We start from the raw sequence: 276,709 nt of genomic DNA, 5'->3' as shown, positions 1-276,709 counted from the left end.
TGCTGAGAGCTGGTCCCAGGGAACTTGTTAACAGCCTAGAGCTCTGGGCAGAGCTTGTAGATATGTGGTAGTTACCAAATTTATCTGGCACCCCTGACCTCTGCTTAATACCAGTTTTCAGGCACAAGCCTTGTTTGGGATAACCCTGGGATGTGGCTGTAAATGCTTACCCTGGTAGCATGTGCATCACCATTCACAGGTCTTGGACCCTCTCCCCCACTGAAGCAGCCAGTAGGATCTGGGCTGTCTTTGCTTTGGGTCACACAGATGACCTCTGGGTCTTGGATCGGAAGGATGTGTTCTCTAGTGAATTCTGACTCCCGTGACTTGCATCCCGAGTCACTTCTGGTAGGAGGCTCCATCAGCAGGAACCTCATGGGAAAGGAAAAATTCCTCAGGGAAATCATCAGTGATAGGTGATGTGGGATAGAGCTCCAAGTGGAGAAGGTTGCACTGGGATGCAGCCCCGGACCCTCCCTCAGCAGCAGGACTGTCATCCTATAAGCCAAAGCCAGATTGTTGAAGTCTTCTCCAGGTCCCTCCTGTCTTCTCTAGCAACGCTACTTACCCCTCTGAAAGAGCAGCCCGGCATCTTACAAGACTGCATATCTCCCCCGGCACGGCCTGGCAAACCACCCCCCAGGAGGAGGGCCCTATGCAGGATGCATGGCAAAATCTAGATGGCTCTCAAAATTCATTTTGCTGCATCGACTTCTAAGAAGTGCTGCAGGCTGCTGCAGTGGAATTGCTGCCTGTGGAGGACCAAATTAGACTCCACCTGGCAAGGTGCTGGGGTGTTGGCTGGGCTGCACTGGCCTGATGGTAAGAAAGGCTGGTTTTGCTTAAGAACTGGGAGTCAGAGATATCCCGTGCACTTAGCAAAGGATCATTTAACCTCTGTGTCCTCGCAAAGGCAGAGGAAACTTGCAAGGGTGAACACTGGGACACGCAAAGCTGTTATGCTCTGCTGACTTGGAACAGCATTGATCAGTTTGTGCTAGCTGCAGATCTGGTGAGGAAACTTTAAGTACAGCAGATTGATTGCTACCAAGGGACAAATTCCCCATAGTTGGTTGGATTCAAGCACTGAAGTACTGACATATTGATCTATTTATGGTGATTTATTAGTAATAGCCCTGTACCCCAAACTCTCTTGTGCAGTTATACAAGTAAAAAAGCATGCTATTGCTAGGTTAACTGATTTCTTCCAGAGGATACATAGAGGATATACCTCTGTATAAAGCCCCACATTGTGAGCATATGCTGCAACCTACAGTGAACAGGAAAATAAAAGTGAGCACAGGGAAAAATGTATCCCATAACCAGCCCCAGCATGCTGGCTCCCAGGCTTTGGGTTTGCGGGCAGCAGGCAGGTCTGGGGTGCTGTTGGGGCCTGCAGAGCAGTTCCTGCTCTGGGACAGGGACCAGCTCCTTCCCTGCTCTGGGACAGGGACCAGCTCCTTCCCTGCTCCAGCAGCCCAGAGCAGGGGAAGGATCTCTGCAAGGAGAGGAGGGAAATCTGGTGATTGCAGAGCTGTTGGTGTTGGGTGCGGGCACTGCATGGGCAGCCCACAGTGGGGTCAGCGGGAGCAGAGAAGCACTTAATGACAACAGGGAAGCCCCCACCTCCCCAGTGCATGGATCCCTAATGGGTCTTCTGCCCTTCGTCACGCACACTGCTTGGTGTCCCCCTGCCTGAGGAAAGCTGCCCTCTCATCCCTGCCCTCTGCACAAGGTTGCGGCAGTGAGGACCTCATCCCCTAATTTGACTTGTTCTAGAAGGAGAACAGGACTTATGAGAAGGAGAGGCCTCAGTGAGGGGCTGAACCACAGATCTGCACCCTGCGGACATTGCCCAGTGGACAGCTCCCTCCCTTGAGCTCCATCCACAAACCTTGCTTGCCTCAGAAACGGTCTCAGGGAGTCACAAGGGTTTACATGAGCTGCCCATGTGGGAAGAGTTGAGGTAGGATGTGAATGTCCTGCAGCTCGAGAGGTCTTGCCATCCCAGGCTCTGCTCAACAGCTGCAGACCCATCCAGGTAGCTCATGTGCTGTACTTTTCTTTTGATTTTCCCTAATTGCCTGTTCAATTTCCCTAATGTGAATGAGTTTCTGGTGCCTGAAACAGCTGCTGACATATTAAGCTCAAAAAATGCTGTGATGGCTTAAGTTGGTTTCTCTCCCCTTGCTCCAGGCACGTGCCTGTTGCACTCCTTGTCCCAGAGCTCTCCAGCCCTGCAGAAGGTGGGAGAGACAAATAGATGCTGGCTCTTTACCCATCACAGTCTGGGGCCAATGTGATAGTTTAAACAGAAATCTTTGGCAGTTTAAGTTAATAAGCCAAGCTATGAGTGGTTGAAAAAGTGGCGTGCATCTGCTCCAGGGATTAACCCGCAGCAGAATTTGGATAGCGAGGCTGCTGGAGTGTTAAATCATCCCCACGTGAACCACCGCCATTCAGCTGGAAGCAGCCCCAGGCACACACCATGCATCAGATGCAAGTGGTGCACATTTGTATCACTTTATTTGCAACTAATGAAATAGCTAGAAACATTTATTGCGTATAAATTATATATGAGCACCCATCATACAAATAAACTCTTTCCTGTCTCAGCTTTCCATTTCCTCCTTAATCAGAAAGTCTTGTCTATTTGGGACAGATTCAGGAGTCTCTGCTGGTTCCCATCCCCTGGGCCTGTTTCGGTTAGCTCGCTAGGCAGGCCACTCTCCAGGTCTCTACAAAACCCATACACACTGTTAGAGGAAGCGCCTATTTTAATGTATTTAATTGAGAAGCGGCAGGGGAAGGAGAGGAGTTTCTCTCCAGCTCTTGTCTAGACTTAACCTTCCTTCACTTTAAAAATCTGGCAGATTCCCCATAGGCTGAGACAAAATAATAGTGAAAACCAGAAGTAATCTGACACTTGTAATTACAGGCCTACCAGCTCCTTATTGACCTCAGACAAAATAAGGAAACGGCACATACAAGGATCATTTAAAAACAAGGGAAGAGTTCTAGTAAATGCCAAGTCTCATGTGTTTATGGAAAAGAATCCATAAAACTGAGCTGGTAACTTTCAGAGGTGTAAATTATAGGTTTGGGTTATGAATTTGGCTGATAAATGTAAAAGCTGTTGACGTAATATGGCTCCAGCAAGGAATGTGATACAGTCTTATGCTGTGCTTTGATTTTTAAAAATCTGAAACAATACCAGATTAACAAATTTTGTAGTAATTGGACTGAAAATTGACTACCTAGCAAGTGTCAAAATGTTAAAGTTGGTGCAAGCACGTAACGTGTGTTTTTAAAACAGCCCAATGGTAAGTTACTCAACGTGAGCCACACTTCTTGTCTGGCAGCTCTCTCTGTGGAAGAAGTGACTCCAGCAAAGGCTTGACTCACGATGTAGGAGCAGCTGAATGTGAGCTCCCAGCGCAATGCTGCAGCCAGAAAGGCTAATTCCATCCTCAGATGTATAAGCAGGGAACGCGGAGCAGGTGTAATGAGATTATATTGCAGGAGATTATATTGCGTCTGCTAATTCCATGGATGTGATTACTGATGTGAACGAATTCCCAGTTTTGACATCTACAATTCAAGGAGGAAGTTAACAAGTTGGAGAGGCTTCCTGCAAGAGCTCTAAGGACTGTTAAGGGGTTCAAAGACATCTTATGGAGGAGGAGAGTTTAGGACTGATACAAACAAAGCCTAAATAGACCTATGTAGAATTAAATTTTTGCTCTTCTACTAGCGGCTCTGCCCAACAATGGCACAAGAAAAAACAGTCTGGAGATGAGGTATACATTTTGTAAGGGAGAAAGTAGTTAAGTACTTGAGCAGTTTACTTAGGGTGGTGGCAGCTTCCCAACCATCAGCAGTTTTTGAATCAAGATAAGATGTTTAACAAAGCAACAGTGATTAATGTGACAGAGGCTTTTGTCCTGTGATCATCAGGAAAGACGACCAGTCTGGAAATTAGTCTAGTGCAACAGATACCGCTGTCAGACGGTACCAGCCTGCAATGCTTCTGCTACAACTGCTCCCAAAATTACAGCCCATAGCTATACTCCTTGCCTTCTATGTTGTTTTTCTTCATTTAGAGGCTCAGCTTCCTCAGCTGAGGAAGCCCCTGCTTCTAGGTCCAGCAATGACGTAGGAACTTTCTGCTGTGGGGTCTGTGTCTTAGATGGCTCCCTGCGGTCCTTCAGGGTGGCCTCTTGTGGCTGTTTTAGTTTGCTTTGGGGAAAACCTTGAAGCGGGTGGGCATAGGTCAGAACCTGGTGCCTGTCTCCTGCAAGCGGGGTTCAGCGTCACCTCCCATCTCAGCGTGGGGGAACAAATCTGGGGAAGCATGGGCAGGGGTGCTCCAGGCAAGGTCCGCCGCTTTTGGACAGCACTCCAGGAACGTGGCCTGAAAATGTGGGATAACGTGGAGAAGCAGTAGGCCTCAAGCGCACAATGAAATACTTAACTGAGCTTCTCCCTCGGTGTTTGGTAGGCAGCAATGTTAGGAGGAGTTAGCTGAGGTGGTTACGGATTTATGGGGTCACAGAGCCCCAGGGAGCTCACACCTGAGTCCATTGGTGCAGTGGGCTGGTAGCTCCTTGCCCCTGTCCCAGATCTTCCTCTCTTACTGCTCTAGGGTGTTTGACGTATAGGCCGGATTCAGAGGGGAGGGAGCGGTTAGCTACACAGTTATAAAAAGCTGTTTGTTTTCTCTGCAGCTGCTTAAATCTGACCTAAATACCTTCCAGGCTATGCAGCCTGGTGCTTTCTTTGAAAACCTAGAAGGTCACTGACTGCTGGGTCTTCCTCCCCAACTGAACCAGGGCGTGTACAGAGCCATAGCTGCACTAGCAACGAGTGGGAACAGCCCTCCCTTTTTTCCCCTCCTCTGCCTTTGGAGTTTGGCAATAATAAACATACAAGGTCTTGCTAGACTTGTCTCCTCACAGAAATAACTGTGCATATTATAAAAGCCCGAAGGAGAAGATTGGGTGCATTTTAATCTCAGCTTTTTGGGTGTATGTGATTGTGGGGAAAGGAGCTGGTTGTGCCCACCTGCCCTGCTTTGGACAGGGAAGCCCCTTCCTTGAAAGCAGCCTGAACAGCCACCAGCAAAGCATCCCTCCATCCCGCTGGGTGACCTCTGCCCAGCCGCTGCTCGCTGCAGCTCAGCTCTGGGCCGCTGCACCCCGCAGCACCCACCCTGTGAAGCCCAGCCTCCCGATGGCAACCGCTGCGCCCGGTCTCAGCAGCGTGTCGGCTCGCTCGGCTTCCCAGCTTCGCTTCCCACCCTTGCTGCCTGCAGGCATGTCGGGTTGCAACGTTGCCCGATGGTGCTGGAAGAACCCATATTCCCCGCTGCTCCGTGAACCTCGGGCCCAGCTGAGGAACGTGCCAGAACCCCGTGCCGGGCTGGCAGCGCAGGCTGAAGTGCATGAGCACCGTGCCCGCTGCGGCTGTGGGGGAAAGCCGGAACAGCAGAGGGTGTTGCAGACTGGAATGAAGGCACGTCGGCAGCAGCAGTGTGTGGGGTGCCCATTGCACCACTGGTTATGGCTCCCCACCCTCGAGCCTGCCCATGCCGAGCGCTCCCGCCCGCTGCAAGGTGCAGCATTGCTCAGCACGGGAGCACACCAGCTCCGTGGCGGAGGCTGGCAGCCTGCAAGCAGCGGCACACGGCTCCCCGCAGCTGCGCTAGGTCACTCCGCTCTGGGCAGCCCCTGTACCTTCGTTTTCCTGGAAAGCAGTTTCTCTTCGTTACTGAGAAGAGCCCTGCTCTCAGAGGGGAAGGAGGGGCCTGGCCACCGCTTCACGCAAAGGGACCACTACTTGTGCTAATTTTTCTCATGAGAGTTGAACTAATACAGCCTCTGCTCGCTCTAAACCACAGAAAGGTGTTTTTGTTTGGGGGTTTTTTTCAGGGGGGAGGGGAGGAAGGGGGCTGGGGGATTTTTGTATGTTGGTTTTGTCCTCCTGGCTTTGTCTTTTAGTGTAGTTGTTGGGGTTTTTTTCTTCTTCTTCTTCTTAATGCTTTACTGTTAGCATCTCCTAAAAGGTGGCTTTTGCAAAGTTATGAGAGGTACCACCTGGAAAGGGGAGGAAGGATCAAAAGGGAAAACCACCTAAGACTGTATGCAGTCAAAGGTTGTACATTTTGTACTGTTTGCAGGCTGGACTCACAGCACATGAGGAGATTGTGGCAGTCGTTTCTTACCCACTCCCCAAGCATCCTTCCATCCTCCTCCCTGTACCAAATCTCATGCACTGCCTGCATCACCTCTCGTGCCAAGGTACCCAGGCCTGCCCCATGCTTTCTTCTCTCCCTTTCCTCCCCATTCGACCACCTGGCAGGAACCCCCCAGGTTATGTCTGGGCCGCTCGGATTGCTCCATCACCAGGGCAGAGGGAGTGCAGTGTGTTTCACCTCCCACTCATGTCCCGTCCACAAAGCCAGTCTGCACACTGCTGGGCGACAGCACGTTTGGGTCTGGCTGGGGGCCCAGTAAGGACCCCTAAATAATGGGTCACCCATCATCTGGAGATGATAATCCAGCCCCAGCTGAGCTTCCACTCAGAGGTTTGCTGGCTGAAGGGCAAAGCAGTATGGACACATCTAACATGTTCACCCATCTTCCAATCCCCAGCACACCCCCGTGCCCTCTACGCTCTTCTCATTTCACTTTTCTGCACCTCTCTTCCTTTCTTCTCCAGATTTTCAGTGCTTCATTCTCTCTACCTCTGTTCTTTTCCATTCTAAGCCATATTACTTTCTCCCTTCCTCTGGGGTAATGCATGCCTTTTGCTTTCTCAGAAAACCATCTTTATCCAGCAGTTTGCAGTGACCTGCCCCAAAATACCTTTCTTCTTCCCACACCTCCCAAACTGACAGGGGCAAATGGGTACCTTGTGGCTCTTTTTACCTTGTGCAGGCCATAAGGAATCCACATGCTGAGAAACAGCGAAGCTGTTAGGGTGCTACTGGCTCTTGGGCTGTTGGGTATCAACATCTTGGAACTTACCAAAGATTTGGGGGTTGCTGAAGAACGAGCAGAGAAATGCCACAAAGCAGAACTATGATCCAAAGGTAGAATAGACCTACTGCCCTCAGCAGCTGCACTTCAAACAAAGCTCTCTGGAAAAGGTTCAATCCATCAGCAGCTCTATCAAGTAACGCTTTCACGTTTAATGTGTTTTAACGTTTTAGTATCAGCGATAGTGAAGGTATACAGATCCTTAGGCAGAGCAAAAAATGAGGATAGGTAGGATAAAACTTGTAAATCATAAGAACAAATCCTGGCCTCTTCTAGGGAGCTATTCCTCTCCACGCTGTCATCAGCTTCTTGGGCATCTCGGAAACCCTGCCTTTAGGATGGATCCAGCTTTCTCCAGAGATGCACCAGCGGGCAGTGTTCGAAGCAGGTTGCACATGGCAGGACCATTAGCCTGTCTGCATCCTCAGTGTCACCGCACAGAGCCTTTCAGGCGGGTATCTGTGCGCTGAAAGCAGTTGGGCGAAAAAAGCATCAATCCAGCGGTGAGAGAGTGGGGAGTCTCTGGGCTCTAGGGAATTTCCTTGTATTCTTTTTTTCTTAAGAAAACTCACTAAAGGCAGGGCTTGTTTTTCACCTTAAACACATCCAGGGTTGGTTTCAGGCTAGCGGGGAAGAAATGCAGCACTAGCAAAGCCGGTGCTTGAGCATGGTTTGCTTGCCGTCTCCTCCTTTGTGTCACAGGACACAAAGCTGTTTCAGCATCCTTGTGTTTTCCACCTATAACGAAGCCACCTCAGAGGTACCTCGATCCCGAACACATTTTGGTCCTTGTGAGTCAAGTCTGAGCTTTGGAAAATTGTGGTCAATGGTGCCATCGTGACACGTCTCACCAGCTTTTATTGCTGAAGAGGATTGCTGCAATATGCTTCAGCAGCTGCTGCGAGGTCATGGTTTCAAGTGGATGAGAGAGAGAAGAGCGAGACCCACAATCAATCTCCGAGCAGTGAGGCTGGTTGTTACTTTTCGCAGGCAAAGACGGAGAGGGAGAATAAAAGGCAGAATTAGACTGGTCCATTTAATGTTAAGGAAAGGTGGCTGAAGAGTCTATGAAGTCACCCAATAAATGCTATAAATATCCACAGAGGGAAACGGACTCCCTACTAGGCAACTGTAAAGCAAACCACAGGATATTTTTGAAGTTGCCATCCAAAAATACAAAGAAAAGTGTGACAAGCCTACTTATAAACCAAAAATGGAACAGATGAGCACTTCGTCTCTGCTGTGATTTAAGGCTCCAGCAGCAAGTCCTCCCACTGAAGCCTCCCTGAAAAAGAATTGAGCGCTTTGCCCAGACTCTTATGGAAGTTCAGAAATTCTTCTGTGGTCAGCAGCACCTTCATGCTTGGTTGAAAGAAAAAACAAGGACTGGTGTCTCGAAAACTCAGTGGAACTTCTGGCAAGGCTACAGATCAGATTCAGTGGTGTGTTTCTGACTGCTTCGTGCTCCCTAGCATCGCAAAGCAGCTGTAAAGCTCTTTTAGTCAGCTGCTCAACCCGGCGTTACAGCTGCTTCGCATCACTAGACTGGCGCAGAGCAGCCAGAGCATGTCTGCGTCCCGTGTTTGCGTGCAGCTTTTTCCACCAGGGCACTTCACCTGGCACGCGCGCACCGGGGAAGGCGTGCAGCAGTCTTGGTGGGACCTGGAGAAAGCATGTAAGTGAATGAGAGCTCCAACGGTGCAATCAAGTCATACCCTAATTGCAGGCCAGGCCTTTAACAACCGTGGGGTTTGGACTGAATTGCGAAGTTTATCTTTCCTCCTATTACGTCTGTTCTCTTTGAGCAATACTATGCTTACGGTATGCACCACGGAGTGCACTATTTATGTTTTACATCATAAAATTTTTGCGCGCTTTCCCCGCGATTTCCAGTATTTTCATTCGACCCACCAAGGCAACAGCGTGCGTTTTTAGGCACGCTCCTCAAGCGTGCGTTACGCTGCCGCAGGCTCTGCGCTGCCGGGGTGCCCGGTGCCCCTCTGGGGGCTCTCGCAGTGCCCCAGAGGAGCTGGGAGAGCTCTGGCGGTGAAGCTAAAGGCCGGGACAGCCTCCCCGTTTTCTGCTGGTGTAAAGGGCCCTCGTTTGCTGGCTCTGCTTGCCCCGGCCCTGTGCACAGCCCCTCGGCCCTGCGGGTAGCCCCCCGCCCCGCCGTTTCATCGCTCTGCGGCCCCGGCTCTGGGCACAGCACCCCCCTCCCCGGCGCCTGCGAGCTCCGATGCCCCAGCCCAGTGCTGGAGGGCAGCAGGCGGTAACGGGGAGGACGGGCTGAGCCCCGGACCCCGCTGCTGCCGTCGGGGCCCGCCACCTCCCCGGGGCGGTGCGTGGCTCCGGCGGGTCCCGGGGGGCGGTGGATGCTGCCGTGCCTCCCGGTGCGGTTCCTCTGCCAGTCCGCAGCGGAGGGGCTTTCACAGCCGCTTTTTTTTTCTTTTTCTCTCTCTCTCCCCCAATCCGTCCAACTTTTCTTTAAAAAAAAAACCCCAAACTTTTTTCTTCTTTACTTTTTTTTTTTTTCCCCTTGCAAGAGCCACGCCGTGGAAAGACGGGGTGGTGGAGGAGGGAGAAACCCCTCCCCTTCCCCTCCCCCGTGGCTCCTTCCTCGGAAAAGAAACACTCGGGGGGTTTCCTCCCCTCCTCTCCCCTCCGCGCCGCTCCGCTCCCCGGAGCCGAAGCCGCCGCCGCCGCGGCGCCCGGCCGCCCGCCCGCCCCGCGGCCGAGGAGGGCCCGGCGGGCAGCCGCGCCGCCTCCGGTAAGCCGCGCACCGGCCCCTTTGTGAGTTGAGGGGCCGGAGGGGGGATGCGGAGCGCGGCGGCGCCGGGCGGCGGGGAGCGGGGCCGCCTCGGTTTCGCTTCGGGGCGGGCGAGCGGCGGCGGCGGCGGCGGCGGCGGCGGCGGCGGGGCGGCGGGGGCAGGGCCGGGCAGCGCCGCTGTCGCCCCGGCACTGAGCGCTCGCTCGCACCGGCGGCAGCGCCGGCCCCGGAGGTGCCGAGAGTAAGTTGTGCGGCGTTAACTGGAAACGGCCTTCGTGGGGGGGTGTTGTCTGTCTGTCTGTCTGTCTGTCTCCTCCGGTCCCCCCTTGGTTTCGTACAAGGGCGGGAGTCGGGGGGCGCAGTCCCCCGCTGGTTTGGCTCCGGGGGGCGTCGGGGCTGTTGCTGGCTGGGGAAGAAAGAGCCGTGCTGGGGCTTGGGGTGACTTCCCCGGGGGGGTGAGGGGAGGATTTGGGGTGCCGGCAACTCACTGCCGGCCCTGAAGGGAGCCATGTGCCGTGCTGGGGTGGCGGTGGGGCGCTGGGAGCAGCCTGGGAGGCTCGGCGGGGCTTGGGGCTTATCCTGCCGTCAAGGTGTTCTCCACAGCATCAGGGCAGGGAGACGCTTGTTTTAAAGTGAAACCTGCAAATTATGTCATGCCTCAGTGGGTCTGTCGGGAAGCAGCCGCATGGGTCCGGGGAGCGGGTAGCGTGGTCTTCACCCCACTTCTTTCCCTTCGCATAAACCACTGGAGAAGCGGTGCGCAGGGTGTTACACTTAGCCTTAGCTGGCAAAGCGAGCCGCCTGCCAGAAGCGAAGGCGTTACAGGGAAACGGGGTAACCGTGAACCAGGAGCGTGCGTGCCCGCTGGGGTTGCCCTTGAAAGGCAGAGGAACTCGCCATCCTCCAGACCCGGCACAGTCAGAACGCAGCCTCACACCTGCCTTTTCTCAGAAGATCAGTGCTGCGCGCCCATGAAAAGGCTCGTCGGCAAAGGTTATCGCTAAACCCTCCTTCTTTATGCAATCTGAGTCATGGTGCTCGCAGCCATGTAGGATCTGCTACTCACTTTTTCCCACAAACACACGCTCTTACTGAGAATTTTGGAATACTTACCACCTAAAACCTCAGCTCGTGCTACTCTTAGAATCTTTTTTTTTCCTTTTTTTTAAATTTAGTTTAAGTGTGTATTCCTTCCTGCTCCGTAGAAGCTTGGAAACAGGATCTGGATGAACCCCAGAGGTTACTGAGAGGAACTCAAGAATGTTAAATTAACGTCCCTGGCTTTTTTCTTCCCCTGAATGGGTGAAGGAGGGGGATGTGGCTTGACCATTGTTCTGGAAAGTTGAGGGTAAAGAGTATTGTTAGCAAGCTGCTATTTAGGACTATGTGGTCCAGACAGTGCCGTTTGCTAGTTCTTGTCCTTGCAGCTCTCAGAGAGCTTAAATGAAAAATCCAGTCACATGTTGAGCGTGCTCAACTCTGTAAAATGGGGTGGGATCAGAAATAACTAGTTTCCTGATGTTTCATTCTCTGCTGATGGTGCCCTTAAGAGGGTATGCAGGCATATCTTCTTTCTCGATGCTGCGTGAACGTCAAGTAGCCCATTCAGTCACAGCGGAGCTATGGTCATGTGCTTAAAAATTATGCACATGCACAGAAGTTTGTGGGACTGAGGCTCTATTATCACATAATGTTGGTCTTGGTTGAATCAAGTTACGACGAGATGTGGCCAGTCACTGCAGATGAAGCCAAGCTTTGTTTCTGTGTTCGTGAGCGATTCTGCTGGGTATGTGATTTAAAACATAGTTGTTGAAGTACAGATTCTTGTCCCCTCCAGAGTGGAAGGCTCTTGGGCACAAACCCATGGGATTACTGGGATGCCAACCTCCCACACTCCCGTCTTTTCCTGAGCTAGACTGGGATCTGGGCCTTTGTTATTTGTGTGCTCCTTGTTATCATTCAGTATGTTGTATGTGGTGGTGAATGGAGTCAAATCCAGTTGGCGGCCGGTCACGAGTGGTGTTCCTCAGGGCTCAGTGTTGGGGCCGGTCCTGTTCAACATCTTCATTGATGATCTGGATGAGGGGATTGAGCGCACCCTCAGTAAGTTTGCAGATGACACCAAGTTGGGTGGGAGTGTTGATCTGCTGGAGGGTAGGAAGGCCCTACAGAGGGATCTGGACAGGCTGGACCGATGGGCCGGGGCCAACTGTATGAGGTTCAACAAGGCTTGGTGCCATGTCCTGCACTTCGGTCACAACAACCCCATGCAACGCTACAGGCTTGGGGAGGAGTGGCTGGAGAGCTGCCTGGCAGAAAAGGACCTGGGGGTGTTGGTCGACAGCCGGCTGAATATGAGCCAGCAGTGTGCTCAGGTGGCCAAGAGGGCCAATGGCATCCTGGCTTGTATCAGGAATAGTGTGGCCAGCAGGACCAGGAAGGTGATACTGTACTTGGCACTGGTGAGGCCACACGTCGAGTACTGTGTTCAGTTTTGGGCCCCTCACTACAAGAAGGACATCGAGGTGCTGGAGTGTGTCCAAAGAAGGGCGACAAAGCTGGTGAAGGGTCTGGAGCACAAGTCTTATGAGGAGCAGCTGAGGGAGCTGGGGTTGTTTAGCCTGGAGAAGAGGAGGCTGAGGGGAGACCTTATTGCTCTCTATAACTACCTGAAAGGAGGTTGTGGTGAGGTGGGTGTCGGTCTCTTCTCCCTAGTAACGAGTGAAAGGACAAGAGGAAACGGCCTCAAGCTGTGCCAGGGGAGGTTTAGATTGGATATTAGGAAGAACTTCTTCACCGAAAGGGTAGTCAGGCACTGGAACAGGCTGCCCAGGGAAGTGGTTGAGTCCCCATCCCTGGAGGTATTTAAAAGACAGGTAGACGTGGTGCTTGAGGACATGGTTCAGTGGTGGACTTGGCAGTGATAGGTTAACAGTTGGACTTGATGATCTTAAGGGTCTTTTCCAACCTTAACGATTCTATGATTCTATGTCCTTCAATAACCTGGCTTGCTTATCGCTTACTTAAATGTAGTGGGGTTGGGAGGCTTTTGTTTAAGGTTGCATTGGAAGGCACAGGTAAACTGTGCTGGGGTCCCACAAGCAGGCATAGAGGAGCAGCAGGGAAAGGCTGAGCTTCTGCAGATCCTCCCAGATGTGTGTCCCTGCCCCTGCCGTGCCTGCTCGGAGAGGGCCAAATTCAGTTTCCAGATGACAGCTTCAAACATGCGGCCAGTGCCTCTTACCGTCGAACCAACTGGGATTTCTGTGAAGTAGGTGGTCTGTTTGCGCAAGGATAGAGCTGGAGTTGGGTGGTGTAAATTCTTAGTTGCTGTCACTAATACTGTGGTTGTTTTGCTGAGAAACAAAGGAGAAAATGTGCCTTTGGAGCTGTGTTTCTTCCCTTGCTCCTCTTTCTCTCCGTCCTCCTTGGGGTTTCGCTCTTTCCTACGAGTCTTTCCCTGCAGCTCCTCGCCACCCCCATCTCTCCCTACCACCCACTGCCTTCTCCCTCCTGGTTTCTCCTACTTTAGTTTGGTCAGCAATAAACAGATAGTGCCAGTACTTAAATATGGCATCGTTTGGGTCAGGCTGACGCTGTGGTTAGATTAATAAAAGCTGTGGAGAGGTGGCGTGTTCCTGGGCCGTTACCCCAGGCCGCTGCAGACCTTGGCTGGTGGCACTTGCCGAAAGCTCGCAAGCCGGGAGAGGTGGGCACCCGCATCTCTTTCTGTAAATGAAAACGTGGATGGTACAAGAGCTGAGTATGCCATACAGGAATGATACCTTTTTACAGAGTAAAGGTATTAAGTGTGCGTGTCATTAGGAGGCGTCATATATTTATTTAAAAGAATGCAGCTAAATGCTACATTAATTAGATCCTTGATTACATGTAAGTAGAGGCAGAAGGCAGGCATATCAGCTTACGCCCTTCTATCCTGTCAGTCTACTTCACTACTGCCTGCTCTTCTGGTTTGCATTTGTGCATATCCTGCAGCCTTCTGCCTCAGTAAGGTATTTATTAGCTCACCATTTTGCTGAAATCGGTCTCAGACTTTTTTTTTTTTAAAAAAAAGTGCAGTGGTGTTTGATGTAGCAGGATTTGGTGGCTTTGTGTTAGTGAGTGGTCAAAATGACTCGAGTAAAATTCATTTCCCCCCCCCGACCAAGTGCAAGATTTCAAGTTAAGATTTAGAAGTGAGAAGTGTAGAAAGTCCTACTTTTTAAACTTCTGGGAATCTCTGCTTCAGTTTGATAGGTATTTAATAGTATACAAATGTTAATTCAGTTCTAGTAAAATCACTAAATGCTAGTTTTGCGTTGTCTTTGGAGACTTTAGAGCTGCCCCCTTATTTTTGTCCTCTTCGGTGGAGAAATGAAAAGGCCTGTGTGCACTTCACAGGAAATGAGTGTCTGATACAGGCTTGCAGGCTGCACATTTCCAAGAACTGCTCTCAAGGTATTTTGATAATGCACATTCTCTCTGCCTTCTCCCTTCCGGCTCCCCGTGCACTTTCTGTGCCTCTGCTTGTTCGCAAACACATGCGAAGGATGAGGGAGAGAACTGAACAGTGCCAATATTAAGTTTGCAAATAGGCTGCTTTAGCTTTACATTGGTTCTTTGGGAGCTGTGGCTGGCAAAATTGGGTTAAGCTGTCAGCATTCAGTTGCCTTTGTCTTAGCAGAGAGTTTTTGTCCTCCCCCTCATCCCCTGCAAATGCTGAAGAAAAATTTTGACTTCAGATTGTGACTTGTGCAACAGGGGGCTTTTTGTGTGTGTGCGCGCTTCTGCAGTTCCAAAACAGTTTGGATCTACTCTCGTACTTCCTCGGTAGCAAAATTTATTTGGAAACTCAGGCTAAGGTTGTCAGGGAAGAAAATTAGTGTGACTATTTGCAATTGGAAAATGTCAAAAAGATCTCCGTTCCTGTTCCTGCAATCTGAACCACGTAGCTGGGCTTCTGCGCAGCTTGCTGAAGGTGCCTTGCTACAGCTGAGGGGGGGTCGGCATAGGTTTGCCTGGGTTGGCACGCTTGTGGTGATGTGCACAGATGCCCGCAGGAATGGTTTGATTATGCTTTTTGACAGACCGGCAATGTTATTCTTAATCCATGTTATTCTTCAAAACAAGTTCTTCCTTGTTTTCTGGTGAGAGATTTTGGGATGTGGAGGGAGGGAAGCCGGAGCTGGAGAAACATTCTCCAGTCCCCCCGCTAGAAATTGTGTTCATCCTCCGAGGCCCAGCTAAGTGACACAGTGGACCAAGAGCCCCACTCAAGGTGACGTTGAGACAGAAGGAATATTTCTTTCTAACCTCATTGCCACAGCCATTTCTGATTCAGAGCTGTTTTAGCAGTAATCACTGGAACGGCCATTTGTGTACGATGCACACCAATATTCAAGTCAGCACATAAAAGCAAGAGGTGCTGTTCTTTTTAGTCATTTAAAAATGAGGAAAAAATGGGCTGAGCTGCTTTAGCTACTCTGCAGCAGGTCCATAGTTGGTTCCTTGTAGTGACTTTATAAGCCTTTGTTTACTTCTTCAGTTTTGCACGACTAAAGGACATTTATGCCTTGTGCTGGGCTCCCTTTAGTCTTATGTAAAGTTTGAATGGTTAAGAGGTGGCTTAAAAAGGTGATGCTAAAAACCCCCAGTCCTTTGCTGCTGGATCCCTCTGCCTAAGGTGTGCTAAAGCATAGGATGGTGGGTACTTTACAGAGACAAAGCAGAGACGTTTGAGAAAGAAGAGAAATGAGACTCCTCAGATCAGCTCTCTCACTTTCCCCAGCAGCAGCATTTTAAAGTCTATGTGATTGGAGTTTTTCCTTTTATGAGTTTTAAAATTAGTTACTTTTTAATCTCAGTCACCTTTGAACTTCCTCTCTTCTAGTTTTATGAAAGAGCATAAAAAGAACGGCCCAGTTGTACTGTATCTTTCTCTTGCATCCCCTTGTATCTGTCTGCTCTCTAAACTGAGCATTAAATTTCTCCAGTCTCTGTCTGAACACTTGCATGTGACTTCTTATCACCCGTCTCTAGGCCCATCCCCTTTGTTTCAACTCTATCTGTTTTTATTTAAGGTGACTGGAACTGAACATATTATCTCAGGTGGTGACATTACTGTTAGGTTCCCACCCATCCATTTTGCAGCTTCATGCTCGTGTTTGCTTCTTGGTTTTTAATGACTGCTTTTGCATTCGGAGCTAGAGCTTTCCTTAATGAACTCTCAGCATGGTTACTCGTCTCATGCATCAGCTGCGCCACTTAATTCATTGCTCTTCGATATACAGACCCAGTTTGGTTTCCTACAAGTCTGCATCCACTTGCATTTGTGAGGACAGAGTCTCACCTGGCCTCCTGGTGCTTGCCAGCCTGCCGAATTTTGAGTGACCTCTTGTCTTCTCTGACCTGCAGAGAGTGCAGTGATTTTTGTCACTGTTCGCCCTGGGAAGGCGATGGAGGGGGCTCGCCGCTTTTCCAGCTGGCTGCCTAGATTTACTTAACATGAGGCTGGAAGCTGCCTGCTGGGGGGCAGGGTTAGACCTCCAGTGTTTGAGGTGTCGTGGGCAATGGCAGCTTGAAGACAGGGGGAGACGATTTCTAGAAAGGGACCTGGGTCAATGTGTGTGTTTGCATGGGCAGGGGGAAGGGAGCCGCTCGCACTTCAGCTGGGGGAGGCTTTGGGCTGCTTGTACCCACCGAACTGTCACAGGGAGGGACGCTCTGCGAAGGCGGCTGGGTCGACCCAGGGGGGAGATCCAGTGGCTGGGAGGGCGGCAGAGAGGTGATCGTATGTGCAGGGGCTGAAATGCCTTGGTTTCCTCAGGACGCCCCTTTTCCACCTCCCATCACTCCAGGGTGCGACTGCTCCGTGTCTTCTGTCCATCTGCTTTACAGGTCCTGGGATGCTGCTGGCTCTTTACCTTGTGTACCACCACGTCTTGCTTTTTGGCGTGCTTCTGGCATGGAGGCTTCAGGGAAGCGTAAGGCATGTCCTGGCAGCTGTTGCTGCTTCAGATGTCGTCTTCCTGATGGAGAGCCCTATCCAGGGATTGCCTCTCCCCCACAGTCAGGTAGCCGTGTGCGGCTCCTGCCTTAGCAGTGCCTGTCAAAAAAATATTCCTTACAACACTTGCAGCCCTCTGGCAATTGGTCATAGCAGCTGATGTGATTAAGAGAGCACCTCTCTTTACCTCTTAACCAGTCATTTCCAAATTCCTTCAAAATCTCTGGGTATAGTCCACTGTCTCCCACTGACTTTTCTGCTCTTTAATGGCACTTTTTCCCATCTCTTCTGATAGAGCACCCCCTTCCCCCCCTTCAGGTTAAATAGCGTTAAATACTGGGGAATCTCCTCAGCATCCTGTGCAAGAAAAAAAAAAGAATATCTGCTTGCTTATGTAGCTTTTCTGCAGTGTCCTCATCCCTACTTGCTGGTATCCCAGCGAACTAAATGATTCCCCCAGAGGTTTTCATTTTTTGATAAACTGAAAATGCCATTTGTTTTCTGTTTTTTGTTTTGTTTATCTTGTCTACCTACTGTCGCAGTTTCATGACAGCCATCCTCATGTAAATTTGCTCCCTACTGTCAGTAATTTATGTTCCTTTATATCGGCTCCACCAGGGTTAGCTTTTCATCTTCTGAAGGAGTATTGAGGTTGTAGAGAGATCTGGGCAGGAACTGTTGTTTTGTAGTTGTGTGTTTGGTGCCTCCGATCCATGGCAGAGGCCCTTGCAAGCTGTCGCACCTACAGCTAATACCTGCAGTGTGACCTGTGTTGTCCCCCACGCCTGTCCTCTTAGCCAGGCAGCGTGTCTCCTCCGTCATTTGCAGGAGGTCTGCACGCTCTGTCACTTTAAGATTTCCTAAATAACCTCTCATGACTTTAATTTTTTTTTCTTCTCACTTTTGACTCTCAGGACTAGTTTCTTTATTTTGTGTGTTGGAAATCCCCTATTATAAAATTCAGTGTTGTGGTGCATTTGTGCTTTGTGACCCTCGCCCCTTTCTCTGAAGGCACTGGTACTGCTCAGTGGCCACTGACATCTTCTGAAGCTAGTCCTTCTTAAGAGCCAAAGGAGGATTTCTCCCCTGTGCCTCTGTGCTCTGGCTCGCGTTGGTTAAGCTCCTGGGAGTCACCTCTAAAATCCGAGTTCTGATCATGATACTGAACCAGTTTTAGCTGCAGACACTGCTCGTTTCTTAGAGTTAGCTGCTTCTTTGAATTCCTTTCCTGCTAAATGTGATGGTTTTGATAAGAGGCCACGGCTGTCACAGGGACCGCTGACGGCCTTCGCATCTCAGGATTTACTCGTTTCCTCAAACAGCGTGCTGGAAAAACTGAAAAAAGTCAATTTAGCTGAGAGAGGCTGGAATGGAGGAAACGTACCTGTGCTGCTGGTCTGGGGAGGGGGATGCTGGCGAGGCTGAGGAGCCGTGACTGGTGGATGCAGAGCTCTGTCCCACCTGAGGGCAAGTAGGTAGCCCCGGGCATCCCTGCCCCCTTCCCACTGATCCCCCTCTTGGCTGGGAGAGGGGACAGAGCGTTTCCAATAGGGAGCCATCAGGGACTGGTGTTGTCTTGGTCTCTGCCCTGGTTTCAGCTGGAATAGAGTTGATTTTTCTTCCTAGTAGCTGGTATAGTGCTGTTTTGGATTTAGTATGAGAATAATGTTGATAACACACTGATGTTTTAGTTGTTGCTAAGTAGTGCTTACACTAGTCAAGGACTTTTCAGCTTCCCATGCTCTGCCCGGTGCACAAGAAGCTGGGAGGGGGCACAGCCAGGACAGCTGACCCAGACTGGCCAAAGGGCTATGCCATACCATATGACATCATGCTCAGTATATAAACTGGGGGGCGTTGGCCGGGGGGCAGTGATCGCTGCTCGGGGACGTGCTGGGCATCAGTCAACGGGTGGTGAGCAATTGTATAGTGTATCACTCGCTTTGTATATTATTATTGTATTATATTATAATTATTATTATTTATTATTATTATTATTACTATTACTACTACCACTACTACTACTATTCTATTTCATTTTACTTCAATTATTAACCTGTTCTTATCTCAACCCATGAGTTTTCTGACTTTCACCCTTCCAATTCTCTCCCCCATCCCACTGGGGTGGGAGGAGTGAGCGAGCGGCTGTGTGGTGCTTAGTTGCTGGCTGGGGTTAAACCACAACAGCCTCTTTCTTCCTCCTCATCGTGCCCTCTCCCCATCTCCTCATTTCTGCACCCAAACTGGGGAGATCCTCGGCTGCCTTCCTGGAGGGCTGCTTCCCCAGCCAGCAGGCAGTGGGGAGGGAGGGAAGGCAAGGCAAGGCAAGGCAGCCGCACAGAGGCTGTGTTCTCCGGCTGAGCACAGGGCTGAGGCTTCGTGCAGGCACCGACATTCGCAGGGATGGCGGCTCACTATGAACCTGCAGGGGTCAGGAGCAGTGGGACCAGGCTTTCCTCGCTTACCAAAAATGCTGCTGTGTTGGCCAGAGGTAAGCAACAACAACTCTCTTTCCTTAAGGCATGGCAGGATAGCCTCAGCTGCAGCTTTGAAACTTAGCAGTAACCCCTACTGATTTCCTTTTTCTAACTTTTTTTTTTTTAATTCTCTTTTCCCCAGTTACAGGGCAGGGGGGGAAATTCAGTCTCCAATAGAAGCTGTCTTTGCCAGGAGTCAGTTGGTAGTTTTGGTAGTTTTACTTGCTGTGGAACAAGCTGTAGTTGCTTGTGGCTACTGCACAGCAGCCTTCGAGTTCAGCGAAGCGATGTGGCTTCTCTGTTATTCTGAAATGGCAGGATTACAGTTTCACACTGGGCTATTTCTACAAGGAAGGGGCTGTTTCATATGGAAGTAGTTGTTCTGAATGTGCATAGTATTTCCAAGCTGTGAAGAGCAGACCCTGAAAACAGGGTCTTTCTTCCAGCTCTTCCGCTTAGTCCAGCAAAAGCTATTAGCTTTCCCTGTAAACTGCCACCTTCCTTTTTTCTGAAGCACCTTATGCAGAAACCAAACATACTTGCAGACTTCCCTGCTTTGAAGAATACTCGGCGCGCATCACGCTGTCCTGTGGGTTTTCTTGGGGTAAAAACCTTTTAGCCTGTATCAGTGTCACGTTAACGCAGAAAACACGTTACAGAAAAATATGCTAAGAAGTACAAAACCTAAATATCAGATCCATGGGAAGTTATTTGTGGGTTTTGAAGTATGTTCTTCAACCCCAAAATGTTGGGAAGGGTTTGATAAGACCAGTCCTCTTGCAAGGTGTCCAGCAGCTGGTTCCCCGAGCCTGCATGCAGGATCCTCCTGCTCAGCATCTCTGTTGCGTGGAAGCAGGAACTGTCACAGTGTGTGTGCTGCTTCAGCTTATTTTATTTTATCAAATCTTGCATTCTAGTTGAATGCTGGTTGTATAGGGAAACACAGTTTCGGTTTGGGGGTGTGTGTGGTGTGGGTTTTTTCTTTTTTCCGCGTATTCCCTCATGTGTAGACATAATGGCAGCCTCACATCAAACTCTATTTATAGCCGTGGCATAAAAGGTAGAGGGAGCTGCAATGTCTCCTAGGCCTGCTTTGTACTGGAGAAATTGGCTGTGATTAACATTGGTCCTCTTAGCTGAGCTGCACCACATTCCTCGCCTAACCACAGCTCCTTCTGTGCTCTTTGGCGCACGTCTGTCTGTGCGTCTCCTGCCTTTCCCTTCCCCCTCCATGAGCCCTTTCTGGATCAGCCCCGGTCGCCTTGGCCGTGGTAGGGCGCTCGCGACAAGGGGCACTGGTGTGGCTGCGCAGCCATGCACCATGGCGGTGACAGTGTGGTTTAAACTGGTGCCAGTGTGTGGCAGACGGTGGCGGCTGTGGGAACCAGGCTGGCCCACCATTAAAACACAGCGCTGCATGCTTGGCTCTTACCAGGGAGGTTTCTCTTCCAGCCGTTTGCTTGAGCTTTCCTTTGAAACATCCTCTCCAGCCACAAATCAGTAGGCAGCGCATTTCTGTGGGATGCAGACGTGCATGCAAGAGATGTCTGCTCAGGCTCTGCTGCCTGGAATGGGGACGCTGCTGCGAGGGCTTGGAGGGTACCTCAGGGGAGCTTTTCCAAATTATCCCAGCCTCCATCTAACTGCTCTGGGAACTGTGGGATTGATAACTGGGAGATGTCGAAGCTGAATGGAGTGGGCAGCGTAGTAATGGATCGACCTGCAGTTCAGCTAGCTGCAAGTCTACGTGGCTTGTGGGGTGCATGCCCGGTCTGGGGTCCGCTGGGGTGGATGCAGAGAAGTGATGTTAAGTAATGGAGCATAGGTGTAAGTGGAGCCTTACAGGGACTGCCTCTGAGAGGCGTGCAGAAGGCTGGGTTCGTTTTTTCAGCTTGCTCATGCATCCACTGACAGATACGCGATTGCACAAGTGATGCTCTGCTGCTCCGCCAGGTCAGTGGGTTTAGTTTTCCATCCGCAAGGTGAGAAAGAAAAGCGTCGAGAGCTGGGGAAGCAGGGCAGAAGAGTGCAGGCTGGAACGGACTGGGTTGCTTTTTGGATAACTTAGCAGTGAATGGCTACCTGCACCGTTTCAGATAAGATACTCTAAATGTTGTGCATTGCATTGAGCACAAGTTTGAGTTTGCTGTTCCAAATCCTAAAGCTTATTCCTGTTGCCATCATCTCTTAACATTTGAGTTTTATGGTTCCCGCTTCCAGAAGATGATGGCAACTTTATGGTCTTTGCATTTGTCCTTAGACCATCTGTGAGCTGTCTGAACCTTATCAGCTTATGGCTTTGGAAGTAACAATAATAATAATAATAATAACAACAATAATAATAACAACAACAACAGCAGCAATTATCTGTTGTCTCTGTTGCTATCTGAAGTGCTGTATACATGCTTCTACAGTAATACAGGTCAAAGAGGTTGAGACAGACAACCTGTCCCCAGATTCGTTGTATTTTAGATCCTCACGGAGAACTAATGGGCTTAGTCACCTGTTTGATGAATGTCTCTTTCTCTTCAAAGGATGGATCTGCTCTTAAGTAAAGCTTTGCAAAATCTGGGAAGTGCTGCGTTGGACCTCTTGAATTTGGAGTGTTTCCAGGCCTGACGTCCAGAAACTCATCCCTATGGGTGGTAAATATAAAGAGGTAAGCTCTTTCAAGTGTCCTGGAGGAAGAGTGCAAGAACAAATCATAGCTGAGTACTTGAAGGTGCTGTTGAACACGCTGGATTTGTCAGGGTGCAGGGCTGGTTTGGCTGACACCAAAGGCTGCGTACAGTCCCCTAGTTTACTAGAATTGTCTCCTTATACGAAATACACTGCTTTGCCTGGGTAGTGAGTGAGGAGGAAAGCAGAATGCCCTGTGTCAAGAGCACTTAATTTGAAAAGCTCTTGAACTTGTAGTAAATTGGAAGGTCTGGGGAAACTTATCCAGCCTTTTAATTAGTGGGACGATGGCTTTTTAGGGTATATTGCTTTGGCTGCAAGCTGTGTTCTGTCTTGCAATAGGGAGGTAGTAACGTGTTTGGGCGTTAGGATTTTTTGGAGAGGGGGATGGGAAAGCAAATTGTGGTGTGGCAAATCAGAAGCAGAACTAATTATGCATGTGTATTTCATTACACTGCTGGGCTGGTTTATTCCTAATCCTGAGTTTGCTCGTCTTGATTTGGGAGGCCATGTACACGTAGGACCTGTTGACCATTAAAAGTGAACCTTAAAGGTAATATCAGGAAGCACTTCTAGAGGTAATACTGATATAACTAATACTGCGCTGCAGGCCAGGCAGTCATCTGTTGGAAATGGGTCACTGAAGCTAAACAAATTCACGCCAACTGAGGCTCTGACCCATATGTAGATTTCAAACCGAGTGAACAAATTATGAGGGTGCTATTTTTGCATTTACTTTGAATTCGAAACAATGACACAGTCTCAGTTCTTAGTCAGTCAGACTTATAGTAGCAGTGGATTTTTCTTAAAGGACTTGGAAGAATGACTCAAGGTTGAAAACTGGGACAAACAAGTTTGGTTTTTTTTCTGTCAAATAGCATCTGCAGCCTTAAACAAATTATCTATTTGTTTGTTATTTTTAAAACTAGCCTGGAAATGAAAGACAGCTGCCTGCTTCTGTTTTCCTGCTTGAATTTATTTTCCAACTTAGACCCATGAGATTGGCAAAATTTCCATTTGGACCCAAGAGAAGTGGCTTCTGGTGGGAGCAAGGTTTCTTCTCGCTCCTGTCGAGGCTATAGCTGCAGCCCTGGAGGCAGCTGGCGGGAGTATGACCTTCTTTTTCTGTAGTAGCTAATGTCAGAGGGCTCTATAGCTTCCTCGCCCAGCAGAGAGGAGAAGGAAAGGGACAGAGATGCTGCAACTTCTTGCGGCGCCTACAGTGTTGAGTTTTTGGTGGTGATAGATCACCCTAGTCGCTGCACGTGGTGACTGTGTTTATTTGCGTTATGCTCACTAAATCAACTTCCCCTAAGATTTATTCTGACTTGCTGAACAGCTTTCAACTGCTGCCTCTTTTTTTTTAAATGGAAAAGAAAAAACCCGTCTTGATTAACTCCTTCCTACTCCTCCCACCTTTCTCTAAGTGTGGAATTTCCCTCCCGCTGTGACACGTAGCTAAAGGGCAGGATTGGCAGCATTCAGAGCAGTACCAGGGATGTTAGCGGCTTGTGGACTGCAAAGCAGAGGATTAGAAACTGGAGAACCTTCCCAAGCTGCTCTTGGAAAGGGTGTTTATGGCTCCATGTATGGAGACCTACCTGACAACTACATTATTGGTATTACTGTTAAGTATTGGGAGATGTTAAGAGAGAAAAGATGACTGTAGGCAAGGCATTGCTGGGCAGATGCCACCTTTCTAAAACTACTGTGCCCATGCGAGGGAAAGATGTTTGGCCCTGCCACTCCACGTCCTCTCCCCGGGCACAGAGCGGGCTCCGCACGGCCGTCCAGCTGGTATGAGCAGCAAAAGGAGCATGAGGCTTTTGAATAGCCGGCGAAGGGTACGAGATAAGGGGAAGCTTGCAAGGAGCTAAACCTAACCTAAAGCTCTCCCTCCAGAGCAAGCCCTCCACAGGTCACTGCGTGTATCCTGGGGGGCTGCCTGCCTGCTACGAGCCCCGATGCTCCCACAAGTCTGCCGTGGGGGGCACTGCTGGAGATGGAGGAGCACCTCTCTTCCTCTGCTGCAGGCTGCATGTCAGCAGTCTGTTCTGCTCTGAGCACGGCTGCGCTGTCAGCGAGTGTGACTGGGTTAATGGAGTATGTCAAGGGACCGAGGGCAGGGTTTGGCGGTGAGCTACTGACTTGTCAGGCCTGGGGAAGTGGTATGTAACAGCTCAGCTTCTCACACAGAATGAGCCTCTGGCTTGGGGCTGTGGTTTTTATGTTTATGCATATATATACACACACACACACACACACACATATGCAGAATATGTATTTTTTTATATAATTGAAATGACTTGGATGGCTGATGGCAACACTGGGTTCAGGAATTTGCATTTCTGAAAACAGCCAGCCTGGTGATAACACAAGGTGCAGGAGATGAGCAGGGTCGTGACAGTAAGGGAGGGCACTTTGAACACAGCACATGAGTGGAGGGTGGTGACTGGGAGAGGGCAGTATTGTCTGCTGGCCGGGGGAGATGTTTCTCTGGCAGAAACAGCAGTTAAGGGGCTGGAAGGGCCTGAGCAGAACCATTCCTAGGATGTCAGCAGCGTCTGGTATAGCAGGACCATTCCTGGGATGTCAGCAGTGTCTGGAATCGGCGTTAAGTGGTCTTATTCGTGTCAGTCCCAGCCCTGAAGTTGATGGTGTAACATTTCTTGAAGGGGTCTTGATCCACGACCTTTGCTTTCTTCTGACGCAGTGAAACAGGCATGTCCTGGGATGAGGGGGTGGTTCATGGGGTTTGGTGGGAAAGACTCATCCCATCTTCTGCTTCTTCTAAGTCCTGTTGTCTGTCCTTTTGTCAGAGAAAGGGTTGGAGAGGCGTGAGGAAACCCTGCCACCTTTCACTGAATGACAAAGTGAATGATACTTTCCTGCTTTGGGAAATTTTTCCCTTCTGATTTGGGGTGTCATTTCCCCTTGCCAGTCTCAAGGCCACTCTGAAAAGCCCCTAAACATCCAACAGAGGGAAATCTCGAAATACCAAGATCTGCTAGATTCAAACCAGCCTGCTGAAGGGTGTGCTGGGGAGCCTCTAGCTGTGAATCACGGAAACCCAATGGATGCAGAGCTCTGTAAAGTGCTACCTTGCGCTGGTGGGGACCCAGCTGGAGCCCTTCCTGCATGTATTTCCTTGGTTGTCCCTACAGCCGTGGGTTAGGGACATACAGTAACTCCCTGGTACCCTCTTCGGTACTCTTGCTGCTGTCTTCTCCCTGTGAAGTGTCTTCACTTGCCCAGTAAGAAGAAAGTACTGGGTTTGCCTCACTCTCCTTCTGTCCTGCAGGCTGGATGCAAAGGAGGAAGCATGGTAAAGGCAGCAGCTTTCCAGGATCCATGGGCTCTTTGAGAGATGATCAGAGGGAGGCCAGATGATCTGCACAACACGCACGCCACTGTTTCTCGTCCGCAAAGGCAGCATCGGAGCGTTCTCCCCAGCCCCGCGCCCCCCGGCTTGCCTGATCGTTTCCGGATGTTTCGCAGCTGTGAGTGGGAGGTCCTGGAGCGATCCCTCAATATCCTCCAGGCCAGCGACTTCTACTGGGGCCCCTTGTCCGTGGGGGAGGCTCACGCCAAGCTCCAGCGGGAGCCTGTCGGCACCTACTTGGTGCGGGACAGCTCGCAGGGGAACTGCTTGTTCAGCCTCAGCGTGCGGATGCCGACGGGGCCTGTCAGCCTTCGGATCTCTTTCCAGGAGGGCTATTTCCGCCTGAAGAACTGGTTTTCGGACTGCGTGGTCCGGCTGCTGGAGCTGGTGGTGGCAGGGACCCGGAACAACCCCTTGCACTTTGATGAGATGGGGGGAACCCCCCTGGTCTTCTCCGAGCCCCTGTGCCGGAGCCGCCGGGTAGTGCCCACGCTGCGAGAACTGTGCTGCCGGAGCCTGCCTGCTGGTGCTGCAACGGGGGACGGGGCAGGGCTGGGGGGCCCCTCGGGGATGCACCCGAGGGAGGAGGTGGTCTCACCCCCAGGCAGAAGGGGAGGGTTGGAGGGGAGCATCGTTCCCAGCCCCTCTCCGTCCCGGGCTGGGAGATGATGCCGTGTGTGTGGGAGACGAAGGGAGATGCCTGTTACGTGGCTGTGCTGGTGGGATGCACGCCATGCCAGTGGGGCTGGACTGGCTGCTGGGAGAGGAAGGGGAGGGCAGGGGGAGCAGGGCTTGAACGCGTTGGCTGTGACAGCTGTGTCCTTGTACGTGCACAGTGTGTGTGGCCTTCCCCAGAGATGCCTGGGGTAAAGCCAACCTGAAGAGCAGATTTTCCCACCCCCCCAAGTCCTGCTCTTTGCTCCATTTATAACTTAGAAGTTTGCGAAGAAGAAGAGTTGCCTGTCCCAGGTCAGCCCTGTGTTTTCCTCTATCCCAAAGTGCCTCAGTTCATTTCTCCTACAAATGTGCCCTCGTGAAGTGGTATGGCTGAGTCCAGTCCCACAGCAGTGCAGCTTGGGCATCGGTGGGCACGACCCATGTGCCAATGCGGCGGAGCGGGAGCACGTTTCGCTCCTTGCAGCATGAATGCGATGCCTGCCACTTCAGAGGCCAGCGTTTGCACTAGAGGGAAACCATTGCAGCCATGTACGATACGTGCAGCTTCACTGGCTTTTGCGTTGCTTTATTTGAACAGGTTTTTGGGAGTGCAGATGAGTTACGTGATACTAAGAGCATGGTATTCCTGCGGAGGTAACCCCGGTCTGGGCAGTCGGGTCTGCCCTGGGAGGGTGTGAACAGACGGGATTCAGTGCCCTTTCTTATGCTCATCTGATAGTATGCTGCTGCCACCTACAGAGCATAAAAATACATTTTAGTTTTGCCTCAAAAAAGGCAAAGAATTTTTTATATAAGATTTTTAAAAATTTTAATAAACATGTTTTTATACGTATTTTTAAAAGTCAATGAATACATGGCTATATTTTCATTCCCTTGCAGTGTTGGAAACCCAGTTAGTTTAGTGCCAAGACATGGCAATCAAACTGAAACTGAACAAGTGCATTTCTTACAAAGACCAAAAGCAGGACATAAATGAATGGTCCTAGCTGGGAACAATAAACTTAATTCATCTTATAGTGTAATCAAGAAAAGAATTTTCTAAACGTAAGATACTTCCTAAAAATGTAGGGGTGAGATTTTCGGAAGTATTTTTAGTACCTTAAAATTTGTACTGAGAGTTTGAAAAAAACATGAGTCATTCAAGACCCTAGAACAGGGCAGAGCATCGGTGAACTCGAACTGGTGAGGATGAGTACAAATGAGAGAAACAGAGTCTGCTTAAATAGGGTTATGGTTCATCTCAGGGGTGCAGGGAGGTATGATGTCTTTGAAATAAGTGACTGAAAACAGCTACGTGAAAGGAGAAATTCAGATACTGTAAAATATGAGCCAGAGCATTTTGTGTGCCACCAAGGATGCACGGCCAGGCGGGCAGCCTGCTGAGCCCATGCTGACTTTCCCCTTCAGATCTGTACAGAGGAAAAAAAACGAACGTGGAGAGAGATTACTCTGAATTTGCTCTTTTGGCTTCAGGTATCTTATCTGAGGAACCAAAGCATGCGGTCAGCACAGAGAGAGAGCTACAAGGTGTGATTCATCACAGGAGCCTAACTTCAGCACTCTGAATTATTCTCTGGAGGGCTCTGTCGCCCTTCTGACAGCAAGGTGCCTGGCCTCCTGTCTCGGGGCACTGGCCTACGAACCGAGGTAGTTAAATAAGTGCCAGGGAAGTGGCTGCCATCTCCCTGCCGCCTGCTCCTCTCGGTCTTAGGGAGGCCAGGGGCAGCTGGGTAGCCCTGCAGCTGCTGCGGCTCTCAGCCCAGTGCAAAAGCACGAGCCGGGGTTGTTCGCTATCACAGGGTACATGCACACGGTGGTGGCTGACATGTAGGTGTGGTGGTGCTTGCCGCTGGAGCTGTAATGTCGTGCAGGGACAGGGCAAAAAGCTAAGCAGGTAATTGAGTCCGTCATCGTTGCTGGGTCCATTAGAGGTGGTGAATTGGAGCCCTCGGGTGCCCGAGTCAGGCTGTGATGCCCTGGGTGAGAGCTGAGGTGCCCTGCGTTACCCCAGGCAGCATCAGGCAGGCTGGGGTTCGACCCACCCTGAGAGAACAGCCCTGTGCATCCCCTGCTCAAACGCACACCCTGTCGCTCAGGGTTATTGGTATCTCCAGCTCCTGAAGCAGCCTCATCTGAGCACTGTAACCCATGCAAGGACCAGGGGTCTTGGCAGACAGCAAAGCTAAATCATCCTGCAGGCTGTCTGGCAGCAAAGGCCAGCAGCATCCTGGGCTGCATTAACAGGAGCACCGCCAGCAGACGAGGGGAGTGATTACCTCCCTGTACTCACCAGTCCTTAGACCCCAGTTAGAGTATTGCATTCAATTTAGGGCTCCCTGGTGCAACAAAAATGTAATAAATTGGAGTGAGGTCAGGGGGGTGACATGACATCAAGAAGCTGAGGGGGCTGGAGCACTTGCCCTGCAAGGAGAGGCTGAGGGAGCTGGGCTCGTTCAGCCTGGAGAGGAGATGGCTTTGGAGGGACTTAACAGCAGCCTGCCTGTACCTACGAGGAGGTCAGCAAGAAGTCAGGCTCACCACAGTGGTGCACGGCAGATGTAGGGGAAACAAGTCCAGGATGGCTATGAGGAGACCCTTTTTCCCATGAGGGTAGTCTGGTTGGGGGGCAAGTTGCCCAGAGAGATACAGTCTCCACACTTGGAAGTTTCAAGACCCAACTGGGTCAAGCCTGGAGCAACCTGGTGCGAGCCCCAGGTTGGACTAGAGACCTGCTGGGGTCCCTTCCCCTGAACAACTCTGTGGTCCTGCATTTTCATAGGGCAGGGAGGTGGGACTAGCCATGGAGGAGATGGCGGGGGGGGGGTGCTGTCACTGCAGGTGCTGTGCCTGCAAGGCCCCCTGCAGAGGGACTGGGATGGTGCCAGCGCCAGCCAAGTGCTGTGGCATGTCAGTGGATGGAAAAACACTTCCCTCCTACTTTCCCCACGCTATGTGGAGCGCCCCCGGGTCACGGACATGCGCTGGGTGCTGCTGCCTGCCATGGATTTGGCCTGGTCTCGTGCACCACCCCATTGCTCACCCTCAGTGCAATTTGGACATTGCTCCAGCAGCACGCAAGTCTCTGGTAGCTCCTACGCCTGCCCTGCCAGCCCCTGCGGGCATCTCAGGTGGCTCCGGGCACCTGTGTTTTGGGACCGTGCCCTGGCTCTCAGGTGTAAGCCCCTGCCTCGGTGGGGTCAGCCACACGGCTGCCCGCCCTCTCTGCGCGCTGCGGAAGGAGTGGGACCGGGTCTGCCGCCCCGGGCACCCTGCCTGTCCCCTCGCTCCTTTTCTTCTTTGGGTGTGTTGTCGCTGAGGCACCTTGGCTGCCTTCCCTTCAGAAACCGGGGAGGGGGGAAGGAGTGGGCTAATTTCTTCCACATTTATAACCGAGCACAGGAACGCTTCTGTTTTACGGCCGTGGTTATAGCTTGCTGAGGGAAGAGCTTTCTAACTGGATTGCTTTGACCTGGCTGTGAACCATTCTCATTTGGCCGAAAACGAGCATCTTGGGTTGTATGGCTGGGGGCTGTGGAAGAGCCCTATTTGCGGCCAGGATTGTGCCTTAGGAAAATCACACCAAGGGAGGAGGAAATAGTTTGGATTTTAGTAACGTCTGCTTTATTTTGTTCCTTTTTTTTTTTTTTTTTAATTGCACAGCAAGTGCTCATCTCTGTCTTACAAGTAAGTCAATTCCATGCAGGGCTGTAGCGAATTGATTTGAGATCTGTGGATGAAAAGCAGTGAATGACTGCCAAGCATTGTTACATCAGGAAAGTTTAAAGCCCATTATGGGTGAGTATCCTCATTATTCCTGAGGAGAGGTCACTTTGCAGATCAGGATTGGTGCAAGAAAGGAAACCAGTTTGGGAAGAAAAGGAACGTGAAAAGTGCATTGGCTGCAGCCAGCTTTACAGAGTCCTCCTTCATTTTCTACTTGGATGTTGGAAGAGAAACCTTTTTCTGTCAGCTCTTGAGAAAAAGTTGTACAAAACAAAACCGTAAGAGTTTACTTCCACGAGGTGACTGCAAACGACGTCCTGCTGCTTTCATTAACGAGTGGGAGACGTTCACTTTAATCACCCTGCCTCTGAACCAGTCCCTCTGCCATGTAGGAGCAGCTCCTGGTGGCCCGCATCCAAACGTTTCTTTTGGTGGCTCCTAAAGGGACTTATAAAGAAATTACAAACTTCCTCACAACCTCTTGAGCGCCATTCAGGGAATAGAAGAAAATTGTTTGCATTTTTATACGTTATGTTATACATTTCTCAGCTGACTCATTTCAGTTTGTCCGGGAAACTTATACAGCCTCACAGATGTTTTTTTTCAACCGTTCTTCCTAACAGCAGAAGTTGAAAAGTTTAGTCCTTGCGAGAGGGGCTTCCTCTGCCGGGCTGTGAAGGGTCTGGATTTCAGTCCCAAGACGCTACAGGCATCCAGCAGGAAACTGCTCTTCATCTGCTCCCGACTAGCTGTCTGTTAGCAGTGCTCTGGGGCCCCAGGGGTTAATTTCCCAAAATCCTTTGCTGAAACTTGTTAATAACTTCCATATGTACCCATGAGTGTGCACAGGAGGGGCCCCACAGCCGGCAGCTCTGGTAATAATACTTGATTACCTCTGACATAAGGGTCTGTATGCCATTAGGGATCTGCCTTGATGGATCAGGATGCACTGAAAACCACAAAGTTTGTGCAAAAGCATTTCAAAAAATGTATGAACATTTGGGCATCCTCAGTGTTTGGAAATGAGCTCCTCCTAGGTAAGCAAGCTTCAAAACAAAACCTTCTGTGTACACACAGCTGGGTCTCAGTTTTGGACCCCTACCCTGATGTCCCTCTGAAAATGTTTATTTGCATCATTAATCATTAAACACGCTAAACCCCTTAATTTACAAGGATAGCTTGGTTAGGGGAACGTGATGGCTTTGTCTAATTGAGTTCAGTTTGCACCAATTCCTTAGATGTTTGGCATCTGTAAAGTTACAATAACTGCATGGACTGGAGCTTTCTGCTTGCCCCACGCCATTGCCTGGTGCAAAGGCAAGGCTACGGAGGGCAGCGTTCAAAGAGAGGAGAGGGAGATGCGGCAGAGCTGCTCCGCGACTCCCGATGCCTCCCTGCCGAGCCGCCCGGGTCTCTGCGTGCTCCCGCTGCCTTGTGATCTCAGCCGGGGCTGGCGGAGCTGGGGGTTTGATTCAGGCAAAGCAGAGTATTTCCAAATGCTTTCTGTGTAAGGGCTGGCTCGATAGACTAGGACTTTTCAGCCAAAAAAGAGATGGCTGAGCTCTGCGGCAGAAATCTGTGAAGCCTAAATGCCATGGAGTAGGTGACTGAGTAAGTGTGTTTTCTTAAAAAAACAAGGAGACCTCAGATTAAATACTTGAGTGCAAGACTCAAAAGAAACAAAAGGAGACATTTCTTCACGCGACATATAGCTTAAGCTGTGGAAGTCCCTGCCACAGGCCACCGGCGAGGCTAGCCTCTTTGTGGGTACAAAAAGGGATTAATGGTGATTAATGGAGCGCCCCTGGAGCAGGAAATGCTGAGCCAGGGAATAGGGGAGAGGTGGGATCCAGGTGCAGCTTTGAGCTCTGTGTCTCGTTGGGCACACCTCTGCTACGGCAGGAGTGCGGGAACCAGCCAGCCTAAGCTCAGTCTTAGCTTCAACAGCACGGGGTGCAGCCCAAGCCAGCAGCTGAGCAGGGGATAGCTGTGCTGAGCTCCGGGGGTGCGTGGAGCTCCTGTGCCGAGCTCCGGGTGCACACGGAGCTCCTGGCACCCGTGCTGGGGCCTCTCGAGGCAGAGGGGGTGCCTGCACGTGGCAGACCCGTACACCCGCCCGAACAGCATGCAGTTGCGTGCCCTAGCAGCAGTTTGATGGCGGTCCCAGCGGGAGCAGCCCTCGGTCGCTTCCTCCCGGCTTTCATGAACAGGAAAATGGGGCCATCTGTCCGATGCCTGGAGGCAAGCACCAGCACAGGCTAGGGAGAAAAACGTTGCCATCGTCCAGAATGAGTGAAAGAGTCTGACTTGTCAGCTGAGGGCTTCAGGGGAGGCCAGCATCAGCCCGCAGTGACGGCTGGGGCAGCTCTGCCCAGCTGTGCTGGTTGGGGCAGGGCTGGGGGGCCCCAGCCCAACTAACCTCATGTCAGAAAGGAGCTGCACAGCTTTGAAAAAGCTATGCAAAACGTCGTATAGCACTGGCAGCCTCCTAGATCTGCATTTGATTCATCCAACCCAGAGCAAACAATGTGCATACACTTTTAAAGGAAGGGGTTTTTTGGCTCCTGGGCTACCTGCTTTCCCAAGACACCACCCTTGCTGTCAGAGCTCTCGACTTTTGAGCTGGTCCCAGATGCTATTGAAATCAATGACCAGGCTGTTGTTCCCCTTGGAAGATTTTGGATTTTGGATTAGGCCCCCACCCTGTTTTGTCAGGCCGATGTGAGCAAACGTGGGTTTTCCACACTAAACGTAATCAAAACAAACCCTGCTCCCACTGGCTTGTGCAACAAATCATGCTGGGGGAATTGCTGGCATTCGGCATGATTAGCCCAAGCGCAGATGCCTTCCAGCTCGTAAACAATAGCCTAAAGGATTGGAGAGGATCACAAACAAAGCACTTACAGGCAAGACAGCATTTCAAAAGGGACTTGAGAGCTTATGTCCATTGGGGGTTTGTCTTTTAAAAATAAACCAGAAGTAAACAAATTGACAAAGACGGCTCTGAAGAATCTTAAGAGAATGAAAACGAGGAGACTGGATGTAATACTCCAAAAATGAAGTTGGGCAAAAACTTAAGGCAGGACTAATGGGTCCTTTTAAACTCCTCAACAAAATGTGCCCACAGCCTTGGGGATGGGCAGGCACTGGAAACCCCGCCTGTCCGTGCTGATGAGGCCAGGTGGGACGTGGAAGGGATGCAGGAGAAGACCCTGCTCCAATTCACAGGAGAAAAAAAAAATCCCTTAAAAAGCAGTGAGAGCAACAAAAGAATTAGGCAACTTGTGATTGCTAAGTTTTATGGGGGTTCAGTCTGAAAGGAACATTCCCTGCACTGTAAGCTAGTGACAAATTGCTGTGAATTTCAGACTGAAAACAGTTCAGTTTATGTAAACCATAGTTTTTGTATCATGCTTTTATTCTTTTTTTTTTTTTTTTGAAATCTCATTTTTTTAGAATAACATTTTTAAACGTGGGCTGAATTATTTCAAATTGTGTCTGTTTTCTCCTGGCCCTGGTGGAGTGCAGTAGCAAGTGCCCAGCTTCACACCCAAGAGCTCTTGCAAGGGGCCAGCAAAGTTCTTGACGTTGATGGAGCTGCTCGCTCATTTAGACGCCACGGTGAGTGGGAGCTGCCAGCGTCACTGTAACTGAGATGATGGCATTGCAAGAAATGCTGCGTCCAGAAAGACGCCAGCATCCGTCACGCCTTCCCTGGTTCTGTGCCTGCCGGGAACACGCGCACGCAGCAGAGCCCTTCTTTTGAAAGCTTCAGCCTGAAAGGTAGCAGCTATTCTGACTGCAGAGTGTGTACATTAGCACGAGGTATGCGCCAGGTCCTTGCTGCTGGACTTTTAGGTGCATCTAGGGTTGTTTTGGGATTCCTTGAATCTCAAGCGTAAAATAATACAGGTGCAAATCCAGATGTTCTAGGTAGTATCCATCCTCTAGGTTGTCACCCTTGTTCTGCGGTACTGGGTTGGGTGGGGGAGGACTGATGGCTCCTTTTATCCTTGGACTTCTGTGAAGAGCTCTCCAAGGAATTGGGATGGGAGAACGGGGCGGTGGAGAACAGGAGCTGAAGAGCTTTTCCTGATCTTACAGACTGTGCAGGGAATCGGCCATATACGAAGGCAGCTCTAATGTACGTGCTGAAATACCTAAAATAAGCCGTGCAAACAAATCAGTCGTATGTTATCCAGATGGGACTGTTCAAATCCAATAATAGCAGTAAAGTGCTCCCAAACTCTGCGGAGAGAGAGATTATAGAAGGATCAGGTATAATTATAGTGCCTTATTATTACCATTCTCATCATTCTTTCTAACAAAGCTTTTCAATAGGATGAAAAAACTTCTTGCAGGAGAACATAATGTGTTTGCTGGCATTTTTTCATTCTTCCTTCCAAGGCTGTTCAAGTCAGTCCCTGTAAATGGTGTTAATAAATACCCTAATGATCTTGGACTATATTATCTTTCAGACAATACCTTCTTTAGCATCTCTCTATGGCCTTGACTGCAGCAAACCCTTCTCCTGAAACGTCTCACTGTTGCTACCACTAGCGAGAGCACCAGCAAAAATACCCTGCTGCTGCTCTGATCCTTTCTTTGATACATGCCCTTCAAAGCAGGCTTAAGCAATGCCCTTAAAATATTAGTGGCTGCCAAGTGGCTTGTCTGTCTATGTACTGCTCCAAAGCTGGAGGAATATAGGTGGAATCACCTAGCAAATATTCTCTACTTTGGAGAAAGTCATAGAGCCAGAGGTACGTATCTGCAAGCTGTTCTCCCCCATCCGCATCTCATCTCCTCTGAACACCATCAGGGCTTGTGAGAAAAGCCCAGGGTTACCAGAATCAGACCCCAGGCAAAACGGGTGTGGGAAACACATCCTCCTGTGCAGGTAGGTCTTGTGGGCTGGCACCACTGAGAGAAGGAAAAAGACCTCCTGGCATTTTTTCAGCACTATCCCTTTCTGGGTCACTGCAGATTCCTGGAATTATTGCTGTTGGAGGAGCCTGATGGTGCAAAGGAGCCATGCTCACTGCGAAGGCATGGCACAGCCCCACAGCAGCTCTGCAACCCAGCACGGACTTCCCGGGGAGGGGATTTCTCACAGGAGGGAAGTCCCAGGTAGCTCTTCCACTTCTGCGGCTCCCCCAGCCTCGGAGCAACTTAGTATGGGGAAAAGCTGTCGGTGAGTGTGCGGATGGTAAAAGCTCTACCAACGCATCTCATTCTTAATCTGCAGCACTCCTTGCATTGCTGTTTGCGTGGCCCCGATCCGGTGAAACCCTTATGCCTCTCTCAGCCTGGGGAGATGCCCGTGCCTGCATCAAGTGTTGTGGTGCAGGAGAGCATCTCTCCCAGGCTTCACATCTCCATGCCCTGCTCGCCTGCAGGTCCTGGGCAAACGAGGAGGAGAGGCGGTGCAGCTCACACAGACGCGGCAGGCTTTGGGGGACGGGTTAGGTTTGGTTCTTGGGGTGGGAGGAAGGGGCGGTTTGCTGAGATGGGTCTTTCTCTTTTCTCCTTCTCTTCTCTTCTCCCCTGAGCACCTTGGCAGAGCCTTGCTCTCGGCTCAATGAAAGTAGGGCAGAGTCTAACCACATTTCAAGCTGTCTGCGTTTTTGGATTCTGGGTAACTGCGATCTCTATCTGTTCCTAGAAAAGATTTAAACAACTTACAAACCACAGCTGGGCAGAGATAATAAAGGAAGCAGTACTGGGGTGGGGAAGGATCTCCCCAGTGTGTGCAGGGTGGGGAGAGGGGGTCTGCGGGAGAAGCCATGGGCCCGGCTGTGGTAGAGGGTCTCTGCATGGCTACCTGGGCTACGGGGGGACCCAGGAGGGCTGCCTTAGGGAAACCTCAGCAGGTATTAGTAGCTAGGTATAAAATGTGCACGTGTGCGTACATGTATATACATGCATGTATAGACACACACACATATATATAAACAGCAAGTGGAGATGCGTTTAGCCACAGGAGAAGGGGTCTGAACCCCGCTATGGTATCCACCTAGACCCACCTCCACGCACTCGTTCTCACCGAGGTTGTGTCTCCGTGCAGACAGGACATGCTTCCTCTTGCACTCCAGGGGCTTTTGCGTTCCCATTTCCCATCCCTGTTGGACCCACATCTACCATCACACGGTTTTCCAGGCAGGACAGACCCCTTTCACTGGAGGGTCTGGAGTGGGTTCAGGCTCAGTTCCCAACCTCCAGGCCCACAGGGAGGTTCAGAAAACCCCTCCCAGGTCTCCCCCTGCCCCACAGCAGCCTCAGCTGCTCCCGGCGGGCTCAGCAGTGCTCTGCAAGGGTTTGAAAAATAAAACGCAATGATGATCCTCTTGCATGAGACCAAAACTACAGATCCTTGTCCTGCAGTCCTGTCAGCCAGGGATGTAGACGGCAGGTGGGAAACTGGGGGGTGAGGAGGGAAGACAGAACGAAACACATTTGTATATTGGCAAAAACCCCAGCAGAGAGGCGGTTCTTCCAGCAAATGCTTTTGCCAGGATGCTTTATTTAGTTTGGATAGCCAGAATAGGGTCTGGTGGCAAAAAGGTGTTTTTCCACCCTAGGAGAGTGTGCTGTAACAGCTGTATCAGCCTGTGTATTCTCCATAGTCCACAATAAAAGCAAAGTTGAGGAATTAATAGAAAAAAAAAGCAATTCATTTGCCAGTAAGATACTTAGCTACTTAATCCGTTCCCAGCCTTCCTCCCAGGAGCTGGCAGAGGCCTGGTGTGCACGAGAAAAGCCATGCCGATCTAAATCGGGGTGCAACTGCACACATGTGTCTGCTGCAGGGGTCCATGCTGGTTCCTGAGGTCGCTGTCGCTGTGATGAGGGTCATGCCCCCCAACACCCTGAGGTGGAAAGCTGAAGAAAGAGTCCCAGCTAAAAAAAAAAAGTAGGGAAGACATTACAAGGCAAGAAAAAAAAAAAAACACAGAAAAAAGCAAGGGGAAGAACAGGGGAGGGAATGAGGTGGTCTGGGTGCAGGGGAGCCCAGGGTCTCCTTGAATGAGCTTGGGGGGGAAGGAGCTTGGATTTCAAGGCAGCCGTGGGGCAAGCCTGGGTACCCGGAGCCAGTGAGAAGCTGCTCCCTGCCAGGGTGCGGGGAGCTGGGGCTGGCACAGCCGGCTGGCTTGAAGCAAGACTTGCTGAGGCCGGAGCAGCTTTCCTGTGCAGACAGGGCCAGAAGGGCCATCTGGCGAGGCTGTCGCTGGCAGGGACAGGTCCTGCGGCTCCCTCGCAACCACTGCCACCTTGTCCGACACCATCCTCCCTGTGTCTGCCCCATGCAGGACCCAGCCCCTGCCAAACCTGCCTGCCTCCCACCCTTTGCCCCTTACAAAGAGGATGCACAGCCCTTCACTCAGCAGGATTTCAGGGCATGATGTGCACACCTCAGGGTGTGCAGCTGGCAAGGAGAGGTGTCAGGGGCTACTGTTTTAAGAGAGCACGGCTGGGAGCTGTCATGCAGCATGCCCTGCTCCTGCCCAGCATCCCGCCCCCAGCATTTTTGCTGCTAATGTGAGAAAGTTTGGCCTGGCCAGGCCGTGGCACCTCGGGGCTGGTGACACATCCCGTCGCTGTGGGAGGGCTGTGCGCCTGTGACTCCTGCTCTCGTACTCCCACGGGCCCGGCGAGGCACGCTGCCGGGGCTGCTGAGAGCAGCCGCGCGCCCTTGGGGCGCAGCAGCCAGCCGCAGGCTGTTTGTAGAGGCACTGATTTGAGCCTGCCCCTGTTGAGGCAACCGCAGCGAGCTAAACACCATCACCGAGCCTTGACTAGTGCATCGTCACCGGTTAGCGGTATGAAATAGGTGCCCGGGCTTTGCTGGTCACGGAAAGTATGTAAAAAGCTTTCCCAGGAAAAATCAGTGTACAGATCATCTGTGAGATGAGCAAGAGCCCAGCCGGGGGCCCACACGCGGTGCCAGGAGGCCTCTGCAAGCCGAGAAGTATCATTCATAATAAAACCGCGCTCCTCACCAGCGCTGGCAGGAGTTTCCAGAGCGCCCCGGGCGTAGGAGGGATGGCTTGCAAGTGGCTGGGGCAGAGGGTGCCAGGCGCTGGAGGCGACACTGCCTGCGGCTCCCCACGCTCGCCCCCCCCGCTGGGGGCTGCTGCCCCCGAAAGGGCTCAGCAGAAGCGACTCGGCCGCCGCCGCTGGGCTGCCGTTGCCGGAGGGGTCTGCGGGCTGGGGCGGCGAGGGGAGCCGCCGGCGGTGGGGCGAGAGGGGTGTGCGGGGGGACAGGTCCAGGCTGCTGCGGGGACAGAGACCTCCGGCCGCAGGGGGGGGAGGAGGGCAGCAGGCAGGCAGCTGGGAGCGGGGATGGATTAAACCCATTGCAGCAGGGCCACGCGTCCGACAGAGCCTGCAGCAAGGTTTATTTTCCTTTTCCGCACCCTCCCTTCTGCTTGCTCCCGCCTAACGGGTGAAGCGCTACTGCAGTCTCTGCAGCTTGCTGAGCAAATGTTGTTCTTCGAGTGGCTGATTACGGTTAATTAGCATTAATTTTGCCTTAAATGGATCCCAGTTGTGCTCTTTTTCTCCGGGGTTAGGGGCCGCGGTGCTGCCGAGCAGAGGAGGCGCCGAGCGGTGCCGGCTGGGACACACGGCGGCTCCCCCGGTGGCCGGGGAGCGTGGCGGTGGCTGGGGGCGGGGGGCCGGGCCCCGCACGCAGAGGCTTTTCGCACGCTTCGTTTTCTGAGCCGCCCGGAGGAGCCCGGCCCCGCACCGGCATTTCGCGTGAGCGGCGAGGCAGGCGGCACGGCGCCGGGCCGCGCTGGCGGAGCCCCCTGCCGCGGTGCGGGGCCAGCGGGACGGCCAGTACCCACCTGCCCCGAAAGGGGAAAAAAAAATGCAGCCATCGCTGCTGAGCGCATCGCCGGCCGCGGGGCTCGGCCGTGCCGCAGCCGCCCCGCCGCGGGGCCCGGGAGGGCGCGGGGCCGGGGCCGGGGCCGGGGCGGGCCCCGCCGGCGGGCGGGAGCGCGGACGGCGGCGACGCGACGGCGCCATCTTGTGGGCGAGGGCGCGGGTTGGCGGGCAACGGCCGCCGCCCCTCGGCCCCCGCCCCGCCACCGGGCCGAGGCCGCGGCTCCCTGCCGGCGGGGCGGGTGTCCCTCCGCCCTCGCCGAGGCGGCTCTGCCGTCCCTCCCGGTGCGGGTGAGCTGCCTGGGGGGAGCTTTTACCCCCTTGCACGAGTGGACGAAGCGCGGCCCGCTGCGCTGTCAGCAGGGCGGCTCCTGCCGTGCTTCTGCCCCGGGCTGGGCCAGGTGGCCGTCCTCCTGGAAGGTGGCCGTCCTCCTGGAAGGTGGCCGCCTGAGAAGGCAAAGAAGCCCTTCCAGGCCAAGTCCCGCTCGCCCCGGCTTGCCACGCAGGCTGCGAAGGGGAGCCGTAGGGAAGGGCGCGAGGCCGAGGTGCGGCCGCGCAGCGTCGGCCCCCGCCAGCGCATCTGGCGCGTGAGGATCGATGAGTCCTGGGGAACCTTCCCAGTAGGTGAACAGAAAAAGAGCAGAAGCAGGGTGGTTCCTGAGGCAGACTCATTTTGCTGGTGAAAGGGAATTGTAGAAGTGCCCCCTCCCTTCCCCGCGGTGGTGTCAACACCTTTCTTTTTCTGTTTTTTCCCCTCGAGTCGCTGATTGCTCCGTTCCCTGGAGCAGTTCAACGGGTAGAAACATAGCGAGGGCATTGGCAGCTTTTACCTTGGCATCATCCAGCCCTGCTGAGAGGCACTCGACACACAACAGTGGTAAAAACGCTGGCAGAGGTACGGCCCCGCTCGCGCCGGCTCCCCTACCGCTCCTGCCGCCAGACAGAGGGAAACCGTACGCTGCGGAGACTGGGGTTAGAGGAGTCAAAGAGATTGTGGAGCCTCGGAGGCGCGTGTGTTGCCGCCGGCTGGCTTTCCAGCAATGGGGGATTGAGCCGGTCTCTGACAGGGCAGCAAATCCAGAGCTGCCGTGCTGGGGAACGCGCTGGAGCGCGCTCTCCAATCAGGCTGGTTGAGTTGCTGCAGCTCTGCTCTGTGCCAGGCGGTGTTTCTCTTCTGGATGGTGGTGGTGTTAAACGCTTCAGCAATAAAGAGGCTTTGTTGTGGTCTCTGCAGCATTGCTTTTGCCTTGGCTAGCAGCAGCCTTTTTGTTTGAATAAATGCTTTCCCTGGAGTTGGCTGTGGGGGCATGCGTGGGCACGTGTGTGTATGTGTGTGTGCGTGTGTGCGCGCCTTTACTTGTGGGTGTACATTGGACACAGCTGCAAACAGGCAATTCTGGTAGGTTCAGCACTTGCCCAAACTTGTTGTCGTTCGTGCGCGCCAGAACAATGTGCTTTTCCTCACGGTTGGGAATGCTGGCCACTGTCGCAGGCTTTTAACAGCGCTCAAGTGAAATTAATGGCCGCTTTCCAGCTACAGGCAGAAACTCTTGCTAGCACCTGGCCCGATCCTGTCTTTAGTCTCAGGAAGTGATCAGCGTTCGCTGCATCAAAGGAAGGACCACGCCATACGGATCCCGGCCAGTCTGCGCTGTGGCGGGGCTACAGCTGGACAGGCAGTTCCCTCCTCGTCGTGCTGCAGGGACCGGCTCACGCGCAGCACTGTACTGTATAATGCATGAGTGAAGGTCATACAATGACCTATTCCTTTGGAGCTTTGTAATTTATTTCCTTTGGCACAGGTATTCTGGTTAGTTCCACCTAAGTTGCGGGGGGATCAGTTCAGCGCCGCTACAGGCTGGTAATAGTAACACACAACTCTCCAGCTTTTCCTCATCTTCCTCCCATTTATGTCTCTAGGGTTAAAACCCAGTCCAGAATCCCCAGACCAAATTGAATTAGAATTTAACATTCAAAGATTCAGGCTCCCTTTAGGCTCTAAGGAACAGAATGTCATCCTGTCTCACAGTTAATAGCTGCTGGGTAGTCGTTTCAAAGCCATTTCTTTTCAGCAAGCTCTACCATAGCAAATTCCAGCAGTGAATGTATTTCTGGCCTGGCCGTGCCTCTAATCCCACAGCTGAGTCTTACGTGTGATCTCTTTTGAAATGCTAGATCTATATATTTTTTTTTTTTAAATTCCAGACAGTGATATTTCTAGGACTTGGCATTTAGAGTGGCAACAGGGTTGTTTATAGGAAGAGAAGGGAAAGGACGGAAGGAGGATGTTGACCTAGCAGCCCTACAAACCTACCGCACTTAATCCACTTATCGTTCTGAATTCCTGAAGCAGATAAATGCTGATAACAGTTAAAACACATCACTGACAGGAGCAGCATGTTCTGTCCTCTAGAAATACATCAATGCTGGAAATTGCAAAGCTGCGTGCTGCCATGGGGATGAGCGTGATACAGGAGCTGAGGAAGCCCTGGCTGTTCAGCAGAGTACTTCCACAGGAGGGTAGTAAGCCCCTGCCCCCTTCTCCCTCCCTGCCCCAACTACCTTGAGATGCCGTTCAGGCCTGAGAAATGCTGCTGAGCGCTGTTGTAACCCCACAGCCCCCCGGAGCCACAGCTGCCTGATCGGTGCCTACATATCTGAAATACCAAGTGGGCCCCAAGTGTCTTGTTACCGCTCTTGATTGTCCTTGCTGCTCAGCGTTAAGACCTGCGAGGAGCGATTTCCAGCTGAGACCAGCCCTGTGCAACTCACGTCGGCACGTCTTGGGGAGAGGAGTTGGTTTTGGCTAATCTGAGCTAAACCTTCCCTGGAGGAGTGCAGCTGCTGCACCAGCCTCGCAGAGCCACACAAAGCCACTTGCTCCTCTCTCCATCTGTCAGGGCTCTCAGCAAGGTACCGGAGCCATCCCTGGGCTCAGGGGGCCGCAGCTGCGTGCCGCCCCCTGTGTCAAGACCCCTTTCTCCTCCTGAGGACCTGTCCCAGGCTGAAGAGGAGGAAAAATGCTGTAAACCAAAGGTTGCTTTGGAGCAAACCTCGCTCCTACAAACTGCGGGGATAAAACAACCAGTGGAGAGTGACTTTGACTACGGGCAGTTTACAGGCTCATCTACCTTCTTAGGTCTTTCCCAGCACGGCCAGCCCCCACCAGTCTCCACAGCCCAGCACCTGTATGAGCAGGCACCCTTGAAATTGCAGCAAAGTGCTTTCTTGTGGGCAGTGCAAATGTCCCACAAGAAGCGTGAAAGGAGGAAGCTGCCTAGAGAGAAGTGAAGACCTCTCAGATGTCAGGTTTTTTTTGAGTCAGACGCTGCTCAGCTGTTGCATTGCAGATGTCTTAGCTAAAAACAAGCTTTCGTCGAAATCAAAGACTCTTCATGAGTATAGGCGGCAGGATCCTCCCACAAAGAGAGGGTTTTCTTCTTCAAAGCGCTCTCCTTAGATTTCCCTACAATAGATTTCTTAAGGCTTGCCTGTGTTGCGAAGCTGATTCAGAGCCAGCGTCGTGTGGATCTGAAACATCACAGCTGTTAGGGATGAATTCGCTGTCTGGTTGCTCTCACTTCTGGAATATAAGCGCCTTCCTCCAAAGTGACCTAGTGGAGGAGCTGGCTGCGGAGGGAGGTTTTGCGCAGTCAGGAGGACAGCGGAGCCGTTCCTCTGTACTGACTGCTGGTGCGGGTACTTGTTTTCCATGTTGAAGGCAGAACAGGGGATCCAACACTTGAGTGTTCACATTAAAAAGGAGTTTGATGGTGCTGCTCTGCCCTGAACCCACACCCTGTGGCACTGCCCAGTAGCTTCCCCATGTGAACAAAGCACTCCATTAAGATAATTTAAAGTAAGGTGCCCTTACTCCAAAGCCTGGATGGTCCATGCAGTGAGATAATTGGCAATAGCTGTTCCAAAACAACTGTGTAAACAAAACCTTGCAAAATTATGGTAAAAATCCCACTGTGCCACTTTTAAGCTCATCCATCGCTCCAGAGTCAGTTGAATCTTTCACTGAATTTGACCACATTCACCTCAAATGGCTTCAATCTGCATCAAAGCACATTTTTTTCCATATGCCAATATGGGGCTTCGGTCACTGTGGAAGGTGACAAAGTTCACTTCAAATGCGTGTGATATTTTACGGTCATCAGTAGACAAAGCTCTATGCGTTAAAGAGCTTATGGTCTAATCTTTGGACACCCACCGGTAGGTGTAACACCGTCGCAACAGTACCGAGAAATGAACCCTGGCGCAGGGAGGAGTCTGACCGAAAAGCAGAAGATCCTGCATCTGCCAGGAACAGCTTGCCAAAAGCAGCGTGTGTTCATCCCGCCTGTCCCTTCACAAAGGGGAGGGGATCAACCGGCTGCCCTGGCGTGGAAACACCTGACAACCCCCCATCTCTTACGCCTTTTGGATCTTCGTATCTGGTTGCTTTTTTACAGCCTTTGACCCCCATCATGGCCTCTAATCTAAAAGTCATCTTCCTGTTTCTTTGGTTGCTTCAGTGTGAAGGTAAAAAAGCAATTTTTTTTATCCCTTTTGTTTACTCTCACGTTTGTTCATATTAGAGCAGTTCCAGCTGCTATCTTTTGCTAATTTCCAGACATCCCCTCTAGGAATTTGCACGCTGCTGCTATTTCTGGCTTTTAAGCATTTCAAAGCTGAGAGAGAGAATCCTCAAGAAAGGGGCAGCATGGGAGAAGGGTTAGATAACCTAAATAAAATGGTTTGGCTTTTTCCCTGGCATGTTCTTCTCAAGCTAATGGCTCCTGGGATACTGTAAGAAGATGGATCTCTCCTCTGTTTTGTTACACCAGTGCTTAGCCATGGCTTGTATAGAAACTATATTCATGTGTGTTCTGCTGGTTAGAGATGAGGAGAAGGATGATGAATGATGAATGATTTTAGAAAATAAGGCCCAGAAGAGACCCCTCAGGTTATCGCTCCCACAGTGTCTGCAGGATTTTCTGTTGCTGTCTTGCCGTAATACTGTATCTAGCGTACACAGTACTGTGCACTCACAAGGAATGAGCACGTCCCTTAGGACTGTACTGTATCTCAGTTGCTTTTACAGCTAAGAACCTTTTTCTGGTGATGTAACCTAAGCTCTTCCTCACTCTCAGGCTATTGTCCCTGGCTATGTCATGTGTAGAGGATTTTCCTTAATGGATGTTACTTCCCAACAGTCCTTTCTGGACAGTGGCCGTGCCCCCCCTCCATTATTGCCCCCCACAACGCTTCCTCAATGCTCGGCATTCAGCAGCACGAAGTCCAAGTTGCCTTTTCCGATGCCGAGTCCCGCTGTGCACAGGTGATGCTGCTGTTGCGATGCGGCGTTAGTGCACGATGACAGGAAAGCAAGCCCGGCTGTGCTCTGGGACAGCTTTAATGCCTTGTTATGAGCCTGTTCATAGATGCAGAACCCCAGGGAATCCCATCAAAAGCATGAATAGAAAAGCCTGCCCATCCCCTACTTTCTCTCTCTACTTTTTTTTCCCTTTCTATTTTCATGTCTCTGAAAGAATCCTTCATTTTGTAAGAATACTCATGTGTAAGTTTCCAGGTCCCCTTTTTAAAAACAGCAATGGTTTGCATGGGCTTCCTCTTAAGTTGCTTGATGTGTGGTGTTATGTCAGCTGCCAAACAAATAGACCCAGAGACTGCCTGATGTTAAACCCAGATTTGGCTGAGAAGCCAAAGAAAGAGGTCCGGTACCCCAGGCTCCTTACTAGCCCATGGCTTACTCTTAGCTTTTTTTATTTTTTATTAAACAAAACAGTGAGTGAACTATGGTGTGGTTCACCATCTGTGCTTATTCATCCTCTCTTGTAACTCCCGACATCATTGTCTACTGAATTGCAGTGATAGATCACTTTCAACAGCCCTGTCTGTGTAAGGAGGAAGCCCATGAAGGGCATGATCTCCCATCTCTCTGCCTAAGATACTGTCACGTATAGATACTTAAGATCTGCAGCCTTCTGCAGGTAGTTCCCATATCTAGCACTGAGTCGCGTTTTGCTGCCCATTTACAGCAGCAAAAGTTTGGAGTGGTTAAGCTGTGCCTTATTTGTCATGGCCCCGGTGCTGGCCCCCGTGCAGAATATGCAATTTCCTTCCTCACTCGTGCTTCAGAAATACACGGTCCCACCGATAACACCTGCTTGCGTACAGCACCTTCAATGGCGCAGAGTCATCACGTGGGCACACGTAGACGCCCAAGCAGAGGTTTGTAACTCCGGAGTTTCAGGAGACGTCCAGCTAGCGTTTGTCTTGGAAAATTGCTTTCTATTCATCCGCTGTAAATACAGTCTCACGCCACTGCAAAATCAGTTCACTTCCTCCTTCATTTCCTGTCTTTTTGCGTGCTGGTGTTGTACGGAGGAGCTCACAAGGGAAAAGGGGAAGCCTGTGAATGCAACAGGCTATCGCAGATCACGCAGCAATTACCTAAGAGATGTGGCAGATCACACAGGGCACACGCTCTGAATCACTCAATTTCTGACAAGGGCCGACACTGCGTGCTACGGGGGCGCTTCCTGACAGACGGTTATTTTCACTGTGTGACCCTGTCTTTGGGGCAGCAGTCCTCCCCTGGCTTAAAGTGATGTTAGGTGACTGCTAACAATTATTACCCTTACAGGGGGAAATTTCGGTGTAGAGCAGAAACCTCCGATCCAGGTCGCACTATTCAAGGAAGGAATATCCATCCCCTGTGAAGTCAAGTTCCCTTACATGCCGAAATACACCAAATTTTCAATCTTCTATTACTGGATTAATTCCCTGGGCCAGAAAACATCCATCTATAATAGGTCGGAAAACGTAGTCATCCCTTCTGGAAAAGAGAATGAGACTGCTACTATATCTTACGACCACGGAATCGTACCACTTGGAAACACCTTTTCTACTGGCACATACTACTGCAAGGTCAAATGGAATGGCATCGAGAAAATGGGAAAGGGAGTGTTTGTCCTTGCTAGAGGTAAGTGAACAACCAGAAAGGAAGGGCAGGTGGTTAAAAATCGGCTGCTAGGAAAAGATGATCTTTGCTCTTTTTTTCCTCCACCCAAACATGCTATAAAGTCAGGTGGGAATAATAATTTATGCCCAATACTTAATGCCATCAGAGTTGAATGCGCTTTACACAGGTGACCTGTGCTACTGTTCCCAATGCACAGATGGGGACATGAAGGTGCAGTAATTTATATCTGCCCTGCCACAGCCTCCTGGGAATAGCAGGCGTAACGTCAGGGTCTAACCAGGGAGCCTGGGCACGGGGTCAGAGGGTGCTTTCAGGTGTCAGTGCCCAGGACACAGTGCGGTTTGGCCTGTAGCACTGTGACAGGGACGGTTGAACACAAGGTCAGTGGTTAGGCTGCTCGCCGTAATCAGATGTACAGGTTAGGGGCTCACGAACAGGTTAGGGGCTCACCATAATCCCTTCCCCTTTTCCATGTGGTACGAGGGGTCGGTTGTTCCATCAATGCGCAGACTGGAAAGCAAGGAAGAGCTTCAGGTCATGATAAGAAGAATGTTACAGAAAAGTGATAAGGACATGCGTGCTGCTGACTGGCTGGATTTGCATTACTGAATGCTGGGTATGAAAAACTTCTTAGAAAGTGTAAATGCAAAGAGCTGTGACAAAAGAGCTTTGCTACACTGGTCAGAGGATGCCTACAGTACCCACCCTGCTAGTTTGTGTGGCCTGTGTGCTTTCCACCATCTGTCTTTTTGCCCCTACCACTGAAGACCTTCGCCAGCCTCTAACTACCACCTTTCTTGGCTCTCATAGTTACGTCACCTCCCTCTAATCCACATGAAGTGCAGCTGCTTATATCCTGTCTCTTTTGCGTGATTCTTCAGCTGCACCCCGCTCTCTGTTCAGTCAGACTAGGTTTTGATGAGTGTGTGCATCTGTGCCTCCGTATTCTGCACTGCTTCTGTATTTTAGCTCTCTCAAGGCTCTTTCCAGGGTTAAAAATGCAGCAGGATTGTAACTTCTACTCACACTGTGAATCTTTTGCCTTCTTTCTTACAGGTAAAGGGTATGTAGAGACCTCTTATGAGTGGGCAATCCTCATTACCATTCCACTTGCTGCATTGAGCATCACAGCAACAGTTCTGCTTCTGTGGAAAAGAAAGGCAAGTTATAACCAAATAAAAAGCAATACCTGACACGACCCATTCTAGGAATTTATTTCACTTGCTTCTAACTTGGCTGAATCGGAAGTCCCCGTGCTGAAATTTTCCATGCTGGGTGTCTGCCTCAGGTTTATTTTCTTTTTTTAAGTTCAGTCTTTCTGAGAAAAAAGATTACAGGAAAGACAAAACGAGTCATTGATTTGTCCATTAAAGAAATTCTGGTAATCATTTTGACTCTGGCATGCTCTGCTTTAGAGCAAGGATCTGACACAGGGCAAGAAGTCACACTAGCAGTGTGCTGCCCCTGAGAATGTTCAAGGAGATGTAGCCTTGTGATGGGTCTTTGGAAAACTGCAGTTTGTGCATGCTCAGTCGTGGTTCTTGTCAATTTAGCAGCTCAGTTGTCTAAAGGAGCCCCTGCGAGGCTGCCTTTTCACACGGTGTCAGTCAGACAGGTAACACCCTGTGCACCCAAGCAAGTCTGTTGCAGCCCTGGTGGCAGGAGGAGGGCAGGACTTTCCCTGTTTCTAATCCTGTTTCAAGATGGGGGCTACTCTGGTGCAAGGGTGCAACCTGATTGCAATGAGACTGTGCAACTGCGTTCCCGAGCCATGGCTCGGGCACCATAGACGAAAACAATCTGCAGTGTGGAGGGGATGGGGACCAGAGCCTTGGGCATGTGTTTGGCAGAGAAAACATTAGGAGAGAGGGTGAGAGGGGAAGGTCAGGACAAGGATCCCGAGGAAGCCTGGGTGGAAGTCCCAACTAACTGGGAAAAAAGAGAGAGACAAGGACCTGAGGAGCAACCTGCTTTAGTTGACTTTGCTTTGAGCAGAGGGGGATCGGACTAGCCAATCTCCAGAGGCACCTTCCAACAGCAGTGATTCTGTGAGGCTGGAAGATGGAGCCCCAGGAGGGCAACTGGGACTGGAATCCAGAGTGAGGAAGCACTGGAGCTTGAAGGAGGGTGTTAAGACTGGCCTGACAGGGCCCCCCAGGTGAGCAGACCAGTGGCACAGGTTGGGACCAGCTGGGTAAGGAAGTGGAAGCTGGGATGAGTAGCTGAGGGCAAAGGGGAAACCAGGAGTGGGGAAGAAAGGATGTAGAGAGCAGGAGAAGAAAAGACAAACGTAGGGCTGAAAGATCTGGATGAGACAGGGGCCCTGTGGAAAAAACTCTGGAGTTGTGATACTGGAATCCCTGTTGTTTGGGGAAAACCTACTGCTCCTAGTACTGCCACCCTCAGGCGTTCAAAACAGCATCCTCTGCATTCTTCCAGAGATCTCAAGGCTGACTTAAAAAAAACTGATATCTTTTAGAATGTAATTTGGGGATCGTTGTTTTCTAGGTAGAGTATCCCCCATACTTACTCTTTCAACCTGCTCTCTGCCACCACGACAGCAGACTCCCTGCATACATTGTTGTGTGGAGGCTGTGCTGCTGGTACAGTCCTATGACTCCAAGGAGCATCAGGCTTCAGCACACACAGTCAGAGATCATGAGGTTGAAAACAGAATGGCAGCAGTCGGCAGACCTGCTAATCTCGTGAGACTTACCTTGCAGGCAGTCTGATGGAGGGGGAAGGAGCGTAAGCAGCAGAGTGACTAGGCTGGAGACAGGCCCTCATCTCTGCTTGCAGAGACAGTGTCTCCATGGGGATGAGGAGGGAGGCATTGTCATGACTTGCTGATTGGCATCTCTAGGTTTTGAGGTGGGCCAGCAAGTCTCAGACCTACAGGCTGTCCTTGGGGCCCAAAGAGATTGTGCAGTCATTACATTTGCCCTCCTGCAGAACACAGCCCATATTTCTCACCACAGCTTGCTCAGACCTGCTGGTTTAAAAATGTTTATCTTTAAGAGAAGCTATTTAGCATCCTCCTTAGTTACTAATGGACTGGAAAGCAGTTCATCATTTTCATGTGATGTGAATATAATCATCCCACTTCTTTCCGAATTAGAACAGAGATACTTAGCAAAGCCTTCTGCCATTTCTGCCTCCTCTCTTGCTTGCTGAGCAGGGCTAACCCATATCTGTGCATGAATGGAGCGTGTTCAAGGAGAACTCATCCGATGCAAGAAACGTTTCAGAGGAAAAGACCTTCTTCCTTCAGCTCCATGCAGGACTTGCACATTAGTGTATCACTGACCATATGTCATCACTAATGGTCATCTGGTGCTCTTCTCTGGACTCTGCATGTTAGCAAAAGCTTCCCAGCTAAATCCTGGGAGTCACTGCATTTTGCCTCTCTGAAATTCCCACACACACTTTGAACAGGGCTCTGCTTTAATCCCTATTCTACAGCACTGTTGTGTGCTGTTAAATACTTACACCCTCCGTCCAGCTGAGTTTCAGTGGTTGTTGTGGTTTAACCCCAGCCAGCGACTAAGCCCCACACAGCCACTCGTTCACTCCCCACCCTGGTGGGATGGGGGAGAGAATCAGAAGAGTAAAAGTGAGAAAACTTGTGGGTTGAGATAAAGACAGTTTAATAGGTAAAGCAAAAGCTGCACACACAAGCAAAACAAACCAAGGAATTCATTCACTGCTTCTCATCAGCAGGCAGGTGTTCGGCCATCTCCAGGAAAGCAGGGCTCCATCACGCGTAGCGGTTACTTGGGAAGACAAACACCATCGCTCCCAACGTTGCCCCCTTCCTTCTTCTTCCCCCAGCTTTATATGCTGAGCATGATGTCATACAGCGTGGGATATCCCTTTGGTCAGTTGGGGTCAGCTGTCCCAGCTGTGTCCTCTCAGCTTCTTGTGCCCCCCCAGCCTGCTCGCTGGTGGGGTGGGGTGAGAAGCAGTAAAGGCCTTGACTCTGTGCAAGCACTGCTCAGCAATAAGGAAAACATCCCTGTATTATCAACACTGTTCTCAGCACAAATCCAAAACATAGCCCCATACTAGCTACTGTGAAGAAAATTAACTCTGTTCCAGCCAAAACCAGCACGGTGGTGGAAGTGATTTCTATGTACACAGAGATCCCAGGTCTCCTTTCTACTGCTCCAGTGTAAGTCACCAGACTCCTCCATTTTACCCTGTGGTGAGGAAAGGGACCAGCCCGCGTTGTGCAGAAAGTACCAGCACTCTGCTGTGGAAGCACTCAGCGGGTGTGTGAGCAGCTGGCTTTGACATGACATTGGTGTTCACTTCATCTTTGGGGAGATGGTGTTTTCTCCAAATGTGTCATCTGGTGTGTTGTCCTCAGCAGGTGTTGTGCCCTAGAAGGAACCAGCTAAATATCCTGAGACAGAAGGTGGAAACGCAGCCCCCTTCAGCCAGCCCACCACCACCACCACCTCCTCTCTATGATGTGAGTACCAGAATTGCCCTCCATCCCTTCTGTCCGCATCATGGTACAGCCCTTCCTTTCCGTGCTCTGCCATGGTACAGAGAATGCCAGTATCATGATATGAAACACAAGCAATACCTGCATACCAGCCTGGTACTGGTGACCTTGCTCCTGTGCTCTGCCCTGCTTAGCTCCCCTCAGGACTGTGCGTGTTGTGTGTCTCCATCCTGGTCCCACTCGTGGCCTCCCCAGTGCAAACCCTTGCACCATGCCCTGCTGGGCAGCACCCTTCCCTCGGCCAGCAGTGTGGCAGCACAGAGTAGCAAGTGTGGGGTCAGCGAGGGTTCCTGGTGGTAGAGGTAGAAGGGTCTCCAGAAGTCAGGAAGGAAGAGGGGATCTCAGCCCCACTTTGTACTGCAGAGTGTCTCAAGGACTTGCCCCCCCAGCTGGAGAATGATGGCTCAGGAAGGGGGCAGAGAGCAGTGCCCCCCACAGCACCCTCAGCTGTTTAGAGCTCCTGCTATGACACCTTCACCGGTGTCAGTGTCATGGACCACTGCAGTCCTGAGCAGGCTGACTAGCTCTCGGGGGGAAAAGGGCAGGAAGAAAGTGAAGGGAGTCTCTTTTTTGGAACATTTCCCTTTTCATTGCATAGGATCTCCTTTTTCCATTTCTCAAACTGGGGAACACTGACTGCTCCCACTCCCTGAGCCCAGTAGCAGCAGTGTCATAGGTAATAGGATTGGAGTGGCTCTCCTGAAATGTCAGGCTCAGACCTCAGCTACCTCAAGTAACCATGACCCCTAATCCCATTGACAACTGATCCAGCTCCATTTAAAATGGATTCCTTTTTCTCCTTTTACTCCCATGGGAGGGCTGCTCCACTATGAAGGGAAGGGTTCCCCCCCCCAGTGATCTGTGGGACAAACGAGGAGGAATAAAATGAAAGTCAGTAGAAAAGGATGTTGCCTGAATATCAGGAAACCTTTCTGACTGCGAGGTTTATAAGGGCTGGAAAAGTCTCTCTGAGGAAAACCTGTAAGCTTTGCTGCATTAATCATTTAAACTAAACAAAACAAAGCTCTGGAGAATATACTACAGAAACGAGCAAAGCTCTGCCAAGGAGGCCAGAGACCTGATAGGGGGCAGATATGAAAAAGAGGATGCGCCTGCTCCCTTCTCATTCTCACTTTGCCGGTGGGGGAGCACTGTTTTGTGGCCCTTTCATTTTTGGAGTAGAGGTTTAAAAGAAAGCACTATATATTGTATGATGTGATATGTTTATCCTGGGCAAAAGCAATGCTTTGGGTAAAGGAGGTTGCAGGTTATAAACCTTTTCATTTGTATCCAGTAATTTCTTTTTAATTTGGGCTTATAAAAATCCGAATGGGTAGTTTCCTGCTGAAGTGGATGATTTCTGCAAGGAGACAAAAAAAAAATCAAATCCATTTCTCGCTCAGTCGGCCTCGTCATGCATCCTTAGCTCCATCTTAATTACATGTTTCATCATGTTGTTCTGTTCAGGAGGCCCCACTAAGGCTAATATAGCAAGCCAGCAGAGCCAGCCTTAGGCACAGGCAGTCCCAGGAGCTGGCTGGGCCCCTGTGCTTGCAGGAGCCCCGTGGACCTGGCCCAGCCGACCTTCCCCCGAAGCCTGGTCGCCACAAGCCAGCTGTGTGGGGCTTGTAGCCAGCCTGGTGTGCAGGGCAGGTGGCTCAGCCCTCTTTGGCAGAGCTGCAGGCAGCCTCGGACCATCTCCTGCCTGCTGGGGGCTACCAGCCCGCCCACGGGAGGTTGCTTGATCGCGGACCAGCTGCTGCGGGGTGACTCGTTCAGGCATGAAGCAGCAACTCCTGCCGCAGACACCGCATGTGGTGAGAGCAGGGCTGCGAGGCGAGGAGGGGGGAGCGCGGGGCTGCGAGGTGTAACGGGGAAGTTAATGGGGGAAAGAGGGTGAGAGCTCTGGGGCGGAGACCCTACACTGGACGGGCCCTCGGGACAGGTGAGGGGAGTGGGAAGTCAATAGACCTTATTTCCTTTGAAAGGTGACTCTGGTGCCCCGCTGCTAAAGTTTGTTGGGACTCTGCACAGTATAAACCCAGCCCTGCAAACTGCGTTTGAAATTAGGTGTGTTGTGAAAACCTGTTGGTGTTACATCAGGTGTTGAACACTTCACAGGGAGGGCAGAAATCTCTGGTCAGCATTGAGGTGAGGTAAGGCAAGGAAAAGTGAATGACAAGTGAGAAGTAACTCCCAAGTGATGAGATAAAGAAGGTCAGAGATTAGGGGATGGGACAGGAGGCCAGCACGTGCTAGATGTGCCATCTGTGATGGAAAGCAAGAGGTCAGAGTCTGGAAAAAAGTCGGGTCAAGGAACTACAGTGTCCTTGCAGGCCTGCAACTGGGAGCAGGAGCAACAGGAGGCAGCACTGGACATCAAAGTAAGGGCTTGGAACCGACTGGTGCAGCTCATTAAATGCTCCGTGCACTGGCAGCAAGACTCACCCACCCCTGGTGTGGGAAGGGTTTTAGCCCACCTTCTGCAAAGCCATCCTGCTGAACATCCCTAGGAGCAAATGCCCTCCCCACTGGCTCTTCCAGGTGCCACCGTTTACCTCGTGGTCCCTGGGGGTGGGCGTACACAGTGAAAAGCAGCAGGTAGCAAAAAGCCCTGGTAATAAGGGGGCAGCTGGGCACCCACTTTGCTGCTACTATGCTGCCCGGTGTTCCTTGACCTCTTTGTCCTCCTGCAGCCCCAGAGCAGCTCTACCTCACTGCATTGCCCAGACCCAAACCTGTATTTTCCTCTGTCTTCCCGCTTAGCTGCCTAGTTAACGAGCAGCTTGGAAATAATGATCCGAGGGGCTCGCTTCATCCGCTTTACACTTCAAACAAGCTTTTTTGAGCAGCAAAACAGAACTCCTGTGGCGCAGGCAGGTTCCAGAGCACAGGAGTTTTTCCCAGTGCGAGGGAGACAAGGAGGCTGCTTGGGGACGGGAAGGCATCTGCCAGCATGGAGGAGAGGCCTGTGTGCCTCTGCTGTGACAGTAGCAGGTGGTCAGTGACCAAGTAAAAGTAATTAATTTGCAAATGGCGGTTGGAGACACCAGCTTTCCAACTGGCCAGCAAAGGACCGGCATTGTCAACAGCCTCCATGGGAAGAGGGCTTGTGGAGGGAGGGAATCCTTTTTGGAGATTAAACACCAAAAGGATCCTTCTTGCTTGCAAGTGGCTTCAGACTAGAGCAGTGAAAGAGGCTGCCTGTCCTGCCAAGGGGACACGGAGCCAGGCTGCTGGGAGCGCAGCACGCGGGATGAGGTCCTCACTGCAATCATCACAAAGAGAATTGAAAATGAGGGCAGGGAAATGGGATTTTCTGTGTGCACATGCAAATAGTTGGGAATGTCTGTGTAGGCAAGCGGGTTGTTGGGAGTGGGAAGCAGACAGGTGAAATAATTTGACTGTTCCTGGAGGAGGAGTGGGAACAGGAGAGCCGTGTGGTGCTCTGTTCACTGCGGCCCCCTCCTGTCTGAGTGCCTGTTTGTTCCAAGCCCTGCTCCCAAATGCTGCTCCTCTATCATCTGGTCCTGTTCAAACCACTGTCCTGCTGGCCACGATCCCGAAAGATGCTGAGCGTTTGCAAGTCCAGATGAAATGATGGGGGTTCAGGTGATTGGCAGCCCCAGAATCAAGCCTCCATGTTTTGCTCGTCCTCCTCGCTGTGTTGCAGGGCGCCTCGCTCCCTTTGCAGTCTCTCCACTAATACCATCTGCCCCTCTTGCGGCCGGAGCTCCTCCCATCTTCCTGTTGCCAGAGAAACAGCCACCTTGGCAACCTGCTGTCATCCTTGAAACACACATGGAAAAGTCCTCCTGATTGTTATGTTTGATCCTTCAGGCAGATCTGGAACATCACTCAAACTGACACGCATCTCCTGTGACACGATTACCTGGGGGACCAGCGGGTGCATACACATGTAGAGCGTGTGCGTGTTTCTCTGTGTAGCTGCGTGGGACCACGGATATGTTTGAGGGCCTGGGAGTGTATTGATTTTTTTTTTATTATTCTTTGCTCGCTCTAAGAAGAAAGGAGAGTTCTGGCTTGGGGAAAAACCCCAGAAAATAAACAGAAATCATGCCCAGTGTAGGGTTTCCCATTTTCAACAGCCCCTGTGCTTCAGGACCTCAACCTCACCTCTCTTCTCACCCTTGTGTGCCCATGAGAACCATGGGCAAGAGCTTGTGGGTGTCAGGCACCTAAACAGTCTTGGGCAATGCAGAGCACTGCTGGTTACCTGTGGTCCCCATGGTGCACAATATCCTTTCATGAGGCAGAGGGGTCTTTATTCTGCATTCTGGGACAACTTGGAGCGGAGGGAGGCAGGGGCATTGGCATTGTTCTCCACTGCTTTACACAGGATAGGTAATATCAAAGCCCGTCTCTGTGAGCCTGAAAAAGGAAGATCATGCAGCTTCACCATAAAGATTTCAGGGGAAAAGGATTTTCTTTTTGCCCAAGTTCAGGTCAGGAACTTCAAAATTTTGGAGATGGCAGAGGTTTATAAAAAATGTCAGGCATGAGATGGGAAACAACCCAGTGGGCAATTAGTTGTCTTAAACCTAAGTAAATTATTTGACTCCTGCTCTTGTCTCTCTTCCCTGTGCAGTGCCTGGATTTGCAGCAAGTTGATGTCTATTCTATCCTCGAGAACAACACAAACAACCCATCACCCAGAAAGAGTCCTCCAGGGAAGGTAAGGGCTGGGGCCCTGTTCTTGGAGAGATCCCTTATGCACTGGGCACGTGGGGAAAGAAAACCCACAGAGACGCCATGGCCCTAGAAGGCAGTAAGTGTGTCTGCAGTCCCACCGAAAGGGGAAAAGAGGACGTGTCATCCACTCACCAGCTAGGCTGCACATGTAGCCTATCTTCCCTCTTCCGGCAGAACCCTTGCTCCCGCAGCTCTACCGGTTCTGGCAGTCCCGGTTTCATGCAGATGCTTTGCTGTATGACGTACGCTGAAAGGCGTTGAGGGGTTTGGCATCGCTGCTCCCTCTGAACGGGACGGATGTTCATGGAGAGTTGGCCAGATGCTGGTCCCCACTATTGCCCTTTCCGGATTATTTAGGCAGCTGAGAAGTCCTCTGGGGCAGAGGAATCTGTGCACCAGGGGCAGACCCTGGACACAGCTTTGCTCTCACCAGCATTAAGCACCTGAGAGCCATTTCATGGTAGCAGAAGCTAAGACAGTCTGACCAGAGCCTGGGCTGATACAGTCTCTGTCAGCTCTGGGGCTCAGGAAAAGGCAGGGTGGGTACGTTTTGGGCTCAGATCTTCTTGCTGGGCTGGGAATTACGAGACAAGGAACTAAATCCGCTCACAGTGCAAGTAGCTGCAACTCGGAATATGCAGGTGCAGATCAGTTGTGGGGGCCACATGAAGCAGACCAGAGGCCCACGCAGCCCTCTACCCTGCCTTTGGCAGGCATCAGCTGTTTCATATGGACGAAACTTGCATCAGGCACCCCAGGGAACATTTCCTTCCTGTCCTCAGAACTTTGTTGTTCTTTTCCCCTCCAGACCTCTTATCTGCTTAAAAAATATATTCACTCTTCTAACATTGGACAATGTTCCTGAAAAATGTCTCCTGCTTCCTCCCACTGACGTCCTCTTGGGGAGAGTTCCCCAGCTTGCCCATGCAGTGTGGAGCATGGCGCCAGCTTCAGTTGGCACCATCCCTCTGTTTCATGAAGGACAGTATTTTCCAGTGTCTGAGGCATTTTCACAACTCCCATCTTTTAGGAAAAGGTGGTCTAAAATCAAGTGGCCTCGTCTGTGTCAGAGCTACTTGCCATGTGGTCTGGTCCCAACCTCCTGCAGTTACTGCTGTGGCACCACAGAGATTGGTGGTAGCCAAGGCAGTGGTAGGTATCTGATTACTGAGAGGAAGGATGGGTTGGTTTATATAAGCTGTCTTATACCCCAGTGCGTCATATGCACTGGAAGAGACAGCATCCCTGGTTTTGTGTTCTTGCTGCATTTTGAATTAGTTGGATAGGGAGAACAGCAGGTCCTGATCCCTCTTCCCTGTCCTATTTATTCTTCTCTATACCTTTATCAGCTGCCCCCTTCGAAATGATTCAGTCTGCATGATGAGATGCAGTTTATTTTTTCCCTACCGTGGAGCTGTCTGGGCTATGCTGAATTGCTTGTGTGTGGCCCACACCATGCAACCGTCGTTTTGGGGGGCAGCAGGTCTGTAAAACGGAGCAGAAGCAAAGCAACAAAGCAAGAGCAAAGGAGCATCTGTGCGTGAGTGGGTCTGGCGCTGGTAGTCTCAGCCAGCGTGGGGTAAAGGTCGAAGCAGAGATGGGAGAAACAAAGGAGAAGAAAGCAGAGAGAGGGGATGGGATGAGTTCTCGTGCCAAGAGCAGGCACCACCAAGTGTCCTCACTTCTTGTGTTGGTCAGAAGGAAGGGAAGTGTGAGTGGCAGGGCCCCATGATCTCTGCACACGAGAATTTGAATGTGCTTTCCACTACTGTTGCAAGCACCTTGATCAGCTTCCCTCTCAGTCATCCTGGGCTGTGACCGCCTGGGACACTTGTCCTCCAGCTGGCCTTGCCAGGCTGTATCAGGGTGTTTTCCCTAACAGCGAGACTTGTGGGCCAGTGGGGTTGGCCTGTGAGTGGGAGCTGGGATTGCTGAACGGGAGCTGACTCTGCTGCGGAGGGTCCAGGACAGCCCTTGCTGCGGGATGCTGTGCATAGAGGGGGAGCTGTAAAGGGAAGCAGGGCAGAGAGCCCCTGAAACAAGAGCATTTGCATGCTGTCGTGCTGGACTGTCAGCCAGCTTGGGTAGCGAGGGGTTAATCCCACATGCTTTGGAGGTGCCTGCACTCAGCGCTTTTGTAAAATGTTTCCCTTTGGTGATGGCAACAGAGAAAATGCTAGTGTAGGTAGGGCTTCATTCACCCGGTGGCATTTCAGCTACTTGCTGTGTAACCTTGCTTACAGCAGGCCTGTGCCACACAGCGCTTAAAATATCAGTCTGTCAGCGCCTTGTCTACACAAGGAGCGGTTGTGAGGAATAGACTCGACTGTTGAAGAAACAGGATTGAGGAGGTCAGGGAATTCCTCCTTCACAGAATCCAAAGTGATTTATTTTTTTTACCGAGTCCAATTTTCCCTCCCCTCTCTGTCTGACAGCTTTTTGGGAGAAGAGTGACAAGTAAAGGAGGCATCTTTATCCCTTGGGCTGGATTAGTCACGTTCGTCTCTGGCGGAGCAACATTTCTCACTGTAGTGGCTTCCGTTTCAGCAGATCACTTATAGCCATTTCTAACAGAACAAACGTCAGTGTCTGCTTATTAAGAATTAATTCATCTTCTTTTGAATAATTTTCCTCCATTTCTTTTTTCTCCTTTTCATCATTCTGCAGACGCCTAAGAAGCAAGCAACTCTAGAAGAATCCTTTGATACATTTTATGAGAATATCTAACAGGGAAAGTCTGACTCTGTGTGGACCAGACATCTTTCTGTATGGCAGAACTACTCTCCGACATCCCCAGTTCTCTGCAGAGATCCACAGCGACTTCAGGGCAGAGCCTTGAGGGACTTGCGAACCCCTGGCTCCTTCTAAACTGCCCTTCATTAACAACAGAATGCATCTGTTCAGATCCCACCGGGGCTCAGTCTGCATTGATGCAGCAAAGCTATTTTGCAGCAAAGCTGTCTGATGCAAAAGAAAAGCTGCTTGTGTCGAGTACACACGTATCTTAGAAATGGTACAGATGAGATCTGTGCACGTTTCTCTCACCTGGCCTGGCTGAAATAATTAAATCTCAATCCTCTGTAAATGATAGGACAATCCAGAGACCTCCCTGCTTGCTGGCTTGATCTTCCAATCCTGACCTACAGCAGTCCATCTGATCCTGTGCCTACGGCTTTCCCGACATGGCCATCAGGCCTTCATGCATAGTTTAACCGAGATCCAAGCATCCACCTGCCCATTTTTCCTTTCTCAGGAACCCCACAGTGAAACATGCTTTCTCATAATCTGCTAATCCCATCAAGTAGTCACAGATGCCTGCTGTGACCATACTCCGTTGACTCAAATCTGTGCCGCCGAGTAAATGCTTTCCCTTCAGCAATATCAGCAGTATACAGTGAGGACTGGATGCACAGGCAGAGATAAAGATGGAGAAAAGGAAAAAAGAGAAAATATCTCTGCTTGGCAACATGTCTCGGTGGCAGTGCCCTTTCCACAACAAGGAAGAGGAACAAGGAGGTGGGAACCCGAGGAAACTCCCTGGCTGGGGCTGTATAAGCCAAGCGGGTCTGGGGCCAGGTTCCAGCCCAGAGAAGTTCAAGCCGAGCCCCCCAATTCCCTGTTCTTCTTGGCAATGGGCATTGTTATCACTTGGGGTTTTGAGCCTCTGTGGGAGCAGGCATGGTACCTCTGCCCCAGCAAAACCAGTAGGTTTGCCTTTGTTTCAGCTGGCCAGTATTTCCCAACAAGTGTACAAGGCTCCTTTACCCCTGCCCCCATACATTATTTGGCCAGGTCGACCAGTTCTGAAACTTAGAACCACTGGAGCGGGGAGGGACGCCCTAGAGGTGAATTTCCTATATCCAAGCTCCCCTCTCTCTTTTCAGCTGGAACTTGCCTACCATTTGTGCTGATGCATATTCTAGTTCTGATAGGGAAGAGGTTATATTAAATATCCATGTAACACGATCAAACCAGTGGATCAAAAAGCTGAGGCTGTTTTATCTCAGATTAAAAAACAACAACAAAATAACAACCAAACAAAACCAACCCAAAATAAGAATATGCAGCATAACTTGAGAGGAATCATAGAAACCTCTTTAAAGAAGAAGATCAAATTAAAATTGAGCTCCAGGGTCATAGGACCCTCTCTAGTTGAAGATAATGTTGCTATGCATCAGAGATAGAGGCTATGGAAAATGTCTCCGGGGCCTCCAGCCTTCCTATACTATGTTTAAAGAGATAATCCGCTTATTGCTTTGCTCTTTTTATTAGAAGAGATTTCAAACATGCAATTTGGACTTTCTCTAACCACAGGAAAATGCTTTTTCTCTTCCCAGTGTTGAGGAATTCATTTCAGAAAGAGCAATGAATAGACACCATGGCTTATTAGACCCGTTTTCCATTTGTTAAGTGATCACAACAATTATAAATAAATATTTTTGAAGTCAACAATTTTAGTGTTTACTAGTATGACCAGAAAAGATTTGTGTTCACAGAATTTACAGGGGATTGTACAGGTATAACAACTCCTTTCCTTAACAAATTTGAAGAAATGATGAGATGAATTATAAATACCTTGCAGTATGGCAATAAAATATTCAGCAGAAGCTGGTGGATTAGATGAAAAGTGAAAACTTTCAAAATAATGCTGCTTAGTTTTTGTGTTTTGCTTTTTAAATTTTCTAAATGCTAAAAATACTGGGTGCTACTGGAAATTTCCTGGCAAGGATCTCACTTTGCAGTGAATTGATTCGTCTTTCTGTTTTACCTTTTTAAATAGTGTGTTTCTTACATTTATGCCTGAACAATTCTATATATTGAGTAGCTGAAGCTGTTTAAAATGAAACATGAGAGGAAGAACAGTATTTGGAATAGAAAAGGCTATTCTAGAACAGTCAGTGCTAAAGTACTGGAAGAATCACATTGGATTCTGATCAATTAAATGAAAAAGTAAAAATTTCCAAGAAACACTGGCAAGTCTGGGGATCTGGGCTGTGCTCCAAAGCTTGCCAAATCTGGGGGGAGTCGCTGTGTTGATTTAAATGGGGTTTGGATTGGCCCTTCAAGGGTAAAAGGCTGTTGCACGAGAAAAAGGAAGTTTTGAACCTGCGTAGCCACAAGCTAATATCACTTCTTTAGCATCGTGTGCCACGGGCAGCTGCAGTAGCATCAGACTGGGTGAGAGAGAAAGGTATAAAGCAGAAGACTGTGAGAGCAGGCATGTTTTTAAATGGTACAGAGTTTTCTGAGGAGGTATGAGGAAATGCCTTCAGGCACAGGTAGGAGAGACTAGGAAATATAATTTATATAATATTAGTATAGCTACTTTGTAGCAGAGATTTGTTCAGGAAAAAGACAGTTATTTGGTCTTTTTGTCTTACCTGGCTCTATGGCCCATGAGAACAGATGCAGAAAATGAGTATTACTAGCAAGAGGAAAGGAGTTCATTTTTAAATGTTGAGCAATTGGGGGGGAAAAAAAGAAAGAGAAATTAAGGATTGTAGTCACTCTACACGTTTTGCTTTAAAACGAGTATTGAATATTCCTCTTAAAAACTGTGTCCCTAAGGGCCTCAGCTCCACTTGCTTCCCCCAGCATGGTGCTGTTATGCACAGAGCATGCTCTCAGGTTACGGTGGTATAATCTTTGATTCCCAGGTGTTGAATGATCCCTTTGTATTGACAGGATTTCAGGGAAGTGGAGACCCATTATCAAAGTAAGCAGCGGTGTGAGGTGGAAACGTGCTGCCTGCCGCCTTCTAAAGGAGGTGCCGTGTTAGCACTAGGATCCTTTGCCCTCTCCACCAGCTGTGAGCCTTTGGTCCTGAGGGATGCCATCTCTCACCGTCATCATCCTCCATGTGCTGTCTTAGCTGGCATTGCTGCAAAGGCTGTTGGTGACACTGAGGTCATCTAGTCCCTTTAAAACAACTCCTTCACAATGCTTTACAGCAAATCCTAATTTGAGAAGGCAAAAAACAGGGTGCACTTGAGTGGTTCGTTGGTTTGTTGGCTTCATCCTTTTCTGCAGAGGACAAGCTCTTGCATGGGTACTGTTCTGTCGTATGAAACGTGCCAACTATATTTTGCCTTTATCTGTAGATAAGAAAGACCTTCCTGTGGTGGATAACAACAATGAAATGTATGTCCAAGGTGTAGTCCAAGGTGTTCTCCTTCATCACTTCTGTCTTCTACTCTTCTTTTTCCTTCCCAGGGGTGTCACTACTGTAAATCATCTCTAAATACCCAGCTAGGGCTGGTTCTTCATCAAGGGAGGTCCTTGACTGAACAGCACCCAAGTGAAATGGTTGTTACTGCTCTGGTTTGCACCGCTGTCCCACCCAGCAGTGCCCTAAGGGTGTGCGAGTCTGGGCCAAGGGCAGGGGTCTCTTCTTCCTGCTGGGCTGTCTCTTGGAAAGACTTGGTGTTTCTTCAGCCCTTGGCCATGCAATACTGTGACCCTGTGAGACAGGGATTTAGGGAAGGCAGTGAATGAAGCCACCAGATGGTGCCCTAGGTCCTCTGTGCTCCCTTTCCTGTCCCCTGCCTGCCCACATCCCCCTGCCAGCTCCCCGGTAGCCCCCAGACCACAGGCTCCCAGGGGTGGGCACCTGCAGCCATGCAGAACATCCCCAGCCATGACGGTCTTCTACCCCTGGGGTTGGTGCCTCTGGCACCCCTCACAGCTCTGTGCCTTGGCCCAGGTGCCACCAGCACCTGTGAAGAGATGGGGACAGGACAGGTTCCCCTCCTTTGCATCCATGAAGTCTGGAGAAATAGCTTCATTGGATACCAGCGTCTTGGCACAGGGCTGCCCATGCGAGGGACAGGAGAGTGGCTGCTGAGACTTATCGTTGGGTCAGACTAGCATCCGAAATGCAAAATTGGCCAGATGTTGGGGGCTGCTGGGAGCTGCCACCACTTTCTTTCACTGTTTGGAAATGGCATCTTATCTTGGGTTTGGGAAAATTTACTAGGTGTCCATGGTGAAAAAATCCTTTGCAGCATATGCTGCTCCTCTTCTTTGCTGTGTCAGGAAGCTGATGATGGCTCAGATACCGCTCTTTCTGTGTTTTGGGATTCTGTGGTGGTCAAGATTTGCTATGCACAGTGAAGCATCATTAAGAGTTTATAAATAAAAAAGGAGAAGGTGAGAGAGCACCTGTGACTACCTGATCTCCAAGGGAAGAGGAGAATGTGAACGTTCAGTGTCTTCTCTTGCTTGATTCTAGGGTAAGCCAGTCTCCACTTACTGTCAGAGATAAAATGTTTTTCTTTTTTAATGATAAAATAGAAATGCACGTTACTATTAGTAACTAGTATGTTACTAGGTACTTCACTATTAACCAGGCCTTTAAGCTGCCAAACTGTGGTACGAGCTGTGGATCTGCAAGGTTCGCAGCACCAGTGCTGCAACAACACAGCCACCTGGGGACAAAGCGCGATGACGCTTTGACAATACCAGGCAGGGTTCCCGTGAGAAGTGACACAGGAGGGCAAGTTGTCAGCTCCTGAGGCAAAGACCGTTTAGGCGGGAGGGGAGGGCTCCCGTTCTGGGTGGGAGTCTTTCTCCCCACCAGCCGATGAACCTCTCCTGGAGCTCCTCTTTTCGTATCGCTCTGGGCCACATGAAGATTTGGATATACAGCTGGTAGGGCCAGGCAGGTCAGCTACCCTGCTTTAAGGAGTCAGAATGTAATTATCCAAATTGGAACAGGGTGAACATGGAAAAGCTAACATATGGGCTTCTTCAAAATGTTATGTCTTTTAATAACCAGTCAGGGCCTCTGGTTTCTATCCCCTCTGAAAGATTTGTCTGCCTACAATTTTATGCAATGATATCTGAGCACTTCCAGGGGTAATAATTGTACCCAAAATACCTGTACCACAGTGAGCTTCCCTCCCTTGTGAGAGAACTAGCCCTGTAATGCCGCTAACGGTGCTTTTGGCACTGACACGTGCCATTAAAATCAAAGATGTCAGAAGTCCTTGCAAGCTCAGTATGACGTTTCAGCTTCACACATGGAAAAAATGGAGACTCAGGAGCTTAATGGAAACTCAGGAGGTTAAATGGCTTTTCCAAAATTGCAAGGGTCAGAGGTGAAGTTGTGAACAGAATTCAGGTTCCTATGTTCTTATTTGTATCAGGTTGTCCAGGTAGGAGCCAGTAGCTGGGTAAGTAGAAGCTGCTGAGCTCCTTATAGTTTAGGAAAAAGAAAAGTTTCTTCCTGAGTCACCGGCACCGTTTTCTGCAGCACTTTGCTTTTCATTTTTGATTTCTTGTGCAGGTATCGATTAGGCTCACGTCTGCCTGGCTGAGGTCTGTTTGCTGAGGTAGCAGAGCTGCAGGAGAAGTTACTGCTCTCTTTTATGGAGGTATCCACCATTTTGGCAATAACGAAAGCTCATCAGAGCCAAATTACCATAGACAGCGCAAATATGTATGCTGTAATTCCCCAAATAAATGTTTATGGAGGGAATGTGCTGAGTTGCTGCACATCCAGCCCATAAAGTCTTCCTGCTTGCTGAAGAAGTTCCTGGGCTTGTTGAGAGGGTTTAGACAAGGAAGAGCAAATGGCTGCAGCTGAATTGCAAGGGCGCTCTCTGCTCCCGTGGAAGGGAGGCAGGGAAGTCCCTACCATCCCAACAGCTAGATGCTGGAGAAGAAGGAGGTGTGAGGAGAGGTGATAATGCTGACGATAATTACGTGAATGGAAATGCTTGCCATTCTTTTTAATGTTTAACGGAAACCACAGTTTTGAGGTGATGTAATTCCTGCTCGGTTGGGTTGTTTATTCAAGCAGTGCAGCGCTGTGCTAGCACATGGGGAAGAGAAAGTAAAACTTCAGCTCGGCTTTTGCTCTCTCGGGATTTCTGTACGCGTTCAGACTCATTCGGGTCAGGGCAGGGTGTGAATCTGAAGCACAGCAGCTCTTCAGGCATGGCCCTCTGTACAGACTGCCCCTTTGCTAAGGAACGTGCAAAACACAGATGGGGGTTTTGAAGAAATGAGTTTAATAGAAGGAGCTGTAATTCTTCTTCTTCTCCTCCCCAAAAGATTTAAAATAATCTTGCTGTCCATAAAAATCAGGTTAGCTATTTTGGGTTCTTGCAGAGCTAAAATGAATGCAACATCTCTCATTTCCAGTCATGATAAGTCACTAGATATCAATTCTTAATTGCTTGATTAATCTTGAATTTTCAGAGCTGACAGTGCCTGTCCTAGCACTTAGACAAGAGCTACATTTAAAAGAAATGAGAAAACACTTCCTTTTTTTTTTTTGTCTTCTTTAAACATAGCCTGCAAGGTAAGAGCATGAAATTACAGAGAGGTATGTAACATATGTTTTCCTGAGAAAGATGGGCCGTTAGGCAGAGTGCAAGTGAAACAGTCAGAGGTTCATGATAAATTAGGGGGGTGTGATGAATTAATTTTAGCATACGCTTCAGCAATTCATTCTCATTCATATCTCAAACCCAAATGTTAGTGCACTTCTATTTGCTGTATGCTTGTGCGTGTTAGGCCATGTTTTTCATTTAAATAAATAAACAGAAAGGTTTCCTTCATGAAGATCGTGACATTTCTATGAGACAAAGGCCGTTTAAGGTCAATAGTTATGGGGGATGATACCTTTGAGTGCTTTGTGAATGGCTGGACTGATAATTATCACTGCACGTGCCCTCCCTGAGGGGTTTTGTTAAAAAAATACAGACCAAATAAGAAAAGACATTGAAACCCATTGTAGAACATTTATTAAACTGTTTGGGCTTTTTTTTTTTTTTTTTTTTTTTCTCTAGCAATGTGTGTGTGGCACATCCAGGATGAGCAGCAACATGGTATACCAGCCCTTGCTTGGGAGGAACATATTATACTATCAGGTCTCCTTTCCTGTATGACCGGCAGGCCAGGATATATGATGGCACACTGTGATGTAAAGGTGTTATGGGTACAAGTTCAAGTTGACTTTCCTATGTTAGAAAAAGGACTTATCTTGATCTCATCCCTCTAACCAAGGAATAATAAAGCCTCTGATTTTTTTCATTCCAATTAACTGCTGCATCCGGATGCCACAGACTTCTTGGGAGAGGTAAGTGCTGTCCAGGACATCTACTCAAAGGTCTGTGTAATCCAAGGGAACGTTATGGTGACAATATTAAAACACAGGAGTGCCATCACCGCTGTTCTTACCAGATGATGAGCCAGCGACCTCTCAAGAAAATCCCAGTGGTAAAAGGGAAAAATTCTGACAATACACCCCCACCCCCAACCTCTCTGAATACAGCACTCCCTCCATGGTTACCTGCTGGAACTAAGCATGATTATTTTGGTCTACAAGTGTCTCCAGCAATGGTGTAGAGAAGGGAAAGTTTCCCTCATGTGCTGGGCTGAGACCTATGGCTCTGCAGATGTCCCACTTAGTGGGCAGTTAAATGGTCCCAAAGGCATATTGTCCTCATATAATCCCTTCCTGCAGTCAGGGTTTCTTAAGTGGTTTCTTGTGCTCCATCCAGTCTTGTGTGAATCAGGTGATGGGAGCTCCTCTGGGATGCCGTCTTGCAGTCTTGTAGATTAATGTTTCCTTTGCTTAATTTAACTTACATTTATACCATTTATACTCCCTCAGACAACCCTAAACAGTCTTTCTCACTCCCTGGTGCTTCTGCACCCCTGAAGTTCTCATACGCAATTCCCGTGATGCTCTTCACAGCTGTTATTTGGCCAACCTACACACGCTGTAATCCCTTCCAGCTTTTTTATCATTTTATGTTCCTCTTTTTTTTTTTTTTTTTATTTCCCTCCAAGTTGTTGACATCTAGCTAGCACCGAGTTGTCCAGAACTAAACATGTCTTCAAACTGCGGTCTCACCACTATATTAAAAAATGGGACTATTGCCTATATCTCTGAGAAGAGGTCTCTGCCTTTACAACCCCAAATTAAATTAACTGCATGATTTTTGCTGCCATATCACATTGCAAAAACATATTAAATCTGCTGTCTACTGTCTCCCTGAGGTCTTCTGGTATTTCTGCTTTCAGTGCTTGAGCACAGATGATTCCTCTCTTCACCTCAGTTTCTATCTTTCAGTAGCTCGTATGTTGTACCTACTGCCTTTTTAGACACGTGGGATCGTTCAGGGTTCCTCCTTGAGGAACAGCAGTGCAATTCCTTACACAGAAGTAAATTCTCTCTATTTTTTAGCATGAAATAGTCTGTCTCCACCATTTCCCCTCCAAGCTATCCTGTGATAATCTGCCTCAGTGCAATTAAAAGGCATGTTACTCTTTTTGGTTTCCAGATTTTCCTATTTATAACCGTATAGAGCGCTGGCCTGTATGTTAATAATCTGCAACAATCTGTCTGAACGTCACATACTGAGGATCACAGGTTGAAACTCTTTTTCTGGAGAAAGGGAAACGCTGTTCTTTCCTTAGGAAGTTTCTGTCCTAAATGTCAAGAATACGGATTAGCTTTTCTTTGGTGGGGAATGACATATTAAAATGTTGCTTTGTGCAGGAGACATCTTTCTACAGGTGGCTCAATGCTCTGAAATTAACTTCCCTGGGAAATAAGGTCTATCACAGAAATTGCCATCGTCCTCATTTTCTCTGGTATAAACGCAGAGCAACGTGAATAGAGGAAAGGAAAAAAAACCCACCTCACGAAACAGAAACATTTTGCTCCATGCATCATTTTCTTCCTGGGGAGAGAACAAGAAAAAGAAAAAGAAACCCTCCATGTGACAGATGTTAGTCAGATCAGCTAATGCAGTCCTAGAAGGTACTTTGATATTACGTTTATGAAAACAGGGTAAGAATCGATACAGAACAGAATACATTTTATTATATTCTATTTCACAGATAAGAGAATCTGGAAGAATTGGTTAAAGCAGGCAAGACATTAAAAGTAAAAGTGGTGGTGTAGCCGTGATGGTCTAAAGATCCTAGGGAAGCAAGGTTTGTGGTGAAAGGTAGTATCTTTTATTAGATCAACTGATAGAGCTGGAAAAAGCAAACAAGCTTTTGGGCTCAGGGTCTCTTTATCAGATCTGACAGAAAGCAGCAAAATTCAAGCTAACTACAGGTTAGATGCAATTGCTCTTAGTTTAATCTAATTATATGAATCAATTTGACCACTTTAGAAAAAAAAGGAGCACCTATGGAGCGGAAAGGGGTGTGAGCAGAAGTGCCTGACAGGCTGCTGGTTCTCTGCTGGACCACTAGCGAAAAGGGGTTGTTTGTGCTGGTGACAAAGGGAGAGGTCAGCAGGGAGGCTGTAATGGGCTAGGAAGCCAACACCTCCGTTAAATCCACGAGCTTTAGTATCTAGGGATTATGAGTTTTAATTCCAAGCTTTATCTTTTGGGAATATTTCGTAGGTCTCCTTTGGGATGAGGATCGAGGGGTTTGAGTTGTTGCTGTCTGACAAATATTCTAATGACGAGTGTTTTTGTCCTTTATTGGCTGGCTGTACGCGCTCGTTCTAAGACAGCAATTATTTAGTTTCATTCACATGGTTTCTGTGGGGGTATATCTCGTGTGCTGGATGAAGTGATGAACTGTAGAGATTTGGGACGAATACATGCAGGAACAAAGAATTTCGGCGGTTTTGCTGTGGGAGGAAGGGCATTGATTATGCTGTCTGTGGAGCGGTACTGGCGTATTTCATGTTTGATGCTCTGGCGGTATCTGGCTCTATTTCATGTGTTTTCATCTGCGGATTTGCTTCCTGTAATGAGCTGGGAAAGGGAGAGCCTGAAGGTTAGCAGAAGAGGCACTGGGAGAAAAATCTTTCAGAGACAGTAATTTAAAAGATTATTTTATGTGTGGATTTTAGCGTGGAATATTATCGCTATCAGGGGCACGTGGTTGTGGGAGAGGAATGCTACAGTAGAGACGCTAAAATGAAAAGCAGAAAAACAAATTTGCAGAAAGCTAATGTGGTGAGAGACTTTGCCAGTCCTTGTTAATTTTGGTTGCACTAGACAGACACCAAATAAACCTTGATCCCTTGAAAAGTGATTTTCTAAAATTGCTGTTGTTGCTGTCCTATCTTTCTTTATTGTAGTAAATTTGTATCTATTTCGCTGGAAGAGTGACCTTGCTGGATAAAGCAGATCACCAGCGTTCCCCTCAGAGCAGGTGCAACAATATCTGCAGGGCTGGCTGAATCTCACAGCTTCTTGGTGCGTTGTGGATGGCTGCTGGTCTTATTGCATCCGCTTTATAGAGGAAGTTTTATGGTCTGTAGGTTCTTGTGTATATGCTAGCTTGCAGGGTGCCATTTTTTAATGTCAATTGCAGTGTCTAGAAAGCTGATGCCCGTGTAGGAGCAATCTTGAGACTGACTAGAGCAGCAGGGAAGCCGCTCATTGAATTTGCGGTTCTATTTGATGAAGGAGTCCGAGCTTTTCTGAGCTGTCTGCATTTCTGATAGAAATGTCATCTGTGTTTCCTACATACGGCCTGGCTCGGTGGTGTAATGTTTTTGAGACTTGGCTTGTGGAGAAAAATGGCATATCGGGGCATTAAAGAGCTGCAGAAAGGTGATCTTTCTCTGCCCCCCACTTAGAGCTTGGCAACAAAAGGAGATGACTAAATACTGTCTGAAGAAGAGAGCTGGATGCTTGCTGCATGATGTAGCAGATACGAAAATCTCACATGGTTCAAAAAAAAAAAAAATACTGAATGCATTTAAGAAAAATCCTTTGGAAGCTGTTAAATACAAAGACCCCAGCTGTGGGTCGGGACGCGCCTGACCACAGGATCACTAGTTCACGGGGGATTCTTCTGGGGCAGCGTCGCGGTCCGCTTGTTGGAGCCGACAGCCTGTCTTAGGGTTTGTCTGTTCAGCGCTCTCGGAGGCAGGATGCTGATCTGACTCAGTACTGCTACTTCTCTGATCTCTTCTAGAGAAAACGAGGGGTTTTCCTCTCTTTTATTGCGGGCCCCAACTAGAACGCACAAAATTACGTTTTTATTTACTTTCCAGGCTGCTGCGGCAGGCCCAGGCCTATGCATCAGGGCCCGAAGTGCAGCAACAGCAGCCTCGGGAGGGGACAAACCCCCTGGGGTCAGGGGGCCGTTTTACCCACTGCTCCCCCACGCTAACGGAGGCCGGCGAAGCCCCTGCCTACCTGACCCCCCTGCGGCCCCCGCAACACCCCGCTGGCCGTGAGGCGGCCGGCGCCTGCCCCGAGGCCCACCGCGGCTCCGTTTGCCCGGCCGCAGCGGGCCAGCGGGGGCCTTCCCGCCCCGGAGCGGGGCCTGCCGGGCCGGGGCGGAGGCCGATCCCACCGAGGCCTCGGGGGAGGGCCGGCCCGCGGCGCCGCCTCCTCTCAGGAAACGGGGGCGAGAGCGGGAGCCGGGGGGGGGAACGACACGACGGGGCGCAGGGGCCCGGGGCTGCGCCCTCCCCCGCCGCCTCCCCCTCCAGGCAGCGCTGTGAGATGCCAGAGCCCTCCTCCGCGCCCGGCCCTGCCGAGGGAGCCCGCCCCGCCGGCGGCTCCTCCTCCTCCTCCCCCGCCGCCGCCGCCGCTCTGCCAGCAGCCAGTCGGGCCTGAGACCCGCGCCCGGCTGCGGGGCCTGCCCTGAGCGCCGGCGGAGGGCGGGCAGGGGAGAGGGGGGGAAAACCAGCAAGGAGAAGCCGCGGAGAGCGAGCCCGCCGCGTCACATGAGCTGACAGGATCCGTACCCGCTCCCCTCCGCGCAACAAAGAATCGGGAGCCCCTCTGCCCGCCGCGGGACGGGACGGGGCGGGACGGGACGGGGCTGCCATGGGACCCTGAGGGCCGGCCCCCACAGGTAAGCGGCGGCCGTTACGGCGGTTGCCCGCCCGCCTCACCTTGCGCGCGAGGGCGCCCCCCCACCTGGCGGGAGGGGCGGGGGTCTCGCCCTGCCCGGGGCGGCCGCGGGGGGAGCGGCACCCCCCCTCCTCCCCCCCGCCTGTTCTGAGGTGACTCCGGTAATCTCCTGGGGTCCCCCCCCGCGGCGTGCGCGGCCTTTACTGGGGGGTTGGTTTGTTTTTACGAGGGCCGTAACCCGAGCTCTCCCCGCGCCCCCCGGGGACGGGGCGCTGCGGGAGGGGGACCCGCCGCCCTCGCCTCTCCCGTCCCTCAGCCGCCTTCCCCGGCTGTGAAGGACAGGGGGCTCCGGCGGCCGGGCCTGCCGGCGGCGGGGGGAACGGGGCCGGCTCGCTGGGGCTGCTGAGAGCGGGGGGAAGCGCTGATGCTGCCCGCAGGCTGCCGCTCGTCCCCTCGCGGGGGTTTCTGTCCGGCTGTCTGCGTGCAGCCGTCGTTCATCTCCAGTTCCTTCATACGGTTTTCTTTTTATGGCGAGCAAACAGTTAACGCCGTGCGGTTTTGTGCATTGCTTCCCCCCTCCTTCCCTTCCCTTCGCCCATCTCCCCCCCCCCCCCTCCCCCGGACCAGCACGTTGTGACCTTTCTGGCTGTTAAGAAGAATATTAAGGTGATTTTTATTTTTGTTAAAGCCCCATCCTGCTTACGAGCTGCCTTTCCCAAGCCAGGTTACTGCTGGCGGTGGTAGGCAGCCCTTCGCCCACCCGGGATTTGCCCACCGGGACCGTGACTGGAAGTTGTTGACAGCGGCGGGGGCGCGCACATGTGCGGCCTCGCAGCCACCGAGGTCTACGGCTGGGAACTCCCGGTGGGAGCCCAGGCAGCGGCGTGGCGAGACCCGCCGCCGAGTGAAAAATACCCCGGCAAGGCCGGCGTCTGAAGCCTCTTAATTGGGAAGCACTCACCCCCTTTTTTGCTGTGTGAGGGTGCTGAGAGCGTGGTGCTGGGAGGGGTGCTGGGGGTGTAAGAGGTCAGGAGAAGTTTGTGGGTAGGAGAAGGGGGTGCCAGGGAGGTGGGCTGGGGGTGCAGGAGGGGCTTGCAGGGAGCTGGGGTGGCACGGGGGCGGGCTGGAGGTCGGGGGAGAGCGGGCAAAGGGAGAGCGCGAGTGATGGGAATGGGGAGCTGTGGACAGCCTGGGCAGGGGGCTCAGTCCCCCGAGTGCTCTCTCCTTTTTGTGTGTATGGCATGGTGTGATGCTGCTGAAGGGAACGGTTTTACGTATGTGTGAAGGTGGTGGTTTTGGTTTTTGTTTTTTTTTTTTTTTTTAAATTTTCTTTTTGACCTGCAACCCTCTCTGCTGTGATACGAAAATAATCTGCTCCTGGGCACGGCTAGCATCTTCCTTCATACGCCAAGCGGCCACCTGGCTTGAGTCTTAACACAGGCGCCTGTTAACGCTGGCTCTGTCCAACTGGGAGTGTCCCTGGGAAGGAGTCTTCCCCTGCGCGGTTATCTTGGCTTGCGGGGACAGAGAAGAAACCACAATTCCTTTTTAGAGGGAGGTGCTAGGCTGGCCTTGATACTTGTGTTAAATCTCTTTAAGTCAAAATTAAACGTAAGTAAAGCTACGAGGTGAAGAGAAACAAGCCACCTGCTGCCCTCTGAGTGCCTGGTGCCTGTGAGGGCAGAAACAGCCCTGGCGAAGCCATTTGTGTTCACGTGGTGGGGCAGGACAGTGGTTCAAGCAGCAGGAAACTGATTGCACACCAGGGAAAGCTGTGGGCAGAGGGGAAGCTGAGGGTGTATAGCACCTTCCAGTGCAGCTAATGTGTCCCAAAATGTTTCACATCTCCTCTCGCTGCAGGCTTTGGAAAGAAAGGGGGTGCGTGAGCGAGGAGGTTGGGCAGATACTGCTGTCAGCCTGCACTGTTCAAAGCCTAGTGTTAGCCTGCTTGTGCCACCCCCACCCCAGTGCTTTTAAGGAGTGGCATTGGGGTCCTTGGCGTTTTTCAGGGTGAACCTGATTTGCAAGTTCATGCATATGTTCATGCAAGAAGATACCCAAAACCTGGAGTTTATTTTTAATGAAAGCCACGAATCTTATGTAGTGTGACTTCAGTTAAAGCAGCAAATGTTCCAAAATATGGGGCAAACCCATGAAAACAGGCAATACTGATTTTAATTGCTCATTTTTTCCCAACCCCTTCTTTTTCTAAGATTTCCATCCTGACTCCCCTCCCTTTGCGGGGTGTTTCTTGGTCGTGGTGGGGAACAGAAGAGAACTTGTCAATGGCTAGCTCAAATTCTGCTGATCAGCGCTGAAAATATGACTGATTTTTAATGTAACAGGCTGTGCCATGAAGGCCTGGAGTGGGACCCTGACTGTTTGGTGTGGGTCATTAGCTGCAATGGAAGACTAATGACTGTGGCTGACAACTTGTGTCTTCACAAAATAGGAGAAAAGGTTGGCTTTTCCCCTAAAGTGGACGGGAGGTTTGAAGTGAAAGTTAGTTCATCTGTCCCTTCCCTTCAAAAAAATGTACAGTACATTCTTGAAACTGAGTCATCAGGTACAATTTATTTCAAGTGTTTTTAAGCTATTGTGAATTTGATGCACTTTGGCCACATGCTCACTGGAAATTGTAAGACAGTCTTGCTCAGATATGCCCTGGCTGGGCTTGAAAAGGCAATGGGGGAGTTTCCTTGCTGCGGCCTTTCTAGATCCAAGCAGAGCACAAGCGCCTTCAGGGCAGGTCAACTGCCACACCATGCCCTCTCTGCAGAGGTGGTATAGGAGCAATGTAAACTATCCAGACCCATCTTCCTGGGCAGCCTTTGCTGACAGGGGTGAGCTGGCAGCAGGTGAGGTCGGAAGCAAGAAGGGGTGGAATGTTTTGATGCCCTGTGGTCTGAACAAACTGGGAAGGCTCTTGTCCATCAGACAAGCTTGTGCCGAGCGCGCTGCTGCCTCCTCCTGACAGACCAGCATTACCTTTTGACTCTCTGAGCTGTGCTTCTTGAGAGATGTAGCACAGGGCTGGATACTTGATGTGCGGGGGGCAAATCCCCCTCCCCCCCCCAAGTCACTTTGTAATGGAAGTCATAACAGGGATGCACAGCTTCAGGAGTGATTATTAGTGTCTGATGACCTGGCCAGGATTGTGTAATGACACTGAGTAAGAGATAAAAGGTTTTATATCCCATAAACTTGGTTCTCGCTTCAGGGTGAACCGCAAGGCTTTTGAAAACGTGTGAGTTTGACGGCTCTCTGGTAACTGCAAATAGGTGCAAATGTTAATCGGTTGAAACAAGTCCTTAAAAATAAGAACAGACAGAGATGCAGGCTATAGGCAGGAAACTGAAAGAAGAGCTAATTGCTATTTTTTTGGTGTATTTTTAAAATTATGTTTAAACCTGCATATATGATTCTGTGAGTGACCCAGCAGCTCCAGCAGTTTATTCATTTATTTAAAACAGCTTTGTAGTTCACCTTGAAAACCACTTCCTGCCATATGGTTGTATTATTTCCCTATGCCACGTTTTTTGCTAATTATCAAGACCATTTGCTTTAAAATAGGTGTTTTTAATTTCACAGCCTTGTCTGCCTCTCCTGCTTGATCCTGCCCTGGAGTCAAGAGGCTGTGTCTGTTCATTCTCCATGGCAACAGGCTGTGATTTACTTATTTCAATTTAATTAAAAAGCAGCTATGAAATTCTAGGCATCTTATATGTTCCTTATATTAGAAAAATATCAGTGGATCAGTCTCCACAACAGATCTACCAACCTCAAAAATAAAATTCTCAGCCTGAGCCACTGGTTTCTTTCCCAGTCCATCCCCTTTGGAAGAGCTTAGGAGAGGGAGGAGTGCTGTGGCCTGTCCTCAGGTGGAGCAGATGGTGGCTGCTGGACTGGGGTTGTGGTACGAGTCGAGTTCTGGACTCCCGTAGCATTGCTGTTAATGTCGGGGTGCCAGTTTAAACCACAGGACTACCTGTTCAAGCCCATTAGGTCACCTCTCTCCTCATGCTGTTGTAGTGCAGCTGTTGGGAGGTTTGGGGGCTTGATGGGTTGGCATGAACACCCCAGACCTTGCCGGGAAAGGGGAGCATGGGTTGCGTGCTGTGTGCATGGGCTGCAGCTTGCTGGGGCAGGTGCTTTCTGCAGCAGCTACATCTGCTGAGCCATTTTCGGGGCTAGTGTGAGGTTACGATGCCATTGCAGGCTTGGGTGAAAAGGGCACAAGTATCAGTGGGCACAAACATCTGTACTTTCTGCAGTGAAAGTGCAGAAAATGGCAGTTCTGCTAGAAATGTTATTGTGTTTATCAGCTCTCCCCATGTGAGAGATTTTACAAGTCCAAATCCTTTGTGTTGTGTTTGTTTTTTTGGTCTGTCTTGAAGCCTATCTGTTTTTTGATGCGTGCATGATACGGCTTTTGGTTTTAAGCTAGTCACAGCACAGAAGCCCACAACACCCTGTTGGTTTAAGCGCACCTGGTATTTGTATGCAGGCTAGAAATGAAGGCCTTAATCCTAAATTAGTTTTCCAAGCACTGTGGTTGTACAAATACTGGTTTGTGTTAGACAGGGATAAGGAAATGTACAGGCAATGACAGGCGGTTGTTGGATAAAGAGGGGACAGTGTCAGGAAAGGATCTTAGGGATGGGTGGAGGAGTGTGATGAATTTACTAACCTACAGGTGTTAGGTTTGGTAGTAAATGGATGGAGTGGAACCAGTGTAATTACGGGGTGCCAAAATTAACACTCCTTTTTGTCTTCAATACCGACACCCCAATTCTTAATAGCATTACTTGCCCTTGAAGAGACTGTTCAGATGACTTGGCCTTCGGAGTACCTGTGTGCCGGTGGTGGTTTTTTCCAGGGAGAAGCTGGGCCTGCTGAGTTGTGTAACTAGACTCAGGTGCTATTTCTGAGCTCTGCTAATGTGTAGAAGAAGAAAAGTTGGCTGTGCATTTTTATTAAGCCTTAAGGAGCAGTTATCAGAAGAGTGCCTGTACAAAACTGCACTTTTTTTTTTTTTTTTCTCCTTTTTAGTGTTGCTACTCCTCGTATGTTTTCAAAGTCACTGCTGGAGATTTTAACAACAGATGTAGATTCTTGCTCCTCCTAGCCAAGCCAAAGCCATTGAGGCTGTGGCAGAAAATGTTGGACTCTCTCCTGGCTTGCTTATCTTCATCAATTTAAAATTATGTACAGAGTTTGTAGCTGCAGATTCCTGGTGATCATGCACCAACTGGGAAGACCCAGTCCTCTTTGAGTCCATGAGGTTAGCAGTTAAGTATGTGTTTACTAGTAAAGCGAGCATGTTTGGTTTATGGGATGCTGAGTGGTAAATCTGAAATCTCATGATGCTGTTCCTAATAAAAATAGAATGAGACCAAGCAAAACCTCAAAGCAAGCTTTTGTTTGTTACTGTATTTAAGCAGATACATTCAAGGAATTTATATCCAACTGGTAACATCCTTAATTCTTTATTACTGGTTTTACTAGAGTACAGGCATGATCTGTATTCTTTAAGAGTTCATCTATTCCTCTTGCTTATCCAGCTTTGAAGTAGACCTCGCTGATATTAATTTCTGTATAGCCTGTAACCTCATCTATAAAATGAAGGGAATACTTCATACAGGCAGCTGTGAAGTTACATTTATTGTCTGTAAATTGCTTTTAGTAATTGAGCAGAGGAGGTGGAGAGGAATAAAGACAGTGGAGTAATATGGGCTTGGGGTTTTTTTGGTTTGTTTTTTTTTTTTTTTTTTTAATCGAAAAGAGCTACATTATTTTTGTTCATCTGATGATGTAGAAGCTGATGGGGAAAGAAAAATGCTTTATCAGGAGCACCCTGAAACTAATTGTTAAGTTCGTAATGAAAACAGACATTTCTGAGTATAATGATGAAGGTAGCCATCTTGTTTGATAATAACGGAGTCCAATTTAGAAATAGGCACAATTATTACTGGAAATCCTGCAGTACCTCTCATATTTCTCTCTGGTTTGGGTCTGCTCAGTTTTAGTGTCAGTCTTTACCTACATGGCTGCCTTCATCAGGCAGTTCAGAAATGCTATTGGTAGGTAGAGCCTAATAATAGCTAAAACTCCCTCTTTTAAGATTATTAGCAAACACGTCTATTGCAGGCTTTTCAGCTAGGCCCCTTCTTTTGTGCCGACCAGTATACTGGTTGGGTGAAACCGCAGTTGCATGTGGGTAAGGATGGATTTTTCTTGCTGTGGCTGAACCAATCTAACCACTTGTTCCTTCTAAGAGGGGTGGTCATGCCTTGCTTGTGGCTCTGTGGCCGTATTCCTTGCCTTGTGCCCACTCTGGTGCTAGATGGATCCAGCTTGTTCAGCTTTCAGAAAGCTGACTTGCCCAAAAATATCAGAGTGAATAGTTTTCTTCTGGGACAGAGACCTGAACCTGCTCACCAGGTTCAGGCTAGTATCAGAGCTGCCGCGCAGGAGGGGCGAGATTTGTTTTGCCAGCAGTGAAAGGTAGGGAATGAAAGAAAGGTGGAAGTGGGGCCCCCCTTTTTTGGCAGCAGTGAACTATTAGCCTGGTTCAGCTGTAATGTGAAACCTCGCCCTCAGCCTTCATTTTCAGGTCCCTCCCTTCCCCTCCGCTCCTCTCATTCTTTCCCCTGGATATACTTGTGTGCGTTCAGATGCTGACTCCGTTCCCAAGCAGTATTTTCAAAAGGGGAGAAAAAGGGTAAAGGTTGAGTTTCACTGCCTCTGCAGTAAGAGACATACCATAGTTCCTGAGAGCCCGTTGCTAACAGCCCAAGAATTATTATTATTATTATTATTATTATTATTATTATTAGGCTCATATATTATTATTAAAGGGCTAAAAAATAGTAGCCATAACCCTCCCCTATGAGAGGGCAAAAGGAGACTGCCTGAGGAGGTAGCTGTAGGCTGAGTTTGTGAAAGAGCTTCCCCAAATGTGATGATGGTGGCCGTTTGGACTGAAGCCTCAGAGCTGGTGGGACCGGGTGGTCCCTGAGGCCTGGGATAAATGGCAAGGGAAGGGAAACGTCTGGAGAATTTTCTGCATGCCCGTGGTGAGCCAGGCCTGAAGTTGGGCACCACAGCACCAGGAGGGAGTCTCTCCATCGCTGAACTGTGACTTGCAGTTGCTCCCGGTGCTACTGCCTAATTTTCAGGCACCAGCAGAAATTGGGCAGGCCTTGCGGGACACTGCTGTGGTACTGCAGAACGGTGCCATCTTGCTCTGGGGATGCAGCAAAGCCAGGGATGTCCTGAAGCTCAGACTCTGTGGGAACTGGCCAAGGCGAACTTTGCTTCGGTTGACCAGCATGAACAGTGTTTCTGCCTCGGCCTTGCCGCTGATAGATCGGTGTATCTGTATTAGCCCTTGCTGGCTGCGGGGAGGGAAGGATGTGTCACCTAATGAGACGCATGCCCCAGCATCTACTTAGCAGGGGCACGGTGCAGGTCAGAGTGTGCATTTGGGAGACTAGATGGAGGCGTCTGTTGGCCTGCAGTGATTGCTTTATGGCTAAAGGAGCAGATACTGTGTCTGTCTGGTGAATTTTATACAGCATGAAGGTGAAGATGATGTCAGTGAAGAGTAGTGTGCCAGAGGCAGCAGGATGCAGTGAGCCTCTGCATGTGCGGACCGACTGAGCGGCCGTACCTGGCGGGAGGGGCAGGTTGCAATCAGTGTGGTGCACAAATTGGAAACGTTTGTGCAGCCATTTTTCAAATAAGGAAAGTAGGGAGGGACGAGGGAATTTGCTCCAACTTGAGAGCTGTTAGAGATTTGTTTCATGCTGTACTGCAGTTGGTTGGTTTTTTTTTTAAGCGTTTAAGCCTAAATTCTTCTCGTTGGTATGTGAAGACATTATGGCAAGTGAGATTATTGTAGGGTTGTGTTGCTTTGCATGGTAAGATTATACACTGGGTGGCTGTTACAGTGGATTTGTGTTCCAAGGATGGAGTGAATAAAGGAAAGAACCAGTGTATTGATATTAAATAATGGTGCCACTGGATATACTGAGCACAAAGTGTCTTTGTTTTCAAGGATATGTTTTTTTTAAAATCTGACACACTTATAAGCCAGCTGCAATATTTTTTTTTTAAGACACATTTATAAGAGAGGGGGCAATATAGAAAATGCTGTAAGTAATCTCATTGAGAAGTGTGTTTTTCTTCCATCCCCTTGCACATGCGTGCAGCCTCTGGGGAAGATGTTAGTGAAGGAGCTGGATAATCGGGGTCTTCTCCGGAGCTGCCATTGTTCTGATTGATGTAGTGGGTATTAGCTGGGGGATGTGTACAGATGCAGAGGCTGTCTGGGGTTTCATCTCTCCAGTCTCCTTTTTTTTTTTTTTTGCTCCTTCTGGATAGAGATATGTATCCTGGCACTTTTGTCTTCCACCTACATCTCTTTCTCATCTCCTGTAAATACTTGCTGATTTTTTTTTTGTTGTTGTTGTTCTTCTGGCAAATGTTCAATTGGGCTTGTAATGGGTGACTCTCCTCCTGCGCTGCTTAACCTGGCTCGTGATGATGGGTGTTCCTGTAAGATAGTCTTTTCCTGGATCTCTTCGCTGAATTTTCATGCAATCTGCCCAGTCTGGGGCCTTCTCTGCTGTTGTGTTGGTCGCTCTAGCGAAGATCCAGGTATCGTAGCTGACTTTAGCAATGCTCCAGCTGCCCTGTGGAGTGCGAAGGAATGCAGTGAAAGAAGCAGCCGTTCCAGGGCCCCGTTTGTCCTCGGACTGGAAATGCTGAGGGCACGTTAGAGTTCCCGTGTAGGACTGCAGTAATTAAATAGTGCTGAGGGGAGAGGAGGGAGGAGAGCATGTGATGGTCACTTCAGATAGATTAACAATGAGGGGCTATTATGGTGCCAGCAGAAGACATCCTTCTGTGGAAGTTCCTAGCCAGGAAATATTTTAAAAAGCTGTCCCAGAGAGTGAGAGGAAAGCCTGATAGGTCTGTGCTATAATTAATTGCCCAGATACCGCTGGAGGAGCAGTTTGGAGAAGGGAACTCGTACGTGAGCTGGGTGTGGTGTAGACAGGGAAACGGGAATTTCCTGACTTTTGTTTGCAAAGCTCGAGCATAGAAGGAATTTTAGACATAATAGTGGAAAGATGGACTAAAATTAATAGGTAGTTCCTTTTTTTTTTTTTTTCTCTTTTTTTGCACTGTGTGCCCCTGGCTAGTGTTAGTTGAACATCAATTGAAGCAGTACAGAGCATGCTTGGGAACTGGAGACATTAAGCAGAAAGAGAGAGCGAATCTGATTAGCTCTGCTTTTCGTGCATTAAGCAGAAAGACGGGCTGAAATGTGATTGCAAACAGATAATAGCAGCAGGCTCCTGAGGCACCACCACGACCCAGCATATGGGGTGATGGATCTAACCATGCCATAGAACCGTTTCTTGTAATAGAAGCTGCTTGTTTTTATGTTGCGGTTTCTGTTGTACTTTCTAATTATCCTATTCATCGCTGTCTGCCATTTTGAGCCTGGCCAGGCGGGATGGCTCAGCCCCCTGGAATGTGTGCCCTGCTGAGCACTTCTGCCCTGAATAGTAACCGTAGCTCTGGTAGCCAAACGGTGGAAGGGAAGAGGTGCCAAGGCTCGAGAGTCCTAGCTATTTTCCCCCTTATTTCCAAGAATAATGGAAGTAACAGCTGCAGCTTTTGCCATGCTATGAAAGATGAGTGCTGGTGTTGCGTGTAAAGCTCTTAACTTCCTTCTGAAAGGGCAAGTATTGGGCTTTGCTGGGAGAAGGTTCCTAGTGACCTGAAAAAGGGGCATCTATCAGGACTACTTCTAAATTATAAATAAAAGCTGGCTTTGCTACACCAGCCACTCTCTCAGCACAGTAACGGAGATCCTGGAGCCACTTCCAGTCTGTGGCCTCTGCTCCACATGGAGCAAATGCAGCAGAGAAAACAGGCTGGCAGGGGCTCAGCCAGCACAGGCTGGAATTGGCGGTGCCAAGAGAGCATCCAACATCCCTGTGTGCTGCTGGGGGAGTTTTCTGTGTCGATGTGGTGACTCCTTCCCTGAAACAAACTGCTCTCCTTTATCTCCACCCAAGGTTTTCATTGATGGAAAGTCTAAATAACCATTTCCAGAACTGGCATGGATTGAGGGAATGCCAAAGGAGTGGGAAGAGCAGAGCTCTCTTTAAAATGTCTGAACAAAGCAGGGTAGTAAGAAGCTCACGCGTGTCTGTGTATATATGTATTTTAAGGCCAGAAGGGGCGGGTCAGAGTAGTGTTTCTGTGACCTTTTCTCAACTGTGTCTTGCCTTTCCTGCCTGCTGCCTCTCCTTGCCTGTCAGGGGACTTCCACTTCCTTCCCGATGACCTGCAGGGCTGCAGGCAGCCTCCCTGCCCTTGTGGCAGCTCCCAGCTCTGGCTCCGAGCCCAAGCTAATAATCCTGACAGATTTTACTGGCTTGTGCTCTGCTCCGTGCCTTGCTGTAGGGGAGACGGTGTGCGAGGCTGTGGTTTGCATGACTTTTGGCATCATGCTGGCCCTGGGATTCCACCCGGCGGCATCCGTGTGAAACTCAAACCTCGTAATAAGCACCAGCTGAGCCTCTGGTAGAGCCTGGCTTTGCTCAGTGAGGCCTCTTGCTTCCCTACCTGCAGGTGACTGGCTAGCACAGATGTCATCCAAACACACCTTCTAATTGTCTCTGGCTGTCCAGATGATTGCCAGCAGTATGGGGTTTGGGTGGAAGTAGGAGGTGTTGATAGCCAGGAAAGGAAAAATTCATCAGGTACCAGAGAGGGTAATGAAGATCTCCTCTCACCACTCTCCCCATGCATCAAAGCACACTTAAAAAAACTAGAGCGTTCATCTTTGACCCCCATTAATGGCTGGCTTGGTCTGTGTAAGAGTTTTATGAGTCTGCTGCTGCTCCCACAGAGTTTAATTATTTAGAGTGTGAGGTGGAGGTTTGTGCTTTCACTGCTGATGGTCCAGGGTTCAGGCCCTCCTGACGGGCCGGGGGGTTTGGTTACAAAGGCAGTCTGGCTGGGTATGCAACCGTTTGCTCTGAGGAGCCTAAGGGAGGTGCGAGCTGCAGCTGTGCAGTCGTTGTCAGGGCTGGGAGCGTATCCTTCTCTCATTGTGTGAGCTCCATGTGACCGCGTTGTGTCGAATTCAAGGTCTATATCCTTATCTTCAGCGTACTTAATGGCCCAGACCTGAGATGCCTTAAATGACTACCTGAAGCTGCCAGGCGGGCGTGCTTCTGGCAGATCCTGCTTGTTGCTGAGCCTAGAGCCCCCCCATCAGTGGTAGAGGCTTTAAGGGCTGGTGTAAGACTCTGGCAGCAATACCTGATTTATCAGACCTGGGCTACACGCCCTTCCCACTCCCTGCGGTGGCATGCCTTCACCTACCTTCTTTCTGCTAACAGCCCCCTCCCATTTCCTCCAGCTCCTGCTCTGCACTGTAGCAACCACTTTTCCTACTGTAAGATCCCGTCTTCAGCCTGCTGCTGCCTTCCCTTTGCAGTGTGTCAGCTTGTTCTTGCCTTCCCTACTTTTCCCCATCCAGCTCTTCTCTGCTGCTAATCCTCCCAAGATTTGGGAACGCAGTACAGATGTAAGGAACAACCGAGTGACTGACTGATGTGCCCAGAGACCTTTGTGCAGCTCGCATTCCCAAACAGGCGGCCAGCCAGCTAGACCAGGAGTATTTCCCAGCTGTCCTGCTGACCATACAGCCACATTTCCACTTCTAGTGGGAAGGTGCCTGGCTCCAGGTCAGTTGACCGGGACACGTCTGATGCGTCAGCTGGCCCACTGGAAGGGTCACACTGACGATGCTGGCCTTCTGGCCACCTCTGGAACGGGTCAATTCCTCTTGGAATTGTGCCTCTTCTTATGTTGGCGAGTCCTGAGGGCTTGCAGTGCTCATCAGTGCTGAAATGAAACAGCGGCAACTGTTTGGTACAAGACTGTAAGTGGATGCTTGTTTCAGAGCAAAATTCGTTGATATTGGTGGATCTGGGTTTGGCTGATAGCAAAATGAATTTATGGGCAGACTGGGAAGCCTTGTTTAACGTGGAAGGTTCACGCTATATTTCTCGTACTGTGCCCGTTGATAATGAAAATGCCTATCACAGCAGACACCAAACTAGCGGGTCACCTGGTGTCTTGCTGCTTCTGAGGCTGAGCTCGTTGTGCATGCTGGGGCTCACTGCTGTACTCTGCCTGCTGCCATTTCTTACCCCCTGAGCTCAGGGACCACTTGAACCTTCACCTTCTCACATCTCTCTCCTGCCATCTCGTTGTACGTGCCTGATCTCCTGTTTTCTGCTGTAGCAAGGGCCTGTGCAGGCTCTTGGTTGCATGCCAATGGGCTCTTTATGCTAACCCTGTTCACCCTGGTTTATCTCTTCCCACTCCTTTCCCTATTCGTATTTAATTTCCTTTGGTACTGGACTAATGTTCCAGGTTGTGTTGGGAGACTGGGTTGAGCCGAGATGGCAGAAAGAGGGTGGAAGGGAGGAAGGGGCTTATACTGGCAGATGTGAGTTTCTGCCATCAACTTGGTCTTTAATCTGTTGATTATTATGGACCTAGCTAAATCAGCTGGATCTGCTAGACAAATGTCAGGTGCTCTGTGTCCTGCCTCCATATTCTACTCTGTTTTTCTATTTTTTTTTTTTTTTTTTTCCCCTGAAAATTATATAGGATTCTGCCCATTGATGATTAAAACATCGCCTGGAGTTTTGGAATGGATCAGATGCGTCAATCAAATGTTACCACATTGCATCCAAAGAGAGGAATGCCATCCAGCTGGGGGTAGGGTCTGTTTTTTCTTTGCCCCCGTCAGTGTCTAGAGTTATTGGAAACGTTTTTGGTTTTTTAAATGCAAGAATTTTTAATAGAAAGTATTAGTCTTCAAAATTAGTAACTTTATTGTGTGAAAACTTGACTGCATGCTTTTTTATTGGTGTGGAGCAATGTTGTGCCTCTTTATATTCAAAATGTTTATTAATAATCTTAAGGCTTTGCAGGGCTTTGGTAAAGAAAACATTTCAGTAACTACTTCAGATATTTTGGGAGGGAAATTTGGTGTTTTAAATGAAAAATAAATCTGTTCTGATTACTAAGAAAGATGAAAATAATTTAACTTCTTTCAGAAATGTCAAAGTTCAGGTCATTTGTCCCAGTTCTAGAAATTAATGTAAAACAGACTAATACCCCTGCATAAACTGTGTGCTGCTTATGGGTACTTGGCTACTGTGACAGCAGGTATAGCATGAGACCTGGAATGAAATAAAAGGTCGGAGAGAATGTGAATCCGGAGCCTCACATGGGCTTAAAGCACAGGTTGCAGCCTGAGCGGCAAACTGAAGTGGCTTTTTGGCTCCCTTCCACTTGCTAGTGCACGGCTACCCATTATCCTCTCGCTGGTATGCCACTTGGCTGTTTCAGCAGAGAGGCTGCAGAGACAAAACACTTATCTGGCTCTCAGAAGTGGGATGGACTTTACAGGTGTTGTGGTTTAACCCCAGCCAGCAACTAAGCACCACACAGCCGCTCGCTCACCGCCCCCCACCCCCCATACTCCTTCTCCCACAGTGGGATGGGGGAGAGGATTGGAAGGGTGAAAGTGAGAACACTCGTGTGTTGAGATAAAGACAGTTTAATAGGTAAAGCAAAAGCTGCACACACAAGCAAAACAAACCAAGGAATTCATTCACTGCTTCCCATCGGCAGGCAGGTGTTCAGCCATCTCCAGGAAAGCAGGGCTCCATCACGCGTAACGGTTACTTGGGAAGACAAACACCATCACTCCCAATGCCCCCCCTTCCTTCTTCTTCCCCCAGCTTTATATGCTGAGCATGATGTCATACGGTGTGGGATATCCCTTTGGTCAGTTGGGGTCAGCTGTCCCAGCTGTGTCCCCTCCCAGCTTCTTGTGCCCCCCCCCAGCCTACTCGCTGGTGGGGTGGGGTGAGAAGCAGAAAAGGCCTTGACTCTGTGCAAGCACTGCTCAGCAATAAGGAAAACATCCCTGTATTATCAACACTGTTTTCAGCACAAATCCAAAACATAGCTCCATACCAGCTGCTGTGGAGAAAATTAACTCTATCCCAGCCAAAACCAGCACACCAGGTCAGGCATGAGAAGATGTATATTAGGGTTTGTGTCTGGAAGTAATACTGTTCCAGTGTTACTCACTTGAAATGTGAAGCACCTTACACCTCACGTTGGTTTCCTGTTCTTGTTAAAATTGCTTTTGCTTTAGAAATGAGGAGTCTTAAAGCCGAGGGGTTTGACAGAGCATGCTGCAGAATGATTCTTTTCTCCTCAGTATGTAAGTTTCCTGAATGAATGATTTTGAAGTAAAGTAGTATTTCCCTGCAGAGCCTGCCTCTGTTAAGTCTTTAGACTGTCACAGCAACAGCGAGACTACTAGTGCAATATTAATAATTTATGTGTGTCCCTCATTTTGGACTTTTGTCAGTCATTTCAGCCTCGGCAGGCTGGGAGAGATGAGAAAAGCATGTATTATGTTTTGCTGCTGTTCTCTCTGCATATCTACTCAGGGTAGGCAAAGGATTTTGGTCTCCAGAGAATGTCTATCTGGAACCTTTTAGCAGTGCTAAATTTACAGAAATAATACCAAAAAATAGCATAACGGTGTCTCATTTCAGTCAGCTCTGCATAGGGTTGTACTGCTTGCATTGGACGTCTGCAACAAGTGTGGATCAGATGTTCGTGAGCTTTGCCTGGCTGCAGTAGGTGAGGGAGAGGTGAACCTTTTATGGGTCCCTTCTGTGGGATGAGCCCAGCCAGGGTTTTCCTGCGTGTGTATAATCAGCCCCAAATGTTTCTGTGCTGCTGCAGCTGCACATAGCTTTCTTCAAAACTGGGCTTCATGTCCTCGATTCTCTCCCTCACCTTTCTTCTAAAAGGAGGGAGATGGTCAGGTAGTTTGTGTGTTTCCTGAGTAGGTCTTGCTTGAGGTAAGGAACAGAAGGCTCTCTGAGCCAAATGAAAACGGGCCTTCAGAAACAAGGCTGATGAGAGGGTGTCACCAGAGAATTCAGCTGGTTTAAATACAAAGTGTTAGTGAATTCTGGAGTTAACTGTTGTAGGCTTGTGCTTGGTGTTGGCAATCATCTGAACACCTTCCAGCTTGGCTGTCTACTGGGTACTTCTCCTTCAGATCCTGTTAGAAGCATGGCACCGCGTTTCGGGGAGTTTTGAAGGGCCACTGGTGTAGTGTGCATGAACTAATTGATGTGTTTCTGCGAGTCTGTGTTCTTGCAGGCAGGTACTGAACAGTTTGAGTCAGATCGGTCTACTCCACATGGTATTTAGCAAGCGGGTAAGTAGTTTGCAGGAAGTTGGAGAGTTCGCTCCTATCTGTTGCTTGTGGTCCAGAGTGGTTGATTCACCCCAGGCAATGGGGGACCCATGGGTTCTGTGCTGCTGGGTCATGGATGGATGGGACTGTCTAGGAGAGGAGAATGTTCTGCAAAGAATTTAATCTCTATCTTAAGCCTGAAATAGCTTTACTAAGGAAAGACAGATTTCTAGAATAATTGCTGAGGGAAAACTAAAGTTTCTTTAAAACTGGATTACATTGTTTCAAATTCTGTTTTTGAACATCTTGGCTTGGAAAAAAGTTTGGCTCAAAAATTGCTCTGTGTGTGCAGAAGGATCTGCAGAAAGATTAATGGATAAGAAGAAACTTGGTCTAATTGTTTTGTGTTGCACTCATTAAAAGATCTTTTCATTTGAGACTGAATTTTTTTGCTGTGGTTTGTACCTTTGTAGTTTGTACTCTCCTCCTGGATTCTCTGTTTTGTTAAGTCTCCCTGTATGTACAGTTTGAAGAAAACAAGATGTAACTGAGTTAAGATTTCTTGAACTTAAATTTTAATACTTAAATTGCATAGCCAAATGGCTTTGCTGCTGGTGAATGGTTATAGTTCAGAAAGAAACTAAGATGCCTTGTTGGACTTCAGATGTCTTGTTTGCAGCAATGAGAATTTTTTTTCTTTTTCTTTTTTTTTGGACTGGTAAGGGGCTAAAGCCTTACTCCTGGCTCTGCACTTGCATGCTTCTACTCCTGGCTCTGCACTTGCATGCTTCATCTAATATACACATGCATTTGTAACAAAAGACTTTTTGCAAAGCAGCACTGTTATCTTCTGCAAAACAGAGAGAACTGGGAAGCTGAGTTGGAAGACTCTCTTTCCTCCCCCCCCCCTCCCCCCTTTACAAGAAGTTACTTTAAATAGGGAGCTGTTCAGCAGGTTGCAACCAGAATTCTATAACAAGATCTCTCTTCGCTCTCCCTACTTTTTCACATGCAAAGTTGTGGCTGTAATTATATGACAGCTGCCCTCTTGGCTGACATGCAGCAGATTGAACTGGGGATCTCCAGAGCTGAAAGTGTGAGCTGCTACTCTGTGAGCTAAAGCTCTATAGCTGGAGGCTGTAATGATCTATATCCTTCATGACTGAGCGTAGAAGGGAGCTGCAAAAAGCACTTGCTGAGTTATGGTGCGTACAGGGTACTCACTGTGTACATGGTTACTTCCCGGGTGTACTGGAAGCTTTCTTTGAGTGGTTTGTGATAATTGTACAAGCTGTTGTCAGCTCATGGGTGCTTTAAAATGACACTCCATTTTGAAGCCTTTCTACCTTAAATAAAATAACTTTACTGTTAGTCAGGCGCAGATGTTTGTTGCTGTATGTGTACGTTCCACTGAGCATGAGGGACCCTGATGTTACTGAAGTCCTTCAACTCTAAGCAATGTAAGTAGTTGTTAGCAATACTAAGTGCAATATGAAAAATTCTACAGCACCAGTGATGTTCAGACAAATTTGCCTTTATGCTTTGCCATTACAATAGGTTTTTCATAGATGGCACCATGGGAGCTTTGTAAATGCAATGGAAAGAGAAGCTGGAATTGTTGGAATCTCTCCTGTTTCCTAAGGACCAGGAAAACCTGAGCAGTGCCAAAGTTTGTCAGGCTGAAGAAAAATGAAGGGAAGCAGAACCATATGGAGCTTCATGAGTAGTGTCAGCCGTGGGTAGCTTCTGCAACCAGTGTTGTGGGAGAGGGGGAAGTGTGTTACAAGTTGAGACACTAATTTTGAACTTTGTGATGTTCTTAACACCTCCTTTCCCCCATCCCCAAACAAAAAAAAAAAAAAAAAAAAAGGGAGATGGGCGTCTGCTAGCTTTAAATGGGGCAAAATATGCATTCCTGTCGATCTGCACAGTTGAAAACCAAGCTGGTCTTTCCCCCATTCAAAAAATATAAAAAGGAAACATTTAAGGGAGGCAATTAAACATTAAATAAAGTCAAAACTGAGACAGTCTTTCAGACCTAAAACACTAAGTTACTGCCAGCCCAGTGTGTCAGAAACTTACTTGATACCATATATATTATCAACAGGGGCATTCTCTGCTGTAAATTAACATAATTTTCATATATGTTAGGTCATGTCCAATTACACAAGTCTGACCGTACTAAATCATGGTTTAGTTAATGTCCTTCACTGTAGTTGCATCCTCCACTGCCTTTATTTGCATGAATTCACGCACACGGGATTAGTATAAAGATACCTATAGCACGGCCTAAGAAATTCCTATTTCCTCACCTGCCACCTCACATTCCTGACCTGTGCCACCACTGTCATCCCATGGGTTGTGTGGATGCAGCCATTGGTAGGACCGTGGTGTAAAATACATCAGTGACCTGATGTGGGTCAAAAGTGCCATCCCTCCAGATTCGTGAAATGACCCAGGCTACAATGATCTAGTCCATGACGCTGCCTTGCAAGCAGCATTGTTGGCAGAACTGGGGAGGAGATATTGCAGGAGGGGCAGAGGGAATTTCTTAAGTCAGTGTTACTCCTGAAAGAGGCATCTTGTGGGACTGGCCCCATCTGGCTGTCTCATCAGTCCTGGGGCTCAATTCTCTACTGCCTGCACCATCACTCTTTACAGAGACAGGGGGATGAGGCTTCCCCCGCTTCCCGTGGGAGCCTGTTCCACAGCTGAATAGACTTCACTGTCAGGAAACATTTCTTGATTATGCTTTCATCATGGGTGTCAAACTCCTGGTCCCTGGGATGACCTTAGCCTGCATCAATACAAGTGCCTTCCTTGCATGTGCTGCCTAGAGCCTGCCCCCCACTTCTCTTCTGGCATTTCTCGCAGGCCTATTTCAGCTGCAGGCAGCTGTACCTTGGCTCAAACTCTGCTGTCCTTAGTGCTGCTGTTGGAGGCTGTTGCAGAAGTACGGAGCTGGGAGCCCACATCAAGGGCCTGAGTTGCGATCTGAGACAGGCTAGTCACTTGGAGTAGGTTGTCAAGAATCCAGGCTGTTGGCAAGTGAGCAGATACAAGCTGAAGCAGCATTCGTGTGTGTCTCTACCTTGGATAGAGCCAAGTCCAAGGAATCTGTTACAGCACAGCTATCCCCTGACCTAATTATGTTGCTGTCAAACTTGAGAGTGCGGGTGAGGCTCCAGTATATTCCTCCAATCGGTTTAAAGCAGAGATCTCGATTCCTTTTACATGACAGAGTCTGGGCCATCTATGTTGAAGTGGTAGGGAGAGGAACCCAGCCAAGCTGTTTGTCTGTGAGGCTGTGGAAATACTAACCATGAGGCTCCGCAGTGAAGGCTCTGCGTGCAGCGTATCTAGTTTGGCAGGTGTGGCGAAAGAGTCTGCCTTGCTGTCCGTTCAAGGGATGGCTCTCCCCCATGGCTGATGGCAATTACTGCCAGGTTGCTGTGGCTGGCTGCGAGAGGATGGATGGGTTTCCTGGGGAGAGGAGTGTGCACCCACTGTGTTGCAGCCCTGGTACGCCGTAATAGTCGGGTTGCACTAGAAGACTTTTTTTCCCCCCCAGCACATAGGTGTTGTTTTGCATGTGTGGACTTCACATAAGCATTTGCTGTCTTCCAAGTCTCTATTCGCTTTCCAAGGTAGGATGAGTTGAGCAGGTTTCAGTGCTGCAGAGGTGAATATCTTTGACTTGTATCATATCGTTATGAAATCAGCGCTGTTTTCTGGTCTGTTCCTAGTACAGTCAAGACATTTTTGCTTACTCTTCTGTCTGCTTCTGTGATATTGGTAGACCTTGTTATGTGATGTCTTTTTACAGAATGGGTGTAATTACTCCAGAACCAGAGGGTGTATGAACTGTTTGGATAATGACCTGTTAAACTGTTCACAAGTGGAACGGTTGTGACACCCGAGATCTGAAGTAGCTTCCTTAGTGTTTCTCCTGATCCCCTCCTCTGTGCCCAGGGTGGACTCCTCTACATCCCCATCCTGCCTCTGTGCCATCCAGTTCGTGTCCTGGCTCCCTTCTGTTCCTCACCGCTCTGCCAGGGAGTTATTTCTGTGGTGTCCCTGCACAGTTCCCACTCCTCACCTGCCATGGGTTCTCATCCTCCTCCTTGCTCCTCAGAGGTCCTTGTCCACCTTTCATTGGTGCTTTACCATCGTCGGCTCTTCTGCATAGCTCTGCCTTTCCTGACTGCACTGCCTGCTTCACAAGGGAGAGCTTTTTGCTTTCCCCCGTTCCCATGGGAGAAATAAAACTTATGTCTCATCTAGAGGTGCATAAAACATGGCCACACTGTCACCAGATTTTTTGGTTTTTATGTCCTGTTTGGCTCAGGTCATCTCTTTCCAGCTAGCCATGCATGAAGTATCTCTCTTTGTTTTCATGGGGTTTGCATGCAGCGTCTTGGTCTCCTGGGGCTAAGTGCCATGCCCGTTGAATCCGAGGGTGTAGTTTTACGAGCGTTGTTTTCAGCAGCCCCTGCTGCTGCTGCTGCTGCTCCTGAGCTGCTTGTTCAGCTGTGCCAGTGCAGCTGAACATGCTGCTGCACACTGAACTGGATCAGGGAATTGATCTGGATTAAAGTAGCCAGGGTAGAGAGGAAAGCTGTTTGCCCAAAGGAATACTTGAGAAACTACAGTTTAAGGGCACTTTGACTTGATAGCCCTTTGACTAACAACCCCCTGGGATAGAAATCCCTTGTTTAAATGTGGAGTTGCTGCCTCCCGCCTTTCAAACCCTCCTCCCAAACTAGTAACACCAGCAGACAGCCACCTGCTTCAGGCATAGAGCAGCTGCTGCAGGTTAAGATGCACTGTGCAGCTGCTCCAGGAAGCGTGGGCCGCGATGCCGTTCGGAAGGGTCGAGGACCCCCTGGAGTAAAAATGGACGTGCGTCAAGGAGTGTGCACAATCATCCTTGTTGTGCAACATCTCAAACTTAGAAAAAGCTTCTTGCTTATCATAATTACTGGTCTGGTTTTACCCTGAGCCTCATTAATGTTCCAGGACATTGCTGTGTCACGAAGTTTCTGAGAAATACAGCATAACTCTGGATGCCAGCTTGAAACTGAAAATACTTGCCCCTGCCCTGCTCTGCAGGACACGTTTAACCTGCCCCATCCCTCCTGAGCTGCTTGAGTGGAGCTCCTGCTCCTCCACTCGGCTTTCACACACCCTTCCCTGCCTTATCCGTTTGTGTGCTCCCAACTTCATGCTGTCCTGGGTTTAATTTTTGTTTAAGATCTTCGTTCCTTTAATGACAGCGGGAACCGAAGGCTGTTCTCTGTGGGGGCTGTGGTGCACGGCTGTGCTTGAGGTAATGAGACTTGATGAAAACCTCTTGTTACTGTGGCAAGATTTCTTCCTTCTCTGTGTTTAAGAAAGGGGGGGGGAAGTAAGGAAAAGTGACAGACCCTGCTGGGTATGTTAATATATTTTTAATGGCTTGCATGTGGCTAGCTGAAGACTTATTTGTCCAGCCTGTGAGAAAAGTGGAGCAGCGTGTTATTCTTGTGCACCTTTGAGCTTAGCTGGGAGTTGAAATGGGAGAGAGGGAGGGTTGGGTGAAAATTTCACAGAAATCCTGATGATACAAATGAAATTGCTAGAGATGGAGGGGGGTTGGCAGGGAGAGGAAGAAGATTGGATCCCAGATACCTCCTCCCCTCCCCAAATCTTCCTCTGTTTCTGGAATATTCCACCGTCTGCGATCATCAAGAGAGCTACTGTCTCAGACTGTGGTATTTCTACCAGTGGTGAGGGAAGAGATTTTTCTGAAATAATTGCCATATTTCTGACAAGAAACAAAAGGGTTTACACTATGGTGGGGAGCTGGGGAGGGGAGGGAGCTGGCAGGGTTGCAGAGGGAGGTGTGGGTGGGGGGTGCTGGGCATTTTCCCCTTTCAGCCTTAACGTGCTGGTTAAGCTGCAGGCAGGATGAGGCTGGTGGTCCGAGCCGGCTCCCCGGGGCAATGTGGGGTGTTGCTGCTTTCCTATTCCAAATGCACGCAGAGCGCTGCTGGGGCTGGGGGGCAGCCAGGCTGGGGCATCTGTGCGTCCTGGGGGTCAGGAGCCCATCGGCTGGGGTTGCGGTGCCGGGCAGCGGGTCGGAGCAGAGGTGTGCTTGATGGAGCCGCGAGGAGGAACATGCATGAGGAGAGCGAGAGCTGCTGGCAAAGAATTAATGCTGCATAGCCCTGGTGAGAGGGGGAGAGACCAAGCAGCGAGGAGCCCTGGTGCTGGTGCATGCCAATTAGATAGAACAGCCAGGAAAGGATGGCCCTCGTGACCCATTGACAGGTTGGCTGGAAGGGGTTATGATATGGACGGGTACGAGGGGCTGAGCCCACCCCCAGCCAGCTCCTGACACAGGAGGGTTGGGGGAGCAGTGGCATCTCTCTTGCATCTCTCTTGCACTCTCATTCTTACAAAATCCCTATTGAGGGCGATGTAACCCTGGGGCAGGAAGGACAGAAAGTCAGGTAGACACTAAAACAGCATTTTTCCTGGTGCCAGCAACTTGTTGTTCCTCAGGAAACAGCTACTACGCCAGCTCTGTATTTCCTCTGTATTCAGCGACGAGCTCAGCTCTCCGTGTCCACTTACAGGAGATCTGTCCACCCAGTGTTGAGCCTGCGTGGTTTGGGGGGCCTCCTCCAAGTGAGGAAGCCAATGCATGAGAAGCATCTTCTTGTCAAGGCCACAAAGGCATGCCAGCATCTCTTGAGGCAGGTGCACGGCTGGGGTCACTGTTCGGAGGAGGTTGGGAAGTCGTTTTCTTGAGTCCCTGCCCAGTCCTGGAGTAGCGTGCATGAGAGTTGCCAGCAGCTCTTGCCTGGCTTCTTGTTTCTGTCAAGTGACTGTGGTGCTGGAAAACGTCCTGCTGCAGATGAATGCCCCTTCTTGGTGGCAACACCTCTGGGTGTTCCTGAGGCAGCATCCCAGCAGGGTCAAACCTGTATTTCTGTCTTTTTTTTGGAGGGAAAATTAAAAGTTTAACTGTCTATTTAATTTTGGAGCCGAGGAACAGTGCTAGACTGGCAACTCTAGGGACATCCTTTGTAGCCTGCCCCTGCCAACGTACCAGATTGCTGACTCCCAGCCAAACTGTCCCCTCTGATTTTTAAGTAGCACAAAAACAGTTTGTGGGAGATTTCTCTGAGGATACTGTAAGTTTCTTTGCATTACAGAAGACTGGAAGCACATATGGTGAGTTACTGATATCTAACTGAAAGGACGGCAACTTGTTAGCCCGCACTGACTGGATTGTTTGGCTGATCTGACCATAGCCTTATTTAGATTTAAATTAACTTTCAGCTGATTTAGTAAAAATCAGTTTACTAGTGAAGCAGGCAAATCAGGGGCACATTTGCATTCTGTATAAATCTGTCCACACAGGGGTTTATTGCCATTTTACCCGTTTGCTTAAAGTGCTTGAGTTTGCCTCTCGCTGTGTGTCCCCGTGCAGGCAAGCTCTAGTTTTCGGTGAGCGTCCACTGCTTTCTTAACCCAGTTTTCCAGCTGGGCTGAAGTTGCTGACGGCATCATGACTTATCCAAGAGCATGAGTGAATGTGAATTGGCACAAAATCAAAACCAGAGACCCACCAGGCTCACAGTCCTGTAAATTCTGGGTTGTTGAAGCCCTACTTTGCTTGAGTAGCCAACAATAACAGTCAGCTAATACAGTCATATAGTATTATTTTTACTCAGGCCTCTTCCACTGATAGTATGCTTATAAAACAATGGGAACGTTTCTGTTTGCCTCCTTAAACATGCTTTCTAGTGTCGTGTGCAGACTAGTTTTAAAGATGACCCAAAGGGAATGTTTGTTTTACACTGGGCTTGTACCAATTTATCTCCCCCCTCCACCCTGCCATGATGGATTTAAAAAATGGTACTGTCATCAAGCCTGCTATGTCTAAGGCTACAATGAAGAGTAATGCGTGCTCTGTGTTTTAATTTTTTGGGGGGCTTAGTTGAAGAACTGCTGCTGAGGTATAACGGATGTTCCTGTGAGCTCTAATACTTTAATTGTAGGTAAGAGAGTTTTGAGTCTACTGTCTGTCTTCAGCTTAAAACAACTGAATAAATACAAGTCTTGATATTGCAAAAGCAAGTGAAGACCAACCAGAATTTGATGTGGGCTGAGTCAAATCCCGTTCCCTTTTAACATCACAGCTTTCAGTTTCTCACTGTTTAGGAGGACATAATTTTCTTGGTCCGCTGATTGTCATAGTCTTTCAGCCTAGAAAAAACTTTCATTGCTAGATGGGGAAGATGGAGGAGGTAAAGGAAATGGCCAGAATTTTTGTCTTGACGTTCTTTATGTAGTATGTTTTTAAAAATAAAATAAAATCCCCAAACCAAACCAAAAAACAAACCACAAAGTCACATGCACCCATCTATTTTTAATTTTAAAGATCATTTTAAGGTCATCTCTAGCAGTCTCTTGCCACTTGCTGTACCATCCCCTCTGCTAAGATGTATTGCCATAGCCCTGCTTTTCTGTAGGCTTTACAAGCACAAGGCTGTGCAACATGGTTTTCTTGCTTTCTAGTTGTTCACTAAGGCAGAGCTGAAGACACTGATTTGATTTCATAAAAGGAAGCCATTGGGGAGGGTCTCAGAAGACCCTGGCGTATCTTGCTGATGTTGCATGCAGGTAAAAAGTGGACATGTTATTTCTGGGGGGGTGAAAGGAGTCTCCTGACCATGGTGTTTAATTCCCTTAGGCAGGAGGGGGAGCACACAAGGCTGGGGGAAGGCAGCTGACATGGGTGCCCATCGGGGTCCAATGAGGGTGTCCCCATGAAGTGGCAGTGAGGTTTGTTTGTTAATTTAATAATCCGTCACCCCAAGCTTGCCCCTGCGCCACTTCTCTGACTCCCGTTACCCCTTCCCCCTCCTTGGGAACCTGCAGTCCCATTGGGATGCGTAGGGAATTGCAGCCTGTGAACTGCACCCAGCAGCTAGTGGTGGCGGTTGCGGCTGCTGCTAAATCAGCCAGCTGAGCACCTGCTGTCTGCCTGCTAAGGGAACTGAGGAGCCAGCTATTTGTTGTTAAAGTGACATTGTCAAAATAAAAATCCTATTTTAAGCAGTAACTCTTCCTTGCATTCCTGAGTAATGCACTGGACTATTAAACTAAATGAAATTTAAGAAATCGCATTGGTCTCCCATTTGTAGCCAGAGGGGATGGCCTCGAGCATCAGGTATGAAATACCTATGCGCCCTGCAACCACAACTTTGAATCCCAGCAGGCTTGACTTAGCCCTGTGTGCTGAGGTCGATAAATTGACTTCCATGCAGCTTATTATGTGGGGCTCTTTCAGATGTGACCTTATTAAAACCTGGAGTCCTCTCTGGATGTTAACAATCCCATGCCTGTTTCCCTAAGTATAGGGGAGGGTGTTGCTGCAGTGTCCTTGACAAAATCTCTTCCTTCCCCAAAATCTCCGCTGAGAGGGGCACGTGCGGGTCGTTCACCGAGCCTCAGACATGACTACAGCATGTTGCTGAGTGAACCGATTCTTGTGTGAGGGGCATCAAAAGCAGGTATCAGCCTCATGCTAGTGTAAGGGCTAAGGCTGCTAGCAGGGAGGCTCTTCCCTGAACGGGTAGTTGCGTACTACGCTTCATTACATTGTATTGTTGGTGAGATTCCTGTTTTTCATTAAAAAAAAAAAATCCCAGCTCTATCTAGCCAGCTGTTGTATCATTTCATAACCTCAGACTGTTTCCTTCCCTCCTCCTGACCTATCAGTTCGTTTTTGTAGTGCTCTCAGAGCCGCCACCTTCTCTGTCTCCTCTTGAACTTCCTACCCCCATTCTTCATATGCTTGGCCACAAGTCAACATCGAAACGCCTGTGTGCTCAGATGGGAGTTTAAACTGCTATGATATATTTAATATGTGGAAGACAAAACTGACTTGCCACAGACATGTGGGAAAGAGAAGGGAGTGACCCATCATCCTAGGCTGAGGCTCGAGCTAGCGCCTGCTCTTTTCTCCCCTGCCTCTGAGCCTCCTGAGAAAGTTAGAGGTTTCTGCCAGAGTGTCAGATCTCTGCTCCTGCTTATCTTCCAGCACTCTTTTTTCCTCGTCCTTTTCTTTTCATCCTTGCTCAGAGCATCTTGGGTGGCACGCAAGTAGAGAATGGGCCTTTGTACCTGGCACCGGCTCTTTTGTCAGGAGAGAAAGAGGAGCACCGTGGTTAAGGCACTGTCCCTGGCTTTGGTTCCCCTGTTTGGATGCTCTGCTGTGTGCAAAATGGGGCCGTTGCAGCTCACAGGGCTGGAGGATGTGTGTGCTTACAGGCTGCGAAGCGCTCGACAGCGGGAGAGGGGAAGGTTGGGGATCGACAGCTGCAGAGCTGCCCCTGCCCTGTGGTGGCAAAGTGGAATTGGCACCTTGGGCTTCGCTGGGAAACAGAGGGTGAGAGCTAATAAAAGATCAGTTTCTAATCTTCTGTTTTGGGGGAAATGCTGAGCAGCAGCAGAAGTGCTGGAGCCGCTGATCTACAGATTGCTGTGGCTTGGCTTAGTCTTGTTTCACATTGTAATGATTTTCTACGAGCTTGTGTGTGTGTGTGTGTGTGTGTTAATGAAGGCTTTGGTTCAGTACAAGCTGTTATTACTGGACTACAATTTCTTGGTCTCTTTCACAAGCAAGTGAATTTTCCCAATGTCCTGCCTCTCTGTATGCACATGCATGCACATGTGTGTGCACTTGGGGATCTTTCAGGATGGAAAGTGCAGTGGAAATGTAAAATACTATAATTATGTGCAGTGTTCATTTCTATTTTTGCTCTGCAGTCAGCTTGGCAAGTGGAACTCTGTGTCTGGGCAGTCTCATATCTGATCTGATCTATTTGTCTGTGCTTTTTTGCATTGTGGTTTACAGCCCTGCAATTGAAACCTTCAAGATTACTTAAAGATGGAATGAGAGTGTGCTTCCATTGAGCTTTGTAAAGGCCATTTTTTCTAGTGCAAAATAATGGGCCTAAATGACTTGACAGTGCTCCTTTTAAATCCACCACTTGGTTCCTGAGGGGGCGGGGGCGAGGAGGTAATGTATAGGTCTTACAGGAATAAAGCCAGTGTTTTGTGCTCCCCTGCGGCTCTGCAGCAGTAGCTCACTGACTGACCCTATTAGCAGAGCCGTGCTGTCATCGCAGGCGAGTCCGGCGTGTGGACGGGGAACTGAACTAAACAAATAGCGTGAAGTTAGGGGATGCGGTGAGGCTATGGCAGCAACTGCCAAATGGGGAAAAAATGAAATGCTGGTGGGGAGGAAGGGATACTCCCCTATAGCTCAGTGGTAAAAAAATACCCAAGTCTTTCCTTCTCCACTTTCCTTTGAAGGTGCAGCCGTGGGAATGACAGGTCCGAGGAGGCAATGCCACGCAGCGCTGTAGAAAGGCAGGTGGGGGGCTACCAGAGGGGTGTATTTCTTTCTGAGCCGCTCCTGAGCCCATGCACCAGCATCGCTCTTGGAGAAGCTGCAACTACTGCTGCAACCTCTTGTGGATGAGGGGTAGAGCTGAAGCCTCGATCAATCGATTGTTAAAGATCCCACCACACTTTTCATGAGATGAGGGGACAATAACCTCGGTGTCCTGGCCAGATTCCAGTTCATTACTTTCTGCCCATGTAAAATTTCCCCTTCCCCTCCCCCTGCCGTTTATCCTGGAGAAGTTATCATTCGCTTCCTCTTCTAATGACTCACGGGTAATGCTGCTGGCACACAACTGATGCTTTATTTCATCCTGGTGATGAGGGAGTGATCCCTGTGATTTGGGGTCTTTGGGCTGAAAGAGGTGCTATGGAAACACAAAGGTGTTTGGTGTATACACATATATACAAAAGAGCTGTTGGTTACTGTTCCCTTCAGCTGCCGTTTCGGAACAGGTAAACAGGTTTTCCAGCTGCATCTTCCAGCTAAATCCAAATCATAAATGTGCGTGTGTGTCTTCAGTTGTGTGTGTATGTGCGCGCGCCTGTCTTTCCCCCCCCCCCCCCCCCCCCCCTTCCGCCTTGGAACAAGAAGAATGTGTCAAGCCCTCTGGCTGCAATCCAGGACTCTCCGTGGAACTATAAATCGACCCGTCAGGGAGGGGGAAAGAGATTAACGTTGGCCGTCTTCATTAGTGAGTCCCCAGAGGAAACTGGGTCTGCCATGAGCCGTGAATGAGACCAGCTGAGAGAGGAGGGGGAGAGTTTGCGGTTTTTATCACTGCCTCCAGAGACCCTGGAGGAGTGGAGGAAAAGAGTGTGATAGGGATGGGAGGATGTAAAATGAAGGAAGCCGGAGCTTTCCAGCACATCGCTCGCTCCCTCATTGGAGGGCAGGTAGCTGGTTGCTGCTCCTCCGCGCCAATCCCTGACCCGTGAGCCCATGTGTGTGGCTGGAGTACTTGGCATGCTAATTGGGAGCAGAGAGGAGCGAGCCCAGTGGCAGTGCAATGCCCTGCCATGCTAAACAAGTGCCGGTAATTGCATTCAAGGTACTTTCATTATGTCAGATTTTTCACAGAACCAGAAAAGTGCATTTATCACGAGAGGCGCAATTCTTCCTGGGCATTGCTCGGGGTGTGTGTGTGCTTAATTCCCTGCCCCCATCTCCCTCCCAGAAAGATGAAAGTAATTCTTGCCCGTGTTTCATTCTCACTTGCACACTGATTTTTACAAATAGCTTCTTTGAGCTTCAAACAACAATCTCTTTCTTCCTCGCTCTGTTTATTGTATATGTTTGCACTGCAGGCTCATGCAAACACATGCATGCACTAACGCACACGTGTGCTAACTGTTGTTTTTCCAGGCTGAAGGAGGGTATGGAGGCTGCAACTGCAGCTGGTAACGTTTCAGGTTCCCTTGTAAAGTCCCCAAGAGCCTGGATTGTGGTGGTGCTCCTACCAGTAAAATCTGGTTTAAGCTGGTAGTTGTCTTCCCCCCCCCCCCCCCCCCCCCCCCGCTTCTTGCAGTGAGTGACGCAGGCTCGACAGCTCCAGATAGTGATGCTCTTTATTCACGGAGCAAGCATCGCACACATCGTGGCAATACCAGCTATGCACGCACACCACTCTTACCGGGGTACCTAGCCGTGACCTGAGGGGACCGGGGAGAGGGAGGCTTCTTGTCTGTGCCTATGTGGTCCTTGTCACCTCTGCAGCATGACAACAAGAGAACCAATTAGTGTCAGTTGTGGCAGTGGTTCACACTGATGGGGACACGGACCTGGCTAAGATGTGAACTGAGACATCATATGTCTTCCCGCTCTGCCTCCCCACAGGTCTCTGGGGTGGAGGAGTTGCACTTGGGAGCAAGGGAGCTTCTGGGAAATACAGCCGGTGCCTGCAGCCACTCCGGTTGCTGGAGGTGCGAGACCTTTGTAGGCGGTTGCAGTTACCGATCTGCCTGGCACAGATCTCTGCTAGCACTTGTTGTCCTCTTCTCCCTCCCCTCCTCACCGCTGCGTTTTTGTTCTCTTGCTGTTTTCCCCTTAGACAACTTACTGCCCTCAATATGTGCACAGCTTCCCTTCTCTGCTCTACCTTGATATCTGCAGTCCTTTGTAAAATACAGTGCAAGGCTTCGCCTTTGCCTTTACACGCCCCACTGGTGCGTAGACACCTCTGCTGTGGAATTTGTCAGCTTCTTGAAATTGTTTTCTAACTAGCACTTGCAACACAGCTATGATTTGTGGTTCTAGGCAGTTAATATGTACTAAGTTAAGTGATGCTCCTTGGTAGCAAGTAAAAGCAATAACCCATTTTTCTGATATTGATAATTTTTTTTTAAATATTTTCTTTTGTAAAGACCAACCCATAGGTTATAGGTCCCTAGCTTCAGGTGTTTGCAGGCAGAACTGAAAAAACAACTAGTAATATTCGGAGTAGAAATGTGGGCAGGAAGGAGAACAGAAAGCTGGGGGAAAGGAGCTGCTGTTGACGTGAAAGGAGAGTACTACTGGTGCTAAAAAGTGCATTTCAGGTGAGTCAGCCCCAGAGTTGGTCTAAAAGCCAGGAATCCTGCTCCTTCCTAGTTCCCTTTTACACCTCTCTCTGTTCCCAGCTGAGGAGCACGCACTGATGTTTTGCCATACCTTGGAAGGAGAAGAAATAAATGATGATGAGTAGAAGGGTAACTGCGTTAAGGTGTGTCATAACACAACACCAGCTACAGTGTCACTAATAAACAAGCTGATGGATGAGTTATTTACTCCATGGTCCAGAGGGAAGAGGCCACCTTTGCTGACGCCCACCTCTGAGCAGTGTGAGGGCTCTGCACTGAGAGCAGTACTGTCATCTGCAGCAGCAAAATCCCCCTTTTCCTTGTGCAGCTGGATGCCCTTTGGAAACCTCCAGTTCAAGCCTGATCCTGCTTAGCTTGTGGTGTTGCCTGAGGTGGTTCGGTCTGCGAGGCAACCTGCTGCCAGACAGGGTGGAGGTCTGTGCTCCTGGGGGACCTCTGTCCTGGTGGAAGAGTGGAGGAGGGACAAGGGGAATGCAGCCTGCTGTGGGGGAGAAGTGCTGCGGTAGATTAAAGCAGCTGCTGAGGGACTACTTCAGTGAAGCTTGAAATCAGATTGTTTGACAAACATCATGTTAGAAGCACCTGGCTGGTTCTGTTTGCCCCACAGCTCCCTACCTCAGAGAGAAAACAAGGATTTTCACTGCTCCAGAATCGCTTTACTCTTCCCTTCCCTTGCTATGCCCCAGAGGGTAGATTGCCTGCCTGCAGTGAGCCACGGGTGTCTGCTGGAGATGGAGGGTGGTAGAAGGCTTTGGGAACCCCTCACCCTGATGGCATCCCCCTGTCTGAGAAACAGAGAGCTTATGGAGAGGTGGGTTTGTTTGGTGTGATTTTATTTTATTTTTTTCCAGCTCTGATTTTTGTTCTGCCTCATTTGCATATTGTGTTTTTTTCCAAGCCTCTGCATCTCCTTTCTTCCTCCTTTTTTTTTTTTTTTTAATTCTCTTCTCTCTGCTAAAGATTGCTCCCTAACTCTCAAATGTCCCTCCCCCGCCTCACTCCCCCCCACTGCATTTTTCTTTCATCCTTTGTTCTTGATTGCTTGTGCCCGGGAGCAAAGAAAGGAAAAGGAAAGGATACCATCTCTCTGTGAAATACAGGAGAGAGAGAAAAGCAGGCAGGCAAAGTTGTCAGCCTGGCAGAGTGAGACTGAATCCATCTCAGGAACATGCCGCGCGCCTTGAACGCACGGGGTTCACCTCCTCCATTATGCTTGCTGTGCCACGCCATGTGGCATGCCTCCGGTCGTGCCAGCCCTGGATGGGACTCCCCTGCAGAAATGTTGCTTTTGGCATCTGCTGCCCCGGGGGAATGAAATGGGGATCAGGGATGGACCAAAACCGCCTGCCGTGCCAGCCTAGATCACTAACAGGGTCCCATGCACAGTCCCTTCCTGGTCCTGGTCCCACTGTGAATCCGCCGTGTCTCTGGCACAGGAGCGTGGGTATTTATCTGAAATGTGTGTGCACGCTGGCTGATACATCACGTCGTCTCTTTCCTTCCATCTCTCCCCCTGCATCAGCAGTGCTGCCATAATCTCTCAAAATCAACAGGCCATTACAGTCTGATGTAACTCAATGAGTACTCTGAGACAGAAATCCTGCAGTGTACTTAAAAATCCTAATGTAGAAACACAGCGCTGTCCTGCATTCTCCCTCCACCTCGTTTCCTGGTTTCTAGGGTAAAATCAGCATTGTTCTGTGTCTGCACATAGGGGTTTTAGCAGAGTGGATTGCTAGGCTTCAACTAGCCTTTTATTCTCTTTCAGCTCCCAGAATCTCAAATACAGTCTGATCTCCTCCCCCCATCCCAACCTTCTCCCCTTTTTTCCATTAGCTTTTGGAGCGATGACTTTCAGCTCGTGCCTTGGAGAGCGGAGGTTGCAGAGACCTTGCAGAGGCCCTCTGATTCATCTGCCTTTAGCTGTCTGGCCTGTCCCTCGCCAGTGGAACACGTGCTTTTGTTGATTAGACCCCGTGGGTGGGCAGTTCAGGTGAAGATGGGCCATGCTGGGTTTTGCACAGCAGAAATGTCTTTCTGCTGTTTGCCTTGTTTCCCTAGAAGAGCTTTATCTTAGATGTAGCCCTACATTTCGGTTCTTCTTAGTCCCCTCCCCCAAGTTTTTATTGTAAGCCATGTTTCCGATTGAGAGGACTGTGATTTGTAAGCCTTATTGGGAAGAAGCATCTGCTCTCCTGCTATTTGCAGGTTAGTCCTATTTCTCATAGGACACTCTTGCATCTGAGACCTAGGTTGCAGGTCAATGCAATGGGGTAGCCCAAACTTTGATGTCATATTCCACAGAACTGAATTTTTCATGATTATTTTGGTTACATAAGGTAAACACGAATGATGGACAAAATTGAGCAAGATGCTTGCTGAATGAACCGTGTCTACTGTCAGCAGTTCTTCTAAGCCTCTTACCGTGGCATCTTGCTGGGAGGACTGGGGTATCATGGTTCGTGTGTCGCTGCTCTATCAGTGATGACATGCTGTCAGTTCTCCTTTCTGACCTGAGAAAGAGCATAAATGAGTTGCCTGAGGTGGAATTCCAAAACTGGAATGCCAGAAGATACTGTACCCCGTAGCTCCACTCCAGCCTGCCTGAGGTCTGAAGACAGGCATTGAACTGCTTATCAAAACCTGTAAGGTAAGCTACGTCCTGAGATGTAGAGAAAACTGTTGGTTTTGCTGTCTAGGATCCCGTGCATGATGCCGGTGACTTGGTCCCCTTCAAGAGCAGTCTCTCTTTTGCTTCTGTGGTCCACTGATATTGACTAAGCTGCAGGCAGATGACCAATACGAAAGAGCTGGCAGAGATGCATGATTTTCAATAGCTGTCAAAAAGAGGTGAACAATTAGCAGAGTCTCCAGGCCTAATCCAAAACTCTCCTTTATGGCAAGAGTGAAAATGGCAGATCAGTGATGAAGAAATACGCAGGTTGGATATCAGTAAAACTAATGAAACGCTGGTATAGTGGTGGACTTGGCAGTGTTAGGTTTACGGTTGGACTGGATGATCTTAAAGGTCTTTTCCAACCTAAATGATTCTATGAAGTCTCTTGTTCAAAGGAATTATTTGGGGTTCTTGCCAGTAGCAAAAACATGTTTTAACCAGGTAGTTCACCACCCAAAACTTTCCTGTGATGAGATGGGTGCTTGGGTGTCTCAGTGGAACTGAAGAAGTGTGGTCTTTTCTTCATGCCCATGGTAGTGTAAGGTGCCAGAGGCACACCGCCATGCTGCTTGGACTACTGACCCGTTCGGTCTGATATGCTGCCTTGGATGCTGGAGACAGCTGTGATGCTGGAGCTGAGACCAAGTGTTGGTTGGAAAGTGAAGAACAACTCCACTGTGGCTAGTTTGGAGAAACAAACCTGAGACAGAAGCTCCTTCTTTATGTTTCTGTCAGTTGGCTTTATTATACTTCTAAATGTGAGGGTCTGTACTAGTTTATAACTGATTTCCTATCTGATACCACTGTGGATGTTTTCATTATTCTTAGAAAAGTCTAATTGAATTAAGATACTGGCCATTTTTTTCTGGACTCTCTAAGCAACTTTATCACTCCATGTGCATCTATCCTGTGGCTGCAGAGGCTGTGATTTGGCAGGGCCTCCTCTCAGGTGCTGCCTGCATCTAAGAAACTTCACTTGTCCTCCATGCCCAAGTATCCAGGGAGCCTCAGGCCAGAACTGCAGGTACTGGCGATGAAAATGGGTGACCTCTCTGTTCGTGCTTATCCATATATCCAGCTAACATGGTTTATAGCTTATCATCCACTGGTCCCAGTCACAGCATTACAGCTGCTCGAGCAGCTTGAGCTTCCCTTTTCCTTTACTTTCCCTTCTCTTCACCCCCATACCTTGCACTTCTTTAGAGCAGCTTCTTCTCTGGCTTGCTATAAAATCTGTCCTCTGGTACAGAAAGCTCCTGTGCAGCTGCATGACTCTGGAAAAGACTTGCTGACCATCTCTGTTTTGTCAGTTCTCTCTCACATTCCTCATTTCATACGAAACACTCTCTTTTCCCTCTCTTGTCCCTCTTCGTGTTTCTCTTCTCCTTCCGTTGTAGATATGAGCGCTTGAGCCAGTTGGGAATATTGATTAAATTTTTTTTTCTCTTTTGGAAAGTGTTAGTTTAAACAGTAATAAGTATCTATCTAAGACACAGCATTTCATACAAGTTTCACAGGGAAAGGAATGCAGTGTTGTCCGCTGCCCAGAATATCCCCTAGCCTGCCAGTTTAAAGGCCCTCCTCTGAGCTAGAGCAAGGCTTTGTGCCCGAGGTGGCTGGCAGAGCATTTTTGTGGTGGTTGTCCTTACCCAAACACATCCTGCTTCCCAGTCACGCCTGGGGACAGCGCAAGGGAATGGAGGGAGCACCAGTGGCTGCGTAAACCGGCTTTGTCACCAGCAGCCAGGATCCAGCTGTGCCTTCAGGCCCTTCTGTGAGGAGGGGGAGGAGAGGCTTGTTTTGTTTTTCGTTTTGTTTCCTTAAAGCTTTGAAAAGGCCTGTGATCTACTGCAGCATAATTAAGGCACTCTTACATCTGCTTGACTTTGGAAGTTGGTGTGTGATAACTTTTTCCTGGAAAATGCCTTCAAAAGGCGTTGGAGGGTGAAAGGACAGGATTGGGTGGCAAGTTATGATCCAGGTACTTATTGATGCACTAGGTAATTGCTTGTCAAGCTGCAGGTTCATATTAAGTTGTACTGGCAGTGCCATGGATGCAGTATCATTTACAACACATGCAGCTCAAGGAAAGGAGAGAAGGTATGCCATAACACTGGAGGGAAGGTGCTGGACGAGGACTCAACATGCCATGGTTCAAACCGAAGCTTGCCTCTGCTGACGACGTTGTTTAGCTTCTCTGCATCTGCGGAAGAGGATGCGCCGGAGGGCTCCCCTTTGTAAGCTGTGGCCGTGGGCGTCTGACGAGGAAAGCAGGAATTAGACTTGAACCCCTTCCGACTGAGCTGTGGGAAGGGAAGCAGATGGACAAACCCAAATGGAAGTAGGCTTGCATTTCATCTGTACCGTTCACGATTTGGAGTTGAAATCTACGGCTCAGAGATGAGGCAGTGTTGGGGTTTGGGTTACGGGTTTCGGGGTGTTTGTAAGGGCATGGCTTTGTGGTGGGTTGAAGTAGATACAGATCAGCATGGTTGCCAAATAGAATAGACCCAGTTGCCTCCCATGTTCCTTGTAACTGCTGCAAGTGTTCTGTGGTAAACTAATCTAGTAAAAACATCATTTTTCAGCCAGATCTAGTTGGGAAAATGTGCTGGGGGAGGGAGGGAAGAGGCAGGAGGGGCCTGATTACCCTTCTCAGCAGAAGTAAGGACTTGGATTGTCCTGACGTGTTACCTAACAACTTGTTTTCAGCTTATTTAGATAACTTGTCTGCCTCTACTCTTTTCCCTCTTCTGTTATCCCCATTTAATAGTATTTCCCAGCTTCCCGAGGGTGTGATGAGGGTATCGCAGGCTGTGAAGTGATCAGATGCAACGTGTGTGTGCGTATACGTGTGCAAGAGGGAGAGAGACTCAAGATAATCATCTCTGCTGGCAAAACCTCTGCGGGGCAAGAAAACCCTTGGCAAGGGCTGCTGATGGGAAGGAGCGAGCTGCCTTGGCACGGCCAGGTCCGCGTAGAGCTTTCCAACGCGTGGCCTGGCCCAGTTGTGTTGTGCTGACCGTGCGTGACTCAGCCTAGCACTCGCCTTGGTGGCATTTTGCAGTTTGTCTGTAACACAATAACGCCAGAGCGCTGCCGCCCATCAATTCTGAAACTAAAGGGGGTGGCAGCAGTGGGCAGAAACCTATTGATTGCGCTGTAAATCAGAAGCTAAGGGAAAAAGCCCGGTTCCCAGGAAAATTGCAGGTCCGTCTCTCACCTGCTGCAGGCAGAAGAGTCTTTCTGCCACCTCCTCTGGGCACATGCAACATCAGTCCTTAAATCTTTTGTGTACAGGGACAATTGGTAGTCCAGGGTCTAAGATCAGTGCTAATTCTTTCCATATTTTGTGCAGGCAAATGATGGGATTTCAGCAGGGCTGAATTAGGTCTGATAACGATGCTAGAAGGTTGAGCCTCCCAGAAGACAAAGATCTGTGCCACAGGATGGCCCCTCTCCCTTTTGCAAGCAGTGGGCTCTGCCCCTTTGTGTCCCGGGGACCACCTGGCTTTGGGAATGGAAAACTGGAGAATTTCCCTGGTGTCAGTCTGCAAAGGGAGACAGAGAGCTCCAAGAAGAGCAAAGGTGTTGCTCTGGGGTGGGATGTGACCAGATTAACGTGGGACGGAGATGGGAGCCAACGCCGGGGCTGGAGAATGCAGTGGAGTTAGAGATTTGGGGGACACGATGAATTGCAGGGCAGGAGATGGACAGATGGAGAGAGATCTTGGAGGAGGTCCCAAAATTGCCCTATTTAGTACATTTGGGAGAGTCATGACTCTTCTCATCACACATATGTTTTGGGAATGGGCCAGGGGAGGTTTCAACAGAATCAGAATCACAATCTCAGCTTTTTTAAAAAAAAAAAAAAAAAAAAAACCAAACAAACCAAACAAAACCAGACTCATTATTTTGGGGTCATTTTTATATGCATTGAGAAGCTTTTTAAAAAAATAAAAATCTGTTAACTGTTAATACCTCTTGGTTTTCTTACCCTTCCATTCTAAGAGGGAATTTTTGCCAGGCTCTGGGTCGAGTATAAACAGGAGTTTCACATAGATTCAGGACAGATGTAGAGGCAACCTGGGAAAAGTGGAATGGCAGGAAATTATGTTGGTCACAACTGAAATGCTCAGCGCAGCCACAGCACTTGAGCTAGTGAACCTTTTTTACAGCACGTGTTGCCCCTGTGCCATAGATTGTTAATTTTTTTTACCGGGAGCAGATGGAGAAAACCTCTGGGGATGGGATATTTCTCCTGTGACTGGAAAAGAGCCTGCGCGCACTCCGGAGAGAGGAGAGTCACACCTCTTGCTTTGCATGCGTCTGGGTTAGCAGGAAAGCTCTGTGAGGATCATGGCTATACTGGATCCGTGTTTGCTTAAGGTGCTGAGGGATGCTGAGGTCAGACGAGCTTCCTCTGCTGCAGCAGGGAACTGTTATAATAACTGCTGTTTCTGCTGTTACAAGCCACACAACGATGAGATATTTATTAGGCTAATGAGCAAATTATAATTCAAAGCTTCAGGATGAACAAAAAAAGAAATGTATGTTAGCTCCCAACTGGTAATGGTTGTAGGATCAGAGTCACAGAATTCTTGAATTTCAAAGTTTTCCCAAGTGACCAGCACTTGGATGAGATGCAGCTATATACGAGTATGCGGTTATATTCTTAAACTTAGACATGTGTGTGTGCGTTGCGGTCACAATATAGAGAATGAGGGAAAAAGCAACCTTACCTCATTTCCTGCCTTTTTCTATGTGAATTCTCATTCATAAAGCACAGAGAAGGGATATTTTTATACAGTGTTTCCTAGGGGGATTTTTTTTTCCCCCGCTAAAAGAAAATGTAGAAAACTTTGGTCATGCATTCAAATGCAGCTGTGTTTGGTTTGTGGTGTGGAGGTCTAAGTGTGCATTAGGACACGACCTGCCTAGTGTACCTGTTTTGTATCACCTCCGTACACAGAGGGGGTTTTTGTGTAAACTGTATTGACCTGCTATCCAAAGGCAGTTTTGGATTACAGTTTATCTGGGCTGGATTCAAATGGTGGCCTCAAGGAGAAACGCTCTTTAATCATTCGAGCTGGATGCTGCCTGAGTTTTGGAATCTTGAAAATATGTTGGCATTTATGTAATAAATACAAACTTTAAGAGTGTTTCTTTTCCTTGAGGAACTCTTGACTTCATAAGCTTTTATTGTGAGCTGGTTGTTAGGGCTGAGAATTTGCCACTGACTCCCTCTCCCCACCCCAAAACAAACAAATAAATAGAACCATATGCAGTTGACTTCATCCTCCAAACAGCCTCTTAGGCTACTTCCTTATGAAATCAGCAGCTTTTTTTTCTTTTTTTTTTTCTTTCAAGTTTTGAGACATGCCAGACCACTGTAGGCTGCATGGAGAAGGAAGGTGTTAGTCCTAGCGATGACTCTCAAGTCAGCTGTCAGCTCGATCCAACGTATCAGTCATTTTCCCATAGCTAAAGTCACTGCAGCATGTTTTTCTTGCCTCGTTCCCTGTGTGAAATGAGCTGCTGTAGCAAAGGGGTTTTAAAGACATTCTTTGTTGGTGTTTGGGTTTTGGTTTTTGGTTTTTTTTGGTTTTTTTTTTTTTTTCCCCAAAATAGAAACATTTAATCATCTTTTTAATCATACGTCTCGATGTACAGCCAACAGCCATTATTTTTTTCAGTGGCTGTTTCTGGTTTAGGCTCACCATAAATCTGTTTTGATTTGTCAGTGGTGCGGTTCGGTTCTAGACGAAGTGACCCAAGTACAGATCAGCCTGATTCTGTGTTTTATTCCAGCCGATACTACTGACTTCCCATGTGGTATTTGCTCAGTCACTTATAAATTTATCGTCTGTTTCCGTTAGCTTTGAAATTGGGGTAGCTCCTGGTAAACTCTCAAAGGTTTTGTGGCTGTTTAATTCAGTTTATATTGGTAGAGTGTGCACCAGATCCTAATATCAGGTTGGAGGGAAGGAGGGAAGCACCCTGTGACCCAGCAGAATTAGGGTGAGAGCATGAAGGGACAGAAGGGGACCAGTGACAGGGAAAAAAAGGAAGTTCAGAGCAAGGGGTACTGGAGGGAAGCTGGTGTTGAGCTGCCGGGAATGTGGCGGATTATGCAAAAGGGTGAGAGGAAAGGAGATGCTGCAGATAAAAGAAGGAAAGGAAGTGGAACACAAATGAAAGCAGTGGTTTGGAGAAAGGTGGGTTGAGTCAAGGAGTCGGAAGAAAGAAAAGGGAGGAAATAAGGAAAAAGGTTCGTTCAGGTCAATTAGCTTTATAGATTGCATTTATTTGATTTTTACTTTTGAGGCACTACCCTATGCTTCTAAGCTTTTTGCTTTAATGTTGCTTGCCTTTTTTTTTTTTAAGCATCTGACCACTCTAAATGATCATGTTAAATAATTTTGAGTAGGAAGACCTCTAAAATTTGCTCCTGAGGTCATATGGTGTGTAATAGCATCCTCTTTTCCCTAGGAAATAGCCCCTTGAACTCTTGAAAGTGTTAATGGCTTGGCACAGTCCCCTGCCAGTTTGTCCTGGTGGCTTTCAAATTGTTGTCCTGTGTTGTAGATGAGAACTTCCTAACATGTAAAGCATTTAAGAACATCAACAATAAGTAACTACAGAAAGATTCTTGTCTGTGGATTTTTTTTTTTTCCCTTTTACTTTTTAGGGAATAATGTTCCTGATTTAAAACTGTGCCTGATAACACCTCTGGTTTTGTTTGTTTGGGTCTCAGCGGTGGTTGTCCTCTTTTCCCTACTGCCAGCTCTGCATATGAGGAAGGAGCAGCAAGGAGAAGGGGTGCAGCGAGGGTGGTTTGCGATGACTTGTTTTGGGAAATAGGAGGGGGGTGGCCGATGCTGGTCTGAAACGGGGGGCTGGGGGGTGCTGCTGTTCTGTTGTTCTGCCAGACCGTGTGGTTCAGCCACAAAGCAGCTGATTTTCAAAATTAATGCTTAAAACTTCCTGTTTTTAAAGATACCAATTTAAAAAATAATGAAGAACAGTAAGAAATGTTAAGAACGGTACTTTAAAACTACCTGAAGATAGATGAATCACTTGAAAATTCTCCCAGTAAAAATATTTGTATTTTCTCTCACTGGACCAGTATGTTGAAGCATAACCTTTGAGTCTTGCACAAGCTTCTGCAGTGGCTAATTAGGCAGTGGAAAAGCAGAGAAATCACCTCACCTCTGACTGCAGCACTAGTTAAAAAAGTTGTGGAAAATATAGGCAACCGCTGCAATCCTGGGCTGTAAGAGGGGGTGGAGATAGAGGGGCTGCCTTCCCCAGGGCTCAGGTTGGTGTTGCACTGACGAGTAGCGCTTATAGCCGCTGCTTCCAAGATGGATAGGAAGGAGAGATTTGTTCCTTAATGAACGATGGTCATCTGTAGGAGCCAAAGGAGACTTTTTGGGGGTCCTGCTGCCACCCATCACCAGCGGTGCAGGATGGGGCAGGTGCCTTGCGCTGTCAGTGGCGTCGGGCAGCAGCCGCCTGCGGGACACGGTGGGACGTGGCGTCCCGGGCGGGACGGACCAAAGGCCCCGCTGGACGCGGCAGCTCCCGTGTTGGGCTTTTATCTCCTCCTTCGCCGCCAGCTTGTCTCCTTCCAACGGTGACAGCCCTGTGAAATCTTCCAGGAGCTGCAGCGTTTGTCTCCCTTAAAACTTGGGAGGGCAGGGGGTGGGGGGGAGAGGACTAGGGCTTTTTTTTTTTTTTCTCATTTTAGGCTTTTATTTGCCTGTTGTTGTTGGGGTTTTTTTGGTCGTCCATCGTCCGTGTCGTCGTGTCATCCCGTCGTCCCCCCCCCCCCCCCCCCCCCCGAGAGTGCACAGCTCAGTATTTCAGGCTGGTTTTTGCCTTCAAGAAATTCCTATGAAACGATCAGAGGATATGAGGGTCTGTGAGATGCTTCTGTATTTTGAGTCCTAATCACTTAGGTGAAAAAGAATAAGTAAATTATATATTGAACTGCTAACTGGTGCTGAGGCCTGGTGGTTTCCATGGCAACCGGGCTGGAAATAGCAGCCTGTGACGTCACCAGCACGGCACAGGTAGAGTCGGATCCCGCCGCCGTTTCCCCCTGAAGAAGTGAGCGCGGCAGGCGCAAACACCTTGACATTGCAATTAACATATGCAAATATCCCAGTCACCCCAGGCTACCTGTCCATCACCGAGGTACACCGCGCTCACCTCGCACACAGCAGAAATGTCCGGGCCCTCTTGCAGGTACTAAGGGAGGCCAGATCCCCACACCCCACCCCTGCCCTCTCCGTGTTGCCCGCGTCGGGGTGCCCACGCCAGCAGCCCCGCGTCTGGGTTGAGGGTCTCGGTCTTCTCCTCTGGTGCCCGGTGGTGCCCCAGTTGCCCGAGTTGCTACTCTAATTCATCTTACAGCTGCAGGTATTGCACGTGAGAGGGGAGAGATTTCTAAACAGCTCGGCTTTGATGCCATTTCTTCTTTCTGGAGATGGATAAAAGACCTGGTAGGTTTGGTTTTGGTCTTTTTCTTTTTTTAATTTGATTGGTGTATTTTTTTTGGTCTGTTTTGTTGTTTTCTGGAGGATTTGGTTTTATTTTCCTGTTCTCTTTTATCTTTGAGACGCCAAGAATGTAAACTCTGGTCTTTTCTGGCATTGCTGAAGGACAAGTGGGAGGTGTAAATGAATCTATGAATGTGAACATTTAAAACCTTAATTGAAGGGGTGAATGTGGTGAATCTTTAACAAAGGCCTTCTCTACTCAAAATATTAATTACTTGTTGAAGTAAATATATTTTAAGCAAAACAAACAACCAGCCTGATTATCCTTGTAGAGTCAAGAGGGGAGGTTCTGCCTGAAGCCTCTTGCACTGTAGTGTACTGTAGGTACAGGTGTGTCACACTTCTGTGTGAGAGGGACCGTCCCGTGCTGGCGCCTGGGTAGACAATGGCAAGGTGGAAGTGAAGAGTAAGTCATCGTTCAGCTGTGGAATTGAATATCCTTTAGCCAGCAACAACAAAAAAACCCACCCCACTGATCTGATTACCTAGCTCTACACATGATCAAAACTCAGTAGATATGATACTTCCACGTGTTTTCTGGTGTTTGCATTCAATTTAGTTTTAGCTGTCCCAAGTGATTGCATTTCCAATGTTTTCCTGAGAAGATGAGACCGCATGCCTCCCTGTTAAGGTGATTTGTCCTGTTTTCCCCATGCAGCAACAAGCTTGTGTTTTTCCTTTCTTGGTTTCCACTGGACCTAAGAATAGTCCAGGTAGCGCTGAATGATCCCCCCTTTTGTTTCTGCCTGTCAGAGGTTTGTAGACGGTTCAGTTTTCAGCTCATTGGCCATTGCTTGGCAAGCTCTCATATTTAGTCCTTGTGTTTGTAAATTGAGTTCTGATTCTTGGTAATGTACTTGTTGCTCTTCTGAAACCTTCTATTTTGTCATGAGCTTTTTGAGCAGGTTTAGCCCAGAAGTAAATACTCTTTCAGGTATGGTTACAACCAAAACAATTTGAGGCTTGTCAGCTCTAGAGACTGCTAATAATACTGCAAGTCCATGCAGCAAGCACAGCTATTTACTTGCAGCAGTGCCCACCTGTACATAGAAGTAGCTCTGTTACAAGTCTTCTCCAGGAGACAGCCCACCGATGCATCCTACCTGTATGGGCCTACCCTATGCCTGCATCACTGCAATGACAGTGAGTAGAAGATGCTGATGTTTCAGTTGTGATGGCTGGCTCTCTCAGGAAAGGTCTCATACTGCCTCTTCCCTTTGGTCAAAATAGATGCACCCTGGATGATGTTTTACATTTAGATGTGAATGCTTATCTGTCATATAGGCATAAAAACATTCAGTGTTTATAATGAGAAAAATGACACAGGGCAATGGATGGGGAGTTTTATTAGGTGACGTGGCTCACTGAGTGTCGTTTGCAGATAGCGTGCTGCACGGACCACTTATTATGCTTCACAGGCCAGCAGTGGCCTGTGGATCACAGTTTAGGTGATGCTGTTCTAGGGCCTTATCTATACTAGGAAAAGGAAGACTAACGATGCATGGTTTATTGTTTCATTGTAAAGCTAAATGACATTGTGGGTTTGGGGTTTTTTGGGGGGTTTTTTGTTTGTTTGTTTTTTTTAATATCAGGAGTTGATTCTTGAGTGTGCTGCAGCTGTTTCTGCTGCCAGAGGTGAAATAACTGTCCTGGTTTCGTCAGTGTAGATGCAGATAAATCTACTTGGAGCTACAGGAGACTCCTACCTTTACCATGTTCCTCCTTTTGGAAGGAAGCATGTCTGAGTTTTAGTAGCTCCTTTTTCCTTGTTTGGATGGACTACTTTAAATCATTCATATTGTTGTGGCTTCCAAGGGTTTTTTTTCTTCCCCAAATACTTGGTTTGTAGGCAGTGCCACCAAGAAGTGAACAGATATGAATATGAAAAATATTAAGATCTCCAAAATGTTACTGACAAAGGGAAACCTTGCAATGCATTTCACTGCTGCCATCCCTAGTTAGCTGTGCTGCCACTAGTGATGAGGCAGAGGAGTTTGACATCATTTGTGGCTCATTAGAGGCAACTTCAGAATTCAGAAGAACTGAATACCTACCGCTCATGGCTCCTGAGCACTCATGAAAACCTGGTCTTTGTTTAGACACCTTAGCGTTAGCTGAGCTTTTAGAAGATGCTTTCCTTATTTAGACCTCCAGTGATCAGGTATGGTATGATGCATGAAGGACTACAATCAGCACTTCTGTCTTAAGGTGCCTACTGCTTCTAACCCTTGTAGCGTTTTCTAACGCCTCCTATCTTTTGTGCATCTGTCTTTCAGAAGGTGAAATCTTTGGGCCAGAAATGGACACAGTTTTGTCATATAGGCATATTGATAGGGTGAGAAAGAACAGCACTGCTGAATGTTCCCATCCGAGTCGTTGGCAAATGCATCTGTCAGGAGGGATTCAGTGATGGGTATTAGGATAATGAGCCACAGGGAGGTGGACTATGACTTTTCACTCCTTGTCACCTCTACTTTTCTCCCAATTCACGAGGTCTTCACCTCACGAAGGAGAAGCTGTTACTACTGCTGGCTGCACGATGTTCTTGGTCTCTTCAGGTGCTGTGTATAATACCTGTGCAGTGGTATTGCTTGGGAAGGGTGAAAGCTGAGAAGACAGGGGTTTGTCGTCTTTCACGCTGAGGCTTGCTCAGGTCTCAGTGGGGCCTACTGGGGTGAACCAGCTGTTTATGCACTCTAAAAATACCACTTTGTCTTTCCTCTGCCACAGGGTAGCTGGGAGGGGGAACAGGACCGGGCACAGGGCTCAGGGAGTGAGAGGGACAGAGGGTGGCTGGGGGACGAACTTCAGGGAATGAGTCCGGCGGCTGGAAGGAGTTGGGCCCCGTTTAAAATGGCTGCCGCCGCATTCAAGGGGCCATTTTAAATGCCTGTTATCCTACTCTCGCTTAAGGGTGTAATTTGAATGAATATGAAGCCAACAAAAATGTTAGATTCCAGTACAAATCTGTTCTGATTTGGGGATTCATCCGAGTCCCAACAATGCGTAAAGTACTGCGGGATGAGAGGTGATATATTGTGGAAATGTAAGATATGGATTTCATATTTATTACTGACTTGGCAGGGTGCTTTTCACATCACCATTCTGGTACAATTTTGATTAGATTTTTATGCTGAGCATCGGAGAAACACTGCTTGTGTGTACGTAATTTTCTCTCCCCTTTGTGCTTCTCTTCTCTGATAAGGAGAACTCTGTGCTGATGAAAGAGACAGGGTTGACAGTCCTTGCACTGTAATGATACAGTTTAGACAATGCCAGTAAAAACTTCCCCTGCCAGCATGGAGGACCTATGCTGACATGGAGCAGAGTGCCGCTAGCAGCGGGAGGACAGGTAAGTTTCTGCTTCTCGCCCAATTCCTGACCTCTGCAAGAGTTTGGAAGGGTGATGGTAGTTTCCCTGATGTTGGCGCATACGGGAACTTGTTCAATGGTCTTCAGTCCATGTGTTGCTCTCATTTGTCACAAATTGTTGTCTCGTAACAAATTTTGTTTACTCCCAGCATGTGCTGGCTCTGAACTAGCATTGAAAGCAGATAAAATTCATCTGCAGATGGAGTGCTGTCTGTTCCCTCACAGGTACTTGTTTTCATTAAATGGGTAAGCATCAGAAAAATACCCTTCTCTGTAGACTACCTTACAAAGCCAGAGTTCTGGGGCAGTGGTAAATCTGTTGTGTATATTTATATTTAGTTATTTATATAACCCTTGTCTTTTGTATAGAGCTTTTTACAAGCATCGATGCATGTATTCTACCTTGCTTTGTGTCAAAACTAGTAGCGTCCCCATTTCATAGCCTCATAAAGAATTGTGTTGTGTGGTTCAAGATGGCGCAGAAGGTCTGCATCAGAACTGGGAACTGAACCCAGACTTCTGGGATTCTTGGTTCGGTGTCCAAAACCCAGGAAGAATGAGGGAGAAGGCAGGATGATTTTTGTGCTTATTTAAAGATGTGTTTTCATATGCTTGTGTTGAATCTGCTTCTGGAGATGAACAGCTTCAATGTGGCACTTTTCATTAGAATAATTGTCTTAAGAAGGGGCTTAAAAGGATAAAAACGTAGTAGTTTTTTGCATCTTCACCGCAAACAGCATTGCAATTGTACTGCAGAAATGCATTTGGCTTGTGGCATTTGGTGGAACCAAAAGGTTTGACTCAGTCTGATATTGGCAGAGCAAAATGTATGAACAGACAGTTGCCAGCAAGTTGATTTACCACGATGAGATTATAAGTTGTCATCTGGGCTATAGGAGTTGACTCTGCGATCCTTCTTCATTGCAATAAGAAGTAAAATGTTTGCTTAAACCATCAGGAGGTTGGTTGGTTCAGTGTTACTGTGACTCAGCTGGCAAATGGTAACTTGTTAGTCATGGTAACTCAATTGCTTACTTCTGTGTTTGCATCTCTTGGACTGATTTTGGTGGGTAGCCATTGTCAATGGAAGGCAAGCGAAAGGAAAAGCCTGGGAGTTACCTGGTTGTAATCAGTCTCCTCACCGCTCGCCTGGACAGAAGCAAATCTGCCTGCAGAGCTGCTGGCTGGTTGGAGAAAAGAAATGGAAAAAGATTTGTTTGGGTCTAAGTTGCTGGCCTACTAAAGTAAATTTGTCACCCTTATCAGAGCTGTGAATTCTTGTATTTAAAGTTTTGGCAGCAAATGGACAAGGCTTAAGGGGGTGTTATATGGGTTAGTAGTTCAGTCCCTGCCCTCCCACAGCTGGAAGACTGACTCTTTGCAGCAAAGGTGGAGAACCTTTCCCTTGTTGGGAGCCAGGCTGGCCTTTTGAGTAACCACACATTAGCCCATACCTTCGCGTTATCCAGCAGTGATGTGTGAAGTCAGGTGGCTCCAGCCTGTGCAAAATGAACCTGTGGACTGTGCTCAGCCCCTGGGCTGCAGATCTTCTACCTGAGGTCTAAATCTACAACCTTAAGTCGCCCATGATGAGGGCTGCCTCTCCAGGAGGAAACCTTGCTTGCAGCGTAAAATGACTATGCACTTAAGCTTGTTTATACAGGGAAGTTAGCATGCAGTAAGCTGGGGTGTGAGTTTATGGCTCCCTAGCTGCTCTGGACTATTTTGTGTAGGCATTGTTCGTACGCAATTAGGACCTGAGCTGCTCGCTCCAGTGGCGTCGAGTTAAGAGTGGCGATGGCATGAGCTGGTGTGCAGTGCTGTCCAGTCAGAGCCTGGCTTATTGCCCCCTTCACAGGGTGAACAAGCCCTTGGATAACGTTCGGTTTTTACAGGAGGCCCCGTGGGCTCAGAGCAGCAGTGAGGTGATGGGGTGGGACCGAGGAGCTCTGTGACCAGCGGGGCTGCGCGCGCCACACCAGACGCAGCTGGGATGTGGTCGGCTTAAGCGTGCCGTGCACAAGGCAGGAACATCCGTAATGCGAGTGGAAAGCGCCTGTATGGGGAAGGGGGCAGCATCCCGGAGAGCAGACGCAAGGGGAGCCCCCGGATCCCGCTGGCTGCAGGTCGTGTCGGCGGGAGCCTGCCTCTCCCCTGCCTTTGCCCCACGCTGGCCTCGGCAGAGCACACCAGCAGGTCACCGGTGCTCGGCGGAGGAAGGAGGGGAGCAAACGCTTCCACGGTGGAGCACGAGCTGGCATCTGAGCAGCCTCACCTCTGCCCCGCCGGCTCTTGCCTGCCCTTCCTGGCTGCCTGCCGCCTCTCCCCGGCTGCCAGCCCCCTGCCCGCTGGCAGGCGCCCCATCCCCTGCCCCGGCTGGGCCGCGGAGAGGACCAGCTCCCTCAGGCCCCCGATCCGCCCCGGCAGAGCAGCCGGCCTCCCCCCGGCTCCCCATGTCAAGCGCGTGTTTAAGCTTGTGCTAGTCTCCTGGACACCTTCCCGGTGAGTTTTCCAGAGAATGACTACAGATGAAATGCAATTAGACACAGATGGACGGGGGGTGGGGGAGGGGTGGGAGACGAGCCGAGTTTGAAAATGGGGGGAGGGGAGCGATTAATTGCGAGGCCGTGAGGCAGATCGGCGCGTGCAAGAGAGAGATGTGTGCGAGGATCAGAGGTCCCCGCTGGGAGACGCTCGCTGGGCCGGGGCCGGGAACCTGAGGAGGTCTCTCTGCTCTCAACTGCTGCCGCCGCCGCTGTTGTGGTTGTTGGAGAGCCAGAGGGAAGCAGCAGGCGTGTCTCAGGGATGATTAATCATGTATGGCAGCAGCAAGGAAGGAGGACGCGGTGCGCACACGGAGACCAGCACCTCCCCTACCCCTGCGCGCCTTTGGCTCGCTGACAGCAGTCTCTTCTGCTGTGAAATCCAGCCCCAGAGGAGGGCAGGCAGAGGGGGACCATGGTGCGCCTGAGCCAAGAGACGGCTCCATGCCCACCCCATCCTCCGGGAGCTTTGAGCCTCGAGAAACTCAAATCTCGTGGGTCTGAGGAAGAATGAAAAAAATGTGAAAGCAGGGAGTTGAGCTAGTCCAGGTGGGAGGAGAGGCAGACCTGACTGAAGGTTTAATTAGCGAGGAGCGTGGAAAAAATAAAAGTGGGTTTGGCAACAGCAGGCTGTGAGTGCTTCCCAGTTGGAGAGGTGGGGACAGGGCACAGAGCAGTCCAAATTGGTTCAAGTGTCCCTTTGCCTCAGGACTTGTCAGCCGCCTCTCCCTCCACACCCTGGCACTACCTGAAAAAAATGAGATTTAAACATAAATTGTTTTCTGTTTGGGGAAAGGAGTTTGGTTTTAAGTCTCCAGGATTTTACTTCTTATTGCTTTGAAGAAAAGCTTAAGAACTAGAAACCTGCTTTTTTTTGTGTGTGTGATTTTTTTGAGAGGTCAGAGTCCTGCACAAGGAGAGAATCAGAAGATAAGAATATCAGAAACTTCCAAAGTAGGAAGCACATGGTTAAACCAGGACTGCTGGCAGGCCTGCAACTTTTAACCAGGCTTCCCAGTCTAATGGCCATTACCGGTAGCAGTCTGCACACACATCTTCCCCTTGCAATTTCCCTTCGCAATTTCTCCAGCAAGTAGCTGAAAGCGTCCCCTTTTCTGTGCATCCCTCATCAAAGCTAAGGCAATATTCTTCCCACTGTGACTAATTTACAGTAGGTGATGTCAAAGTGTTCATAGTTTTTCCCCTTAACCTCAAAGATTCCCCTTTCATGGTCTGTAACAGTTCTTTTTGGGAGCTTTGGACTGAAGGAAGGTGTTCGATTATATTTTCTTGCCACTTATTTCCCTCCGCTCAAGATTTGCTCAGACACCCTTAACTATAGTGCTGTCTTCTGTCACTGAGGTGGGATCTCTGGGCTAATTTTTGTAGGGTTGCTTGGACGCGCTGCCTTTACGTTTGTCCCTGTAAAATTGCTGGAGAGTGTTATTTAATGCTTATAAACAGCTCCACATTTTCCATGTGCCACTTCCTCGTGCAATGCAGAGTAGTGGCCAGACTCTGGAATGTACTAATTTCTTTATTTTCCTCCTTTTTTTTTTCTTAATTCTGCTAAGCGTCACTAAGTAGTATTTCACAAAGCTAAATGTTATCACAAAGTAAGGGAGGAGTAGGGCATACAAATTGTTCAGAGGCAGGACTGGAGTGAGTCTCTCTGGACAGAGTTAGGTTCATTGCAAGATGTGTGCTGCAGAGCTATGGAAAGCTAGGGTACTGCCAATGAGGTTGGAGGTACCTTTGCAGGGTTGTTTTGGGATCCCTGGATAAAAAAAAAGGCAATATAGTTTTCCAAGCAGAATCAAAACATGTTGGTGGCATCAGAAGCTGACAAAACTGAGAGCTGGAATAAATACTTAATGCTCCTCCCTGTGAGACCTCTGCTCACAGCCAGTAGTCATGGAAAACAGGACAAAACAGATGTGGATGCCCGAGCGAGTGAATAGTGCTCCTTTATTCGTTGCCATTGTGGAACGAGGTGTTTTCCTCTCCTCACCAATTTGGCGAGCCTCCTTCGTGGTGTCGGTGGCTTGGGGTGGTGGTGGCCGGAGGAAGGTGCTGGAAGCAGCTGGCACATTGTACCCGCACCAGCCCAGCGGATCTCATTTTGGGATTTGGGCAGCGTAACAAGCTCCTCTGCTGAGGCCGTGTGGAGGGACGTCTCTGCCTTGCCTGAAGGGACCGTCTGCCTGTTTTGAATGGAGGGACCGAGAGCAGGCGGAGAGGCGGGAGGGCGTCCGTGCGCTGGAGGCCTGTACAACATTGATGTTTTCATTTGGAGCTCTTCCTGAGATGTCTTTCTCTAAGGGCGAGCAGCGAAGGACGGGCCAGCTTGTCCTCTGTCGCCTCTCCTGCGTCCACCAAGGGGGTGATGGGACGGGGGGCTTGCGCTAAGGCTTACCTCGCAGCGTACGTGATTTAAGAGAAAGGAAGAAAACCAGGGACAAGAGGATGTAATTTGCTCACTCAGCTGGTGGATGGGCAGCAAGAGGAGTGTGTTGCTAATTAATGTGAACTATTGATCACGTTCGGACAGAGGTGATGCTCTGATGGGGAGTAGCATCCACCTTTGTGCCATTGGACCATCCGAGGGTTATTTAGTCCTTTTCCAGTCCAGGGATCGTTTTGGCGAGCCTTCCAGCTTTGTGTTGCCCTCCAGCACTAGCGCCGGTGGCAGTGGTGGGGTCCCTGGGGACCACAGCTTGCCAGAGTGGGGGCAGGCGGGACTCCCCCCATCTCAGGTGGCACCTTGAGGGTTGCCTGGCCCCCTCCCCTGCCTGGGGATGCTTTCTGACAGTGTAAGGGGAGCTTTTGGAGGAGCCGGGGGCTGGCTGCCAGGCTGCCTTTAATTCCCCCAGCTGGCAAACAGGAGGCCTGTGTCGGTTGCCGGGGCAATGGCGGGAAGCTGTGTTAGTTTAATGAAGCATTGGGAAGGCTGCTGTTTATTTCAGGGGAGCGGGGGCTCTCTCACCCGCCAGGATGCTCCCCCGGGGCGGAGCGGTGGCTGCCAAAGGGCTCCTAGGCCGCGGGCGCTGCATTCTCCCCCTCGACTGCTGCCCTCGGCCCTGCCCGGGGTGCGGAGGCCGGCGTTGGGCCATCCCTCAGCACAACATGTCTGCCTGCTCCCCTTCCACCCAAGCCCAGCGTGTTTGGTGCCGTGCCCTCAAACTTGTTCTCCTCCAAAAGCGCCTGCCCCTTCTGAGGGAAGGCCCCCTGCGCCACTCCTGCGGCTGAGGACCTGGTCCTCACCCCACGCCGGATGCCTCCTTCCCCAGTGCCGGGATGCCAGGATGGATGCCCCTTCCCCTTCATCGCCCACTTGGGGTACGGCGGTTACCTGATTGGGGTGTTGAACTTACTCTCTTGATTTAAGCAAATGAAGACTTGAAGCATCAATGTCTTCATAGTAAAGGTGACCTACAAAGGAGGGAGAGGAGAAGAAGAGGGGGGGGGGGGGGAAACACCAAAGGCTTGCATTTATGCCCCTTTTCCAGTGTCTCTTTATGATTTAAAAAGGATCGAATGTGGGGCTTGGGCTTTTTTATCCTCCTTTGCTTCCTTTCTTCCCAGCGTGTTATTTCAAGTACAAAAGGATTTCTGGTCTTGTTTAACCTCTGGGGGGGAGGGGGGATTCGATGGACAACTCGAGCACTAATAGGCTTATGACTATTCAGATAAAACTTCATTAACCGATGATTTAAAAAAATAACCCTTATTCAGACCTGTTAAAAATCAAGGGAGTGTAAATGGGTGTGAACAAACAAATATTAGGTGGAGAGCTTGTTTGAAAGTTCAGTAAGCCGTGTCCATTTAATTCAAGGCTAAGAAAAAGCCTCTCAGGCCACAGACTCATGAATTTTCAGAAAAAAAATGGCTAAATAAGACTGTTGTCTTGCAAAGAAAAAAAAAAAGGCCTTTTCATATGTGAAGAGAGAGACATATTTGGTAAAGATGTGCAAACAAATGCACCTGATTTTTTTTTTTCCCCTCTCCCCTCCCCCCCCCTTTTTTCTGCTTCTCATTTAAAATGCCGTATAAACAAACGCTGTCCTGGATGGTGCTTCCTCAGCTGGTGTAGCAGAGCCTCCCCTTGTCCTGCAGGAGCAGCTTTCCGCATCAGCCCTTGCAGGACCAAATCCCCCTCCCTCCCCAAATACAGCGGCACATCACCCACCCCGCACCTGCCGGCGTGCCTGTGCCCGCTGCCGGGGCGGCAGCATCCCGCGGGGGTTTGCAGGTCACCCGTGCCAGCCCTGCCATGTGGATGGAGGACAAGGAGCCCGTCCCTCGGCGTGAAGCCCGCATCAGCCCAAACTCTCCGACCCCCTGTTGCTAGCCTCCCTCTCCGGCCCGTTTCTCTCTGTACGTGCGAGTCTCGCGCCCCGTGCACGGCTGGTAATTAAAAAAACCTTGGAGGGGGATATTATTGAGTTAACAGTAGTTATTTGTCAGGCTGCTGGAGGGGGGGGAGAGTGATCTATCCCCAGGGAAAGCTGCACTGACGAGGGGTGGGGGGGAGCAGGAGGGAGGAGGAAGTGGGGGCGAGATTGGCAGGTGACTGCCAGCTCCGAGGAGATGACAGCGGCAGCAGCTCCGCCAGTCCCACTTGAACACTGCACTGCAGGTACTGGGTTAATGGGTGGGAAGTGGTGAAGAAGAATATCAGGGTGGGTGGCTGGAGGGGAGGGTGTTGGCGTAGGGGAGTTGATTTCTGCTAAACGCCAAGATAGAGATGACACTCTCTATATACATGTAATCATTAGACTTTTCATTCCCAAGAATATTTTCCTTCATATAATTTTTTAAAATGCAGAGAAAGCTTTCCCCGAACCTGACAGTATTCTACCTACAATCACTTCCCCCTTGCCAATATTACCATGCTCTACAAAACCGGTCTGAAATGCTGTACTATTTTTGACCATTTCTTCAGGATATTTGTAGTGAAATTTTAATTTTTAAGGTGCTAGGAATAGGCTCCTCAGTCCCACATCATCTCCATGTAGCAAGGCCTTTTTACTGAACGTGAGACTGCATTACAATCTAAGCCTCACAATTTTCTTGTTTGATGATACTGACTATCCAACTAGAAAATTCATGTATCCTCCTTCTGCAGGACTGGCAGGTTAGACCTAGACTGAAGTCCTGATTGACATCTGCAGACAGCATTCTTGCTCATGCTCGCTCGCTCTCCCCCGTGCTCGTGCTCTCTCTCTTTTCTTTCCCTCTTTTCCCTTTCGGAGGGCAAAACATCTGTTTGCAAAGGGCTGAGGACATGCGCTGCACAGGGAGATAAAAGCAAAGAGCCCTCATCCCATGTAAGAGTTCATAGATCTGTAACTCAGGGGGCTGGCGACAGGGTTTGGCAAGGGTTGAAATCCTTCTGTCTTTCTCCCTTCTCATATGTTTGAGTTTGAAAAACAAAAACAACCAAGGTTATCTCAGATGTGCAATAGTGAGGATTTAGATGTCAGCTTCACTATCAGCTTCATTCTTTGTGTACAAAGAGAGAAAGAGGATCACAGATTTGCACCTAAGCTACACAGAGCGATGCCTCGGTTTATCACAGCGAAGGAAGCCCATGCCTCTTCCCTTTCACTACAGCAGTTAAGCCCCAAGGGCCTTAGGCAGCCGGTGCCTGGGCTGGAGTCCCGTCCTCCCCCTCCCTGCAGCAGGAGCCAAGTTTAAGGAATCGGCTGAGAGTGCAAAGGCACATGTGTGATCGTAGACCTGCATGATATATAGCGAACAGGAAGCTTCAAAAATGTCTCTGTTCTAATGCGTCTCCGTCCCACCACCAACAGCCCCCTGTAAAGTGTTTAGCCATAAAAACGTTGCAATTTCTCTTTGACCTGTCATGACTGGGGACAGGGCCACCACCTGTGCACCCGTGGCATTACAGGTTTTAGTCCAGAGACTAGGTAAGATGTTCTGAGCTGTGAAAACAGCTGGTCTATACATCCAAATTAACCTATGGCTCGGGTACCATACTGGTGTGCTTATCAGAAACGCCTGCAACAAGAGGGGCAAACTCCCTTTTATTTCCCAGCGCTGACATAGGCATGCTGATTTATATTACACGGAGATACATGTTTTGACTGCTTGACAAAGAAAATCATGCCCATGACAGCTTCTTGTCATGCAAGTAATCCTACTAAATGGAAGCATGACCAGCGCCATCCGTTTTATGTGTCTTCTGCGTGGTGGTTTCCAGAGTCCTGGTGTGGCCGGTTTCAGGGAACTGTGTTTTAACCTGGCGACTGCCTGCAGTCTTCGCTGAGCAGCACTAGGAGCTTTGGGCATTTAGCAGCTTTGAAAATTACATCACAGGCATCTTAAATGGTACTTTTCAAGTGTGCGTTGGTTTTAAAGCTTAGCAGCCGGCCTTTTGGCCATATATATAGATCACACACACGCTGAATTGCTTACTAGGAACAGCAGTTATTTGAATTCAAAGGAAAATTACATGTTTCTTTCCTGCCTTCGTCCTCCCCTTTTCTGTTTTCCGTGGGGAACAAGGATCCCCGGGGGTGCACCTTCTGGTTCCCGACATGCAGCGAGACCTTGAGCTGGACTGTGAACCTACTGGCCTGTCGGTTTTGCTAGGGGTAGAGGGGGCTCGCTGTGTAAAATGCTGCCTGCTCTTTGGATGCTTGCATTACAACCTGCTATGTTTTCACTGTTACTAGCGCACGGCAGCAAGAGTTCAGATGCGTGCAGCCTTGCTTGGGGGTAAAGGGGGCTGGTGGAAGACACCAGCAGAAGACACAAATGAAACCTCTAGTTCAGAGCTCACAATTAATAGGACTGAAATTTTGGGCGAGTTTCAGGGTAGCGGGAGCAGGTAACACAAAGCCAGCATTGGGAGCTCATTTTAATTTCAACCATCTTGTGCATGTGTAGTTGGCTGTCTTTGTTTAAAGAACTTGGCCTTCAGGTAGATTTTATTTGGACAGCTTGCTTATCCAAAGAACATTAATGACTTTCCTTGAGGAGTTCCAGCCAGTACCTTTGCACCCTGGTTCTCCTCTAGCCCTGTTTTCTCTTTTCCATAATCTCCCGGTGCCCGGCAGCAAGCCTTTAGGGTACATGCGCAAGCGAAAGGAGCTTGAGTTGGGGAATTAATATTCCTGGAACATAACACCAGCAGCATGCACACGCTGAGGAGAATATTAGAGCTATTAGCGGTGGGAGTTTGGAGTGCATGCAATATCTAGATGGAGAATTCAGTGTGATTAATCTGCCTCTAAGCAGCAGCCTCCGGGCTCTGGGAATTCTGTGGCACGTTTGAAATCAGAACTTTTTTTAATTACCTTTCCGCATCAACAAAACAATCGCAGTTGTGTGAAAATAAGCCCATTCAGTCCCTGCCCTGTCTCTCTTTTTTTTTTTTTTTTTTTTTTCCCCCTCCTTTCTCCTTTTTGGATGAGATGCTGCTGAAGCCCTGACTATTTGTGGTCCCAGCAGCTCTGACAGCACTTTGCACAAGTGCAGAGGGACTTAGCCTGGGAGCCTTGGCCGGCCTCCAAGTCAGGTAATTGCGTCGTGGGCCAAGTTGGAGCAAGTCTGTGCTAGTCAGTGTGCACGTGTTAGATTCCTTCCTCTTCCCCGCTTCTTTATTCCGCTTCCCAACAAACGCCCGTGCCTCCCTCTCTCCCCCCTTCACCTCCTCGCCTTGCTGGCATCCTGGCGCGCTGGCAGCCATGTTGCCTCCCTGCCACGGGCAGGTTGAGAGAGATTCCCCAAGAGAGGAGTGGGATAAACGTGGAGGTTTCTCCCATGCAGTCAGGAGGGTGGAAAAAAAAAAATTAAAAAAGATGAAAGGAGATTCAGTCGGTATAAAAATGGTAGCAAAGTTGTGGCCAAACAAGGAGCAAGACTGGCTGAAGGATACGAGATTGGATGGGGATCTCCCTGCTTGCTGTTCATACCTTTTTCCCTCCTTCTCGCAAGCAGAGGCAGGAGGAGAGTTTATTCCTTCCATTGCAGCCTGGTTTATTGCTGTACTGGCACAGAGAAGCTGTAAAATGACAGAGGAAATCTTCCCTGGTGCCGTGGCAGTGCCAGGACTGGGGCGATGCCCCAAGGCACTGGGATTCAGAGTCGCTGTGTGAATGGAGGCTTCAGCCATGGAGGAGCTCCCACCTGGAAGAGTATCTTCTGGCCGCCTGGGTTTTACGCTGGAAGCACGTAGAGCCACCGGGGTACAAAAGTTTCCAACAAGCGCCTTTCACCCCTGCCCGCTGCGGGGCTTCCAGCGCAGCTGCGCTTGCTGCTAGCCCTCCGGGGCACCTCGGGCACTCGCGGGGTTGCTCCCGCTGTCCGGCAGCAGCAAGCCAGGAACGTACCTGCCAGCCAGTTCGTGGCAGGGATCTGGATCGTTTTCTCCTCGCTTCTCGCTCGCTCCACGTACAGATTTCCCTCCTGCTGCACTGGCAGGTTGCGGGAAGGGCAGGCTGCGATGGCAGCGCTGTTTTCTCCTCCCTTCCAGGTCGGCGCAGTGGTGGGGAATGCTTTGCAGGTCTTGTCGAGGGCAGGGATGGAGGCTGGGGAGAGGAGCGGACCCACTGTGAGGAGCAGAAGCTGTCTCCCCTTTGGCTCTGCAGTTCAAATAACTTTATAAATATAACGTTGTCCGCAATTAGCACTGTTTAATTTTTTTTTTTTTTTTTTTATTTCACTTGGCTGTGGCTGTGCCCTTGGCTTATCCCTCTGGATTCCTGGCCTTCAGGCATGATTAGCACAGTGCAAGTGTTTGAGATGCCTCGCTTCAAAAGGAGAAAAAAAAAATTGCATTTTAAACACAAATAACAGTTTTTTTTTTTTTTTGGCTTATTTACCAATAAATTTTGATTTGTTTGAGGTTGTGTTAAATTTTGAGAAATTGATGGTAAAAAAAAAATCCTCCAGCTGAATAAACACCCCCCCCCCCAACCGTACAACTTTCCAGGTCACATTAAGCCAATAGCTACTTAATAACCCTTTTTTTTCTTTTAGGGTTTATTTAAGAAATGACCACAGAAGTCTGTATCACCAGCTTTTGCTCCCAGAGCAACATCCAAGCGTTGCCTTGTATTGGGAGTACATCAAAGCCTCCTGGCCTTTCTGTCACCTACCCCAGCCTCCCTGCCCCTCCCCTGGGCACCTAAAACCTAAAAATACGCCAGGGAACCGAAAACCTCACTCTCTAACCCTATTGCATTGCTTAGGCTTCACGTACAGCTCTCTTACCTGAACCCTGACCTTTAATACCTCTTTTACTCCAATTATAGTTTAAAAGTGGTTTCGGATCCTCAAGTGGGGAAAAAAACCCCCAAGCGCACACTGACGAGCGTTACCTCAGCCTGGCCCACGGCTCCCAGACCTCTGCCACCGAGCTTCGGTCGCACCGCACGGCCTCGCTTGCCCGGCGGCTCTCGGCGCCTGCCTTCCCAGCGCATCCCAGGCGCGACCCGCGCCGTCCGCCTGTTTCGGCCCTTTCCCCTCAACCCCCCTCCGCCGTCCCCCCCAGAGCCTCTCCCGTGGCCACCGGCGCCCCTCGGCTTTCGCCCCGGCACCTGGTCCTGCTCCAGCCCCGGCGGGTCCAGCGCGGCCGCGGCGAGCGGCTCTGTCCCAAAAGGGCTGCGGGAGCCTGCGCTGCGCTGGAGGATGGCGCCTGGGCTGGCGCTTGCTGTCTGTCCTGCCCCAGACCGCTTTTAAAAGGTATTTCCATCGTGGTGACAAACTTTATTTGGGGGGAAAAAAAACACAACCAGCAAAGAGAGTATGTTTTATACAAAAAAAAAAAAAAGCCATTTTCTTGGCCAGCCATTTCCTGAGTTCCCTTTGTTACTACTGCAGATATGTGTTTGAATAAGAGCCTTTTCCCCTCCCCTCTCCTATTCCTCCCTGTTCTACCCTGCAGTGAAGTCACAATCCGGCGTTTGTGGGCTCTGTGTGATGTCAGAGACTCAGCCTTGTGACTTCACCGGCGGGCTCAGGCAGAAGGTGCAGACGGGGCTGAGAGAAGAGAAAAAAAGCCCCCTCCTCTTCCCTTCCCCCCCTCCACCCTCTCGGTTTATAAAACCAGTAGCTGAGATAAATCGGAAGGGGGTGGGGAGAAGCAGCAGGGAAAGCTGAGAAAGATGCCAGAAAGGTACAGTAAATGGGCTTTATCTCTCTCTTCCCTCTCCCTGAAAGTTGAGAGTGGAAAATTGCCCTGCAGAGGCCAGCTCTCGCCGACCACGCGTGCGGCGGCGGCCGTGTGTCTGCGGCGCCCTGTGCGTGCGTGTCACCCGCCCAAGCGACGCCGCCGTGCCCGCCCGGGGGCCCGCGGGGGGGGGGGGTGCGGGGGGGGGGGGGTGGCAGCCGGGGCGGGGGGCGGCGCGGCGGCGGGGGGCGGCCGGGGCCCGGCGTGGCCGGCCGCGGGGAGCCGCTCGCCTTCTCCCTCTTCCAAGGCCCCAGCTGTTGGCTGCTCGCTGCGGTCTGCCTCCCGCTCCGAGACCGACAGAAATGGGTTAGGGGGTTTGTACGTGTGCCGGGGGGGCTCCCCCCCCCCCCTTCCTTCCCTCCGCGTCTCTCGTTGACGACGGTTTGGGTTTTGTTATTTTTTTTTAATTATTATTATTATTGTGTTTTGGTTTTGGATGCGTTTTTATTTTTTTCTCGCTCTGCAGGTTCAGAGTAGCGCGGGGGTGGATGGGGTGGGGGCCTGCCATTTCACCGTGATGGGTGGGTACATCAGGAGGGAGAAGGGCAGGGCCTCAGGGTCACATTCTCAAGGGCTGCGAGATATCATTTCTTCTTTAATAGCTCCATCTTTTTTTGGGTTTTGGTTGTTGTTGTTGGTTTTTTGGGGTTTTTTTTGTTTTTTTTTTTTTTTTTTTAACTGACAACTGCACAATAGCAATGTGGGTGTACCAGCAAAGAGCAACCTCAAAAAAAAAAAGGGGGGGGGAGAGAAAAAAAAAGGGGGGAGGAGGAAAAGGGGGGGTTAGCTTGCCCCTCCCTTCTTCTTCAGCAATTTTTTTTTTTCCTGTGTCCAATTTACCGTTCACTTGAGATTTTGGACAAAGACGGGGGCAGTGGGTGGGCTGCTTTGAGTTTTGTGATATAATATGACTGGAGCGAGAGAGTAAAGCGCAGACAATTAAGGATCAGCGCGAGGGCTTTGCTCATTCAGTCTGTTGAGGAAGCCGTCATTTTGTGTTAGTGTGTGTGTCTGGAGGAGGAAGGATAGTGGAGAGTGACAGTGGAAGGATGCCTAACGTTGTGGTGTATTTGTACTTGTTAAACGCCTGCTCCAGGAAAGCGGGGCTTCAAAAGAAAGGGATGAGGGAAAGGGGGTCCTTCTGAATTTGCCCCTGCGGTGAAGCCACTTCGGACCAGACTCTCGCTGCTGGGAACGTGATGTTTTGTTGCCTCCTCGAAAGGGGAGGGCCGAGGAAGGAAAAGTGCATGCAGGTGTCAGGCAGGCTCCTTGCTGCCACCGCTCTGCCTGTGCTCCTCACCCCGATGACTGGTGGCTTTGCCGCCGTGCCGGTTCGCAAAGCTCCTGGGCAAAGCACTGCATCTCGACGGGCGGCAGCGCCAGGCTCCTCTCCGCTGCTGGGTCACTTGGGTCCCGCCGCTGCACTTCACTCCTAACGACCCAGAGCGCATCCTGCTTTTGTAGTTATTTATTTCTTTATTTCAACTACTGGACCCTGGCTGTCCTCTGCCAATGTATTTCAAGGCTGATGAATAGCACCCCCTGCAGTTATAGAGCTGATCTTTTGTAGCACAGATGTATAATTAATCGTGCGGCACTTTTGCAGTCTGAACAGGCAAGTGGATTCTTGGAAGACACCCATGTACTGCCGCCTGCTTCTCAGACTCCCAGCTCCACAGCCCTCGGGGAAGGGACCTGCTGGCCGCGGCTTCTTGAGAGCCTCTGTCCTACCGTACCATCCGTAGTGATCTGGAACAGGATTCGAATCCAAGTCTTTGGTGTGAAAGCCAAAAACACCACAAAAAAACCCAAACCCAAAGCACTGCTGCACAGTAGGACTTCTCTGCCCCTGCTCTGACATGAAAGGATTTTGGGGGTTATTTGTATCTCTGCTCCATCATGGTGGTGATGTTTAGGGATTTTTTTTTTTTCCTTCCTTCTTCTCTCAGAGGGGAAGTAAGGATTTGTTAGTTTGTAAAGCACTTTGAAGATGAAAATCGTTGCCTGGGCTGAGTGCTGTCTGTTGGCTTGTCTGAGTCACGACTGGGCTTGGCTGGGAAGTGAAGCCTGGAATCACCCCGCAGCCGCCTCGGAGGACTAAGTCAAAGGACCCCATGGATGGGTCCTCCTTCAGACCCCTGGCCCCAGGGAGGGCAGAAGTGGGGGTGACCCGGTGGGACTGGACACTGTGTGTGAGCCTGGGAGGTGGGGGGCGATGAGCGAAATGCACCGTGCGAAACTGAGGGTAGAGGACGTCGGGGACATGATTTAGCTAAGATTAGATACGGAAGAGATTTTAAGCCTCATCATCTTGTCTGGCTACATCAGGATTGTCCCCTACGGGGTTTTCCTCAGTTCTTTATCTACACCTGCTTTTAAATGCCTCCTGAAAGAGCAGAAAACAGTGGAGAAAACCTTTTCCTTTGATTTCTCTTCAGCTGGGGACATCCGCTGCCCAGGACTGTAACCATAGGTGTTCGGGGAGGGGGGAGGCGTGCATCACTTCAGCCCCATGCTAGGATATGAAAGGATTAAATCTCTTCCCTAAGCAAAGTGGAAGGTCCCCAGGTGTCGTCTCTCAGGCTCAGAGATTGCAGTGGGAGAAGGAGGCAGGATCCAGCTGGGTAAGAGACCTCATCAAGAGGATAAAAGCATTTAGGGTAAAGGACAGTCTGTCTCACTGAGTAGGGGAAGTAATCAGTGAGGATGTGCAAGGGTCTCTCAAAAAGCCCTAGGCAGGCGATGCTTATATCAGAGGAGAATTTCCAGGCAGTGGTGAAGGGGAATGAGCTGAAAGCGTTAATTGGTTCCCCCCCCCCGCCTTTCAGTTAAGATATTCCCTTTCTTGTAACCACCACTGCTTTTTTCTTCTTTTTTTTTTTTTTTTTTTTTTTAACTTCTCTTCAATCTCAGTGAAGAGGACTGTTAAGGAAACCCCCTACTTATCACCTAAGGCTAGCTGCTGACTTACTGTTTCTCGAGATGAGATAATGCTAGCTGATTATAAATAGGGTGACTACCCTTTTTCATCAATATTAGGAGTAAGCCTTGATCTTCAGCCTGTGGAATGAATCACACTGTAAGAGTTTGAAGCATTGCTGGTTTCAGAGAAGAGTAGTCATCCCTTCTCTCACCCCACGCTCCCTGGTGTGGAAAGGCTTGGCCCTGATGGGGAGATCCCTGAGCTGTGGGCAGGTACCCCAGGGAATGTGAAATTTCACCCCTGGTGAAATACTTTCTCTCCACCAATGTAAGCAACATCTCTTCATTAGACCTGGGTTCGGCCAGGGTTATTAGGGGACCACCTTGAGGACTGCAGGCCCCCCCCCCCCCCCCCCCCCCGCCCCGAATGCTGCTGCTCCTCCTCGAAGTGTTTGTCTTGGGATAGCATGTTTTCTTATTTGTGGGTTTGGGCTATTTCTAAAACTTTCTAAAACCAGTGGAGACTCATTGAGTTGGTAGGTTGACATGAATTGCGCTTGCTGAGGCTTCTGTTCTTGCTTCTGTGCTCACTGGTGATGTCCTAAGAAGTGCCTACGTTATTTTCAGAGCCCTGATGGAACCAACAGTATTTTGTTTAGGTCTGATTACTCTGAGCACGTTTACAGAAAAGTTAAATGAGGAGCCTTCAGTCCTAATCACCTCTCAGGACAAATGGGAGTGCCAGCAGGATTCCCAGCTGCAGAAGAGAATCTCTTCAAGAGGGACGATGAAAGCCCCGATATATAGGCAGAGGTTTTGTTAGTTTGAACCTGAACTTCAGTAGGTAATTGGAAGGGTCCCTTGAATCCTGAAACAGAAACAAGTTACTTAAGATTTTACTGCATGCCTTAGACTCTCTAAAGATAGGTCTGTCCAGTCTTTACAAAATTAAATGCTGATTTTCTTAACCCAGGGTGGTTACCTCTATTACCTGATAGCTTTTAAGGCATTGTCATCACTTAGGTTAGGTGACTTGAATGAAAATATGCTTCTGTCCCCCACCCCCAAATGTGCCAGTAGTGCTTGTGAATAGTTGAATATGTTGTGTTTAAAGTTGTAAGTTCTGTATGTTCTCAGGTGCCCTATCCTGACTTGGATTTGAGTGCAACTTTAAAGTAATGCAAGGCACTAAAATAAGACATTAATGTCTTTTGAAATGTAGAATTAGAGGGTTTGAGCATTGAATGTACTTTTATGAGTCTCAAGATACAAAGTAATTAAAGTGGTTGTGTTTGAAGTAGGTTTTTTTCTCATGTTTTGTTAGCAATAGGAGATACATAAGTAAACTGTGATGGAACTTTAAAAATATTTTTAATAAACCAGTCTCACTGATGAATCGGGACCAGAGAACATCACTATATGTGACAGGAAAAGCAGAAGTCGTTTCTGTGACAAGAAGTTAATGAGATTTCATGCAATGTATATCTTCAGTGGACCCTTAGATTACTACTACCCAATATAAATACAGCCTTCTTAACAGATGAATGTAGAAGACCCCTTGGGTTTGGTCCAGTCTGATGCCCTCTGCTTTAGGCTCTTGCTGCTGCAAGCCCTTCTCACGTGCTGAATTCTGGAGCGCAGTAGCAGCAAGGTGACTGGAAGAACTAACGCTGTTCCTTCAGGGACTTTTTTTTTTTCCTCCTGTTGGAACAGCTGAGATTCAAAACAGCTATTGCATGCATCAGGGAGGAAACCAACAGGGAGCGAAATAAGAATCAAAATCTTAGTTGCCTCTAAAATTTGGGACTATATGTCATGGGGATTTAAGCTTGTTAAGCCTGGAAATTCCCACTTCCCTGTAGGCAGAAAAAAAACCCCCAGCAAATGAAACCTCTGTAAAAGGCCAGCAGAAGTAAAAGGAAAAAAAAATCCCATTCTGTAAAACACGTTCAGGCAAGGCAGAGTTGGTTTTGTGTAAGACCATTTAAAAAGATGAGTTCTTCTAATATTTGAATTTCTCCTTTTATTTAGATATGTTTAGCAATTCAGATAATGAAGATTTATTGATGGCCTTTTCTGCCTTGTTGGAGACAGTCTTGCTGGAGAATCGTATTTGTGTGGCTTTCTATTTTAATTTCCACCTTTATTACTTTGGACATCTGTGTGGAAATGCGATCCGCTTTTCCTCAAAAGTCCAGCTTCTGTTCTTTCTCTCTTTTTTTACTGGACTTGGATTCTTTTGTCTGCAGCATCACAGTCATTTTCACAGCAACTAATTCTGATTCTGCTAGAAGCAGCTTTTTGGCAAGAAGTAGAAGGAATAAGCAGAAGCAGCTGAGCAGGTCTTCAGGTACAAAGATCTTATTTTCATGAATCAGCTCCTTGTAGCAGGAAGCTGAGAGGACAGAAGTGTTGCAGTATTAAAAGATGGAGCAGAATGGTCTCCCATTTAGGTGATTTAATTTTTCTCCTGCTATGATTCATGCTACCTACTTTCAGCTGTTTTATCATTTTCCTTCCTTTGAGGTGCTCCAAAGTCTTTCAATCCAGGTGTTGCTCTGTTGCAGGAATTGGGCTGTAGGACTTAACACTATGGCTCATGGAGACACTTCTTGTGTCTGGAGGAGAGCCGCTTCTAAACGATGCACCCAAGACATAGCAGTCAGTATATTGAGAATCTGTGCTCATCCAAAATACTTTCCAGCAACCACACGGATCCTTTGGCCGTCTTAAGGGGAAAAGTTTAATATCGGTGAATTAATGAGAGGAGAGCCCTCCCTGTCTTTGCTGCAGTTCCTTGGGAGACGTCTGATACTGCTTCTCCCTTGTGTAGGGTCAGACGTAACACTTTTTATCTGAAGTAAGCGTAAAAGAAATAGGAGGAAGGTATGGGAAATCCTGGGGCTAGATAGGAAGAGAGGTAGGAAATGTTAATGAATGCAGCCATGCTGATGTCTTTCTTGGAGAAAGAGAAACAGGCTAGCTGCCCTTGCTTTACACTTGCTTAAAGATGTAGCTGTCCCACCGTGAATATAAGTTTCAGTCCCCGGTTGTGTGACCTGTAGGTGCCCGGTCTTGCTGTCATCTTTTGTATTATCTATCTTCAAGCTAGTCTCTAATGCCCGTTCCCATAGCATCTAAGTGCCTCTAGATGAAAGCTGTAAAAGTGCAGTGGTGAGCCTGTGCATGACATGAAATTGTGTAACAGGGGAAAAGATTAGGATGAGGGTAATACTTTGAGGGGACAGGTGCCGTGCCTGTGAGAAATCTGCATGCCTGACTCTGTGGAGACTTCAGACTCCTGGTGCTGCTAGTTCAAGTGCTTTTCATCAGCAATGAAACCTTTTGTAAAGAAGAAGAAATCTCTCAGTGGACCCCACCAGCTGCATTCAGAAATCATCTTTCCTTTAACAAACACCGGGGCAGTCAGAGTCTTTCCAGCGTATGTTACCTGCAAATTTGTTCTCGGTCCCCCAAGCTGCATCACTTGCTCTCCTCCCTCCTTCCAGACAGCGGGAGCTCAGAGGGTGTGTGGAGATGAGAGGTGGCTGAGGTCAGGAATGGTGTCATCCTTCTGTCGTCGTCCCGTCCCTCCCCGTCCTCCCCCCCCCCCAGCTGCTAATGTATGCTTCTGGAGAGCCACACGAGCTGAGTAATTACTGAATTACAGCTAGATCAGAAGTGGTGACCTCAAAGACAGAAGGAGACTCTCCATCTCCATTTGTCAGTCCTCCCGGGGTCAGAAGGAACTTTTTTCTCCAGGATCTGTGGGAAGGGGGGAAAGGATGTGCAAGATAAGCCTTACATTAAGGCATAACAGGAAAAAAACGTTTGCTTTTGCCATTACAGAGTTCACGTGCAGTAAAAGAGTTGGCATTGCTTGCATGTGTGCTGTGACAGCAGCACGGGTAGGAGCAATGGCACTAAACTCAGGGGGGCTTTATTTTGCCCAGAATCTCCCATCCATCATAGAGGAGGGTTCCAAGTCTTGAGGCCATTTTCTTGCCTGTCTCTGCCTTGTTTGTGCCTCTATCCTCAGAAGCACTTTGGTTAGGAGGTTGGGGGGAGGGTGTCTGGGAGGAAATGGGTAGGATTTGGAAGGTTTCTGTTGTGGTAGTACTGTAGTGCCTCTGTACAATTACGGCTGAGCTGATTTTCTTGCGCTAAAAGCAGAGACTTCAATCTTTCTTATGACTGTGGTGTAGTGCATCTGCTCAATTTATAGCACTTACTCTCCGATGATGGAATGTATTTGCTGGAAATTTACATGCAAACCTGTTTAGTTGGTTGCATTGATTTTAAAATTGATCTTTTAAGGGTTTATTTTGGTAAGGAACCATTTTTGGCCTTAAATCACTGGGTTTTTTCTTCTTTTCAGAATTGAAGAGTGATTTGCTTATAAGTTGCTTTAAGAGCATATAGGTACTACTGATGGCTTTACCCTGAACTAGAACTGCGTGCATGGATGTTAGATTCCCGCCCTGATCGTGCGTTTGCAGGATCAGAGCCCTAGTAGCTTGATGGGGTTACTTTCTTCATTAGTCTTAACAATGTTTTCTTTATAACAATGTTTTTTTGTGTGTGTGTAACTGATGGTGGTCCAGTAGTTGTCACTGAATGGCCAAGTCAGAAGGTTGAATTTCTTTCTTCTGGAAAGAAAGAGAAATGTTCAGTGACAAAGAAAAAATGGGTGATGTGAACAAGGTGTACTAATGACAGTGGTTTTTCATCCGGAGTCTGCAGACAGCCAAAAATTAGTTTCTGAGAGAATTAAATTCTCCATTAAGTTCAGTGGAGTTGTATGTTAAAGCCTGATACGTCACTTCAAAAGCTGCAAAGGATGTGGCATCTCTGCTTGTGTGATGTTGAACTAATATAGTTTTGGTAACTTTGTTTTCATTCTGCGCTTTTAATTACCCTGTGTATTACCAGTGATGCCTACGGTAGTGCAACAGCTGACGATAGCGTGGCATTTGCCTGTATTTATAGCACGAGGGTTTTTTTAAACTTCATTTCATCCTTTAAAATCAGCCCTATAGTTTTGAGCTTTTAAATATTTTAAAAAGCAACTCTTATACTTCCCTTGTAACACCTATCAGTAGTCATTAGCAGAGATGGGAAATGCTGCTGTGCAGCAGGCTAGAGATCCAGGTATTTAAGTATGCAAATTCACTTATTTTTGGTTCTTTGAGAAATGTTTGACTTGTGAATGTTAGCTGTCCTTACAGTTTTATAGTGCCTTTTTGAGCATTTTACAAAACTTTTTCTATTTATGCTGCAACTTCGTTTTGGACATTAGGTAAAAAATACCTCGATATACCAAGCTTACATAGAAAAGCTATGTTCTCATGTATTTGTATGTACAAAAGGGTTTTACCTTAAGGTAAGTTAAACTTAAGGTAGAGCGCTCTAAGCACTTCTACCTTATAAATCTACATAAAGGATTGACCTCAATTGACGTTTTGCTTCAAAATCAGACAACAGATAACGGAAAATCAAATTATAAAAACCTTATCGAGTTCCCCCACCCCATTACGGCTTTTATCACAGTCCTGGATCCCCAGAGGGAATGCTGCTCTAACCAAGCTCTTAGCATGCCGTGGCAGCCAACAAGATTAAGGCTGTTTGTGACTGGAGCAACCTCACGGTTTGTCACGGTGAATGTGCTGTCAGAGCCTCTTCTTCAGGCGAAGGAAGCAATGACCTCCACCTCCCGCAAGCGGAGCACCGTGCCTTCAGTCCTGCTTGCAAATGGGCAACGAGTGCTGAGGGGAGCAGGGGAGAGGAAAAGCATGCAGTAAGGCAGCGCCTGCGTGCTCCAGCTGCAATTCCCAGGTAGCCGATGCGGAGCACATCGCAGTGATCTCCTCTGAAGGAGATAAGGCATGGATCACAGCAGAAGGTTTGCCTCCGAAAGCAGCTGTCGCCTGTTGAGTCCAAAGGGGAGCAGACGAGTCCTTCCTGGACGCTCCTGCTGCACGATTGCCCGGCCGGCAGCTGGGGAGTCCCTAACACCCGCAAATTGTTAACTCGAAAGACAAATGGTAGCAGCACGTGTAATTGTTGTCTGCTCCGGTGGTTTTCCCCAGACTATTGCCATTGTTGCAGTCTTACCTAGCTGGAATTCCAGCCAGTCTCCGAATTATTTTTGACAGATAATGCACGGTACAAGATGTGGTGGTTTGTATTTCTTTTTCGTAAAGAGCAAGTCACCTGTGGGGGAGCCATCAGTGAAGTTGTCAACTGGCTGTGCTTACAACGCAGTCCTTCTAAGCAGTGCGTTGCTTTTTGGGATGAGCTACAAGCAGGGGCCTTCTCTCAGAATAAGGCTCGCTGAGGATCTGGGGAACAAAGCTTGGGAAGCAGGGCAGTTGTGGAAACTGTCATGTCGGCTCAGTGAAGTTCCTGGCAAAGCAAGTTTTTAAACGATGTTCGAGCTTTCTCTGCCCGGCGCTTGGAGCTTCCCGGGCTGCCAGCCTCCCGCGTTTTCACGCGGATCGCTCGGGGCGGCGGGTGGAGGAGGCCGTGGTGTCACACAGGGCTTCCTCTGCTGGCGCGCAGGCTGGAGCGGAGGAGATGATGATTTGACAGGCGCTGCATCCTCGCTCTCGAGCTGCCCCCTCCACCGGTCTCCTTGCCCCCTCGCGCTCTCAAAAATCAAACCCAAAAACTAGTGAATATTCTTAAAAAAAGCTTAATCGTTTCTCCAGTGCAGAAGTACGGTTCGGCATACGTAACTCCCAAATGCAAGGCTTGCGGGGACTCGGGAGGGCCGAGGCAGGGCCCCCCGGGGGAGAGACCCGTGCTTCCCGAGCTCCCGGCGGCTCCGCTAAGGCACCGCCGGTTCGGGCCCGGTTTTCGGGGATGGCCCAGCCCCGGCGTGCGGCCCGGCCGCCGGCTCGGGCTGTGCTGCGGGCCGGTGCAGGGGCTTCTCCCGCCGCCCGGCCCGGCCCGGCCCGGCCCGGCCGCAGCTGCCTGCCGCCTGCCTGGGAGGAGGCCCGGCGGGGAGGGAGACGTGGCCAAACGGAATAAATCCGGTTCTTCAAATAACTTGGGGGGGCGGGGGGGGGGATGGGGATAATCACATCTTAAAAAAACCGTATACGCGTTATCGGTATTGACTTGTGAGACGATTAAAATGGAAACTGCCACGGTCCCTCCCCCGCAGAGGCCGAAGGGGGCCCGGCAGCTGCTCGGAGGGCCCGGCGCCCTGCCCCGCTCTGCCTCCGCGCCGCCGGGGCCCGGGCCCGGGCCGCCGGGCGGGATCCGCCGGGCTCCCTGCCTGCCTGCCCGCCCGCCCCGGCGGCGGCCGCGCCGCCTTCGCCCTGAGGGGCCGCCGGGCGGGCGGGGGCCTCGGTGCCCGCCGTGGCGGGGCGTGTGGGGGGAGTGGCGGGGGCGACACGCGTGCCGGGCGTGCCTCGCCCACGTGCGGCGGCGCCCGCCCCCAGCTCGCGGGACGGACCCGCCGCCCGTCCCCGCGGCGGCGCGCGGCCCCTTTAAGCGGGCGCGTGGTGGGCGGGGAGGCGGCCCCGTCGCGTGCGCGCCCCCCCCCGCGCGCCCCGCCGCCGCGCGCGCGCACGCAGCCACAGACATGTACACAGGCGCGCGCGCAGGCGCCGCTCCCCCTCCCCGCTCCCTCGCCCGGCCGGGACCCGCCGCCTCGCGCCGTTCCCGCTGGCGCGCGCTGCTCCCCAGCGCCCGCCGCCATTGGCTGGCGGGGGTCAGCTGACACCGTGTTATTTCCTGTGTGTGTGTGTGTGTGAGGGGAGAATGGAGCGAGACGCCCCCGCGCCCCCGCCGTCCCCCCGGCCCGGACCCCGGCCCGCAGCGGAGCCCCGCCGCCCCCGCTGCTGAGCCGCCCCCGCCCCGCCCGCACCTCCCGCGGCGGCGGGGGGCGGGTGGGGAGGGGGGGTCCAGGTAAGGGGCACCCCCGCCCTCGGGCCGGGCCGGGCCGGGGGGGTGTCGGCATGTGGGGGAGGCCTGAGGAGGAGAGGGCTCCCGGCGGGGCCCGCCGGTCCCCCGCTGGAGAGGCCGAGGCCCAGCCCCCCTCGGTAGTGCGGGAGGTTGTGTGGGAGAGGGTGTGGGGGTCTCATCCGTGAGTTGGAGGGCGAGCGTGGGGTGTGAGGAGGACTTGTGAAAGGGCTCTTGGGAAGTTCTCTTCCTACCACATTTAACTCTTCCCCCCTTGTTTGTTTTCCTTTAAAGAAAAAAATGTTTGTGTTTATGGGTGTTTAAAGAGGCCCTCGTGCTCCGTGGTGAGGCGCCCACCTGTTTTCCTGTCCCGAAAGAATGGTCTTTCGCAAGAATAGTGAAGTTTTTACGGGGATGTGGGGATTGGTGCTTCCGTTGAAGTGGTAAATGATTAAAAATGCCGGAGAGGATGGGTGCACCCCGTGCACACATTGCAGTAGATGGGCAGGCTGTGCTGCGACTGCTTGAGGTTCGTAGTGCTTTTTTCTTTCAGGCGGGTTAACCTGGCGTTGTTCATTTGCACAGATAATCAGAATATAGTGTGTTCAGGCTGCTGTGAGGATCAGATTGTCTTTTGTTAATGCTGCTTACTTTGCTGGCAGTTGTGTTTAGGACTGCAATTGGCAGTTATTTTTCCTTACCTTCAAGGAAGGAATAAGAGAAAGTTATGTAACCTAAGTGTTTTAACCTGTGTATCAGAGCTGTCTAATGATACTGGGACTCTGTTATTAAGTTGAAAATAGGAGCACATTTGTATGTGAATCAACAAGTGATTGTCTCTGTGGGTAGATTTGGCACCAATCAGAATCCTTTATTTCTGTGTTTATGCTGTCTCATCCATAACATTCCCCCCTTCATTAAAAGGGCAGGCAGTTTGATTAAATTGCAGCATTGTTTCCTGTGCCATTCTTTTTTTTTTTTTTTTTTTTTTTTTTTCAATCCTCCTTTGAAAACAAAAGAAAAAATACCTATGAGGGGACTGAGGACGAGTTTCAGAGCTTTCTGTGTTTAGGTTAGCATTTTGAAAGCTATTCACATCTGTATTGCTTGTTGCCATCTGTTGATTCATCCATGGGTAATTCTTTGGAGTGTTTGATTTTTAGCATGCTTCCTGATCCGTAGGTGTGCACGTAGCAGTTGGCTCACCTTTACCCAGTCTTTGTGGAACAATAAAGTGGCTGGATGATGGAGATGCAGAAACCTATGGGTTAGAGTTGTAGCATATTGGTTGAACTCAATTCAGAAAGAGCTGGGTTTTTGCACCTATTTTCTAGACTGCTTTTTGGTTAGATAACTTTGGTTTCTGAGGTTTATAGATGGGTATTGTGTAGCATAACTAAGTCCATTTGGTTAGGTCTATGTGGTAAATTATTCTTAATATTGTTACTTGTGAATTTTTCTTTGGCTGAAGTGTTTTTTTTTTTTCCCCCTTAAATCTACATCTTTAAATAGGGTTCCATATTAGTTTACTTTAACTTGAGTTGTTTGAAGCTGTATTTTTTTCATCTGTTGTCCCTGCATTAGGTTCCCTTGGCATATAAAAAGACAGCTGCATTAGCGTACTGCAGAGAGAATTACTGTAAACAAAAAAAAAAAGGAAATATATTTATTAGTTTAGCCATCTGTGTCTTCACCTTTGTTTATGTTATGAGGAGAGGAGAACAGCATTTGCTTATTTCTGTAAATTGCTGGTACATGAAATGCATATTTTTCTGTTTTCTGGTTAAATTAGCAAGCACGCTACTATGCTTTCTGAGTGGGAACATGACAGCAGCTTTTATAGCAAAAATATGATTTGCTACTGTACATTTTTATTGCTTATAGTTTTGGGAATGACCTCAGACAAGCTGATAGCTTTTGGGCTTTGTATTAATAGACTTAAATGTCTAGGGGAGGTTTTTGAACCTTCTTAGAAGTTTGGTGTTCTTCAGACTACTTAGCTGTAAATCTGTTAGCGTCCTTTCTAGTAGAACAGTACGTGTTTTGGCACAATTTGGGCTTTGATCTCTAAATCAGATTTCAGAGGCTTTGGGATTGATGAAGCTTGCATTTTTGCTGAAATGTATTCTTTAATATACCTTTGCAGCCTGGGGCAGGTTAAGCATGGTTCCCTATATGAAAGCCCTAGGACCAACTTGGCTGTGAGTGTCTTTAACAGGACATCAGGAATTTTTTTTTGTCCTTTTCTTAGTTACTAATGCTTCATAAAGAAGGCTTGAGGTGAATTTTTATTAAAGGAGTAGGTCTGTTTCTATAATGCATAAATAAGATCTGAAGGTTATTCAAATGAAACGGAAAACTTGTTTGTGTATTAGTTATGAAGGAGACCTCTTTTTATTGTCAGAAGAAGTTTCCTTAACCTTCAACTGAAGAACTGGAGAGGTATTAACCTCTTCTTTACTACATTTTAAAGGATACTCGTATTAAATTTAAAAACTTAAAGCAGTATAAATAAAAATGTTCTTAATATGGTTCTGTCTATGATTGATACATGCAGAAAGTCTGTAGGAAAAAAGAGTGAAATGTGTAGGTTTTGGTGTCGTCGGCCTTCCTGCCCCCCCCCCCCCCCCCCCTTGTGGAAATGTGTGCAAAGAAGTCCTTTTGGGCTCTTGGTACAACGTTAAAAAGAAAATCATTGCATGCCCCCTTTCTCCCTTCCTTTTTAGGTCATGTTTAACTAAACCACCCATGAAGCACAGCAAAATGCAATAATGCTGCTCTTAGAAGGGTCCCTTCATAGGAATTGTACTGCACAATTCCTGTTGCTACTCTACCAGCTTGGCAGGTTGCTATCTGGAATGAGGGCATAATATGTAATAAACTTGAATAATTTCATGCTGCTTGCTTGGCTTCCCTATAATTTGAGATAAGGGTATATTTAAGAGTTTATAGCTGGCTTATGCATATCTTGCCTTTTGACACAGGGTATGCCAGATCTCCATTTGGGTGGGGTAGCTTTTTAATTAAAACGTGTTTATTTTTTTCATACCCTATTGAATTATATTTTATACTTACGAAGGGTATTAGACTACTGTTTGTGGAACCCGAGTTCTTATAACTTTCAAAGATTCAGAAATGGTTTTGGCAGTGCTAGCTTCTCAGGCTTCAATGTGTACCTTAACTGGCTGTGTGAGAATTTGTGTTACTTAATCCTGCGATTGGCCTCCGAGACAGGAAAGATTATGTACACCAGTTTCTGAAGAGCCAACTAACGTGCTGATTTGTTGGTAGAGACTGGACTGAGACCAACCAACTCTTCCCATTCAAGTAATTAAACTGCAGTCGATAGAAAAAGGTGGTTTTTCTTGACTGTTTTTGGTGAGATCTCTCTCAAAAAAAAAAAAAAAATTCAAGTTCTGGTTTAGCTTTTGGACTTGTAAAATAAAAAATAAAGGTAGTCTTAAGTATTTTTAACCACTTCTAATAGTGTTGATGTGCTATGTAGAATTTTTTTTTTTTTTTGTAGAAAACTTTATTACTACTGATAGAGGACACAAACACAATATAAGCAGAGGTTTGTACTTCTCTAAAATCATACAGGAGAGGCTATTGTATTCTGGTAATGGGATCCTAATGTGTGGTTCTGTTTCTATCAAACTGTTCTCTTATTTAAAAAAAAAAAAGTTGGTACTGTTATTTTTTTTGACCTGGCTCCCCTCCCATGCAATTCTTGATTAGACTTCAGTCTTGACTGACTGGAAAAATGGAAGATTTCTTCTCACAGCCATGTACAGCACTGCTGGTACATCTGTGTCACTCTAGTGTCTAGCTACACCACTCCTTGATTTCTTCAGCTGAGCCTTTCTGCTACTGCTTGCCACTAAGTTATGTATTGGTTTGTTCTGGGACACTTGGAAAAGCATATGATTTTCTTCACTACACATGTACATAGGTTTCCTTCCCTTTTAAAAAAGCGGGGGGGAGGCCAAACTCAAAGACTCAAAAGTGGAGGCTGACTTGTAATCAAAAGCGGATTCTGTTTAGCCCTGTTGGAGGATAAGATCAGTTCAGGATGTTTTAGAGTCTTGAAGACAAAAAAAAGAAAGTATGAAAATTTTTACCAACTCTTGAACTTGTTTGTGCTGCATTTGTGAACAACACAAGCAGTCAAACTTCCACTTTTGACCTGGATACCACAAAGCAGTCACGTTGCAGTAGAACTCCTGTTTTTTGTTTGTTTGGTTTTTTTTTTCCCCCCCTGCCTCTTGTCTAGTGATTCCTCAAGAACAGAGTTAAGAAGTGGTAGAAGAAAGCACAAGCATCCTCTTGTCGGCTTGACCTGGTGACAGTGAATATGCATGTGCTTTTCCCGGTGCTCTTTGTGTTTCTTCTTTTTACCACAATTTTTATAACTGGTAATAGTATTGGAAGAGTGGAAAAAGTGTTACCAGGTTCTTTGTCTGAAAGTCCTGGCTTGAGTCCCTTTGAGATTTGATCTGTTCTCCACTTGAGAAGCCCATTATTTCTTGCCTGCATTGTGATGCAACAAATACAAAAAAGCTAGGAAAATGACTTTTTTTTTTTCCCCCTCTTCTTTGTAAGCACGCAGCATGCCTATGGTCATACCAATAACTCTGTATGGAATCATTGTGTATTCTGTGCTGGAATATGATTTATTTTGGAGTAGTTTACTAGTATGAAGTCAGTCATCTAATTGCTAGTAAATTGCAAGTCGTAAACAGAACCCTCCGATGAGTTCTGATAAAAGCTCAGTACTTAGCTAAAAATTGTATGGGGAGCTACTATGCTAGGAGCTTTAACGCAGTTTATTGGGAGTATTGTTCATATCACTTTTCCTGTAAAAATACATGCTGCAAACTCTGTCTCGGTAATAGCTTTTAACTGAAGTACAGGCTAGGTATTAGCAGAGCTGACTATAGATGGCTTGTGTCCATATACAACATCACTAATGACTATGAAAAACATACCTAAAACTTATTAGCTGAAAGAAAAATATGTGCTGTCACACCTGCCAGAACTTAAAGGAATAAAACCATTGTACACCATAATGAAATGCTGTTAATCAGCTTCCAATTCAATATCTGCAATTTGCTGTTACCTTTGGTCAAATGCCTGGGTACACTTGAATTTACATGAGATTTCATTTGTCCAACAGTGTTTCCTATGAGTAGAAGTTCTGGAATAGTGGGAACACTGTATGTGACTTTTTTTTAATTAACATAAATGGTTATCCAATAAGTGTAGTGAATGCTACGTGGTCAGCATTATATTGTCTGCAGGAAATACAATACAGTGGAGAGGAAACAGTCTAGGAGGCTCCTGGAGTGTGTGGAAGATAACTTCCTGACACAGCTGGTGAGTGAGCCAACTGGGGAAGGCACCCGTTGGACCTCTTGTTTGCAAACAGAGGACTTGTGGGTGATGTGATGGTTGGAGGCTGTTTTGGGCACAGCGATCACAAAATGATGGAGTTTTCAATTCTTGGAGAAGTAAGGAGGGGGGTCAGCAGAACTGCCACCTTGGACTTCCAGAGGGCAGACTTTGGCCTGTTCAGGAGCCTGGTTGACAGGGTCCCTTGGGAGGCAGTCCTGAAGGGCAAAGGAGTCCAGGAAGGCTGGACATTCTTCAAGAAGGAAATCTCAAAGACGCAGGAGCAGGCCATCCCCATGTGCCAAAAGACAAGCCAGCAGGGGAGAAGACTGGCCTGGCTGAACAGAGAGCTTTGGCTGGAACTCAGGAAAAAAAGAAAGCAGAGTTCATGACCTTTGGAAGAAGGGGCAGGCAACTCAGGAGGACAACAAGGATGTTGTGAGGTTGTGCAGGGAGAAAATGAGAAGGGCCAAAGCCCAACTGGAACTTAATCTGGCTACTGCCATAAAAGACAATAAAAAATGTTTCTATATTAGCAGCAAAAGGAGGGCTAAGGAGAATCTCCATCCTTTTTTGGATGTGGGGGGAAATATAGTGACAAAGGATGAGGAAAAGGCTGAGGTACTTAATGCTTTCTTTGCCTCAGTCTTTAATAGTCAGACCAGTTGTTCTCGGGGTACCCAGCCCCCTGCGCTGGAAGACAGGGACAGGGAGCAGAATGAAGCCCCCATAATCCAAGGGGAAATGGTTAGCGACCTGCTACACTGCTTAGACACACACAAGTCTATGGGGCTGGATGGGATCCACCCAAGGGTACTGAGGGAGCTGGCAGAGGTGCTCGCTGAGCCACTTTCCATCACTTATCAGCAGTCCTGGCTAACCGGGGAGGTCCTGGTTGACTGGAGGTTAGCAAATGTGGTGCCCATCTACAAGAAGGGCTGGAAGGAGGATCTGGGCAACTACAGGCCTGTCAGTCTGACCTCGGTGCTGGGGAAGGTTATGGAGCAGATCATCCTGAGTGCCATCATGCGGCACATGCAGGACAACCAGGTGATCAGGCCCAGTCAGCATGGGTTTATGAAAGGCAGGTCCCGCTTGACTAGCCTGATCTCCTTCTGTGGCAAGGTGACCCACTTAGTGGATGAGGGAAAGGCTGTGGATATTGTCTATCTAGACTTTAGTAAAGCTTTTGACACAGTTTTCCCCAGCATTCTCCTGGAGAAACTGGCTGCTCATGGCTTGGCTGGATAAAAACCTGTCTGGATGGCTGGGCCCAAAGAGCTGTGGTGAATGGAGTTAAATCCAGTTGGCGGCCGGTTACAGGTGGTGTTCCCCAGGGCTCAGTATTGGGGCCAGTTCTGTTTAATATCTTTATCGATGATCTGGATGAGGGGATTGAGCGCACCCTCAGTAAGTTTGCAGGTGACACCAAGTTGGGCAGGAGTGTTGATCTGCTGGAGGGTAGGAAGGCCTTACAGAGGGATCTGGACAGGCTGGATCGATGGGCCGGGGCCAACCGTATGAGGTTCAACGAGGCCAAGTGCCAGGTCCTGCACTTGGGTCATGACAGCCCCATGCAACGCTACAGGCTTGGGGAGGAGTGGCTGGAGAGCTTCCGGGCAGAAAAGGACCTGGGGGTGTTGGTCGACAGCCAGCTGAATATGAGCCAGCGCTCAGGTGGCCAAGAGGGCCAATGGCATCCTGGCTTGTATCAGAAATAGTGTGGCCAGCAGGACCAGGGAGGTGATAGTGCCCCTGTATTCCACACTGGTGAGGCCGCACCTCGAGTACTGTGTTCAGTTTTGGGCCCCTCACTACAAGAAGGACATCGAGGTGCTGGAGCGTGTCCAAAGAAGAGCAACGAGGCTGGTGAAGGGTCTAGAGCGCAAGTCTTATGAGGAGCAGCTGAGGGAGCTGGGGTTGTTTAGCCTGGAGACAAGGAGGCTGAGGGGAGACCTTATCACTCTCTACAGCTACCTGAAAGGAGGTTGTAGTGAGGTGGGGGCTGGTGTCTTCTCCCAAGTAGTAAGCGACAGGACAAGAGAAAATGGCCTCAAGTTGTACCAGGGGAGGTTTAGATTGGATATTAGGAAAAATTTCTTCACCAAAAAGGTAGTCAAGGACTGGGAGAGGCTGCCCAGGGAAGTGGTTGAGTCCCCATCGCTGGAGGTATTTAGATGATGTGTAGATGTGGTGCTTAGGGGCATGGTTTAGTGGTGGACTTGGCAGTGCTAGGCTGACGGTTGGACTTGGTGATCTTAAAGATCTTTTCCAACCTACATGATTCTGTGATTCTGTATTGTCACGTCTTTTCCTTTTGTTTCTCATCTTACATTCAAAGAAAAAAAAGAGTGAAGTCAACAGTGTTCTGTCATATGGTGTACGTTTTGGTTTGCCACTGTAAGTTTTCCTTATCTCTCTTAATGCATGTGCAAGTGGGGAGGTTTCCCTTCTCCCCCTTCACCAGCATATTTGCATGAAATGTTGTGCTCATCAGATGTTCTGATGTTCTTGATCCTGACCATACCTTGTGCGCATTGCTACATAAAAATGGTCTTTTAGATAGATCTTGAAAAGTGCGATAGGCACTTAGCAGACAGTGAATTAAATTAGTTGGGCAAAATTGTTACAGAAGGTGGTAGCAGATTGTCTTTGTATCACAGGGCATCGCTGAGTGAGTGGCAGATTCTCTTCTGTAGTTCTGGAAAGTGGAAGTAGCAGGAGCGTAATTGAGAATTGCTCCAAAGTGACGCTATTTATTTTGCATGAAAAAAAACTGAACTGTGCTATCCTTATCCCCCTTCCCTCCAAATCACTGCATTGTAATGGAGAAACATCCTTCCTTTGCCTTTCTTAGTCTCCCATTTACTGTGAGAGTGCATGAAGAGAACTTTACAGATGCAGAATTGTTTGGTTGCCAGCTGTGGTAGGGGATTGGCTCTGGTGATGACCCGGGGAGGTCCACTGCAGCGTGGTATTCTGCGTCTCTGCGCTTCTGACTTCAGTCAGCATCATGTTTACTGCGGTTTGGGGAGCAGGGTGGTGATTCTTGCCTTCTGGTCTTTTTCCTTTTTGCTCTGGGGTACTTTTTTACATTTGGTATCTTATGCCTTTTCTACATTTGTTATCTTCTTGTATTCCCGTTATCGGAGACAAAACCGTTTTCTTTCTTGAGAATTGCTCAGTCGGGTACGTGCTTTTTTGAGTGATGGTAGTATCCTGCAATTAGGATATAGAAATTTGACTTTTCATGTGTTCATTTTGTTTGTTTCCTTGTCTTTTTGCCTTTCAGAAATATAGTTTACTGTGTGTTTGAGAGGTGGAATTTGTGGAAAACCAAAGGGGGGTGGGTGGGTGGGTGGGGGTGGGTGGGTGTGTGTGTGTGTATGTGTATATATATATATATATATATATAAAATAAAGCTGCTGAAAGTGGCAGGGGAAGGAGAAGAGGTTAACTAAGTGTATACTCTACAGCCTAATCAAAAGCCTGTCAAAGTTGGTGGAAAAAGATGACTTGAGTGAATCTGGATCAAGCTCACTGGGGAAAGCACATTGAGCTAAGGCTCAATGAGAAACAGGGTCAGAAAGCTCCTAAATGTGGACAGGAGGAGAAATTAGGAAATAAACTTCCTTGCTTATCCACAGAACCGTAGTGTTTATAAAGACTTTGTTAGGCTGTGTTTACTCATGAAATTTTTCCTGATGAGCTCCATTTGTATATTGCCCTTCCGAAATAAGCTAAGGAGTAAGAACCTTTTGTTCAGTTGGTTAACAAGACATAAAGAATTAAATCGGGAGCAATTCTCAAGGTAAAAAGCAATGGCTTGTTTTTGTTGTCATCTTTCTAGCTGAAACAAGGTAGCAAACTTTTCAGTTCTTCGTTGACTGACTGGATGTTTTAGAGCAAGGGAGGAAACAGCATCTCATCTATGTATTCTTGTAATAGAACTCTAGGAATACATTAGCATTATGGAATTATTCAATATAATCCATCATGTATGGTTAATTGTCCCTCTTTATTTAGCCTCATCTTGAGGGGAGGCACAATGGAGAAAGAAACAGTGGAGTCTTCTGGTTTTGTTTTTTTCCCTTCTCCCTGGTGTACAGGATGAATGACTGCAGGAGCTTAAGTTCAACAGGATGATGGGGCCGATTCTCAGAGTAGCGGACCATCTGAAACTCCCTCTGTCTTACTTTGGAATCTTAACTCTAGCATTTCCAAAAATTATACTCAGAGTGCAGCGTCTTCGTTATCCTCCACTAATCTGTATTTATAGAGGTGTTCTTTCTTCTCTGGTACTGAATTCATCCCTCCTCTTTGCTTTCAGCTGTTGACTTTCTTCAGGATATATGCTGTAGGATACAAGATGGACTACACACCGTAGAAGCTTTGTCCATCAACTTTCCAAGTGTGTCTCCATCAACAACCTCAAACACTGCCCGACACGATCACTGTGGTGATACTGAAATCTGCTGGGGGAGGAGAAAGCTTTAGGACCCAGTCGTGAGAGGATCTGCAGTTGTAGCTTGTTCACTTCTGTGAACTGCTTATGCTCATTAGAGTTAATTTTGTGTCTGTGGTGTGGTCTGACAACTGTTGTCATTCACCGTGCCTTTGGCTGGAGCAGCAGAACTTAGAAGCACAGAGTTAAGTGTCTGCAATTTAAAGTAGCAGGGTACAGTACCTTGTTTGTTGGTTACGGTGGCCTGAGTTTATACCGTATAATTTCAGACTGAGGTGTATTCGAAGTTTAATCACCTCATAAAATTGACATGGAAAGAGACTTTCTGGAAGGCTTTCATTGACTTTGTGGGGAAGCTGGTGAGAGTGAACCAATTTAAGTGTTTTAGGCTAAGGCTTAGTGATACAGGAGTTTCAAAAAGTACGAACTTAAGGAGTTCTTAACTGTTTGCTCCAACGCTGCAGTATGCTGCCTGCAATCTGTCTTTTGGTTGTGCCAGTATAACTACAGTGGGGATGTACAATGAGATGGTTCGAGAAACTACTCCAATCTGAAAAATCCAAAGAAAACCTGCAGTGCTGGGGTGGGAATGAGAGTCTTGGGCATGGGAAGGTAGGAGGGGGAGGAACTCCTTAAAATAGTGCTGCCACTGAAGTAATCATTTTGTTGAATCACTTAAATATGTGAAGTTATTTTGTATTAATCTGAACGGCTTCTCCTGTCTCCCTGTAACTGTGACTGTAGTCTTAGTCTCTCCCTGTTGGTCTCTCTTATGAGACAACACTTAAATTGTAGAAATGGATCTGCTTCAACTTTTGGCTCCAGCATGAGGCAGATGCTGTGGAACCCAGAGGGTTGAGGAATGGCCAAAGTGATGTTTAGAGGATATAAGTTGTAGGAGATGAGGAGAGATGTCAGGGAAAGAAAAGTTGTTGGTTTTTTTTAGTGTGAAAATCTTAAAAATGCTTGCAATTTTTTTTTTCTTGAGGGAAGTTCAACCACTTCTTTCTTATGTTAGATAAAAACCTTATTTTCCCCAACATTTTATCAGTAAGCATCATATGGCCTTGACTATATTTTTGTCTCAAGTCTTCCATAGCAGAAGTATTTGCAGACCTTCCAGACCCAAATTGCTCTTAAATCTGTGTCACTTTAGGGGGATGAAGTGCTAAATTGATAGGAAGAATGATAACCTTGGCTACTAAAACTTGAAAGTGGTATAGCGCATAGCTAAATTTCTTATGTTATCTTAAAGGAACAAAAATTATCTGTAAGAAAGTTGGAGGACATAAATTTGAGTACAGCTTTTCTGCAATTAGACAGTAATTCTTTAATTTGTTAGTTTAAGTAGATCGAGGTTATATTTCTGCCTGATTTGAATGTTACTGCATATAATGTAACTAGGTGGTATTATCCTCAACAATAGTTTTATCCTAATCAATGGATTTAATTCTTGTATACAGTGCATAACCTGTATTATTACAATACTTGCACATAACTGATAGAGATTTTGTGTTAATTTACTTCATTTGCCTTGAGGAGTTCCCAGGAGTCTTAGTTACAGGCTCATTGCACCAGGCATTGTAAAACAGAATAAAAAGACTTAATTGTGTAGACTACATTGAATAGAAAAGAAAGACATGTATTACAGGTAATATTAAATATGACCTAAGTATTCATCTTAGCAACTTGTCATAATTTGAAGAGAGAATGCATTTAAGACTTTAAAGGCAGGGGCTAGTACTTAGTACGAACAATTTATAAAAGTTAATTAAAAATAATATGAGATTTTTTTTTTTACTGCTATATAGTTTTGAATATTTGTCGTACTGGATTAATTTCCGCAGTGAAAAGCAGGAGCTTGGACAGGTAAAACCTGGCAATGCTGCTCACTCTTTTTTGCTTTCCTCTCGCAATTAATAACTGACTTCTTTTCACTGTCTTCAATTCCGTAACTGAAAGGTGAAGGTTTGGTGAGAGTTGTGATGCCTTTGAACCTTCTGTCTCACGTGTCTGAGGAGGTGAAGAGCAGATCAGGAGCTGTTCTTGAAAGGGCTGCTTGGATTTTGCTGCATTGTGGAAGCAGACATGATGTTTGACTGTATGGAGACATTGGAGATCTGGACACAGGTGAATTTGCAGTAAGGGGCATATAATGAGTTGCCAAACTTTTCGGAGAACGAGTGAATTGGGTTAGGATGTGCAATCAGCTGATCTGCAGCTTGGAGAAAAGAAATTAGGAGCTGAGGGTTCAGTATTATTTTCATTTCGATGGTGGAAAGGGTTGTTTGACTGTTGTGTAAAGATGAAGAGCCTTTTAAATATGAACTTCTGATTTCAAGTGCACTTCAGTAGCCATGCCACTTAAGCAGTTCCTGCTGTGTCCGTTGTGCTGGTACAGATGTTTGTGTGACGATACAGTGAATGGATCTGTCAGTTCAGAAATGGCTTTTCTCTCTTGCAGAATTGTTTCTCAACCATATCAGTTGCCTGATCTGGCTTGCTGCATGAATGGGTGCATTAGCACCGTGGATGAGGCAGGATCTCTTAAGCCGGTGCATGGAGGACTGACCCATTATGTGAAACCAAAATTGTTGTTTTAATCTTTGACATAAAAGGGAATCTGACTGATTTGCATAGCTTCTTATTAAAATAGTGGTGTCTGTTAAAAAATTTAGATGGATAACTTTCAGCAATCAGTTTGTGGATTTTTAAAAGCTCTTTAAGTGTATCTGTGCTGTTACTTGAGACCAAGAACCAACGACATAATAATGAAGTCAGATATATAAAATCACACAAAATTCTGCTGAACTTTGATCATTAGTTATATTTCTAGAAATACTGTTTTCTTGGCACCACAACTTTAATACCAGCTTACAACAAAATTTTGTTCATGTCAAAGTTCTTCTTTCTTCATATTTAGGAATATGAATTTAACAGTACACTTCACTCAAAGTGCAGAGCTAAACTGGAGATGGTATTTTAGTTCTGTTCATGTAGTGAGTAAGGAAGACTTGCAGCCACAAAAAATCTGGTTGGGTGTTTTTAATTTGGTGTTATCCAAATATTTTTTTGAAAAATAATTCAGAAAAAATATTTCGAAGGCGGGGGAAGAAATCAGCAGTCAAATAATACCCACATGAAAAATTCTGATTATTTTGTTGTTGTTGTTTGTTTATATAGTGCCTTTTATTACAGCAGTTGAATACTCGGAGTATGTCTGTTCACGTCTCCCCTGTGAGATAGGGAGATGCAATGACTCAGGCTTAGTAAAATTTTCTGTGGCCACTTAGGGAAATATATGAAATAAGAAGTGAATGTAGATCTTATCTATCACAATAATCCCCAGAGCATTCCCCTCTCTCAACTGACAAAGCTCACTGTGTTCCTTCTGCCACGCTCATCTGTTCTTCACCCATTCTGTGAGGAACATTTCTTAATTGTTTGGATTTAAGCTCATACATACTGACTTTTTAAAAAGCTGTACAGACATTTTGATAAAGAAGGCTTAGTGTCTCTGTGAGATGATGGAAGCTAATTACAAGCCACTTGGCCAAGCTTTTAACTCATTTGAGGAACATTTTGATGAAGTTTTTATTGGGCAGGACAAAATTCAGTTTTTGTGACAAGGCCAGTATTAGCACTGGACGTGTTGCTAATATGCATTATTATTAGATACTTAAGCATGTGTAGAAACTACATATGGGTGTTTTTAAGACGTGTGTGTTTTTGTTGTTTTTTTTTTTTTTTACTATGAAACTCTGTTTTCAGTAACATAGTATTCTGGTTTTAAGGTCAATTTTTATATACTTTCTAAGATACTTTATCTACTTCAGTTTATCTACTTCAAGAGGTTCTGGCACTCAGTGAAAATTAATTGTATACTGTTTAAACTTTGAGTGGTGTAGTAAGGCTTCTTTGATAGAATAAATTACAATGGCTTGGTGAGAGCCAGATCTGCCTGCAGTTTTTCTCTAGAAGTGAGGTGGTGAATAAGGCAATACCGGAGTTTCCTGTGTCTTAGATCATTCTGTTTATTTGTAGTATGCAAAAGAAACTTTTAATGGAGCAGGATCTGAAACAGCTTTATAGAAAGGTATGAAGAAAATCTGTTTGCAGTTCAGGGTAACTACAACTTTTTGAAAGAAGTGAGCAGTGAGTATTATTGCTTGGACAAACTGGTGACTTTTTGAAGTGCTGGCTGTCTTTGTTTACTTCCATATCACACCTAAGGTTGAAAACTAAAACCAGTTTCCCTTTTCTTCTAAAAAGGCATAAAATGTAGAAGAAAATGTGTAAGTTAGATCTGTTACTTCGTTAGATGCAGTCTTAGGTTTAATCCTTAAGTTCATCTACTTGGGGCATAGCTGATTTGCCTTCCCTAAAAAGCAGCATACAGGGTAATGTTCCTCCAGAACTGAAACAGGATGAGTCCATTCCCAGCTGTTGCTCAGGTGTGCAAGTAATAATTGTGTACCTGCAGAAATGAGGGTTAGCAGCTTGGCCTTGACAATGGAAATGATACTCAGTACATGGAATTTTTTTTTTTTCCCTCCCTCCTATATTTCAGGCTTAATTCAGATCCTGAGGATTGTTTACTTGCAAATTATGGCACTGAGTTGCTCAGACTCAAGTTCTGGTGGGGGGGGTGGGTGGGTTTGGTTGTGGGTGTGCTCTGCTACTTTAAGAAGATACAGTGAGGAAGGACAAAAATGGTAATTTTTGCGTTTTGTATGGCTTGTGACTAGAAATGGCTACGGAGATCTGTGTATATGTCTGTTATTTGCACAGCATTTAGTAAATAAGTCTATTTTAATCAGAAGCGTGGACACTCTATAAAAAACCCACTTGTTCATGTACGTTTTTTGACTATGGAAAAATGCTATCTTGCTGTTTGTCACCTGCCTGTAACTACATTTTCTTTCCTGATAAGCATGCTAGGAAGTGAGAGGTCTTTGACAGATCACCGAAAATATATTGCATTTGACTGCTGCCTGAGACTTCTCTGCACAGATGGGTCGCAGTAGTCAACCCAAATCTAAAGAAAATTTAACGAAGCAGAAAGACCTCACTTACCTCCTACAGAATTAAGTGATGCTGGTTTTGTTTGCTCCTTTATAGGCTTATCGTTAAGAATTAAGCATATCCCCATGGTATTTTGTTTTCTAGCTCACTTGTTTTGAGCTGTCTGTCTGTAGTGCTGCACTACTATGCTGGCATCACTGTTATGTGGGAAAATCTGGGCAGTTGTCCTGTATGTGTCCAGTCTTTGATAATTGGGACAAAAAAGTTTTAAAGATTTATATGGATTTAAAAAAACTAGCACAGTATGTTGCAGAAGATCATTTTGCACAGTAATCTTGGTGTGGGAGGACTGATTAACCCTGTTAATCAGCAATGGTTGGGGGCAGTCTCATATACATGCAGGAACTGTTGAAAGATGCTTACGTGCTGTTGACTACCATGTAATAATCTTGCTCACAGTAGGGTCAGAATACAGTAGCTCTGTATTTTGAGGAACTCCTATGTTAACAAAGGTGTTCTACAAGGCTGTTTCGGACAATGAAACAAGAAACACAATCTGCGTTGTAGATGTGCTTAAAAATAAGTTCACATGGAGAAGGTAGCTTGAAAGACTGCCTGAAATAACTTTAGATGTTTCACAAATAAGTCTTGAGATATGGATAAGAGGACCTCTGGCTTCTATCTGTTCATGACTTAGGTGCAGTGATTTTGTCACTGAGGCTGTTTCTTTATCCGCCACACAAGCTTGTAATATGCTTCCTTTGTTCCTACCAGGTTAAAGGCAAATTTTGATTACTGGGCTGTTGGGGAAGAAACAGAAGTGTTAGAGCAGAGTGAAACTGCTTAGCCTAGTGAATGTAGTCCGTAATCTCTAGATGGATACACTTAGATGGCTCTACAGCTACAGGCTATAAATACTTGAGGAGAATCATGAAGCTTTATTGATAGAGCTGGGTGCACATGCAGTGAGAGTGTAGGTGTGACACTGGAGTAGTAAAAGCTGTGCCAGAATCTTACCTTTCCTTTGAATAAGTGGGGAAGACTTTGGATGTTTTTGTTGTGTGTGTTGGAAAACACTGTAAATGTGTGTAATTTGTGGCTGTTAATGGAACACTTTTTTTGGAGGTGGGACTTTGCCCCTTCTGCTGGGGATGGGATTACGGATGCGTACCACCGTTATGGAGTTTTATACGATTGTGTTGTAGTCTCTAGTCAGCAGCTGGTGCATCGTTCTCTTGAGTTCCTGCATGTGGAGGAGTATGTGCCAGCTGAAAATATTTTCTTTAAAGGCTTGCAGTAAAAATTTAATCAAATAAATACATTTTTTTTTTTCCTGTGGGTCTAGGTAGACTTTGAAGGCCTCATCTGTCTGAATGTATTTTATTAACAAGGCTTGCCCATGGAATTATTCTTAGTGGTTTTGCTGGGAATGTAGCACTTAGATCTAAGCACTTTACAGCACTCTTATTATTAAGAAAGATTATTATAATAGTAATTGTAATAGTCCTGTATTTATAGTACATTAATGACAGGAAATGTGCTATATGTCTTAAGTTATCCATGATGTAATGGATTGAAGTACCTCCTATCTTTTCTTACTCCTGTTATTAATGAAATGCCTTTTTTCTTTTTTTTTTGGCTGCTATTCTACTGGTTGTGTTACTCAAGCTCCTTGTAAGATATTCAAAGCAAGTGTTGTTCTGTAGGAGACTTGAAAACAGAAAGCATTTGCTCAGGGCACCAGCAATTTAAGTTCTCCTGATGAAAACTTTATTTGTCAGGGTAAAATCCAAGATTAAAACAAAAAACAATAAATTGAAGGAGAAAAACATGTTCTCCCTGTTTTGAGTTAGCATATGTATCTTCTGGACTAAATAAATATTATGTGATTGCATGAGATTATGGAGGATAGGAATTTGTGCCTCAGGTTGACCTTTACTGGATCTCTGTTCCTAAAGATATTTTACGGCATCTTGTGCTGTTTCTGTAACTAAAAGGATTCTTTTTTAAGAGTGAGGAAGTCTTAACAATGTTCCCTAGCATTGTTAAGGTATGTTAGCAGTTTTCAAGCCTTTGTTAGTATTATTCTAGAAGAATGAATATCGTCAGTGATGAAAGTTTTTGTATGATGCAATGCAAAACAGGCTTCCTGAAACCTTGTTCAGACTATGCAAAGTAAGCTTTATTAAAGTCATGTTTAAAAATTAGTCTGAGATTCTGTGAGAGACTGAGCCTGTGATGAGGATGGAAATGTTGCTTTCACGAGGAGGCAGAGCACGTGTCTGCCAGGGTGTGCGTGCAGTCTCCATGCCACATGAATGTTGCTGATTGCAGAGCACCAAACTGCTTATCTAGAGAAGCTGCTTTCTAACATCTGCCAGTTACAATAGATGTTCTCTTACCTTTAGTTTGATAACTTTGTTCTATTTCTATGTATGTTTTCTTTCCTGCTTTTATTTTTTGTCCCATTTTTCACCTTAACAGCAAGTCATGTAAAAAGGGAGAAAGAAGTTTGCATTAGGCATCCCAATTTTGAGGGCAGGAGTTTCACACTGATGAAACATCCAAGGGAATAATTCAGAAAAGGGAGAGGTTTATCCATAAGAAGCCCAAACTGGGCAGATTGGCATGGTGTGGCATTCATAAAAGTGTTATTCATGTGATATATGTAATCTTTAAAATGCTAAAAAAGTGGAAGTTCAGCAGAACAGCAGACCTCTCTTATCGTACAACACTTAAAATATTAGAGTACAAGATTAAAACAGCAGTAAAGTTGACTTCCTAGAAGGGGAGAGACAGAATTGGAAGTATCAACAACTGGAAAGTTCCCTTCTGATTCTAGTAAATGTTTCAGTAATACTCTTGCGGACATCAAACTGCATGAACCAGGGCTGCAATGCAAAGATGCCTTTGAGTTAGCAGAGAGGGACTGTGGAGGCATGCATTACAGCGGGGTTTTTTGGTGTGTCTTCTGTAGCCTGCATGCACAAACAGATAGTAGAAACCCAAATGTAACTAGGATGCCTTTCTGAAAGACCCTAATGGTGGAGTTAGAGCCTTCTGTATATAACATACGTATTAGTAAAAAAAATCTTGAGAGGCAGATGGGAAAAGAGCATGATGCCAGACATCACCTGCATCCCGTCATTTTTATGCCTGTTTTCTTTTGACTCTGGTGATCTTCTACTTGAACAAAACTTTTAAGTGCAAAGCTAGACTTCAATTTTGAGTGGGTTCAGGTGAATGTGGCAACAAAACACATGGCACAAAACACGGCTAAATGAGAAAACATCATGCGGGCAAGTCTTCCAGGAAGTCTCCAATCTGAGGAGTCAGGGTTTTGTTTCCTGGAAAAGTGTGAGCATTGTCTTGAGATTTATTTAAAGGAAGGAGTCTCTCCAGGTGGCTTTATCCAGTTTGTTTTCAGGAAGAGAAAACCACAAGGTGTTTCAGAAATGAAATGCTTTTGTCATCTGTTTATTGATTTTTATTTATTGATTTAAATTAAAAAGTGTATATGCATATACTTGTTCATTACCATACTTTTTTTTTTTTAATGCATCTAGTGGTGTGTCAGGCTTTTACAGTGGGACTAGCTAGGGTCCCCAAACAGTTTTGCAGCTGTGGTCCAGTCCTTGAGGATGAGTCATGATTCCACACACTGAATAATAGATTGAAGTACATAGGAGAGCCTTCATGAAGTGCAGTTATTTAGGATTTCATTGTGTAAATGTAGATGATCATACATGGTATTCCAAAATATATATTCTGGCTGACAGATGTTTTCAGTTAAGTTTCATTCAAAGTAATATAAAAGCCCTAAGGGATGAGGTTGTAGACCCTTTTGCTCAAATAGAGTGGACTTGTTCTGACTTGCCATCTTTTAAAACAAAGCAGATGGGGGAAAAATACTGCGTTGTCTTGCTGTGTTGGTTTTCACCTAAAAGTGTCACAGGAGTAGTCGGGAACAGAGCATGGAGCAGATGTCTTTGAGTATGCTAGTGCCAGTTCTTTCACAGGTTTCCACAGATCCTTTTCATTGGAGTATCTTGGTTTGAGCTTTGGTCAATTGTATCTCGCGTGTTTTCTAACAGAGGTCTTTCCCAGAGTGAAATGTGGGCCTCGGATATCGTTCCTACAGTAGATCCAGGAGTGGCTTGAGAGTGTTGCAGGCTTCTCATTGTTGCATGTTTTAATGTGGTAGCAAAACACTTGATGACTCCCAGTATTAGCCATGGAGAATAGCTGGAGGGTAAGGATTGTTCTCTGTTGCTTTGCAAAATATTGTTGGAAGTTTGTTTCTTTAGGGGCACGTAAACAGACCCAGTTAGTAAATGACTGCAGGGAAATATTAATGCCGAAAATGCGCTCCAACTGGTAGTAGGCTTCTGACTTGTATTTTCTTGGAAGTGAGTGTTTCGTCTTACTTGCACTACCTAGAAGGTTGGAAAGTTGCAAGGAGAGGGGATACACTTCGATGCACCAGAAAGCAGGAGACAAATACTAAATTTTAATTGCTATTAAAACAGTGAATTTGAGCAGTGGTGTTGGTGTGACTGGGACATGTGGATGCTATACCTTTTTTTTCCCTCTTTCTTTTTCTCCCCCTTTAGGAGGGCTTTCGAGCTGCCGCTCTGCTGCTGAACAGCATGCAGTCCTTTCGGGAGCAAAGTAGTTACCACGGAAACCAGCAGAGCTACCCGCAGGAAGTGCACGGTTCATCCCGACTGGAAGAGTTCAGCCCACGCCAGCAGGCCCAGATGTTCCAGAGCTTCGGAGGAGGCGCTGGCAGTGGACGTCGTGGAGCAACAGGAGCCCCTACAGCAATGCCTGGTGAGAGCTCTGGCCATCAGAGCTACCAAGGTTTCAGAAAAGAAGCAGGAGAGTTTTACTATATGGCTGCCAACAAAGATCCAGTGGCGTCAGGAGGGCAGCAGCCACCTCAGCGCAGGCCTTCTGGACCAGTACAGAGCTATGGGCCCCCTCAGGGGAGTAGCTTTGGGAGTCAGTATGGAAGTGAGGGACATGTGGGCCAGTTTCAAACACAGCACTCGAGCCTTGGGGGTGTATCTCACTATCAACAGGATTATACTGGTCCTTTTTCTCCAGGGAGTGCCCAGTATCAGCAGCAGGCTTCTAGCCAGCAGCAGCAGGTGCAGCAGCTGAGACAGCAGATCTATCAATCTCATCAGCCTTTACCCCAGGCTTCCAGCCAGTCTGCTTCTAGCACCTCACACTTGCAGCCAATGCAGCGTCCATCCACCCTGCCTTCCTCTGCTTCTGGGTACCAGTTACGAGTGGGTCAGTTCAGCCAACACTATCAGCCGCCTTCGTCATCATCCTCCTCCTCTTTCCCCTCCCCGCAGCGTTTCGGCCAGTCAGGACAGAATTATGATGGAAGCTACAGCGTGAATTCTGGGTCGCAGTATGAAGGCCACGCTGTGGGTTCCAATGCACAGGCATATGGGACCCAGTCAAACTACAGCTTTCAGACTCAACCGATGAAAAGCTTTGAGCAGTCTAAGCTGCCCCAAAGTGGGCAGCAGGGGCAGCAGCAACAGCACCCACCTCAGCACGTAATGCAGTATTCAAATGCTGCCACCAAGCTCTCTCTTCAAAGTCAAGTGGGACAGTACAGCCAGACTGAAGTTCCTGTAAGGTCACCGATGCAGTTCCACCAAAACTTCAGTCCAATCTCTAATCCATCTCCTGCTGCATCTGTGGTTCAGTCTCCAAGTTGCAGCTCTACCCCTTCTCCACTCATGCCAGGTGGAGAAAATCTCCAGTGTGGGCAAGGCAACATGTCCATGGGTTCTAGAAACCGAATCCTGCAGATGATGCCTCAGCTTAGTCCTACGCCATCTATGATGCCAAGCCCCAATGCTCATGCAGGTGGATTCAAGGGTTTTGGGCTGGAAGGACTGCAGGAGAAAAGGCTCACAGATCCAGGGCTGAGCAGCCTGAGTGCTCTAAGTTCTCAAGTGGCCAATCTGCCCAACACAGTCCAGCACATGTTGCTCTCGGATGCCTTGGCACCTCAGAAAAAAAGTTCCAAAAGGTCGTCATCTTCAAAGAAGGCTGACAGCTGCACCAACTCAGAAGGCTCCTCCCAGGCAGAGGAGCAACTCAAGTCTCCCCTGGCAGAGTCCCTTGATGGTGGCTGTTCCAGTAGTTCAGAGGATCATGGGGAAAGGGTGAGACAGCTGAGTGGCCAGAGCACCAGCTCAGACACCACTTACAAAGGGGGTAACTTAGAGAGATCCAACTCCTCACCAGCACAAGGCTCTCAGAATGAGCCATCAAAACTCAGCAGCAGCCCTGCAGCTAGGGAAGATGTGGCCTCCCCTGATGGGAAGGAAGCTGTGGTGGCTGTGGAAAATGCCCCAAAAGTGAATGAAAAGGCAGTTGGGGTCATTGTCTCCCGGGAAGCCATGACAGGAAGAGTGGAAAAGTCAGGTGGACAAGATAAACCTGCACAAGATGATGCTTCCACAGCCGCTCAGGCACCAGCTAGCGCTAGTGGAGGGAAAGAAGCTGGGCATGCAGGCACACAGCCAGAAACTCAAGGAGGAAGTAAAGGGAGCAAAAGCGGAGATAACACTAACCATAATGGAGAGGGGAACAGCCAGCCTGGTCATGCAGTTGTTGGGCCAAATTTTCCTGCAAGAACAGAACCTTCCAAATCCCCTGGCAGTTTAAGATACAGTTACAAGGATAATATAGCAGCTGGTATACAGAGAAATATTGGTGGCTTTCCACAGTATCCTTCTGGTCAAGAAAAAGGGGATTTTCCAGGGCACAGTGAGCGCAAAGGCAGGAATGAGAAGTTTCCTAGCCTCCTACAGGAGGTCTTACAGGGGTACCACCATCATCCAGACAGAAGGTATTCTAGGAACGCACAGGAGCATTCTGGGATGGCTGGGAGTTTGGAGGGAGCCATGAGGCCCAATATCTTAATTAGTCAAGCCAATGAGTTGACCAATAGAGGCCTCTTAAATAAAAGCATGGGGTCTCTCCTGGAGGGCCCTCACTGGGGTCCCTGGGATAGGAAGTCTAGCAGCGCAGCTTCTGACATGAAGCAGATAAATCTAGCTGATTACCCTATTGCTAGAAAGTTTGATGTGGAGTCTCAGTCTTCTGCTCATGAAGGGGGAGCACTCTCGGAGAGGAGATCAGTGATCTGTGACATATCTCCATTAAGGCAACTTGTCAGAGATCCTGGCCCTCACCCAATGGGGCACATGGGTCCTGAGGCCAGAAGTGGAAGGAGTGAACGTCTTGCCCCTGGCTTGAGCCAGTCAGTAATACTCCCTGGTGGTTTAGTATCCATGGAAACAAAGATGAAAGCTCACAGTGGGCAAATAAAAGAAGAAGATTTTGAACAGTCGAAGAGCTCGGCTAGTCTCAATAATAAAAAAACAGGAGACCATTGTCATCCCGCTGGCATCAAGCATGAGTCTTTCCGAGGCAATGCCAGCCCTGGAGCTGCAGTCTCCGATGCTGCTCCAGACTACATTTCCCAGCAGGACAGCAGATCGACACAGATGAGACGAGCACCTGGCAGAACTGGAAGCAGCAGGGGTAAATCACCTTCTCAGTTTCAGGATCTTGCTGATAAGCTGAAAATGTCACCGGGCAGAAGCAGAGGCCCAGGGGCAGATCTGCATCACATGAACCCACACATGACACTATCGGAAAGAGTTAACAGGGGTTCCTTGCATTCTGCTTACCCTCAAAATTCAGAAGGTCCATCTTTGGCTTCAGCATATCACACAAATGCTAGGCCTCATGCTTTCGGTGACCCTAACCAGAGTTTAAATTCCCAGTATCATTACAAGAGACAGATATACCAGCAACAGCAAGAAGAATACAAAGATTGGGCAAGCAGCACTGCTCAGGGTGTGATTGCTGCAGCTCAGCACAGGCAGGAAGGAGCAAGGAAGAGCCCAAGACAACAGCAGTTTCTGGAAAGAGTAAGGAGTCCCTTAAAAAATGACAAGGATGGAATGATGTACCTTCAAGGTAGCTCTTACCATGATACTGGAAGCCAGGAAGCTGGGCGCTGCGTTATGGGGAGTGACAGTACTCAGAGCAAATGCACCGAACTAAAACATGGCAACCAGAAGTTGCAGCATCACGAATCTGGTTGGGACCTCTCTCGGCAAACTTCTCCTGCCAAAAGCAGTGGCCCTCTCGGAGCAGCCAACCAAAAAAGATTTTGCCCTCAAGAAAGTGATGGGCATCGACGAGAGGAATCTACAGATTTACCCAAGCCTAGTAATGCCATGCTCAGGCTCCCTGGCCAGGAAGACCAGTCTCCTCAAAATCCATTAATTATGAGGAGGAGAGTCCGTTCTTTCATCTCTCCTATCCCTACCAAAAGACAGCCACAGGATATGAAGAACAGTGGCAGTGAAGATAAAGGGCGACTGATGACTTCAGCAAAAGAAGGAGCTGATAAAACGTACAACTCCTATGCCCATTCATCTCAAAGCCAAGATGTTGGCAAGTCAGTTGCAAAGGGAGATTCCTTCAAGGACCTGCCAAGTCCTGATAATAGGAATTGCCCTGCTGTTTCCCTCACAAGCCCGGCTAAGACCAAAATATTGCCCCCAAGAAAGGGGCGAGGATTAAAACTGGAAGCTATTGTTCAAAAAATTACATCTCCCAATATTAGGAGAAGTGTTTCTACCAACAGTGCTGAAACTGGTGCGGATACTGTCACTCTTGATGACATCCTGTCCCTTAAGAGTGGACCTGAAGGAGGAAATGTGGCTGGACATGGACCAGAGGCTGAGAAGAGAAAAGGAGAGATGTCGGATCAAGTGGGGCCAGCAAGCCAGGATACAACTGTTGAAATCACTCTTCCAAGATCTTCAGAAGAGTGGCAAAGCAGTGAGGATGATAAAACCAAGAAAGAGGTCCCTGAAACTGCCAGTCTTGGTAAAGAAGGAGCAGGATCTATTGCAGCACCACCACCTTCTCAGAAGTCAGGTAGTCAAGGAAGGTCTGATGGATCTGTAAGCGGAGCTGGAACTCTGACCTTTTCCGACTCTAAAACAATTTCCCCTTCCAGTGTGTTTACTTCTGAACCAAATCTGAAGTCTGAGGAAAAAGATGGAGATGTGACAAACATTTCACCCAAGCCAGATGGTTTCCCTCCAAAGGGATATTTTCCCTCTGGAAAGAAAAAGGGGAGGCCAATTGGGAGCGTGAACAAGCAGAAGAAGCAGCAGCAGCAGCAGCAACAGCAGCAACTGCCACCACCCCCGCCGCCCCCACCAGTACCTTCACAGTCTTCAGAAGGGGTAGGTGGTGGTGAGCCAAAACCGAAGAGGCAAAGGAGGGAGAGGCGAAAACCTGCAGCACAGCCACGGAAGCGGAAGCCTAGACGGGCTGCTCCGATTGTGGAGCCTCAAGAACCAGAGATCAAACTTAAATATGCTACCCAGTCTGTAGATAAAACTGACTCCAAGAATAAGTCCTTTTTCCCTTATATTCATGTGGTAAACAAGTGTGAATTAGGCGCTGTGTGCACAATCATTAATGCGGAGGAAGAGGAGCAGAACAAATTGGTGAGGGGTCGGAAAGGACAGAGGTCTTCAACCCCCCCTCCTAGCAATGTGGAGAGCAAAGTGCTGCCCACCTCAACTTTCATGCTGCAGGGCCCTGTAGTAACAGAGTCTTCTGTCTTAGGGCATCTGGTTTGCTGCCTGTGTGGCAAATGGGCCAGCTATCGTAACATGGGTGACCTCTTTGGTCCTTTCTACCCCCAGGATTACGCAGCCACCTTGCCCAAGAACCCACCTCCAAAGAGGGCTACAGAAATGCAGAGCAAGGTCAAGGTACGGCACAAAAGCGCTTCTAATGGTTCCAAGACAGATACGGAAGAGGAGGAGGAACAGCAACAACAGAAGGAACAAAGAAGCCTAGCTGCTCATCCCCGCTTTAAGAGGCGGCACCGCTCTGAGGACTGTAGCGGAGCCTCTCGGTCACTTTCAAGGGGAGCTTCTTGTAAAAAAGTAACCACTGATGGTGGCAGTGGTGGTGAAAAGACTCCTTTGGACTCAAAACCCTCTATGCCCACTTCAGAAGGTGGCACTGAGCTGGAGTTACAAATTCCTGAACTACCTCTTGACAGCAATGAATTTTGGGTCCATGAGGGTTGTATTCTCTGGGCCAATGGGATCTACCTGGTCTGTGGCAGGCTCTATGGGCTGCAGGAAGCTGTGGAGATTGCAAGAGAGATGGTGAGTACCTAACCTTGCTACGCAAAATGATTTGTTTTCATTTGCAATATGTATACCATTTGGAATACCATTTTCCCTTGTTCTTCTCTCATGTCTTAAGCTATCATCTTTCATTTTAAGTAAATCTCTAGTGATGTCCTTTTGATGGCCTCGTTTAGATCTCTGCCACATTTGATCAGACAGATTTTTCAGGCATCAAGAAGCTGGATGCTCATTACCTACTAAAAGTTGTGGATGTCCAAAGGCTTTCTCACGACTACAATGATCTGTTTTTCTCCTCCTTATTCTATCCTGCTAGATATTTAATATTCTTTAGGGCTCTTCTTGGAGTCATACAGTGAAAGGACAAGTGGCAGCAGACACAAATTGCAACAAAGAAAATTCCAATTCAATATTTAGGCAAAAAATTTCACAGTGAAGGTGGTCAGACATTGGATTGAGGGATGGGGAATGACAGAGAAGCTGTGGAATCTGTTCTTGGAGATGCACACATGTGACTGGGCAAGGCCCTAAGCAACCCGCTTTAGCTCTGAAGTTGGATCTAGCTTCAAAGTTGGCTCTGCTTTCAGCAGGGGTCCCTTCCAACCTAAGCTATTCTGTGACTGTAATACATGCTGCACAACTGTAGGAGGACTTGCAGTCCTTACAAAATAAGGTGGATAGAGCAGAATCGCACAGACCTGTAAGCTTTAAATGAAACATGGATGGGTTTAGTATTGATGAATTCAATACGAATTATGCCACAAACCATACTGATAATTGGCTTTCTCCAAAGTGCGAGTATACAATGAGTGAGAAATACGTTAAACTAAAGCAGGGACAAAGGGAGAACTTTATTCATAACCACCTGGTTGTGGATGGAGACACTCGCTCTTGATTTTCTGAGACATAAGCTGACACTTTAAAACCACAGTTATGTGGCTTTCTTTGCCATCATCGGTGTGCTGCATCCCTTTATTTATGGTTACCTTTTGCATTATGCTTTCTGTCCTGGGCCAGTCCATGGAAGAGGCACTAGACTACTTTTTCCTGTTGCCTTCAGATTCTTCCTGTTCTTAACAGTGCTGGGATCCAGTTTTTATCTTCTCTTCACTCTGTATTGTTACATACAGCGTGCTCATTTCCTCCCCATGAGCTTTTCTCTCCAGCTTTGATTCCTGGCTTGTTCAGCATTTTCACTCGCTGTTCTTTGACAGTAATTACATGCTTCTTTGCCCTAACTTGATTTGGCCTGCATTCTTGTTTCTAGCCTCTCATTAAACAAAGTCAGTTAATTTCATTTGGTTTTCATCGAACCGTGCCAGCATGCTTGTTCTGATGCAACTGCTGAATTTCTTATCTCTGATAATTGCAAGGTTCTTTCGGGATCTCCACCACCATTTGGATTCTACTTGCAATGTGGCCATGCCTTCATATGTCTTGTAGTTCACCAGTATTTTGAATTTGCATAACTCCAGCCTGATTTTCCTGTTTTCAGGGTGTGTCTTTCATTTATGATTGTTGTTCTCCCAATAGCAAATGCCTTCTCTGCAAGTTCTCGAACCGCTTGAGTTGTCCTCCAGCTATCCTTTTTGTGTTCCTGTACCTGCAAAGGCGGGGGGTATGCCTGGTGGAAACATGCTACCCTAATAGGCTCTAATCAAACTTGAAAGAGTAGCCCATTATCCACAATATTGTTGTATGGATTTTGCATGTTGTTTGACATCTAGTTCTTTCTCTGCATGGGAGCTTGATAACTCTCTGACTGAGTACACTTTGGCCTACCCTTTATCACTTTCTTCCAACTGTTATGATCATCTTGTCACAAATAGAATTTTTTTCCCTCCTCTTCTTAACCCTTTCATCTGCCCTTAAGGCACCATACAAGAACATCTCCTTATCTCCCTTGAACCTTGTGTCCTTTCTCTCTGCCTCTTTTCTTTAATCACTTGCTCATAGTACCTGTAGACACGGGTGTTTCCTTTTTTTTTTTTTTTTTTTTAAAAAAAAGTGTACAAAATGCCCGTGGCCTCTCTTGCCTTTGCAACTACCTCTTAATTTCCTTTCCCTTTTTTCATCTCAAAATTCTTTGAGTGCGTTGTCTGGGGCTCTTGTCCTCCACTGCGGCTTTGATTGTGCTCTACTACAATTGTAATGAGTGTTTACGGTGGGCTCTTCCTAGCTAAAGTTCAGATCCAGTACTTCATTTTCCTTTCCCTGTCAGCTACATTTGTCACTATCAGCTGTGCTGCTCTTGAGGTGTTGTTCCACCATTGTTTCCTGTCTGTGTCCTCTTTTGATTACCTCTTTTCTTTCCACTGTTTTTTGCAGAGGCTGTCGTTTATTACTCCCAGCTTTTGTGTGGGGTTCACTGAAGTTCTGCTTGTGCTTTCCTTCCCTTTTATCTGGAATGCCATGCCTTTGGGTAGCTTTTGGTAACCTGGTCACATTTTTCCAGAGTCTTGTAGAGCTTTTTTTTTTGCTCCCGGTTCATGTACTTCTGCCACAAACTTAAAAATTGTTCTTGAATTCATGGTGAGTTCTCAGACTCTCAATTCAAAACATGGCTTTTAATCTATTTCATCCTTAATCCATCGTCTGCCATCTTGTTCTGATTTTCTTGTCACTCAGATTCACAATCTCATTTGATTTTAAAATTATTTCTTCCTGATCATTTCTATTTAAGGCTGTAAGAAATACTCCTTACTTTCTGTGTATGAGAAGTAATATGTAGCCTTTCAGTGCTCTCCACTGTTTTGTCTGGGTCCATTTTTAATCTAGTTATAAGACACTCAACTTTCAAAGGCAGGGACCATTTTCTTGTGTGTGCTTTGTTTTGTTAAGCCTTACAGAAACGCAGTAACAGGTGTCCTAGCTGAATGCTGAGCTGTTCTGCATTACATCCATAAGAGTAATCTATCTTTCTCTTTCATCTCTGTCACAAATAATGGCATAGGTTTTCTCCTAGTATTATTTTTTCCTTAACCTTTTTATCCTATTGTAGCAAATTGTAGTGCTGTATTTTTCTCTGGAAGCAGTATATCCTCCCCCCTTCAGTTACGAGAGGGTTACATGCAGCACAAAGATGACAGTCAGGGTATTCAGAGGTGTACCTGCCAGAAGCCATCCCCAGGCAGTGGAAAGGCTCTGTTGAACTAGACTCTCTTGCCCCGCTGCCTGAGGATAGCCTTCTGGCTCAGACAGCTGATTTCCTATGCCTGTTGCGTATGCTCGGTCTTTACCTCTTCCTTGCTTTGCAAGTGCATTTTCTTTTTGTTTCCTCTGACGTGCAGTTCATCTGTGTTTAGTGTCCTGGAAAAGCAGATGTGCAAACCATGTAGCTGCTTGCTAGCAGGAGAGAGTAGACAGATGTATGCACAAGCATACAGGAATCTAGGTCTTAAATATGGTCTAGGGTAAGGAAAGACATTAGTTTATGGCAGATGAAAGGTCATGAGCCTGGAAGTGAATAATTCATGTCTGTAACACATTTGGTGCAAATGAAATACTGCCATAATTCAAAATATAGGTAAACTGTTTGCAATACCCACAAAGGGTAAATATGCACCAAATTTAAACTGAATCCATACCATTAAGCGAGTTGAAATATTTTCTTTAGAGATCTGTCTCTATTGTTGCTTATGCAGCATCCTAGTATAGAAATAAGAAACTTCTAGTCAAACACCATAAACCATCGAACCATGATGCAGAGGTAGTGGCATAAGTAACCTGCCCTGCATTTCTTCTTCTCACACACACTCACCTGTTTTTTCTCACATGGAAGCTTATTATAGATCCAGCCTCCCACACACCCCACACACACCCCCATTTCTTGTTTGCCTTCCAGAATCAGGAAGGAATTTAAAGCATTTTTCTTGCTATGTGAAGTTTTCTGTTCCTTATATGAATAAATGTCTGTGTCTTATTGCAGTTTTTTTGAGAACAGCCCCATAGCCAATCTCAGGGAAGGCTTAGGACATATGTGAGGTTGCTGAAAGATCAACTTGTACCAGATGCTCTAGAAGAATTTGAGATGAGAAGGTATTATCTTAAAAAGGTTTATCAAACTGTGAAGTGACTCTTACGAGCTTTGAGCTTTCCTTAAAGTCTGATTTCACCCTAGACTGAAAATGGTGTGAATGTATTTTCTTCTAAGTGGCAAAAAGGTGTTCCTCTTGCTCTGGCCACTCCAGAGGGCTTCTTGGTTCTGAGAATGTGAATAGCTGATGCAGATGAATTGGGCTGCTTCAGATGCAGAATGGCTTAATCCTTCTCCTAATTTTGAAGTTCCAAGTAGATACCCCAGCAGATGGACCTACCTGCCAAGTAGTGGGTCTTCCTCTCTTAAACTGCTTGTTAAACCATACTGAGGGTGCTAACTAGCCTTCCTGCAGGTTTTTTTGGACATTTTTTGTTCCAAGGCTAATGAAATCTTGAACTGAAAAAATGCCATCTCCCTGGCGCTGGATGATCCTGTTGCTGATAGAATGCTTTCTTTCAAATGTCGAAGGTGGCCACGTTTTGGACTAGGTAAAGCAGATTATAAGTCATTTGGCACAAGACCTTTGCCTTATGATACTAGGAATCTTACAGCAGGTATTCCTGCAGCACGTTTGAAAATATATCCGTATTCTTCCTCTGGAAATTTTTTTTCTCTCTTCTTACAGTCATGTCAACCATTTCTTTGCATTTATAGATTTGGAAAACTAACAGTTGCATGCAGTTTGCTATAAATACCTTTAAGGAAACAGTTTCCTACCTTGTTTGTTTTCTCATTGTTTTCCTATTCATGAGAAACTCGTTTTCATGCAAGATGAAATCTTGGTTATCTTTGAAACTGGCAAAATTATGAAGTCACTTTGGTAGTTGTCAGCAGATTTAATGTTCAAAAGAATTGATGGTCTTTATTCTCAGTATTTAAGAAGCTGTAAGTGAAGGGAAGAACAATGCAGAGAACATTCTTTGTGTTAGGTTGAGTTGCAGAATCTGAGAGGATAGTTCCACTATTGTTTTCTAAAAAGCTGTTCACTAGGAGGTGGTATGCTGTTTCTTGGGAAATTTTTAATTTTTTTTTGTAAAATGCTTTTTTTCCAAGGCAGAGGCTCTGGCCTAGTACAGGTATTACTTCTGGGGCTTTTTTTGGTTTTGTTTGGTGTCTGTCGTCCCGTCGTTCCGCCCCCCCCATCAGAATTGACCTTGCTGAAGGTAAACCTGCCTCTTGTTTCTGCTGACAGTGCTCTGTGAAAGGAAAACTTGTTTATCCCCTTTTTAAAGATCCCTTTTAAAAGGTCTAAAGAATTTAATGCTTTTCTCATCAATCTCTGCTTCATTCCCAGCTTGAGAAATCTTTTAATCCTTGTACATGGAAAAGAAGTCCTTGGAACCTGTTTTCTTTGTTGCTTCTTATTGAAAGGATCATCTTGGGTTTCAGTCAGGAGAACTTCAGAGTAACAAGCAGTGAAGGGTAAAATCTGCCCATCATCTACAGTATAATGGAAGGAGATTCTGGGCTTTCTCTCACCAATCTGGAATTTTGTCAGTCCGACTCTACATGGATTATCTTTCAAAGCCTGCTGCTTACCTGAAGAGGAGAAATCTACCTGCTTTAGGACTGTTAACAAGCTTGCTCAGAAGGTCAGACTGACTTTGGAGAAAGTTCCTAAAAAACGCATATGGGCTCACAGAAGTTCACAACCTAAATGCATGTCTCTCTGCAAGTTGATACTTAAATATTTGAATTTTTCATTACTGTTGGGCAGTGGCAGCCTTCTGGCTCACGGTGAGTGTGCCTTTGTTAATTTGTAGGGCTGGAGGTAGGTTTGCATATGCTATCCAGATTTCACGGAGAACAACTTCTGGTTTCGCACCCAGAAGTTGTCCTTGACCACTTCAGACTCCTGCTGGTTGATCTCCCAGAGTATCTTATCTGTGGAAATCTGTACCATAGAGGAAATAAGGATTGCCTATCTATAATATTTTGTTTACTCTGTTGCTTTCATTAGAACCATTTTCTTTTGTTTACCTCTACCATTATGGACCCTAGCTGTAAATTGGGTAAAGAAAGGTGCCTAGAGGGATCACTAGGAATTAAGCTATTTATATTCTCAGATTTGGGAAATCAAAGCCTAACAAAAATGCTCCTACACGCTGTAAGTAATTGCTTTTAAAAGGTTCCTAACTGTGTGGCTAATCAAATGCCTAAGCTGGGGAATCAGCATGAACTGAGAAAACTGTGGAAGGTTAGCTACCCCTGGCAAAACAAAGCAAAACAGTATCTAGCCCCAGAAACCTGAGTAGTGTAGTGCCACGAGTCTGATGGTGTCAGTTTATTCTGAATGTCTTGTTTGGCGCAGATGTGCTTTGTTATCCCTAAGCCAGGCTAGGAGCTAGTTGCTGTCAAGAGGGGTGATCCTACTTTATCCTCTTTGCAAGCTGCTTGTTCCCACTGTTTCCCTTGTGCTAGATCTACTAACTGTGCACTTGCACAGTGGGTTGATTTTTAGCTAGCTAATCCATCAGAAGACTAGCTTGGAGTGGTGGAGGATCTCTGTGCCAGATCAGCCATCTGAATCCGCTTACTCTCTGAACCATGTTTCCTGTGTCTGACAGGGAGGGCCCTTTCCACTGGTAATTACAACCAAGATCAAGTTAGCTATAACACAAAATTGTGCCCAGGTGACAGCACCACTTGAAAAGTCTTTTAGGCCCATGGTGCTACTGTTTCTAACTGTTGGGAGATGAATGCTGACCTTTTATTCATTATCCTTCTTTTTAGAGAAGAAAAATGTGCAGAACCTGACTCCCCCCCCCCCCCCCCAAAAAAAAAGCGCCCCTCAAGTGAAGTTCTGCATCAGGTCAGGGTTCAGCTGAAATAATAATCTGCTGCTTCAAAGACTACATGCCTGACAAACACAGGAAGGAAAACCTGTGTTTCTTACACCCAGACCTGTGATAGTAGGGAGAAATTTCCAGAGTAGAAAGAAGTGATGCTGGAGCTTGTTAATTTTTCACCATGGGGAAAGAGAAACCAGTAACAAATTTAAAAACTGCCTGTTAGCAGTGGTTGAAAAAAGGGTGTATTGAGAACATTGTCTGCTTATTTTTATCTCTGGCAACAGCTTTTAGTATGCTTTAACCCCTCAAGTGAGGAGCGCCACAGAATCTTGAGGCACCTTCTACAGTTACCCTTAAAGTGGTTGAGTTCTTAGTTTTCATTGACAGGCTGTGTCCAAACACCTTGTTGCCTGAGCTGAAAATGTGCTCACTTTCTTGAAGACAGTCCTTAGCACAATTAGTTTAACATTCGTTTTCATTCCTCAGGAAATGGCAGCATCTTTAATACTCTTCTGCAGTGTTACAAAAATAAGGAAGCATGAAATTTTGGGTGGAGAAGAAATTCTGAAAGACAGGCTGAATAATGAACTTCAGATTCGGTTTTCTTGGAAAGCCACTGCCATCTGCTACGCTACTGAAACTCTCTGTGCTGTCGTGACTCTTGGTCTGTAAGAGTGTGCCGCCATAGAGATGAGAACTGGGTAGGAGCCCCTGTTGTATCTCAGTTCATCACCGTCCTCTGGTAGGGATCTAGAAGTGTGAATGACTAGTCCTACAGCACTTTGTAGCTCACAGTAACTCTGTATATTGGTATCACAAGCCTCAAAGGCCAAAGAGGTGAGCAGACAGAATCCACATCTACATTTCTGATGCATATATTTCAGTATCTTGAGTGACTGGAAGCCATGAATTACATTTGTGAAATGAAGCTGGCTTTCCTTGGCTTTATTGTGAGTAGAAATGAGGTAAAACTGGCACAGCGTATTGGTGATCATGGATTGTAGATGGCAGGAAGTACAGTTTAGTTGAGGCCTTAAACGTAAAGATGGTACTGGGAGGACAGGAAAGATTTCTACAGTATCGACCTTTTTGAATGAGGGCAGAGAGAAAATGAAGAGTAGGCAGGGAAGTAATTTCTGTGCAGACTCCTTTGCCACTAGTTTATCCCAAAGTATGGGCATTATGTCTGTGCTTGCATGTGGTTTTATATTTTACTGTTTGTCTAGCATGTGGAGTGAGGAAAGCGGAAAACAGATTTACTGACAATAGAGCATTGGGAAAGAATAGGATGTTTAACCACTTACATTAGTTGTAGCCAGGAGCACTGGAAACTTGTATGTAAAAAGGAGCTTGCTCATTCCATAGTTGTGGCCTTTTCTATAAAGCGTCAGGGATCCTTGAAATCTATGTACAATTTTTGTTTAAAAATACGTTTCAGTAACTTTAATTTCTAAGAAGCTCTTCCAAATGTGAATGGGGCCTTCTCTGTGCAGGAGATTTCTAAACAAAGCTTTAAAGCTTTTTGTCTGGCTATCCACAAGCTCACACAATCCTTTTCAAGATTTAAGTTGCTTGTTATTGTAGAGGTGCCAAACTCTTGCTAAATTCTCAGTAGCGAGTGAATACAATCCACTTATGTGTCATTTTAGCTTGACTCTTTTTAAGCTGTGCTGACAAAAATGTTGTTAAGATTCCCCAAAATTCGGGAGGATGGTTGTTGTGCTGTTTGTGTTTTGTTTTGTTAACTTAAACTGAAGTACCTTTTTTAACTTAAACTCATTCCAGATGGTAGTCACTTGAGCTGTATCCCCTTAACTTCACTAGAAGAGTGCTGCTAACAAATAAGTGTTGAAAGACATTCAAGAACTTTAGAAGTTTATTCTGCTCCATGCTTCTGTGTTTAAAATGGCCTATATTTGATTACAAATAGGCAAAAATGCAAACCTTAAAAATATTTTCCCTGATTTTGAAAAGATTATTACTTCTTAATCTTTCTTTGCTTGTTCAATTTGATAAGAGGCTAATTTCTGGAGGTAAGAATTCATGACTTTCTGTTATATAATATTGTATGGATTATTAGAATTAGATTCTATCTTTTTTAAGACTTTTTAAATAAAAAAATTTACAGTTTCTCCATTTTATTTTTAAAATAAATGTTATCCCAAATCCTTTGATCACTGAATAAGCAAAAATAATGCTTCAACCATACCAGTGTTCTACCATTCATAATAAAGGAAAGCTCTTCAAATGCTGCAATACAAAACCAAGTTCGTTAAAAAAAAAAAAAAAAAAAAAAAAAAAAAAAAAAAAAAAAAAAAACACAACGAACTATGTAAGCCTAGTGTTTTGTGCAGTAGCCAGACTGGGGTAGGAATGGTGCAGGCAAAACTGAGACACTTACTGATGGTGGTGTGAGATTTTTTTAAAATACAATATAGAAAGCAGTTTTTAAACTTTTTTTTTCAAAATTAAATTTTCATCTATCTGCCCGTTACAAACCTAGTTATATAACCCCAATATATTTTTTAATTAGAGAAATATGCTCTGGAAGAGGTTAGATTAATTTCCCTAGATTTAGAAAGATTAGTAAAAATAAAACTGAAGTATAATGAGTATTCATGTAATAATGTTAGAAACTACAGCAAAATTAATACTCAGTTTCTGCCTTGAAGGATGCTACTCTGCAGATACAAGAACTGGAGAAAAGAGGTTCTGTCTGTGCTGCACACTTTGCCTGAGGTTATGGAAGAAGCTGGGAACAGAGTTTGGGTTCTCTGAATCTTAAAACCATCCTTTTCAGCTAATCTAAACTATGCTAGTCGTACACTGTTCTGCTCTGGGTAGTGTTTATTTCTTTCTTGGCAGCGGAAAGATTTTTCAAACAATTTCATACACTTAGCTGGACTCCGTGTGAAGTATAGGATAGTCTTCATGGATAGAGCACTTTGGAAGAAAGTTATTAATGAGCCTTCATTGTTACGGATTGGATCTCAGCCAGCTGCTTAGTGATTAAAGTTTAATTGCATGATGATTAGTTTTCATTAGTAAGCAATTAGCATTTAACAGCAGTCTTGTATTGCTAAAGCTATGGGTGAGCATAAGTGGCTTGAGCCATGTTGAGAAGGTATGTGACTGGAGCACAAAGCACCGGGCCCAAAGGTGTTTGGGGAATATGGGGGTGGAAATTCTGATGGTAGTTGCCCTCAACAGCTCTCTCCTGCTGCAGCCTTGAGTCAGGAGTGGGAAATGGAGCAACTGGCTGAAACAGCACAGCTTGGACATAGGGCACAGAGACTGGATGTGGATTAGCCCTCATGTAGGGAGTTAACGAAAATAATTGTCTTCCTCAAAGGGCCCTTTGAAGTTCTGAGTTGCTCTCACAGTAATGCTGGTTTTCATAGTCTTATCCCACTCCTTGCCACAACTAAACCTCTTTTCTCAGAATCCCCCCCTGAACTTGATGAAATTCCCTTTTTTTACTGTGATAGCAGTGCTCTACTGCCTTGTGCCACAGTGGGGTAAATTAGGGGAAAGATGAGTGCAGGGCAAGGACTGGAGGAAGTGGAATAAGATGAGGGGAGAGGGAGGTAGGAATATAGCAAAAGGTCAAGGCTCCTTTGCTGTTAAACGTACAAAAGAGTGAAGAGTGTCCCTTGTAAACCACTTCTGCTCCACTAAGGAGTCTGTGAAGATGAAATATGGTGGTAATTTCGTCTAGGCTAAGTTAGGGTTGTTAGAAGCCATTCTTCTCCTCAACGCCTCCCCTTCTGCTAGCACTACTGCTTTGTGACTGAACCAGGTCAGGTAGCTGATCTGGCCAGCAAATTCCTCCCCCACCCCATTTTTATCAAGCTAATTTTTTGGCTGGACCAGCTTTATTGACCCTTAGCGTCAGTACTGATACAGGAAAATTCCCCAGCTAGGGATAGGAGGGGGCAGCAGGTTGTGCAAGTACAACCTGATGTCTTAAAATGGTCTGGAAGTAAGTGGGCTTCTCAAGACCATGCCTTCAGATTGGAAGTTTTTCTAGAACAATGTTACTAATTACACAAACTAGTAAAGTCAATAAAAGGTACATTTTAAAATTTATCTAAGGTGGTTCTCAAATGTATATAGCTTTGCAGCATTTATTACTGATGTCAAGTGTAACCATCTAGTTGTCTAGACATATGAAAAGGTAGGGGGTTTTCTTTATTATTATTACTCCATGATGTGGAAGCACTAGGGACTGCATGCTCCCTGCCCTCTTCTGGCCTAATTTGCCAGCCAGAGTAACCTAAAGCAGGCACTTCTCTTCAGTTAAAAGGACTAAAATAGCTGCAGTTTCTTTTGAGAAATTCTAGCAGTGCTCAGGGTGTGACTTTAATCATGTAGATCTACTTAAATTGTCTTCAGGCTTGCTGAACTGTTGCTAAGAGTAGACATAACAGCGTAGGACTTAGCTTAAAATACCAGCCCTAGTCAAGACACAAAGACCGTGGTGAGCGGCAAAGCCCGCCCAGGGCTCTGCGTGCTGCAGCTGCGCTCTTCCAGTACCTGAGCTACCAGTGGTAAAAATAGATTGCCGAGGTCTGGTTGCACAACCGATCGTAGCATAGATACACTTAAGTCTTAGCTCAACCAGCTAATTGTTGTCTGTGTCCTAAGCTTTCCTTCTCTTCGGGAAAATATTAAAGGTAGATGTTAAAAACTGGTTGTGTAGTCTTTACTTATTAATGATTGGGTTTTTTCTCTTTCTAGCTCCTTGCATGTTTTCTTTTGATTTATGCATAGGTCTCTTAGTTCTAACTCAGCTGTATGTTTGTCTTTTTCTCATGGCTTATCATTTCACAAAATGTGGCTTTGTTGGTACTTTGCACTATACTGCTATTAATTGCAGCTTTTCTTGCATCTCTGACTCCTTTATTCTTACTGAGAACTCACGCTTGCCAAGTTTCAGAAAGTTATTGATGATTAAAGGAGACTGTCCAGCTTCATAAAAGACTTACTACTAAGGGAGGGGGGAAAAGGAGGAGGGTGTCCTGGCATGAATCTCTGAAATGGGGACTTTCTCTAAGGGACACTGCTGCTTGATGTGAAACTTAAAAGGGAAGGGGGGAAAAAAAGAGGGGGTGGGGGAAGATGGGAGGGAAAGGCAACTTGGTGTACTTGAGTTCAGGATTGAGAGCTGTGAACTTCTCAGACTTTGTGCCTGCGCTGTTAAAAATTCCCTATGTGGCCTTTGATAAGTCAGTTAATTATTCTGTAATTTAGGATTTAAAACTGCTTATTTTGTGACCATTAAGATAAATTTGTAGGGTGCTTTGAAAATTGAAAGTACAGTATGTGTTTAAATTGTCAGATGTTCTCAATTAAGTTGGAAGATTAGGGAGCTGATACAAGGTTGCATGTTTTAGTTGCACAGATGTAATGGGAGGAAGCTAAGTTTAAAGTTTGTTCATGTATCATTTAGAGTCAGGTCAGCAGAAGATAATAAAAATGTTTTGTTATGTGTTCATCTGATGTTAGCTTTCTCTTTTCTTCTAGAAAGTTAAAATGCTGAAGATCCTAACTTGAATGTACTGGTACCATATGTAAATTCATTATTATATTTAATTGTTAAGTGTTTTCTGGGGGAATGACTCTTCAGGTTAAATTTAATCACTAAAATGTCAAGGTTGACACAATGCATAACCAATGCTTTCCAGAAAACAAAAATTTTTTTTAGATGTTAATTTTAGGGAATTGTTTAGGTTAGATTAGGAAAATTCCAGTACCCACATTATAGGTACATAAAACTATTTTACGAGGTTTTAATGCAGTCTTAACTCCTATACTTAAATTTAATTATTCCTCCTTTGAAGTGTCACACATTATCATTGGGGAGAATAAGGATTCTTTAGTGGTGCCACATGGTACTATTCCTCTAAGAAGAAATCTGCAGAGACAGTTCCTGGGGAACAGGAGTTTTGAAGAGCTATCAGTAAATTCAGTTTTCTGGACAAATAGCTTCAAAGGTAATGCCAAAAGAAGAATTTTCTGTTCCGAGTCTCTGAAGCTGTCTAACAAAGAAGACTTTACTGCTGACTTACACTTCTGCTTTTGGGCTACAGCCTTCAGAAGACGGAGGAATAAGAAGTGAGAAGAGGGTGTGCCTGTGTAGAATAAATGAAAAACAAAACAGAAATGCCTCTATCCTTCAATTTCTGCCTCAGGTGAAAGAAGATTGAAATTTCTCTTAGATCTTGCACAGTGACTTATTTCTAGTAGTCTGTGGCTCATACCAGTCCTTTTTATCTTAGTATAGATTGATCTAGATTTATGAAAACTGAAGATGTGGCTTGCAAATAATCAGATAATGTTATTGCCTTTATCACAATTCAGCAGTGTTCTGAGCCCAAAAAAAATCTTCATTAGGGGGTTCCCCAACCCCCCCCCAATCTGGGGAGAACCACACAGCTCTTTAATACTTAGATGGAGGAAGTTCTTCCCCCCAGGAGAACAACATCAAGTCTGTCCTTTAAGGAAACTACTGACACTACCTCAGCTGCTTTGTAATATCCAGCTGGAATGCCATCCGGCCTTGGACTTCTGCTGCTATTTATATTTGCTGCCACTTCTAAACTTCTGCTAGCTCATACGAAGTTTTCCTGTGTCGTGTGTCTCTGGCAAGCCTCCTGACCCTAGATATTTTTGAATAAATTCTGTTCAGAATTCATGAAAAGTAGCTATTATTGTAATGGGCAGTTTGTTTAAGCAGCACATATATCATTATGGTTTGTAGGTTTTTTTCCCTGATGATTATTGAATAGTGAAATAACATATTCCTCTTTAAACCCACTCAAATTTTTGGCCAGCAAACATTATTTTACATAGAGCACCTCCTCTGTATCTGAGGTCATTTCATCAATGTGTGTTACTAATTTGTTTAGTTTTCCTCAACTGTGATTGATTATTTATTGCTGTAGTTTGTAGGCTTGTATCTTCTTTTCAATTTTTTTTTTTTTTTTTTAACACTGATGTGTTACTTGACAGCTTATCACTAAAGAGAGATGTACTGACTTACAGGAGTTTCTCCTTCCTCAAGCATTGCACCTTTACCTCTTCTCTTGGATTCATTTGACATGCTGTTGTTGCTCATCTTCAGCTGCTTTTCCTGGGTGGTAGCAGCAGCCACCACTGACCTCAGGAATACTTGTGTGCGCTTTGCTACTCCTTATTATAGCTCTGCTGCCAACTACTGCTTCAGCAGCCTTCTGGAGGAGCTGTCTTCTTCTCGTTCTCTCTTTAACAGTATTGAGTATTTTTATTTGCTACCGGTTTTCTAGAGAGACAAGTTCTTCATTTTCCAGTAAGATGATTATGCCTTTTTCACCTATCCTTACTTGCATTGGAATATATTTTGACTGCACAGTAGGAGCAGCTCTTTAGACCTTAATTTAAGAATTGGTATTCTTACTAATGAGTAAACGTCTATTTGAAATACTGTTACAAAAATTTTTTTTCTAAACTATAATTTTCACATGCCTACTTCCTTCACATGCATCTGCTGGCGTCCTCTTTTCTTGTGCATCAAATATAATTTACTCGTCATTATTTTATCTGCTTTCATCCTGATTCTTTTTCTTATCTCAGTTTCAAGAACTTACGATCTACTTCCAATCAGTGCATCCTGGCTAATTTTATAATTTCCTAAATGAAGTACCTCACTTACAAAACCCCACACGTTTGCCTTTGTTTTCCTTCACGCATTTCTTCAAAGCCCTTCTTATCTGGGATTTCTGCTGAACAATTGGATATGCTTTGCTTAGCCCGCTGCTGTCATGGACTCTGCCCAATGCTGCTGGCTCAGTCCCACCGTTCCTGTTTCATCCCTTTGCATCCACCAATGCTTTGTTCTGTATTACCAAAGTGTCTTGCACAGTGGGGCTCTGTTTATGATGAGGGCTTGCACAGGTTATTACAAATAATGACAAATGGTTTATTTCTGTCCAATGTTACACGTCTTTGAGTTGTTGACAGGAGTGGATTTGTGCTGCACCCTTTTTCCTGCCAGGTTGTGTAGGTATTTAATATCTTGTCAAAATCTTTTCCATTTACAGGTTGCCTTGCTCAAAAGCATTTCATTATTTTTAATTACAAAGGTTTTTTCTGTTGAATCTACTGCCACTAATAACATAGTGATTGTGCCCTTAATGAACTAGACCTTTTTTTTCTTTGAGCCTTTTAGTAAATACTAAGCATCATCTCCTTTTTTTCTTTGACTAGAGGAGAACTGGTTCCATCATGCAGTTTGCCTCCTTGAAACCAAATTCCTTGAGTTTATTGCATTTTCTTGTTTATGTCAGTGTTTTCCTTTTTATGTCACTCCAGACATTGATATTCAAAGGTATTGCTTTACAGGGGAGAGCTTTTGGTAGTTATTTAATTTATCCAAAAACTCTTCCCTTATGGTCGTGATGTCGCTTTGTTTTAAGGCAACTGTATGCTGTTGTTTTATACTGGTAGACCTTGTGCTAAATAGAAATTCACCATATATTTGGATATTTCCTGTAATCAGTAGCCAAGGTAATCAGTACCCAAGGAAAGAAATTAGTACTGGCAGAAAATGCAACTGGAGTAAATGCTCTCTCTTGCTGACGGTGCTGTTCCCACAACTCTGTATATCCTTATCACATAATCACTGCTTGAAAATTTGAATTTCTTTTTCCTCTTTCAAGTCTGCTCTTCTATCTTTCAGACCTTTTCGTAACTAAATTGCACTTATTGTTGCACATTTAATTCCCCAAATGAATAGCCAAGATAACATAAACTGTATGATTTTTTTCTGCTAGACTTGCATGCTTTAGCAAATTCAAATCCCTATACTTGTAAGTGGTTGTCTGAAATGTTGCTCTCATTCAGGGCGGCTCTTTGTCATCAAAGGAAACAAGATTTATGCATTTCTTCTCTTCTTGGACTTGGTAGTCTATGTATTATTTTAATATTCCTTTTAAAATATGAAATGGTTATAAAGGTGTGCACTTAGCCTGCTTAATTTGAAATTAAACATGTTTTTTTTCATTGCCATTTAAAGTTACTATTTTTTGTCAATTTTGCTAAATCTGTTTTAGTTAACCATCAGTTTACTCTTGAGGTATCTAACCTCTATTCTGGTTCAGTTATGCTTGGTCCTTATTTCATTTGGGTTTTTTTCCTCTTTCCATTGTTTGAGAGGCAGGGAGGGTTCATCCTCCTCCATGACTTTCTCAGCTTTTCACCAGTCTCGTCTCCTAGAGTATGTTCATGCACATTTAAGCCTTTGATCACTCCACTGAGTGAATGAAACACTTAGGCTTGTATGCAGTAGTGAGCATGAATTTATCGCTTAGATCAAATTTCAGTCCTTTTATATAGTGTTACAGTTCAGTTCAGCCTTCCTGTTAGGGACGTAAGACTGAAGAGTCTTAAAAATTTGTAAGCTAACCGTATAATTTCTGGGTGCCTACATTCTTTGTAATAATCATGGGGGTTTGTTGTTGTTCATTGTGGAATTTCACAATCAAATCTCTTGGTCTACAAAAGAACTGCCATTCCAGGCAGGTGCAAAAGTGTGTTTTGTTGTGGTGTCCTGTCTCCAGCAAGGGCAAGGAGCAGTTATCTTCAGAGATGTGTAGTAAACCAGGCATGTACAGAGTGCTACTTGCATATTTTCTTCCTCCTTTCAGCAATCACAACTTCAGACTAGTCTCTTTCGCATCACTGTGTTTAACAGTGGCATATCTATCCTTGATGAATTTGTCTAATCTGTTTTTGAACTCGCTTATCTGTTGGCCAGTGCAGCATTCTTTGGCAATGACTTTTATAGTTTAATTATTTGTTGTGTGGAAAAAAAGCTGATTTATTTTAAATTTAAACCTATTATTTGCTCTTCCTTCTTGGAAGTCTTGGGAAATGGCTAAGAATCATTCCCTTATGCACACCATATTTGATTTTGTAGATCTCAGTCCCCCTTTAGTTATCTCTTTTCCAAAATACTTAGCCTTTTCTCCTGTGGAAGCTATTTACGTTCCTAGTTATCTGTGTGGTCTGTCTGTTTATTTTTTTCCTGATCTGTCGTATTCCTTTATTAATAGGGTGACCAGAACCACACACAATATTAAGATGTCAGGATACTACTAAAGTAACAGATAGGTATAATGAAGATTTGGTTTTCATTATTGATTTCTTTTCCTAATAACAATTTACATTCTGGCTGTCTTTTTTTGTGGTGGCAGGGACTGCATGATGTTTCTGTCCAGGATGACTACTAATGCCTTCCCATGAGTAGTAAAAGCTAATTTAGAGTCTGTCGTCATGTATATGCATAGGCAAAAATGTTTTCCCCATGTGTATTACTTTGCACTTAACGACGTTAATTTTCATCTCCATTTTATCATAGAGTTATCCAGGATTGTGAGATGTTTTTGCAGCTCTTTACCATCAGTTTGAGATCTGGCTACCTTGGATAATTTTACAAACTTCACAAGTTTTCACACCTTATTGTTCACCCCCCTTTTTGAGAGTCTCTATAAGTACAGTTGAATAGCTTAAGTGTCTGCATAGGAACTTAGCAATTTTTGCTGGCAAACCATTCCTTGTCAAAACTAACCATTTATTTCTGTGCTTGTTACTTTCTCTTTTTTTCCTTCGAGTTGAGGGAAATAGAATGCTCTGTTCTTCATTTCAAGTGCTTCTGTTGTACTTTAATGAGTTTTGTATATATTGAATAGGATTTCCCTTTTCTAAGACGTTTTTCGGTTCTTGTATTTCTTCTGTTTTTTTCCATGCCATCCATTTTGAGCTGCAGCTTCCCTTTGTGCTTCGGCAGCCCGTGCAGCACTGCAGTTCTGACTTTTTACTGTGTTTCCTAATGCAGCTTTATTAGTATAGCATCTTCCAGATCATTGATTTGTCTGTTTGCTGAAATCTTGGAATCTACATTTGTCCCTAGTTTCTTGACTTGAAGATAGCTGCCCAGTTTTACTTCATTGACTGTTTTCCTTTATTATTACTTTATTTGCTTGCTACAGGAGTATATCATCATTGGCAAGAGATGCCTTTTAACAATGCGAGTTTAAAGGATTTTTATCTTTTTAATTGTGGGGTTCATTTTTCTGATACTCTGTGCCTGTTTTTTTTGAGAACTTAAATTGTTTGACAGGAAATGGAAACTAATAATTCTGTATCCTTCAGTACTGCTTGTTATCTCTAGTCCCAGCCACATAAGCAAATTTTTTCATTAACCAGTATCCGCACATTAGAGTGAAAGTGCTGTTGTCCTCTCCTACTTCCTAAAAATGTCTGCCCTCCTTCTTTTTTCATTTCAATCCCTTTTTGCAGCAGTCTACCAGAATCACTTATTCCTTTCTCCTATAGCAAATGGTACAACTATTTTTTAATTTTCCTCATAGCTTTTTGGAGTAAGTTGCCTCTCTACATCCTGCTTTCCAGGAAAGAGAATGCGGCTGCCTGCTGCTTCTGTTGCCCTTTCGCCTGGATATTAAATCTGAGCTGCTGCCTAGCCTGCCAACTGTTTAATCAGAAATAGTCAGAAGGCCTTCCTTCCTAATATTGCAGCTGACTCTGAAATCCTCGTTATCTTACATCTGCATTTGTGCAGTGCAATTATACAGAAGCAATTATTTTCCTAAAAGCTTATAATTTAAACAGATGAAGGAGAGAGTATGAAAAATGCATATAACATGTAAAGTTGAAGACTTGTACCTGTATAATTAATGCCACATATATTTCATTTTTTGCTTGCTTTTCCTTTTTTAGTAACCTTCAGTTGTTGCTTTCCATTTTATTCTGTTTATGCATTCTTGACACTGATATGCAAGAAGGGGAAAAACAAGGAGATACCTAGAAAGCAAAGCAAAAGGGAAGAAAACAGAGAGCAAAGGAAAAACTGGTGCTTGGAAGAGAGGAAGTTAGAGTGAGGCCTGAGCGTGGGGCGCAGGTGAGCAAACTGAAAGAAGCAACTGATCAGCAAGAAAAGACTTTGGATTATAGACAGTAGAAAATGTGATACAGTTGCATCTGTTGTGAATGTCCTTGCTTAAACTGCTTTGGCAGTTATTCCACAAGAAAGACAGTGGAGGAATAATCTGAAAATACCTTCTATTAGTGTTAGGCAGAAACAATTCATTTCTGCTTCTAAGCAACTGTTCTTGCTGCTGCCCAGAATATGTTGGAAGGGCTAGTCTGGCAGCTCCCGTCCTCCCACCAGCAAAACCCTGTCGACTGTGGGATTCCAGTACTCCTAGACAAAGACATCTCTCTCTCAGCGCAGAGCCAAAGGGAAAAGTTAAGGTGTGTGTTTTGCTTGGGACACTATTTTTCACAAGGCAAAGAGCTTGTGCTTGGTTGGGAGGAGGAAGGTAGGTAGCTCAGGACATGTTTATGTTTTAACACCTATGTGGAGCTGGGTACAAATCTGCGGGAGGGAAAAAAAGGTATCCAGAAGCCACACCCCTGTTTATTACATTTAGAGCAGTGTGTTGTCAGAAGAGTTTACTCTTATAACAATGAAGGAATACAAATTGCAGCAGAAAAAAAACCCTTAAAACAAAAGAAATATAGCTAGTGGATGTTCTAGTATTTTGAATTAATTGGAATGGCTCTGCTGCCGCTGTGGTAGCTGTCCCCCTACTGTTCCTACTTCCAGGTTGGGTGTTACTTCATTTTGGTAGACAGAGAATGATGAGCTGTAGCGAGGAAGAAATGGGCCGCTAATAGTGTGGAGAGGTAGAGACAATGTATCTGGCTTTAATACTATTGATAATTTAGTTCAAGGGATGGAGTGTCTCTTCTAAATGGCACTTCTCAGTCTCTGCAGCCTATTCTAAGTGAGATATATGTGCCTTGTGGCCAGAGATGAATTGTGGAGATAGGACCTCTGAATCAATCTTCACTGTGTGGTCTTTTTTTTTCTCTCCTTTTTTTTATTTCCTTTTTTCCTTTTTTAATTTAAGCCAGGAGTTGATTAGATGCCTGGCAATGATTACTATCCATTGGCACCTCCCATTGGGAGCATGCTCCAAGTACCAGCCTTCAGCTCTTTCAAGCAGGGGAGGTTAAGCAGGCTGCTTACTGAGCAAAAGGAATTTCTCTTCCCATGAGAGCCTGAGTGCTGTTTCCCTGGCTAAGAATGCTATAATTCCTTTACAAGTGACAAGCAGGCTGCTACCATCTGCTGGTGAATGGCTGCAGGATGGTGGAGTTTGGGTGAAAATTTGTTCATGGACCAAAGAGAACAATTAGTGGTCATTAAGCCAAATTCACACATTTCCTTTATGAGGTTCTGTGATTTTTATTTTTGTTTTAGAATGTTTTCTAGTTGTAGTGTACCTCTTTTATTTTCTTTTTGTTTTGAAACATAAATATTTAAGGGTAAGGGTTGTGATGAAAGCCACAAAAAGTACTAGCAGGGACTATGCATCTTTTTGTCTTCTAAGGCACAGCAGTGATGTCATGCAAAAGACGACGGACACCATCTAGAAATTTTTTAATCACTTTGTTCTGTCTTTCTAGAAACACCCGGATATATTTGGAAACCACGTGGCAGTACATGATGATAGTCTCTTTCAAAGATTAAGTAATAGACTCGTAAGTTGTTTTAGAACCATACAGCTTTGTAGGGTGTCTGCTTTGTTCAGTCACTCTGTGGTGTGTCAAGAAGGAAGAACTCGAAAGAAAAGAGTAGTTATTGTGTATGTGGTTCCCCCAGCTTCCCCTGAAAGAAGCAGATGGTCGGGGGTCCCAGGAGGTAGAAGAAATGGGGCCATTAGACTGTCAGTGGCTTGTGAAAAGCAGAAGCATCTGCCAGAATGGAGACTTGTTCAGCAGCAGGGGAGCCAGCAGCAGCAGATGATCTCTGCCTTGAGCAGTCAATGGTATTGTAGTCCAGTGGGGAATTGCTGTTGTGGGCGTAACTGCAGGTAACCTTGGTAATAATCTAGTTGGTCTGGCAGACTAAAAGAAAGGGAAATGAAGGCTTGATGCTCATGCTCTGGCATCTTAACTACCCACTTTTCCTAATCAGTCCGAACTACAACCGATTTGAAAGTATACCGTACCCATTCTCAGCTGAATGCTACAGGCACGCTTAAAATTCGTCAAAATGCGTGTCGTGTTTCTGCTGCAAGTTTCAGAATAGCAAGATGAACCACGCTAGATGCAACAAAGAATAAGTTCAAAGACTAAATTAACATTTGGAGAAGTATCAAAAATTTTTCTAGGGGTCGTCTTGTTTTCAGTTGCATTGCATAGCACACTCTTTTAAGACATGCCTTTTTAGTGTTAAGAAGTATTTTACACAGCTGCAGTTTAATCTCTACTGCTGTAGTTCCTATGTCTTAGTGACTGCTCTGTACAGGACATGGTGTTCCAGGGAAGAATGACCTCTTCTGTTGCAACAGTGTGATGGTACTTCAAAGATGAGATAAAGTGGGGAGGACAGAATGCCTCTGAGGAACAAAACTAGAAATTCATATCTGTGTTCAAAAAGAATAGTCAATTTGGGTTCTCCCCTGTTAGAATAATTAATCTCAGTCAGCCACATCTAAAAGTGAGAATAAAGCATACAGGTAAAGAGCTCTGGTTCAGAACTCCTCAAGCTGCACTTTGTGAATACTTGGCATAGGTGAATCTGAGACTGTTGCCAGTACATAACATTCTTCTAGGGTTGACTTCGTAGCCAGGAAGAGACGTTTTCTATACATGAAACTTGGTTTCTCTCCCATGAGAGAGTGAATTACGTTGCAGTTTGGCTAGAGGTCCATATCTTTTGGTGTGCATTTAAATACTGCTTTGGTTTTTTTGGTTTTTGGTTTTTTGGTGGGTTTGTTGTTGTTGTTGTTGTTGGTTTTGGTTTTTTTTTTTTTAACCTTTGGAAACTAGAGTTCATGTTCTGACAGGCAAAAATAACCTACTTGGGTGTCTCTTTCTAGGCTTCGGGGACACTTTCTTACATCATAAATACTGCAGTAGTTTGTTGTGATACACGTTCACTGCTTAGAAGATAGACACGATTTAATAGGGAGCGCTGAAGATCAGGCTCAGGGTGCTTTGGCATAACCGAAAAGAGAAGGCAGTATTCAAGACTTGCAGTTGTAGATGCCATGAGAACTGATGTCTCACAAGCTTTTCTGTTAGCTGCATCTGCTTTGATGTGGAGAGGGCCACCTGCTTTATGGCTGAAGCTAGTTTTGCTTTCATCCTCATTCAATCATGTAAATTCAAACTATAGTCATCTCTGCATAGCATAGAATAGTAGGAAGAGCAATGACTGTCACATATTCTTAGTGTTTTTTGAGATATTGTAACCAGAACCCTGTTTGCTATGCAGAGCAAGGAACTTCGCTATGGCTGTTATCTTTGGCCACATCTATTCTGCAGACCTCCACTGCCACATGTATGTTATTCAGGGATGTGAAGAAGTGTGGTCTAGCTGATGTGGCCATTTTGGCATATGAGCCTCCCCATATGGTAAAGAAGCCCATGCTTTTGTGCAGTGCCAGGTGCACTGCTGGTTTGAGCACATCTGTTCTATGTGCTGTACAGGTGTAGCTTGCTGGTAGTGTTAATAGAGCAAGTGTAGTTTGACACTAGCTTTTCCAATAGAAAAAGAGTTTTTAGATCATGTCATCATCTCTCTGTGTGCAGTCAGTGACCAAAGACAAATTCTTATAGCCTAAACTCAAGGTGAATTGTACCAGTTATACGAGGCCTTATTATGGTGTTGGTTGTGTTCGTCAGCAAAACCAAATTCCTGTGTTTCTTAAGTATAACACAAAAGTTATTGTAGGTCATCTTTTCTTTTTTTGTCAGTAGTCTATTTGCATTTTAATTTTTAAATAGTAGTGGTCTCTTAGCCTTTGGTGGTTTCTGCCATATGTGCCTTGTTTTCTTTTTAGAAGGGAAAAATGTCAACCTGTCAGAAATCAGCTTTCATCAGAATGTTAGATTAGTTAATGAAAATAACTGACTGTATACATTCAATAAATAAAGTTGCTGTCTGAATGAGATGCACAATAGGCCTACTTCTTCCTTAGGTCATTCCTTAAGTCATTCAGGCTGAAGTAAATGGGTGAGTGGCTTTCATTCTGCTGCACTCACATCTGTCTGATAATATGGTTAAATACATCATTGACCAGATGAGATAATGGGATTTAAGAAATTAAAATTGAATGTGGTCATCAGATGAGTCTTACTACTTTGAAAATAAATGTATGAGCGTCTTTCTAGCACTGCAGGTGTTTCTTCTGGAGATGTGCCATTTCTGTGATGGTGAGGTATTTTGCCTTGATGGCATCTTCTCCTGCTCCCAGTAAGCCTTTTTTGATCACCTGTGAAAAAATGTTCAATGTGGCCTTGATCTTCTTGGACTGCTAGTGATAATGAAAATGATGTAACCAAATTACTTTTACATTAATGGTACCTTCTAAATCATTCTTTGTCATGCTAATTCTCATTTTAAAGCTGCTGTAGATTCAAAAAAGCTCCTTTCCTCCAATTTTAACACTGATGTCATCGTCAGGTACTGAAACATAGGCCAGTGAAACGGATTTGAGAAGTGTTTCAAGTTCCTTCTGAATGGTTGGTTTGAACATTTGGTATGGCTTGCCTGGTTAGGACAGCTGAAAAGTTTGTTGTTTGAAAGAACTTATGTTGTTGCCTATTCAAAAGGCCTTTCTTTATATGGTGTGGAAAGATACAATCTAACACTGTGATACTCGAAATTTGTGCTGGAATGTGGTTGATAAAATTCCAAGGAAAATACAGATGTTTGGAAAGATGATTGCAGTCTTCATTGTCATTTCTTGGTTTCCCTTTCAGAAATGTTCCCATTGCCAGGAACCAGGAGCCACCTTAGGCTGCTACAACAAAGGCTGCTCCTTCCGATACCATTACCCATGTGCCATCGATGCAGGTAAGAACAAATGACATGTTAACTGTATTTCATGTTTATTCAAAACATATGACGCTAAATAATTCCAAGGTACTTCAGAAATTTATTCCCTCTGTTTCTCACCTTCTATGAAGATACAGTAATATAAATGGTGAGAAATGGCATCAGATAAACAGTGTGCAATAACGCATTGGGACAAGATGGAACTTGTAATGAAAAAGAATCTACCTGAAAGTGCAGCAAAAGCCTGGTTTTGGGGAATGCAGCTACAGTGATTGAAATTTGGCTGCAATATGAGAACTGACCACTCTTTTCTTGCGAAAAATAGAAACCCTTTGTTAAATGGGTGCAAGTAACCAGAAAGACATCTCCTCTTTCAGGGCTACTGAAATGGCCCCTATGGATAGTCATAGTAATGCTTTCAAATGCAAAGTGTTTGTAGAATCATCAGTACCACTTGCAGCACAGCCTTCCTTCTCCATCCTTAGAAGCATTTCAGCCAGTCTCTAAGTCAAATTTTCATCATTGGACAAGCTAATGGTTTGGATGGTATTATCTCCAGCTATGAGTCTGGAGTTGCGAGTTGGCATTTTATGTACAATAGTGAAAGCTTTTCATGGAGATAAATTTCATTCTTGGGTAAAAAAATCCCAGCTCAGAATGAATAATGTCTCACTATTCCAGTCCTCTGTAACCCACTTCTCACTTCTGTAAGCTTGCAGATGACACCGAGCTGGGCGGGAGTGTTGATCTGCTGGACGGTATAAAGGCTCTACAGAGGGATCTGGACAGGCTGGATTGATGGGCTGAGGTCAATCATATGAGGTTCAACAAGTGCCGGGTCCTGCACTTGGGTCATAACAACCCATGCAACGCTACAGGCTTGGGGAGGAGTGGCTGGAGAGATGCCTGGTGGGGGTGTTGGTCGACAGCCGGCTGAATATGAGCCAGCAGTGTGCCCAGGTCGCCAAGGCGGCCAATAGCATCCTGGCTTGTATCAGAAACAGTGTGGCCAGCAGGACTAGGGAAGTGATCGTCCCTTTGTACTTGGCACTGGTGGGGCCGCACCTTGAGTACTGTGTTCAGTTTTGGGCCCCTCACTACAAGAAGGACATTGAGGTGCTGGAGCGTGTCCAGAGAAGGGCAACGAGGCTGGTGAAGGGTCTGGAGCACAAGTCTTATGAGGAGCAGCTGAGGGAGCTGGGGTTGTTTAGCCTGGAGACAAGGAGGCTGAGGGGAGACCTTATCACTCTCTACAGCTACCTGAAAGGAGGCTGTAGCGAGGTGGGGGTCGGTCTCTTCTGCCAAGTAACAAGCGATAGGACAAGAGGAAATGGCCTCAAGTTGCGCCAGGGGAGGTTTAGATTGGATGTTAGGAAAAATTTCTTCACCGAAAGGGTAGTCAGGCACTGGACCAGGCTGCGCAGGGAAGTGGTTGAGTCCCCATCGCTGGAGGTATTTAGATGATGTGTAGATGTGGTGCTTAGGGGCATGGTTTAGTGGTGGACTTGGCAGTGCTAGGTTGACGGTTGGACTTGGTGATCTTAAACGTCTTTTCCAACCTAAACGATTCTATGATTCTCCTATCATACAAAACTTAGTCTGATACCAAGCAGGTAAAGATTCAAGATTACAGCTCTTGACTGGCAAATAACTGTAAGCTTCCTGTTTGTTATCCCACCTCCACAGCAGCCCACTTGTTTCACCACCTATTTTATGCTGTTTTGCAAATGTAACAGTATTTGAAGCAGGTATGCTCATTTCTGAATGACTGTGTTGCACTTCTCACTGTGAAATCCCCCCCTATTGGACCACCGCGTTTTAGAATATAAATGTTTTTAATGGAATTAATATTGCAGTGGAATACTACTATTACCACAGTATAGATGGAGAATCCTTGATTTTACAGTAAATAAGGTGTTAAAGAAATATTACTCAGGTTGCAAAAATCACACTCAGAAAATTGCCAAAAATAAGGGTGTCCATGTAAGTTTAATTTTGGTCTCTTATGAAGGTATCTTATAGTAATTGCCTTATTAAAGACTGGCATCTTTTTCCATAAGGCCATACCTCAGCCTGTAGGATGAAAGGGTACTCGTTCATGAACGTATGTTGTCCTCATTGATTCTGTATCTTATTTACTGCATATGATTCCGTCTCAGTTCTGAAAGTGGAACTGTGGACTTTCCTGTGATGTTCATCTCTGTCATGCCTAAGAGCTTCATGAACATTAACAAACTTTTTATTTACAGTACACTTGAAAAACAGAATCATCAGATTTGCATTCATATTGTGTTTAGTAGTTTTTCTGTTTTGTGACCTGCCCTTTTCAATACCATGAAAGAACAAATTATAGTGAATGTTCCCAATAGTTTGGGGTGCTTAATCTGAATTCTTGTGGTACTAGATATAGTATGTAGCGTTTTCTATGTTCTAAACACAGGTATCAAAATTAAGATATTGTCCTTTTCCTTCAGATACACCTTGCTCATTAACTCTACTCCAGTTCAGCAAATACAGTAGGATCCTCCAGATGATAAATTTACTGAACAATCATGACTGATTCTCAAGAGCAGTTCTGTGTTATGCATGGAAGAGGCAGTGGCCTGTACAAAACCTGGCATATGATCATACTATTTAGTCCATATTAAATGTAATGTGTCTACCATAGAATATGTAGAAGTGGGCTACATTAAATTTGGCTTTTCCTCACATTTCTCTTGACTTTGCAACCTTTGAGGTTTTTTTAGAGTAGCTTTTTGTGTTCAAGTTGGAAGGCTATGCTTACTTCATTTTCTTTAATTTTCTTATGAGACATTACGTTGTCATGTGGCCATCTGTCAGAGTGCACCATTCCAGGCTAATTTCCCTCCTTTGAGTAATATGGCAGTAACAAATTGCAAGCCATTCAGTGGGCTAGAGCTACATGGAGATGGGATACTTGTGAGTTTCACAAACGTGTTTAAATAATAGCAGACCAGTGGTATAACTGGTGAATCTCTGGTTTCACTCCAGGAAGAGTATGATTTAGTGAGAACAAAGACTTCTCTTTGTTTCTTTATACATTTTCCTTTCTGTTTATTCCTCTTCAGTCTGTATGTCTATGTTCTCCGCTCCGGCTCTTCATACCAGCCACAGGCTCTTTATCTATTTGGTCTCAGGTTCCTCCTCTCAAATTTCTTACCCTAGTCTTTTTGTAAGACCCGATTCTTCCAACTCCTTTCCAACTCTTCCTTTGCCCACTTTTCTAGCTGTCATTCTGGCTTCCTCTTTGCTGCTATTACATCACCTCCTCCTCTCCATTCTTGCTCCTAGCTCTATTTTTCATCTCTGGGCTTCTTACTCCCGTTGGGTTCTCCTAACTTAGCTCCTTGTCGCACTTAACCCTGCTAGTCCCCGTTTGTTCCTGTATATTGTCCTTGATCTTCTTCACCGTTCTGTGCTGTATCTCACTAGTTCTTAGTCTCCAGTCTTCTGGCTGAATCAATCCTGGTTCAGTCTTAGCCTCCTTCTGCTGGCACTCATCCTTAATTCCCTGCTCCTAACTTCTCCTAGCACTGATCTCCTCGTCCTGCTAGCCTCCGCTCTTTCTCCAGTTCCAGATTCCCTTTCTCAGTAACCTTTTTACTTCTGCTACCTTCTGGACCTGTGCTTCCCATTTTGCAGTTTTGAAATTGTCACCTTCTTCCTTCAGGCTGCCTGAGCCTTACAGGTGTTCCCTGACAGCTTCAGTGCTTTTGCTTCTGGTGCATAAATCTCAGGCCAGAGGTTTGTTTGCAAGAAGGACCTGCTGACCCCCAAACAAAAGCATATTTGTTAGAATTTTCAGATGATCTCGCTACTAAAATCTAAGAAACCTCTTCTGAGGATGTGCCGATTAAAATCCCTTTCCCTCTTTGAAAAGAGTTACATTGCTGATTTTGTGGTAAGCTGGCAAGGGCATGCCTTAGCTAAAATTCAGGTCCTACTGCAAATCAGGATATGTTAAGAGTTTTTCAGAGAAAATTTGCTGGGATGTTTAACATGGGCAGAATAACTTTTTCCAAGAGAGAGTTTTAAGGAAATGGTTAGACTGCTTTAGTTGGAGTTTTCAACCAAAACAAATAAAAGAACTCAGCTTGGAGTACATTCTCAGCCTTCAAAATTTCAGCCTGATGGTATGACAGGAAAAAGACCTTGTTTGCAGTTGGTTTTATCTGTGGGTGTAATAAGCTGTCTTAATCTAGAGCTGCTCTTCCAATAAATCTGTATAAAAGAAATAAGCAAGCTATATGGGCTTGATTCTCATTTATGCCCAAGCAGAAAATGTAGGCTTCCTTGAGAAGCAAATAAGCATTCTTTTCTCTTTCCTCAGCCTGCTGCCTGCCTATAAACCCTTTTTATTGGTTATGTAGTGCTGATGTCTTTCCTGTAGTGAATCAGATACAGATAATTCTCAAGTTCCTTGAGCTCTGTGGTAGTTTCATTTGAAGTTGACTGTTTAATTTGAAGTTGACTGTCCTGCTTTGAAGGATGGTGCCACCTTGCTTTATTGAGGATGTGGGGCAGATGTTGAATCCTCAGAAGTTTGTGCTGATGCTAACAAGGGCTCTCAGGCTTTTGGAATATGCATGATTGGTTTTGTATCTTCAAACAAACAAACCCAAAAACTAGAAGACACTTTCTGGAGTGTTTTTTAGGGTACGTTAAGTCATAAACACTTGGTGTTTGACTGAGTTACTCTAACATCCCTGGAAGTGACCATGCCTGAGCTGGGATGAAGCACGCACGTCGTACTCCTAGGCAGTTGCACTGGGAGCGTGTTTCTACCCTTGCATTGGTGCGGATTAGAAGTTAGTACCCTGTCGGTTACTGTGCCTCATTTGAAAGGCACTGCGTTTTTGGTAAAGGACTGGAGGGTGAAATATCTCAAAACGGCTTTAGTTACTTTCAGCGCTGAAGGGCCGGCCCTGCGGTGCGACCTGGGCTCTGGCTTCTGCGCTGATGGTCGGCTTCCAATCCCACCCTGGTGAGGAGCCAGGTTTTGCCCTGCTGTTGCTAATTGGCTGCTATGCAAGGCACGTGGCTTCATAAGCTGCCAGTTCGTACATATGGATGCTTTTATAGCGCCTGATTCAGCCTTCCTTTAGATCTCCTTTCATAGAAGGCAATACAGGGTGCAAGAGAGCTGAACTCCTCTTAGCCATTTGCATAAAAATAAGGATCAGTAGTGCCACTTAAGTAATTTTTATATGGAAATGACTGTGGTTAACATTGTCTGTGTTTGGCGTGCGTCTGTCCAAATTTATGAAGCGCCTCTGATGTCTCAAGATAACTTAGTCCTAGGGATGTCTCCATGGAAACAGGATCTTTGTTTTCTGAAATTTTGCATCCTCTCCCTCTGCTTGTTCCTCCCCACCTGGAGTCAGATCCTGATTGTTGCAGCACACTTGTCCCCACAACCTGTGTCGCAGGCAGTTTCACATACAAAAGATTTTTGACTGTAAATTAGGAAAAGACTAGCAGCAAAATAAAATGAATTTTCAGAGAACAGAAATCCTGTGTCTTCACAAGTATCGTTAAAGATGAGTAACAAGCAGAACACAGAGGGTGAGACAAAGTGTGAAGCTTACAGAAGAATAATTGCTTCTATTAAAAATGTTTTAGGTTTTCCCTGACTGCTTTATGGAGAAAAATCTGTACAAACAAGGACGAGTCTCGGTTCTTTTTCCCTTTCTGCCACAATGAACTGATCATAGCTATGTGTCTGGTGACTTCATGATGAATTGTAATCTGTGATATAAAATACTTGGAACTGCTAACTGAAATCCAGGCCAGCTTTGTAATGCTGAACAAGTTTTGCCTTATTGGTATTCAGCCGATTTTCTACAGTGAGCTGATGAAATATTTCATAGTTGTCCCTTAAGAGAAAGAAGAAAATTGCTATTAATTGGATCTGCTATTAGTATTTGCAACAAAAATGCCAACCTTAGTAAGAAATTGAGCTCCACGCACAGATCAGGCATGAGGTACGAGGTTTCTGACAGTTCTTCCTGGCCCTTGTACGATCTTCCTTTCTGGCGTACTAACTAGAGAAGTGCATTCATTACCGATGTTGGGTTTCCAAGAAAGAAGAAAACTCCATCCTGTTCTAACATACTGTGTATGTTTTTGATGATTGCTCTGTATATTTTTGATGATTGCTGTATTATGCAGTGATAATTCATGCTGTAGTCTAAATATACAATTCCCGCCCTTATAATGAGACAACATTTTATTTATTTCCTGTTATTTGCTAATACTGCATTTGAAACTGTTATCTGTGGCAGGATTAAAGGTTTTACTCCCCTTTGCTAAAATCTCTCAAGTAACTTAGCCTATTGCATGCTGTTTCCCTTTGATTCAGGCCAGAGGCACTCATGTTGAAACATAAGCGTTTCATAGCAGAGGGATGCTCTGCCAAAACTTGGGTGTCTAGAAATCTTTTCCCTCAAGCTTTAGTTGCAGTCTCCTGCTGTCTGCTAAACTCTTCCAGCAGATTGAAACAGCAGGTAGCGCTGGTTATGCTACATACTTAAGAGTGTTTTAAATTAGCACATTTTATTTACCATTGTGCTTCTTTACTTGCTAGCTGTTTGGGTAGGTTGGAGCAGATAGGAGGTCATAAGCACCTTGCTGAATTCTCACGGTGTCCGTCACGCTGTGGTGGTGACGGTGCTGGGTCAGCCTGCCTTGGGTGCATGAGGCAACTGGGGAAGAACAGCGTCAGAAGTTTGGGCGGGTTGAGAGGTGGCCCTGCAGTTCAGGGCGCCCAGGGGAGGCAGCTGGATTCTCTCTGGAGAGTGCTGCTTTTTCACTTGGCTGTGAGGGTGAAATACAGGGTATGTGGGAGGCACAAAGGGAAGGCAGAGAGCTGGCCAGAGGGGCTCCAAGTTCTGGGAGCTGCCGACTCGGCATCCCTTAGAGACATCGTCTGGGAGGGAGGGTGAGAGGGGAAGCAACACTTACACTGGCAGTGCCACTAAAGAAATGCTCTTCAAATGACAGTATTGCTTAATTTGTTCCTAAATAAGCAGTTCTACATAGGTGCCCCACTTTCTGTAATAGGTTTAAATCATTAATTAAACTATTTCTTAGATCATAAAAGCTTCACATATACAAATCATGGAAGCAGATCCAAGAGCAGCATGAGTCACCTGACTACCAGACATAGTGTCAGTATAAACTGATCACCAGGATATGGGATCGCAAATAAACTGTCATATACACCCATACCTAGAGACACACACCCCTTCTCCCCCTGATGTTGGCAGGGCCTTGGGGTGAGGATGAAAGGCAGCGATTTTCCTATGAAGTATAAAGCAGGAATCGTCTGTTCAGATTGGATGAATGCCTCCATCATCCTTGTGCTGTAGCAAGGAAGGCTGGAATAGCTGAAGGGGGTCGGGATATAGGATTTGTAGATTTGCTGTTGTGATTCTTACTCTATAAAGAGGATCGAGGAGACTGGGAATGCTTGGACTTGGCATGGTAATCCAGGCAACATTGTCACTTGGGGTGTTTAGTAATTCTATTTGTTAAAACTTTGGGGCTGGAAGGGATGAACCTGCTAATAATATAATATTTCTATAAGAGATCTTTGAATGAAAAATATATACCTATGAGGCAAGATTACCACATATGATGTATTATTCCAGTTGTTTTTTATTAAAAAAGTAATAAATTGCTGTCTTCTCCCCTAGATTGTTTACTAAACGAAGAGAATTTCTCAGTGAGGTGCCCCAAGCACAAGGTAAGAATCCTCTCCTGGATTAGACCTGTTTTTTGCTGCCCTCTTCTGGTATCTAAATTTGGATTAGTAATTTTATACCTGGATAACATCTGTAGTCAGAGATGCTTTTAGATTAATTCTTCTGTGTTGTGTGCTTGTGGTATATTCTGGGGGCAAACATTGACTGGAGAAGAATACAGAGGGTTTAAGAAGATAAAATAAGTTTTTTGCCCTATCTGTTGAGTTGTTCTTCAGATCCTTGATGACTCTTTAGAAAGCCCAGCTTCATTTCCTGTCTTCTGCGATAGAATCAGTATATTGCTCGCTGTTTGAGTGCTACATTGAAACTGGCAGTGGTTTTTCTCCTTGGGTTTACTGAGGATGCAAGGAGGAAGAAAAATAGCTCATGGAAAAGGTTCGACCAGTTTTTGGAAACATTTAGACTACGTCATGAACCAACGTAGTGATGAACCTGAAACATCTTGTTCTAGTTTAGTGGTAGTAACTAGACTGAGTCCTACCACTCAGCCTTCTATCTGGTTCTAACCACTATCTGGTTAGTTGTTCTGTAGATCTTTGTCTTCAGAAGACCCTTCATCATTTTCAGGTTTTGGTGATGGATTCAGCATGCTGCTTCTGCCTAGTGTTTGGGCATCCTTAACTGAACGTCCGTGGAGCCTGCACAGTGGTGCTAAGAGCTGGACTGCTGTTGCTCAGTCTGTATGGAAAGAGGAGACGAGGCAGACAGTACATACTCTCTTGTACATATAAGCAATGTGATGCAGTGCTGGGAATACCCCTCCCAGCCCATAAGGCAGGATACATCTCTGCGAGGCTGCGGATACCAGTCCACCAGTTTTAAATGCTCAGAAGTATCCAGAAAAATGGCTGTTCTTGTGGCCAGTTGGATACGACAGGAATTGTGCAAGAGTGTGGATGGCATATGCTGGAAAGTAAATGATAATAGGGGAGAATTGTGTTGCTTTCTAGCAGGGATTAGTCTCCATTTAGTCCTTGTCTGCAGATCTCTTCTCTGCCTAGAATTAGACTGACATCTGGTGGTCTTTTGTCTTCACAGATTATCTTTAATCTGTCTTTTGTAAACATACAAGAATTAGTCTCATGTTTTTTTCTGGATGTTCTACCACAATATGATGTATTTATATTCATGTATTTAAAATGCACTGGAAGATTCTGGGGGCATTCAGGCTGTTATCCAGAACTGGCCTACTTTTCATCATATAAAAGAAAATATATTATTCTGCACAATTGTGGAATAATGTTGAAAATGTACAGCAAGCTTAAATTGATGCATTAATGCTACACAAACCTGCAGATCTTGCCAAACAAAAAAGGGGAGGATAAGCTCCCCTTACTGTGGAATGCAAGTACCTAGGTGCCACCCTCTGCACAACTTTGGATGCTTGATTAAAGAGAATAGGAAAGTTACGTCTTCGAAGGCTGTTTTATTTTTGCTGCCCATTGCCTGAAGTATTACTGGGAAACAAAGTGTTAAAGCTTTTTATAGCTGGCTTGGGTCACTGCTGCTGTGTATGAGTATTTGCAGTGATGGTGTTCAGACTGTGAAAGGAGACAACCATTTTGCAGAATCCAGCCTCCTAGAGAAGATACTGAGCAGGCACACTGGTTTCTCAAGTAATCTTGGGGAGAGGAGGGAACTGCCAATTAAGTTGATAAAGGTACTTCATGAGGCAAAAAAATTCTGAATTTTATTCAGAACTACCCCACTGCAGATCATTTTCTGTGTTGCGTCAAAAATGGAAATTCAAAACCAGCAGCCTTTCTTTGACACTGAAGTTTGTTGGCTTTTGCTTAGTAAAGACATGAATCATTTGTTTGAAGTCAAGCGGAGTTTTCTTTGCTTGGCTGTGACTCTGCCCTTGTCCCGTGGTTCACTGATCGTTCCTGGTTTGTTCCAAAGCCTTCTGCAGGGCAGAATATAGGATCACCCCGCTCCTTCCACTGTAGTGGCTGGAAAGGGAAGTTCCAGCCAGTTGCGAGGCAGGAACAGGAAGGTTGAAAACCATTGCTCTAGCATGAGTGGAGAACAAATTGCATCAATTTTTTGCATGATATGAACATGAGCAATTGAGAGGAAGAAGGACTCTAGATTAGACCATTTAAAACTATGCTTTTAGGTAACAGCAGTTTAACATTAGTAGCTAATTAGTAGCTGTCTAATACCTCATTCTTCTGTTCTGTAGTTAATGGCTGGAAGAACTAACTTAATAAATCCACTAAGTCCCCCAGTATAGTGCCTCTTATCCTTTTTTAGTCCGTGCCTCACATCGGTAAATACACCTCATCATAATAAGTGCCTCCTGGAGACCAAAGGTGCTTCTTGCCTCATTAACTGCGCTTGACACTTTAGGCATAAGCAAGCTAAGTCCAGAGGGACTGGTCATGCCTTTCCCTGTGCTCCCCAGTGAGCTTTCCCATTTCCTTCTGTCAGCATTGATGCTTCAACCATCCATGTCCTGAATGTGCTACTTTTGCAAAATAGCCGCTTTTATCACAGAGAAAACGCTGTCTGAAAACTAATCATCTTTTGAAGGGTTAGCTTCCTCTCGCAAATCCAACTAGCTGTGTGTCTGCACCGCAGCAAGTGCTCTTGCAACAGAAGGGATGAGGATGCTGAGGCACTGAGGAGGATATAAAGGGGATGGGATACCTCACCTTTTGGTGGCACTGCAGTCTTAGATTGTCTTAAGCCGCCTGTGGGGCAATTTTAAGTGATGTTTCTCAGCTTGTTCTACCTTTTTTTCTGTTAAATTCTGTGTTTCTTAAAATTAACCAGGCTTTCATATCCCAAACTCTGCTTTCGCGGAATTGCCTGCTTTTGCCACAGGGAAAACTCTGTCTGAAAAATCTATGTCTGGTTCCAATACTGACTTCTCTTTCTCTCTCTCACTTTCCGTATGTTCACTTTCCCTACCCCTGTCTTCCTTTTATTCCCCATTTTCTTTTTCCTCCTCCTTTTGGCTTGCTGGTTCGTCAGCCCCTCCTTCCTTGCTCTCTTCCCTCCTTGCAGAACAAGATGGTGAAAGGCAGCCTCAGCACAGAGCAGTCGGAGCGGGGGTGAGGGGGGAAGTGTACTCCTGGGAATGGAAATAAAAGCAAGCACAGGTGAGTTGGGGAGAGTTTCTGGTTCCCACCTGCCTTTTTCTGTGGCTCCTTACCTCCAGTGCCTTCCCCATTTCTATGAGAAATCAAGGTGCTCTGGTATATTTTCAGAAGATTTGTAATAACTGTTTCTTTTTTTTTTTTTTTTTCCTCCCCTGCTACCATTCTGTTCAGGCTAGTGACTTCACTTTTTTTGTATTTCCACAGCAGTTCCTTCTGTTTAGCAGTGAGGCAAAGCAAGTCTCTTAAATTTTGCATGTAAGGAAGAATTAATAATACTGATGAGTTCAAGATTATTGTAATCTTGATTCTTTTTTTTTCTGGAAATGTAAATACAGGGATAAGTAAATTAATCTTATCAGGAGACAGTTGCATTCCTTTCAGACCAGCATTTTCCTCTATTTTGCAAACAGACATGGGTGATAGAAGAACTATCACCTAGAACTATATCCACAAGTGGCCACAATTTCCTAAGTGTGGTGTTTGCTCTGGTCCCTTACCTCCCCTCGCTCTGGATCCAGGGTGGGCTGTAGTTGCCATAAGTCAGCGTAAGCCAGCAGGGCTGTGGAAAGCAGCAGTTGTGCTCTCGTGCCCCAACTCCCCCACTGCTCTTCCTTCCTGCCTCCGCCTTTGTCTCGTCCCAGCATTCATACAGCCATGTGTGAGCTTGGTGGGGAATTCAGTTTGTCTGAAACTGCGTTTCCTCATGTTAGCATCTGAGTTGGGTCATTTTCCTAATCTGGTTCACTGTGTGGCTGGGCAAATATCCTGGCACAAGACGGGAGTAGCACAGAGGTGGGAGTTAGCACCCAGGGAGTGGGATGAGGTTGGGATTTCTTATTTCATTTCCACCAAGTGTGTTGCCATTCGGTGGCAACAGGGAGGTGTAAATGAAATAAATGTTTGGTTTCAAATTAATACTTATTGGCACCCTTTCCCATGAACTGCAGCCCAAGAAGGTCTCTTGCCTTCATTTCACTGTTCAGTTGCATTTCTTGCTCAAGCTAGTTGCTTCTCTTTTTCTTGCAATCATGCAGGTGAAGTTGCTATTTCATGTCTCTTCTCTGAGCTGATTATAACAATCCCCTTCCCTCACTGCTGTTCCCTTGCTTCCCAGGCACCTGCCTTACCTTAAAATCTTACCTGTTTCTTGAGTTAAGTAATTGTGAAGTGCTTTTAATGGTGTTTTCTCTGAAGGATGAGAGATTAATTGGAGAATTCTGTTTTTTAGTGCAGTAGCAGAAGACAGGTAGTGTTTCATGTAAACACTTTGTAGACCAACTGCTGACTTGGTTTAGCTCTGCTGTGTTCTGTGGTTTTTCATTTTTAACAGCGTTCTTTCTTGGCTTTGGAGTGTTGTTAAAACAGTTACCATGCAAACAGTATTTAAAGTTCATTGTTTGAGTAACTTTTTCCTTCCATGGTAAAGGTCATTGGGATTCTTTTAAGCTTTTCTCTTTTCCTTAAAGTGTAAAAGGCAATATAATTCATTTAAAACGGGATGATAGTCTCACAGACAGGGCTGTTTAACACTAGAGAAGTCTTCTCGGTGATGGGTTTTTTTGAGCCATTTCTTTAAGGTGCTGGTGAACGTTACTATGTCCCAGAGACCTTTACACAGCTTTGTTTCTTGCATTATTGTCCAGCGCTAACTGTTTTTTTTATATATCGTAGGAATGTATTGGCTTAAGACCTTACAGGCTGTGGAATCTCTGCACCATGTTCACTGTGTGTTCTAGACATCTCTCTTAAGGCCTCATGCTTTCCAAATCCACTTTTCCCTCAAGTAGTTCTTATCTGAAGGTCCTATTTAGCCTCCCCCTTTTGTTGCTGAGAATGTCTTAAAGATTAAGTTCTCCAACCTGACCATGAATACCAAAATAAAAACTATGCAAATCTAAAAGGTCCAATTATTTTTAAAAAGAAATTAAAAAATAAAAAATTGCTGCATTACTGTGGTAATAAAGAAGTTTAGAGGCATTCTGTAGCAGTGTTGGTAGTACAGGAGCTGCCCTTCTGCTGGCCTTAGTGTAAGACAGAATGGGCACTCAGCTGTTAGATTATTGGGCTGTTTTAATCCTGGTTCACTCCTAGGCCCAGCAAGTTAAGAAAAACCCTGCATGTTGGATCACATCCAGGCAAGTCAGTGTATTCTGTCTCTGTTGCTTCTCTCTCCCTGAGCCAGTTGCCTCTAGAACATTTGGATCAAATCCAGATCTGGAGAGTGACTGTGAGAGTAAGTCTGGTGCTCTGGATCTTGTCCAGGAACGGGGAAGGACTCTCTGTGCGGTGAGCCTGTTTCCTCCCTGAGGCAGTGCCTAATGCTCTGGACCGATTCCAGGCAAGGGCAAGCTGCAGTTGTACAGGAGCCAGAGACGGCAACACGGCCTTGACACTCCTTCAGCAAGGGCTCACAGTCGCACAGTAATGAATGCCACAAAGGTCAGCTGCCTGAACTCTCTAGGAACCTTCCTCCTTTCCTCTTTAGCTGTAGCTCCACGGCTTACCCGTCTGTTTTTCGTACGTACTCGCCTGACTCTTTCTTCGCTCTTAGCCTGGCACCCCTGTACGAGGGGATATTTGCAGCCAAGAGGTAGGCTTGCTGGGATGTAATCTAATTGGTGTGCTGATAATCAGAACGGCATTGACTTCTGTATCACACTTAGTTAGGGTTCCTGGAGTTTAATTGCCAGCTATGAATGAACATGGGTGTTACTTCATTCCCAGGCACACCTCTAATGCTGTTAACCGCTTTCCGTATGCGTCACTTAGGTTGCGAGCTTTTTTCCTTTTCCCAGGCTCACTAGCTGGTGGGGAGGAATTGATCTAAGTTATATCAAAGGGTTAACCTTACTAAATAAACAAATTGCTTCTGGGCTCACTTGTGTTATGGGAGAAGGGAAGAAAGGAATATATTATTTCAAGCTTTGCTTTCTCGGCTGTGCAAATTAAGAATGAGAACTGTGGCTTAGAGAAATGAAATTTTAACTTTGTCTACAGTTTCTCTTTTGAACTGAGCCTTCACCAACTTAGCAAACTCCTGAAGTTAATTTTCTTGCCTCAGAGAATTTCTGAACAGGGAGAATGAGTGTGCCAAGGACTTGGACATTTCCACATTTGTCTTGAAAGACATCACAAGTTTAGTCCTTCTATGAACTGTCACCACCACCACCATAATCTGACAATTAGAACAAAAAAGCAACAGAAAGAAATATTACCCGCCCTCCAATTAGTTCAACTGCAGCTTTACCTTTAGCTTGTGAAATCTAGCCATTTCCCAGATTTGGTTCCTGCAGCTGGACTCCTGTAATTTTTATACCGGATTCACTATTTGTTACATATTCACTGAAAACTACTGTCAGATGGTAGCATGGTGACCTGTATGAAAATACTTGGGTCCGGTCCCTGAGGGGCAGCGTGGCATCCCAGAAGCTGTCACCGCATTTGAATGTGCTTGGCCTCTGTTTCCAGTTTTCATAGTCAAGATGAGGAGCAAACATGAGGCAAACGAGCTCCTTTCTGGCTGCTGGAGGTAGCTGTTCTGTAAGAGCGCCGTGCGGGTGTCGTGGCACAGATCGTCCTGTCCTCCTGGACCTGCTCCGTAGCTGGGCTTAGTTAATTTTCTGCTGGTTGTTAAACTAATACTTTTTATCACATGGATTTGCTTTTATGAGCTGCTCACCGTTGTGCTTCCATCTGTTTTTAGTCCACAAAACTAAAGAGCTCTTGGTGTTACTGCTGTGGTAGGCTGCTGAGTGGGTTTCGCTGAAGCCCGGGGGGGTGTTGGCAGCCGGAGGGAAGGAACCGTTCCAATGTTACTGTTTCACTTTGTTTTTCAGGTTAGGCTGTTGAGATAAAAAGCGGTGGACATTCGTGACTGAATGGAATCTCTCCCACTGTGCAGCCATGCCCCCTCTCGACGTGCCTGCCAATGCCAGCACTTCCTTCATAAATTCTTACATCACACTCAAGACTGATGACATCACAGAATCTGACCAAGGAGTCTGAACCAGCTGTTTCCATGGACACAATCTCCATAGTGACAGTGGGAAGGGGAGGGGGAAAAAGGAAACAGGTGGGGGGAATTAAAGAGGGAGGGATAAATATATATATATATAAAGATCTATTTTTTAGTCTTGAAAGACTTTGTTTTAAATGAAAGGTGCGCTATATCCCTTTTGATGCTTTTGATTAAAATTAACAAAAACCCATATAAATTAAAAAAGAAAGCTGTAGCTAAAGTAAATATTAAATCCAAAATCAAAGCAAGGCTCGTGGAGCCTAACACTTTGTGGGAAAGAACAGCGGAACTGGGAGTACTCCAGACGGGACTTGTCTCCCTTCCTCTTGCTTTCTTTCTCACAACATCCAAGGAAGTTCAATTTTAAAAGGCAAATAAAAACATGATAAATTGTTCGTAGGGTGTGGGAGGAAGGCTTGGATGGTTGCAGGTGATGGGGTGTCAGTACTTGTGTATGCGGGGTAGGGAGGTCATTGTTTTTGAGAAACACCATATATTAATAGTGGAAGCTTGAAAAACATCTGAAGACTCTTAGGTCATGAGACTCATGAAGTAAGAGGTAGCTGCTGCTTGCTAGATCCCGTGTACCTTGTTTGTGTGGGAACGTCTGTACCGTGCGGGGTTGCCCTTTGTGGCAACGACATGCACCCCCAAACCATTCCAAGAAGCTGCCTTCAGTTTTGAAGGTAGGTGAGAGGAAGATACGGTTTACCTGCCAGATGGGGGAACTGGAAAGGAAGTCTGAATGTTGGTGGAGTCAATGTGTCTTCAAACTGATCAGGAAAATCCACGTAGCCCTTTTTTTGTTTTATGTTTTGCTTTTCCTAAGGAAGGAAGAGGGAATGTCAGTGTAACAGCCTACACTATATGGTTATTTGGGGTGGGGGTTTTTTGTAAATTATGTAATTTTAAAACATTTGGGTTTAAGGAACAACAACAAAACAATTTTTTTCTTGTTAAGGCCTTAAGAAAGGGGTTAGTGCATCTTTCAGGGGTCACTCTGCCATGGGAATAAAATAGCTGTTTCACAAACAGTTTTATATAAAAAAAGCTTAAAAAAACCAAAAAAACTAATAAACTTCATTTTAACCTTGTCTCCTTTTTGTTTTGTGCGAACTTGATTTGTTTAAAAGGACAGAGAGACAGTACTATCTGCTGCTTTTTTGGTTTCTTTGCCTTTATCAGTTCTGCCTTCAGTGATGACCTTCTGAACTGGCCCAGCAAGAGGAAGACCACAAAAGCTTTTAAAAATTGAAGCTTAGAATTTGTTTGATGTTCAGAGATAACGAGCCAATGACCGGATGAATTTTCTGTTCGTGTGAGTTGGTGGTATTTCACCAGGTCACCGACTTCTTTCACTCATAGGATGGTAGCATATCCTAGCGATATCAAAACAGCGTGGTGTTTACTGGGAAGTCACTAGAGATAGGGATCTAACCAGCATGACTTGGATAAAAAAATGGGGTTGATATTGTGGGGAGGGAAGAACTATTTTAAAAAGTTATGTACTGGATGCTTGCTCAACTACTCGCATTTTGGAGTATTCAGCACATAAAAAATAAAATCTATGATAGCTCATATTAAGATATCTATTTTAACTCTATTTTTAAAAGATCGATTTAAAGATTTGGGAGATAATTTGGCAGTTATTTATTTCTAGAAGTTGCTACTCTCACTGATAAGTATTTGGAAAGAAAGGGCAGTCTTCTGCTTACTCCTTTCCCAGTAGCAGCTACTGAAGTTAGTACGTCCTTCTACATTAAGAAATAGACCTGTTGTGATAAATGTCACTAATGTGTCCTGAATTGGTGCTGAAAATATTTAACTGCTGGTGTAGTCAGAAAAAAAAAAAAAATCATTTTTAGCATAGTTAATGTGATTGAGTAAATGACTTCTTTTCAACTGAATAAAAATTGTTTTTTTTTTTTTCCTAGTGTCTGTTCTATTCTACCTGTTCTGGAGGAAAAAAAAAAAAAAAAAAAAGGACTTACTGTTACTGCATTGATTTATGTTGGTGAAGAATCAGCTTTGTAGTACTATGACAGCAGAGGACCATGTGGTGAAACTGCTGAATTTGATACTTCTGGCTCTTTGGGGTGGTGTCACACAGCGGAGGGAGAAGGGTTTTGGGTAGCTGGGAGGGAGTCTTGGGGGTTTTCCTTGTTGGGTGCTCATGGCAATTGTTGTGGAGATTCAATAGCTCCTCATGCACCATGGCTGGAAAGTAGTGGGAGTCATGTGGAGCAAATAAATAAATGGTACCACACTTCACACCATGAGGAATATTTCTCAGTGGGGAGTGCTGCAAACCCTTCACATCAGCTGCTGCTTAGCCCCTTGTCGTCGCTGTTGTCGGAGGTAAGGGGTGTGCTCTCTACTAGAGAGAGGTCTTGTGAGTTGGTCATCTTTGTTGGTCAAGTCTTTACAGAAACCAGAGCTACCATGATTCTCTAAAACCAAGCCAGGAGGAATCTAAAACAGTGTGCTAATGGCTTCTTGGGAGAACCTGGAAATGATCCGAAGCAGTCAAAATCCAGTTGGAAATAAAAATTCCTTTTGGCTCAGAAGATATAAAGTGCTTGAGTGGATTCTGAAAGCTGTTGTACAAAACGGTTACCAGCTCCGTCCTGCAAAAGCAATTACCAGCTCGATATCACGGATACCCCAAGAAAGAAAAGGTTTGGAAATCTTGGCTAATTTAGAATTTATGGAGCAGAAATGACCTGCAGCAGAACATTAAAACATGGAGATTGTGTCAAGAAGAAAATGAGTAGCCTGCCAGCCACTTGGGAATTACCTGTTGGGATGAGGAGTGAAGTAATGAGAGTTTGGATAAGGCAGCTCATTTTCAAAGTGTTTCTCCACACTGTCTGACTCCTATCAGGATCTCTGAAGGGAAAGAGACTTACAACTGCTTCCCAGGAGATGTATGTGATGGTTTAACAGCATTTCCGAAGTGCGTGGTTGCCATTTAAAAAGGAAGCTCCAACAGCTAACCTGAGTGAGTCAACACTATCGAACAAGGTCAAAGAAAAAGATGACGTTTTTCCATAAAGGATATGCATTGGATTCAACGTGCAAAGGATGTCTATCGGTATGAGTTGGTCAGCGTTCAGCTGGAAGTGAGGTTAAAGGAACTCCTCCCACAGGAACTGATGGAGGCCCTGGGATACGTACAGCAAGCATATCTCGATACCAGGAGCTGCTGATTGATACATTAATCATGGACTTCTGTTGCATGTGAAATCTATGCTTGGAAATCCAAGGCATAGACTGCTGTAGAGTTTATAGCAAGATTGTGCAGCGCAGGAGAAAGCAGCCTCAGCTGCCACTGCAGAAGGTGGTGGCCGTCCTCGCTAATCTGTGTATCACATAGGTATGGGTGGGGACTTTACCTGGGTTTGTGGTGTTCTTCAACCTTTTGAATCGGTCTTGGAACAAGACAAACTGATGATGTGTAACAGTATGGAAATAAAAAAACATTAAGGGGTTCAGGGCAGAGCATCTGCCAAAGAATGTTGTACATCTAGTTCAGGGAGTCCAGCTAATGCCAAGCTAAAGAAAAGCATTTTTGCTGGGACATGCATTAAAAAAAAGTAGTTTCTCAAGCTATGGGCAATTAGATGACAGCTCCGGTATTTTGACTATTTAATGCGCAGTATGAACTATAATGTACATAAGAACGCACGTGAGGAAAGAGAATACCTTTAATTAAACTGGTACAGTTACAGGGAGAACATTTTGGGGCTGAGTTGGATATAAACTTTCTAAATTATCATGCCTAATAACAGTGTTATTACATCAGGAATTACCTGTGCTGTCTTAAGCGCAGTGGTTGTCCTGGACATGATAGAAATACTTAGTAGAGGGACACAGAATCATTTTGTCTGACCTAGTCTCTGGCTTATCAGAATGACTGGAAGAAGCAGTCCTCTATCTAAAAATGTTGAAAATTGAGTTTAAATATCAGACTTTTGGAAGTGGATGGGGATATCTGGATGGTTGAGGATGAATAAATCATCACTGGTCTGGATTTTTTTTTGGTGATTAGAAGTTACGTGAAAAAGAACAGAAAGGGGATAGGTAATCCAGGTTCAGTTACAGATCCAGAAAACACAAAGATACGGCAAATATCTTGTGGCTCTACTGACTTCCCTATGAGAAGCTGAAAGTGTAGTTTCAGGAAGAAACAAGAAACAGGATGAGATTCTTGTTTGGCTGTGGAATATTTCTAGCACACGTTTGGTGTTGTTGGGTTTTTTGGTTTGGTGTTGGTTGGTTGGTTTGTTTTTTAAGATAGAGCTACTGCAGTCTATTGCAAGTCAGAGAATTTAGTCAATAAAGGTAGAGAGCAAAAGCAATTATTAGAAAATTGTGGGAGACCCGTAACTCTCCAGTACTTTCTCCATGGCATTGCTGCATGCTGAAGAAAGTGTGGTTAATGCACATCACTGAAAAATCACCTCCATATGGGTACCCTGCACTATCAGCTCCCAAACTGACCCGTGCTATTCAGCTAGAAATTATGTAAAGCTGTAAAGGAAAGAGTGAGGTTTTCCTTACAGCGTAAATGTCAGTGAAATAGTTGCTGTCATCATCTCTATACATTAGTGTTTAATTTTTTGCTCCACCTGTACTGTTGGTTAGATCCAAAAGGTTCACTCTCTCATCCAGCTGAAAAGTGAACAGGGTGCTGCTTACAGTGTCTTTTTGTAGGATTTAATTTCTTAAGTGGGACCCATATCCTAGCGCATACCTCTACAGAAGGGAGCCTGAATTAGAGGGAAAGCATTGCTTATTTGCTGGTTTCTTTCAAGGGGCTATATTGAGAGCCAAGGTTGCTTCCCTTTCCTGCTTGTCCTCCAGAGGTTTCTTGTAATTTATTGCTTAACTCAGTTTTAATGCTATGGTTTCAGGTTTTTGACCTTACCTGGCTAGCTTTAGAAATGCTGATACTTCTTAGCAGCCCCAGAGAGAGTTATTTCCCATCCAAATAATTTGAAAAATACTCTTGGCTCACAGCAAACCTCCTGTGAAGGAAATCTTCCACTCTAGCTGGGGATCGGGATTCAGACTGACTGTGCACTCTTCTGTGTGATAAAACTTGCATGTGCATAGCATACTACTGAACATGAACGTATCCAGGTCATCTGCAAATACTCCCTGCATTACATTGGTGGCTTTTGGGTTGTAGCTAGACCTGCTGACCACCAAACTTGGAGGTCGCAGTGGGTTTGGAGGCCAGTGCTCCCTGGCTTTGAGGTATATCGTGACAATGGTTTTCTGATTTGTATTGAAATGGTTTATTTTCAGTGCCACATCTTTTAGTGGGGAGCAGCAAAAAATGGCAGAGAAATTTTCAGGGAAGGAGCTGGGAGGTCCTAAAGATAAGTATGGTGTGGTAAAGATAAGTCTGCATTGCATAGCGAGAGTCCCGCGAGCTGAAGCCAATTTATCAAAGAGACGTCACTACATCTAATGGTTTTCTTATAAAGGGAAAAGTCCGTACATTTTATAGCATTTGTATTAGGAAAACTTAATTGGACTTCCACCTCAGTTCCTGCACCTGAGCTGTGTTTCCCTCTCAGAAGAGAGGTGGAGTCATTAGATGCTTATAAATTGTAGATTATTTTGAGGACGTTATTTTGGGGACTGTTGGAATTACCATGAACAGATATTCGACTTGGATTATGGGGCATAACAGTATCTACTTCTTCACGTGCACTTTTTAATCGGCTAGTGTCAAAGTACCTTACGAGTAAGACAAATCTCACGGTTCCCATTTGTAGCTGGAAGAAATACAGAAAAGCAGACAAATTATTGTTCAGTGTCATATGATGAAATTAGGAACTGGCAGGTAGAAGCAGATCTCAAAGAGGCAAGAAAGGACCGTGTGCATAAGCAGAACAAAGACTGGGATTTAACGTAACACTTGCGGGGTTTGTAATATCTTTGCTGCTTTGGAAACCAAGATGAGGAGGTTACCGTATAAGATGGATGTTGCAGCCTGGCTGTTCAGCTGGTGTCCTGCTGTGGCTGAAACTTTGGAGGAGGAATTGCTACCTGTACAGGTGATAGATGGCGAAACCATAAGTGACCATTTGGAAATGAAACCAAAGAGCTGCACGCTGCAAGAGAATAAGCAAAGCTTGCGAAACACCGCTAATGAAGACATTTCCAGCAACCAAAAGCAGAGGCCATACAGAATGGAGCCGTTTTGCAGACTCTAAGCAGATTTCCAGGGTTGTGTTTGGTTCTGCTCCAAGTATGGAGCGTTCTTGACTTCACAGGACAGGAAAATGTGCCAGGAAAAGAAACCATTTCCAGAGCCGTGAGATGGAAGTGGGCATTTGCAGCGTTAAAGAGGGCATCGATGGCTGCAGTCATCATGGCCTACTTCAGCCACACAACTCATTTTTATTAAAAACAGCAGCAGCGTGTTGCCACAGGCACACAAAAGGCTTGGAAAAGATGCTGTTACAGCAGAAATGTAAGCGTTCCTTGTGACAAATGTGAAAGACGGACTTGGCAGGCATCGGGTTTGTGGTTTGTTGCTTCAGAAGAAGAGGGAAAGCAGGTGCGTCTTTTGGACTGCGCAGAATTGTTGCAGTCTAGAAGATGAACAAATTAGAAGATGAACGAATTGGAAGCAAAAATCACTGAGACTAATAATCCCAGTCCCTAATAATCGGCAACAGTGACCATAGACTGGGATGAATTCTGCTTTGGAGCACGGCCCATTGGCTTCAAACACTGCCCATCACCCACACTGGATGGATTTACCCCTGAGCTGAGGGCCAGCACTGCAGCTTTATGGTCCAAAGTTCCTCTCAAAAATAAGGAGAGGTGAGAAAACCTTTTACAAGTGGCCTAATCATGTGAAAGAGCCATGGAGAAATAACAGATCAGTAGAAGTAGTCATGGAAGGCTTGTTCTTGGGGCTCCTGTTAGGGAATGCTAAGACGTGAGAGGAGGAGACCTGAGACCAGGGGAAGGGCGCTTGAAGGCCTGGAGTCCTCACTGGTGGAGGTGGCTGTTCCTGCTGACCTTCTCTGTGTGAAATTGCATACGTGTGAGTTTTGGAAGAACAGTCTAGGTAGGTACCATACCAAACTCATTCTGTGCCATTTATTAGACTACACAGCAACAGGCCCTGAAATCAACTCCTTAACGTAGAACAACGTTTTTGCACCCAAATGGTGGTTCCAAATTGAGGATAGTCTCTGTTGTGCTTAAAAAGGGGATGTTGGCCAGGTCACCTGGGTTGGTTGGCCCCTCTTCAAAGCACGCATGCCTCACCTTGGTTTTCTACCCCCAGTCAGTAGCAACCCACACAAACTGTGGAACACGAAGGCTGATGTTCGTTTTCTAGGGTTTCATTTGAGGTAATGAAAAGAGCGGCTTGAGACAGGGAGACACCAGAAGTCGGTGCAACCTGGATTTACCATTTCTGCAGAGAGAGAGAGAGAGAGAGAGATTTGCCCCATGTTTTTAGCATTTATTGGAGTTACTTGGACGTTGAGAGCAGCTGATCAAAAACCTGAACAACCCTTCCCAGCCTGCAGGCAAGTGTTCAGTGAGGGGTCTGGTGGAACTTTCCTGTCTTGTCCTTTACAATGCAAGAGAAAGGACCAGGCTGGGGCTTGTCGGAGCAGCCTTTTCATCTGGCTGTTTGCAACAGCCCTCTGACCTACCTTTTTCTTCACTAGGTGCATTAAGGATATACCGATGCGCGGTTTTTAAGAATACACGTATTTAGCTTTTTTATTTCTAAGTGTATACATATGTCTGGAAACATGTGAGTACAATATGGGTTCAATAGCTGAGAAAAATGGGTTCAATGGGTTCAACAGCTGAGAAAAAAATGTTTGTGTTCATTGACCAGCTTACGTTGGGTGGGAGTGGTAAAATCCACAGCTAAGGTCTGTCATGAGTTCAGGGGCCACTTCGGCAACTTAAATGTCACGATTCAGTCTCCCACAGGGCACTGTGCCTCTGTGCAAGCAAACAGGCAGCGTTCGTGACCGAATAAAATCCTTCCTTGCAGTAAGCAGGCTTTGTACCTTCAGGCCACAACTTCCTAAGGGCCCGTCCTTGAAATAAGCTTCTAACAGCCACACAACACAGCAACTCGTGTTAGAGGACAGAGGAACTGTTAATTCCTGTATTTCCCCTTTGTTTTCACTGCTGCCTCGACTGACAGCGGGTGTTTGAGCTTGATTTCTGCTGCAGCCTGTGCAGCTCACTGTTGTAATTGCCAGAGCAGACAAGTATCCCTGGTCGTTCTGAAAAGCCTTTTGGCGCTACAATTCAAAAAGCACCTGAGAGTTCATAACAGGCGTGAACAGGCGGAGACATTTTCGCCCTCGCTTCCGTTGATTACAGGAGTCTTTGCAAGACTGTTGTTGCATTTCTCCCTCTTTTACATTACGTGCAGGTAATCTGTGTATTGCATGTCTGCGTTGCTTGCAGGTAACTCATCCTGTTTTTCATAATTCATCTTGTAGTCACTCAAGGGTTGTCTTTTGGAGTTGTAGCCCAAAAGATTTGGGATGCAGGAGCTCACGTTTCCCAGCCCCCCCCCTCACCCTGAGGTGCGACCAAGGGCATCTGTAGCTGGTCTCTGTTCCTCGGGCGGCACAGAAAGCCCCAGCACCTCCAGGCTCACCCAGAGGTTACTCCCCCGGTGTCTCGTGGCTATTTCAGTGCTGTTACACTTCAGCTACTTCTCCAGCTGGGTTTTTGGCCTATCGCATGTCCTCATCATCCGGGCAGGTCAGAAGTCTTGAAATTCTGCCTTTTTTTCCTCTCTCTCTCTCTTTCTCTTTTTTAAATAGAATCATTAAATTTTATTCCAGACTTCTTCAGCTTTGCTTTTTTCTTTTCCAAAACTGAGGAAATCTCTGTTGTTCACAAAGGTGTATCTGCTCTAAATCAAGAGTTAAATAAGAATTCAAATTGTGTCTATGATCAGGAATCCCGGTCCAGCAACTGTGACGATTACAAAAAGGCCAAACGTGAAGTTTTTACCTGTCATCCACATTCACATGTTAAAGCTATCCGGAAATCCTGTTACAGAACAGACTGAAAGGGGCCTCTCGAGGTCTCTGGTCCAACCTCATGGCTCAGTGAAGGCCAGCCTCAGAACTATCAGCTTGCTCAGGCTTAAGACAGCCAAATTTTGCAAACCTTCAGGGTGGAGACTCCACACCCTCTCTGGGCCCCTGTTCCTGTGCTGAGCCGTTCTCCTGGAGCAGCAATTCCGCCGTGTATCTGGTCACAATTCCCGTTGCTGCAGCTTGTGACTTGCCTCTTGCCCCGTCACTGTGCGGTTCGGAGAAGAATCTGGCTCCATCCTGCTTATAAATGCAGCAGTTCACAGTGGTATGACAAGTTAGGGCAGTCAGGCTGCGTGGATCCCTGAAAATATTTAGAAATTGTTTTAATCCCGAAATCCAGCGCACCGGCAGGGCTTTGGTGCAGCTGCCCAAGGCAGCTCGGGGAGTTGCGGCAGCAGCGGGTGGTTATTCTGGACCCCGTTCCTGCAGGGAACTGCGCCCCGATCCCTTCCTCCGCAGCCAGGAGGAAAGGGGAGCGCGGACCACTGCCTGTGTGAGGCCTTTGGAAAAGAGTTATCAGAGCCTCCGTCTTCAGAGCCTTACTTCTTCTAATTGAAACTTTTTTCTAATTGAAACTGCCTGCTTGTTCCCTGCTTGCTTTTTTCCTGCCTTCTAGCACACCTGACGTTCGGGTTGGTACTCTGGAGACCAGAGGTCTTCAGCCTGAATTCAGTCAAGCCCGCTTGAGGGAAGCGGGACCGAGACCCCAGGCCATGCGCACCGCAGAGCACGTCAGGCGGCAGCGGCTTTCCCTCACGGCTAGCGCGGGCACTTCTCCGGCTGGTCAACCACCTCAACCTTGCGCAGACACCGCAGGTCCCAGCCCACCTCACCCAATCCTGTGTGGTGCAAAATTCACCCTGGCCTGTCGGGTGTGAAGGAGTTTACCTTTCCTTCTCGCAGCCCCGGCCCCTCTCCGCACCCTCCTCTGCCTGCCCGCTCACCTGCGGCCTCTGAACCGCCGCTGCCTCCCAGCCCTTGGTCCGTCTGTCCAGCCCCGGGCTGCCCTGCGGGGACCGGCCCTGAGGGCTGGCTGCTGCTGCCACCTTAAGGCTTTCTGAATTCATATTCCAACGAAACCCGTACACAAATTAAGCCGGGGGACAGAGGGTGAGGAGCTGGGGACTGACCACAGGCGGTTGGTAGCCTATTGAGGATGGCATAAAGCAGTTACCTCGCTCTTGCCGAGCCCTGCGGCTGCTCCGCTGGCTCTCGTGGAAAAACAGAGAGGGGTTTCAGGTAAGGTCTTTGCGTGCACCTCTTGATTTGCAAGCTGATGAGAAACCACCCTTTGTAACCCGCAGGGCAGAGTTGGGGCAGATGAGGCAGAAGATCACCCTCTCTCGCAGAGGAGACTTCCACAGCACCCGTTTCTGGCAGGGGTGGGCGCCGAGGCGGGTGGCAGCACGGCTGCCTGTCTGCTGCCCCCAGCCTGGGCTGCGCCCCAAGGCTCAGGCCTGGGCACTCGTTTTCATCAGCTCTCGGCAACAAATAAGAGATGCAAACGAGTTTGCACATTGCACTTGCACTCTGAATGCTTTTCGGTGGCAAATTTCGTTGTTTGTTGACTTCTCACTGTGATCTGCAGCCTTTCCATCCCCGTTGTGCTCCTGGCTGAAAACTCCTGCGCTGTGTGACCCTGAGAGTGGGCACTGCTGGCCTGAGGGTCTGAAGCTGCTTCCCCAGAGCAACCAGCCAGGAGAAGACAGTGTGGTCAGCAGCGGCTCTCACCCTCACGCCGGAGGCCGCAGAAGACAGCTTGGCCGGGGTTGGCAGCGTTTTCCCCTACCGCTGTTCCCTCCGGGCACCGCGAGCAGCAAGGTGTGCTTGTACAGATCCACGTGGACTCTGTTTCCACAGGTGCACTCGGGTAGCGGGATCTGCTTGCCACGAAGCTGTCCTCACAGGAGGTGCCCTTCACTATCCAATTTATAAGACTTGCACTGGAAAACAGGTAACATTAGAAAGAGTTGTTGAATTTTTAATCCCAAGTACAAAGGCTATCCCAGATATTAAGCCTTAGTTTAAAACACAGTGAAGACAAATCAAAAAGTTTTGGAATAGGCAATGAAGCGTATAAACTAATTAAGGATTTGTCTTAGGCTTTTCCCTCTTTCTGGATATAAATCAGTATGTCTTGTCCTAAAGTAACACAAATCAGAAGGGAGCTGCAGAAAGGTGTTAATTCCCATACATAGTGCGTACATTTAGTACATAGGAGGACTACGTTTTGTCCTCTCCATATGTAGCATGGCTCTTGAAATTTCCAAGTTTTCATTTTTTTAAGCAACCCATCATTTTTTAAAGTGTCATTACCACAAAAACATTCATTTTTCCCGGCTAGCTCAGCAAGAGCCTGCACATGGCTGGTGCTCAGCGACGCCTTGCTCTGAGCTGCAAGCGTGCGGCCGCGCAGCCGCCCCCGTGGGACCCGGGAACCAGCAGGTTTAGGAAGCCGCTGTTTCTCTGCAGGTGAGGCGGTGTCGTTTATGTCGAGGAGCTCGGTGTTTTGCTGACGGGAGGAGGGGAGCAGGGTCAGGCCACTGGAGGCCCCGACGCCTCCTGTGTCATTTCTTTCCCACTCACGACCCGCAGCACGGCAGCCTCATGTCTTTAGGCATCAATTCAGTCTTTTGGCCAGCTTAAAAAACACAGAGAAAATACTTTCCTTTTCAGTTTTCCTTGCAGCCACCACCTCTGGTCCTTTCTCCTTCCCATGGGAAGATCACTGCTTATGGATACTCCTGGGTAAGAGTGCGGGTATTTTTGTTGATGCAGTTTTTGTTAACACAAAACCACAATTATATAGCTGTAGAAAATATAAAAACGAACACAGAAAAATAAGCTTGTTATGTACAGTTGCCATGAGAATGTAGCAACTACTGTTGGCAAAAGTAACCTACAGATCATTTGGGATGGAGTAGCAAAGGTGACTGACGAGCTGAACACTCCATAGTAAGATCTTGCCTGCATTTTCATCATTTCTAAATTCTCTTTCACTCCATATGCTCCCACTGTTATTAATCAAACTGTGAGCATGACTGAGCCAATGTTTCAAACCAAAACAGTTATTTGTGGGTTTCCTATTCATAAAAAAATAAAATATACATTCTGATTTCCCATGCACATTTGGATTTGTGAAGCATAAACTATCATTAGGAGCGCCACACAGAAATCAAACACAAGCAACTTGTTTCACAGTCATAGTAACACAAAACAATCTTCTGTTTGCAGCACACTGATAAAAACTTCTAAACGCTGACTTGTATTCAAGCCATTGTTTATACTGACAGAAAAAGTGCAGATAAAACCATGAAAAAATGCTAACAAGAGCTTGACACTGCGTTATTCATGAAAATAGCAAAATAATAAACTCTGTACTCTAACAACAAGCACACTATGCTCTCAGAAATGAATAACGGAGGTTTTAGATCATCAAAATTGTATGTTTGAGTATTTTCATTTTAAGTGGATTAATAGCCATTTGGGCAAAAAGTGCTGGGACAAATGCACATTTTATTTTTGCTGTTAAAGTTACTTATAGTTTCCTAATCGAATCACTGTAAGTTCTTCAGCTTGTCATCTTCTGCTGCCTTAATGGACTGCTGACCAAAGGGCAGAATTCAGGAGATCATGAATTGCTTCACAGCACAATCATCAGTTTGTACCCAGGGAGCAGCAGTCACGTTTTCTTCTGCAGTTACGCCCAGTCTGCCAGTACGTGTGCCTTCGCCAGCGACAGTCTGCTCTCCAGACCATGCTCTCTTTTCTATTGCTTCCCTTCTGTCCTTGGATTTCTCTATCAGCCACTATTTTTTCTCTATCTATCTATCTTATCGTTAATTCCTGCCCCTTGAAGCTCCTCAGGTGCCTGGGGGTAAGACAGGAGTGTTGAGATGGTTGGGATTTGTGCCGGTTTGTTAGTGAGCAAAGCCAGAGGCGTCTTTTGGCTTTTGCAGATTGCCAGGAGAAGCCACGTGGGTTTTAGTGGTTGGAGGAGGATCCATCGGCAGCCTGCTGTCAGCCCATTGCAGGGATGGAAAACTCTCCGGTTGGGACCCCCCGTGGGGCGCCAGCTGGGCTCACGTCGCTTTTAACTGCGGCAGCGGGAACCACGTCCCCAACGCTGTCCCTGTCGCGCGACTGACGCCTGCCCGTGACGTGCCCAACCTGCAGGTACCCCCCGTCGCCCGCAAGGTGCACGCCCAGCCGCGCAGCAGCCAATGCCGGTACTCGGTGCTATGTAAGGTTAATAAATAGCGATACCAAACATCCGAGTTCACGCAAATACGCTGAGCCTGCCTTTGCTGTCCTTTAAACCTGGGAAAAATTGCGGTGTCGCTTCTGCCTGCAACCCTTTTTGCTAGTGCCGCAGAGGGTGGTCTGCACCCCTCGCGTTGGCAGTCTGAGCCCAGGCTGGCAAAAGTGACTGGGCTCAGTTTGCCCAGGCGTTTACTTGTGTTTGATGTCCCGTGTTTTAGTTCCCCTGCGGTTTTGTCTGAGTTGAGTCCTGGGGAGCAGGTACCTGCTATCGTCCCTCTGTAGAGACCAGCACGCCAGGGCCCCAAACTAGGTACGGCTCTACTGCTTCTGTAGGACCGCTGCATCTACCAGACCTAGCCTAAGGCAAGCACACAGAAAAGGCTGTGTTTGAGAGGCTAATGTCTGCACACATTGCCAGACAGTGACAGGACAGCGAACACAAGCTTCTCTATACAAAATAACTCTGAAAATGTGGCAGCACGAGGGGAGAAAAGGGATCCCGAGCTGAGCGACAGCACATGCTCACGATGTAGAAAATGGCTGTGTAACTTAAATGAGGCAGGAGCTAACAGCATGCACCAAAGTAACCACTGTGGCATCGCTCTGAGCACGCGCTTGAAGAGACGAAGTAGATGATAATGCACCACTTTACCAGAACAAGAATATTTTTACTCTCGCCATTGGAGCAATCACAGCCACCAAGCCGGGAGGAAGGTAATGTGAGCAGAGATATAGTCACTTCTACCTTTATTGACTCTAAGGAAATTGTAACAGCAAGTATATCTTAGAAGTAACGCCTCTCTTCATCTCTTCTTTCTGAGATGTGCTGAGCACACGCAGCTCTGAATGCTTTCCTGGGAAGCCAGTGATATTCAGGAGCCGTAAGAAACAGGCTAATGAGCTTGGAGTGGAAAGAGACAGAATTATCACTGAAACCTGAAATCTGACTTATCTACTAGGAGACAGCATCACCCAAGGTTATTCTGTCTGCTCCTGAATGCCGTAAGCACAGGAGAAAAATGCAATTCTCTTTTTAACCAGATTAGCTTCCCTTTTAATTTTGATTCATAAATAACTGAATTGAGGACCTAACTATGAAAAAACAGCATCCCCAACCATCCTTCCAACACATGGAAACAGCAGCAAAATGCTCCCTGTGAAATACTCCCTCTGGCAGAAGAAAAAGATCGGAGTTAGATGTTTCCTGGAAGAAGAGTAAGTCCTCAAATTAACATTTAATCTTTTTTAACCTCTATTCTGAAATCTTCGACAACTCGCCTCTTTCCTACATAATAATTACAGTATCAGTCCTCATTAACGTCCTTTGCACCTGGATTCGTAGATGCTTTATCACAACTGGGTAAACAGCCCCATTAAACACATTTTACAAGCGAGGAAACTGAGCTCGCAGCCAGCTGAGTGCTTGCCTCTAACTCCCAGGGCAAATCAATGGCAGAAACTAAACCAAGATGCTTTTGTCTCTTCGGCTTCCAAACCTGGATTTAATCACCTCATTATTTTCAAAGGTGTGTCTGATCTCACACTTCAGGAAAGCAGGATGAGTTTCCCCATATGGATTTAAATGCATCTCTTCTGGAGGAAAAAAAATAAAAAAAGAAACCACCAGGATTTTAGCCAGTACCTCTGTCCAAAATTCCCCTGGATCCTCCCATGACAGCACAGAAAAACCCCACGCTATCAGTACTAAACCAAAAATGAAAAGAAAAGCAATATATTCACAGCTCTTGAGAAGCTTAAAGAACAAGAAACCAAAACCAGCAGCTGAGACGAATCAACAGCCTATGGTATTGGGGGTGTAAGCCATATTTTTCTGACAGTTTCACAGGAGAGTGTGAGTCAAGGCAACTGCTGCCAGTCATTTTCCGAACGAGCAGGCGTCTTCCCAGAGCTCGGCCCCATCACAGAGGTTTAACAGCATCTTCAGGAGGCGTTTTTAGACCAGTGCTGATACCATGACCTGTGCAAAGCAGCACTTTGATTCATTATCTCTCCGTCCTGGGGTTAGAAATTGTACGTGCTGAGCTCCATTTGGCTAACTCAGGTTAAAGTAATGGTGGGAACATCTTAGCCTGAGGAATTAAGGCCTGTAGGAGAATCTGAACTTGAATTCGGTGATCAGCCTAGTTAAAACTGAGCCAGCTTGTTTTGATTTCTGCTTTAACCCCAGTTAACATGACGAGGATACCAGGCTTAGGGCCTGTAACTACCATGGTCTAGTCATTTACTGAACTGACAAAACCCTTACTGGGCAGTGTTACGTGTATGTGCGAGATCAGTTCACTATCATCCCAAGCTATGTGAAGTATCAAGTCAAGATAAAGCCATTCTGCTCGTATTTCAGTGTGCCTTTAGTATCCGAGGCTTGTCTGGGGGTAACTTGTTTCTGGAAACAAACTTCATCTCAGCGGCTGCTTTATTCATCCGGATGCGAATGCCTGCAGCGACTACGCAGCTCACGCTGCCAAGCTGTTCACAGCTGTTGCCAGAGCCTGACTCTTCGACATCCTACAGGACCAGCGTAAAGTTGTCTCTCTGGGGTGGAAAATGAGGCCCAAGACCCGCCTCGCTTTTGGCATCAAGTTCAGAGTCGTGCCTTTTTAAGAGCAAGGGATGTGTATGGGGATGGGATGGGACGGGATGGGATGGGACGGGGTGGGGTGGGGTGGGTGAAAGAAGTGAAGTCCGACTAAGACTCGCCTTGGGGATAGGTGAGCTACTGCAATTGATGTAGGAAAAAGGGTAGGAAGCCACAGGAAATTTAAAGAAGAAAATCCTTGAAGAACAGATTTCTTTGCAATGTGGGAAGGCTGGCAGTAAGTCATAGTAACAGTAACTATGAAAGACTTGGCTATTTCAGTTCTGCTGACTGCTTTATTATGAACAAGCTGTTAGCGCAGTCCATCTTAAGGCTGTAGAAGTACTTCCAATGTATAAAACCCCATCTGAAGGCCAAGGAAGTCACAATGAACTGGCTGAGACTAAAATTTCCTCAGTTGGGGTTGTGCCTCAGGTTAAATTTGTTTGGGAATGTTCAGCCAAAGATTTTTTAATCCCTTTCTAATGGCTGACATCGTTCTTAGAAATCCATTGTTTATCTGACCTTCTCCTAACCCGTTAGGAAAATTTCTGGCGATATTTTCCTTTCTCAGTTTAATGCTTTGAAGCATTACACGCAAAATTTGGCAGGAGGCAGCTTTCTGTTAGGAAGACACATTGCACCAGCTCTCTAAAACTGTGCTCAAACTTGGCTATGTTACAAGCACTTGAAAACCCAGTTTGCGTGCGCTTGATAGAGTTCTCAGTTTTCCAGCTAAAATTCCCCAGAGATGCCTGAACGGAGCAGCTGGTGGTTATCGCCGGCTGCCGGAGGCTGGCAAGGGTGAATGACAAGTGCGAAGCTGGTCTCCTCCACGCTCCCCTTGCCCCCTTCCAGCACTGAAACAGTCGGGAGGAGAGGCTGCCCGAGTGAAGGCAAAACAGGCAAAAGATAGATGGTGGGCTGAAAAAAGGAGGTGGAGGAAGGACCAAAAAAGTCTGGGACTGGGTGGGAGACCGCGTTTTCTGGGCTCAGAAGAGGCCACCGATGAGGAAAGGTTTTGGGGGTCTCCACCAGCCCCAGCTCTGCCTGGGAGATGGACAGCCAGGGAACAAGAGCTGCAGGCTTCAAGCTGACCATTTGTGCTGTTGCACGAGGCTTTGCTCCTCCAGAATGAAACATTGCTGAGGTTTGGATCCAATCTAACCGTGTTAGGGGGAAAGCGGACAGCCTGCTGGGATTTGGACGAAAAACTTCTGAAAGCTCAAGGAAATATTCATATTATGCGACCAGTGATTCCTGGCTGGCTCCAGTATCGAAGCAAAGAGGAAGGGAAGGAAGAGTGTTTCTTTGGCCGTTGAAAGATTTTCACCGCACCTCTGCAAAGGAATGAGTATGTGATGCTGGGTGATTACTGAAACCAGCAGTTTTCATAAACAGGCACTAATCTGTCGCCTTCATGTCCAGGGTGCCAAACTTGTGATCCTGCAGGAAGATCTGCAGAAGCCGCTTGCAACTCCAGCCGGGAGCTGGGCATGGGTCCTGGACAGCTGCGTGTGGCAGTCAGGAGCCATCAAACCCAGCTTCCAGGTTTTTCCTGTTAGGTACCAACACTTAGAAGGCCATTTGGACTTACGTTTCCATTTTCTCCATTGGTGGCACCTCAGAGGGATGCTGCGAGTACCAAAGACCGCCTGCTCTGAAGCCAGGCAGTCACTGATGACCACTGTGGAAACGCCCAACTAAAACACCCTTCTGGGCAGGGTGCAAACAGCAAGTGGCAAAATAGGCTTTGAAGCCAAACACTATAATAAAAACAGGATTAGTAAATGATCATCATCTATCCTGCGCACTGAATGGAGGGAGGGTCCTTCAGAAAGGAAAAATAGCACAAGATCGTAATTAAAGATGATCTTATGGAATATATGGACAAAAAGGCTCAATTAAAAATGTGCGGGCAACTCTTGCATTACCTTACTTCTGGACGCTTCGTTTTGCAATATTAACGAGCTTTTTCTGAAAGCTGCCTTTCTGTTTGTACTGCAGGTTGTCCAGTCAAAGAATAGTAATGTCTGCATGTAACTTCTGTAACTTCATTTAGCTCATCTCTTAATTGACTGTGCACAAAAAGACATGCGGGGCTGCAGCTAGCTAAAATTAGTATGTATGGATTCGGAGTTTTTTTTCTCTGACTTGAAAATCGCTGAAAATATTACTTTATTGAAAAGAAATGCAAATGAACATCTTTCATTCTTCGGAAGGATAATTGCCCTTTTCTCCTGCTCTCTCTTAAAAAGAAATTTGTTGCCTATTGTTTCTTTGCTTGCTTTGAAAACTGTTCTTTTGAAATTACCTAACCTATAACACTTGCTGCAATCCTTTGCAGGAACACTCCAGGCTACTAACCAGAAGTGGAGGAGTTGTCAAGTTCGCAGCCTGAAGGGAGCAGAGGAAAAGATCATTTGTCCAGAGACCTTTGAGAAAGGTGTATGGGGCAAGAAGGGGGGAAGAAAGTCTTTTCATTCTTAGGCTGGTGCATTTCTCAGGTTGCAGCTTTGTCGCCTTACGTCAAGGCCGAGCCCCAGGAAGAAGAGCAGCTGGAGAGTGACTCTTCCAATGGCCTTTCAGGGCGATGGTCATTAAAAGTAAATGCACTTCCCGAATTCCAATCAACCGTCCTTCTGACAGCTTGGAGGTGAGTGATGGGAGTCCAAGAGCCTCTGGCTCTAGCCAAGATGAGCAAAAAGGAAAGAACCTAGGTGGATCTTTTTCAGATGAAGTCCTAAAGTTGGAGCTCAAAATAAATTGAAACTGGCAGGGTAACATCCTTTTACCAGTGGGGTGATCAAGAAATGTCCACTGTCACTCTTGGGACCACATTTCCCATCTTTTCACTTGTCCTCTGAGCGCATGGGTCATGAAAATTGGTGTGAGAGGAACCCCTTGATCACCTTTTAGCATCCAGCCACCTCCTGCTCAAGCCAGTCCACTGCGTACAGGACTGTCACAGCTCTGTCTCCTAAGACCTCACAGTAGAGCTGTTGGAAATGTGCTGGGTACTTAGAAGCCGACAAACTCCCAAACTACTCTACAAACATACTTCAGCTCTCGTTGGCTCTCCCAGGCTGTACTTGCTAAGAGTGCTTTCTGTCCCATCAACCAGGTTGTTAATAAATATGCTAAACTTTACCAGCCCCATATGGATAGCGAAGGGATGTCACTAGTGACCAGCCACCAGCTGGACTCTGTACCGCTGATACCAACTCTTTCAGCCCCGTGGTCTGAACAATCTTCCACCCACTTTATCATCTACCTTGCCAGTCTGTATCTCATTGATTTAGCTACAAGGATACTGTGGGAGATGCTGTCAGAGGCTTTGCCAAAGCCAAGGTAATAAATGACATGCACTGCTCTCATGCTTTGAGGAGGCTGCCCTTGAAGAACAACCAGCTCTCCTGGGCTCCTTTGCTCTCCAGGGCAGCTCCCTTTGGGATCCTGCCAAGCAGATCCCTGAACGAGGTGAAATCTGCTCTCCTGAATGCAAGGGCAGTAATGCTATTTGTCCTGCTGATTTCTTGCAGGATTCAATATTCCACAGTCTCATGGTTGCTGCAGGCAAACTTACCCTTGACCATCATGTCCTGGACCAATTCTTCCTTGTTTCTGAATGGCAAACCCAGAGCATCTCCCCTAGTTGTCTCATTGATCACCTGCGTCAAGAAATTGTCTTCAGCACACTCCAGAAACCACCTGGATTGTGCCCAGTCATACAGTCCTTCCAGTTAAAGTACACCAGTGAGTCCTAAGGCACATAATTGTGTAAGGTGGTTCCACTGACTTGCTCTCCTTGATCAAGTAGTCTGTGGTGAGTGCCTGGCACAACATTGCCCGTGTTGCTTTGCCGCCTTCTCCTTGCCCAGAAGCACTCAACTGGCTCAGCACTTGTCCCATGGCGTAGCTCTGGGCGCTCCTCTGCATAAAGCACCACCACTCCTCACCCTTTCCAGCCTGTCTTTCCTGAAAAGCCTATGTCCATCTGTGGCAGCTCTCCAGTCATGTGAACTATCCCACCAGGCCTCTGTAATCCAAAAGAAATCATAATTCTGCAGTTGTGCGGGGGCTAGTAATTCCCCCGGTTGTTACCCATGCTGCATATGTTTGTTTACAGATACTGGAGATGAACCCCGAGTCATGATGCTTTCACAGGGGACACGCAGTAGAGACTCCAGTGAGGGGACCTCCGCACACAGATAATGAGTGTTTAGGTGCCTTTTTGGGCAAGGGGCATTTCAAGAGGGACGTTTGGCTGCACACCAGAGCCGGCTGCACACCAGAGCCGACTGCACAGTCTTCGCAGGTGCATCACTTTGCAGTCTGAACTCTCCATCACTGTTGCAGCAATTGCTCCATTAGGAGCTTTTCTCTGATCGTGCTGAGATCACAGATCAAACTGTGATGGGTTTACTGCTTCTTTTTAGCTAGAACTAACTGTCATAGGAGCGAGCTTTATTGATCTCCGATGCCAGTGATGCCAGGAGCACATAGCTGTGCTGTTTTAGGAAATACTTTGACTGTCTCTGTAATTGTGTATTACTGCTGCCCCAAAGGCTGGAAATTCGAGGCTTCTTGCAATACATGTGCTTTCCCCCTTGTAGCTGAGCTGTATTCTACAAAAATCAAGGTCATCATGCTGACTGACATTTGGAGTTGGATAAAGATTGTTATTCCCAGAAACATAAATGATTTTTAAAGTCTCAGGTCACCATTTTAGGCTAATTTCTGTGACAAGTGCTTTTGCTAAGGGGAAGCTTGACCTAACCTGAGCTTTCTGAAGCTCCAGTGGAATAAATACTCAGTCTTGCAAACAGAAACCTGGATGGTTTTTGTTTAGGAGCTGCTTCTCCCTTGCCTTGTCTGTACAAACAATAAGGCAACACAGATTTAAACAAACGTTTTCAAAATCGCCCCACGAGAATGCAGCAAGACTGGATTGCTTGTTGTGAACTGCAGTCCCACCTCGGCTGTGGGAGAGGGCACCCAAACACCTGGACCTCACCCAGCCCTGCCCCACGGAGGGCACCACTGCAGGAGCTGCCGCCAGCAGCAGGGACAACGCGGCCTCCGAGCTCTGGCTTCGGAGGAGGAGGAGAAGGAGGGATGACCCTCATCACCACTCCCCCAAGGCTGAGCTGAGCAGAGGAGGAGCTTCGAGTTTGAGCCAAGTCCCACATTCACAGTCCAGCAACTGCAGGAAGACAGAAAGAGAGAGTGCAGGGAAGAGGAGAAAGCAAGGAAAAGAGGGCAGCTGCCTGGGGAAAGGAGTGAGAGAAGAGAAGAGAAGAGAAGAGAAGAGAAGAGAAGAGAAGAGAAGAGAAGAGAAGAGAAGAGAAGAGAAGAGAAGAGAAGAGAAGAGAAGAGAAGAGAAGAGAGAAGAGAAGAGAGAAGAGAGAAGAGAGAAGCGAAGAGAAGAGCGAAGAGAAGAGAAGAGAAGAGAAGAGAAGAGAGCAAAAGGAGGCAGAAAGAGTCTTGGGTCAAAAGAGGAAGACCAAGGAGTAGACAGGCTACGAAATGGCATTGCTCCTGTGGCTGGGGTCCCAGCTGTCATCCTGCTGGAACAACATCTCTGTACTGGGGGTTTTTCTTGCAGTCTTTACTTTACTTCTTGACTTCATGAAGCGCAGGAAGAAGTGGAGCCATTACCCGCCGGGCCCAGTGTCGCTGCCGTTCATTGGGACCATGCTGTACATTGACTTCCACAACCCCCACCGCTCCTTCAACCAGGTGAGTGCCGGCCCCTGCGACGAAGCACCCCTCACACAACCGTGGGCCCAGGAGGGGCGGGGATGCCCTGGCACGATCTGCCCTTGCACAAAGCCGAAGGGCAATGCCCTCTCCAAAGTCCAGGATGAAGCAAGTCACTGCCTAAGAACACTGACCTGGCCGATACAGATAAATAGATAATCACACACTTGCCAGCCTCCATCTCCTGATCTCTGCGTGAGCTCAGTGGGAGATGCTGTTGTGGCCCCAGTGGTGGGTGGTGCTCGCTCTGCTTTAGAGCTGGCCACCAACTTAACACGTGGGCAGGCGTGGGGGCAAGGGAACAGGGAGACGTACAAACAAGGGAAGACAAGCAAATATCTGTGGGCTGGGGATGTGGCTGCAGGAACGGCAGACTTCCCTGCCAGTTACTTAAGCACGCCTACGGGCATGTGACAGTTTCAGTTAAAGAGATCGGCTTGCGGGATTTGCCCCAGCAGCAATGCCCAAAATCTCAGTAGCGTTCCTATTCAAAGTCAGGGCTTAGCTTTTTTCAAAGGAAAAGCACAGCACAGCTTGCAGCAGATAAACCACAGGGGTTTTGTGCTTCTGTTTGCAGACTCTAAAGGCCTTTCCTCTAGGACGGCACTGTTTAGCTGTCTGTCCAAAATCTGCCAAGTGCAGAAACTAAATATAGCATTTGTATTATTTGCTTGCATATAGTCCAAAAGATTACCCTTTTCAAATCACATCACGTCAGGGTCATACTAACCACAATCTTGACCAGTAATTGCTTTTAATGATGTATTTCTAGTGCCAGTAAAGTGCTAATTCCCTTTCCAACCCCACTGCAAATACAGTCTTAAGTACTTAAATTCCTTGCATTGCTACAGTGCAGAAATGAAGACGGTTAGCTTTTTAACAAAAAAGAAAAAAAAAAAAAGACAACAGAAAAAACAGAAAAAGAAAATAGAGCACAGTCTGTGGGGCATTGCCACTATTGCACTATCTTCCAACAACATGCTCCCGAGTGCTTTGCTCAGTGTTATTGTCTAGCAGGGGAGCTTTGACCTGCCTTCCCAGGAGTCCATGTCCAGTCAAAGGGCTTGTCTGCCTGGAGGAGACTGAGCTCCGTGGCGAGCTCCCATGGTGAGTGTATGGCTGACAGGCTTACCTGTGCAGCTATCCTGCTGTCAGCATTATGTCTCTCATAGATCACAGCAGATGTAGGGTGTGTGCCCGTTACCAGTCTTACTAGATGTGTACGCTCCTTTTGGGGAGAAAGTTGACCTGAAAGTCCAGTGTGGAACTGCCTCTTCCAACTGTGTCTCTGGGAACCAGGCTCTGGGTAGATCTTTAGGAACAAATGGATTTTAAAAAAGAATTACATATCACCTTATCATCAATATTGCCTTCTAGCAGAAGTAGACAAACTCAAAACTTGCCTAGTCTTTCAGATCAAAATAAATACAAGTAGTAGGAAATAATTAGTTGTTGAGCATGCAACCTTTGAAAATCCCCAAAAGTGTCCCTGACTTGTGTTGTCAGACAAAATCCAAAATACTTGCACAATGGTCATGGCAACATTTTGGCCAGGATAGGTGTATTCTAAATCTTTCCACTCACAGAGCATTGATCCCTGCTTCAGCTGCTGTTTCATAGAATCATAGAATCGTTTAGGTTGGAAAAGACGTTTAAGATCACCAAGTCCAACCGCTAACCTAGCACTGCCAAGTCCACCACTAAACCCTGTCCCTAAGCACCACATCTACACATCTTCTAAATACCTCCAGCGATGGGGACTCAACCACTTCCCTGGGCAGCCTCTTCCAGTCCTTGACTACCCTTTTGATGACGAAATTTTTCCTAGTATCCAATCTAAACCTCCCCTGGCGCAACTTGAGGCCATTTCCTCTTGTCCTATCGCTTGTTACTTGGGAGAAGAGACTGACACCCACCTTGCTATGACCTCCTTTCAGGTAGTTGTAGAGAGCAATAAAGTCTCCCCTCAGCTTCCTTTTCTCCAGGCTAAACAACCCCAGTTCCCTCAGCCTCCCCTCATAAGACTTGTGCTCCAGACCCTTCACAAGCTTTGTTGCTCTTCTTTGGACACGCGCCACACCTCGATGTCCTTCTTGTAGTGAGGGGCCGAAAACTGAACACAGTACTCGAGGTGAATTCGAGGTTTGGCACCACTCTGAGCTGTTGCACTGCAAAGACAAAGGTCAAAGATCAGCTGAAGGTCTCCTAATAAAAGCACCTCAAAAATCACACAAAATAGTAAAGGCCCACAGGAAGGATATGGTGATATTTTTGATGTTACATTCAGCTCATTTTCAGGGACCTACCTTCTTATCTTGGCAGCTTCACAAGAAGTTTGGAAATGTATTCAGTCTCCAGAACTGCTGGACCAACCTGGTAGTACTGAACGGCTATAAAACAGTGAAGGAAGCCCTGGTCCACAGATCAGAGGACTTTGCTGACCGGCCATACTTTCCCATATATGAACATCTGGGCTATGGAAAGAAATCTGAAGGCAAGTTCCTTGGAAATGGACATTCCCCATGGCACTAGCACGAGGACTGGGTAGATGGTGGGTAGATGGAAGATTTTCTCAGTACAGTGTCACATTCTCATGCCCCTCTGGTCAATCTCCTTGCATGTCTGCCACCCTTTGGTGGTGACAAAATCAGATTTGATGAAAAGGGGGCTCCCCTTAGTGGTTGTAGTACAGCTCCAGGTGCTAGCACACACCTCTTCAGCAGTGTTAGGACACTATCAATGGTACAACTTTCCTGCCAGCGTTGGAGCTGGTAGCTCCCAACACCCAGTGTTTAGTGCTAATGCTCACACACTATGTGTATGTCATCACAAAATAAAATATGGTGACTTTCTTCCAAGACAGAATATTATCCAGCATCCAGCCCACATCTCTCATCCTCAGCTCCTGTGCAGCGGCACAAGCTGCTACCTAGTTTGCACAAGCTACAGGTGCAATGCTGAATGGTTTGGGGGAGTGATTCCTTTATCCTTAGCAGCACTTGTTGCTCTCATTGAATCCCCCCTCCGCCTTCGCTAGCCATGCACATGTGTTTTAGAAGGTGCAGTCATCCGTTTTCAGAACTGCTGTACGAACAAGCTGTACCAGATCAGACTCTTTCATCCGTCCACACAGACCTGTACCTCCAAACTCGCATTTGCTATTCTCTAGCGAAATTTCCTTGATGTACAGGTCAGAGCTCCTGACATTTCTTGCTGCTCCATAATTCCAGGGATTGTTATAGCAAGATATGGGCACGTCTGGAAGGAGCTAAGGAAATTCACACTCTCTACCTTGAGGAACTTTGGGATGGGAAAGAAATCCTTGGAGGAGCGAGTGACGGAGGAAGTGGGATTTCTGTGCTCTGCAATCAGTGCTGAAGAAGGTTTGTCACATCCAGAAGGACGGGGAAATCATAGAAAAAGGCAATACAGTGGCGCAGAGAGAGAAGTAATACTACAGCCCCTCTTGTTTGCATGCAGCGCTAAGCAAATGCGGTGTTTCTAGTCTATACGCATTAGTGATCCTGCTCTACCTTGAAAACACTTCTGCTTTGCACAGTGGGGCCACTGTAACACTAATCCATTTGAAACAGGAAACAAATAGGAAATAAATAGAGAGGTAAAATATAATTATTCCCAGAGCTGGGTAACTATTACCTTTATGAAGTTTAGTGGAACATACTGATATTATCACATGCGATCAAAGTGCAGCTGAGAGTTTTCACAGCACATCGCCTGTCATCTAGACACAAAGCAAAGTGTTATCTGTCAAGTCACAGAACAACCCTGCAACTCAGGTTTTCTTGGGAGTTTTCTCTTTTAAATGAGAATCGACCAAATTCGATCAACCAGATTTGCAGGAGATGAGAAGATCTTCACTTCCTAGTATGACGCATTTGTACTTTGAGTGGTGTTTGGGGGCTTTTTCTCTTGAAGGCATCAAGGATGCATTTGTGTATTCTCGTTGCTGACAGCTGAGGTCCAACAGCTTGGTGTTGCTTAGCTTCATTGCTTGGTCTCCATTTCCATTTTTAGGTCATCCTTTCGATTTCCATGTTCTTGTACATAATGCAGTCTGCAACGTGATCTGCACCACTGTCTATGGAGAGCGTTTTGACTATGGTGATGAGACATTCAAGAAGCTGCTACATTTGTTTGAAAAGGCCCTGAATGAAGAAGCTGGATTCCTGCCTCAGGTAAACCAAGAGCATAATATGTTCTGTAAGAAGCTGCCCTCTGTTGCTTGAGAGCATTGTGGTTCCCTTATTTTTCTTTTTGCATGACATAATATTTTCTCTCTCTTTCTCTCTCTCTCTCTGGTTCTGACATCTCAGCTTCTTAACATGGTGCCCATTTTGTTGCGCATCCCCGGAGTGCCACAGAAAGTCTTTCGAGGGCAAAAAGTGTTCATGGACTTCGTAGACGTGCTCATAGATAAGCACATGGAGACCTGGAGCCCTGCTTACACCCGAGATTTCACTGATGCGTTTTTAAAGGAAATGGAGAAGGTAGGGTGACACCCGCAGAACCTCAGGGTCCAGGGGCAATTCCTCTGCCTGTTTAAGCTTCTTGACAGAAGCTGACTTTCCTCATAGAGCTGTATAAAACTTACTAACTAATTTCCTACTTTTTCATTCCGTGTTGTATCTTGAGAAGAAAGGTGTTAACTTCTTCATGCTATAACCTCCTTTATTGTCTTAAGAGACCATATTATCTGCTCATGTTCTTGTTCCCATTTTCTACCTTCATGTTCCCCTCAGAGCCTAGCAACTCCCTTCTTTCCAGCCTATGTCATTTTGAAGGCATTTAAAAGGCAATAATCAAGAGTTCACTAATATTTCTAAGTTTGCGCCAGGGGACAAGTCAACATGCAAGATTCTCTGTACGTCAGTGCCTTAACGACTGATGTCTCAAAATCAGTTACAAAACTGCAGCAACAGACTGGCTTTTTGGTATCATTGCCCAGTTTGTAGCCTGCCTTTAAACCAAGTTATGGCTTGGAAAGATGGCATCTCCTTCAGGACGTGTGTCTTTGAATTGCTTGCTAAGAACTAGTTCCCTACGGATCAGATGAAGGCCTAAATCTGAACCTCACTGAAATTAAAAGGAGTCTTTGATTCAGTCAGGCATGGAGTCAGTATAAAATCAAAGGTACTTGCGTCAGCCCATCCATCCACCATATGTTTCTGCACATGGATTCACTAAATTTCAAGTGCCAGATGAGCAATAGTAGCAAATTCTGCCTGCAAATTGTTTCCGCCATCCGAGTCCTGAGGCTGGACCGCTGCTCTGCACAATGAACCCTGCCGTGCTGTGGGTGCCGGGCACCTCCGGTCCATGCGTTAGCCCCCCCAGCTCGCACGGGCAGAGCAACGTGACTTATATTACTCTGCACTGAGCAGTACTATTTGGGGGTGGCTGTGAGCCTGACCACGTTGCCTCGTCACATCTCTCTTCTGTTCACTAAGGTCCCCTGAGAAGCGAGTCTGATTGATAAATCCCTTTGCTGGGTTAACTTTGGTCAGGTCAGTCCCATAGCTCCCTTGCCAGAGATCTTTCATTGGAATAACAGCTGAGTCTTAAATGCCTTATTAATTGCTATCCGTATTACAACAGCATCAAAATATACAGAATAACTTAACAGAAGCTAGTCCCTAGGAAAGGAAAGTATAAAGAGGATTAGAAAAGACAAGCAGATGAACCCATGCAGAGAGCTTGTCATATCTCATATGCTAACAAATTTGAGCTCAATTAGCATTTGGATGAGAGACCAGTTTTGCTGAAATTGCTGTTGCAGACTTAATAGGCAGCAATGACACCCTGATCTTTTTTTTTTATTTTCAATTGTAAGAAAATAGCAGGGCAGAAGCAGCGAGAATCTGTAATGCATAGCTATAGATAACTCCCTCAAAATACTGTTAATTTTGCATTTGCCATATCAATGCAGCCTCCTCTCTACTGCGTGGGTATTATGATCTGATCAAACCTGAATAACTGTGTTCCACCTCCTCTGGGGGAGGATGTTACGGCAAGTGGCAGGGGCCTGCCGTCTGTTTGAGTTGAAGGCACAAGGCGTCCGCTTCTGTCCTGAAGGCAGGTGTAGCGTTCATCTCTCAGGATACAGGAGGTGACTGATGACGTTCAAATACAGGCAGTAACGGGGTTACCAAAGTACATCAGTCACACACAGACCATTGCCTGTGTTGTGCTCTACTCCCCCAATGAACTTCTTGGTCAGCAAAAACAGATCTAGTGCTTCTCAGTACTTCTCTGGAACAACGGTCTTCTCACCCAGCAAGTACCCCAGCTCCAGTCACCCGTTTGTTTGCTCTCCGCAGGGTAAGGTGGCTGAAGAGAACGGTTTCAACTATAACAACCTTCGTCTGGTGACTGCAGACTTGTTTACAGCTGGTTCTGAGACCACCTCCACCACTCTCCGGTGGGCATTTCTGTACATGCTTCTTCACCCAGAAATACAGAGTAAGTGAGAGGACAGGCAGAGGTGTGGCGTGTTCCCTTCAACCCTCATTTTTCTGCCAGGAGACTGAACATCTGCTCTCCATGGTTTGGGGATTTTGCAATGAGGAACAGCTTTGGTGACTGTTGGTCTAGCAGAAGCCAGGAGAAACACGTCCCAAACATAGCTGTTCTGGCAGGGCCTGGTGTCGGGGCGGGGAAGTCCTGATGAAGAGTGGAGTTGGAAGGGCAAGTTCGCGCTCTCCTTCATTTTGAAGGCTACTTGGGGACTTCCAGTGGCCAGAGTACCCACCTTCCTATATTTGGGATAGATCCTAATCTGTTTTAATTCTCTAATGCTGCATGCCCAGGTACCCTTTCAGCTGCATAAAGGAGGGGTAAGGTAGCATGTCACGTGACAAGAACTTTATTAAAGACACTGTGCACATAGAATAGTTACACCGATGGCCCTGAGCAACTGAAAACAAACACATTCCCCTCTAGTTTCTGTCCCTTTCTCTAAGTGCTTGTCCTGCTCTCACCCAGTGTCTACCGATCTCATGCCACCGGCTTTCCTACAGCTTGTACCAGCCCCTTCTGCCTACCTAAGGGCACTCTAATTCCTTAGCTGTGCTGCTTTCAGGTAAAGTCCAAGCAGAGATTGATAAGGTGATTGGCAGAGAGAGATCACCCACCATGGAGGACCAAGCGAGCATGCCCTACACCAATGCTGTGATCCATGAAGTGCAACGCTACGGGGATGTTGCTCCTGTTGGACTACCTCACATGACATACCGGGACACCGAGTTGCAAGGCTTCTTCATTCCCAAGGTGACCATGGCCAGACAGGCAAGGCAGCATCCTCTCCCCTGTGCAGATGCCAGGCCTGGGGTGTGAGTGACCCCACACAACTCTGCAGCGTTCCACTTCCAGCCCCGAATCACAGTCACTGGCGAGCGCTGAAGTAGGGCATTTTGAAATGCTAAGATTGGGCAGACAGTCGTGCTCCAGGTTTGTGCTGGTTATGTGGGAATGCAACTGCAGTGGCAGCTCAGTGCAAAGGTTTGCTCTCCTCTCAATGAGCTGTGACATCCGCTGCCCTGCCTGTGTTGGAAGGAGAAGGTAATGGAGCCTAATGGGCTCTCTGGAGGCACACGACACCAGCTTACTGGCTTTCCTAGGATGGTAGTAATTAAAACTCTAATCTCTGAAGCTATTCAAATGCCAGTGGCATTCAGTCCACTGCCATCGTGACAGGCAGCTGCCCTGACAGCACTGGTACCAGTGCAAACCTGGGATTTTTTTTTTAGCCTTGCGATATCTTCTCTAGCTTAGAATATTGACATGTGAAACAGGAAAGCTTTGCAATTTGCCATGGCCCCTGCGAAAGCTGGGCATTGAAGTCTCTCAGTCAGCTTTTTCTCTCCAGCTATAAAACAAGTCCAGGAGGATCTGAGAAGCAGAGGCTGTTTCCACTGTGTAAGCATGAAATCGGCATTTGCGTGCAATGGCCTTTTTAAGGATACAAATTGCAAAAGTTCAGATGCTTCAGAGCATAGGGCAGGCACCATATGTCATTGGAAAAGTGCCCTGCTTTACCTCTGTTTTAAATAAGATATAGAAGAGATCGGTGCCTTATTCTGAAGCACCGAACAATGGTTGCTGTTAGATGGGAGACACAGACCAAAGAGGGACGAGCACTGATCCGCTGTGCCAAGATAATGCTGCTGTTCTCACGTAAGTTGTTTCCTCTTGTGGAGGAGCGCAGGGGACGACAGTCATCACCAACTTGTCTTCCGTGCTGAAGGATGAGGCAGCCTGGGAGAAGCCAAACGAGTTTTACCCGGAACACTTCCTGGATGCAAATGGGCAGTTTGTGAAACCAGAGGCCTTCCTGCCTTTCTCAGCAGGTAAATCTGAGGGGAGGATCCAGCTGCAAGTCTGAGGCACAGCAGGAGGGGTGATCTGCTCCTCCCGCGGCGATTCCAGCATGGTTTAATGTCCTCTTTCACGGACACTTTCTACTCCCTCTCTTGCAGGTCGCCGTGCCTGCCTGGGGGAACAGCTGGCCAGGATGGAACTCTTTATTTTCTTTACCACTCTCCTGCAGAAATTCACCTTTGTGCTCCCCGAGGGCCAGCCCAGGCCACGGGAGGATGGTCGCTTTGCCCTCACGAGCTCCCCACACCCGTACCAGATGCGAGCTGTCCCAAGATAAGAGCACACCGCTCTCCTTTCCCTCAGAGACCACCACCAAGGCAAGCTCTGTCAGAAATGTTGCAGGTCTGGGCAGGATCATGCCGGGTTCCACTCAAGACCTCTCAAGTCTGTGCAGATGTCCCCAGCTGTGTAAAGTAAGGATCTGGCCCAACATATAGTTATATAGCTTAATTCCAGTCCTGGATCTTGAATCAGACAGCCATAGCAAGTTATGAATGATGATCAGGTTTGCAAGTAGATATATGCCTCATCAGCCAGCTCTGCTGTACTTTGGGTTCTCATCGGTTGCAGGAGCAGTTCACTGAGCACACAGCTACTGAAAAGATTAGTAGTCCTGAATTAGTTTACTGAAATACAAGAGTATCCTGGGTAAAAGACAACCCTGGGGTCTTGCCAATTCTAGGAGCAAAAAAAACTTGGAAAAATCTGTAAGGTACTCCTGGCCCACCCCCTTCCTTGTTAGCCCCGCTGCATACCCAGCCACGCTCTGCCTCCCGTGCGGTGCTGTCCTGCAGCAGCGCGTGCCTCTGCCGGGTGCTCAGGCGAGTCCAGCTCTGGCTCCGTTCCTGCAAAAACCGTCCACGGCCCGTCAGCTGGTTTGGCACACGCTGCTGGTGGGCAGGGAGAGAGCTTCAGCTCCGACGACAAGGTGACATTTAAATGCCACTTCAGAGCAGTGCTCCTGAAAAATCTTACCATCCAATAAATACATATCCCCTTCATTCCTTCCTGTTTATTGCATGCTCCTGTCTACAGCACACATATTGCATCGCCTTCATTTATAGCCCCAAAGAAAGTAAGTTTTAATCCAGAGAAACGCCTGACACCCCTTATGTCACACTATGCCTCCAACAGGAGTAAATACCAAGAAGGAGTACACAAATAATCCGTGTGGTGTTTCAGTCACGGAAGCAGGTCATTTGTGAAATACCGAAATTCCTATAAATATATTTCAAGGGGAAACCTGGTGTCTAGATTTACCCTCTCCTATCTAAATAGTTCCTGAAAACTGCTTTTTTACAGCATTACATAAAGTCAGCTCTTGGGCAGGAACTCACAAAGTTGGATGGAGTTACGCTGTTTGAAACAGTACAGCTGCAGATTTCAGAGCTACCTTTCTCTGTCTTCCTGCAATATTCCTGACAAATTGTTTTGCAACGTGTTAAGAGACGTTGATGTTTAGATTAGTAGTAACTACATTTAACCACATGGCTGAAAAGATGATAGCATAAAGGAGCTTCTATGCATAACCACAACTAAAGAAATCCACATTCACATCTATCTTTCTAATACTAATTTTGGAAGCTATGAAAGCTATTGAATTATGCAAATACTTAACACCGTTGTTAAGATTTTTACTTCAGCAGGAACTGCACATTTATGCTTTTCATCTACAAAATAATCCAGAAGAATAAAAGTGGTGTGAAAAGTCTTCTTCCCCCCTCTTTTCTTTGGGGTTGTCTCTCAGACCTGCCTCACTTGACAATTCTCTCCTTACAGCCAGCACCCCACCTCTTTCTTTCAAGATCTTTTCAGTGTTACTTTTCTGATTGGTTCAATGACACTGAACTGAACACGCTTGGTTTTATAGTTACCAGCACACAGAAGTGTTTTTAAAAAGCAGCTGTCGGTGAACTAAACTTTAAACAGAAATGATTCCTGCAATCATGTATTTGGATGAAAAGCGTGGGTATACCTAGAATAGGTAATGCAAGAAAGCATTGAAAGAAAATCAATCTGCATGGGCAAACATCGGTTGGTGTGGCGCCCTGGAGGCAAAAGGGAGCAAATAGATCATTGCAAAATACCGATCTAGCACTGATAATCGGGAAGGGGAAAGCATCTCCAAGCCAAAAACGGCTATAAGGCCAACCAGCTGGCGCTGGGAGCTGGCGCTGTCACAGCACGAGTACGAAGGGGGGCTGCTGTGAGAATGGGGCACTGCCGAGAAGCGTCCTGCTGCCTCCTGTCACCCATCGACTCGGGGCCTGCACCTGGAGGTGACTCCGCGGCGACAAGGGCCGGGGGCCTCATCAGGGCCCTGCGGCAACTGCTGCACCCTCCCGGCCGCAGTCCTCTCCTCCAGGGAGGCTGTCCTGAGGCACCTTGAAGGCCTCGGTGAGCCTTGCGAGACTAAACCCGCCCCTCCCCGTACCGACCCCCTCCCCTTGCTCGGCTTTCCCTTCGCCTCTCGCCCTTCTCCGCGCCCCGGGGCGCCCCCCCGGCCCCAGCCTGGCCCCCGCGGGCGGCGCAGGCCCTGAGGGGCGGTGCAGGCCCCGGGAGGCGGGCCACATCACGGCCCCGCCCACCCGGGCAGTTCCTCCCCTGGCAGCCAGCGGTGATTGGCGTTTTTCCCGACCAATCTGATGGGAGGCCGCCGGCCGCCGCTATTTGCTTGGCCCAAAAGGTTAGAGTGGCAGCGCAGCCGGCCAATAGAGAGTCGTCGTGCCCGTGCGCCTTCCCACCGGCGGCGGAGAAGGGGCGGGACGCTCCGCGCGGAGGCGTGGCCGCGGGGGCGGTGGCTGCAAGAAGATGGCGGTGGCGGGGAAAGGAGCGGTGTCTGCCGCGGTGAAGCCGATCTTCAGCCGGGACCTGGGCGAGGCGAAGCGGCGCGTGAGGGAGCTGTACCGGGCCTGGTACCGCGAGGTGCCCAACGCGGGTGAGGGGCGCGGAGCCGGCCACGCATGCGCGGACGGGAGCGCGAGCTCAAGGTCGTAACGGCCAGCCCGCAGCCGTTGGGCTCTTAAAGGGCCCGGCGGGGGGTGCCGGTTACCCCCGGGTGTGCGGGGTCCTGCCTCGCCCCGTCGCTGCCCTTTCCCCGCCCTGGCCCGCTGCGTGTGGGGCAGGTGAAGACGGTTGTTCGGGGCCTGGCAGCGGCTGCGGGGCTGTGGGCTCTCGGCCGCTCCCCGGTGCAGCACAGGCCCGCCGGCCGGCCGCAGCCCCGATTGCCTTGCCCTCCCCGGCCCGGCTGCCTCCCCTGACGGAGGCTGAGGGAGGTCTGGACGGGAAACCCCGCTCTCTTCATGCCTTACTTGCCACTTGGTTTTCCTAGCTAAGCAAAAGAGAAATCTAGCTTTAATTTTCCAGAACGGGGGTGTGTGGCATGACTGCCTGCCTCCTTAAAACTGCACTGGGACTCGTACCGTGGCTGTGTTGTTTATTCGCTTTAAATTAATCAAATTAGCGAAGCTGGCAGATGTTGCAAGAACAAATGACTGTGTAGTGTTTTGTAGGGTTGAGTTGCATTGTCAGTGGAAAAAATGAAAAGCAATACAGATGACCTCTGTGGGTGTTCTGTTTTTCGTAGTACATCTGTACCAGCTGGACATCACGGTGAAACAGGGGCGTAACAAGGTGCGGGAGATGTTCATGAAGAATGCTCACGTTACAGATCCACGGGTGATAGACTTGCTGGTTATTAAGGTACAGACAAGTTATTCCCATTTTGTGGAAGCTGCAGAGTAGGTGAGAGTTGATAATTGGTGGTGGGCGTGATGGAGGAGACGGACAGTTTTATTTCAGCTTGCGCTATGAAGGAGTTGTCTCTTGCAATCCAGATTGGTTTATCTCTGTCAACAAACCTGTTGATAAGGGATCAAGCTGCTTTAGCATGCAGAGGAATAGAGTTTTAAGTCCTAAGTCAGAGTTGCTGGAATACGGATTTCTGTCACTCAGTGTACTGGCTCTTCCAGTTGGCAGATGTTTAAAAGAGGAAGTGTATGGCAAGCAAAATGGTAGTTTAAATACCAAGTTTGTTGTTTGGGTTTGGTGGTGGGTTTTGTTTTTGTTTGGTTTTTTTTTTTTTTTTTGAGAACAATGGCAATCAAAGAAAAGGGAAAAAGATGCTGCTAGCTAGTTTGCCATTAAAAAATGACCTTTCTGCTGCCCACAGTACTCCCTTAGAGGTTTTCTTCACTGATTCTGAAACATACGTAGAGTGGCAGTACTTGGTGGGAGGCCGGCTTTGGGTGGTAAAACGCCCCAGCACTGTAACGCATCTGGTCATGTCTCAGGCCTGAGAGACCTGTCTGGTTTAAACCAATACCAAGAGTAGCGCAAGCCTTCAAAACGGGTCTGAGCAACAATGACTGACCTCTGCCGCTCTAATGCCAACCAAGGACTGCCGTGCTCACCGGTTGTATTTCTTGCATTTCAAGACAGTTAGTCTGTCTTTACATGATGAAAAAAATCTGGCAACAGAATCCTAGATAATACAGTAGGTGACAATTCCAGGCAGTCTCATTTTGCTCCGTGCTGCCATCCTCCAAAACCAGGACAATAAGTCATACACTGGAGTCATGAAGAAGTCATGTTTAGTATCTCTCTGGCAGCGATACTGGTGCAAAGCACTTAGCAGCGATTTTACTGAGTTTTACAGCTAACTTGCTGCTATTCAAAAAAATTAAATAGAGGTGCATGAAAGTTACGAATGTTATGCAGAATTTTATGGGGGTGCCAGTCATGAGAGAAACAGGGCAGGTTCTAAGAAGAGGGCAGAAATGTGCCTGTTCCACAGGGCTGGAAAGCTGAGCTGTAGAGACAAGCGACTTGTTAATACAGGGCATGAAGCAATAAAGTCACAAGGCAGGAACAGTATATATATTTGTGTCACAGTATAGGTGTTGTAAGCAGTCTTTAGGAGTACAGAATTATTGATGCAGCTACCTGAAGGGTGTTCCTAAGTGCATTCACATAACTTTCATAGTGCTCTATAGTTGGCCTCGGGCTCTAACTGAGAACTAGTCTAAAATTCTTTTGTCTGTGCGCAGGGAAAAATGGATCTTCAAGAAACCATTCAGGTATGGAAGCAGAGGACTCACATCATGAGGTATTTCCATGAGACGGAAACACCACGACCTAAAGACTTTCTGTCCAAATTCTATGCGGGCCACGATCCCTGAGAGATTGACTCTGTGTCTTCCTGCCTTGTATTACAAATAAAGTTCTATATAGTAGAAAAAAAATCCGCACAGAAAGATTGTATGGCATACTAGGAGCCTAATGATTAACTCTGAATCCAGAGTGCGTGCAAGTCGTTACGATCTGTATGAAGAGCTGTGATTTCCTCGCTCTTGCCAGCATGTATTTTCAGTGGCTGGAGTTTGTCCCATCACTTGCCCTGGAGTGTCTGCTGAGTAACCACAACAGCCCGGCTGCGGGGCTTTCTGCCCAGCCGCGTAGGTGTTAGCTCTGTGGAAGAAAGAGCAGAAAAGCCACTGTAGTCAGGGCAATATTTTTGTGCTTGAGGCCCATCTGTATTCACGCAGTGTTTTGCAATTTCATGCTGTGACTTTGTTGACCTTGTGTTTTTTACCTGGACGCTATTCTCTGTTTACTTCCTCACAGAGAACAGCGTAAAATCCAATAGGCCAATAAAGCCCTTTGTGCGATAAAAAGATTAGCGGAGTCCCATTTCCCTGCTGCAAAATGAAATTCTGTGGAAAAATGGGGTTTTGTACTGTTGCCTAGAATAGGGAGGCTGTGTAAGAGCTGCTGATGCCTAGCAGAAGATGGTGTCCTACCATCACCTCCCGAATTGAATCGGGAATTACTAGCTCCCTTTTGAGAAGGGTAAGGAGAACGTGTTATTGCACCAGTCAGAGCGCGTTTTCAACTGGTAACTGGGTGCTGGAGCTCCCCCATGTGCGATCAGCATTGAATCCTTGTAGCACGCTCAAACTTCTTTTTATCCTTGGCTGAGTAACGGGGCCGCCTTCCCCACGCGAGGACTGTAACGCAGCGCTCCGCAGGGACGTGTGCGTACGCGTACCTGGGAACTTTGGGGGTGGGGTGTTTTCAAGGACAGAGCTGAAGAACTAAGACGGCAGCGTTACGGAGCGTGCCGGTGCAGGAAGCGGGAGCAGGGGCACGTCCGGCTCCCAAGAACAGAGGAACTGAGCAACCACTTCTCAGGCGGCCTCGGGGAAGGAGGGGAAACTCGGATACCCAGCGACTCAAGAACCTGCCAGCTGCCTTCAGCTACAGCTGCTGGCGTTACTCAGATTGCAGGCGCCCGTTTCTCCCGGCAGCTATGCTGGAGAGCGAGAGCAAATATCAAAAGCAGTGCCAAGTAATAAGGGAGCAAATGTGGCTGTTTGAACACCACGCTGTGCTAATGTGTGTGACATTAAAAGAAACTTTTTAACAGCTATAAGAATGCTGAAGAGAAAAGCGGGCAGTCAAGAGAAGAGGCCAGATCTAATGACCAGAAACCATGAGAGAGACACTGAGGCAATGCTGGCTTTTAAAAAAAAAAAAAAAAATTATTACTTTAACCTTTCAAGGTATTTGAGAAAACAGCTGGTCTCTTGTGACTGAAGATACTCTACGCATGCCCTAGCAGTAGAGAAGACCTTCTAAGTCTATTATGGAAGGATTTAATTGCAATAGTAAACACTTCTTTTTATAGAAGAGTTGAAGTTCATACACAGTTAAGAAAATACATGTATTAGGGCTCATACAGAAGGAAGTACTGAACTACCTAGGAAATACTAGGTATGCGGAGCCAGACCGTTCGGAGATTTTCACTGTTCATAGATTAAATGCTGTAACATGCATCGGCAAGTTAGTTTGCCACTCGTGATCTTAACTTTTTACCTAACCTACTCAAAACTTTTAGCTCTGCAACACTACTACTGTATTTAATCCTCAGTGAGGTGAAATTAACGATACGGTCTCTATCAGACACACCTGCATAGGTTGTAAATCAACATCATTTGAAGTGCAGTGCCAGCCTCAGCGTGAACTCCATTCTTTTAACAGGGCTGTGTTGTGAGGCTGCTGCTTCCTCCGTGACTCCTGTCATGTGCTGTAGATGAGTACTGAATTACAGAAAGGACTTGTAAGAGGAAATAAATATGAAGAAAACCTCCTTACTGGAACAGGCATACGGAGGTAGAAAGGTTAATACAGAAATGCTAGGTCATAGGCACATAATCTATAAAAACAGAAGACCAGAGTCATGTATCTCAATCTCTTGATCTTTAATTAAGTGTTTCCCGTAGTGCTGATAAAAGGAATCCCAAGCAGTCTTTGATGAGGTGAGCGTGTATGTGCAAGGATGCAGGGCTTATCAAGCACTTCCTTCAACCCTGATCTACAGGTTTCCGTCCTACGGACACGTGCAGGACACTCACTGGCAAAGGGGATGCAGAGCCCCCCGTCCCCTTTAGGAAGGGCACAACACAGGTGACAGATGTTGGAACCATTGCTTTGTCAATGGTTTTCTCCCTTCTGTTCTTCCATTATGGTTCTGCAAATAGAATAATAAGCCGTTACTCTTCAGATATACTGTACCCGAGCTCCAGCCTGTACCCGAGCTCCAGCCTGTACCCTCCGCCCAAGCCACACAAGGTGGGGGTTTACGTAAAAGGAGTTTCTAACAGGCCATCGCAGTCTTTACAGTCTTTTAATTCTCTGGTTTTAGCTACGCGGTGCATGCTGGAAAATCCCTTTATCAAATGCAGTACATCCACCAAACCGATTACAAAACAACACTGTTTACAACAACGTCTTTAAAGCAACTTCTTTGTTCTATAAAGAAATACAGCCAAACTCAAGCCTTTACACAAGTGCATAAATACATAATAATAACATAAAATGGGTGAAAGTGTAGTGTCATGTGCTGTAGATAAAGGTGAATTATTTCTGCTCTTCCTTTATCCAAGGAGTCTCAATGGTCCAGCGACTCCGGAGATGAGTGCTGTAACACTGTCAGCTGTAACCTGACAGTTTGATCTGATGGGTTCTGGAATTCTCTCAGATCGTTCACTGTATATCAGAATTTCATACAGTGAGCGATTCTTTTTAAAAACAGTCACTCTGAGTTAGCAGAAGACTTTTAAACAGGTAAACATGTAATAACACCGAAGTCCCTCTTTTCTGTCTGCAGTATAGACCCTCACTGACTACAGTTTATTTCTGATTCAAAGATCTAAAATACCATCAGTTTATTACAATCGCTAGCGAATGTATGTTGTGGAGATTTCACATTCGGATACCAGTCTGGCCTTCTCTAGCATAAAGGAACCAAAAAGTTGGTAGCCAGAGGCAATACAGCTGCACACGCCCGCATCTTGAACTGCAAATGCATCTTTCAAGCAGTTGCTGTCCGTGTTCCCTAGTCCGAGATTCTCCCCCCTGCCCCAAGCCAAACAGGAAGCACAAATAATTAGATTGCAGGTGATGTTAATGACATACCCTTTAATCGTCGTCGTCGTCATCCTCTGGGACAAAGATATCGTGTTCTTCAAGCAGGGCTGCGAAGTTCTTGCTGATCTGAGTCCCGACGTACAGGAACGGGATGACAACGCTGAACACCCTGAGGAGGCCGAAGGGCGTCTGCAAGGCGTCGATGGGAAAAGACCGGCCTTTACCAGCAAGCTGCGCTTTGGCTGAACCTACGCACCGCCGGCTCCACAGGCGCGCAGAGGACCCGGGGAGCGGCGGGAAGAAGGGGTCGCCGCCGCCGCCGGCGCCGAGCCCCCGCTCACCGCATCGCGCTTTGTCCTATCAACCCCGGCACCGGGAGAGCGGGAACCCGCGGGGGGCTCGGGGCAGGGGACAGCGGTGGCTTAGGAAGGGAGAGCGGCTGCCGGTGAGAAACGGCCGTGTGCAGGCGGGTGCTTACGGCCTCCCCATCGCGGAGGGGCCGCCGCGGGGCAGCGCCGCCCGGCTCGGGGGGGAACAGGCCGCCCGGGCCCGCCCCGACCCCTCAGGGCCGCTCCCGTCACTCGCCCCGCTCGCAGCCGCTCCGCTCATTAGCCTAGGCGCCTGTCACTCACGCCCACCGCAGCAGAGGCGCCCGCACCGATTGGCCACCGCTGCTATCCGTTACGCCGCGATTGGCTGTCGCTCCCACCCACTCGCCCCTCACTCACCTTAACCGGCTTGGGCAAAATGGCGCCGCTGCGGGTGACCGTGGCGCTCCGGGAGGGCACGAGCGGCACGGCCGGGCTGCGGCGCGGCCCGCCCCAGCCCGCCCGCCCCGAGTAAGCCGCGGCCGCCGCCAGGAGCCTCCCGCCTGCCGCTGCCATCCTCCCTCCTGCCCCTCGCCGGGCTCCTGTAACGGCCGAGCCGAGGCGTCACCCGGGGCGGTGGGGCCTCCGGCTCTCGCGAGGCTGGAGGGGGCGAGACCGCCAGCGCGCGTGCGGGGGGCGGGGCCGGCCCCGCCCTGCGGCCGCGCGCGCTGCAGCCGGGGCGGGGGGGGGGGAGGCGGGCGGGTTCTCGTCGCTTCCCGCCGAAGGGAGGGGGGAAACCGGTCCCGGTGACCCTAAAAAGGGAATCGGGAGGCCCTGCGGGCACCTCCCGCGGGCGTCGGGGGCTCACGGCTCCGTCGGCAACGCACGGGCTACAAATCGAAACGGTTTATTCGGCATAAAATACAAACGTTAACCATGTCTTGAAATGCATAATACCAGTTCCGCGTGTGAAAGTAAGGCGCATGCAAAACCGCCTCTTAAAAAAGAACTCGGCCTCTCCCTAAAACACAAGCACTTGCGCAGGCGGGGTGTTCCTGCAGGCCGCTGGTAGATGCAGGCGTTGCACGCCCGTGAGCGCGCGGACGACGACGCACGACCGACGCGGGAACTCCCCGCGCTCCCCGTGCGTTTCGGTGGGGGTCATTTCGGTTTCCCTACAAAGGCAGTCCAGAGGGGTAAGACCGGGGGGTTACCCACCCCCTCGCTATTAACGTGGTAGCTACTGTAACAGAAAAATCTCCAGTCTTAGTTGTGAATGTCCACCAAATGGCTAGCGGTGGCCCCGGGTAAAATCTTGGGGTTACTCTTATCGCTGGGACCTGGATTCAGTGGAAAACATCACCACAGTTGTTTTGTAAAAAGATAAACGTGCAGAAATAAAAATACATTATGGGCCTCAATCTGAAATCCCAGCCTCAGGAAAATACAAGGATTTTGACGACTGTTTTAGCAGGATTAGGAGCCCTTCTTGGCACAGCATACAAAGGCCACGTCAGAATCTCCCTCCCTCTTTCAGTCTTCAGTTTCTTTTAAACTCAAGCATTCAGGTTCAAGCATTTTTCTCATCACTTTTGCATTATTATGCTAAAGAAAACTCCTAGAAAAGGATTCGACTTCAGTACTTTAAGAAAAGTAGCCATTCAGCTTTAGTGTTCAGCCCCCCTTTGCTAGGGAACCTGTTTTGTGCTGCCCAGACATTTTCTATTTTTAAAAAATAATAAGGGAAAGTGAAGGCAGAAGGTGAAACAGTCCAAACCTGAATGACCGGAGAGAAAAACAGTGTGTGGCAATCAATCAGTCTCTTTTTGCTGTAGGGGACAATGAAAACTCTCTGCTTTCCCTGTAATGATCTCTGCCTGCAGACAGAAAGAGGGGACGCTCCATTAGCCAGCTGCACATGCAATCTCAGGAAGCTGAAATCCCTCTCAGGAAGCTGAAATCCCGACCTTCTGCTTCAAAGGCGCTGCCAGCACAAACCCATCCTCAGTCGAGCTGGTTTGATAGCCTCCCATCTCAGAGGAGGTGGGGGAGCACCCAGGTGCTTCCCGCCTAATGAAGCAAGAGGCGGTGGTCATTAAAAAAAATGTACTCCCATCCAAATTTGAGCATGGCTCCAATTATGGCTCTTTTTACTCCCAAAAGGGCCATCCCTGCTGTGCGAGCGGGATGGGGAGGAAGCCACAACCAAGCGCATCCGAAGTCATGCAGTGCTTTGGCGACCTAGCAAAGCCCCGGCATGGACAGGTGGGCCAAGCACAAATACTGTTCAGGATTTAGCCATTTTCTTCTCGGCGCTGCAGAATAAAACACAAAATTGCTCCAAATGCGATCAGACAGAAAGCAGAGTGCAGCTCCTCATTTGCAGGATTTAGGATTTAGTTGGGATACATACTAACGCAAAGGCAGGTAGCATGGAAATTGTGCCATTTGAATGGGACAGATTAAAGCATTAAATGTAAGCTCTTTAGTAGTGTTACTAGCACAATCCTGGCTTATTAAAGCAAACTAAGCTTCTTAAAAGTGAAACTGCCCTTAAATGAATAATACTGTTTCAGTTCCAGTTCTGACAGAACTGGCTTTGTTAATTTATTTTCCCTTTCAAGTCACTCCCGATTCTTGGGTCTCACGTAGGAACTGCCATTACATTTTGGTTTATTTTGGAAGTTAAATCTTTACCGTCAAACTGCCTTATGTAACTCTGAGACATCAGGAATATTCTGCTATCTGTATTAGAATTTTAAAAAAAAAAAAAAAAAAGGAAAAATGATTGCCAAATCTGACCCTGGGCCCAAAATACCCATGCTCCAAGTGAGGAAGCACCAGGTTCCCAGCCGGGAATGCTGCAGCACTGAACAATTTAAGCAGCAGGTACAGAGGCAGAGCTGGCCTGTAAGTCCAGACAGCCGGGCTGCTGATGGAGCCTGGGCACTGGCCCGTGGCCACCTGCTCCTGGTTATTCCGAACTGTTTTCACTTAAAAAGCAGAACAAAAATAATCCTCCCAGACTCGAAGATCCCTACTGTGAAGAAATACAGACACTGACTGGAGAGGACTGGATTGCATGACTCATATGTGAAGGTTACACTCCCACTGCCAAAAGTCATATTTGTAAGATCCGATTTAAGATCTGATTTCCGCTAATATACCATCGAGCCATAATTAGGCAGGAGGCTGGAAGCTCGTCATCCAAAACTACCAGAGATATATTTGCAAAGGCACCAAGAGTTAATGGAAGTAATTTGATTTCTGCATTCACAATCTCTACTGGCTATTGCAAAGTATTAAGCTGAGTGTGTTCAACTGCAGAAAGGCAAATAGGTTCCTACCAGTCATGACCTGGAATAGCCTCTTGCTTTTCTAGCAAGGCTCCTTAATAAAACAGGGCAATAAAAACAGGTTTAACACTGTTAGACAGGAAGCACAAGACTGCTTCACGTATTTTTTCTGCTTTGAAAAACAGCCCTTGCCAAGAAGATGAGGGAGAACATTGATCAACCCCATCTCCAGGGTGCTGCAGCCCCTGGACTCGGCACCCACCTACTTGTACCGTCTGCCTCATGACCAAGGTTCCTGACCTACTGGCGAAGGACAAGTCCATTTCTGTAGTGAGGTGACAGGCGTGCCAGCCCTCCTCACCTGCCAGGAGGATGGGACGGGACGTGCTACGGAGATCAGCTGAGTGATGCCGAGGCGAAATTGGAGGGCAGCGCTGGCAGGTCAGGCGCTGGCTTTGGTAGAAGGCAGCGATACGGCTTTGACGCTAGAGGGGCAAGCCCAGACACTGCTGACACACAGTCAGTCAGCGCAACCTGTAACTCGCTCCCACACCTTCATTTCTCCTCCTGAGGCCAGCCCTCTCCTCCTCCCCGCTCTTCCACAGCCTCTCCTCCGACTGCGCAGCTCTGCCAGGAGCTGGGCAGAGCCACAACAGCGAGAGGCTCTGCAAGAGTGCGGCTCTGGGCGCCATCTCAGGCAAGCTGCCCAACGAGCCGGCTGAGCCCTATATGGCACTTTGCAGGAGCTACAGTCTGAGCAGAGGCTGATAAATTCACCCCCAGCAAGGCAAAGAGGCTTTAGCATCCCTGTTTTGGAACACGGAAGGCTTGAGCTGGAGACATTAACAGGCTTGACTACTGCTTGACAGAGTCCAGATCAGCCCCTGGGAGCTCCTGGTCCTCGCTGTTGCTTCAGACCAGGCTCGGTGTCTCCATTTCAGCTTTGCTGCTGAGCTCAGGCGCCCAAAGAGACGGATGCAAGCCTGTGAAAGCCACATCCTGAGGGATTTAGCAAGGAGGAGGTTTAGTGCAGATGAAAGTAAAAAAAACCTGATGACACAAGAGCCCGGTCCTTGTTGCCCTGGCTGCTGGGCCAGCCACAGCCATGGTGGCTCACGTGTCCTGTGGCGAGAGAGGCACAAGGCTGGAGGCATCCTCCAGGGCCAGTGGCCCATCGGAGGCATTTCCTAAGAGCCCAGCCTTATCTGCAGTGAAAGAGCAAAGGCAGGACTTTGGCACAAGACCACAGACAATAATAAACGCTGACCTGTGCAAACTTCCACGCTGGGAAACAAAACCAAAAAAAAGTGGTGAAGGAGAGGCGGGGACGGCAAGGGGTCAAGCCCGTTGGGTGAGGTTCGTTGCATATGTTCCGATTTGGGCCCTCTCCACACCTCATATCACCAGCAGAGGAGGGTTCAAAGGCGGCTCCCCTGGTACTACACGCTCTCCAGCCATATAAAGCCTCGTGGAAATGAAGCGTGAGGTTTGGGGAAGACCCGAGTCTCTTCCACACACCCCGTGAAGCACACACGCACCGCACACTCGGCCACCGACCAGGGCAGGGGGCAAGCAGCGTCCCTCGCTTCGCTCTTCCCGCACAGGAGACAGGCTGCCGGGCATCGGCTGGCCAGTGGCTCGTGCCCTGCGCCCCCGGTCACGGGTGTCCCCTCTTCTGCCTCTCCTGCCACTCCCGTCTCAGCGCCGCAATCTCCTGCCCATACCAGCTGTGCAGCTTCGAGAAGCAGGCCGTCTCCGGTGACACCGGGCTCTCCGGCATGGCCGGCGAAAGGCCAGGCGCCGGGGACCCTGCAGCGCTGCCGGCAGCCGAGCGCCGGCGTGGAGGCAGGGGCGGGGGCTTCGCGTGCCCCCCGTCGCGGTCAGGGCAGGCGGCCGCCCCAGGGATGCCACCGCCACTACCCCACGTGGAGTAACCGTTCTCCAGGATGGCGGGCTTCTCCTGGAGAGGCAGCAAGGCGGGGTTGGAGAGGTGCCTCTTCCTGACGGAGGAGGACCTCCGCGGAGAATTGCGACAAGCGGCCAAGCTCTTGCAGGCCTCCTCCAGCTGCTTCTCCAGCTCCCTCACCACCAGCCGCATGTAGTCGAAGCTGGCCCGCGAGAGCGCCTTTACCCAGGCCTCCATGGCAGCCTGCCCATCGGCCACCAGCACGTAAGCCCTGGCACCAGCGTCGTCGAAGCGGATGGCAAAGGCAAACTCCTCAGTGGCCTCGCACAGCTCCACAGTGCAGCCCTCCAGCACCACCAGCCCCATGGGCTCCCGGCTCTCCCGCTCCTCAAAGTAGAAGAGGAGGTTGCCCTTGAGGACGAACCAGCGGCGCTGGTAGGAGGTGGCGTGGTGGTGGTGGGCATGGTGGTGGTGCCGCTCCACCCGCTTGCGGAGGAAGCCGGCATGGTCGGCGGGCGAGTCACATGTGGCATAGTGGGCCACGCTCCGCTCGTTCAGCTTCATCGCCCTGCCTAGGAGTAGAGGAAGAGAGGGGGAAGAAGTCAGCTTGGGGCAAGGAACATCTCACCTGCCCCGCCAGGAGAGGCCTGATCCTGCCCCAAGCCCACCACAGGAAAAACAGCCCCGACTCCAGCAGCGAGCGCTGCAGGACAGTGTCTAACTCAGCAAGTACCCCTGCAAACTGCAGGCTGGTTCCTCGCTGCGGCAGAGAGGAGGTCATCCCCAAGCCCCACCATCGAGACACCTGCCTTCTCCAGGGACGACAACACCGCTGCTTCATTTCTTATTCCACAAGTGACCTACTTTGCTGGTTTTTTTATGGGGCACATCAAAGAAATTTGCCTCTGTGCCTGCGAGGCGTTTATTTTGCACTCTCGTCTATTACAGGGCAGGATAAGGAGGGTGTTTTCAGACCCAAGGGCTCTGGGACCTCTGTTTGAGCACCCTCTCACTGCTCCCCGTCTCCATGCAGGACCACCCATCCCAGCAGCCCTCCCAGCAGCAGCACCCCCAGCCCCAGCAGATTAACTGGCAGCGGAGTGCGAGGTGCCGTACCGGCTGTGCAGGTCAGACCGCAACCCCTTGCTGTCTTCCTTGGGCGGGCTGCTCCATTGCTGAGGGCCTCCGAAGCTTCACCGTGCCGAGCCCCATCCCTGGTCAGAGGAAGGGTGGCAGAGAGGGAGTCACAAACCAGACCAGCTTGGGACTGGAAGAGCAAAGAGCTGCATCGCTCCCACCCCAGAAAGCCGGGGCCCTTGGTGCACAAGGGCAGCCAGGGCCGGGCACCACAGGCGGGCGGCTCTGGAAACCGGGGTGGCGAAACCGAGGGCGCTTGTGTTGGCTTCAAAGCCTGAGCCCCATCCCAGCTCAGGCCAGCGCTCCTGTGGATTTGGGTTTTGGCTCCTGTGGGTTTGTTCTGGTTTTATTAAAAAAAAAAAAAAAAGAGTTTTTGTAGAAGCATGTCACTGCACCATCTGCGGAGGCCCCACGGCAGGCGCTTCAGCAAGCCGGCGGGTCCCACAGAAGGGCGCAGCAAGCGCAGCCTTTGCGCTTCTACAATTGCAAATGGATGTCCGACCGCCAAAACTCCGCATAAAGAAATATGCAGAAAACAAACCACAGCTGCCACTCCCCGGCCAGATCCGGGCGGGGGAAGCTCCCTGCTGCTCAGCAACCTCCACCATCCCTCAGGGAGCCCTTCTGCCCCGTCAGGGCTTGTGGGGCAGGGCTCTGAGGACAAGGGGGCACGGACCCCAGTTGGAAAATGGACAAAAATCCCATCGGACGTAAGGAAACGCTGCTCCCCGGGGGTGCTTTGCCCTCGGTGGGTGGCGTGTGCGTGTCTGGGTGTGCAGCTGGGCTCTGCGTGTGTGTGTGCGAGGCTGGGCTGTGTGTCTTTGTGTGCACGCGTGTGCGGTGGGGCTGCGTGTCTTTGTGTGCGTGCCTGCAGCTCCGTGCCGCCGTCTCGGTGCGCGCCGTGCCGGGCTGGCGGCCTCCGCGCCTCCGCTCGCCCCGTGCCTGCGGACCCCGCCGCCCCGGCCCGGCCCCGCCGCCGCCGCGCCCGCCCCGCCGCCCCCCCGGCCCTCGCCCCGGCGGCGGGACCGCGGCCCCGGCCCCTCCCGGCTCACCTCCGGCCCTTCCTGCTCGGCGGCGCTCCCGGCGCGGCGGGGCGGTGCGGGGCGGCCGGGGGCCGGCCGCGGCCGGGCGGGGGAGGGCTCCCGCGGCCGCCGGGGCCGTCCCGCCGCGCCGCCAGCGCCGCCCCGCCGGCGGCAGCGGCGGCGTGGGGCGGGGGGCGGCCGCCGGGGCCCGGAGCTGCTTTCTCCCGGACCTCTTCGCTCCGCCCGACGCCCCTTCGGGTACCCCGGGGGGACCTAAAGCCCCCCCCCCCGTGTAACTATTGGGGTGCAGCAGCCATGTGGTGCGGCGGTGACAGGGTGCCAGTAATGGGGTGCAGCAGCAGTGGGGTGCAATGCCAACGGGGTGCAACAGCCGTGGGGTGCATGACTGACTGGGTGCAATGCCGATAGGGTGCAACAGCTATGGGGTGCAGCAGCAGTGGGGTGCAATGCCAACGGGGTGCATGACCGACTGGGTGCGATGCCGATAGAGTGCAACAGCTATGGGGTGCAGCAGCAGTGGGGTGCAATACCAACGGGGTGCAAGAGCCGTGGGGTGCATGACCGACTGGGTGCAATGCCGATAGGGTGCAACAGCTATGGGGTGCAGCAGCAGTGGGGTGCAATACGAACGGGGTGCAAGAGCCGTGGGGTGCATGACCGACTGGGTGCAATGCCGACAGGGTGCAGCAGCAGTGGGGTGCAATGCCAACGGGGTGCAATGCCGATAGGGTGCAACAGCTATGGGGTACAGCGGCAATAGGGTGCAATGCCGATGGGGTGCGATACCGGCAGGGTGCAATGCCGATGGGGTGGGACGGCTGCGGGGTGCAGCAGCGGTGGGTGTAATTGCCGTGGGGTGCAATGGGTCTGCTACTGACGGGGTGCGGCAGCGCAGGGGGGCGATACCAATGGGGGGGTGCCACGGCTCTGCGGGGCGCAGCACCCGTACGATGCAACGGCCCTGGGGTGCGGCAGCGGGGGGGTTGGGGTGGGGGCGATACCGGCGGGGCCGGTGGCCGTGGGGCGCGGCGGGGCCGGGGCCGGGGCGGGCGGGAGGCGGCGGGCGGTCAGGTGATGCGGGCGGCGTCACGTGAGCGGGGCCGGGGCGGGGCGGGGAGCGGCGCTCTGGGCTCCGGCGGCGGCGGCGGCGGCGGGGACGATGGAGGCGGCGGCGCGGAGCGGGCTGGCCCTGGCCCTGGCCCTGGCCGTGGCGCTGGCCCTGGCGCTGCCCGCCCTGGCCCTGGAGAACGGGCTGGCGCTCACCCCCCCCATGGGCTGGCTGGCCTGGGAGAGGTTCCGCTGCAACGTGGACTGCCGGGAGGACCCCCGCAACTGCATCAGGTCAGCGGGGTGGGGGGACACCCCCACGCACCCCCCGGGGCTCGGCACCCCCCCTTCGCTGCAAGGAGGACCTGTCCTGTGTGCCCCCTGCCCGAGGGGACCCGCTTGGAAAGGCCGGGCTGGCGGCTGGGGTCTGCCCCGAGCGGGTGGGTGGGTGGATGGGGCGATGCCAGGGCAGGGGAGGGCGGATGAACGTTTCGGGTCGGGCACCGTCTGGGTCCTTGGGGCGAGCCCTGCAGCAGCGGGGTCTCGGGGAGCGTGGTGCGTGGGAGGCGGGGGGCTCAGGCGCCCCAGTGCTGGGGCTGGAGAGCCCCCGGCGCTGAAGGATGTGGCCAGGCTTTGCAGGGTGTCGGGGAAACGCTTCCCCTGGGTGAGATCAATGAATGGGACATGGATAGGGCTTAAACGGGAGCCCTGGAAACCCTCCTATATGGCCCAGGCTGGCCCTGCGGTGGCTGACCCTCCAGAGCCCCCAGTTAGCCCTGAAGTCCCGCGGGCTGCCTGCAGCCGGTGGGGCACGGAGGTCGCAGGGGCTCAGCCTGCCGTGTCCCCATCCCCCTGACCCGCAGCGAGACCCTCTTCTTCGAGATGGCAGACCGCCTGGCAGAGGACGGCTGGAGGGAGCTGGGCTACAAGTACATCAATATTGATGACTGCTGGTCTGCCAAGCAGCGGGACGCGGCAGGACGGCTGGTTCCCGACCCCGAGAGGTTTCCCAGGGGGATTAAGGCCCTGGCTGACTACGTGAGTGCCTGGTGGGGATGGCAGGGGGTCTCCATGTTCCCACGCCACCTGGTTCCTGAGAGGCACCTCGGGCTCCCTCGTCCCCTCCTTGCAGCTCTTCTCTCCTCGCAGGTCCACGCCCGGGGCCTGAAGCTGGGCATTTATGGCGACCTGGGCACCCTCACCTGCGGGGGCTACCCCGGCACCACGCTGGACCTCGTGGAGCAGGATGCCCAGACCTTTGCGGAGTGGGGCGTGGACATGCTGAAGCTGGATGGGTGCTACTCGTCGGGAGAGGAGCAGGCGAAGGGTAAAGGCTCCCTGGCTGGCTGGCATTTCTCCCCTCGCTGCTTCAGTCAGGGCGGCTGGCCGTCCGCAGAAATGCTTGGCCAGCTTCGGTTCTTCCCTTGCATCTCCTGTTGCAGCTCTTGGGCAAAGAGGAGGGTGTTTGGTGCCCTAGAGCTGGTGTAAGGCAGGAGGCCAGGCTGGCCTGCGGTCCCCCTGACCAGGCAGACTGTAGACACAGGCTGCTTCCCGCCATCTCCTTTACCAGTTGTCTTCTCCTCTCCCTAAGGCTACCCAGAAATGGCGAGGGCCTTGAACGCCACAGGCCGCCCCATCGTCTACTCCTGCAGCTGGCCAGCATATCAGGGGGGGCTCCCCCCCAAGGTGAGGGTTGTCCGGTCTGGTGGCTGTTTCCCTTGTCCCCTGTGCCCTGGGGGAGCTCTTGTTGGAGCTGCAGGAGCTGGGTGTAACACCCTGCTTATCGCTCTGCCCATGGTAGGATGGGGCTGCAGGTCCCCAGAGGGGATGTGGCCTCCCTGCCAGGCATCTGGGGACACTTGGGCTTCCCAACGTGGCTAGGTGATGGGAGTTTGGGGGAGGAAGGCCCCGGGGCATGCCCCCTCCACCCCGCTCAGCTGGTGTGGGGTTGATCCTGGCAGTCTGTTCTTCTGAGACAGGTCCTGTCTAGTTTAAGTGCTTAAAATAGTATGTTCCTCCTAGTAATGTTTCTCGAGAATTGATTGCGTTTATTTATTTCCTGTTCCACCTTCTGAGTCAATCCCGAGCTGCCCTCATTCTTGCAGCTGATCATATTTCCCGATGGCCTCTGTGGCTGTTTTGCCAGACATCGTATCGTACTGGGCTGTGCGCAGTCATACTGGGATATGACTCTGTCCTTCATTAACATGATGTTGCCCTTCTACACATGCCTGTGCTTTGCAAAAACCAAACATCTTCTGGATGCTGCAGCTCTCAACAAGTCTGGCTGCCCCTTCTCCCCCAGCTTGCAGACCATGTCCTTTCTCTGTCCTGCCTGACCCTGTGCTCCTCTCCAGGTGAACTACACTGTCCTGGCAGAGGTCTGCAACCTGTGGCGTAACTACGACGACATCCAGGACTCCTGGGACAGCGTGCTTTCCATCCTGGACTGGTTCTTTGCAAACCAGGACGTGCTGCAGCCAGCGGCTGGCCCCGGTCACTGGAATGACCCGGACATGGTGCGGCTGGGTGGTGGGGTGCGCTGACCCTGGCCGGGGCTGGGGATTCTCCAGGGATCCCTTTCTAGGGGCAGGGTGAAGGAAGAGTGCCAGGCGCAGGAGCTCTCTTGCTGCAGAGAGGCAAAGCTCGTGTTGCCCTTGGCTACGCTGTGGGAAAAGCCTGTGGTTGCAACGAACCCGTCACCACTCGAGTATACCTGTCCTGGTGTCCCTGTCCTTCCCTGCACAGCCTGAGGGGGGATAGTGGTGAAGTGAAGGGTGTTAGTGAGTGCGTTTGAATGTGTGCTGATGGCTCAGCACCTAGCAGAGGTGGGATGTCCCAGCAGTTGTAGGCTGCTCAAGGGAAAGCACACACAAGTGTGAGGTTTCCCGTGCGTGCTTCCCTCCAGCAAGCTGCAGCATCACTGAGCATGGCAAGCAGACTGGTTTCTAACCCTTTTCTGCCTCTCTTGTCTTTTCCCCGTCTCCCCTCCAGCTCATCATTGGAAACTTTGGCCTTAGCTATGAGCAGTCCCGCTCTCAAATGGCCTTGTGGACGGTGATGGCAGCTCCACTCCTCATGTCCACGGATCTCCGCACCATCTCCCCGAGCGCCAAGGAGATCCTGCAGAACCGCCTGATGATTCAGATCAACCAGGACCCCCTGGGAATCCAGGGGCGCAGGATTGTCAAGGTTAGGGGGAAGGTGGACGTGTTTGGGAGAGCAGACGGGAGCAGCACAGCGGGTCACAATAAGGAGAGAGAGGGAGGCGATGCAGAGAAACATGAGCAGGAGAGCTGTGGGAGCTGGGGACCTGCTGGCATAGCAGCCACGCAGGGCAAGGTCAGAAGTTATGGGCCAGTGCTGGTCCCGGCATCTCTGCCTCACCCACCCATCCCCACCCGCAGGAGAAATCCCACATCGAGGTGTTCTTGCGCCCGCTGTCCCAGGCCGCCAGCGCCCTTGTCTTCTTCAGCCGGCGGACAGATATGCCCTTCCTCTACACCACCAGCCTGGCCAAGCTCCACTTCCCCGAGGACGCTGTGTATGAGGTGAGCCCCACTGGCACGCTGCATGGCGGGGCAGCCCCATGGCACCTGGATCCCCCTCTTTCCAGCTTCCCCTGTTGGCACCCTGTGCATTTTTGGGGGGGATGGGAAGGACTCCCACTCCCTGCCTCCAGGATGAAGGGGCAGCCGCCCCTTGGGTCGCCCTCCTGTCGCCCGCTGCTGTGCCCCATCCCACCATGCTGTCTCTGTGACCATGGCTGGACCTCAAGATGAAAGGTCTGTGGAAATCCTGGCAGCCACCATCTCTCTCTTCCAGGTACAAGATGTGTACAGCGGGAAGACCATCAGCGGCTTAAAGACAGGAGACAGCTTCTCGGTCGTTATTAACCCCTCGGGGGTGGTGATGTGGTATCTCTATCCCACGGCGCTCCTGGCGCAGCACTGGCACGTTGTCGGACAGCAAGCCCCCGGCGACGGTTTCCACCCGGTCCTCCTGTGACGAGGCTCAGCAGATGGGGGTGTGGGTCAGTGCCGGGCTGAGCCGCGAGACCCTGGGGCATGCGGCTCTTCACTGCCCAAGTGCCTTTTGCTGGTGTGCCCGGCAGTGCTGGGGAGTGGCCGTCAGGTCATTCCTCCGGTACCAGCTTGATGATGTCTACTCAGTCTGCGTGAATCAGGAATTCTTGTTACCCATCTCCTAAGAGCGTGCAGAGTGTGATTCCTCGATGATTGCAAAGCTCTTTCAGATCCTCCTGTGGAAAATCCCATACGAGCAGAGTCCAGCCACTGTTGGAGTTTGTCAGCTCTGGCACCTGAGCACTTTACCGCTTTGAACTGAGCATCACCAACCCCTGCAGGGGCTGTTCGAACTATGCCTGTAGAAAGGCCTTGGATGCTTTAGTATCTTCTAAGGTGCTGACTTAGCCTCAAGGATCAGACCTGGCCACCTTCTATCCTCTGCTATAATCAGCTTGGCTTAGAAAAAGGGGCTGTCAATAGGGCGGCACCCTTCCCACGTACCCTCCCCCTGTACCCTCCCCAGGACCAAAAGCTCCTGGAGGAGTGACGGTCCGACACAGAGAGGCTTTGCTTGCAGGCCTGATCCTGCTGCCAGGATCCTGGAGGCCAGCACTACATGCTAGCATTGGATTAAAGCCTCTCTGGTATCAGTTCACAGCAGAGCGGAGCAAAAACCTGAATTGGCCATGCACAGCCCCCGCAGCTTGCTGTGGTACAGCACCAAAAACTGCAGAGCTGTAGCGTGTTGTGCACAAGTGGTATCAGGAAGATGCTGATGTTCGGTTGAGGTCTTTTGAGTAGGGAGATGGTCAGAGGTGCCTCTTGAGCTGCAAGCTGTCCTTGCTCTAGCAGGAAATTCCTGCTAAAAGGGGGCTCAGGCCCTCCTCCAGTGGGCTGAACACCCAAGGGGTTCTCAGGGAAAGGCTCCTCCTCCTCCCAAGGGCAGCTACATCCACAGCCCCATCCTGACGAAGAGCCTGCACTGATAAACTGGAAGTGAGCGGCGGGACAGACTCTAGAAATACCACATTTTAGATTACACACCACCCCACCCCACCCCCAAAAAAAAAAAAAAGAAGTTTCCCTGTTCTGTTCAGATGATGAAGGAGGGTTGGTTGCCCACGCTGGTTTCTGCAGGACCAAACGGCTGATTCTGGCCACTTCCAGAAACTTTGAGTGCAGCAGCAAGATGCTGAACATGATGCTTGCAGTGCTAACAGGAAAGGACGAATGCACTTCATGTCCGTATACAGGAGCTGGCTTTGTTCTTGGGGAGTAATTGAGACAAATTAACTGAAATAAAAGGGAAGCAGGTCACATGCTCTGTTTCATGTTTATTCAGTGTTGCGAGCTATAGCTACTTGGTCAATGTAGGATTACAGGGTCAGTACCTCAAAAGAGGAACAACTATGCTTAGAACTGGTTTCCCTGTCAGAGGCTGGACTGATGCAGAGAAGAAAACAGCTTTTCAGTAGTTACACCATGTTCAGCAGGGCACCAGCCTTCCTTAGCACAAGGGGAAACTCAGATTTTACAGTTCCCAGTTAAGTGCCATTTTCCTTTACCATATATTTGTTTTCCCTTCACTGGAAAAAAAATTGGCTAGAGTTCATCTTAAAGACAGGCCTCCCTACTCCCTAAAGATAGGCAGTAAATGTAAATACACACAGGAAAGCTGCTAAGAATACAGCCTTAGTGGCAGGGTGGAGACACTGCCCCTGCCAGATGTAGCGTTGTGCCTGCCGCAAGGACACGAACACATGCCAGTTCTGGATATCGGGGTGAGAGCAAAGGCACAAACCAGCCTTCCACCCTCCCCAGGCAGCAAGAGGATGAGCCCTACCTTCTTCTCTCCTCCCAGTTACTTGATTCCAGATCCAGCTTAGCCATGCACCCAGGAGAGAGGACTGGCCCATAGCCCACCTAAGAGACCACCACCAGTGGTTGCCGTTTGTTCCAGCCTTCTGTGCAGTAGGCAGGAATGAAGGTCAACACAACACGCACACACACCAGCGAACAGGCAGCTAAAGGTATCAACACTCCTGTATTAAAGTGCAATTCAAAAGTTACAAACATTCATGGTTGATTTTTTGTTTTTAAATACAGAGTTATTAGAATATCTCTAACTCAGACTTAAACGGTGTTTATAGGTAAGGAAATTTACTTCCCCCCCAGTGCAGGGCTGCTTTAGGAATTCACACTTGCAAGTCGTGCAAGCCTGACTTACAGCAGAGCCCTAGCACACAGGGAAGTAAGAAGGAAAACACTCCTTCCCCTTCACTGTGAAGGTAGGAAGGCTGTAGGAAGAAGTACGATCACCCCATATGTAAAGGGTCTCCACCAGACTAGAGAGACGCTCTTCAGAGCAGGTTTAATGGCACTATGTCCTAAGGAAGAAGGAAAGGTTGTGGCTGAGCAGCCAGAGTCTCTGCAAGAGAGCGGAGCGTTAGTAACATCCACACCGGACAGCGGTTCCCAGCGGAGAGAGGGCACTGCACCCCTAAGCCACCGAACTCCGGTATTACAGCGCCCACCGGCCCACGTTGCTCAGATGCGGGCACACGCGCCCCGGCTGCAGCGGCTGAAGGAAAAGAGGAAGGCCAGTTTTCCCCTGCGGAGCTAGCGCACAGCGCAAGCTTGCTCAGCGAAGGGAGCCAGGGCTGCGGGACCCATCTTCTGACAAGGCTACTGCCAGGCCATCTTCCTAATGTAACACATTTTGCTCCAAGGCAAGCAGCCTCCTGTGCAGCACTTGACTCCATTACGCTTGAAAAACGCCTGCTTGACACAGGATCATTGCACAGATATGGGACTTGCTTCTAGGAGAGGGAAAGGAAGACTGATTTGCACACCTGCCAGTCTATCAGCTCACTGCCCTGCAGCACACCTTTGTTTGCTTTTCTGTTCGACCTCTACAAAGGCAGGCTGATTGGGGACCATCCCCTTCCCTCTTGCGTAGCCAAATGCTTCAGTGTCTCTTAGGATGCACTTCCCAAGTTCATCACCCCATGACTGTTAGTCCAGGACATGAAACACACACTTCCAGCACGATACAGGATTTCCAGAGTCCCATCTCACGCTGAACTGTGCCAGAATTTAAGGAAATTTAACACCTTTTGGGGCACCCAAGGGTCTATGCAGGAACCTCAAGGCTCTCTATACCCTTCCTCTTGGATGGTGCTTCAGAAGAAGTCAAAAGTTTGGCATTCCAAGTGGTTTTACTCCAAGATCCCAGAGCCTTCCTATTTCAGTCCTAGATTAGTCATGTGGTGTACTGGTGGTTTAATAAGTCATCCATCTCTCCCCTGAAGCCAATGGCAGAGCAAAGGATTAGTGCTTCGACCCCATGAGATAAAGCAAGTAAGCAGGAAAGTGCTGTTGTTCCATCTTGTATTGCCACTGACTTAATGTTTAAGGAGGGCAGTGGCTCAGCTGCCCAGCACTACATATATTGTATATATACAAAGAGACCTAGAGATACGCTAACCCAAAGGGTAGTAACAGCCAAGTTGTCTTCAGGGAGAGAGAGAGAGTGTGGAAGGCTGGTTGCAATTTCCTTCTCTTAGTTGTTCTTCTTATCCTCAGGAGGTGCATAAGGAGGTGGCTGATCCTGGAAGGAGATAACAGTAGAGTCAACAACCCTGCTTGTTTTCTGATGAGTTCTTCCCAGGCGTTCCCAGGCTTGGCTTACAAGAAACGACTGCTCTTCAGTGAGCTACACAGAGCCAGGTGCTGTGTTTTAAGCTGTCATTTCATCACACCATTCCTCTCTAGTATCAGTTATGCTGCCTCCCGTAATGTTTCTAGTGAAGGTCCCCTCAAAACCAGGTAACAAATGGTCGATTGCAAACAGATCGTTTAATCTGTTTTAATTGCCATCCTCCCTTCACTTCCAGGGCTTTGTCTCTGTCAACGTTCACGGCTCTGACCCCGCAGACAGCAAGCTCCTGGGCTGAGGGCCAGCTTTGCTGCTCCATGGGTCTCCAGCCCACCACAGAGCCACACGAGGCAGTGAAGGGCACAGGCAGGCTGGCTGTCACATAGCAGACAGAGGCTACAGCCTACCTACCGGCTGCCACTGACTGAACAAACAGTAAGAGACCTCCCCGTCTCCATGCGGCCCAGAAAAAAAATGAAAACAAACCCCACATGCTCTCCTCCTTCAGTGACCTGCTCTTCTTTAACTCTCCCCACTTCCAGGCCCAACAGAAGGAGAGAGCTTCTGTCGTACTGAATGGCTGTTACTGGATGAATGTTAAGGCTCTCCTCCTTTCCTGATTGAGGATTTAACAAGCCTTCTTCATGGACTATCATCCACACCTCCCAGGAAAATGCATACTTTCTGTGCATTTTCAAAGTGAAGGCATGCTAGGCTTTGCTAGGAAAGCAAACCTCTGTCTCTATTAGTGATGGGAGAGGGAGCAGGCACACGCAGGCCGCAGGCGCAGTACTCACCACAGGCATGTACACGTTGTGTGGGTTGGCAGGGTTGTAATATGCACTGGAAGCGGCTTCCATGGCCTTGCTGCCCCCTAGAAAGGAAAGGGAAGAAGCAAGCGTAGGACATGCTCATCTACATGCCTTAGGCAGTGGCCCCAGCCCCAGAGCCTTCTCCCCAGCCATAGCTCTTTTGAGGAGTCAACAGATGTCCAAAGAGCTAGCAGCAACCGCAGCAAGCTGGGTTTGAATTCAGAGCAGCTCAGGAAAGCTGCAAGCTGGCTAGAGCTGACCATAAGCTGTGCAATGCAGAGCTGAGCAGCTCCCCCCACACTCTGTTATCTCAAATAATAGATCAAGATGACTTTGAGCTCCTGCAACAACAGCAGCTTCCCCACCCCACGCTGTGCCTACACCGCCACCCGCAGCCCAAGCCCCCAAGCCCCCTTTTGCACCCGGACCCTGGCAGTCCCCCAGTCCCATTACCTGGCATCCCCGGGCCCACCCAAGCTGGGGGAGCTGAGGGGGCTGAGGGTCCTGCAGGAGACGGCTCAGAGTAGGGGGGAGGAGGTGGCACATACATGGGGTTCATGTTTGGAAGTGGTGGGTAAATACCTGAAAAAGATGACACCGGATTGATGCTTTGGACCATGGCAATGGGACAGAGGGGAAGAGAGCACATTAGCCCTGGACAAGAGCAGTGGTCAGGGAAGCTCTGCAGGCTCAGCAGGGATGCAGACAACAGGGAATTGATATATTGCTAATGCCCATCATGCCAGCAGGCAACAATTCTCTGCCAAGCAACAGCACAAGTTACAAACCACATTTTCACCTCCCATCCAGCTGCAACTATAGAGACGCATGGGCGTGATCAACAGCACGCGACAGATTTTTTGCAAGGACAAGGATCCTTGATGGAGACAAAACCACAGTAACCCTCACCGTACCATCGTGATTTCTTTACAACCAACACCAAACACACCCTGCCAGTCATCATTACACAACTTCCAAACCTGGAGTCTGGGCATATGGATATCCCATGGGCTGTGGAGCAGGTCCATAGGCATTCATCGGAGGCGGTGTATAAGGATAGGGTCCGTTCGGTGGTGGAGGAGCAGCATAGCCCCCCGGCGCAGGTGAATACCCCCCTGGAGCAGGCGGGGCAGGTGCATACCCTCCGGGCACAGGTGTATAGCCATAGCCGGGGTTCTGGAGAGGAACACCCCTGGAAGCTAAGGCACACATGTTTAGTAAGCCAGACATCCTTTTGTTACAGTTAAACACGTAGAATAAAAGGAAAACAGTCCTGTTCATGCAGTACCATTTCCCATCATCTAAATTCACTATACAGTCCTGGCAAAGTACTGGGCTTGAAGAGCATTAGCCTCCTCGCTGCAAGTTCACAGGGTGCTAAAGGAAACCAGCTGCAAAAATACTAGCTATCAGGTACCAGTTCAATCATAGAGCTCCTGCTGCTGGAAGAGAAGACCGTTCTAAAGCAAGTATCAGTAGGGTGGGTTTTACTTCTTTTTAAACATTATCAGAAAAAAATGTACATTTTAAAATGCACATTTTAAAATGCACATTTATTTTTAAAGAAAAGTTTTGTATCAGAAAAAAATTTACATTTTTCCCCCATTTGAAAGTTTTAAATAGAAGTTACTATTTTAAATTTATTCCCCCCCGCCTCCAAATGTGCACATTAACTTCCCCCATCTTACTCCACTATTATAGAACTGAGCTGAGGGTAGGTAAGTGGATCAATTTTTCACCATCACATATCTCAACTTTATTCCAGGAGGAATACGGTTCTGTAGAAAAAGGCAGTCCACCTCAGAAGCGCAAACTCCAGAATATTCTGATTGCACAAAGCATTACAATAAAACAAAGAAAAGGGATTGGAAGGAAAAACAAAAGTTCCCCCCGGAAAAAAAAAAAAAAGTAAAAAAACAACCCACAACGTTGCTGTGGAAGAGTGCATAGAGTACCCCTCTTCACCCAGCCCACGAAGTTCAAGAGCACTATTCTCTAACTAGCTCAGCCAGTCGTGGGGGAACCGCAGGCTCTGAAGATCCCTTACCATTAGAGGCAGCTTTGAACATCAACTGTCCAAACTCAATGGCTCCTCCACTGTTGAAGGTCAGTTTAAATGTCCCCTGCCCTTCCCAGCCACCTAGGAGAGAGAGAATTACAATTGAAACAGACTGTTAACCTCCTCAGTAGCAGTCAAGCCAGCAAAACAGTTAATACTCCAATTATTTTTTTCTTCTTTATTTCAAAACTGTTTTGTGTCATATTGGCAGAGGGAAAGAGTTGTGGCACTGCTATTGGATGTCCCCCAAAACAGTATCTCAAGAAGATCGAGAACTTATTTCTTTACCCTTTAAAAGACGATCCCCACTATAGTTATGTAGAAGCAGCCTAATCCAGATACGATGTTTTGTCCTTTCCTGTAAGGTTTAATAGCACCTAATAATGAACACGGTGTAAAGAAAACACTTAATTCACTGAGGATTTTAATCAAAAGCCCTCAAATGAAGTTTTATTGCTGAGCTCAGTGGACTACAAATCAGGATCTGCAACTCAAGCTAGGATTCAAATCAAATGCAACATTTTTAATCTCTTTGACCCACAGAAACTCAGACAGATTATAAATGCTTAGGTATAGTAGCACTTTTTCAGAAAAAAATCAAGTAGGTGATGACATGGCAGGATAAGAATGCTTTGTTTTGTATGGGGTTTTTGGTGTTGGGGGGATTTTTTTTTTTTTTTTTTTAGGAAAAAAAGATGTCTTTTAAATAACAGATTTCATAAAATAAGATTTCTCTTCCTTGTCTGACTAACAATGAAGTTAGCAAAAGTAGACAGAGTGTCTTGGGGACAAAGTAGAACTAAAGGACAGAAATATAACAAAACAATCCACCATGGATAAAGTCATCCCCTTGGAGAGTCACCTCTTTAAAATCACTTAGTATGATTTCAGCCCAAGAAAGCGGGCTGATCCACAGTCCAGAGGACTCAGGCACTTTAAGACATGGTTAGGAACAGGAAGTAAAAGCATAAGCTCTCCAGATGACATCAAAATGCACATAAACTACTTCTAGGGCTGAAGAGGGAAGAAATTTGAACCAGAAGCCTTGTTTTTAATCTGTTTACCTTCTGCGATTCCCTATGTTTGGTCATGACCATGACTAAGTCTTACCACAGTTTCATCATCAAACTGGGAACAAAGCTAAATCAATGCTATACAGCAGCACCCTAGATGCACGCAAACATACCCGATCTGATAAGTGACTAATGACCTCCAGAAAACAAAAGTGGTTGCTAATTTTGTCTATCAATACCAATGACTGGTGACTTGGTCACTTACCCACCCTTCCAGGTCAAAGATGGGAAAACAAGCACTTGCAGAAACCAAATAAACGTGACAAACACAGCAAGACAGAAGTTACAGGGTTAAACAAAAGCTATCCTGTGAAAGTCAGTTATTAGCTTTGGGGGCAGAAAGTAACACTGAAGCAGTGCCTTAAAGTTCAGAAGAAATGTGGACATGCTAGCTATACTGCTGTAGCTACTCTGTCTTTCCTGTGCACGTAGGCCATCCATCTGATGTTCAGCAGAAGATAAAAGGACTTGTGATACTTGGGAAGAGTTCAGCCTACAAAGCACAGGCACATACCTCCTGCCTCGGCCTGAATCTGTCCTTTGATGTAATTGGCAGAGAAAACAGGCTGCTCAATGGAGCATCCTTTCACCAAATAAAACGGCATCATGAAAGACAGCATAGGATCCTTGCCCTTCGACACAAAGATCATCTGCAAGACAGGAGGGAATGCCTCTGAATTACTTGTATTAGATATAAAGGGTGGTCATGGAGCGCTAGTTGTAGCAGCACCCAAAAAGAGGATAACTCAACTCCTAGTATCCGCATGCACTGTGTTATTTCACAGCTTTAATACCGCGGGATCCCAAACAGACGTGATGGCACATGGCTCGCTCGCCTGAAGCATGTACGTTGCAAAATAATGTACCACTCAAAACACACATCCACATTTACAGAGTTTTATTGTTCTTAAGGATAACCTATGACAGTTTTCAAAGAAAGTCATATTGACTGACACATTATACGAAATATATTCTCTAGACAGTAATTTCCTGGACTGCACGTGCCTTTGTAGGGAACTGGGATTGTGACACAGGCATGAACTATCCTATTTCCCCTTTCTCTTCTCCTACCTAGTACTCTCAGTGGTTCCTCCCATAACAAAAATTACTTCTTCTATCACCAACTAGGTTTCTCGTCTAAAGTCTGCAAGGTCCCTTGAGAAAGAAGAAGTCCTGCTGGCATCAGACTTACCCTGTAAGGGGTGAGATATAGCATCCCTTTCTTGGTGCCTTTGAAGGCTTCAGGCTTGCCCGTCACGTCACTGAAGGAGAGCTCCACATCTTTACACTGTTTGAGAACACTACAGGAGGAAATCAGACAAATTGGAGAGACAAACTCAGCAACAGCTCTGATACGCACACACCTCCATCACACAGGGAGGGGGATAGCACACCAGAAACTCTGAGTATTTTCCCAAAAGGCTCAGTTCTGATGCGGGCCCTGCTGTTTTTCCTTTGAACAGAGAGGGATGATTTATGCAGAGCGGAAGAATTCATCCTCTCACCTGTGACAACCCCTGCTCCTCCTCCACAAAGAGAAGCTTTAAATGACAGTTTCTCTTTCTGTCTCCAAAACCATGAGGCTGAGCAATTCCTCTCTCCGCATAAGAAGAGCCTCAGCCCAAAAGTCAGGGCACAGAAAGGGGCGAGGTGTCTAAAACTGCCCCCCCTTGAAGCCAAGGTATCACCTCAGAGCAAGCCTCTCTTTCCAAGTCCGTGCTCAAATCCAGGACTGGCCACCAAATGGGAAAACAGCACAGCTGTAACACCACACCCGCTGTGCAAACCGAGGAAGTTGCTTCACTAATACCCTCACTGCTGACCCTCCTTCACGTGATTTAAGTAAATATTTGTAATAAACAGCACCATGCTAAGGAACAAAAGGAGGAGCCAGTAATGTCAGCAATAAGGTTATTATTATTGGATATCTGTAGGAACATTAGCGAAGTCTGCTAATGACACCGAAGTCAGAAGGGAACTGTGAACATTGCAGGGTCAGGGGTACGGAGGCAGCTGAAAAATTAAATATATTTTCAGGAAAAATGAAAGAGTCAGCTTGGGAAAGCGTGTCACTGAATCTACAGGGCAGACCCTAAACATACCACCTAGTAATAAAATTTGCAGAATAAACCAAAGAGCCTTGGGGGTGACAACTTTGCAGCGTGCTACAGCGCCAGAAGAATCTGAGGCCTGTATGGTTCAAGAGCACAGAAAAAGAAAAAAAACAAACCCTAACCCAACACAAGCCCGAAGAGGCCAGATCTAAAATTATCCTTATATTCTGATCAGCCTATTGTAGAAGTCAGATCAAGTAAAGAGTCAGGAAACTGCAAAATTATTGGGCAAAGGAAGGAATCAGCAGGATCAGCGTATGGGAAAACAACCAAAAGCCCTGTAGTTTCAGAAGAAAAAAAAACATAACAGTATAGATGTATCTGAAAAATATATCTATCCAAGAAGAAAGACATTAAAAAGGTCTAGCTTTAGTGTGAAAAAAAAAAATCCTGACAAAGAAATTCTACTGGGAGATTACTTCATAGTTGAGCTAGATGCAGATTCTCAGACTGGCTGAGAGGGACAGACTGACGAGGCAGCAGAGCTCTTTCCATTTCCAAGATGTGGAGGGGAAACATTTCTTCTAAGCTAGATAAAACCAGCTCCTCGACAGTTTGGATCATACCAGAACACTTCCTCAACCATGTCCTGTAGCAACGTTTCGCGTCGGTTTGCCTCACTGGGAAGAATTTCTACGTAGTCGCTGTAATGTTTACTCCTTCCCAGCTACTCACACAAGCAAATAACGCGCCGCCGCCGCCACAGGGCATAATTAGGCTGCTGAACTGGTTCGGGCCTGCATGCCGCTCCAGGGATGCGACGGGAGGGCTGTGCACCCCGCGGAGCACCCACCTGTGACTAAGCGGCACCTCGAAGAATGGCGTGAGGTCAAGGACCGAGAGATCTCCTTGAAACCAGCAAAAGCTCCGCAATCCCTAACCGTCAGTTATGAGCTCGACGTTATTCGGAGCGTATTTTTGCAGTGTGCTTTTCCTGTTGTTTACCAGCCCCAAGCCAACTCGACGATCCTTTACTGGGCCTCTGCTTCCGAGGATTTCCCTAGCCGAGGCCCGGACGCGGGAGCACCCCAGGGGCATCAGCGGGGAGCCCCAGCCGGCCAGGCCGGTCCGTCGGTCCCCACTCGGGGCCGTCGGTCCCCACTCGGGGCCGGGGCAGGCGTCGAGCCGCTGGCCGCCATGTCACGAAGAGAGGCGCTCCTCCCGCCACGGCACGTTCTCCTCACTTTGAGCTCAAGCGATTAAGACTCCTACCTTAAGCGGCCTCTGCCCCTCTGACGCCGCTAATTACGTGGCACGTAAAAAAAGGCAACTCCTTGCCTTTCACAGGCGACGGCAGCCCACTCTTCACCCAGGGCGCCCGCTGGAGCGGCACGAAGGGCCGCCGGGCTTCAGCCGCCAAGGCGGGGCCGCTCTGCCGGCTCCAGCCAGGCCCGGCACCCGCTGCCCGCCCCGCTCCCCGCTCCCCGCTGCCCGCCCCAGCCCGCCCCAGGCTGCCAGGGAGGGCTTTCGGAGCGCAGCCCCCGGGCCGGGCCGGGGCCGGCAGGGGACGGGGGGGGCTCCCACCACCGGGCCCCGCCGGCCCCCGGCCCGGCGCCGCTGCCAGGGCAGGGGGTGAGGAGGAGCCCCCCCGGCCCGAACCCGGCCCCCGCAGCCGCCCACCGGTACCTCTCGGCGTTGGGGATGACGACACCACCCTCTCGCCCATGGTTCCTGTTCAGCGCCATCTTGTCCCCCGCTGGACCCGCCCCTGACCCTGTGACGTCACCCCCCGAGAGCCCCCGTGACTCGACGTCACGCCACACCACGCCCCCCCCAGTGACATCTCCCGACGGGCGCGGGGCGGAAATGAGGTGGCAGCGGCGGTTGTCGGGCGAGGCTGTTTTAATGGCCGCCGGCGGAGGGGACGCTACAGCTGGTGGCACCGCCCGGCCCGCCCCGGGCACCGCGCCGGTCCGGTCGGGCCCTCCTCTCCCCTCGGGCCCTCCTCTCCCCTCGGCCCCGCCTCCCGGCCCGGCGGCGGCCCCGCCGGCCTGCGGCTGGCTGCCGGCTGGGCCCGAGGCGGCCGGGGAGGGCGCTTTCCCCGCACCCCCCGGGCCGGCGCCCGGCCCGAGCGCGGTTTTTGCCGCCCCCGGTTCGCGTAACCCTCGCAGCGCCGCTTCCCGAGGCCTCTGCCGGGGTGGGCACGGTGCCGGCAGCGCGTCTAGGGCCGCCTTTCCCCCGAGACGCCTGCTTGCGAGCCGTCATGAGCTCGTCCTCACGGCTAACCACAAATACGAGTGCCTACGCGTCGCGCTGCTCGCTCTTCTTGCTCTCTGCTCGCGGCATAACCGCGCCTGCCCTGGTGTTCGTTACCGTCTGAGCCTAACTGGAATTTGTCCAATGTAAAATAAAAAAAGAAACGTTTGGGATTCACCATGCGTTGTAAAATTTTTCTGGTGAATGGCCTACGTGGTGAAGAGTTCGTGAGCCTCTGAGCGCACCAAGTGGGTACCTCTGGGGAAAAATTTAGCCTCTTCCCCCCCCGCGATACCGTTGGAGTGATATCTCCGAGGGGAACACCTGATGTGCTGTGGTCGTCCTGGGCTCAGCTGGTGGCACGCGAGAGCTAGGATCTGTTCAGGGTTTTCCCAGCTTATCCATCGGCAGAGACTTTTTCCCAGCAGTATCTTCGGCTGTCACGCAACATGGGAAATTTTTGATATTTGCCTTTCTGGCAGATACGCAGATACCGGTAGGATATTTGCATGAGCAGATGGCAGTGAGGAATACCTGAGCTTGCTTTTCTCAGCAAGCTTTTATGGATCCATTAGAAGTAGTCCACGATCTGACAGGAAATTATAGAGCAGAGCTTAGAAAACACCTTATTACAAACAAACAAAAACTCCTAAACCTATAGGGCAAAACACACAGCCTTGTCCTTGCAATCCATGTGACAGGCAAAGGAAAATCTCTCTCTTCTGTTGCGTGGGGTCTGCTTTGCTTTCATTAAGCAGGGCAGCAGTGGCTCTCTGCCGTAACCCTTGTTCGGGCCCAAAAGTCGTAGAAATGAGCATACTGCAGCCCGGTGGCAACAGAGTTCCTCTAGAGCAGTCGGATGGCCACCAAAGAGCTGTGTGAGAACGCAAGTGCAGGGAACACCTCCGCACGCCCCCGCTGAAGACAACGGAGCGTGGCTTCGTGCTTCAGTGCAGTGAAGAAGAGGAGCCCTGAGGAAGTCTTTCCTATTGCGCTGGGTTTAAAACATTATGTAGAGGCTAGGCAGGAGCAGCCACAGCTGAGGGGGCTGAGGAGGTGCTTCTGGCAGCTGGTGATGCTGGGGACGCCTCCACGCCTGGCCGGCTGGTGGAGACAACCTGGGAAGAGACTTTGACCCCGCGTTGGGCTGTGGACAGCCAGCGTGGGTGGCGGGATGGGTAGCAGCATAGCAGGATGGTTTCTTCAGGGTCCATGGTATGGCTGCTGGCACCAGTGACGAGGCTTTTGTTCTCTGCGGGGCCGAGGAAGCCTGGTGCAGGTGGGAAGGCGGGTGCAAGGCTATATGCACATGCTGCATACAGGAACACCGGGAGCCGTGAACGTGGGTGGTGAAAGGACTGCGAAGGGCCGATATGGCCCTCACGTCCTCGCTGTGCTGAGAATGGCTGATTTGGGTGGACAGGTAGGAGTGAGAGCGAAAAGACCTTTGCTTTGCAGTGACAGCACCAGAGAAAGCCACAAGATGGACATATGCTTAGACAGTTTTGCTAAGGCTTGGAGCACCCTCTTCCCAGCCCTGACCCCTGTGCAGCTTTGTCAACCAACCTCAGTCCTGGCTTGAGTCCTCCTCTGCTGTTCCCTTGCTGGGACCTCTTCCTCCCTCCCGTGCCAGCCTTTCCAACCCCTGTCCCAAACCCCCTGTACTTCCCATTACTTGCAGCGCCGCCGTCCCGTGCCACAGCATTCTGCATGTGCATTTTAAGTGCAACCTGCTATTCTCCTGGAGGTGACAACCCCTGCCAGCCACATGACATGCTAGGTGGACAGGCAGACACTGCCAACCTCAGGACATCTGTGATTTTCTCCCCTCCTCCCTTCTGCCCAGCCAGCCCTAATGCTTTCCACCTGGCTCAGGGACATCCAGAAAAGAGCTGACAGTGGCTAGACACAAGCAGTAAAGTCTTCAGTAAAGCTGTACCTCTTTCTGCTCCTGGGTCTTTACCTCCCTCCCTGTCCCCTCCAGGGGAAGGTAAAACAGACAGCTTCTCAACAGGACACAAAAGCACATTGATGAGGAGGTGTGAGAGCTTGGGAGAGGGAGGAAACAGCCTGGAGAAGAGGAAGGTTCAAGTACTCGGAGAAATGAAGGAGAGATAGAAAGGGTCTAGAGCAGAGGAAGTGAGACAGAGAAAGAAAGGAAGAAAGAAGGCTATGGAGGGCTAAAAGGGAATGAGGACAAAAGCACGGGAGAGGAGGACATGGAAGCTGGGAGGGCAGTAGGAGGGCAGAGGAGCAGCAGGAGCTGAGACTGCTGGAGTAGCAAACGCAGCCATTTCGGTGAGGAGGAGGTATCTCCTGTGTTCCCACCATCGGTGGAGACCCAGGGAGACACGCTGGCCCACTGCTTCTCAATCCACAGCTCTTTGCACTTTTCCAAGATCCCGAAGACCCTGTGCCAAGAGGGGCTCTCCCTGGGGGAGCTCCCAGCAGGGTACCCCCATGGCACTGTCTTCCCTGTGCTCCAACAGCAGGGGCTGTGTCGTGGGGGAAAGGTTCGGCCAGGACCTGCTCCGTGCTGGTGGAGAGAGACTGCTGCAATGGGGGATGAGGTGGGGTGACCTCAGGACAGCTTGGTCTGATCTGCACAGGATCAAAAGCCTGGGACACAAGCATGGCTTTTGATCTTAGCGCTGGGCAGGGCAAATGCACCCTCTGCAGCAGGAACACGTTCTTTTCCTCTGGGCTTTGCTTCTTTTGGAAAATATGGCTATTTTCCCTGGGTACTTTGATGCCTCTCAAATAGATGCTACAGCCCAAGAACTAATTCTGTCTCCTCCCACCATTCACTTCCCCTGAACTGCAAAACATGTAATTCTGTCGCTTCTCCCATCTATCCACGTCCAAGCTGCCGTTTCGCCTTGGGAAGCCACAGCAAGAAATGGGGATAAAATGCTGGGCCACCATGCCCTCAGACCAGCCAGCTGCCTTCCCACCCACTGAGGATCCAAGAGAAATCTCTGCTGCCATCACTTGAAGACACTGCATGCACCAACTCCACCATCTCTGCTGGAGTCTCTCCTTGCCATGTCTCCAAGTGATAAAAACAGGCCCACAGCATGCCCCACACCTCCCACCTCCGAAGCCCTCCTGCCCCCAGAAATCCTTCCCCCCCATCCCTATTTCCCCCAGGCAAGACACACAGCTGAGACACAGGAATGAGAGAAAGGAAGATGACGGACAGTCCGCTGTGCAAAAAACAAACTGAGAATGAGGACACTCTGGGAAGGACGGGGGAGACGCCTTTGGTCCCTCTCCGGCACATAGGTAGGCACACGCACACACGCACGCACTCACACTCGTGCCCTCTCACACACACGGAGGATGCGCCACATGCTTCAGAGACAGGCCCATGGTAGAGTCAAGGGTAACAGGGGTAGGTTGTTGTATCCAGAGACACCGGGTGACATTGGGGGGGGGGGTGTCATTCACAGGTTACTTTCATGGTTTTCCTCTGTCTCGACAGTCATGGGGGGCAGCCCTCCGTTGTCATTCAGCCGCTTGGCCCTGTAGGTCTCATAGTGGATGTTATGGGTCACCTCTTTTAGGTCCTGAAGGTGGGTCCTGTAGGGGGCAAAGTGAAGATGGGGTTGGAAAGAGGATACGATAACCAATATCAGCACAGTCAGTATTAATCTTCTGATGATCATTTTATTCCCCGAGATAAACGGAAGATTTCTTCAGTCAGTCTGGCTAAAGAGCGTACCCCTCTTTCTGCATGGATAGCATGGGTGCCATCATACACAACTGAGAGCTGGAGCATCAGCATTCAAGAACACATAGGCAGGGTGCAGGATATAGGCTGAAATCCCTGGCTGTGCTTGCCAGTGTCCTGCCCCTCTCACACTTGTGCCAGTGGGACAGCTTCTGGCCGTCCTGGTGTGTCAGAGCAGACATGGGCTGCTGCATCTGAAGTGGTGGTGAGACAAGGAAGCACCAGGAGGGTGTATCAGGTTCACTGCAGAGCATAACCTGCAGAACACTGCTGTGAGCACTGTCCCTAACCTCCACAGAAAGCCTGTGGGCTTGGATTGCTCTGTGCTTTGTGATGATCACTTGGTTAGGATGTTTTTACTGGAAGACTTAGGGAAAACATGTCTGCTGCAGAAGGTATCGCAGAACAAAAAGAGGGCAGTGGGGTGATGTCAAAGCATTGTACCTGGCCAAGTGTCTCAATACGACCATACCCACAGGTGGAATGAGCCGCAGGGCTCTGGCTTTGAAGTGCGTTTTCCTTATTTTCGGTGTTGTTTTAAAACCTTATTGTATTTATAGGGAACAGAGGTCACTCTGGATCTGCAGCTCTTCTACAGAATTGGGGGCAGATATCACTTGTGCTGAGACAACTTTATGAAACAGAGTAGAAATAAGACAGGACAATGAAAGCTGAATGAAATATGGAATTTTTCACTTCCAGGTCACATGTTCCAGCACATCCCTCAAGCTGGTAGGACACGTGGTCTAGGATGTGGTAGCAGCCTCTCTCTCACTGACTCCAGCCCAGACCTGTTGTCAGCAACAAATAGAAATTGTTGCAACCTTAATGGGATATAAGGGGGGTGGTAGTACCCTGGTTTTCTTCAGGCATCCAGCTCATACATGAAAACTGGCACCTACTCGACATAGTGGTCATGTCACTAAGAGAGGCACTAGAGTATTACCCCTTAAGTCAATCCCACCCTACCCCACATAAGCTTTCACTGCCTAAAATGTACTTTATTTTCCTTTCCATAGGGGCTGTTTCACTCTAAGAGGGTCTCAGGAAGACTCCCTGCTCATCAAGAGCAAACTGGTACATGACCATGGCCTTACCTGATGACAAAATCTCGAAGTAGGGCAAATTCACAGTGAGTGAGGTTTTCCACTGAAAAGAAAGCAAGCAATTGTTACATTTGATTTTTTCAACAACCTTTTTGTGGTTACAGAGCATGGGAAGGTCATTGCCATGGGGCAGGTTCCAGGTGGGCAGAGCCTGCACACTTCAGAAAGGCCAGACAGTTGTCTGAACGCCGCACTGTCAGGCAGTGAGGAGACATGCTAAGAGGGGCTGAGCAGTCACATGTGAATTTTCATTTGAAAACCAAGGCAACCTCAGGAGCTCAACTTCACACAGTGTGGTGTTCGGAGTGGCTCCAACTTCTGCCAGTTGGCAGTAGTGGTACTGCATTGACCGTGGCAGTTCCCTCCCAGGAGAGCTACTTGAGAATTCTCCTCTTGCTTGGTTTCAAAAAGTTTATCACAAAAGGGATGGGAAGGTAGCCATGGGACATGTTATCTGGACACCAGAGATACTTTCAGCTCCCAGGAGCAAGGGTTTTTTTACCTTCAATGATTCCCCAAGGTGTTTTCCTGCCCAGGACTCTTTTGCCATTCACTTGGTACTCCTTGTCGCTGCCCACCACTGCGAAGGGCATGCTTTCCTGCTGGGGAGAGACATGTGGAGAGACCTATTGAACCCATTCCAGAGAGCAGCACCATCACTGTTCCCCATCCACCTTTCCTCCTCTCAGCTCACCAAACACAAGGCCTTCTCCAAGGGAAGAAGTTCTCCAGAGCAACACTTCACTGGCTGTCCTCTTCACCTGTCAGTGCTATCCCTAGCATTTTGGGCCCTTGCTTTACACGTGTCCTCGCACCCCCTGAGCTTGGTGGGTAGCTTGCAGCAGTGCCAAGGGCTCTGGAGCGGGGGGCAGAGCTTTTCTGCACCCATCTCCAGCATTTCTGAAGAGGGGATGACCAGAGAAGATGTACCTTGGCATAACCAGGAGAGAGTCTGTCAGCCCAGGGCTGATAGTTTGCAGTGAGCATTTCTCACCACGTTTGTAGTTCTTCACCAGAAGAAGGAGAGGCCTCAGAATAATCCTCCCCAACAAGACACATGAACATTCAAGAAGTTTAATGGCTGAAATGGTTGTACTGAGGAAGGCCAGAAATGAGGTAGGGGTGCAGCTTTCCTGGGAAGTGGGACAGTAGGTGAGGCTATTGGGGACCCAGGTGATTATCTCTAAACACAGGGAGAAACCATCCATTTCCAGAGCACAGAGTGCAGGAGACCCTGCTATCCATAAGGTTGTGCAGATGTTCATAGATTTGCTCTGCTTTATAGATGTCCCTGGGCCTGGGAAGGGACTGCAATTACCACAGGAACGGAGATTAAAAAGCAGTTTATTTCTTACGTGTGAGACTACCCAAACCTAGGGCAATGATGTTGAAGTGCAGAACAAAATGTGGTGCCCTCCTCAAAACCAGTAACAGTTTGGAGACGAAGCAAAACCCATCTAGTCTTCTCCAGAATGTGTGATGTATTGCCAAATGGGAAATTATTAATTAAGATGGGGTAGGTGGGAATTTCTGTTGGGGCTGTGACAGCTGGGGGAGTTGAAAGGGCAAGTGTCAGGCTGCAATGCAAGACTCCTGGAGTTTCTTGAGGACTGCCATGGAGACCAATCTATTTTCATGAATGGCCTAGCCACAAAAATGATAAGCGGGATAATTAAATGCACTAGCATCACAAGGCCAAGAGGTATTGTCAGAACAAAGGCAGACTGGGTTATTATCCGGGAAGATGTAAGTTTGAGGTACAAAGAACAGCACTTAGGAAATAACATCAAGAGTTTCTGCTATGACTTCGGAGCTCATGAACAAGCAGCGACTGAAGGAGTGGAAGGACCCCATGTGCTAGTCAGTCACAAGATGACCACAAGCCACCAGTGTGATGCAATTGTTTAAAAAGCACATGTGGTCCATGGGCTTAGCAGTTCAGATCTCAGAAGAGATGGGGGAGCATGGGGTACCAGCACCAGTGCTAGAAAATCAAATCAAACTGGAGCAGGAGCAGAAAAAAGTGACTAGGAGCATGGACTAGTGAGGAATGGGAAGCTCATCCAAAGGAGCTTGTCTCCTTCAGCTGACCAGGTCCGCAAAGGATAATATGGTTCTCTATAAATGCCTTGAGTGGTGGAGGGGACCACTAGATAGGAGAACTGCTTGAGTCAGCGTTGGCACAAGAACACAGATATAATCCTGGGTACAACCTGGCCATGAACAAACACAGGCTGAAAATTAGGAGACAGTTTCTAAGGCTCTGAGGAGGGAAGGATGGGACAGGCCTTCTCACAGGGGCTGGGGGAGCAAAGAACTGGACTGCTTTTCAGGTCAAGTTTGGTAGGCAGATGAGAGGGCTCCTGGGGCAGTTGTTTGGGACAGAGGGTGGACATCAGCCATACACCAGGCCCCTTTGGTCCTTAACAGTGGCCAAACAGAGCATTCAGCAAGAGGAGGTGACACATAGTCCTTCCTCACTCAGCCTTCATAGCACCCCGTAGTAACAACAGGGACAAATTAAGCTGGGAAGGAGGAATGACCATCCCTTACATCCATTGCATCTTTCATTCAGGGACCGCGAAGCACTTAAAACCTTCTAGTGACACATGTCTGTCTTACACTTGTTAAATACGACCAGCCCTCATCCCCCCTTCCCCTCCCACAATAAAATGTTTCCTACCCTGATTTTGTCGTTCTCTGTTTTATCCTCCAAGTCCTCATCGAATTCTTTCTGGGGGTAAAACTCGATCCCATTTACTTCTAGCTCTTTGCGCACCTGGGCAGAGAGACATTTTGAAGCACAAAGCAACACAAACCTGAAGGGAAGGCAGGTGGGATGGCCGGGCAAACACATCTGGGACATCCTTCCAGCAGCAGGGGCTGGGGGGATTGTCCCCAGGGAAGCATGCAGCAAAATGAGGACACACGGCAGCAATGATGACTCATTCTTCCGCAAGCCCAGTTACCTGTCTGGCTCTGCAGTTCCCATGACAGAGCATATCATGAGATGTCACGGGGATACACACATTTTTCTCCCTCTAACAGATACCCTTAGAGCCATAAACAGCTGCATCTTCAGGACTTACACACCAACCCAGCGTTGGACTCTGTGCATGCTCTGAGGACTGCGCTGCAATCCCAGGAAGAAGGATACCGCTCATTTCTCCTACCTCCAAGGTGGGTCAGAGAAAGATCCCATGCAGGAGAGGAGATACTCACTCTTTGTTTGAATTCAGTCTTCTCCTCCAAGGTCATGGTGTCAGCCTTGGCAATAACCGGGATGATGTTCACTACCTTGCTGAGATGTTTCATGAACTCCAGGTCCAAAGGCCGCAGGCTGCAGTGCAAGAGGGAACAACATGTAAGGGGTCACTTTACCCTTTTTTCCTTTCATCCTAGTGACTCTCCCAGCATCAGGGAAATCAATGAAACTTCCCTTGTGCGTACCCTGCTTGCTGCCACCATACTCTCATCTCCTTCTTCCCATCCATCCTGCCCTCTCCCAAAAAACACAGTGGCGTTTCTCCTGCCCTTGTTATCCTAGACCCTTTCAAGCCCCGCAGCACCCAAAGTTAAGCTAAACAGTGGCCAGCCCTGCAGGCAGGACCCCTGGGTCTGTGGCTGAGGTGGAGCAGTGCAGGGTATATATCTGGCACAGAGGCACTAAGGGCTTGAGGAAGGACGAGGGACTGTGTACGTACGAGTGGCCCGTGGGGGAGATGAAGTAGAGGCAGCAGTGCACTCGCGTGTCTGGAATTCGTTTCTTCCTTGCAATATTCACCTCCTCTTTCAAAAATTTTTCATATTGCTCATTGATGTATTTCTCAATAGGCTCCCAGCTGTTAAGGTGGGAGAGAGAGATGAATAGACAGGTACAAATCTCCTCATGTTCCTGCCTACAGTGTTCCCTGCTCTGACAGCAGCAAAGCAGGCTCAGGCATAAAAAATACCCACCACAGGCATCTTGCCATCAGCAGAGATGTTTAAGAGTTTCTGCAACTGGGCACAGAAATAGGCATTTGCTATGTAATGTGTGCATACCCCCAAGCATGCACACAGACCCATGGTGTTCACAATTCCACATCCCCATTACTGGCCCCCCAACTGCAATAGGATGCCAGACACTTTCCAGGCCAAGTAGATGAGAGTTGCTCCATATACCATCTGAACTCCAGCCCTTTCTGGGACACAAGGCCTTGACCATGTAAAACTCACCAGTTCTCATTGTTGATCTGGTCCCCAAATCCCGGTGTGTCGATCACTGTCAGCTTCATTTTGACACCACCTTCTTCAATGACTGGGGAAGAAATTCAAACAATCATACGCCTCCCTGGGGACCATCACGAAGCATGTCTCTGTGCCCTACAAGGGAACAAGAGCGCTCTGCCCTCCTCCCTGCCCAGCAAGCATGACCAGGCCAGGCTGGGTCAGGCCTCAACAGTTGTGACCCCCACTTGCATTTCTGACCCCAAATTTTGGTAACCTTTGCACCAAAGCCACCTTATACCACTCTGCCACAGGAAAATGGATTTGTGCTCAGTCTGTGTCCCGGAGGTAGTACCTACCTTACACAACTTGTCCTCCCCTCCAGTGCATCATTCTGAATCTGAAATGATGCTTGTTACTCTGCACTGGTGTAGAAGCTGTGCTGATGCTTTGCCATGACGAGATGTGCTCCATCAGGCTTGGGATGGGACCCACCAATGCAATTTGTATACATCATTAAGCATCTGCAGGTGGGAATGACTTACAGCAAGGCTTAATCCACACATGCAGACTAATGTCTTGGCAGAAGAAATAACTATAACTCTTTTTCTACCCCTTGCTTTTGGCTGTGGCATCAGTGGCATTGCTGTTTAAGAAAAGCCTTGGCTGGGTCTGAGGCCATCTAAAACCAGCACTTGTCCTTTAGCTTCCCGTGGAGAAAGGGCTGCCTAACAGCAAAGAACTGTTTGTATAGACTACCGGGGTCTTCTGCAAGACTGTGCTGAAGCATCAGTGTTGCCTCCACCCCAGCAGCCTGGCTCTTACCATGCCCGATGGCTTTGATCTCCACTGTCTTGGGGATCTTCTCCTCCCGATTCCAGCCTGAAGATTTGCGGCTCACCTGGGATTTGAAGAGGGTGTTCACCAGTGTCGACTTTCCCAGTCCACTCTGACCTGAGGATTGCAAAGAGGAAGCTCGTGACATCTGCTACAGCCCAGCGATGACAGCAGGCCCAGGGGACAGAGCCAGGGTGGCAGGGGAAGGGGCTGTAGGTGTCTCCTTGCCTTGCGCAGGCTCTCCTTTCCCCCAGAGCAAGCACTGTCTGCTCCCTCATGCCCTCCCTGCAGGGCCCGCTCACCCACCTGGCCTCATAGGACAGTCCCTGGCCATGGTTCCCAGTACCTCAGCTGGTCCCTGCCTACCTACAACCATGATGTTGAAGTCGAAACCTGTCTTCATGGTTTTCTTGCGCATCTGCTCAATGATGGTGTCGATACCGATGTATCCCAGCAAGTTGGCGTTAATGCCCATGGGTTTCATCGGTACGACTGGTTTTTGTCGCGGCTCTGGGACCAGCTCAGACATGGCTGCTTCGTTTTTGCTCTCCACTGGCCCTGCATGGGGAAAAAGATTGAAAAGTCATCATTGAGGTGTAATGAGGACCTCCCTGCTGACCTGTCACAGGGCCTGAGGACAGCTTTGAGCACCCATTTCAAGGGCTACTGAGGATAACTGAATGGTAAGATTTCAGCAGTAAGGCTCTTCGTGGAGGAACATCTACTTGAGTTTCCAGCACGCTCTTCTATGTATCACTCCAGATGAGGAGGTGGAGAAGTGGGGCTTGTTGAGCATGCAACATATTGGTGGATACCTCCAAACAGCAGAAGCAGACCCAGTGAAGCTCACTGGGCTCCTAATCGGGTGCCCAAAGCTCTGTGTGTGCCTCCTCATTTTTGTCTCCCAGTTCTCACCAGGATCACCAGTGTTTTGCCCCTCCAAGTTTAGCATGAAATTTATGATGGAACAGACTTTCAAAAATTATCATGTGTCAAATCCCAGCATTGAAACGGTTTGGGATTTACCGTGAGGACTTGCGAGCTTGGCCCCTGCCAGGGGCGGCTGCATTACTGGCTGTGCTGTGCAGGCTGAGTTCCTCAGAGGAAGGCAGTGGTGGAAATGCAAAGCATGGCCACAGCCTCCACGCTTGCCTCCTGCCCGTGGATCAATGGGTTTTGTCATGCTCAAGAAACTAATCATCGTGATCAATAAACCTCATCTGTACCTTTCCCCCCTTGCCTCCCCCTCTTTGCTTCTTCCATGTAAAACGAACAGGCAAAAAGAAAGGCCCCCCGGGCTTTCCGGCCTCCCCAACTCTTTTTTGGGTGATGGCACACACTGCTTGGGATGGGCCTTGTCCATTTATGTCCGTCTCTTGTCTCATTAGTGAGCAGCTCCCACCCGCTGGGAGGAAGAAAAGCTGTAATTGGTGGGGAAGGGAGGCATGAGGGATGCATCTAGAAAGGAAGATGAAGGGGATGGGAATTAAATACCTTCCATATACAAACCAGCTGCAAACTAGAGCCTCTCCCACTCTAATTTGACTCCCCCATGCTTTGTCTCATTAGATGGTTATTTTTCCAGGACAGGGACAGCATGCGTTTTTGCTTGGTAAGCACTCCGCTTGTTTTGGATGCCGCTTCAGTTCAAATATCTCACACTAAATTATCCCTTTCCATCATTTCGGCGGAGTTTTTTGCTCCTCTCAGCAGAACCCACTGGCTGCAGAGGAGCTCATGAGCAGCAGGGCTGCCATTTGGTGGGTGGCACGTGCCTCTTGGAGAGGAAGACAACTCAGAGGTCACAGGGCTGGGGACACTGACAGCACCAGTCCTGGGTCCCCATGACAGCTCAGCCAGGCCAGGCAGAGACAAGGGTTGGAGAGAGGTCAGAGAGATTTCGTTCAAGGAGAAGGTTAGGCTGTAACAGGCTGCATGGCTGGCTGGCGACCCTGCCTAGCATTCCTACATCAAAGCTCCTGGGCAGACACAAAGGGCTGCTCTACACAGGGAAAAATATACATTTTATATATAAGCTTTAATATCCCACTGTCGTATGCGGGGGGTAGACCTTGCGGAAGGGCCGCCCTTGGCAAGGAAAAGGGTGCCTCCACCCAGCTCCCTTTACACTGCTTGGGAAGTCTTTTATGTTAAACTGGGAGAAAGGATCTTCCCGCTGTGCGAGAGGACGGCAGCGCAGCCACCTGTGCACAGCACCGTGGGTAACGTCCAAAGGGTCTCGTACCACCTCCGTTCCACCTTGCCCACAGGGGAGAGGTCTGCCGGAGGATGGCCCCCCCGTCCTGCTCTTCCCCACGGAGCAGGGGCACTCTGAGCTATCATCACCCTCTCCTGAAGCAGCGAGCAGCACCCTGGGGGGACCAGAGCACAAGATGGACCGTTGGCTTGAGCCAGGCTGGCAATTCGGAGCACCTCATGCTGACGGGCAGCAGCCGGAGGAGGCAGCCTGCCGAGCTGAGCACTTCTCAGCTGCAATCCTCTCTTACACCCGTCAGAGCTAGTCTGTGCCTTTCCTGCTGACAAAGCATCCCCTGAGGCTCCTGTTGTC

At 47.9% G+C, this 276,709-nt stretch overlaps 10 protein-coding genes across 19 annotated transcripts; 6 read left to right on the top strand and 4 right to left on the bottom strand.

The window, feature by feature from the left end:
- Positions 1 to 25,336: 25,336 nt before the first annotated feature.
- On the top strand, positions 25,337 to 26,062 carry LOC309590226 (suppressor of cytokine signaling 1-like; the record flags this gene model as incomplete). The annotated part of the gene is made up of 1 exon (XM_082311293.1): positions 25,337 to 26,062. One exon carries the CDS (start codon positions 25,337 to 25,339, stop codon positions 26,018 to 26,020), a length of 684 nt encoding a protein of 227 aa, XP_082167419.1. The 3' UTR covers positions 26,021 to 26,062.
- Positions 26,063 to 42,956: 16,894 nt separating this feature from the next.
- On the top strand, positions 42,957 to 59,249 carry NFAM1 (NFAT activating protein with ITAM motif 1). Its single transcript, XM_082308852.1, has 6 exons — positions 42,957 to 43,165; positions 45,294 to 45,632; positions 46,689 to 46,792; positions 50,005 to 50,106; positions 54,752 to 54,838; positions 57,523 to 59,249. Exons 1-6 carry the CDS (start codon positions 43,111 to 43,113, stop codon positions 57,580 to 57,582), a joined length of 747 nt encoding a protein of 248 aa, XP_082164978.1. The 5' UTR covers positions 42,957 to 43,110; the 3' UTR covers positions 57,583 to 59,249.
- A 10,147-nt stretch (positions 59,250 to 69,396) lies between these two features.
- Positions 69,397 to 201,041, top strand: TCF20 (transcription factor 20). 8 transcript variants are annotated; one of them, XM_082310469.1, is made up of 7 exons: positions 69,397 to 69,657; positions 82,371 to 82,481; positions 156,734 to 162,370; positions 186,023 to 186,116; positions 193,817 to 193,866; positions 196,865 to 196,992; positions 200,829 to 201,041. In XM_082310469.1, exons 3-6 carry the CDS (start codon positions 156,770 to 156,772, stop codon positions 196,946 to 196,948), a joined length of 5,829 nt encoding a protein of 1,942 aa, XP_082166595.1. In that variant the 5' UTR covers positions 69,397 to 69,657; positions 82,371 to 82,481; positions 156,734 to 156,769; the 3' UTR covers positions 196,949 to 196,992; positions 200,829 to 201,041. The 8 variants fall into 8 exon arrangements, with proteins under 8 accessions (XP_082166595.1, XP_082166596.1, XP_082166597.1 ...); XM_082310472.1 differs by lacking the exons at positions 69,397 to 69,657; positions 82,371 to 82,481 and adding exons at positions 137,722 to 137,767; positions 146,961 to 147,041; XM_082310470.1 differs by lacking the exon at positions 82,371 to 82,481.
- Positions 201,042 to 222,199: 21,158 nt separating this feature from the next.
- CYP2D6 (cytochrome P450 family 2 subfamily D member 6) lies at positions 222,200 to 232,242 on the top strand. Of its 2 annotated transcripts, XM_082310475.1 has the most exons (10): positions 222,207 to 222,270; positions 222,316 to 222,730; positions 225,074 to 225,245; positions 225,982 to 226,134; positions 226,787 to 226,947; positions 227,086 to 227,259; positions 229,090 to 229,231; positions 229,851 to 230,038; positions 230,976 to 231,117; positions 231,247 to 232,242. In XM_082310475.1, exons 2-10 carry the CDS (start codon positions 222,518 to 222,520, stop codon positions 231,423 to 231,425), a joined length of 1,524 nt encoding a protein of 507 aa, XP_082166601.1. In that variant the 5' UTR covers positions 222,207 to 222,270; positions 222,316 to 222,517; the 3' UTR covers positions 231,426 to 232,242. The 2 variants fall into 2 exon arrangements, with proteins under 2 accessions (XP_082166600.1, XP_082166601.1); XM_082310474.1 differs by having other exon boundaries at positions 222,200 to 222,730.
- Positions 232,243 to 233,933: 1,691 nt separating this feature from the next.
- On the top strand, positions 233,934 to 236,770 carry NDUFA6 (NADH:ubiquinone oxidoreductase subunit A6). The gene is made up of 3 exons (XM_082311180.1): positions 233,934 to 234,086; positions 234,735 to 234,850; positions 236,197 to 236,770. The coding sequence occupies exons 1-3, from the start codon at positions 233,960 to 233,962 to the stop codon at positions 236,326 to 236,328; spliced, it is 375 nt and encodes a 124-aa protein (XP_082167306.1). The 5' UTR covers positions 233,934 to 233,959; the 3' UTR covers positions 236,329 to 236,770.
- Positions 236,771 to 238,386: 1,616 nt separating this feature from the next.
- SMDT1 (single-pass membrane protein with aspartate rich tail 1) lies at positions 238,387 to 240,539 on the bottom strand. The gene is made up of 3 exons (XM_082308406.1): positions 240,307 to 240,539; positions 239,627 to 239,767; positions 238,387 to 238,679 (listed from the first exon to the last, which is right to left on the bottom strand). The coding sequence occupies exons 1-2, from the start codon at positions 240,460 to 240,462 to the stop codon at positions 239,630 to 239,632; spliced, it is 294 nt and encodes a 97-aa protein (XP_082164532.1). The 5' UTR covers positions 240,463 to 240,539; the 3' UTR covers positions 238,387 to 238,679; positions 239,627 to 239,629.
- A 2,003-nt stretch (positions 240,540 to 242,542) lies between these two features.
- Positions 242,543 to 247,302, bottom strand: PHETA2 (PH domain containing endocytic trafficking adaptor 2). The gene is made up of 3 exons (XM_082311074.1): positions 247,278 to 247,302; positions 246,205 to 246,302; positions 242,543 to 245,660 (listed from the first exon to the last, which is right to left on the bottom strand). Exon 3 carries the CDS (start codon positions 245,650 to 245,652, stop codon positions 244,840 to 244,842), a length of 813 nt encoding a protein of 270 aa, XP_082167200.1. The 5' UTR covers positions 245,653 to 245,660; positions 246,205 to 246,302; positions 247,278 to 247,302; the 3' UTR covers positions 242,543 to 244,839.
- Positions 247,303 to 248,427: 1,125 nt separating this feature from the next.
- On the top strand, positions 248,428 to 252,329 carry NAGA (alpha-N-acetylgalactosaminidase; the record flags this gene model as incomplete). The annotated part of the gene is made up of 8 exons (XM_082310295.1): positions 248,428 to 248,609; positions 249,179 to 249,353; positions 249,465 to 249,642; positions 249,907 to 250,001; positions 250,673 to 250,834; positions 251,310 to 251,507; positions 251,723 to 251,866; positions 252,141 to 252,329. The coding sequence occupies 8 exons, from the start codon at positions 248,428 to 248,430 to the stop codon at positions 252,321 to 252,323; spliced, it is 1,317 nt and encodes a 438-aa protein (XP_082166421.1). The 3' UTR covers positions 252,324 to 252,329.
- A 1,180-nt stretch (positions 252,330 to 253,509) lies between these two features.
- WBP2NL (WBP2 N-terminal like) lies at positions 253,510 to 263,766 on the bottom strand. Of its 2 annotated transcripts, XR_014228021.1 has the most exons (9): positions 263,686 to 263,766; positions 261,138 to 261,246; positions 260,460 to 260,595; positions 258,861 to 258,953; positions 257,794 to 258,012; positions 257,267 to 257,395; positions 256,799 to 256,875; positions 254,187 to 255,953; positions 253,510 to 253,636 (listed from the first exon to the last, which is right to left on the bottom strand). XR_014228021.1 is itself a non-coding variant. In XM_082310296.1 (8 exons), exons 1-8 carry the CDS (start codon positions 263,742 to 263,744, stop codon positions 255,906 to 255,908), a joined length of 870 nt encoding a protein of 289 aa, XP_082166422.1. In that variant the 5' UTR covers positions 263,745 to 263,766; the 3' UTR covers positions 253,684 to 255,905. The 2 variants fall into 2 exon arrangements, 1 of the variants encoding a protein (XP_082166422.1); XM_082310296.1 differs by lacking the exon at positions 253,510 to 253,636 and having other exon boundaries at positions 253,684 to 255,953.
- A 3,935-nt stretch (positions 263,767 to 267,701) lies between these two features.
- On the bottom strand, positions 267,702 to 274,669 carry SEPTIN3 (septin 3; the record flags this gene model as incomplete). Its single annotated transcript, XM_082308550.1, has 9 exons — positions 267,702 to 267,837; positions 269,086 to 269,137; positions 269,597 to 269,696; positions 271,778 to 271,873; positions 272,317 to 272,434; positions 272,799 to 272,936; positions 273,313 to 273,394; positions 274,129 to 274,257; positions 274,507 to 274,669. The coding sequence occupies 9 exons, from the start codon at positions 274,667 to 274,669 to the stop codon at positions 267,702 to 267,704; spliced, it is 1,014 nt and encodes a 337-aa protein (XP_082164676.1).
- Between the last annotated feature and the right edge of the window lie 2,040 nt (positions 274,670 to 276,709).

Source organism: Platalea leucorodia (assembly GCF_965183815.1).
Source record: "Platalea leucorodia genome assembly, chromosome: 4".
NCBI classification, from domain to species: Eukaryota; Metazoa; Chordata; class Aves; order Pelecaniformes; family Threskiornithidae; genus Platalea; species Platalea leucorodia.
The sequence above is the reverse complement of the archived record's forward strand: the minus strand, read 5'-3'. Positions and strand labels throughout refer to the sequence as shown.

Bases quoted from the DNA above. Each gene is read 5' to 3' on its own strand.
- NDUFA6 (XM_082311180.1), top strand. From the start codon at position 233,960: ATGGCGGTGGCGGGGAAAGGAGCGGTGTCTGCCGCGGTGAAGCCGATC. The intron at 234,087-234,734 runs GTGAGGGGCGCG...TGTTTTTCGTAG, and splicing joins CCGCGAGGTGCCCAACGCGG to TACATCTGTACCAGCTGGAC. The intron at 234,851-236,196 runs GTACAGACAAGT...GTCTGTGCGCAG, and splicing joins TAGACTTGCTGGTTATTAAG to GGAAAAATGGATCTTCAAGA.
- NFAM1 (XM_082308852.1), top strand. From the start codon at position 43,111: ATGGCCTCTAATCTAAAAGTCATCTTCCTGTTTCTTTGGTTGCTTCAG. The intron at 45,633-46,688 runs GTAAGTGAACAA...TCTTTCTTACAG, and splicing joins AGTGTTTGTCCTTGCTAGAG to GTAAAGGGTATGTAGAGACC. The intron at 46,793-50,004 runs GCAAGTTATAAC...TGTCCTCAGCAG, and splicing joins TGCTTCTGTGGAAAAGAAAG to GTGTTGTGCCCTAGAAGGAA.
- CYP2D6 (XM_082310474.1), top strand. From the start codon at position 222,518: ATGGCATTGCTCCTGTGGCTGGGGTCCCAGCTGTCATCCTGCTGGAAC. The intron at 222,731-225,073 runs GTGAGTGCCGGC...TTATCTTGGCAG, and splicing joins CCCACCGCTCCTTCAACCAG to CTTCACAAGAAGTTTGGAAA. The intron at 230,039-230,975 runs GTGACCATGGCC...GGAGGAGCGCAG, and splicing joins AAGGCTTCTTCATTCCCAAG to GGGACGACAGTCATCACCAA.
- WBP2NL (XM_082310296.1), bottom strand. From the start codon at position 263,744: ATGGCGCTGAACAGGAACCATGGGCGAGAGGGTGGTGTCGTCATCCCC. The intron at 257,396-257,793 runs GTTTGGAAGTTG...CATCTTTTTCAG, and splicing joins TCCATATGCCCAGACTCCAG to GTATTTACCCACCACTTCCA. The intron at 255,954-256,798 runs GTGAGTACTGCG...ATCTCCTTCCAG, and splicing joins ACAACGTGTACATGCCTGTG to GATCAGCCACCTCCTTATGC.
- TCF20 (XM_082310466.1), top strand. From the start codon at position 149,184: ATGATGTTTGACTGTATGGAGACATTGGAGATCTGGACACAG. The intron at 149,226-156,733 runs GTGAATTTGCAG...CTCCCCCTTTAG, and splicing joins CATTGGAGATCTGGACACAG to GAGGGCTTTCGAGCTGCCGC. The intron at 193,867-196,864 runs GTAAGAATCCTC...CTGGTTCGTCAG, and splicing joins TGAGGTGCCCCAAGCACAAG to CCCCTCCTTCCTTGCTCTCT.
- PHETA2 (XM_082311074.1), bottom strand. From the start codon at position 245,652: ATGAAGCTGAACGAGCGGAGCGTGGCCCACTATGCCACATGTGACTCG.
- SMDT1 (XM_082308406.1), bottom strand. From the start codon at position 240,462: ATGGCAGCGGCAGGCGGGAGGCTCCTGGCGGCGGCCGCGGCTTACTCG. The intron at 239,768-240,306 runs GTGAGTGAGGGG...GACGCCTTGCAG, and splicing joins TTTTGCCCAAGCCGGTTAAG to ACGCCCTTCGGCCTCCTCAG.